The sequence below is a fragment of the Phascolarctos cinereus genome, unplaced genomic scaffold (assembly GCF_003287225.1).
Source record: "Phascolarctos cinereus isolate Bilbo 61053 unplaced genomic scaffold, phaCin_HiC Scaffold_7;HRSCAF=346, whole genome shotgun sequence".
NCBI classification, from domain to species: domain Eukaryota; kingdom Metazoa; phylum Chordata; class Mammalia; order Diprotodontia; family Phascolarctidae; genus Phascolarctos; species Phascolarctos cinereus.
In genome coordinates, this window is record NW_027556180.1 from 54,027,153 (window position 1) to 54,302,623 (window position 275,471).

The 275,471-nt window shown below is 37.0% G+C and overlaps 2 protein-coding genes across 8 annotated transcripts; both read left to right on the forward strand.

Moving 5' to 3' along the window:
* The first annotated feature begins 2,700 nt into the window (after positions 1–2,700).
* ATR (ATR checkpoint kinase) lies at positions 2,701–124,635 on the forward strand. Its single transcript, XM_020970917.2, is given in 48 exon segments — positions 2,701–2,874; positions 9,351–9,442; positions 12,007–12,156; positions 14,210–15,087; positions 16,244–16,437; positions 16,913–17,098; positions 21,216–21,424; positions 22,478–22,630; positions 22,822–23,020; positions 23,250–23,512; positions 24,585–24,596; positions 24,599–24,774; positions 24,869–24,969; positions 25,736–25,907; positions 26,383–26,553; positions 28,170–28,364; positions 31,454–31,639; positions 33,242–33,334; positions 38,922–39,052; positions 39,240–39,383; positions 41,194–41,287; positions 47,452–47,577; positions 51,981–52,187; positions 52,992–53,105; positions 56,310–56,425; positions 60,904–61,024; positions 66,879–67,016; positions 74,851–75,061; positions 78,762–78,940; positions 79,310–79,474; positions 80,726–80,817; positions 82,981–83,072; positions 83,326–83,503; positions 85,738–85,917; positions 86,666–86,825; positions 88,538–88,717; positions 91,286–91,428; positions 94,692–94,789; positions 95,625–95,857; positions 96,612–96,746; positions 98,239–98,442; positions 100,013–100,156; positions 103,139–103,289; positions 104,049–104,205; positions 104,301–104,454; positions 106,396–106,547; positions 117,188–117,293; positions 124,257–124,635. Coding segments are annotated over 48 exon segments (7,968 nt in total). The 5' UTR covers positions 2,701–2,815; the 3' UTR covers positions 124,431–124,635.
* A 1,307-nt stretch (positions 124,636–125,942) lies between these two features.
* On the forward strand, positions 125,943–224,665 carry XRN1 (5'-3' exoribonuclease 1). Of its 7 annotated transcripts, none has more exons than XM_020970918.2 (44): positions 125,952–126,115; positions 139,919–140,151; positions 142,770–142,867; positions 143,670–143,779; positions 143,868–143,978; positions 146,640–146,722; positions 148,355–148,442; positions 148,529–148,697; positions 149,938–150,005; positions 150,306–150,440; positions 153,236–153,302; positions 153,464–153,569; positions 154,182–154,271; positions 155,739–155,895; positions 162,298–162,417; positions 163,587–163,756; positions 164,731–164,851; positions 164,949–165,047; positions 168,482–168,585; positions 171,345–171,476; positions 175,016–175,178; positions 175,710–175,823; positions 175,956–176,054; positions 177,789–177,904; positions 183,119–183,265; positions 185,124–185,213; positions 185,582–185,717; positions 193,429–193,485; positions 193,615–193,747; positions 194,657–194,726; positions 200,185–200,395; positions 205,884–205,976; positions 208,952–209,069; positions 210,548–210,609; positions 211,626–211,736; positions 211,894–212,013; positions 212,555–212,714; positions 213,643–213,824; positions 216,777–216,890; positions 216,980–217,082; positions 218,294–218,332; positions 218,704–218,867; positions 219,618–219,925; positions 224,128–224,665. In XM_020970918.2, the coding sequence occupies exons 1-43, from the start codon at positions 126,041–126,043 to the stop codon at positions 219,918–219,920; spliced, it is 5,241 nt and encodes a 1,746-aa protein (XP_020826577.1). In that variant the 5' UTR covers positions 125,952–126,040; the 3' UTR covers positions 219,921–219,925; positions 224,128–224,665. The 7 variants fall into 7 exon arrangements, 6 of the variants coding, with proteins under 6 accessions (XP_020826583.1, XP_020826578.1, XP_020826577.1 ...); XM_078147480.1 differs by adding an exon at positions 127,974–128,049 and having other exon boundaries at positions 126,048–126,115; positions 219,618–224,665; XM_020970919.2 differs by having other exon boundaries at positions 125,951–126,115; positions 212,558–212,714; positions 219,618–224,665.
* The last annotated feature ends 50,806 nt before the right edge of the window (positions 224,666–275,471 follow it).

Sequence of the window (275,471 nt, forward strand, 5' to 3'; positions counted from 1 at the left end):
CGTACATCAAGCCTAAACTTACTATTTATTTCATCTTCTATGATTGTTCCCAGTTCAGTCCTTTGGGGCCACACAGAATAAATATGATCCCTTTCCTACATATGCACCCTTCAAACATTTGAAGAGCATTTTTATTCCCTCCTTCTCCTCCCACCAGGTTTCTCTTCTCCAGGATAAATGTTGCTACTTCCTTCAACCAGTCCTTATCTTATAAAGACTTAAGATCCTTTAGCATTTGTGTGTTCTCCTCTGGACATTCTCCAACATATAAATGTCCCTCCTAAAATCTAGTTCCCAAAACTGAAGAAATTACTACAGATATGGTGTGACCACAGGAACACTTTAGCTACATCTGATACTTAAAGGAAAAGTTAAATAGTTTATAAGAAGAAATATACAGTGAATACATGGTGGCAAAAGATGGAATATGTCTTTTGGACGCAGTCCATAGGCCAGTTGAACTGGAACTGAGAGTGCATGAAAGGGAATATATGAAATAAGGCTGGAAAGGTAGGTAGGGTCAGATTGTTGTGGCCACTAAAAGTGGAGGGAAGGGAATAAGCATTTATGTAGTGCCCATGTACTGAGCACTGTGCTAACCACTTTACAGATATTGTCTCATTTGATTCTCACAACGACTCTGTGACGCAGTTGCTATTATTATTCTTATTTTGCATTTGAGAAAACTGAGATTAAGTGACTTGCCCCGCATCACACAGCTAGCATGTAACTGAGGCTGGATTTTAACTCAGGACTATTTGTTAAGATAAGGATTTTGAATTTTAGCACAGTGGCTGGCACCTATTAAGCACTTAATAAATTCTCTCTCTCTGTCTCTGTCTCTCTCTGTCTCTCTGTCTCTCTTTCCCTCCCTCCTCTATATCCTAGAAGTGATAGAGAGGTGTGGTTAGATCTATGTTTAAGGAACATCCATTTGTCAGCTAACTGGAAGATGGATTGGAAAGGAAAGAGACTGGAGTCAGAGAGGCTGATTAAGAGGCTATTGCAATGGTCCCATTGAAAGATGAGGACTTAAATTAGAGGCTGTGTGAGTGGAAAAAAGGGAATAGAGGTGAGAGATGTGGTTGTAGAACTGACAAAACTTGGCAACTGAGAAAATATGAAAATGAGGGAGAGAGAAGAGTCAAAGATGATTTAGAGGTAGATAACTAAAAGGATAGCAGTGTCTTTAACACAAACAGGGAAGTTCTTGTTTTTGGTCATAATGAGTTTAAGATGCCTAGAGGACGTCAAGATTTAAATGGCAGCTGGGAGATAACAGCTGCATTCACTTTCATCGGTATTGATATGTTACTTCATTACTGAATAACTCAGTGCCTTTTACTAGTTAGTTACTCACTTAAAATCTAATCTGTTACTGGATTGCAAGGTCTTCTTTTCTACTCTGCCTAATGCAGTTTCCTGAACCCAGATGGTGTTTACTAAATGTGTGCTGCTTCTTATAACATTGTTATTATAATACCATCATTTAACATAATCAATGACTATTTACTGCATGTTCCTTGTCTGTATGCCACAGTTACCAACTAGCTAATATCCATTAGTTCTGTTAAATTTTTAAAAACTGAGATCAGAAGTACTTTACATATTTTTAATCTGCTAAGTTGTATTTTTGTTGATAGGATCTTAGCTGTAAAATAAACAGTATTAATATTGTTTTCATAGTAGAATGAAAACAACTACTGTATTACAGCAGACAAGACACTACATTGTTCTATCCTGTACTTAAAATTTTTATTTTTATTTATCAGCTATTTATTTGAAGATAAATAAAGATAAATAGCTCATAGCTGACATTTCTATAAAACTCTAAGGTTTACAATACTTTAGCTCATTTGATTCTCATAACAACCTTAGGAGGTGAATTCTACAGGTATTATGATCCCCGTTTTACAGATTCGTAATTCGAGGCTCAAAGAATTTAATGGACTCGTCCACGGTTACCCAACTAGCAAATTCAGGAAGTGAAAGTTGGATCGCGATCTCTCCACACCAATTCCTGAACTTTTTCCATTGTTCCCTTTTGGGTAATTCCACATTTGGTTATTTCGAAGTCGATTTTATTTATTTATTTGCTTTGAATTAAGGGCACTGTAAGAGGGGAAAGAGAGGAAGAGCGAGGGACCCTATGCTGGTGGAAATCTGGCCAGCGAGGAAGCCACATCTTCATAAGATCCTGGAGTTAGACGACAAAGAAGAACTTTGAGGCTATTCCTAGAGCACTTAGCACAGTGCCCGGCACCTAGTAGGAGCTTAATAAATGCTTATTGATTGACACTGCCCCTCATTTTTACAGACGAAACGGAAGCCCAGAGAAGCTTTGACTCTGTGAGTTGCACAATAAGTAGCTAGAGGAAGGATTATTTGAAACCCAGTCCTAACGAAAGGATTCCCAAAGGTTGCAGAGAAAAGAGGTTAAACGCCTCTTGATTGGCAGCTGCACAGAGAGTCTGGCTCCGAATAATCGGGCTAGCCGAACCCCACGCGACCGCTTTGGATTTGCTCAGCTGTACAAGAACCAGATGCAAACCCTTTTCCCCCTGTGCCTGAAGCATCCTCCCGGGTCGCATCCTCCTGGGTGCATTCCCAGCTCCATCCAGCTGGGGGCCAAGTCCTTGGCAGCCTAGAGCTGCGGGTGCGCAGGCGCAGGCGCACGCGCGGAGCGGGGTTCGCTGAGGAGTTTTGAGTCCTGTGAAGCCCCGTCGCTTTGGCTTCTGCTGTTCCCGCCTGAGGTAGCGGAGGGGACCCGAGGGAGCTGGTTGTCGTCCGCCTCCCGGCTCCGCTTAGTCCCAGCATGGCGGAGCAGGGCTTGGAAATGGCTTCTATGATCCCTGCGCTTCGGGAGCTGGGCAGGTAGGGCGAAGAGATCCCCTACACCCCTCCTCCCCGGAGCCCTCCGCGCCCTCGCCTCCAGCCCCCCGACTGTTGCCTCTCCGCAGGCCCGGCCGCGGTTTCCCCCTCCCCGCGCCCCTGCTTTGTCCTCTCCTCGTCCCCCGCCCCTAGGCCCGAATCCCGGGGACCCTGGGAAGGGAGGTGGGGCCTTGGTGGCGGAGGTGGGCACCTGGGGGCACCTCCTTTTGCACCCCGCCCCCGCCTGGGCTGTGACTCTGGGCCAAGCTCGGCCCCTCCCTGCACCTCGTCTGTAAAATGGGGCGAAGAGTAGTTACCTCTCGGGTTTGTCGTGAAATACACACGTGTGAATGTGTGTCTGTGTCCGTCTGTACCTATGTCTGTCTGTGTCTATATCTGCATACATCTGTGTGCATGTGTGTTTGCATCTGTCCATCTCTTAACGTATGTCTGTATCTATGTCTAAGTGTATCTATAGCTGCATCTATCTATGGGTATGTCTGCCAGTCCATCTTTATCTGTCTGTCCATCCTTCTGTCTATGCCTTTCTATGTCTGTCTGTCTGTCTAGTTTATCTGCCTATGAGTGTCTATATCTGTCTGTATCTGTCTTTGTCAGACCATATCTATGTCTATATCTATATTTGTCTATTTCAGTATGTCCTTATCTGTCTATGCCTGTGTCTGTCTTTATGTCTGTGTCTGTCCTCCATAGCTATCTATCCATCCATCCATGTGCATATATGCACAAGCACATATGTGTGTGTATATTGGAGCCAGCTTGTACAGCTACGTGATCCTATCATTGAATTTTCATTGTGAGCATTTGCACTTCAGAAATCAGCAAATGCTATAAATCATTTATGATTTATAAATATATATAATATTATAAATATATAAATGATTTATATTTTTGGTGATTGTCTGTACTTAAGAAAGTGATGGGTGAAATGTTAATAATGAAGATTAAACTTTAAAAATGTGTCCTACATTCCTCCCCCTCCCCCCCAGCTGGTCGTTAAACATTTGCTAACACACCCTGTTATAGATAAATCTATGTGAAATGATGTAAGTAGATACAGAATATATGTAATACAGTGTGATATGTGTATATATCTATACATACATCTGTATATGCTTTGCAAACCTTAAAGCTTTATATAAATTGGTAGCCTCAAAGAGACAACATGGCAATAGTGACCACAGATTGGATTTGGAGAAAGATCTGGTTTAGAATCCAGCCTCAGACACTTATTAGAAAGTTGCTTAACCTCTCAGAGCCTGTTTCCTCATCTGTAAAATGGAGATGATAAAGCTGGTAGTACTATCCTCACAGGATTATTGCAGAGGGCAAATGAAATAAAGTATGTAAAACATTGCAAACTTTTAAACAGTGCACATCAGCTACTATTACTACTACTACAGGTACTACACATACTGTATGTAGACAGTGAATTGGACCTGGAATTGAAGAGGAAAACAAGTTAGACTGTAAGAAATTACACAGTTGTGTTCATGACGAGAAGCAGCATAGGGTAGTGGGCAGAAAGTGGGCTCTGAGCTAGAAAGGTCTGGATTGCAGTTTCATTTTTGACTCATATTAGCCCTGGGACACTGGACGAGTCCTTTAACCTTTCAGTGCTGTAGGCAACTCCCCTAAGATGCTAAGTTGCACAGAAAGTGTTGACTTGCATTGGTGGAGGGAGTTTCTTTTATCTAGTAATTCCCTGTACCAATGAAATTACAGATCCAGGTCCTATCCCTTATCCTTTCAAGACACCAAGCATCTCCCTGAAACAGAGACCCATCTTTTTAACGAGGGTATTTTTCCAGTGATGCTTTAAGGCTTCCAGGCATATTGTCTGAAGAGAAATCAAGTTGAGTGTCAACCAAAGGACAAATGAGATGGCTTCAGTACATTGCCACTAAAGAATTTCACAATAGAAGCAATGCAGTGGATCTCAGGAAAACACAGAGTATCCCAGAGAAAAGGTGGTCAACAGTGTCAAATGCAGCAGTTAGTTCAAGAAGGATGGTGGTTGTTCAGTTGTTTCAGTTGTGTCTGACACCTTCTGTGGTCCTTTTTGAGATTTTCTTGGCAAAAGATACTGGAGTGGTTTGCCATTTCCTGTTCCAGCTTATTTTACATATAAGGAAACTGAGGCAAACAGGGTGAAGCGACTTTCCCAGGGTCACATAGCTAATAAATGTCTAAGGCTAGATTGAACTCAGTAAGATAAGTCTTCTTCACTCCAGGCCCTGAAATCTATCCACTTTGCCACCTAGCATTAGAATTCAGAAAGAAAAAAAAGCATCAGATTTGGCAATTAAGAAAGCCATGATAAATTTTGAGAGATCACTTTGAGTTGATTGATGAGGTTAGAAGCCACATTACAAAGAGTTGAGTGAGTGAGTCAGAGGAAGTAGAAATAGCTTTTTCAAGCTCATAGAGGGAGGAGAAATACAGGATAGTAGTTTGAAGGATTCGTAGGGTCTAGTGAAGTGTTTTTATTTTGTTTTGTGTTTTAGGGATGAGGAAGTTGACATATTTGAAAGCAGTAGGTAAGGAACCAGTTGATAAGGAAAGGTTGGAGGTAATTGAGGATACAATCTGCTGCAGAAGACACTTTGGAGGAGGAGACATGAGATCAAGTGTACATTTAGAGGGCTTAGCCTTGGCAAAGAAAAAGACCACCTCTTTATTAGAAATTGAGGGAAAGGAGAGAGGAGGGGATGATGTCAGAGTTATGAGACAAAGGCCTTGGAAGAAGAGGATTCTCACAAAGAATGGTTTCAGTTTTTCTCAGTAAAGAGGCAGCTGAGAGAGAAGGGGAAGTCTGGGAGGTTCTAGGAGGGAAAGGAAGATTTGGAATAGCTTCTGTGGGGAGTAAGATATTGGATCAGTTAGGGAAGAATAAAAAGCTGCTTTGAGGACCCATTTGAGGTGAGATAGCATAAATTTGTAAGGTGCTCAGTAAGCAGAATCGTGAGGTGCCTCCAGCTGCATTTGTTGTCTTGTGAGTAGGATCAGAGGATATTCAGAGGTCTGGCAAAGAGAGCTATAAGATGAGTTCAAGGGATTTAAAAACAGTACAGTGTTGGGTTGAAATGGCTATTGTATACTCATTGTATAATAGGCACTTAAATGCTTGTTAGAGATAGCTGGTGGTGCAGTGGATAGAGCAGTAGGCCTGGAGTTAGGAAGACCTGAGTTCAAATCAGGACTTAGACACTTCCTAACTGTGTGATCCTGGACAAGTTATTTAACTTCTACTTGCCTCAGTTTCTTGAACTGTAAAATGGAATTAATAATAGCACCTACCTCTCAAGAGTTGTTGTGAGAATCAGATGAGATAATGTTTGTAAAAGTGCATAACACAGTGCCTGGTGCATAGTAGGTGCTTAATAAGTGCTTATTCCCTTCCCATCCTCATGTCGAATGAAGTCTGATCTCCAATTTCCCTACCTCTAAATTTTCTCCCAGTTGATCATCCCTGCCCTGGTTTTGCTTTCCTACCTGCAGTGTTTTGACCCTATGTTTAATCTCAACTAAACACTATCCTTTACACTTGAATCTCTTGCCCGCTTGTCCTGTTACTACTCATACTAAGTTAAACTTCAAAACAAGTGCACCACCCACCTTCTCTGCAGTTCCTCTTGAGATACTCATTGAGTGAAAAATGCTTTTATTTCAAACAGTGTGCAAAGCACTGTGCGTGGAATACAAATAACAGCAAGACAAACCCAGAGATCCCTAAACCCTAGCATTCTAATGCGTGGAGACCACACATCTAGGAGGTTTCAGCTGTAAGTTAAATGGAAAGATGCTGTGGTCCTTAGGATGCATTGGCAAAGTAGAGGGTAATATATCTTCTTTAGTTAAAAAGATAATGCTGCAGAAAAATGACATAATGCTAAGTGGGTCCATTTATATACTGTAACCTTTACTGCACCCACACTGTTATGTGGCAGTCCTTTTATTCTTTCTTTATTGATACCGTATCATAATCCCCTGATCAGCAATTCCAGACTTTCTCTTCTTTCGTTAAACTCCTTATATTACTCTATCCCATCTTCTTCTCTGCCTGGGACTTCACCTCCAACTTTACTGGGGGGGGGGACCTGTTATCAAAATGAGACTGAGCAAATGTGTGCCTTGATAGAGTGCTGAAGGGTGGAGGGATTAGAGGTCTCAGTGAGGATGAAAAGCAGGTTAGGAGGGATATGGGAGACGTAGAATGATAAGAAGAGGTTATGGTCAAGATAGGGGAAGTGGGACATTTATGGGTTCAAGCCAGGAATGCAGAGTACAAGCCAGAGCTAATTGTCAAGTAAAAACTTTTGGGGCTAAATTTCCAGTCTTTGGTTTAAATAGATAGTGGCTGTTTTTGTAGTGAAAGGATTAGTTTTCATACAAGCTATAATTGCAATCCCCACTGCAATTAAATTTATAATCAAACAGGAAGTATTTGAGATAGATTATCAAAATGTCCTGCTATTCCTACACTAATTCAGAATTAGCAGAATAAAAAAGCTATCTTTTCTAGTCTATCACTATTGTTTTTCTTTTAGAATGTAGATTTTACCAAATCATGTATGACTAATCACCATATCTCTAGAATACAGATTCTAAATCTGTGTTCCGTATTTAGATGCATATATGTACATATCTCTTTTTTTTACTCCAACATCCATTTTCCTTTGTAATTCTATATATTTTGTTTTATGCATTTTAGAACATTATTCTGAGGAGTCCATGAGCTTCACCAGACTTCTAAAAGGATTGATGACACAAAAAAGATTAAGAATGAATACATGTCTTAAAACATGTATATTACTTCATAATTACAGTAATAATAGTTTATGGTGATAAAAATCATAGTGCTTTTTTGCAAAGCACTTTCATGTGAAATTTATCAGAAGTTACTTGATCTCTGATCATAGGATCATAGAATTATTAGAGTTTGCAAGAGCATTTAGTCTTTATTATTGGCAACAACCATAATAATAACAAAAACAGATAGGTCTAATTTATATAGTGCTTTAACATATGTGAAGTGCTTTATTAAAAAAAAAAATTTCATTTTATCCTCATAACACCTCAGGGAGGTAGGTGATATTATTATCCCCATTTTATGGATGGGGAAACTGAGGCAGACGTCGCAGCTAGTATTTGGAGGCACGTTTGAACTCAGGTTTTCTTCACTCCAGACCCAGCGTTTTGTCCACAGCACCATGTAGTGTGCCTTATTGTTAACATATAAGGAGATATAGGCCCAGAGATGGGAAGTGAATTCTTTGTTTCCTCTTTATTATCTCTAGTCATCTAATAATTTCTGGACTTGGAATGATCTCTGTATCAATAATAATAATAATGATGTCCCCAAAAGACATGAAAATTTAGAAACATATTTATGAGCTTCTGGATCCTTCTTTTGAATATGAGTTTAGTAAATCATAATCACTCTGGAGTTTTAACTTGGATGGTGTGGTTGGGAAATCGAAAAGACAGTACTCCTCTTATGATATTCTTTGCCCAACCATGCTGCTCTCACTAGTTAACAAGCAGTTTTGTTGGGTCATGGGATCATAGATGCCATGTGCCCTATAGCCTTAAGGTTATTTGGTTGGATTTGGGAGTGGACCCAATAACCTCAATTATGTGACTTCCTCTAGTAGTATTCAGCGGCTTGGAATTAGCAAAGAGAAAGATATAGTGGGCATAACCTATGGTTTAATATTAGCAGAGTTTGAGTGGCTATAGGATAAAAAGACAAGGAAATCGTGGAGAATGATTGAATTGGTTGACTATTGGGTTGATACTGTGAAGATAAGAAGAGGCCAGAGCAAGGGTGACGGATTGGGAGAATGAAGAAGGATAGAAGACCTGGAGATTAAAGAAAGGGGGAAGGGTAGGTTTGACATACCTTTCACCCTCTGGCAAAGAAATGATGGACTAGAAGTACAGAACATTACATTCATTCCCAGACAGGGCCAATGTGTTGGTTTATTTTGCTTAACTATACATATTTGTTATAAGTAATGGGTGAGGAAGGGAAGTGGGGAGCAATTGACATTGAAAAACCAAAAAAAAAAGTTCATATTGCCATTTTGTTTCTTGAAATTAATTTAAATAGAAATGGTTACTAGACAAGTTTAAGTAGTTGTAGTGAAGTTCAAAATTAATAAAACATTCCATTTTTTAAGAAAGTAATGTTTAAAAGAATTAAGTTAGAGGGAGAGATAAAAGGACAGGAAATTATGGTTAGAGAGGGGAATTTCAGAGTTTGGGACTATGGAGACTGTGGGACCATGGACCACATTTAAAAGTAGTGAAACTCAGAGGTCTGATGAGGATATGAACTTGAAAGGAGTAAGGCTAAGGTAAATAAAAAATTAAACACACTACATGTATAGAACTTTGTTTTGAAATATGTTATAAAGCTTTGTGAGATCTAATAATTCTTTACTTTATTTCAGTACCAGGCCAGAGGACTATAACACAGTTGTGCAGAAGCCAAGACAAATTCTGTGTCAGTTTATTGACCGAATACTTACAGATGTAAATGTTGGTAAGCTACAGATTTTTTTTTATGTACTGGATTAGTTTCTTTGAATTCTATGAAGTGTTACCTCATTTTTGATGTTTTAAAACTTAACATTTGTACAACTTATCTTACAAAAGTGTTTTTAAATAAAGTGCTTTGTGTAACACTTTAAAATGCTCTGTAGATATGAGATGTTTTTATTAGTTTAGTGTCCCTATGTCCAACTCTTGCTGGTGGGGACTGTCCTAAGTATAATCAGTCAGTCAAAAGCATTTAGTAAACTCCTACTATGTGCCAGGCATTGTGCTAAGTGTATATACTTGAAGTCTTCAGTTCCTAAAATTATAGCTCACAAGCTCTCCACCCAAGTGTTTACTTTTTGGTGGTCTGCCAAAAGACACAATTATATTAGTGGAGAGGCATTTACTTGAATAGCATAGTAAGAGATTTTACGTTAGGGCATTTTTTCAGAAACTTAGGACACATAGACTGGCAGATAATGCATATCATGGTGGGGAGAGTGAGCAAGTATAGAGCTCTAGCATGGAGTTGGGATGAGGAATAAACATGAAAATATGATTCATATTGGCTTAATGACATATTCCTGAGTCTGGGTGTGCAAGTAATAGATTACTAGAATGGTACAAGATGATGTGATGAGTGCAGCTTCCTGAGATCTTCCTGTTTCCCTTTAATGATGTGTTCTTTGATTCTAAGTGGAAGTGGCCCACATGGAGCTAGGAATTCCCTGTCAGGTCAGAGAAGTCAAGGACGTCTGGAGTAGAGGGTGGGTAACTCTTGTATACTTACCTAAGAGGGCATTCCCTTTTGGAAGATGACTTAACTGAAGCCCCTACCAACTGTCTTAGGTCCTTTCCTTGAGTTCAAGTTAGCTTGATTATATTTATTACTTCCTTGTTCTGAATTTGTAACTGCACCATAACCCAACTCACCTCCCAGTCTACCACTGGGGAAACTTAGGTATTTGGCCTTGCAGGACCCCAGTGTCTTCTGGTACACTGTGTCTGCCAGCTATGTTGATCTGCTGCACAAACCCCTGGGTGCAGTATTTCTTTTTTTTTCTTCTTTTTTTTAATTAATTAAATTATTTTTAGTTTTCAGCATTAACTTTTATAAACTTTTGAGTTTTAAATTTTCTCCCCCTCTCTCCATTCCTCCCTCCCAAAAGCGATGTGCAATCTGATATAAGCTCTACATATACATTCCTGTTAAGCATATTTTCACATTAGTCATGTTGTAAAGAAGAATCAGAACCAATAGGAGGAACCACAAGAAAAAAGAAACAAAACAAAACAAAACAGAAGAAAAAAAAAGAACAAACAGTATGCTTCGATCTGCATTCAAACTCCACAGTTCTTTCTCTGGATGTGGATAGCATTTTTCCATCATGAGCCTTTTTGGAATTGTCTTAGATCATTGCTTTGCTGAGAGGACCTAAGTCTATCAAAGTTGGTCGTTTCACAGTGTGGCTGTGACTGTGTACAACGTTCTCCTGGTTCTGCTCACTTCATTCAGCATCAGTCCATACAAGTCTTTCCAGGTTTTTCTGAAGTCCTCTTATAGCACAATAGTATTCCATTACATTCACATACCATAACTTGTTCAGCCATTCCCCAATTGATGAGCATCCCCTCAGTATCCAATTCTTTGCCACCACAGAAAGAGCTGCTATAAATATTTTTGTACATGTGGGTCCTTTTCCCATTTGTATGATCTCTTTGGGATACAGCCCTAGAAGTGCTATTACTGGGTCAAAGGATATGCACAGTTTTATAGCCCATTGGGCATAGTTCTAAATTGCTCTCCAAAATGGTTGGATTATTTCACAACTCCACCAACAATGCATTAGTGTTCCAGTTTTCCCACTTCTTTTCCAACACTTATCATTTTCCTGTTTTGTCGTGTTAGCTAATTTGATAGGCGTGATGTGGCATCTCAGAGTCGTTTTGATTTGCGTTTCTCTAATCAATAGTGATTTGGAACATTTTTTCATATGACGATAGCTTTAATTTTTTCCTCTGAAAGCTGCCTGTTCATATCCTTTGTGGGTGCAGTATTTCTATTGGATTGTGCACTTGGCTAAGCCATTTAGCTCTTCCTTCAGCTCCTGGCTCAGCCAGAGACCTTGGCTGGGGTGCTGCCAAGCTCCTTGAGTGAGAATCGGAACTTTTACCCAAGGAGAATGGGGATGCCTCTTAGTTCTCCTCCCTGGACACAAAGCAGCAGTTCCCTCTTAGATCCCAAGCTCTCTTCCAAACATCCCAGAGTCTCTTCCCTGAATTTTAACCTTTCTTGGAAACTGTCCATGTTCTGGGTCAAGATCTCTGCTGCTGATTCTCAGTTTGTGCAGAGGTGCTTGACTTTGTCTTATCAAACCGAACATCCAGAGTCTAATATCTAACAATTTATTATAATGGTTTGTGAAATTTCATGGAATGTCAACAGTGAGATTTAGGCAATAAACATTTTATCAGTTTTAAACTAGATATAACTCATATTAAGTCTCAACAAGGTTTAAAATTTGTTTTTGGAATTAATTTTAAAAATTAATATTTTGTTGTTTTTAGTTGCTGTAGAACTTGTGAAGAAAACTGACTCTCAACCAAGTTCTGTGATGTTACTTGATTTCATCCAGCATATCATGAAATCTTTCCCCCTTATGTTTGTAAATGTCTGTGGAAGCCATCAACAAAAGGAGGCTGAAAATAGTTGTCTTGGTGAGTCTAATGACTTTGGTAAAACTACCCATGTTTTTCATGGAACCTCTTCTGTCTCCTGAATGAAATGTGTCATATAGATTGGTAAATAATTACTCAGTGGAATTTTGATGTAAATTCAGAGGGCACATTATTGGTTAATTTGATTGAATACTGCAAAAGCTTATTACATTTGCCTTTTATTTATATACCAACTACCTATCACAGATAGCAGAAATAATCTAAGTTCCATTTACCTGTCACTGAACTCACTTTTCAGACAAAGATGCAGTTAAAGTAAAGTATGGGTATCATTTGATATGGCAGTTGGAATAGAAAATGTTATTCACTGATCTCTTCATGACACTAATGGTGTTCTCTCCAGCTTGGTTTTTATTTATTTTTTTGTCTGTTTGTTTTTGCAAGGCAGTCAGGGTTAAGTGACTTGCCTAGGGGTCACACAGCAAGTGAGTAATCATGTGTCTGAGGCCAGATTTGAACTTAGGTTCCAGCTTGATTTTTAAAAAAGAAATTTATAGTACATTTGTTTCTGAATATATCCCTACTTTCATTCTTGCCGGTGAAACGAAGATTTAAAAGAGACAGAAAAAACAGTTCAGCAAAAACAATTAACTGTATCTGACAGTAAAACCACTGTTACATAACTAAATCTCCCTCACCTCTGCCTTTACAAAATGGGAGGAAGGTACCATTCATTCATTTGTTTTTCAGTTTCTCTCCAGGGCAATTCTTGGTCATTCTAATTACACAATTTGAAGTGTCATTTCATTGTTTTTTTCTGTTCATGTTGTGGTGATTGTGTGTGCTGTTTTCCTGATTCTTTCTTTACTCTGGATGAGCTTATATGTCTTCCGATGATTTTATGAATTCTTTATATTGTTTCTTATTTTGCAGTGATATCTTGTTATATTCATGAACTACATTTTGTTTGGTTATTACCCAATTGATAGTCACCTAACTGTTTCTAATTCTTTATCCAGATTGATTTTTAATGCTTCCTTCTGCCTGACCCTTTTTACTCTTTATTGGTCCCTTTGATGGCTAAATGAAGGGTTAAGCTATATGATATGCACTTGGAGTGCTTTTAATTTTATCAGAGTGCTTTCATGTCCTTGAGCTTAATTTTCCTAATAACCTTCATTGACATTTGAACAGATTGTGTTCTAATGGTTCATTTGCAAGTCAGTTGTTTGAAAATTGCCTTTCATCCTTTACATTGGGTGGGCGGCCAAGTCAATTAGTTTTGTTTTTCAAATATTTCTCAAGTCTGTCTTCTCAAATCTATCCCAACTGTCACAACCCTAGTTCAGGCTCTTTTTTTGTCCCTTAGACTGTTGCAGTATCCACTTTACAGGTCTCTCAACTTTGAGAGAGCCTACTTACAACTTGTACTTCCTGATGCATGGGTCTTATTTTGTCACTTCTTTGCTCAAAAACCATTAGCACTGTTGTCCATTGAATGAAGTAAAAATTCTTTAGTTGAAATTTAAATACTCCTACAACATGACTTCTGTCTCTTAGGTGTTATCTTACATTACTTCTTTTCATGTATTTATGATCTAATGAAACTTTATTATTTGCTATCCCCAAATGTAGACATTTTCCTATCTATATCTTTGCTCAGGCTAGTCCCTGTTCCAGGTGTGCATTCTTCTTATCCCAGGAAAGCTTGAATATTAAGCTAGGTTTGCATGTTATTCATTAGATAGTGGCAATCCACTGATGTTTTTTGAACAGAAGAGTGTTTGAGGATAGATTGGAGCAGGTAGAGACTGGAATTAGAGAATAGTTAGGATTTTATTAGTAAAGTTCAGACCTGAACTAGTGTTCATATGCTTTATTCTTTTATAATTCAAATATGGTTATAAAATAATTTCTTTTACTTTACATTTTTCTGATTTATTTGACTTATTAATTATATCCCTAACTTCATAAGAAATGTGATTCTTGTAAATAAACTATTATGCGTTCATTGCCATTTAGTAAAGATTTAGCAAACAAATTTGTAGTTGTGACATATGTACAATGTGTTTGTTTTTTTTTTAACCCAAAGAATTCAGTCACTGGATTATGACAAGACTTTTTCGAATTGCTGCGACTCCATCTTGTCATCCGTTACACAAGAACATTTGTGAAGTCATCAGCTCATTATTGTTTCTTTATAAAAGCAAGAGTTCGACAATTTTTGGGGTGCTAACAAGAGAATTATTGCATCTTTTTGAGGATCTGATTTATCTTCACAAAAGAAATGAAATGGGACAAACCATAGAATGGCCAGTGACAGTGAACAGATTTTTAAGTGACCTGGAGAAACGCATGGGATATTTGCAATCTGCTCCTCTGCAGTTATCGAGCATGCAAAATGTGGAGTTTATTGAAGTTGCATTATTAACAATTCTCAATGACATTATTGCCATTGTGTTTTTTAGAAGACAGGAACTTTTACTTTGGGGCATAGGCTGTTCTTTGCTAAAGTATGGCAGTCCTCACATTAAAGCCTTAGCAGTTTGTCTTTTGACTAGGCTCTTTGAACTTGGGGGACTACCAGAACAATCAGCAAACACTTTTTTCAACTCATTTTTCGAATTACTAAAAAATGTTGTAGAAATGGATGCGGATCAACTAAAACTTTATGAAGAACCTTTATCACAGTTAATGAAGCTGATGTTCCCGTTTGAAGCAGAGGCTCATAAAAACACGGAGCCTGTGTATTTGAGCATGTTACTGGAGAGACTGCGGCTCCTCTTCGAAGCGGGCGTACTTGTGAAGCTCAAATCTGAATTGCTGAAATCTGCCTTGTGCCACTTGCTGCAATACTTCCTCAGATTTGTGCCAGCAGGGTATGAATCTGCCTTACAGATCAGGAAGACCTGTGTAAGCAGCATTTGTAGAGTTTTTGTGGATGCACTTGGAGCTCAGGGGGAAGGAGAGGTGGGTAATTTTGAATGCTATTTGGTGGATGTGTACCTTTGTCATTTGCTGTATGTACTTTGATCATTTGTCTATGCTGTGTTAGTGAAGGAAGTTTATTTTTCAGAAATACCCCAAATGCAGAGCCATGACTAGGTATTATTTTCCTTGGTGCAGCCTCCTCACTGCTGTCTGTCTGTGTGCATAATGTGTTTTTTCTGTGATTTTAGAGGAATTGGTTTACTAGTTAAGTAATTAAAATACAGTTTTGGAAAAGGACCCTGTGTTTGCTTAGATTGATACATAAATATTGGTTTGTGTGGGGTAAATTAATTTTTTATATTGTTAATAAAAGGTTGGCTGAGTTTCATAGACCCTGTGCTCTTAGAAGATTGAAATTGCTAATAGAAAGTAGATAAAATGATGGTACCAACATTAAGTAAGTAAATAGATTAATAAAGTATATCTCCCCCCCATTCATTCATTATTTATTTATTTTTGACATTCTTTTGTTTTCCAGTTTTGATTTCCAAATTCTTTCCCTCCCTTCCACCCTTCCCTACTCACTCAGAAGGCAAACAATATGATATCAACTATATATGTGAAATCATATAAGACATATTGCCATATTAGCCATGTTGCAAAACAAAGCAAAAAAAAAGTGAGAAAATTATACTTCAGTTTGCATTCAGAGTTCATCAGGTCACTCTCTGGAAGTGGAATAACATTTTATAAAGTATTTCTTATGCAAATACGGCATGCAAGTCATGGCAAACAAATATGCTTGGCTTTGAGAGTAGAGCAAAAAAATTTAAAGACATGATTAAACAGGCATTACTTTGATTTCTTTTTTTTCTCTGTAGAAAATTTTGTTAAAACCCAGCTGGGTTTTCCCTGTGAAAGTAATTGTGTGATTTCCTGTTAGAATTTATCTTTACATCATTTTGAGTAAGAGAGATGGCATGGTTATTGAGAGGAATTTTAGTTTTAACAAAAATAACAGAAAATAAAGAATTGTCATATTGATAGCAAAATAAAAGACTGATTAAGATCTTTGAAAATGTGTTAGCTTTGTTAAGAAATAAGTAACATATATGAGATATTTTTCCCCTCCCTTTTATATATTTGATCAGTGTAAATATGGTTGCTAATAGACTTTCTTAACTTGTTTTTCCAGTATTTGTTGGGCTCACTGTATGCAGCATTAAAGCTTGAAAGTATGGAAATCTTTGAGCACTTTCAATGTGAAACCCAGCAAGATATTCCTTTTAATGATGAATGGAGCAGCTGTAGTGGTGGAATACCACGAAAAAGACAGCGACTAAGTTTATCATCAAAACATTTCTCTAACTCAGCAGGACGGGCAGAAGAGTAAGACTGTAATTCTGTTTGTGTTTAGTACAGTAGTAGAGCCTCATTAGCACTTTAAATTAAATACTTGATTTTCATAAGACTAAAATATATCCAATTTGTTTTGCCTGAATTTTGTTAAAGGAATGCTTTTGCATTCATACTTACTGTAGGGTTGAAATTGATTAATTTGAATAGAGATATTTATAGTGATTGTACAGATCTTCCCAGTCTCTGTTTAATTTTTCTTTTCAAAATACTTAACGCCATGAGATTATTTTATAGACTAGTAATTTATGAAATTTAACATCATATAAGATATTATTTCATTTAAGCAACGTTAAGACAAGTACTAGAGCAGCAATTATTTTTTGCCATAAACCTAGTTTAGTATGTAGTTTAGTATTTAACACTTTTTATATTTTTATGTTTAAATTATTTTAACTGGGTTTCTACTTGAATGAAAGTATTCTGAAATAATTATTATTAATTATAGAATTAAGCGTGTGGACATGAATGAAAAGAACATGTTGTGGAATGCACTGATCAAGAAAGCTGAATCTCTTCTCGTTCTCCTTGAGCAAAATAGTATGGAAAGCCCCATAATTCAGACATTAGAAGGAATTGTTGTCACTTTGCAGTTGACTGCTCTGTGTACTGTTCACTGTTCTCCACAAATCTGGTAAAAACAATTTAGAGTAACTTCTTGTGTGTCTTCTTGGTGGGGTCCTGGCCTATGATTGATAAATTTACCTTGCATTTAAGAGATCTTAGGAGGACTCATTTGCTCATTTCATTGAGGTTATCTGTAGTGTACAAAGCCTCTATTGATTGATTATATGTTGTTGAATTTTAGAGCTGAAAGGTACTTTAAAAACTATCTAAGTTAGCTGTATCTTTTTGAAGATGAGAGAAGTGAGGCCCAGAGATGTTAAATGATTTACCTAAAGCTTCATAGCTAGTTAGTAGCAGAGTTTCTCACTACCTACATCTCAGCCCCTTACATTGTGGCTTCCAACCGCAGTGCTCTACTGTGCTCTTCAAAGCTACCAGTGATCTCTTAACTGCTAAATAGAATGACGTTCTTTAAATTCTCCTTCTTTTTTATTGTTTTTTATTGTTGTTCAGTCATTTCAGTTGTGTCCAACTCTTTGTGACCCCTCTTTCAGTTTTCTTGGCAAAGATACTGGAGTGGTTTGCCTTTTCCTTCTCCAGCTCGTTTTACAGATGAGGAAACTGAGGCAAACAGGGTTAAGTGACTTGCCCAGGGTCAAATCTGAGGCCAGATTTGAACTCAAGTGTTCCTGGCTCCAGGCCTGGCACTCTATCCACTGTACTTGCTAGCTGCCCTCCCGTTGTACTTTCCTATAACTTTTGACACTGTTTACTTCTCCCTCCTCCTGAATACTATATCCGCCCTTGGTTTCTGTAATGCTGCTTTTTTTCTTGTTTTTTTCCTCTTATCTGCATGACCTTCTTGGTCTCTAAATATGGGTGCCCCCTAAAGATCTACTGTGGGTCCTTTTTTCCTCTATTGTTACCTCATTTAATCTAGTAGGTTCAATTTTTACCTGTATAAGAATGATTGTTTAATTGACCTTAAATCTGTCCATACCTAACCTTTCCCATAAATCCAGGTCCCATATTGTCAGCTGCCTATTGGACATATCTCCCTTAAACTCAGCCTATCTAAAAGTCTTTTCCTTAATTCCATTCAACCTTCCTCATTTCTTTTTATGATATCATCATCTTCCCAGTTACTAAGGTTCAAAAACCCTGGGTGACCCTTAATTCTTCCCTCTCTCTCACCCTAACTTTCACCAATTGAGAGAATGTAGAGAAAGAAAACAGAGCCCAAGAAAGCCTTGAGGGGACAACCACACAATTAGTAGTCATGGCTTTAATGGAAATCCAGTAAAGGAGACTGAGGAGTAGTCAGATAGTAGGAAAAGAAACAATAGGGAATAGCATCATGAAAATCTAGAGAGGAGAGTGTATCCAGGAAATAAAAAGTGGTCAACAGTGTCAGATGCTTCAGAGAGGTCAAGAAGGATGAGGATTGAGAAAAGGCCAATAGATTTGAATGGTAAGTTCAGAAGCAAGACTACAGAGGATATAGAAGAGTGAGAGAAAAGGAAATGAAGGTACCTATTGTTAATGGTTTTCTCAAGGGGATTAGTTGAGAAGGGGAGAAGATAAATAGTATAAGAGCTAGTGGACTTTGAACATGGGCTTTTAAGTATGGGAAGACATAACCATATTTTTAGACTATAGATAGGGAGAGATTGAAGATTAGAGAGAGTGGTAATGATAATGAGTTCAATCTGCTGGAAAAGATGAGAAGGGATGGAATTAAGGGTCCATGTAGAGCAGATGCTTTGGCAAGGTGAAGGCTACCTCTTCAAGGTGAAGAAGGAAGTAGTGGGAGAAAATATCTTGAGTGATATGAAATGAGGAAGGGGGAGAAGGGGGAACTTGGCTAATGGCTTCATTTTTTTTCAGTAAAGTAAGAAGTAAGGTTCTCAGCTGAGATTGTGGGGAGGAGGCATGTAGTGGAAGGCTTAAGGAGAGATCAGAAGGTTTTGAATGACCTCTGTGCTGAATGGGGTAGTACAAAAGGATTGCCTTGCTGTGGTGAAGGCCCGTTTGAATTTATATATCAGATTTGTGTTAGACCCAATCAAGTCAACAAGTTAAGTCAAGAAGCACTGTGCTAACTGCTATAGATAATAAAAGAAGCAAACGGTCGTGTCTGTCTTCAAAGGGTTCATAATCTAATAGGAGACAGCATGTAAATAACTGTGTGAAAATAAGATACCTACAAGATAAACTGCAGGTAACCTCAGAGAGAAGACACTAACATTAAAGAGGACTGGGAAAGGCTTCTTTAAAAACTGGGATTTTAGCTGAGATTTAAAGAAAACTGGGAGGTAGAAGTGAGGAGGGAGAGAATTCTAAGCAGGAAGGAAAGCCAGTCTTGTTCAGGGAACAGCAAGAAGCCTAGAATCATGGGATTGTAGAGTACATGTTATATTGGAGAGTAAGATATAAGAAGATTGGAAAGGTGGTAAAGGACCAGGTTATAAAAGGCTTTAAAATTCAAACAGAGAACTTTATATTGATCCTAGAGGCATGAGATTAGCCACTGGCATTTATTGAATAGGGGAGTGACAAAGTTAGACCTGTCCTTTAATGGGAGGATGGACTAGAGTAGATGAAGACTTGAGGAAGGCCACACAGAAGACTTGCAGTAGTGCAGGTATGAAGTGATAAGAGGCTGCACTAGGGTGGTAATAGTGTCATCAGAGAGAAGAATCCATATACGATGTTGAGAAGGTAGAATCTTCATAACTTGGCAACAGACTGGATATTGAGCGGGTGAAAGAGTATAAGGAATAAAGGATGACATCTAGGGAGTGAAACTGGGTGGCTGGGAGGAGGCCTTCAGCAGTAATAAGAACGTTTGAGAAAGAATATGGCTAAATGAGTTCGTTTTGGACTAGTTAAATTTAAGATTTCTATGGTACAGTAAGTCTGAGATGTCTAATAAGCATTTGGAAGTGTGAGTCTGGAGGTAATCATGGTTTCTTGATTTTGTACTGCTCCTTTCAGCAGCACATGAATAGGAGTGAAGGAAGAGGATAGTGGAATTTTCTAGGATTGGGGGGGTTTGGTAAGACATGATAGGACAAAGGGACAAGGAATTTCAGGGTAAAAGATAGTGGAGAGATAAACTGGTTCACCAAGGGGTTGAGATAGGGAAAGGAGGAGAGTGTATCTAGTACGTGACCTGAAAGAGAACTGAGGCATGGAAGGAATGAAAGTCATGATGAGAAAGGAATCCATACAGGGTTAGGGATCATAAGGCATAGGGAAAGATGGGATGTTGAAGGATTATGATCAACTAGAGGAAGTTCAGAGTTTATGAACATAATGTAGAATAGTTGGAATGATGACACAATCTAGGGTTATACCATCTAACTCTCTGTAGCTGAGATGTCATAGAGTTGAAAGCCATAGGAATTGAGTAGATTGAGGAACTGGTAAGTTAGAGTATTTGAGGGAGTATTCTCATACATTTTGAAGTCTGCTCATGAGGGCAGGAGTTGTGGTAGGTAGAAACTGAGCCAGGGGCTGAGTTCTTGAAGAGATGATGGTAGAGGGAGAATCTGGAACTGGCAATGGGGATTAAGGAGAATTCTGATTCCCCTGCCACTACCAAGGATTAAGGATATATGAGGGAGAGTGCATCCAGTCCTGGAAGAGGCCAAGGATGCAATGTTGTCAGCAGGGAGCCAGGTCTCAGTGAGTGCCACAATATGGGAGGAATTCGAAAGAAACAAATTTAGTATGAAAGAAAATTTATTATAAAAATGTATTTCAGAGCCCATAGTAGAAGGGACAGGCAGTTCAACAGTAGCACATTGAAGAATACTCACATCTGGCTACAAACTAACTCAGCCTTATTTCAAATTATTTGCCTTCCTATACTTTTCTACCCTCACACCCTCTACATTCATCTTGTTCCCTAAATATGAAACTGCTACTAATTGTGCTTTGTAAACAGAGTAACGGGTCTGCCTGAAGCCTAAACATAGACAGAAAGCCTAAGTTTAAAATGATTACATTTGACATAACTAGTACATTTGCATGTTTATGTTGGCCTCCCTTTGTGATTAGAATGAACTAAGTACAGAATAATTTTGAACCCTTATTGCTTTTGGCTTTACTGGAATACTGGTTTTGAACGTTATCAAACAAGATTTTATTCTGCTATCTTTTTTATTTTTCTTTTACAGCAGCCTTAATTATAAAATCTCTCCCCATAAACATGAGATGAAATCTTCAGACTTAGTGTCGAATGTGCAAATAACCTGGCTGTCTCTGGATTTCATCACAAGAGTGCTTAAGATATGTAGATGTTTATTAGAATCTGTTCAGAAGCCTAATCTGGAACCAGTGATTAATAGATTGCTGAAAATATTTGATGCTTTGTTTTATATGCAAGGTAAGTTATGGAAATAAGCATCAAACTGGAAAAACCTTTAAAAATGACATCAATATATAATAAGCTTTCCTGCAGAGTTACTAGTATCTAAAGTTTAAATTCGCATATCTTTATTTTTTAATTTTTCAAGTTCTTTAAAATGATTTAATATTTTATTTTCCCCAGTTACATGTAAAAACAATTTTTAATATTTTCTTAAAAATTTTGATTTCCAAATTGTCTCCATGCTTCCTTCATTTTCCCACTCACCCTCAATTGAGAAAACAAACAATTTGATATAGGTTATACATGAATTCTCATGCAAAGCATATTTCTACATTAGTCATGTTGTGAAACATGACCAAAAAAAAAAATAAAGAAAAAATATGCTTTGATCTGCATTTAGACTCCATCAGTTCTTTCTCTGGAGGTGGATAGCATTTTTCATTTTATATCCCCTGGAACTTTTTTGAATCATTGTATTGCTGAGAATAGCTAAGTCATTCAAAATTTATATTTCTTTAGAATGCACAAATGTGTCTCTTAGGTTTTCCGTTTTACTTATTCTGCTATATCTTGCTATATTGTGCTTCGTATAAATGATTAAAAGTAGTTCCTTAGCCCTGTATTCCTGTTGGTGAAATATTTTGATTTAACTTTTCTCACAATGTGTATGAAATAGATTCTTTTAATTCAAAGACCTCTGATTTCATTGGTTTGTGTAGGCTTTCTTTAGGAGTTGATGTGTCTGAAAATTCATCAGTCAGGAGCCTCTGGGAACTTAGCTCAGATGTTCTTGAATGACATGCATGCCTTTCAGCAGGCCGATACTTAGAAGTTTTCTAGCTTGGTGTAAGACCTGTCATAATTTGGTGTCTTAGTCTTTGAGAAACCAGAGTTATCTCCACCTCAAAACTAGACATCAGACTTTTCTGACACAACTAAAATTCATTTATACAGAAATCCATTTTATGTTGTTATACAATACATACGTTGATTTTATTAAAAAAAACTTCAGAGATATAGTAAAGATTGAAATGCAATTAATTACCTATTGTATGTTTTTTTTTTCAGTAAAAACTCCATTTGAAGATAAGATTCTGGAGGATTTGTGTGGAATGTTATCACTTCCATGGATTTATACCCATTCTGAAGACCCTTCTTTAAAACTGACCACATTTGGCACTGATCTTTTGGCCCTGAGCCAAAGTATTTCAGATAGTTTCTGTAAGTGTACAGATAAAAGTGTGTCTCCTTCGCTGTCCTTAATATCAGTTCTTTCTTATAGTTTATAATACTGTGTTTTAATTTTAGGATACTGCCCTTACTTATATTAGATAAACTTATAACAAATGTTGCAACAAGTATTTAGAATTACTGATATAGGAAACATTGTTCAATAAACTTCATCTTTTCAGCACCCCAGGCACAGTCACAGTGTATATACCTTCTGACTTTGTTCCCGAGAAATATTTGTCTTGAATGGAGAACAGCGGTGTATTATTGGGCATTGCAAAGCTCCCATGAAATTATTCGTGCTAGTTGTGTTAGAGGATTCTCTATCTTGTTGCATCAGCGGAGTAAAAATTCGTACAAGAGAGTTCCCAAGATTCTCATGTATGTATTATTTTATTCATGTAGATTCTGTAGTTTAACATTTTTAAGGTACTTGATAAATGTTTGTTGATGATAATGCAGAGGGGATAGCAACTTTAATTTGAAAATCTGCTTTTTTTTACAACAAGCTGTTCCTGATTGATGTCTTGATGCAGATGAGTATGTTAATATTCCTGACTAGGCCACATAAGTAAATATCCAGAAAGATAACTTTTTTTCCTAAATACAGAGATAAAGTCAAAGATGATTTGGGTGCTGTCAAAAAAGCATTTGCCACTATACTTGGACAGCTGATTTGTACTCTTTGTGGCCCATTTGAGTGGAAAAGTCCTTTAACAGAACCTCTCTCTGAGGATGGAAATGTTGGCATCTTCTGTAAGAACCTCACAGTTGCTTCTGATTGTGAACAGTCATTTTTTCTACTGAAAGCTTCTATCTGCAAGCCAGTCCTTTTCTTGCTGAAAAAAAAAGTTCCTAGTCCAGTAAAATTGGGTAAGTGTTGATTTGTTTTATTGTCTGGTTTGAAATCATCTTGGGCCTGTGGGGCTTGAAAAAAAAATTGTGCCAGAGTAAATGAATAAGAATTTTAGCAAAGGTTTTAAATGTATGTTTCACAAAACTAAAAAACTGCTTTTCATGTCATGATGCTTATTACCATTAAATTCATCATTATTTTACCAGTATTGCTAGTACAACTACTACTGCTTCAAAATAAAATAACCTCATGTTGTAAAACATACAATATAAAAGTTTATTTGTCACAGTAACCCAGTAAGGTAGGTAGTGAAGTTCCCCATTTTATAAATGAGGAAAATGAAGGTCAGACTTGGCCAAAGTATTGGGCTCACAGGTTATTCATTTGAATTAAACTGAAGAAAACCTCATAGTCACACAGTTTGTCAGTGACTATATCAGTCATTCAATTTTAGCTTCCATATACAAAGGATTTGCTAAATTAAATCTTACAACAGCAATATAATAGTTTTAAGGTTTGCAGAGCCCTTTACATTGATGATCTTCTTTGGTCCTCACAGCAGACCCATGAAGTAAGTTTAGTTTGTTTTGTTTTGTTTTGTTTTTTACAAATAAAGTGAAGCTGAAAAAGTTTATGACCTGTTTGAGGCAGGATTTGAACTCAGGTCTTGCTGACTCCCAAATACAGCATCCTATCCCCTGCAACACCAAAAGGAATAAATTTTGGAAACTGAGAAATTGGAAATAATTTTGTCTTATTGCAATGTACTGAAATATGAGATTTCGAAGCTCTTTGGATAATGCTGCATACCTTTGTTCATTATTTATTGTAACTTATTTTTTGACTGAGCCATTGAACACTGGACTGATCAAATGAAAAATAGCTGATATGGTGAACTTATGATTGGGAGGTTCTTATTCCGTTATAAATGTGGAATGTTGTAAAGGCTTTTTCATCCCTTCTTGTTATAATTAAACGTAAACTTAAAATTTGTATTGTACTGTATTTTGTTCATTGAAACATTGACATAATATTCCTTATATATTTTTAAATGTGTTAATTAGATGTTATATATGTTTTACCCTTTAGCCTTCATAGATAATCGCCTCATCTTTGTAAGCACCTCAATTTTCGGGAAGATGAAGCAGATGTAAAAATAGTCCTTGGCAGTTTATTAAATTTAATGGAGGACCCAGACAAGGATGTGAGAATGGCTTTTAGTGGAAACATCAGATATTTATTGGAATCCTTGGACTCCGAAGATGGATTTATAAAGGAGGTCGACTTTTAATTTCTTAATATTGTCACTATTAAAAATCTTGTTCTATAAAACACCTTTAATGAGTTATTGAACATATTTTTGTTGTTAACAGCTTTTTGTCTTGAGAATGAGAGAGGCATATACACATGCGCAAATATCAAGAAATAATGAGTTGAAGGATACCTTGATTCTTACAACAGGGGATATTGGAAGGTATATTTGACTACATATTTGCATTATTACTTATTTCCCTCTAAATTCATGATATTTTGCTATATTTTGCCCTGTATCACACATAACAAAATGCTGTTTTGCCAACGTAACAAGCTTGTCATAGACTAAACTTTGCAGGTGGCCATGTTCTTTCTCCTCTATTGTATTTCTGGTTTGTGAGATCAAAGATTTAAAGCTAGAAGGATCCTTAGAAGTCACCTAGTGCAACTACTTCATTTAAAGTATAGGAAACTGAGGCCTTGCCCAGAGTCACAGAGTTAGTAAGTGGCAAAGCTAGGATTCACATCCATTACATAATTCATTGCCTGTCCCCTATTCCCTGATCTCAGTCCTTAAGCATCTTTATGTTACCCTTTATAAAATATGTGATTTCTATATGCATTACTTTCTATTAACCAAGATGTGGTTAATATTTAACATTGAATTAATGGGGGAAAATAATTAAAGAATGATTGGTTTACATGTACTGAAACATGTCTTCTCATTGTATTAAAACCAAAATTCTGTTAATGTAATCCATGAAGAATATAATCTAATAAGTAAAAGCCTTTGTTCCAAAAGAGGAAATGTGTCCACTATTACATATGAAGGGATAACTTGATAAATTTATACTTCACTAATTTTCCTAGTTGTATTATATGTGAAAACCCTTCTGAGAAAAAACTTTATGGGAAGATGGGTGTATTTGGGGGGAAATCTACATTTATAAAACTTGAGACACTAATGAAATCTTTCCTCTTTTAAGGGCGGCAAAAGGGGATTTGGTGCCTTTCGCACTCTTGCACCTGTTGCATTGTTTGTTGTCCAAATCGCCATCTATTTCTGGAGCAGCATACACAGAAATCAGAGCACTAGCTGCAGCCAAATGTGTTAAACTGCAAACCTTTTTCAGCCAGTACAAGAAACCTATCTGCCAGGTAAGAGCCAGTATCCTTGCTGAATATAGAGGAGCAACCCTGCTGTGTGTTATCTACAAGAAGCATATTGCCTGCAGTGTAAGTTTAACTTGTTTTCTTTAAAAGTGGAATTCCATTTAGGGCTAAAATACTGCCACTTTATATTGCAATAGCTATAAAGATACCCAGAAACGTAGTTACGTATACAAGAGTGTACATAAGTACAAATTCATGATGATTTAATGTATTTTCCCTTTCATTGCTTTTTATGCCATATGAGCAGCCTTGCTTTTTATTCTTAGGTGATGCCTTTGTTTTATGGTGGTTTTTAGAGGAGAAAAAATTAGTTTTTCCCATGGTATTATGGCTTGCTTTTCTTACTGAATCAATTCATGTCCAAGAATTCAAGCTTTTAAACATCATGGGGTTTTTTTTTCTGTGATAGAAATTTTCCTTCTAGTGATAGAAACTGATATTTAAGTTGTTTATGTTCTAGTTTTTGGTGGAATCCCTCCATTCCAGCCAGAAGACAGCACTCCCCAACACTCCATGTCAGAATACCGAGATGAGACAGCAAGATGTTACTCGCCAGCAGGAAATGACACGAAGTATCTTATCTGAAATTTCCAATGTTTTTGATTTTACTGATAGTAATCTGTTCCTTACTGTAAGTCGCAAAATATCGTTTATTTTTAATTGACTGTATTTGTTCTATTATACATTCTCTTTTTGTTTTGATTTTCCTTTGTTATTTTTAAACTAGGCATATGTATGTATCCATAAAAACTTAATCTTATTCTGAATTCTGAATTTCATGCATTTTCTTGTAACTTTGATTTGGGCAAGTAAAGTACACTAAGGAACCTAAATTCATATTGTTCTGGGATTACAGGCTGAGTGGTAAACTGTCTTGTGGCTTTCTACTACAACATTCATCCACTTAGTAGGCTAGGCATTTAGGAGATTCAGTGGCCTCCAGGAAGGCCTGGCATCAGGAATACTTGAGTTCAGATTCAGCTTCAGGCACTTGACTAGCTGTGTGATCTTGGGCAAGTGACTTAACTTCTGCCTCAGTTTTCTCAGCTGCAAAATGGAGCTAATAACACTTACTTTTCAAGGTTGTTGGGAAGATAAAATGAGATAGTTGTAGAGTGCCTAGCACAGTGCCTGACATATTGTAAGTGCTGCATAAATGCTAGCTATAACCATTATTGCCATCATCAGCATTATTACTATTATTATTATTATTGTTGTCTAGTAAATGTTTATTGAATGCTTAGTGCTGTGAGCAATACGAAGAAGTATTAGATACAGTCCTTATCTTCAGGGAGTTTGCCATTGATGTAGGGTGACAAAAAATTAAGTAATAGTTTAAGAGTTGAAGTGACTCAAACCTAAGCCACTTCTAATTACAATTTTGTAGTATTCACAAGCAAAAGGCACTATTCCACAATAAGACAGAAACAGATGTCTAGCTCCTTCATTTTATAAATGGGGAAACTGAAGAATAGAGAGGCTAAGTGATGTGCCCTTCCTGACTGATTGAATATAAGAACCATTTTGAGTTCTGATAATGAAATCAGGAACTCCAGCATAGGACATTTTTTGGAATTGATAGTTAAAGACTGTACAGTTTCTCATTCAGATTAGACCCCTGAGGACCTCAGGCAAAAGTGATATATTTTGTAATATGTAGCCTAAAGAGAGAATAGGAGGATCCTTAGGAAGCTTCCACAGTTTCTACTGTAACCAAACTATCCTCACTCTATATCCTTCTAAAGAGGGATAGCAGTATAAAAGTTCTTAAGTTAGACTCTACATATCAGAGAAATCTAAAATTGGAAATTTCATTAGAAATTGTAGAACAATTGTTCTTAATTATAGTTTAGTAAGTTAGCTTTTCACAGTCTAAAACAGTTGGGTTAAAAAAAGTGAAATCTTTTTAGCTAGTTATCTCAACATTTTCCATTTCAGATATAAGTTGAAAGCATACAGGTAACTTGAGAGAAAAGAAGGCTTTGAACAGTTGCTATGAAGAGTGAGATAGAGTCAGAGAAAGATGAAAGGATTGGTGTGCAGCAGTCAAGGCCCAGATTAGATAATATCATGAATTCTAGTTTTGCATTTCCTCCTGGACGTTTCCCCATGGCATCTCAACAACACCTCAAACTTAACTTGAACTTAACATAATAACTTAGGTCAGCACAAAAATACGTTAGTGTACATAATATCCAGAAATTCTACCATGTAAATAAATGGGTTTTTTTTTATTTCTTTATTCAGAGGACATTACAAGTTCTGTTACCTGACCTTGCTGCCAAAGCAAGTCCAGCAGCTTCTGCCCTTATTCGAACAATAGGAAAACAGTTAAATGTAAACCGTAGAGAGATTTTAATAAATAACTTCAAATACATCTTTTCCCACTTGGTCTGTTCTTGCTCCAAAGATGAACTGGAACGTGCACTTCATTACCTCCAGGTATTGTGATATTTGTCAGATGTTTTATTGTTATCATTGAAACAGTATTAGAGAAGGTCTTTTTGGTAAGGAAACAGAGAGAAACAAAATGTAGATACTAGAAGAATGACCCCAACTATTATATACTGTTTAAGTCTTTGTCTCAGTCTGTAATGTGTAATTTGCCTGGAAAGGTAGGCTGAAGCCAGAGTTGGAAGTGCTTTAAATGCTAAATAGAGGAGTTTGTATTTTATCCTGAAGACAACAGGGAGCCACTGTAACTTCTTGTGTAGAAGAATAATATGGTCAGATCTACATTTTAGGAACATCAGTTTGCCAATTGTGGGGAGGTTGGATTAGAAAGAAGAGAGATTGAGATAAGGAAACCAATTCAGAGGCAGTTAGAACAAACCAAATGAAAGGGAATGGGAGCCTGAGTTAGGGTGTTTGTAGTATAGATGGAAAGAAGGTGTTTTGGAAGGAAAATCAGTAGGACTTGGCAACTGCTTGGCTAGGAAGGGTGAGTAAGAATGAAGATTCAGGAATAATGCCTGTCTTGTGAACCTGGGTGATTGTAAAAATGGTGGTCTACTTGACAAAAGTAAGGGAGTTGGGAGGAAGGTTAGGCTTAGGAGAAAAGGTAAGGAGCCCTGTTTTGAGATATTAAGTTTAAGATGTCTATGGAACATCCATGGAAGATGTCTAGCAGGCAATTAGAAATGGGGACTAGAGCTCGGGGAGAAATAAGGGCTAGGTATATAGTTGTGGAAATCGATCTTCTTAGAAATAAGAATTGATTCTTTGGTGGTTGATAAAATCATTGAGAAAAAATATAGATAAAGGAAGAGAACCCAGAACAGTCTTGGGGTATAGTGGGGTGGGACATTGATGAAGATCCTGCAAAGGAGACTGAGAAGGATCAGTCTCACAGATTAGTATCATGATAACCCAGAGAGGAGAAAGTACCTCTTCATTTATCAGTCCCTTGCAATCTTCTCAACCCCTCACTCAACTGAAACTGCTCTCTTCGAGATCATCAAGGTTTTCTTTATTGCTAAATCCAATGACATTTTCTCAGCGTTCATTCTTCTTGTCCTCTTTATAGTATTTTGCCCTTTTAAGAGAGAATATTCAAGGTGAGGTCTTGATCATCATTTTGAAACACTTCAGAAAGGCTAAGGATGAGCTCTGAGAAAAGGCCATTGGATTAGCAATAAAGAGATCTTGGTGATCTTGGAGAGAGCAGTTTCAGTTGATTGACAGGGAAGATTGCAAGGTGTTGAGAAGCGCGTAGGAGATGAGAACGTGGAGCCACTGAGCATAGAGGACACTTTTTCCAAGAATTGACTGTGAAAGGGAAGAGAGCTAGAGTACAGTGGCTTGAGAAGATAGCGGGGTCAAATGAAGTAGACTTAGTCGTGTTTGTAAAGCAACAGTAAGGAGAAGTTGAAAATTGTAGAGAGAGAATGGGTGCTTAAAAGTTACATGTGTCCAAGAAGAAATAGGAGGTGATGGGCTTACGTATAAGTAGGGGGATTGGTTTTAGCAAGGGAAAATGTCACCTCATCCTCTGAGACTGGAGCAAAGAAAAGAGAATACGGGATGGTGCAGATTTGAAGTGTGTAATTAGGGAGCTCTTGATGATGGTTTTACTTTTTTCACTGAAGTATGAGGTAGGTTTATCTGCTATAAGGGAATGGAAAGGTAGAGGTGTGTAGGTGACTTTAGAAAAGAGAAGATTTGGAGCAGTTACTGTGAGAAGCGAGATAGAGTCTCAACCAGAGAAGATAAAAGTATTGGCATTCATGATTGAGGGCCCACATTTGATAACGTCCTGAAGTCTAGTCCTGCATTGCCTGTTGGACATCTCCTCCTGGCTGTCCCAACAATATTTCAGACTCATTAAGTTTAAAATTAAATTCTCTCCTCCCTTTTCTGCCTCCCCACCCTAATTATCTTCTGCTTTGAGGAAAACTTCCTGTTTCTCTCAAGGGGAACCATTTTCACAATCACTTCTGATTCTAACCTATATTCAGACAGTTGTCAAATTTTATCTATTTTATTTGCATAGAATTTTTAGCATCTATCCCCACATTCTGTTTCCCCTATTTCCAACACTTACTGCTTTTCTTCTAGATTGCTCTCTTAAGTGTTCTCACTGCCTTTAGTCCCTTCCCTCTTTGGTCAGCTGCTAGAGCACTCTTCTCAAGGTGTAGGTTTCCTTCATGTGCCGCTTCCCTGCTCAGAAACTTTCAAGACAAAACACAGACTGCTCAGCCCAATGTTTAGGGCTCTCCGTGTTTTGACTCTAACCTACCCTTTCAGCCTCATCTCACATGATTCCCTTTACTCTGTGTGTCGTCCTGCCAAACGGGACTCCTGGGACTTCCTCGAACTTGGCATTTAGTCTCCTCGCTTTGTGCATCTGTATAAGCCATAGGTGGAATGCACATCTCTCTCTCTTCAGGACCCTCCTCTTGCTTGGCTCAGGTTTCACTTGCTCTATAAAACCTTCCCTGAACTAAAGTTATGCATCTATGTTGTACCTGCTAGTGGAATAGACAGAAAGCTTTGTTGGGCGGGGATGTTTTTTGTTTTTGTATTCCCAGTTCCTTGCCTAAAATAGGTGCTTAATAAACATCTGCTAAATTTTGTTGAATTACTTTCAGCCAGTCTTTTCTCCAGGAATATTGATTGAAGTGCTTTTTTGTAACCTAGAATAGTCTGTAAGGATCTGGGTTCTTGTAATCATAGTATGATGAGGTATGTTCTTTTGAGTGTTGAATTGTCATATTGTAGTGCTTTTCAGAAAACGAGATAAGTTTAAAACCTAGCTCATGTTAAGCCTGTGAAATGTAAGGTCACCTTTCCTTCAGTGTCTACACCCTAGACAGGAAGGCTGGAAAAGGGAAGAAAATGAGAGAATCATTAAAATTCTTTCCTAATTCAAAAAATCTTTTGCTTAAAATTTATCATTAATAATTCTGGTAACCTGGTTTTGTATCTTTGATTATTAATAGCCTCCTAAAAATGAATCTTTCCAACATTGACATGAAAGCAAACCTGGGTTGTAAGAAGGTAACAATTTAGGAATTTATTTCTGTGTTTAGAATGAAACAGAGATTGAATTGGGTAGCTTGCTGAGACAGGATTTCCAAGGATTACATAATGAGCTACTATTACGCATTGGGGAACACTATCAACAGGTTTTCAATGGTCTGTCAATACTGGCTTCATTTGCTTCCAGTGAGGATCCATATCAGGGCCCAAAAGATATTACATCACCAGAACTAATGGTAAGAACATTTTGTTTTCACATGTTTCTGTACTTATCATACTTCACATCCAGTATGAATTTGTTTAAATATCAAGATAGGCTTTTTCCAGAAAAAGCTTCATTTAACTTGTGGTCATGATTAAGTATTATGTATATTCTAGCTTGTCTGAAAAATTCATGGGCCTGAATCATTTAAAACCTTTTTTTTAATTCACAATAAGCAAAAATGTTAAACCTCATTTAGGTCTCTTATTCAGATTGGAGTAGACTTGTTGCGTGATCTTTAAAAATAAGTTTCTACTTGTCTCCCTGTCCTTCCCTGATACTTTTCCCAGTGGAATACAAGCCATGATAACCATAGCTCTGTTTAATATACCTATAATTATATCTTTTTTTAAAAGTAACCTTTTCAGGTTTGAAAACTGTTTTCAAATTCTTACCAAGTTACAGTTCCTGTTTTTAAGCCCTTGATCATTTGAATGTGGCTATGAATGTTATTTATTTAAATAGAATCATTCTGGCATGGTACACAGACTTAGGAAGTCCTAGGTTTGAATTCTACTGCTAGCACTATGTGACTATAGACAAGTCATTCAACCTCTTTGAGATTCAGTTTCATAATCTGTAAAATGTAAATGTCAGCTATTATTTTTTAGTAAGCTTAATTTAGTGGGCCAGCACAACACAGCCAAAGTGAAGTCCAAAAATATTTAAATACCATATTTGAAGTTAGGTTAGCTAGGTTTGCCAACTCATTTTTTTAAAGGGTTCCCTAAATCATTCCATAACTTTTGATTGTTGCCTTAGTTTTTGTCTGTCTACCTGTAGAATAGAGTAATCTTTTTGGTTCTATATTTCTTTATCTGAAACAATACAGAAACCGTCTTAATTTTTTCCTTTCATTACAATTACTGCTTAATGTAAAGGGGAGATTTTTAGAATTGGAAAGTTGAAATAGTGATGAACATTTTTAAAGTAAGTAGATTCTGAAGTTAGTGTCTCTGTGACACAAATATGAGCAGGCATACTCATAACTGTGCTTTTTACATTGAATTGATTATCCTTTCAAATTTTGGTGACATATTGTTGAGTAGATGTCCTTTGGTGTTTGAGAGACAGGAGAGTTTCTATACCTTCTTTCCATTATGGTGTCATTCTGAAGAGGGTTATAGATATAGGAAAGTGAGCTCATCTCTTCCTCGTTTTGAGACAGTCATTCTTGACAGTATCTCTAATCTTGAGAAGGCTCATTGGTACTGCAATTCAAGCAGCAGTATGATTTCCCTGTACAGCTAGCCCTCAATGTTTCACATTCCTACTTTTCCTCCCTTGTCCCCTGTTTCATCAAAATAATGAAAAAGAAGAATTTCTCTTCATGGAGTGATTTAGAGAGAAATTTTGTGGGTATGGATTAACACTTAAAAATTTCACCCAAAGCACTCATTTCACAACCATTATTGAGGGAAGTAAATTAATGGTGACCAAATAGGTAAAAGAAACAATGTAGTTCAATCAAAGTACAAATAACCAATTTATTGAACTAATTGAGTTATTGTTGATTTATGCTTTTTAATCTATATGTAGATGATTAAATGTCAGCTTTTTTATATTTTGGTCTTAGGCCGATTATCTACAACCTAAGCTCCTGGGCATATTGGCCTTTTTTAACATGCAGTTATTAAGTTCCAGTGTTGGCCTCGAAGATAAGAAAATGGTAGGTGTACTCATTTAATGTTTGAGTTGCTGAGGTATTATACTGAGTTTCATGTGTAATATAGAGAAGACACACTTTTTGTTTCTAGGACTTTTAATGGAAAGAATGCTATAAACATGCCATTACCTGTATTTATAGGGTTGGGGTTTTTTTTTAAGAAGTTCTGTATGCAATATCAGTAGAGATAAACTGTCAACTAAATAACCCAAGGCTAAGTGAATGAAATGGCCTCTTCCTGCCTATAATTTCCATTTAGCGATCAACAAGAACATTCATTTGGGATGTTCATTCTTAGTAAGGTGGAAGTAGTAGTAAGAGTCTGTTTCCGGGTATGTGATAGGCAAGTGAGGTGGTACAATAGATAAAGCCCTGGACTTGGAGTCAGTAAGACTTGAGTTCAGTTCTAGCATCAGACACTTAAAGGCTGGGTGACCAGAGGCAAGTCACTTTAACCTCTATTTGCCTCAGTTTCTTCAGTTGTAAAACAGTAGCACCTACCTCCCAGGGTTGTGAGAATCAAATGAGATAACATGTATAAAGCACTTTGCAAACCTCAAAAGTACTGTGTCAATGCTAGTGGTCATTGTTGTATTGTGGGAAAAATCAGTTCAGATTTGGAAGAAAGCAGCATTGAGGAGTCTACCTTGATTGAAATGGAAGTTCACTAGAGAATAATGTAGAATGGAGACCTTACATCTACATTGTAGGTAGCCTGTATGTATCTGTTAATATTTATTTTGTCTTCCCTATTAAGTTGTGAGGACTTGAGGGCAGGGTCAGTGTTTTTTGCCTGTCCCCAGTGCTTAGTACAGTGCCTGGTACATAGTAAGCCTTTAATAAGTTCCTGTGTAGAACAAAAGACAACATGAAAACAAGTATATGTCAAGCAATCTACATACAGAATAAATGTAAAATATAAATATAAGATAATTAACAGAGGGAAGGCACTGGAATTAATTGAGGTTGAGGAAGGCTTTCTGTATAAGGTAGGATTTTGATTGGAACTTGAAGGAATTCTGGGAGGTCAGTAGTTGGAGTGGAGGAAGTAAAACATTCCAGGCATGGGAGACAGCCAGAGAAAATGCCTAGAGCTGAATAGTGAGACAGCCAGGAGGCCAGTGTCACTGGATTGAAGAATACATGCTGGGGAGTCGAGTGTAAGAATACTGGAAAGATAGGAGAGAGTTAAGTTATGAAGGGCTTTGAATGCCAAACAGAGCACTTTGTATTTGCTCCTGGAGGTTACAGGGAGACATTGGAGTTTGTGAAGTAGAGGATTGGCAGGGACAGACCTATGGTTTAGGGAAATCACTTTGGGAGCTGAATGGAGGATGGATTGGAGCAGGGAGACAGGGCAGGCTGGCCTACCAACAGACCAAGCAATAGTCCAGGTGTGAAGTGAGAACGGCCTACAGTAGTGTTGGCAGTGTCAGTGGAGAGAAGATCTCGTTGTTTGAGAGATGTTGAAAAGGTGAAATTGGCAAGTGTTGGCAGCAGCTTGGAGATGGGGGGTAAACGGAAGAATCCAGGATGACCCCCGGGTTGTGAACCTGAGGGTCTGGAAGGATGGTATTGCCCTATAAAAATGCTTGAACGTATAGAGGAGAAATACTATGGCAGTGCAAGGTCCGATTGGATTGACAAGAAGCTGTAAGATAGAGAGAAATATACAGCTGTAATATATTAAGGACCAGGTTAAATAAAAGGCTGGCTAGAGAGATATCTTAGAAGAAGTATTAGCTGTTTTCCTAGGAGGGAAAATACTCTTTTCAACTCAGATTTTTGCAGAAAAGATAGCAAATGGTTAATTAAACCAAACAATGAATTCCATTTTTACCTTTGTCCCTGCATGTCTAGTTAAAGTTTTTTCTTGCGCAAATTTTCTTATACACAAAATGAGATAGAAATGCCTTAAACCTATATGGTATTGTGGAATTATTAATAAAAGCTGATAATGGAATAATAAAGGGGACTACCAGAATGCTATCGTATTCTTGCTCAAATATTGCAATCTTCATCCTTTTTTTATTGAAATGTTTTTCTTTGTAGCTCCTTAATGTAAAAGAGAATAGTTTTGAATTCAAGACAGTCACAGAGTTATTTCAAAGTACATTCTTTGTGTAGCCTGTATAGTGATCGATAGTCAGAAAGTTCAAGGTACTGAGAAAAGATTTGACCTTGCATTTTCTACGTAGGAACAAGATGTTTACCAATGATAAATATGTGGCAAGTGATATTGATAACTCTTCTAGTGGGACTTGGAGAGAGACTGGAAGCAGAAAGTTCAGTAGTAGCTATAGGATAGAATGGTTTTTGTTTTGAACTGATAAAAATTCAAAAAATAAATTGCATCATAGTGTTGACAGGTTCTATACTGTCTGTTCCTTCTTAGGCTCTTCTTAGGAAAAATAATATTTGGTCAGTGTTCTGCTTCTTTCCTTTGGGAATTTTATTATGTATATATATTTTTAAAGATATGTTTGCCATCTACAATTGATAATTCTTATCCTCATCATAATTGGTTTATAAAATAAATAATTATTGGAATTTTTCTACCTATAAAATAATGATAATATTTCATTGGGGTGGAGTGAGGTTATGAACATTTTTCACTTTGTTCTGATAATATATAAAATATTTTAAGTATTGTAAATGAAAACAACTTTAGTATCTTGGAAGCTTGTTACTGAATGTGTTCAACACAAAGGAATTTCAGAATGCCTGCTATAATAATTGGTTACCACATGATCTATTTTGGAGTTGAATTTCAAATAGAGGTAAAATTTCCTTTTGTGTTACTTGCTTCCTTGCAATCAGTTCCCGTAAGATTATAGTAGAAATTCTTGAATGGAGGCTATTGTTTCAGCCCTTATTCCCATTTCCTTAGTAATCTTAATGGGCCAAGGAAGACATTTCTTAAAGTCTTAAGTTCTTAAGACTACAAATATTCTAACATTTAAATACTATAAAACTTATCTGCTTTGTGCTAATTTTGGGGGCGGTTTTTTGTGTGTTGGTTTTTTTTAATTTAAGCTCACAATAACTTCTGTTTCATCAGCATCACTGCTGTCTTATATTTCATTTGAAATAAGTGAGAATGTCCTATTTGGAAGTCTTCCAAGCAAAACTGTTATGGCATTTTACTTTTTCTAGGAAAAACTGATTACTTTTGAGGTTACAACCTTTTGAAGTTGATATCAGGGAAGAGAACTGTGACCCTTATCTAAATCCCAGGGGACTATCGTCATACCATTTAGGACAAGATAAGTTGCGAGTCTAACCCACTGTAGCAATGGTTGTGTTTCTTGTGTTCTGTTGGTCTATTTCAGAAGGAAGCTCTTTGCTTGTTATACTAAAGAGGAGCCCCCTGGATATAAACCTAAAAGGATATAGGGGCAGCGAGGTGGTGCAGTGGATAGAGCTCTGGCCTTGGAGTCAGGAGGACCTGAGTTCAAATCTAACCTCAGACACTTGACACTTACTAGCTGTGTGACCCTAGGCTAGTCATGTAACCCCAATTGCCTCACTAAAAAAAAAAAGGCAAAAAATAAAAAAAATCTAAAAGGGCAAAGACTCCTCAGACCATTAATTACTAGCTCTGGGTTTGTGATATCCCAGCATTTCTCTATTTTAAGATATCTCATAAAATCATCAAATTAAAGCTTATTTTAACTAACTTTAATTTTTAAAAAAATATAGATCTTGTAAAACTTTCTGTATCAGAGTTAAGGGATATCAGCAAGTTAAACAGTAGGTCGGTGTAGCTTCAGAAAAACTGGAAATTACTGATCTAGGGAGATCAGAATGAAAACAATGAATTATCTCTTAGATTAAGAAATAAAAAAATTTATGAAGTAAATCATTTAGCAAATATTTATTGAGTGAGTACTATGTACCAGGCACTCCACTGAGTTCTAGCAACATGGGATATAAAGACATGGTCTCTGTTCTCATGTATTTTCATTTTACTGTGGGAAGTAAGACATATATGTAAATAAATACTGCACTCAGTATAGTGTGAAATTCAGTAAGAGATACAAAATACTTTGAGGAAAAGGTTACTTCTTCCCAGAAGGATACAGAGAAGGCTTCAGTATAGCTGACATATGAGCTGAACCTTGAAGGATCAGAAGAAATTAGACAGAATTGGAGGAGTGATAGGAGAGGAGGTTCAAAAGGTAGTTTGGAACCAAATCATGGAGAGTCTTGGGTGTCTAGCTAAGGAGTTTGGACTTAATCAGTGGGTAATGGGGAGTCACTTCAACATACTGAGGAAGATTGATTTGTAAGTAATGTGTAGGCTGGATAGGTGTTGGGACAAAGATTAAGTGACCTGTCCAAGGTCACACAGACAGCAAGTAGCAAATAGAGTGGAAATCAGCCTAGTAGAGTTATTTTCACTCTATTGGACTGATTCTCAGTTAATGGAATAGAGCAATGGAAAAAATCATTACCTTTTTTGCTTTATGAGAGTTAGGATACGTGTGTGTGTGTGTGTGTGTGTGTGTGTGACACTTAGAAAAGACTATCATCAAAATACAGGTGGGAAATAAAAAAATCAACATAGTGCAGTTTTTTGGTAATACAACTAAATTGAGCTAGAAGAAAAACCTGTAAGCCAAAGGGCTCTACCAGTCCCTTAAAGATACATTACTCATCCTGTACATACGGGGCGTTTGAGGATGTTTAGCACCTCTGGTGGGAGGGCTGCTCATCCACCTTCGGTGTCTGTGTGTTGCACAACTCTCCCTTGTGGCTCCAAGAAGCTTAGCATGCACAGGAGCCGCCCCCTGGTAAAACCCTCTTGGCAGACAGGCTAAACCAGGTTGAGGGTAACCATCATTTGGGGGGTGTCTACCCCAAAGATATGAAGACTTTCCCCAGTGGAATGGGCAGATGAGAATAGTTAGTTCCAGTGGCCATAAAGGTGGCTGAAGCAGGCACTGTGGAGCACTTTGAGCTTGTTCAGATGATTTTTTGAATAGAACTGGGGAGATAAGAAAGAGAATAGGTTTTAGGTACAAAATAGTGAATTTTGTTTTGGGCATGTTGGTTTTGAAGTTCCTTATTTCAAAATAAGGTTACCTAAAAGAAATGCTGGTCTAGACCTTGGGAGATAGGGTAGCATTATCAATTTGACGGTTATCTATATAGAAATAATTAATGAAGCCCTGGGGAACAAATGAGACCACTTCTTGAGAGAGAAAAAAAGAGGGTCAGGAATAGGGCCATAAGGAAGAAAAGAGTCCTGAAGAAGATGAAAAAATAATGGTCAGCAGGGGATAGAAAGTGCCAAAGAGTGCAGTGCCATGGACGCTAAAGGGGCTGGTTAATAGTCTGAAATACAGCAAATGGGAATGCTGGAATAGGCCAAATGAGTGGTTATCCAGCACTGAGCACGGTGCCCAGCACATAGTAGGTACTTAATAAATATTTGTTGATTGATTATTCATCTGTTATGATAGTGATATCTGAGAGTGAATGCTACCATGGAATTTGGATGAGGAGTATTTATTCTGAGGACTTATCTGTTCCTGCCAATATGTTTCTAATATTCATGTAAAAGAACATATTTGCTTCTTGTCAGGCCTTGAACAGTTTGATGTCATTAATGAAGCTGATGGGACCCAAGCATATCAGTTCTGTGAGAGTAAAGATGATGACCACGTTGAGAACTGGCCTGCGATTTAAGGATGATTTTCCAGAACTGTGCTGCAGGTAAATGAACAAGTTTTCTGAATTTGTGCTCTTGTTGCATTTCCTAGCTGTGCCAGTATGGATGCTTGTACCTTTGAAGAACAGAGCTCTCTAAATTTGAAATTCCCAAAGTGTGGAATTTTAAAAGCTCAAGTTTTATCACAAAGAGGAAAATAAAGAGCTAACTTTTTGTTTCTTTCTCATGCAGAGCTTGGGACTGCTTTGTTCGTTGCTTGGACAGTGCTTACTTAGGCTCCCTTCTCAGTCATGTGATAGTAGCTTTGCTACCCCTCATACATATCCAGCCAAAGGAAACTTCTGCTGTCTTTCACTTCCTCATAGTTGATAACAGGTACTTTCATTGTAACTGAATTAATGATTATGAGGTTAGGAGATTTTTCATTTTGCAACTTCAGGTTTTAGAATGAAGATTGTTATATGGACCCATATTAAAAAGTTCTTTATTCTTATGTTAACTTGTGTTTTATTCCTGGCCCTTATCCCAGTGCCTAGTAAATAGTAAGCACTTAATAAATACTTGTTGACTTGTTACCAGTAAAAAAATACTGCTTTAATTTTAATTCTCAGTGTACTGAATTCAATTTTTTAAACTTGCAACAAAATTTTCATCATTAGGGCTTTACTAATAAAACATTTTTTCCTAATAAAACTCAAAATAAGCTGGTTTACTTTTGTCAGTCTTATTGAAAAGGAGTAAAAACAAGATTGGATGTGTGAGAATATATTTACGTACTTAGAGGAACACCAACTCTGTTTTGAGCATCACTCCCTAACATGTAGATATTTATAATAGCCTTTTAACTGCCATCTCTACCTTCCAATCCTGCACAGAGCCACTAGATTAATCTTCTTAAAACCCAGCTCTGTTTGTCCTGTCCCTTTCCATTGTCCCTTCTTTCTGCTAATAGTTGATACACTACTCTTCTAGGGAAATGTACTTCTTCTGGAGGTTTCTTTGGAAGTGCTTGTTATGTAAAAACAAGAAGTATCAAATTTAAAATTAAAAAATTCTACTTCAGTTACTCCCCATTGTAACCGCGTAAAATTCAGAGGCTTTGGCCTGGGATTGATGATCTCCCAGAGTCTGGTGCCAGTTTACCTTTTCCCCCTTATTCCACATTCAAGACAGTGTTGAACTTGCCTCTATCCCTTTGTCTGTGACAGTCCTTCTGCCTGGAATGACTCCTCCCTACCCACCCATCTTTGCCTGTTAGTCTTCTGTCCTTCAAGTGGCAGCTCCTGGACATAACTTCTTTATGCAACCTTGTTTGATCATATTAGTTGGAAAAAATTTCTTTCAAGTCAGTCCTGCCATAAGTGTCTTGTGACACTTATCAGATATTGCCTTAGAATATAAATTTTATGCAGTTCATTTTTTCCTTGTTAGGTTTATGGACAAGGACCACCTTATCTTGTAATGCTTGATGTCAGGCACATTGCCTGGCCATGTGCTGTACAGATTGGCTTTTAAATATTTGAATTAATGAATGAATAAGTACATCAGATAGATATTTTCTTTTATGTCTATTTTCTTTTGTATCTAAGAGAATAATTGAAATATAAGAGGGCCAGCATTTGATGGTTCATTCCTTGTCATGTTTATTATGAATTATTGCTATCTATGCATTAAATTGGGACATTTAAAGTACTTATTAATTGATTAAAATTTGCATTGTGTTTGTATCATTGGATTTTCAGTGATTTGCGGAGAGCTGAGTAAGGATAATGTAAGGAGTAAGAGTGAATATGGTCTATGTTTTTTTAAAAAAAAAAAAACCTTTTCATTCACACCAGAAAATGTTTTCTTATTGTCCTCTAGCTCAATTATAAAATACAATTTTTAACCAAAATTCTAAGTAGATACAATTATAATTTATTTTTAATTTAAATTGCATATTCAACTAAGTGGCCAAAATGGGAAGGAAAAAGTAGCACATTTGAATGACTTTAACAAATGTTCGGCCAAAACCAAGCATAAGAAAACCTCACTAGTTTAAGCTTATCGAGTCTAATGCCAATCTGAATTAGTGAAACAAATCATTTTTAAAATTTGAGTAAGTACTGAAGTATCCACAACTTATCAGAGCCCAAGGTGTAGTGTTTTAATTGTGATCATTCATTTTCTTCTAATAAACTTTTAGGGATGCTGTACAAGACTTCCTACATGAAATATATTTTCTACCTGATCATCCAGCACTGGAAAAGATAAAAACAATCCTCCAGGAATACAGGAAGGTATTTGTCTCCCATTTTTGCCCTTAGGAAAGTACAAAACTATTTTAAAATTTTAGTTGATAGTTTTAGAATATTATTAGAAGCAAATTTATAACTACATATATTTTCTTTATATGTTCATATGTTATATTTTATACATGTGGGAAAATTGTTAGATTTGGGTTTAAAGGAGGTGAACCCAAGTCTTCTAACTTAAAAACCAATGTTCTTTCTGTTGTACCATTTGAAATACCTTTATACAATAATTCTCTCAAAAAAAGATGTAGGGGTTTTAGTGGACTCTCCAATATGAGTCAGTAGTATAGTATGATAGTCACAAAATCTAATGCAATCTCTAGTTTTTTTATTGAATTTTTAAATTATTAGTCAGACCGTTATGAGCTGGAGAAGGAAATGGCAAACCACTCCAGTATCTTTGCCAAGAATACCCCCAAAGGGGGTCACAAAGAATCGGACAAAACTGAAACAACTGAACAACGACAATGACTGGTTTGAACCGCAGGGTTTTGTTGGATTAAGTATTTGGCAGCTAGGGAGTCTACTTTCAATTGAGAAAGCTCTCTAGGGAGGAAGTCTATGCACCATATTTTAGTAGAAACAGTTGTAGGCTGGAGAATGTCCAAAGGAGGATGGCCAAAATGGCCAGTGACTTCAGATTCATTTTCAGATTCATATGAAGAGAGGTAAAAGGAACAGGGGATATTTATCCTGGAGAAGAATTTTTTGGGGTGTGGGGTACATTGTAGGTGAATTCATATATTGAAAGGTTACATACATAAGAGTGATTGGATTTGCTTTGTTTGGCCTCAGTATAGAACTAAAATTCCAAAGATGCATATTTAGGCTTGGTTTAAGGAAAAATTCCTTAACAATTAGACACTTTTTTGGGGGGGAGAGGATTGAGGCAATCGGGGTTAAGTGACTTGCCCAGGGTCACACAGCTAGTAAGTGTCAAGTGTCTGAGGCTGGATTTGAGCTCAGGTCCTCCTGACTCCAAGGCTGGGGCTCTATCCACTGTGCCACCTAGCTGTGCCTGACAATTAGACACCTTTAAAAATGAAATGGGCTGCCTTAAAGAAGTAGCTCCTCCTCTGGATGATTAAAGTCTGGATGATGATGTGTTGTAGAAGGAGTTCTTGTTCAAGTATGGGTTGGACTAAATGATCTCTAAGGTCCCTTCCAGTTCTGAGATTCTGTGAGTCATCACAAAGATCCTACTGCCTGATATAGTTTTTGTTGCGTATTTGGTATAGTGAATTCATGGAAAATAGCTTCTAAGCACAAATGTCTTTTAGATCTGAGATTTCTGTAATGTGATAGGACTTACTAACTAATTGGATTTGGGGAGTGTGGAAAAGGAAGCAGGTTGTGTTGATAGTTGACTAAATGAATGTTGGTGCTACTGACTAAAAATAGGTAAATCTGAATGAGTAAGATTTGGAGGAATGAGTCGTTTTTGGATAATCTGAGCTTTGAGGTTAAGTTTCTGTGATATCAAGGTGGAGATGGAGCTCTAAAGTTTAGAAGAAAGTTTGGGGCTAGAGATGTTATAGGGATCACTTGCCCAAAGGTGATAGTTGAAACTGTGGGATTAGGAGTGGGCAGAATTACCAAGGAAAGTCCAATCCAATAGAATCTTGGGGAGTGTCCTCCTAGGGGCGGGGATTGAAAAATAGTAGTCACCGAGGTAAGAACAAATAGGAACATTTTCTCCTAGAAGATGAGAGGAAGACAATGTTAAAAAGGAGTCTTGTCAACATTATCACATTCTCCAGGAGGATGAGAAGTGAGAAAAGGCCATTGGAGTGGACCATAAATTAGTTATTAATGACTTTTGGTTTCTGTGTACTAGATTGCAAAGGGAATGATGAGTGGGTTGGTATTTAGGAAGTTGAGGCATGGTATTAAAGAAAATTTGGACTTATTCTTAAGCCATAGTTTGAGTAATAGAATTTTAAGTGAGAATGAATCAAATTTTCTCCATGGGTTCAAGGCCATGGGCAATGGTAGGCCAGTCTGTGGGACCAGCTTTTTGGGGAAGCTGTGGCTTGAGGCTGTGAATGACTTCATAGTGGAGGACTACAGCCCTCAGATTTCCATGCCTGATCACTAGCACTGTGTGGCCAGTGCTGATGGAGTCTCTGGCCTGCTGAAAATAATTTCTTCAGCAAGAGGAACCAGAAGAGCATCTCAAAGAAAATGCAAGCTGGACATTGATAAGAGCTTAATGTATGTGTTTATGTGTGATTTTCACAAAAATTTTATCCAGAATACAGGAAATAAAAAGAAGAAAAAGACTAGTGATAATGGTTGCTATTCTCCTGAGCCTGAAACAAATACATCCTTGAGTTTGATTTGTTCAAGTAATAGGTGAATACCTTGAGGCATCACCAAAGGCTAAGGTGCAAATCAGATCAGTATTCCACAAGGCGCAGGTGGCAGTAAATGTTTGCTTTCACTTCTAGATATCCCAGTTGAATGAGAAAGACTCTTGGTTAGTTCATCTGTGTGGTGAAGAGTAATGAGAACAGGTCAGACGTGAAATCTGGAGAGTAAAAAGCAACTTGATTGAAGATGAGTCTCACTGTAAAGAAATAAAGTACAAAACTTAATAGACTGGTGATACAAAGTACATTTGCACCAATAAAGATTAAGTTATTAAATTCTACTGTAAATTTAGGAAAAACTGATTTATAGAAGAATTCAATTTTCACTTCTGCTCAAGAAAGATTTATTAAGCCCTTATGGTGTGATAAACTCTTTGTGGACAGAAGTAGTATATTTTAATACTTTAGTACATGTATAGAAAGCCTTTTCCTCTAAGACTGAATTGTAGAGACAAGCACTCTACAAGATTGTATCAGGCTATGATGTAGCATTTTATAACACTAAATAATTTCTTCTGGAAATATGGGATCTAATAGGTTATAAATCAAACAGAAATTGGTAACCACCTGTGAGAACCAGATGACTGTCATTATAGGACCCAGCAGTTGAAAACAGAATCAGCAGTAGAGGATTAAGGGGTGTGGGCAGAAGGCTTATTTTCTTTATCTACCATCTACCTTGTCTGGAGTCTGTAAGACCCTCAATTCTCAGGCACTCAGATAAAATCTATTGGTTCATTGAGCACCTAAAATACTGAAAGTGAACTTTTGCCATAAACCTCTTGTGTCAGGTTGGTGTGAAAGATTTGTATTATGCTTCAGGTGGGAGTTGGACTAGATGACCCTTCAACCCAAAGATTCTGTAACCTTATGTTGGAAAGAGTTCAATATGTAGAGAGAAGGTAGTGGAGGAGGTTGAACTATGTTGCATTTCTGGAAATGCTGACATGAAAACTCTTACTGATATTGTTAATTTTTATATGTAATCATCCATTTTTGCTGAGGCCATAAGCTATAACCCTGATCACCTTCATGCAGTCACAAACACTTTAGACAAACAGAAGGTGCCTGATCCAGTTGATTGGGTCTAATGCTATAGGGAAGGGAAGAGAAGGGAATAAGAATTAAACACCTACAGTGTTCCAGACACTATGCAAATATCATCTCATTTGCTTCTCACAACAACCCAGGAAAGTAGGTATAATTATTATCCTCATTTTTACAGTTGAGGAAAGTGAGAGAACAAGTTAGGTGATTTGCCCAAGTTTATATAGTTTGAAGATGTCTGAGATTCGAACTCATACCTTCTGACTCCAGGGCCAATACTCTATCCACTGTGCCACCCAGCTTCCTAATAGGAAACATATCAATCTGTAGTTCAGAACCACCAAGAATAGTGGTATGAACGGTAGTCTCCATTTAAGACAAACCAATATAAGAAATAGAAAAGATATATGCTGCTGTGATCACAGCATTCTTAGACCTTCAAGGGTGCCTGTGATAGCACTCACCTGTATCAGTGACCTGTGCCATCATTGGAAGTGTACTTCCCTTTGGAAAAAAAATAGATGATCATAAGAGAAAGTTTAGTGATTTACTTCATGTTTTATGTTGTGAAGGTCAGATTCTTCGAATCTAATTGTATGTCAAAGCCAAGGTATTCCCTTTTCTTTCTTTTTTTTAAAGTTGTATTGGAAATTATACTTTTGAAAAAGGCAATAATCAAAATTTTTAATTTAAAGAAAGCTTGGATTTTAACTTTATAATTATCTTGGTTTTTATGTTTATGGTCAGGTGTGATGTCCTTACTTGGTTTTTGAACACTGAGTTCTTAACCATAAATATATGAAGGAGGCCTGTCACAAGTAGTAAGTGTTGATGTTTGTGAAGTGACTTAGCTTTGGAGACTCCAGGGTTACGGAAGTAGTCAGTTTTGCCCAGTTTTAGAAGATTTGGTGGAACAGTGCCCCATAAATACCATCCATCTATAGGCTGCTGCCAGGAACACTTCTATATATAGTTTGTTTGCAGTATGCTCCCATCGCTAGAAAGCTTTTTATTCACATCCAGAATTCATATTCAGAAAAGCCACACATTTAAAAATATATGTAAGTGAATTCATATAGACCTACTTTGGATCTTAGCCATCTTATTTTATGTTTCTTCCCCAAGAGAAGATAGTGAAGTTTACTCCTGAAGGTGCAAACTTTTCATTTCATTTCAGTTTCTATTTAGTAATAATAATAATAATAGTAGGTCAGATTTCTATAGTGCTTTACCATTTCCTCTTTGCACTGCTTTACTATTTCTTCTTAACAAAACTAGAAAATGACAAGAATAAGTATTATTCTTATTTAACTGAGAAGGGAACTAAAGCCCTGGGATGTGAATGAATTGTCCAAGGTCATCCAGGTCATCAGTGGAAGAGCCGAAACCTGGTTCTTTTGACTTGAATCCAGTGCTCTTTCTACTATACTGTGTTGTGTTTAGTTTGTCTTCTGTTTATGATTTGAGAACTTTGCTGTGGGCTTTGGGAGATCAGAATACTTTGATCTTTTCCTTATTTGTCCTATCTTAATGAGACTGATTGTTTTTCAAAAGGCTGTGGTAAAGTCCCATGAGTAAAATATTATGCTCTTAGTCATTTCCTAGAACAGAGTGTATGGGGTGTTCAGGGACACCTAGTCCCTCTGGTGTGAGAGCTTGTCAAGCCCTTTTCAGGGCTGCTCATCCACCTTTGGTGTACACTTGTCACCCAGTTCTCACCTGTAGCTTCTAGAAGCTGTAGCATGCACAGCGGCCACATCTTGGTAAAATTCTCTCAGCAGACCACTAAACTAGGTTGAAGTAACCCATAAGCCTCAGACCATCAGTGAAGTAGTGGGATGTCTACCCCAAGCATGTGAAGAATTTCTTCAGCAGAAAGGGCAGATGAGAACAGTTTGTTCCAGTGGTCATGAACTTGGTTAGACCTCAAAGATGCCAAGATCACTTATACATCCTGGGCCATTGCCACTTATCCTGACTTTTGTCCTGCCACTGGACTTCGATAATTCAGGAAGACAAAGTGAGGCTGATGACTTTGTTCAACTCTGCCTCAGTTAAATCCAGTTCAGGCATTTTGAATCAAGACATCATCACACTGTGCAGCCATTGGTCTTCTTTGAAAACGAAGGGTGAACAACTACAAACCTGGAGCAGTGCTTCTTAATCTAGAGTCTGTGAACTTATTTTAAACATAGTTTGGTAGCTATGCTTCAGTGTAATTGGTTTCCTTTGTCATCTTGTGTATTTTGTTGCATAAATTTAAAAACATCCTGAGAAAAAGAGCCTGTAAATTTCACCAGACTGACTGCCCAGGGCCTCCTTGCCACACCAAAGGTGAAGAGTTCCTGACCTGCAGGGAGGTGTCCCTTTACTCTCCAGTTCCTGGCACATAGTAAGCACTTAATGAATTTCTGTTGACTGACTTAACTCTCACTCTGGACTGTAATTAATGATGTTGCAGCAGCTGGGCAGTTGGATTAAGGGAGAACTTGAATGTCCTCTGTGAAAATGGTGGTATTTCAAATAATAAAATTTCTTTCTCAGAAACATTTTTTCACCAGCTCTACAATGCCTGTCAGTCTTTTTTAGATTATAACATTGTGGTTTTTGGTCTTTTGTTTTTTTTGAAGAATGCTCTTATTTGGGCTGTAGTTCCAAATTCAGGCATTAAGACCCTAAAAATTGTCCTTGAAATAGTATTTAAACCACATATTTGTACTGTTTGTTTAGGAGACCTCTGAGAGCACTGACCTACAGACAACTCTACAGCTGTCCATGAAAGCAATTCAACATGAGAATGTAGATGTCCGTATCCATGCTCTTACCAGCTTAAAGGAGACTCTGTATAAAAATCAAGTATGACAATTGATGAAATCTGAAAAAAAAATTGAAAGATTTATTTGCATCCTTCAAATAGACCAGCTTTTATTGCTGTTAATGACTGATTATTATTTTGAAATTTGTTGTGAAAGTATCTTCCTTTCCATTCTGTTTTTCCATCCTTTCCATTAATCTGTCTGTTTTTCGTCTGTTTTTCGTCTGCTTCCATTTCCCACATTGCTATTTCTGATTAACAGGAAATCCAAAAGACTGTCTTCTGTGCTAAATACTACATTTTGAAAATGCTTTTAATGGTTTGCTAGATGAGCACTTTTTGGAAATTATCACATCTTACTTGAGTGTAGCTTAGTTTAGCTGTGTATTTTATATGGTGATTTGTGTTATTCTTTAAAAAAAAATTTTACTTTAACAAAATTCTGTCATACAAAATTATTGTGTTTTTGTAATCACTAATTATCAACAGTAATGCAAAAAAAATTTTAGTGCAGTCTGTACAGTCATTTGTGTTTCAACAATAAAGCAAACAAACCATATATTACATTATGAGATTGGGCAGCTTAATGGCTTTGCTTTTTTCATCTGAATTCTCTAGTCTACCTTTCTAATTTCTCTGTTATGGCTTTTTTCCTAGCTTCCTTCCCTTTTTTTCTCTCTGTTCCTGTTTATAGCCTTCAAATAATCTGTCATTGTCTTTCTATTCTTTTCCTTGGGCGGAATGTCATCTACTTCCCCAAGGAATATTTATAAATGGGTGGTTCTCAAATACACTTCTTGATATATACTTAATCTTCCTTCCTTGGTCCATTCTTGCATCTCACTGTTCATAGAACATTTCCAGTGGGATGTTTTCCTACCTTGTGCAAGTCAGCATGAATACTCATATACTCCAAAGCACATATGCATACATGTGTACACGTGTGAGTGCTCACGCGCGCACACACACAGAGGTTAGGTGTTACTTATTGCCAGTTCAGGCATCTTTTTCTTCTCTTCATCCTTTAATCATCTTGAATTTAAGTTAAGTTTTTATGAGGCAAGCTTTTCAAATAGTATGAAAGACGTAGTAGTTCATTTAAAGATTTCCAGAAGCCAGCACAACCCTTCCTGTTGTTCCCGCTGTACTTTTTGAGGTGGTGAGATCCGTGTGCCTTCTACCTTCTTAATTTTTTAAGATCCTCTGATGATTAGGTGAAGAGGCATAAAAGCTAGTTTTACTTCAGCATAATTTAGCCAACTTAGAAGTACACTACTGCAGACCAAGTAAATTAAAAGCAAAAACCTTTTGACAGTCAGCTGGCATTTATAAAGCTCCTACTATATGCCAGTCATTGTGTTAAACTCTGAGGATACCAAAAAAAAGGTGGGGAGGGAGGGGGTGCTAAAAATAGTCCCTGCTATTAAGGAGCTTACAATTAGTTGAATATATATTTCTGAATTCTCTATTCACTTGCCTAGAATGTGTGAGAGAATTGATGATTTAGGTTGTGAACTGCATTCTCTTTTTTCTAATATATCCATTTCCTGAATCCCTCATAGTTAGTGTTAGCATTTACGTGGCAATACACAAGGGGATATATTCCCATATATTCTCTCATATTAGTCAGCCCTCATATTTCACTTTGCAGGAATCTGTGCCTACTTAAGATTCATTCTGAATGATCACGCTCTTTAAGGTTTTGAGTAAGACAGAATGTCTGCCTTGATATGTTGATGAATGGTTGTTAGCATTTGATTTTAACAGGGAACATTGAGCTACTTGTTTTTGATTGTCTTCCCTGCTCATACTTTGGCTACTAACAACATAGAGGAAAATGACCCAGGATGAAGTAATGTGGAAGTGGCTTACATTGAGTGCTTGCCAAGCTGAGCAATTTTGTTTTCAAGACTTACTATGGTATTCCTGATTGTAAAGAGATACAAAAAGGCTTTTAGCAACCCTGCCAGATTTACTCCAGGCTCTTGTCATTCTCATGTGTTTTAGGATTCAGAGCAACCTTTATACAACTGACAAATTGATATTCCTAAAGCAGGGTTCTGAGCATATCCTCCCTGCTTAAAGAGCTCCAGTGGCTCTCTGGCCACAAGCATCAAACATGTTCTACTGTGTTTGGCATTTAAAGTCCTTCGCAGTCTAGTCCCAGCATACTATTCCAGTCTTATTCTATACTACTCCCCTTTATGCACTGTACCTTAGAGCCAGACTGGCCTGCCTGCTTTTCTAATGTAACATTCTTTCCTTTTTATCTTTGTGTCCCTAGTGTCTAGCAGCACAAGGTCTGGCACACGGATGCTTAATAAATGTTTGTTGATTGATCGATTGACCTTAGAGATCATATCATTCTACCAACTCGTTTTACAAATGAAGAAAATAAGTCCTCAATAGGTTGAGCGACCTGCTAAAAATCACACAGGTAGTAAATAGCAGAGCCTGGATTGGAATGCATTTGAACACTCTAATGCCAGTGGTATTCCCACTATATAGCATGCCCCTTCTGACCTGCTTGATTCTCTTCATCTCTTTTATCCTGTTCATATTGGTTTCATTACTTGCCTTCATTTTACTCAAAATACTTTACCACTTTTGTGCTTTGTCTACTAAGTTCTTGTACAGAATCCTTAAAATTCTCTTTAATCTGATTTACTACTATTCACCCTTCATAGATTATCTGAATTCATGGGAAAAAAGGCACTGAAATAAAAGTAGGCCAAAATATGTTAAGTGATTAATAAGAAGTAGCTGGATAGAGAAGAAAGAATCAGAATATCTGAGGTGAAATCCTCAACATTTTTTAAAATTTAATTAATTTATTTTTAGTTTTCAACAATCACTTCCATAAGCTTTTAAGTTTTAAATTTTTTCTCCCCCTTTCTTCCTTCCTCCCCAAGGTGGCGTGCAATCTGATATAGGCTCTACGTATACATTCCTATTAAACATTTTCACATTAGTCATGTTGTAAAGAGAAATTAGAACCAATAGGAGGAACCATGAGAAAGAAGAAACAGAACAAAAGAGAAGAAAAAAAGCCGAGCAAATAGTATGCTTCAATCTGCATTCACACTTCATAGTTCTTTCTCTGGATGTGGATAGCATTTTCCATCATTGATCTTTTGGAGATAGATGTCTTAGATCCTTGCATTGCTGAGAAGAGCTAAGTCTATACAAGTTGGTCTTTGCACAGTGTGACTGTTACTGTGTATGACGTTCTCCTGATTCTGCTCATTTCACTCAGCATTAGTCCATATAAGTCTTTCCAGGTTTTTTTGAAGTCTGCCTATTCATCATTTCTTATAGCACAATAGTATTCCATTACAGTCACATACCACCACTTGTTCAGCCATTCCACAATTGATTGGCATCCCCTCGATTTCCAATTCTTTGCCACCACAGAAAGAGCTACTATAAATATTTTTGTACGTGTGGGTCCTTTAAATCCTTGACTTTTTACTCATTATTTGTATGCTCTTGGGCAATTAACTTAATAAGTGTTTATTGAATTGAATTGAAATAACTGAAAACCACTGAACCTCCTTTTCTAGATCTATAAAATGAAAGTGTTGAACTACGTGGTCTCTAATGTACCTTCTAGGTCTAAATCCTATCCTGTACAGTGTAATCCTCTCCCAGTCTGTCATTTTATTGTAGTCATGTCAGTTTAAAGCTTGTAGGGAGTAATTTAAATATCTTTTACAATGTTTATTCTTTATGCATATCCTTTATATGTGTGTGTGTATACACACACACACACATATGTATATATGTATATGTATAATGTGTGTGTGTGTATACACACACACACACACACACACATATGTATATATGTATATGTATAATGTATTCTACTCTAGTACCACCTTCTAGAGAAGGAGGGATGGGAATAAGTATTTAGTACCTACTGTATGTCAAGCATTCTGCTGAGTGCTTTACAACTATTATTTAACTTAATCTTCACAATATCCTTCCAAGGTAGGTGTTCTTATCCGAGCCTAGATTTGAACTCATTTTTTTCTGACTCTTAGCCTAGTGTTGGATCCACTGCGCCACTTGGCTGTCTTCTACATGAAGCTTTTCCTCATCCCCCAGCTGTTAACACCCTCCCTCCTTATCCAACTTGTATTTAACTATGTTGTACTTACTTTTACTTATCCTCTTCATATTTATTCAATACATATTAGTACTGGCTTTCTCTCCTATTCGAATTTAAGGTGCTTGACAGTGAGGATTGTTTTATTCTTTGTATTTGTATCCCCGGCTTGGTACCTCAAACATAATAGGCTCTTAATATGTGCTTGCTTATGGATTGATATGTTGTTTATATATTCATAATCTTCTATAATGAGAAAGGTTTATGTTTGCTGAACTTAGGTTTTATATGATGAAGTCTTGTGATTCAAAAAAAATTTCTTTTCTTTCTACTTAGGTTAAATTAATAAAATATGCTACAGATAGTGAAACAGTAGAGCCTATTATCTCAAAATTGGTGACAGTACTTTTGAAAGGTTGCCAAGATGCAAATTCCCAAGCTCGATTACTTTGTGGAGAGTGTTTAGGGGAGTTAGGTGCAATAGATCCTGGTCGTCTGGACTTCTCAACGGGTGAAACTCAAGGAAAGGATGTTACATTTGTGGTAAGTAGCAGTAATTGGGAATTTTTTAGAATAGTTCCCAATTCAGTTGGAACTTGCATATTAGATACTACACAGAAATGTCCAATTTACACCTAATCTTGGCATTACTTAATCTATACCATATAGGCAACCATATATCCCACACTTTTCCTATAATATTGTTTCAGTGATCCTCTGCCAATAATCACAAAGTTGTGCATTTTCTTTGAATGTCATTTGTTGAGTCATTCAGTTACGTTCAACTCTTGGTGACCCCATTTGGGGTTTTTTGTAGCAAAGATAATAGATTGGTTTGCTCATTTTACAGATGAGGAAACTGAGGCAAACAGGGTTAAGTGACTTGTCCAGGGTCCTCCAGCTAGTAAGTGTCTGAGGCCAAGTTTGAACTTGGGCCTGGCACTCTACCCGCTGGACCGCCTAGCTGCCCCTTAAATAGCATACTCTTAATTAAGAGTAAAGCTTTTTTACATATTTATAATGGCTACTTGTCTCTATATTCATTACTAACTATATTAAGATTTATTTCCTTTTAAACAGTTTATATAACCTAAGAGAATGAAGCCAAATGTGGGAATGTTTGTATGGTAGTATTTGAGGTTATCTTAGTACGCTGCAGAGGTTGTTCAAAAGAGCTTTGGACTTTGATTTATATTCTGCAACTGTAATAATTCATTCCTTCCAAATTAACTTAAGATCCTGTTTAAAAAAAAAAAGTCTTAGTTGAAGCCAAACTTAGAAAGCAGTAGAGCTAAAGTTTAAGGAATTTTCCTGTTGACTTTTAATTTTTTTTTCCTTGTTAATGAGACTGAAGTAGAGGATTCAAATTTTGCATATGGATTATTGATGGAACTAACCAGAGCATTCCTTGCATACGCTGATAATGTCCGTGCTCAGGATTCAGCTGCCTATGCCATTCAAGTAAGAACATACTTATTCATTGCTAGATTCACAATTTTAGATTTCCTTAAAAAAACTGTGAAGTCTGTACACAGAGTTGGGAGAAGGTATTATTTTTCACTACTTATTCTTGTGGCTTTTGAATAAAAGGGGTTTTGTGTGTGTGTGTGTGTGTGTGTGTGTGTGTGTGTGTGTGTGTGTTGTGTATTATTTCTATATAATATTTCCTGTTGAGCACTTATACTAATTCCAGTTCTCAATTTGCAGGATAGATGCTGTGGCTTAGATTGTTCAGCATCATACCTTGGTTACAACATATTTTTTGCCCTTTACCATTATGCTTTTTTGGGTTCAACAGTTTATATAATTTACCCTTCACTATTTGCATGAACTTGATTTTAAGGAATTTAAAAATATTTTATTAATTATCATATTTCTGATTAAAATGTCTTAAGGTAGCAATTTCTTCATATATCCCAGTGCCATCCCAGTGCCACCCCAGTGGCTTAGAGTGGGCTTTCAAAGGTCATGTGAGTGGAGCACAAGCTCTGGTAGGCCTTACCAAACTGAAAAGGCATTGAGTGTGGGCCGAATAATGGTCTGTGTGTTTGTGTCCAAGACTAGCCTAGCTAAGTTTAGTTGGCTCATCACAGAGAATTGGCTGTCAGGTGAATTTTTTTTTTTTATTCATAGCTACCATTAACCATTTGTTAATGCATGGACATGTGGTGATGTGCATTGATAGAGGGAGTATTCACATATATGAAACCACAGATCCTTAAATTACTGACATATGTTCTTTGTATTTTCAGGAAGCATGATATAATACATAGTTGACTTAAAATCTGGCCATATATCATAGGTTGTCTTTTTTAATATCTGATTCCATTTGATATTTTATTCTCACCTTTCTAGAAATCTCAGGATGCAAATTATTTCTGCGAAAATTTTTAAGATCTCTATATAATGTAAATTGTTCTTCCTCATTTGAATTTTACAGTTGGAACCTTGATTATCTGAGGATGGATTATAAATTATTTGCATTGTGAACAATTTAAGCAAAACTCATTTTCAACATACTAACCATGCCGAGAATGGTGACTTACTTTGATAACTGTTTTTTATAGCACCTATTTAATTACTTGGTTTATGTACATCTTTGAACTTGAGATTTCATTGGTGTAGGGAACTCTTCCTGTTTTTAAAAAGGATTTACTATTTTGTTTTTTCCCTAATTACATATAAAAACAATTTTTAACTTTTTTTAAAAATTTTTGAGTTCTAGATGCTGTCATCCTTCCCCCCTCCCCTCATTCAGAAGGCAAGCAATTTGCTATAGATTATGAAGGTAGAATTATGCAAAACATATTTCCATGTTAGTCATGTTGTGAAAGAAAACAAAGACAAAAAATACCCCAAGAAAAATAAAGAAAGTAAAGAAAAAGTGTGCTTCAATCTGCATTCAGACTCTTTTCAATTCTTTCTCTGGAGATAGATAGCATTTTTCATCATAAGTCCTTCAGAATCTTCTTCGATTATTGTATTGCTGAGAATTAGTTGATCATCATACATTTTATACACTCTTCTCCTGGTTCTGCTCATTTCACTTTGCATCGGTTCATGCAAGACTTTCCAGGTTTTTCTGAGAGCCTTCTGCATCTCATTTCTTACAGCACAATAGCATTCCATCACAATCATGTACAACTTCTTCAGCCATTCCCCAATTGATGGATATCTTCTCAATTTCCAATTCTTTACCATCACAAAAAGAGCTCCTATAAATATTTTTTTAGATATAGGTCCTTTTCCTTTTTGTTTTTTTATCTCTTTGGGACGCAGACCTAGTACAGAAGCACTTTCTTCCAAAGCAGAGCAGCCACTGATGACCAGTGGCTACATTGACTTTAAATTGTATTGCATTGGAGAAGCACTTTATAACATCAGTATTTACCTTTATTCCCATTCACAAGAATGTTCGAGTAAAGTTTTACTTGATTAGTACTAAGTATTTTTGGGGGCGGGATCAGGTGATGGGGGGGAAGGGAGGGGAGGTTGAGTGACTTGCCCAAGGTCACACAGCTAGTAAGTGTTAAGTGTCTGAGGCTGGATTTGAACTCAGGGCCTTCTGGCTCTAAGGCCAGAGCTCTATTCACTGCATCACCTAGCTGCCCCAGTACTAAGTATTTTCACAGAATGAAGTATTTCACTAGAATGATATGAGTATGATTGGGCAAATCGAACAGTTTAGGAACTTCAGAATTAACCAGTTCTAGTGTGTTTTTGTTATTTTTAAGTGAAATTCTTCATCCTCGGATACTTCTTTTTCAAATTTAAATACAAAAGCTGTAAACTTTTTTATTACCTCGTACCTCTGTTATCCTTGCTTTATTTGGATAATTGGCAATTGGCTACATAGTTAATTATTTGTGGAACACAACTGTGTAACATTTTACTTTTATCATAATCAATGTAAAATATAATTTAGCAAAACTAATATTTCACTAGAGCAATGTGTCTTCTTAAAACTTGGGAAAATATTAAAAAGATAGTGCAAGTAAAATGACCTTTTGAAGAATAGCACTAGTGCAATAAAAACCTGTTTTATAACTAATATTTATGTAGTGCTTTATGGTTTTTTAAAGGGACTTCCTAATTACAACCTCATAAAAAGTTAGTTATAAGCTTTATTAAGAAACTGAGCCTCAGAAAGACTGTGACTTGCCCAAAGTTATACAGCTTGTAAGTATGTGATCCAGGTCACAAATACAGATCCTGAGATTTGAAGTCTGGTGCTCTATTCCTGTTTTACACACTAAAAGCTATTTGATTTTTCAGAATCAATGCTCTTTTTATCCTTGGATTTTGGTTTCATTTTTCAGAACCTTTAATTTAGTATTTCGTATTTCACTGTGTCTTCAATTTGGGGAACACATCGGAATTTGAGTTTCATCCTTTCACATTTCTGAAAATCCCTAATTGTAAAGGATGTAATAAATAAAATAAACGTATGGAGTGTTAACTATAGACTTTTCACCACTTTGGTATTAGTCTTATTCTTATCAAGAGGTGATGTTATGCCACACTCTGATGATTCAAAGTTTTGCAGTATTACATCTCAAAGTATTAAAAAAAATCAGATTTGAAATCCATTAATGTTGTGCATAGTGCGTTATATGGAGCAATAAAAATTAAATGAGACTCAGCTGTTTCTTTGTGTATCGGTAGGAGTTGCTTTCCATTTATGAATGCAGAGAAATGGAGACTGACGGTCCAGGCCACCGACTCTGGAGGAGATTCCCTGAACATGTTCGGGAAATTTTGGAGCCGCATCTAAATACCAGGTAGCTAGATATGAATCAGTAGACACCTTATTAAGTGCCTGCTGTGTGCCAGACACTCTGCAAGGCAATGAGACTGCAAAGACAAGAGTGAAATAGTCTTTTCCCTCAAGGAATTTACCTTCTTTCAGGGAAGAAAGCATGTATCAAAATGTGTGTGTCTGTGTGTGTCTGTGTGCGCGTGCTCTACCCTTTCACACACAAAATATATAAAAAATAAGTACAGGCTAATTATGAGAAGATGTCACCACCATCCAAGGGAATCAGGAAAGGTTTCCTGTAGGTGGCGGAGTCATAGAGAAACTAAGGACTCTAAGAGACAGAGGAGAGGCCAGAGGGAACACACTCCAGGCATTCTGAACAATTAGTGCCAAGGCCTAAAGATGAAGTCTTGTGTTTGAGGAACAGCAAGGAAGCTAGTTTGGCTGGATTGTAGAGTGAATGAAGAAGGAATAGATGTATGAGATTGGGAAGTTAGGTCGGGACCAGGTGGTGAAAAGCTTCCAATATTAAATAAAGCAGCTTACATTTGATTGTAGAGTCAAGTCAATAGGGACCCATTGGAGTTTATTTGAGTAAGTTAAGTGATATGGACAGAATTGTGCTTTAGGAAAATCACTTTGGGCACTGTGCGGTGGATGAATTGGAGAGAGAAAAGATGTGTGGGGAGACCAGTTAGTTGGCTGAGACAGTAGTCCAGGCAAGAGATTATTATGGCCTGAATTAGGGTGATGGCTGTGTGAGAAGGAAGGGAATATATATAAGAAATATTGTGGAAGTAGAAATAACTGATTGGGGGTAAGGAAGAGTGAGGAGCTGAGGAAAATGCCAAGGTTCCAAACCTAGGAGGTTGGAAGGATGATGTCATTCTCATAATAGGTTGTTTTGTTTTGTTTTTTGTTTTTTGCAGTTGGGGTTAAGTGACTTGCCCAGGGTCACACAGCTAGTGAGTGTCAAGTGTTTGGTCTGAGGCCGGATTTGAACTCAGGTCCTCCTGACTTCAAGGCCGGTTCTCTATCCACTGTGCCACCTAGCTGCCCCAGGATGATGTCATTCTCAACAGAAAGAGGGAAGTTCAGTAGAGGGGTGGGTTTAGAGGGAAGAGATACTTTCTATTTTGGACAGAATAGAATACTGGTCTGGTAGCCAGAAGATACAGAAGTACTGTGGGTTACTTGACTCATTACCATATTTAATCTTATCCAGGGAGTATATTTGTATAATTCCTCATTAATAAGATTTCATCATTTTTTCCTGTCAACTAAGCTCAGAATCCCCACTAGTTAGTGAAATAGTATTTATGTAATTAGCCAGAGAAAACTCCTAATAATAGTTATCCATGTCTTTCTATATGGTAAATCTCTCTATATAGCGCTGTAGAATATCCTTCAGTCTTCTTGAGATTCACTTTCAGGTTACTAAATATAAAATTTATCTAAAGTGAAATCAGTAACAAAACAAAGACATACAATTTTTTAGTGATGAGCGATCACAGCTAGAGTCACCTCAAACCCTAGCTATAACAGCAGACAACTTCGCTTCTGAGAACACATTCCCATGACATTTTGTTCATTCAGCATAACAAATGAAATCTCTTAGTAACAATTCTCTTCATTTTCTTCACAAAATAAAGGTTTCATCAATTAAGACCTCTCATTCTGTTTTTTTTTAGCGTCTCTCAAACTATTGCTCTTAATAATCTCTCTCCAGATTCTCTTATTATAAAATTGTCTTTAAAATGTTTCTCCATAAAATAACAGTTAAGATAATTCTCACAAAAGTAGTTTCTCCTGACCTTTGCTCTGTCTTTTCCATTTCAGTTATGTGGCCCCATTTTGGGGTTTTCTTAGCAAAGATACTGGAATGGTTTGCCATTTCCGTTTCCAATTCATTGTACAGGTGAAGAAACTGAAGCCAATAGGGTTAAAATGACTTGCCCAAGGTTACACAGCTAGTACATGTTTGAGGCTAGATTTGAACATATGAAGATGAGTCTTCTTGATTCCAAGCCCAGTGCTGTATCCACTGGGCCACCTAGCTGCCCTTCTTCTCCATAGTTTATCTTACAGATCTCAATCAAGATAAAAATATAAATTCATCCTTACTTCATAGGAGAAATCATTTCACGGAATGATAATTTCATTTCTAACTCTTAACATCTCTTTTCTGAAAAACAAAGTAAAACTTTCTGTAGCCTTTCTAGGAGAAGATTTTGAAATTGGTGTTAGAGAGAGGAAAATTAAGATTAGGTCTGAAACATTGCTACCCCCCTAGTCCAGTCTCAACCAATTAGTCAGGTTTTATAGTTAACCAGTACCACTCCACACTGTCCTTTACTCTCAGATCCCTACCCTTGTATTGCTGCTCATTCCTTGCCAAACCTAACCCCTTCATTACTTCTGTCGTCTTCATTCTCCATTTCTACTCATCTGTTGGTAAATGGAACTGAAGGAAGTCACGTAGCTATGCACACTGGGTACATTATACATTTATTTTAACTATGCTTTTATTTCTTCGTAATGGATTCCTTCTCTTAGTCCCCACAAAAGGTTTTCTAAACCTTCTGTTTTCTCCTCAAGGCTCTCAAACCTTCTCTTCCCAGAAGGATCTTGCCTTTTATCTTGCTGAGACACTTGATGCTATTTGATATGAGCTCTCTCTTCGCTTTATCTCAGAACACCTTGACACCATTGTCCATGCTCTTCCTATTCACCAGACTCTGACAAGGATGTGACCCTTCTTGTTTAAAGCCAGTCTCTCTCTATGTACCCTTGATCTCATCTTCTCCAACAGATCAGAAACTCATCTTCTCAAATCTTTAATCTTTCTTTATCAACTAGTTCCTTCCCTACTAACTTCAAACAAACCTTCACTAGACCCTCCCATCCCTTCAAACTATAGTGCTTCATTTGTTTTCCCTTTCTCAGCTGAACTCCTAGAAAAAGCTATCTGTAATTATTGCTCCTACTGTCTCTTCTCTCCTTCCTCAGCACTTTGCGTTGTGGCTTCTCACAGCACCACCCACCTGAAACTGCTCCTTGCAAAGGTACCAATGATCTCTCAGTTTCTTTGATCCGATTATAGTTGTTTTGCAATCCTCTCTTTCTCAATACAGTTAACCGCCCTTTGCTCCTGACTATACTCTCTGGCTTTCAGTACACTATTCTCTCCTTGTTCTTCCACCCTTCTAAAGGCTCCTTTTCAGTTTCCTTTTCTGCTTTATCCTTCATATCATGACTCATAATTTGTGGGTATTTCTCAGAGTTCTGTCCTGTGCCCTTTTACCTCTATAATTTCTTGATGACTTCATTAGTTCTCTTGGGTTTAATTATCTTCTATTGCATATAACTCCCAGATTTCTAAATCCATCCCTAGTCTCTCCCCTGAGCTTCTACTCCACATCACAAGTTGCCTATTGAATGTTTCTTTTTTTAATTTTTTGAACAAAAATTTATTTTGTATTGGCTAGGTATATATTGTCAATATAGATTGCCTAGTAGACCTGCAAACTTACACAGCAGGGCAGATTATCAAAGCTGTAAATGGAAGCAGCTGGTCAGCTTCTCCCATGGTATGAAAGTTTCATAGCTATTTGGATTTTCAGTTTATTCACTAGAAAGAACACCAAATTATGAACTGCAATTAAATTCATATGCCATTCCAAATTACCTCATTTACTCTTGTGAATACTGGTCCAAAGAAATACAGTTTTCATTCAAGTATTTCTCTGAAATGAATGATACCAGAAAACTAAAGATCAACTAAAAAAAAAAAAGGCATTGTATTAGAAGCACTAAACATTGGGAAGCCAAACTTAAAATGCCTGACTCTCACCACTGTTTGACCTGGTATCTCTACTTATCTGTGTCTCCTTGTCATTGTATGAACTAGGAGTATCACTAGAAGAGAAAAACTCTGACCTCCTCAGTAAACAATTGGGCGGAAAAGTTAATTTAACTCATACTTTTATTGATCTAATCAGTTGGTATTATACTAACTATCATATACATCTTATGATTTAAATAGTGAAAAACAAATAACAATTGAATTTTCTTATTACTCACATTCTCTATAAATGAGTTAATTATATGTCTTAGGGCTAATTTTTCAATTCCTGTTTAATCATGTGTACCTGATTTTCCTCTTCCTAGAAAAGTCTTTCATAATTTTACATTCTTTTACAATCCTAATTTTAACTTTTTAGAATTGTATATTTAAGTCAAATCAAGGTGGCATAGCATTGTTAGATGTGGTGCTAGAGTTGGATTTTTAAATTTACCTTTTTTAAAAATTGTTTTAAAAGGTAGGTGTAGGAAGAATACACAGTATTTAAAATCTAAATGTAAATTTGTTGAAACTCTGGAAAAAACTGACTGGCATAATTTCCTTACAATACCATTTTTGCCAATCTTATAGTATCTCATCTTAAATTCTAAACATGTTTAATTTGACTTGTACTAAATTACATTTCAAATTTATAGGTATAAGAGTTCTCAGAAGGCCACAGACTGGTCAACAGTAAAGAAGCCAATTTACTTAAGTAAACTAGGCAACAACTTTGCAGAATGGTCAGCATCTTGGGCAGGTTATCTTATAACAAAGGTAATGTGTTTTTTTTTTACTTGTTATAAAATGAAATCACAATTTGTAGGTAAAATCAGAGTCTAAGTGCCCAGTCCAGGGTCCAGTGCTCACTAATATTTGCTGATGTCAATCTTGATAATAGTAGAGGCAAATTCTTTTACAATTTTTTTCCAATGTTTACTATTTAGTAACTGGATATAGAAGCAATAAAAATTCCCGAGTAAGACTTGTCAAATCAGATGACTCTTAACTGTTTCTGGTGATACAGGTAGGCATAAATGATACTATAAGGAAGAAATTAGAAAGTATTGCTAAGGATTATGCAGTCTTAGTCAAGAAACTGAAGAATTTAGGAGGGTAAGTGATATTTTCATCACTGTGACTGATCAAAGGCCTATATAGGCTTTAGAAAAGGAGCTTCTGGCTCAATTAGAGAGCAACTGTGAATGGGTTTTTATTTCTGAGCTATAGTTGAAACCATAAGAATGACAGCCTCCTTGGCAATAATGGTGTATACCTGACAAGGGCTCCTAAAGATATATGACTGCAGTCTTGCACATCTAATCAAAGTACCTTAAATTGAAAAATAAGGAGGATGGGAGAAAAAACTGGTGGCTTAATTCCTGCAAATTCAATACCAACAAGTAGCTACAATGAAGGAGGAAGTCTGGTTTACAGAGGAAGTCTACAGAAATTAAGTAGAATAAGAAAATCCAAGCGAGAAGCCAACAGTAAAATCCATCCAATAGTTTACATGTTTATACAAAAATGCACAAAGTACGGCTCTCAGACAGAGTGATTTGGAGATCCATAGGTTTGACAGCCACTGTGTGGCAGTGACTATGTGCTGGGGACACAAAAAAGGCAAAAAAAACCAACTACCTGCACAACCCATGCTCTTAAGGAGCTCACAGTCTAATGGGGAAGGCAGCATGGAAACCACTATGTACATGTAAGAGATACACAGGGTATAGTAAGGCTGATCTCAGCGTGAAGAAGGCATTCTCATTAAGGGACACTGGGTAAGGCTTTTGACAGAAGGGAGACAACTAGAGTTTACTAAAGGGAGATGGAGGGCTGGGTGTGGGAAGAGTAATCACACAGTCAGACCTGTGATTTAGAAAGATCAGTTTGACAGTTTGAGTTGAACTTGAACGAGTGATACCAACACTTACTGCTTTTGCAGTAATCCAGGCATGAAGCCTGCACTGGAGAGGTCGTTGGCGGTGTTGGTAGAGAAAGGGACATAGAAAAGAAATGGTACAAAGAGTGACTGATGGGGTAGCATGGCATGATCTGTAGAAATAGCATCAGGAATACTGAATTTAAGGAAATTGCCAAATCTGGTAAGAAATCCAAACAAAACTGCTTGGATTTTTTTTTTTAAGCATATCCAGTCTGTTTTCAAGGCCTGTTGATTCCACCTTTCCCATATCCTTCTCTCCTCTGACACTGCCATCACTCTGGTGCAGGTCTTCATCACCTTAACACCCCCCTGCCCCCACCCCCCCACACACACATGACCTGCCATTCAGTGACACTCTCATCCTTGTTCCTCATACAGAAAATTCCATCTCCTGACTCAGGGCATTTTCTCTGGTAGTCTTCTGTGTCTGGAATGCTGTCCTCCTCATCTCTCTCTGTCTCCTGTCTTCCCCCATGTCCCAGCTAAAATCCTACCTTCTACAGGAAGCATTTCCTGATCCCTCTTAATACTAGTGCCTTCCCTCTGTTGATTATTTCCTATTTATCCTGTATAAATCTATCTCGTTTGTACTTGGTTGTTTGCGTGTTGTTTGTCCTTTTAGACTGTGAGCTCCTCAGGGTAGGACATGTCTTTTGCCTTTCTTGTATTCCTAGTGCTTAGCAAGTGCTTAATAAATGTTTATTGACTGAGGGAAAAGGAATATTCACAGGTGGGATAACACTGCCTATATGGATGGGAAAAAAAGGTGTAGCTGCTCAATTCTTATTTTGGTTCTGTTTTCTTTGCCATGAAAAATCATTTTTGAAGTGGAAAGGTCAGAACAAAAGTGGTTACTGGGAATTGAAAACCCAGGTTAAGTAGAGATTGTTAAGAGAAGCATCTTGCTAGCCTTGCAGAGTTTATCACCTGGCCCGAATTTGATTGTTGAGTTATTTAAATAAAGGTATAGATGGCATGCTTGGCAAACTTAGGGATGGCACAGAACTACAAGATTTAGTGAGCACATTGGACAGTAGAGTCAGTGTGTAGGTTAGAATATTGAGTTAAACTAATGAGGTGAAATGGAACATGGTTACATTACACAGTGGTTCAAAAAATCAACGTCTCAGGCATAGAAAAAAGAAGTGTAGCTAAATACCAGTCTGTTTGAAAATCTGGAGTTTTAGTGTACTACGAATTAAGTATTGGTCAGAAATATGATATGGTGGCAAAAAAAGTTAATGTAAATTTTAGACATTGTATCCAGGGCTAGAGGAACATGATCTGGTTACACCTGGTGTATTATTTTTAGTTTTGGGTATCACATTTTAGGAAGAACATTGATTGTTTTTGTTTTTATCTTTGACATAGAGGTTGTGAATTTAGTGAATATGTTTCTGTCCAAAATGAAAGTACAGACTAAATGTGTTTTATGCATGGGATTAAATTTCTTCAATCTGGCCAAGAAATCAACAGAAGACAAGAAAAATGTCTCATTAGTGACTGATTCAATCTAAATGCAATGCAAGTTCAGATTTTCTGACTTGATGAAAATGTGTAAGATTGTATTAGAGAATTTATATTTCAGGGTCAAAGTTGCCATTGCCTTTCAATGTCTTGCAGCTCTGTATTCATTCGTTCAATTTATTCATGAAAATATAGCTATTTAAAAGGCAAAAAACCCCCGAGTTTCAGGAGACTAGAAGCTCAGTTTAAGACATGCATTAATGTGGGATTATGTTTTCTAAAGCAAAGCCTTCTGTGTTGGCATTGTCTGTAATTGCAGTGGGGATTTTAGCACAGAAATATACATAATTGCAGGAACAGAATAAAGAAACAATAGAAGTAGAAACATTCGGAGCTAAAATATGGAGATCTGACCTGGCAGAAATGTATATCAGTAAACCTAACTGAATACCCAACAAACAAGTATTCTTAGCCAGATGATCAAAAGTGGAATTGTATCTTGGCATGCTGCATACCAGTTGAAACATCCCTTCCTTGAGTGGGTAGACCAGTATTCAAAATGTCAATTCAGGGTATTATCTTTTAATTCTGCATTAGAGGTGCAAAATCACAAGACTACACCCTGAATTTACACTTTTTAATATTGATCCAATCTACTAGTATTTGGGTCAGCCAATTATTTGTAGGCAGTCTTGAGGGCAACCTTGTTAAGGGTTTAAGTTAAGCCTTATATTACTAGATAACCCCATAATTCCAAGGATTTATTTTAGTTTGGCAGATTTTATGTCTAAATTTGATTATAAAGTTCTATAACAGGTATTCACAGACCTGTTAAATTTAAATGATATTCACCATTGTCCTAGGAAACAATTTATATATTTAGTATATAGAAATCTTACACAAAATCATTTTAGCTTCATTTTCAAGTCCCTTTGAGAAAATTATTTCCGTTATACAAGCACCTCTCATGGTCTTCCAATCTGAAACCTCAGCTGTCCCCTTCTAAAGCAGTATATGCTGGTATTAACACTCAGCTTTGAAATCAAGATTGCTAGTAGTTTTGATTGTTATATTTAAAAGGGATACATAGTGTAATATAATGTAATGTAATATATAATATGATTATATAATATAATATACAATACAATATAATATAATACAATACAATATAATGTTATAATTAAAGACATAGAGAAACTGAAGTGATTGTTGGTTTCCTAGATTCAAGTTAGCACCAGCACAACTGACTATGTGGTAGTTGAAGCTCTTAAGACTAGTTGTAAATTAGTATATCTAAACGGACTTAGAGTGTTAGGAGAGTCACTATCTAAGTAGCGTGTGATGTAGTTTAACTTACACAGTAGCTGTAACTAGTTCAGATTTCACTTTGACAGTTGTGTTGTAGAATGACTTCCCTTTCGAGACAAACCAAAGAACCAAAGTATGTCTCATGGCTTGTGCTTCATTTTGTGAAAGTGTATTCTGCAGGTAAGCGCTCAGTCGCTCTTCGATACCTGATTAATTAATGAACCTTCTTTCTGATTGATCAATACGAACATAAACTGGAAATAGTAACTTAAAGAAAGAAACCAGTCTTACAGGAAAATTGTTGGGAAATAGAAACAAAAATAGAATACAGAAAAGTATTGGAGAAAAACATCAAATTATAGTTCAGGATTTTAAAAATGTTCATTTTAAATTTGATCATTTGAAAGTTCTGAATTTGATTATTAAATTTGATCATTTAAAAGTACTGAAAATATTAACTACATACAAGTTTATACAATTAAATTAGCTCCAACTTGTTCTGGAACCTTATAATAATAATTTTATATGCAAAAAATTTTCTAATTCCAGAATTTAATATAAAATAGTGTGATTAAATAAAAGATTATTTTTATAGACTGTCTCTTATAAGGAATTTGATTTTGACATCAATTCTCCATCATTTGCATGTGCTCGTGGGTTATTTGTGGCAAATCTTAATCCCAGGCAAAAGTCCCTCTCATATAGCACATTTTATTCACATATCCAAGTGCTCATGGAATACATTAATTTTAATATTAGCCTAAGCAAAAAATAATTACAAAAACCAAACTGCTATAAAGCAGTGTATTCTAAAAACAAGTATAAATGGTTTGTATTGAACATGGAATAAGTGAAAGGGAGTGATTCAAGATAATGATGGAATAGTTTAGTTCATGGAATTGGGTTAGTTTATATCATTATTTATATCTATTGGTTTGTATAATCAAGATTTGCTACATGTCACTGGGAAGCAACATAGTCTAGTGGAAAGCAGGCTTTAATTGGAGTCAGGAAGGACCTGGCTTTGAATTCTGCCTCTGATATATGCCTTCTAGGGCAAATCACTTCCTCTCTTCAGCTTAGCTGCCTGATCTTTAAAATGGGCATAGTATATCCTTGCCTTACTAAACTGTTGTGAGGATTAAATGAGATGATGTATGTAACACTTTGTAAGGTCCTATATAAATGATAATGATTATCACCATCTCTATCACTGCTATTAAATAAAGAAATAATGGTTTGATATGTAGGATAGAATAAAAACAAGTTATTTCTGTCTTGTGGTTGAATAAGCGTTTTGTTCAGTCATTTTTCGGTCATGTCCAATTCTTCATTACCCATTTTGGAGGAGTTTGCTTGACAAAGATACTAGAATAATTTGCCATTTCCTTCTCCAGCTCATTTTACAGATGAGGAGACTGAGGCAAACAAAGTAAAATGACTTGCCCAGGGTGACACAGCTACTAAGTCTCTGAGGAACTCAGGAAGATGAGTTTTCCTAAGTCCGGTCCAGATCTCTATCCACTGCGCCATCTAAAGTCTAATAGGGCAAGACAACATAAAGGGGGTCTTGAAAGGAGAGGATGCGGAAGAGGGAAAGAAGGGTTAGCTCTTGGTGAGGAACTAGAGCAGTCTGGATAATTACGTGAATGGAGAGTGAATGAGTATGTAAGGGACCCCTCATGAAATAATGATCCTGGACATGGACTGTCCTCTATTCAGGAGAGTAGTCCCCCAGGTGGAGACATCTTGAAGTAGGTAAAGCTGCCGGTGACGAGGTGGAGTGGGTCTGGAGGGTGAGTTGAGATCCTGTATTTTTCTAGTATGCATTTGCCCATAAGTTTTCCCCTGTGTCTTCAGATTTTTAAAAGTAATATGCATACTAAAATCTTCATTATCTGGGGCTTACAGGTGCGACATGACCTTGCTAGTAAAGTGTTTAACTGCTGTGGCATTATGATGAAACATGACTTCAAAGTGACCATCTATCTTCTTCCACATATTCTTGTCTATGTTTTGCTGGGATGTACCAAAGAAGATCAGCAAGAGGTGAGGGACTTCGTTTAGTTTGTTTTTTTAATCTGTGCCTAATAGGGTTAATTTTTAAGAGAAGTAAAATAGAAATAAATGTGGACGGTTATCCAGAGCTGTGCCTGTAATTCAGTAAGCATACGGTTTTAAAAAACAGAATAGGTCTGGCAGCAGGAAATAGGTATGGTGTATGGTTTTTTAAATTTGCATAAACTCAAATACTGTTAGAGTTGATTGACTTACCTTTGTTGAACTGGGTTTTATTTTTAATTGCAAAAGATTATTAAGTGAAGAGGTGAGAGGTATATTTAGAAAGTATTATAAAAGCAAAAGGTATTTTAAAAAAAATTTTTAGATAAAATGTAAAAAAAGTGATGTCTTCATTGACCTGCTTTCAAGTAGGAAGTACGGTATAGTGGAGAGCTCTGGACTTTAGGTCACAAGCATTAGGTTCACATTCTGATGCCTGTATACAGATGATAGCTTTGTGAAAATGGGCAGATCATTTCAACTCACAGAGCCTCAATTTCCTTATTTACTAAATGGCAATAAAAAGACTCAAATAACTCCCTAGCCCAGTTCTGAGAAAAGCGCTCTGCAACCATTACAGCTCTGTATAAAGAGTTATTATTAAAGTGAGTCTTCCTTTTACTGGTCAGTCTCGTGCAAAGGTGAAACCTTGTTTTAAAATTTGCCATTTGTCTGTCTCAAAGTCACCTCTATCACATATCCAAAATTGAATTAATCTTCCAAGTTTCTTTTACTAGAGGTATGCTACCTTTTTAAATAGGCTCCTGGTATAGAAGTTATGGGATTATTATTTTTTTTAAGATTTTTATTGCTCTTTTGCTTCTACATCACCTACATTTCTCCATATTTCTCTCCCTCCTCTTTGCCCGTCCCAGAGAGCCATTCCTTATGAAAAAGAATTTAAAAAATTGTAAGAGAAAAAAATTAGCAAAACAAATTAACATTAAAAAGTCTGATTATTGTATGTTGTATATTATGTATGTCATGTATTCCACATCCATGGACCCCACCTTTGAAATGGTACCTTTGATTTTTAATAAATTCTTCATTCTCCATATTCAGTGTTTCAAGTTTTTTTTATTACTATACTCAGTTCCATCCTAGGTCAGTTCACTTCCCCTTCACTTTTTAATTGCAAGAATTTGTCTCCCTTTCTCCATTGTTGCTCTTATCAAATAATAAAAGTTCTCCTTTCCTATTGGACTGTTCTTCCTAAAAACCTGGTTGTGGGGTCTTTTACTCTTTTCATGCTGAATTGGTTATAAAGTCACCCTGACAGCTTTCTTTCCTACTGTTGAATAGCATGTGCTCAGCCTTAGCCAGGCTAGCCTCATTGTTTCCCCTACATATACCATGACCCTTGTTGCCTCTGTTACTTTGCTTGTTTTTCCTCTAAATTGGAGTGTTCTCTATGTCTTTAATTCCTGATTCATTGGTCAGTCGCCTCAGTGAGTCCTTCCCTGATTGCTCTGTCCTACATGAGTCAGTATCATGTAGATGAGTATGGATTATATTCTGTTCTTATTTTATTGTGTGCCAGCCTTTTATCTCATTCAGATTTTGCAAGGGCCCCACACCATGTATTCCCCATTAGCATCTAATACAATTCTGGGTACATAATAATTACTCATTCAGTTGTTTGTAGGTTTTTGGGCACTTACATGGTAGATACTTGTTCAAGTGATAGAAAGGGTGGGAATTAAGTCAGGAGACCTTGGTTCAAATCCAGGTTTCCCTGTTTATTCAACCTCACTGAGTCTCAATTTCCCATCTATAAAATGGGAATGATAGTATATGTACAACCTACCTCTTTAAGATTGTTGTGAAAGGAGTCAGAATGGCAGAGTAAACTAGCAGTGACTTGCTTAAGCTCTCCTCCAAAGCCCTCCAAATGCCTGTAAAAAAATGACTCTAAACAAATTCTAGAGCAGCAGAACCCACAAAAAGATAGAGTGAAACAAATTTCTAGCCCAAGACAACCTGGATGGTTGATTGGAAAGGTCTGTTGTGCTGGGCTGGGAGAGGAGCACAGTTCAGTGTGGGTGCACAGGCAAAGACCAGTGCACCTCAGCGAACCTGGAGCAGGCTGCAAGGGACTTGAATCATGGGCAGTTGTGGCATTTTCCAGACTTCTCAACCCACAAATGCCAAAGACAACTTAGAAGGTCAGTAGGAAAGGTCTGTTGGACTGCAGTGAGAGAGGAGCTTGGTCTGGCCCAAGTCCTGGCAGTCCCAGGGCGGTGGCTGCTCCCAGAGCTCTCAGCCCATAGACAGAGGGGGGATCAAGTGGCTGATCAGAGGGAGATTGCAAGGATCTCTTTGCTGGTGCAGGATTCTCTTGCTTTGTCCGTGCTTGGATCTGGGTCATAGTTCTGGGTGTAGGTCCTGGGCGGGGAGAAGGAGCGTTGGCATGGTGGAGCTTGTGGTGGCAGTGAAGAGGAAATCCTCCTCACAGTTCCAAGGCAGAAAAGAGAGCTTGTGGTCTCTCATAGACAGAGCACAGGCCAGGAAAGGAGTAAACACCTCACCCTTGATAATACCACCTTGGAAGAACTGATATAGCTCTCTAGAAGTATCTCTGAAAACAGCTGTACAAACCCCTGAAGCTTGGGACAGTACATTCTCCACACTGGAAGCAGACCCCTACCTTAACAAAGAGTTTAAAAGTCAAATAATTGGCTGGGAACAATAGCAAACTGCACAAAAGAAGTTAGACCATAGAATCTTTGGTGACAGAGAAGATCAAAACATACAACCAGAAGAAGACAACAGAGTCAGAGCTCCTAGAAAAATATGAATCAGTCCCAGGCCATGGAAGAGCTCAGAAAGAGTTTTGAGAAGCAAGTAAGAGAAGTAGAGGAAAAACTGGGAAGAGAAATGAGAGTGATGCAAGAAAATCATAAAAAACAAGTCAACAGTTTGCTGAAGGAGACCCAAAAAAAAATACTGAAGAAAATAACACCTTAAAAAAATAGATTAACCCAAATGGCAAAAGAGGTCCAAAAAGCTAGTGAGGAGAAGAATGCCTTCAAAAGCAGAACTGGCCAAATGGAAAAAGGAAGTCCAAAAGCTCCCTGAAGAAAATACTTCCTTAAAAATTAGAATGGAGCAAATGGAAGCTAATGACTTTATGAAAAATCAAGAAATTGTAAAACAAAACCAAAAGAATGGAAGAAAAAAATAGAAGACAATGTAAAATATCTCATTGGAAAAACAACTGACCTGGAGAATAGATCCAGGAGAGAGAATTTAAAATTATTAGACTACCTGAAAGCCATGATCAAAAAAAGAGCCTAGACATCATCTTTCAAGAAATTATCAAGGAAGACTGCACTGATATTCTAGAACCAGAGGGTAAAATAGAAATGGAAAGAATCTACCAATCACTTCCCTGAAAGAGATCCCCAGAGGAAAACCCCTAGGAATATTATAGCCAAATTCCAGAGTTCTCAGGTCAGGGAGAAAATATTGCAAGCAGCCAGAAAGAAACAATTCTAGTATTGTGGAAACACAATCAGGATAACACAAGATTTAGCAGCTCCTACATTAAGGGACCAGAGGGCTTGGAATATGATATTCCAGAGGACAAAGGAGATAGGATTAAAACCAAGAATCACCTACCCAGCAAAACTGAGTATAATCCTTCAGGGCATTCAGTGAAATAGAGGACTTTCAAGCATTCTTGATGAAAAGACCAGAGCTGAAAAAAAATTTGACTTTGAACTACAAGACTCAAGAAGAGCATAAAAAGGTAAACAGGCAAGTGAAATCATAAGGGACTTGTTAAAGTTGAACTGTTTACATTCCTTCATGGAAAAATGATATTTGTAACTCATGAGACCTTTGTCAGTATTAGGATAGTTGGAGGGAAAAAACAGATAGATAGATAGATAGATAGATAGATAGATAGATAGATAGATAGATAGATAGATAAATAGATAGATAGATGGGGGCACAGGGTGAGTTGAAGATGAAGGGGTGATATCTGGAGAATAAAATTAAGGGATTAGAGAGGATTATACTGGGAGAAAGAGAGAGGTAGAATGGGGTAAATTATCTCACATAAAACAGACAAGAAAAAGCTTTTACAATAGAGGAGAAGTGGGGAAAGGTGAGAGGGAATGAGTGAATCTTATTCTCATCGGATTTGGCTTAAGGAGGGAATAACATACACACTCAATTGGGTATGGAAATCTATCTTACCCTACAAGAAAATGGGGGGGGGGATGGAGGGTGATAGAAGGGAGGGAGTAATCAGAAGCAAACACTTCAGAGGAGGGGCAGAGTCAAAAGAGAGAATAGAACAAATGGGAGGTGGGATAAGATGAAGGGAAAATATAGTTTTTCACAACATGACTACTGTGGAAGTGTTTTGTGTGACTACACATGTATAACCTGTATCGAGTTGCTTACCATGTCAATGAGGGTAGGTGGAGAGGGAGGAAGGGAGAGAATCTGGAACCCAAAGCTTTAAAAACAAATGTTCAAAATTGTTTTTTCATGCAACTTGGAAATAAGATATACAAGCAATGGGGTATAGAAATCTATCCTGCCCTACAGGAAAATAGAAGGGGAAGCGGATAAGGTGGGGGGAGGGTGATAGAAGGGAGTGCAGATTAGGGGAAGGGATATTCAGAGTGCAAGCTGTCTTGGGGTGGGGGAGGGGCGAGATGGGGAGAAAATTTGGAACTCAAAATCTTGTGGAAATGAACTTTGAAAACGAAAATAAATAAGGAAAAAAAGATTGTTGTGAAAAAAGTAATTTGTAAAACTTAGACTACTAAATAAATGTGAATGGTTGTTGCTGATTGAAATAATAACCTAATCTTTATAATAAAGTCAGATTCAATTTGGTCAGCTAAATTTAGTCATTTAAGGCATTTCTAGAGAAGACCAAGAAGGTCCAATGAAATAATACAAAATGGGAGAGAAATAGAAACTGGAAATGCTTTATCTTTGTAAATGTAGGCTTCAGAAGGCAGGCTGTGAGCTTAGCTAAAAGATGGGCCTCTTGCTACTGAATAGGATAGAGTTAGAGTTTACTCAAAATATTGTTTTATTTATTAAAACTCTGTACCCATTTTGACTCTTTTGGTTCCTTTCTCTTATGAAAAAAGGCATTTGTTAGTTGAACCTTAATTTATACCACCTGCTGATAAAATTTGAAGTACTAGATGTTTGATATTTCTAAGTAATACACACAGGCTATTAACAATGTACTTGTCAGTCTTTTTAAATCTTTTTGCTTTGTATACATTGAATAAAGATATTTCTGTAAATATCATTGACTTAGGCTTCATTAATGCCTGAAGAGTCGTTATGTTGCTTGGAGACCCATAAAAAGAAAGGGCCTCCCATTGTGTACATTGATAACATTTTTGGAGGTAATCAGTTGGGGACAGTGGAGGTGTGATAACCAAATTGAAATATTCTTTCTTAGCAAAGCATTCTAAGTTACTTTATTTGCATTTCATTCAGTGTAAATTTTGAAGATGTTTTTTCTTCCATCTTTTGTAAGGTCCTCTATAGTTTTTGGTCATAGATCTAATAATAATTCATTTAGAATATACAGCATGTATATGGAGCATAACTTCAATATTTTGTTAGTTCTCGGGCTTCACTTGTATTGATAAGCCTTCCATATTTATTGTAGCCCTTCTTTGCCTCATGCTTTGTGTGTGTTTTGGGTTTTTTTATTCTTTAACATCCTGTGTGATTCCTATGTCTTTTGATAAATGCACCATAGCATATCCACTCAGAATGCTAAATCCTTTCTTCTGTTTTATAGTTTCATGTTCTAATGTAGTACTAAGGCTATACACCTGTTATTTCTCATTTTTGCTATGTAAACTTTGATACTTACCTTTAAAAGTCATACATAGGTCATTTGTGCCTGTATTCTCTAATGAGTCATCATTGGTAATACATTGCAGCTTATTTATGCCTACCATTGGGCTTTCTATTTTCCTTTAGATTACTTGTAGTTTTTTTTTTCTCTATAGGAATGCTTTGTTTTATTTTAGTCATTAGGGTTTTTTCCAATTCGATTTTATTTTATTTTCAGTACCAGATTCTCCTTCCCCTCACCTCTTCCCCTACCCATTAAGAAGTCAAGAAATACAAAACCCATTACAAATACAGAGTCATGCAAAACAAATGACCACAATAGCCATGTTTTCCCGTAACCCCCCCCCCCCAACAAAAACAAAAAAGAGAAAGAGAGAAAAATGTCCTTTATTTTGGAGATGGACAGCATTTTTTGTCACGGCTCCTTGGGAATTGTGGTGGAGCACTAATGATGATTAGAGTTACTAAGGCTTTCACAATTGATTATCTTTACAATACTGTTGTTACTGTATGATATAAATTGTTCTTTGGTTCTGCTGACTTTGTACCAATTCATGCAAGTGTTCCCAGGTTTTTTCTGAAACCATCCCCTTCATCATTTCTTACAAGCACAGTAATGTTCTATCATATTCATATGCCATAAGTTCTTTAGCAGTTCGCCATTTGTTGGGCAACCCCTCATTTTTCAATTCTTTGCCTCCAAAGAGTTTTTAGAAATATTTTTGTACATGTGGATCCTTTCCCTTTTTCTTTGATCTCTGTAGGATACAGGCCCTGTAGCTATGGTGGTCAGGAGATATGCACTGTTAGCTTTTGGGGGATAATTCCAAATTGCTTTCTGGTTCACAGCTCCACTGACAGCGTATCCTATTTTCCCACATCCTAGATGGGGATATTTTATAAATCACAGCTACGCAGCATGGCGTCATTGGAGAATTCTGTTTGATTCTTGGATAAATCTATGATCTCATCGATATGGATACTCATTCCAGCAATGCAAATAGCAACCCATCCATGCCCTTTTCACCTGTGTGACTCTTGTCAGTGTTCTGCCATAAATCTTCCATAAGGGTTCCACCTAATGTGCTGAGGAGTTCTCTCTAAGTCTCTCAATACTGAATTGATACCACTGGAACACATGATTTCTACTGATTATGACAAACTCAGGATATGGGACTGGACTGTCTTCTTTTAAGGTTATAAATTTATCTAATGATATTTATTATGTCACTTCTCTGGACACAGTTTTACATTGGTAATATGCGGTAGGCTAATTGACCTTTGAGTGACTCTCAGCTTTAATTCTTTGGATTTTAATATATATGTGTGATTATACACATTAATAAAAAATACTTGTTGAGTGATTGATATTACAGTGTGTGCCCAAAAACTTTTTGCTGCCAGAGGTGTATGAGCGAAGACATTTAGACACCATGGGCATACAAAATAAAATAAAAACTCCTTACCCTGGGATTTAAAATCTGACTCTTAACTACTTTTTATGTATAATTCAAATTCCTTCCCTTCATGCCCTCCGTATTTAAGATAAACTAAACTACAGAGGTTGGCTGATCTCATCCTTTTTCTGGTTCTGTGTATTTAGGCAAGATATTACCATGACCAAAAAGTATACCCTCTACACTTGTCTGTTGAATTCTTTTTTTATTTCTTTATTACTCAGCTTAGGTACCACTGTGTCTATGAATCTTTCCCTAATCCTCCCAGCTGAAATTGTGGGGGGTTTTTTTTGTCACTCCTCAAATTTTCTTATACCACTTTGTTTGAATCGTTTCTTTACTTTTATTACAGTAAGCCCCGGTATGTTATTTATATGCATACAATATACCTTCTTTAGATTGTAAGCCCTTTTAGAGCAGCAGCTGGGGCGTTTTTCACTTTTACTCTTTTAGCACCCAGCGCACTGTCTTGTTCATTTTAGAAGCCTAAATTTATCTGTAAAATATTTTCTTTGCAGGTGTATGCAGAGATTATGGCAGTTCTAAAGCATGATGATCAGAATAGTATAAGACTACAAGATAGTGCATCTGATTTGAGTCAACTAAGTACACAGACTGTGTTTTCCGTGATTGATCATCTCACACAATGGGCTAGGCACAAATTTCAAGCACTTAATGCTGCAGAAATTCAGTCTAGCAAATCAAACAGAGAGAAAGTAGAGCCAAAGGGTGAGTGATTATTTTCTATTTGCCTGTTTTATAATTGTTCTGATGCCCACTACTGTTTTATCTTCTATACCTATTCTTCCTACACACCACAGCCAAAATAACTTTCCTCAACTATGATTTTTTTTTGTCACTTCTTCACTCAAAATATTACCTTATATTACTTATTCTTTGTTTCCTAAGATGGGAAAAGATTGGAAGAAATTATATCAATAGTTACATCAGTTTCATGTAAATCATTGTAAATCAGTTGCGATGATGAGGAGACCAAAGGAGCCTAAAAACCACCTTATTTAGCAAACACTTCATTCACATGCCAGGGTGAGAAAATGGTAGCCAGTGGCAACACTGATTTTTATGACATTTTTTTAAAAACCTTAAGAGAAAGTTGGTGGAGGATTATAAGCAACAACAACAACAACAACAACAATAATAATAATAAGCGATAAGTACTGGAGATTAGAGACCAATTTAAAGAGCGTTTAACAAGCTATCAAACTAAGCAAAATCGGCCCAAAGGTATTCGAAATGAAATGGTAGTAAACAGATAAAAACAGATAAAAATGGAATAGTACTGGGAAGATTTTCATAACAAAATCTCTTTACTGTCAGAGATAATGAAACTTCCCCATTTTGACTGTAACTCCACTGACCCAGGTGTTGCTATATAGGACATGAAAATAGCATTGGAAACAAAGGTAAGAAAAGCAGCTGGACTGCACCAAGTTATTTGCAGAGGAGGTCCATGTTTAAAGTGACAAAATTTTGAGGCTACGGAAGGATAAATTCTTAACATTTCTAAAGAAGAAGAAGCTACCAAAGACTTGGAAGAAATCTCAGACCTTATTATTACCCAAAAAGGTGACCAGGAGCATCAGTTACTATCTACCAACATTCCAACTTTCCCATTAATATCAAATTTTTATGAGATTACCTAAACACACATGAAAGACATCTTACTGGGAGTATTGTAAGGGAACAGGCAGCTTTTGTAAGCAATATTCTATAGTAGATTGCATCTTTACCTTTATCTAATTGACTATTAGCTGTAGATAGTACAAAATCCAACTGTTTTTATTGTTTGTTAGAATTTTTCAAGATTCCCTGAAAGACAACAATAACCTCGTTTGGTTGGTCTCTGATCATTAATATTTCAAACAAGACATGAAAGACTTTTACTCAGCACAGGTATTCACCAATATAGTAGAGCTGATCCAAGTGAGACTTTTTTAGAGCTGGACAAACATTTCAGAAGTTCCTGTTTGTGGGTGACATTTTGTTGACTGCATCAAGGCCCCAAAACATTTCTGGAAAGCAAATGAGAAAAACAGTGATTCTGAATAGTTTGGCCTAACCTTCCACATAGTAAAAATTAAGGATAAAGAATGATTATTGTCCAGATTGGGCAGCTAAGTGATATAGTAGATAGAGCCCCTAGGGCCTGAAGTCATCTTCTTGATTCAAATCTGGCCTCATACACTTACTAGCTGTGTGACTCTGGACAGGTCACTTAACTCTGTTTGTTTCACTTTCCTCATCTGTAAAATGAGCTGGAGAAGGAAGTGGTAAACCCCTCCGTTATCTCTGCCAGGAAAGTCTCCCAAAAAGGAGTCACAAATAGTTGGACACAAATAAAATTACTCAACAACAATAAAATTACCCAGATGAGACTATACATCTGGATGGACAACCTTTAGACATTATATGTGTGTTTAATGAATAATTACACACACAAACACAGATGCTGAACACAGACAGTGAATTAAATGGGTAGGGGAGAGAAATATGGGTTGCTTTGCTTTTGGGAAGTTGCAGAGTTCTTTAAATGATCCCAAGCTTCTCCCTCAAACAAAGGCCCATCTCTTTAATAATACGGATTTTCTTCTGGTGATTTGTATGGCTGCGGTTATCTGAGAAATTGAGTTAAAGATCGCTCAGAGGACAGTGGAGAATCACATGTTGGGCCTGAGAAGGTTGCAGCACATTCAAACAAGAATTGACGAAGTGGTATAAAAGGTATCATTGAAGAAGCATATGGGGAAAAAAAAAAGAATTCTTTCAAGATCAAAATAAGGAGTAACCCTCTTCTACTGGCATCCCTAAGATGTCAGGAGAACTCCAGTGAGGCCTCACACAGTGAATTTACTGGAGGCCACCAATGTATTACATCGGGCATTTATAATCTCTACCATTGGAGGGATTACCCACATTGATGCATCACAGATCACATGAGTCAGGCTGTACTGTGTCATATTTCTCAGTCACTGAAACATTTTCAAATATTTTCTTTTAGCGTATTTTTCTGAATTACCTCTCCCTGAGTCTCATAATACCTTTGCTGACTGCGGGGATTTGTCCATCTCAGGCCCAACAAAACCCTACTGTAATTTATATCTGTATTATTTTTAATAGATTGATTTGTGGCATAATACTTATAAATTATTTCAAGTGGGTTTTCCCCCCTAGATTGTAACTTTTGCAATTCCAGATTCTAAGTAGGGGCTGTATTTTATATTTCTTTTGTATCCTCTGTTACTGCCAGATATAGTACAGATCATGCTGAAGGCTTTCAAGTATTTTTTTAACTGACTGTTCTTTTTTTGTACCTCCTACAAATGCTAGTTTTCTATGCAAACATTATTCTTTTGAAATTCCCTATCAAAATCCAAAAATAATATCTGCAGCCTTGCCAACTATTACCTAGGGACATGGGTGAGAGAAATTGTATTCCAGCAGTATCAATAAATGGTGGTTGTTGTTTTTGAAACATCAACATTTCTGCAGCAAGCAGATGAAATAGCAGGGATTTGTCCCCAGTCATCTTCCTCACAGGGTATGAAAATGTAACTGTCCTTTTTTTTAATGGGTGATAGTACAATATGGGTGAAATTATACTTAGGAATTAAGTACATCTACATTATTCTTTTATTTGCCAATATTATTAGCTAAGCTTTATGTTTAAAGCCCAGAGGCTTGTGCTTTTCTTATGAGTAATAGTTTATATTTGTATAACTCTTTATAGTTTTAAATCTACTTTCACATAAGTGATCTGGGTGTGGTATAGTAGGAAGAGAAATGACTTTTGAATCTGAGGACTTGAATTCAAATTCTGACTTACTACTGTAAGTGACTTAATTGGGCAAGTCACTTAATTGCCTAGTGCCTCTGTTTCCTCATCTGTAAAATGAGGAGGATTATATTTGATGGCTTTTGAGATCTTCCAGCTAGAAATTTATGAATTTATTATCTCATCGGATGCTTATAGTAACCCTGTGAAGTACACTTGCAGATCAAGTGAAAATTCTGCCAATTCAGCAGATATTTAATAAGTGCTTATTATATACCTGTTAGCGCTCGGGGAAATACAAACACAGTACCTTCCCTTTTAAAGACTGGAATTGAGCACAAAATACTTTACAGGTGAAGAAATTGAGACTTAAGAGAGGAAAAGTGTTTTGCTTAAGGTCACAAAGCTAGTACCTAGTAGAACTAGAGCTAGAATCCAGTTTTTCAGATTACTACTCTGATAGTCTTTTCATTTCCTCCAGAATATTGCCCTGTAGGCATTTCTACAACAATTATATGCACTTAAAGTATGTAGATTAATTTTAGAACACAGATTGAACTTTGGTGACTTAAATGTAAATTTATTAATTGTATGTTGTCAGTTTTTAATTACTACACTGTCTTTTTTTTAATATAGCATCTACTGTGGACTATGAAAACTATCAAAGTGTGGCACATTTTCTTGATCTTATACCTCAAGACACACTAGCAGTAGCTTCCTTTCGATCTAAAGCATACACAAGAGCGGTGATGCACTTTGAATCATTCATTACAGAAAAAAAACAAAATATTCAAGAGCATCTTGGATTTCTACAGGTTTGAAAATAAAATATTGAGATACTAACATTATGATGAATATTTTTAACAGTTCCTATGCCAAGGAAGATGAAAAAGTTGACTTAGCATAATTTCCTATTTATTTGATTCAGAAAGGATTTCAGGATGTTGTAATTACTCAAACTCATTTTTTATGAACATCTCTTATTTTGCTATAAATGAGCATCTCTGAATGTACATTAATACAGTGTTTTGGCAATGTGATACCAGATAAGAAAGAGTGCCAAAATGTTATTTGTGAACAGTAATTCTACTTTCATTCGTATCTTTTTTAATTGAGGAAAAAATATTAATTGACCCTTTTCTTCGCATTTATAATTGTGATATTTTTTAAATGTTTGAACATAGAAATTATATGCGGCGATGCATGAACCAGATGGGGTTGCTGGAGTAAGTGCAATTCGGAAAGCAGAACCATCTCTGAAAGAGCAGATCCTCGAACACGAAAGCATTGGCTTACTGCGGGATGCCACAGCCTGTTATGATAGGGCCATTCAACTAGAACCTGACCAGGTAAGATAAAAGTTGTAGAACACTGCAGTGGTAAGAACACTGAATTAGGAACTTGGGATTCCTGGGTTTTAATCCTAGTTCATGGTTAATCATGGAATCTCAGTTTCCTTATTTATATAATTGGCTAGAAGGGGTTGTGCTACATTACTATATGGATTCATATATACATATATGGGTATATATACATATACAGGTATATTTTTTATTTCTATGGTGATTACTGAATTGGATTGGTATGAGGATCAAATAAATGATATGCATAAAAGTACTTTGAAAACTGATCTCTATATCAAAATTTTAATGTCTGATGAACTTTGGCTTTTAAAGTCGTGTCATATGTACATTTCTGTGTATATATAAGTATGTACATGCATACAGCAATTATATGTATTGTATGTGTAAATAAACATACACATACACTGGGATAGACCCATTTGGAGGATTTCTATATGGACCAGAGTAACCCAGCATGGAAAGAAAGATGTGGGTCAGTTGTGATCATATCTCTCCTCCAATTCTCCTCTAAACTCCTTGAAAAAAACTCTGTACTTAGTAGAGCTGAGTATGTTCACTTATACTTCCCACACTCTGTCCTAAATCTTGTGTTCTCTAGCTTACCACCTCATTAGTTAACTTAAATTTCTCTCTCCCAAGTTACCAGTGATCTCTTAATTGCCAGATCTAATGGCCTTATCTCGATCCTCATTCTCTTAACTTTTGCAGCATTTGTTACCGTTGATCATCCTTTCCAGGATTTCCTGACTCCTTCTGACTGACCTTTTTTTCCTCAGTCTCCTCTGCTAAGAGATGCCACACCCACCAAAAATGGGTTGCTTCCAAAGGCTCTGTCTCAGGCCTTCTTCTCCTTTCTCTTTATACTCTCTCACTTGCTGATCTCATCACCTTTAATGGGTTCAATGATCATCTCATCTCCATGAAGATGATTCCCAGATCTGTTTGTCTGTCCCTGGCTTTTATTTTTGTATCCCTCCTGTTTAAGCATGATGCCTGACACATAGTTGGCGCTTAATAAATGCTTATTGATTGGTTACTTGATTATCTTGCTAAATCAACCAGTTGTTAAAAAATACCGGTCATAGAATAGTAGATGACATTTTTTGTTACATTATCATTTATGCAATTTAGTGTTCACTTGATTATAATTGCATTGATATTTTAAATATTTTTCAGTTTTATTCACCTGATGTAACTATAATTGCATTAATTTTTAAAATATTTTTCAATTTATAGATCATTCATTATCATGGTGTAGTGAAGTCCATGTTAGGTCTTGGTCAGTTGTCCACTGTAATCACTCAGGTGAATGGCGTGCATGCTAACAGGTAATATTTTTTAAAGGAATAATTTTCCTTAGTTGTCTTCTTTAACTCAGGAACATAGCGAGTAATTTCAGGAAATAAACTATCTTCTAAACTCATGAAATATGTAGGGCTTGTACTAGTCAGTGTAGCATTTTTCAAAAAAAGATGTTTTATTCTACTTCATAATAATAGTTTATATTTACATGTTGTTTGAAGGTTAGCGAAGTATTTCTTTATACACATTATCTTATTTGGTCCTCACAACCTAGCTTCTGACTTAACCTCTTGTTTGAGGAGTCACATGCTATTTTTAAAACAGCCTTTTAAGGAAATGACTTCTGTGTGCAGAGCCCTTTTTAGTCTTTTGGTGCTTTTTGGTCTAATACCTAAATTATCTGTAGTTCATTTGGAAAGACCACTCTGCCCCAGGTAGTAACCATTATGATCATTAATTAGATCTGTGTCCTGTGAATTAATAATAATATCTTATATATTATTGATACCATTTACAGAACACTTAGCTCACAGTAACTCTATGAGAATATTCACTTATACATTAGGAATCCCAGTTTATAGATGAGGCAACTGAAGCTTGAGGAGGTTGAGTCTTATGACTTGCACCTAGAAGTCTCATGATCTTTGTATTATGCCATTTAAATCCTCTGGCATCAAATTTCCAAGAACATTTTGCATTTAAAGCATATTACTTAAAAAAGAGATGGTGATAAATAAGAGGGCTTGGACCTGATTTCTAGCATATTGTCAGTAGAAGACTTTGAAGAAACTGCTATATAGCCAGTTATTTTTTTCTTCTGTAGAAAGTACGGTTCAAAGGGCAAATCTCTTTGGAAAAGTAAGCTGAGGGGCAGTTTTTGCAGTAGAATAAACATGAATGAATGATATCAGAGTATGGTTTTCAGACTAACCTCCTGAGTAAGAAAAAATTAGACAGGAAACATCTCTGCTATTGCAGACTCAGGTCCAGTTAACCTGCATAATATCTCTCCTCCATCTTAAATGCCAAGCAGTGTTTAATAGAGCCAATATCATGAGAAAACTTGTTTCCCCTTCCAAAAAGAGACAGGGAAGTAGCAAACATGAATACACATGGCTCTGGAACTAATTATTATTAGTTCAAAGGAAGCAAATAAATTTTTTTTAATAAGATGCACATATAGTAAATGAAGCTGGTGGTAGTACATTTTTATATAATCATAAAGACCTAGTTTGTTACCGAAAATGAGAAAAGAAAAAGGAATTTTATTGGTTAAAAATATTTATCTTGTACCTAGCATATTTCTTCAAACCGTGCTATAAACTGTATATCATATTTATATTTAGACATTTAAAGAGATGAATGGATATATGTGGTATTACTTTAATAATAATAGAAAGAGCATAAGTAACTAGCTACTTTAGTTTGTTCCTGTTCTGTTTTATACATGTCTTGGGAAAGCCTTGCTTATTGATTATAATCCAAGGCCCTCTTGTACACCTAGTATCAAAATTGTAGCCCTAGTGCCTTTGAAAGAAAGAGCCGATTTTTATAAGGCACACTTTGCAACCTTAAAGTGACAGCGTATGTCATAAGGACATATTAAAGCTTTAGCGTGATCTGTTTTTACATTTTTTAATATGACTGACCTCATGAGCTTCTTCCTCCTTTTCAATCTGATATTGACTTTACTCTTTTTTAATCCCTGTCTCCAAATCAAGTAATTGCTTCCCAAAAAATCTACACAATTTTACTACTACCACTTACTATGTATCCCTTTGCTTTTATCTCTTTCCTAATAGACTCATTCAAGATAGGGACTACATCACTTTTTTATTTGTATCCCCAGCACCTAAGACAGTGGCTAGAATATATTAGTAGGTATTTAATAAATATTTATTGATCAATAATTGATTTTTGTCTTTTTATTTAAAGCAAGCAACTCACCAGTCATAATGACAACTTAATATATGTTCCTGGAACTACAATTTGTTCTTAGAGCATAGACTAATAGAACTACAAAAATGACCATGGGGGGAAAAAATTGCTTAGGAGTAAAGGAAAATTTAGAACTTACTAAATTATTTCTGGACATTTAATAGGCAAAACACTTTGTTCTTGAATTTTTTTCAAAATCTCCACTGAGAGTTTAAATGGAATGATTGAGGTTTGTTTTTTTTTCCTAATAGGTCTGAATGGACAGATGAATTAAACACGTACAGAGTGGAGGCAGCTTGGAAACTGTCACAGTGGGATTTAGTGGAAAACTATTTGGCAGCTGGTAAAAATGGATTGAAATACAAGCAGTTTTAATACACTTAGAAAATTCTGGCATTAGAAGTAGCCAGGCAGTGTTTATACTTAGTCTTTCCATTTACATACTTTAAAGTAGGATGAAGTACTCATTTTAAAAACAACTTTAGATGAATTAAGCTGAGGATTTTTACTAAGCACTTTGCCAAATGAGACAGTTAATTGCACACTAACTGCTGTCACATGATATGAAATTACTTTTTTCTTAATTTATTTTTCAGATGGGAAGTCAACAACATGGAGTGTGAGACTGGGACAGCTACTGTTATCAGCAAAAAAAAGGGATACAACAACTTTTTATGAGACGTTGAAACTAGTCAGATCAGAACAAATTGTACCTCTTTCAGCGGCAAGTTTTGAAAGAGGCTCCTACCAGCGAGGATACGAATATATTGTTAGGTACTTTTTGGTTTCTCTAGGTCTGGTATTTTTGCAAATTTATTTTAAAACCTTACCTGACAAGTCTACAACTTATTCCATTCACAGTAAATGTCAGTGATATGTTTGGTACATGACATCATGTCTGACTAAATTGAATTATCCCGTGATCATTTGTTTCTACCTTGAAATCACTAGTATTTGCTAAGAAGAAAACACCTTCTGACCAACCATTTTTAATCTGAGGTGCACTTAAGGAACTGTTTTTTAATGCCACTAGTATTTTGCAAGTCTATAACTTCATCTTTGTGAGTATTCCTACTTGATGCAAATTGTGCATCTTCCACATTTTAGTGGATCGTAAAACAAGTTGCTGTTGTCAAAAAGTCATCCCCTGATGGTCAGCCCTTTATTAATGTACTTTGTGCTAACTTATTCTGGTTGCAGAAATATATTCTCTAAGTGACCCATTCTTGAAACCTTTTTAGGTTGATGAACATGATGGCTTGTATTTGACTAGAACAAATAGCCTTTTGAGAATCTAGGGTCATTTCCACCTCGTAATGATGCATTGGAATAGAGCCTTAGTAGACAGTTAAAATTTTTTTTTAATATTTAGAATGTTCTTCCTCCACACATTGAACCAGTGCTTATTTTATTTATTTTACTTTGGGGTTAAAAGACTTGCCCAGAGTCACATAGCTAGTGAGTGATATGTGTCTGAGGCTGTATTTGAACTCAGGACCTCCTGATTCCAGGGCCAGTGCTCTATCCACTGCCCCACCTAGCTGCCCTGACAGTACATTTTTTTAAGACACCAAAGTAACTTACTCTGGGTTTCATCTGCTTCAATAATGTATTCTTTATGTCATTATCCTAGACAAACAGCTTCTGCTAGTTGCAGACATCTTCTTTTGGTTATTGATTATTTTCCTAAATTTTGTGACTCAGTTTTATGAATTTTAGTTAACTATAATAAAACAGTTTCTCAGGTATTTAAAAGAAAAGAACATCAAATATTTTAGTGCTATTTTAGTATAGACTGATTATCATGTATTTTCCAGAGACGTAATATCTGATCAGAAAATAAATTCTAACATATTTGTTTATACCCGAGGGGGAAATGACAAAAAAACTTTTTTTTTAAAATTTTTTGGGTTACTTAGAAAAAAACTGATGTTATAATGAGTTTTTTTTTCATTTATTAATCTGCAAGAGGTATATATGGACAACTGCGTATTGCAGAATGCAATATTTATTGTTAGCTCCCTTTATTAGATTTTTGTGAAGCCAAAGTGGCAGGTCTGGAACTTAAATTTTAAGAAATAGTTGCTTTAATATACTGCAGCCAATGTTTGTACTCCATAAATGTTGCTATTTATGTTTAAATTTATATGGTTGGTTATAAGGAGTTATAGAAAACACCAACTACCTCAATTAGAAAGAAAATTCAAAGTGATTACCACAAATAGTCATGTTAATCATAAAACCAGACATTTTACATATCTGTATAGAAGTTTTGGCTTTTTTTAGTAGTGTTGCTTATGTGCGGAAGTTTTTCTTTTTTTTTAATTGTAGTTAGTCTTTTAAATTGAGGAGAATAACAGAGAACTAACTTTGTAAATTAATGTTTTATGCCATTTTTTAGTGTTAAAAGTTTACCACTTATATATCAAGAATAAATAGGAATAGGGACTTTACATTTAACTTAATTGGTTGAGGAAGATCTTTCTTTCTCTGCTGGTCAGTATCTTCTCTGAAACTTAAAGTCTCAGTTGTCAAGAGCAGTGGCATCAAATTCAAATAGAAATCAGAGACACTGATCTGTATTGAAGGATCCCTGCACACTACTTAATTGACTTAGTTTTAAATATGGCATCTATGTTTTATTTCATTTTTATTTATTTTGTTATGTATTTCTGGATTACATTTTAATCTGATTCATGCTACACTTAGGAGTGTTGCGGGCCATGTGTTTGACTCTTTTGGCGCAGAACCCTGAGAGTTTCAGTGACCTGCTCAAGGGTCACCTGGCCAGGATGTGTCTGAGGCAGGATTTGAACATAAGTCTCCTTGATTCTGAGGCCAGCTCTCAAGCCCCTGTGCCATACTATCTCAAGAAGAACTACTTTAGTTATAACTGCACATTTGATTCTTTTGAATTCAAAAGTCATTTAATTCTTCATGATTGGTTTGATTTATATGACCAAATGACAAGTTTTTAATTTAAATAGATTTCTCATCTCTCCCCTTAGGTTGCATATGCTCTGTGAATTGGAACATAGTATTAGACCTTTGTTTCAGCAGTCTACAGGTGACAGTAATCAAGAAGATTCCCTCAACTGGTTAGCTCGTCTAGAAATGACCCAAAATTCCTATCGAGCCAAAGAGCCTATTTTGGCACTCCGTCGAGCTTTATTAAGTCTCAAAAAAAGGTTTGACTTTTCACTTTCTTTTCTTAATGTTGAAGTTTGTGAATTCACTGTTGGGGATATTTAAGCATCCTAATTTTTAATCTGAGTCAGTGGCTACCTTTGTGTTATCAAAGGTACACTTCTGTCGGGAATATAGTCAATGTGGATTAGTGGAAAGAACATTAGGCTTGAAATTAAGAGACCTAGATTGATTTCTGTCTGTTATATTTACTGGCTGTACAACTAAAAGGCAGTTCATCTGAGCCTCATTTTTCTCATTTTGAAAGCTGGAATAATAATGTTAGCAATATCTGTTTCATAGAATTATAATGTAGAAACAACTTTGCAAATTGGGACGTGGAAGGAAATGGAAAGAACTATTATTATTATTATTATTATTATTATTATTATTATTATTATTATTTTTACTACCTCTAACCTAGTTCATTCATGTCTGTGTATAAGGTTTTTCTCTACCTTTATATACAGATCAATTCATTGTAATCAATTTTCATGAGCCTAGAATACATGAAAGTAGGTAAATATTTTTTGAAGTTATAAGTAAGCATTTAAAGGAGTGTTTATTAGATTCCTTTGAAGGAAAATTACATGCAACCTCCTTAGTATCTGGGACTGTTTCTAATTTTTGTCTTTGTTTCCCCAGTTTGTATCTTAGTACTTTCCATTATAAATAGGTGTTGAATTGAATGGTGAGATCAGATGTTTCACTTCAGCTATTCATATAATGCACTTTGGACTATTACTCTAGATCAGACTATAGTGAAATGGTTGGAGAATGCTGGCTGCAGAGTGCCAGAGTCGCTCGAAAGGCTGGCCATCACCAGACAGCCTACAATGCTCTCCTTAACGCAGGAGAATCGCGACTTGCTGAATTATATGTGGAAAGAGCAAAGTGGCTGTGGTCCAAGGTAAGAGAGAAGACTATATCACCAATGTATGACCAGTAATATACTGTTTATCTTACCTGTGCCTCCCTCTGCCTGCTATTCTCTTGTGAGGATTAAGGAGTGACAGGTTTGGAGATTATACCCTACTCCTGCTTAATGACAGAAATAATGCCTAAGCCTGTTTCAGCCTTCTTCCTCATTTACCTACCACAGCCTGTCTGAAACCGAAGGCTTTTGGTGCTATTATTGTCCTGGTTCCTGCCTTCTTTATCTTTTGGAAACCTCTGGGTGCCTTCCTAGCCTTGGACAAAAGCCATACTACCTTCACTCTTTTCATGTGTCGATCATGTATCTCCCTACTAGACTTGGTGTCTAGGACTATTTATTCTACTTTAAATGTAGTTGACACCCAATTATTTTAAACTATTCTTTGTATCCTAGAGATTAAGCTATGAGGGTGGGGGACTGGGGAGAGATTGCAAACCAATCCATTTCTTCTCCTAGCTCCTGGCCTTAGGTTGGGAGACCATCCCTTTTCTTCTGAGGGCTCATATTGATACCCTGATCCCTAGCTCAGTTCTTATCTCCTTAGATCATAGCTGAGAGTTCCTCTCTCCCTTTGCTGCCCCAGAGGCTGAGACTAACTTACTAGGGGCATTTCCCAGTTTAATTACTCTTTTCTTGCTTCTGCAAAAGATATTCAGCTGAAGCTGTGCTATAGCTCTGGTCATAGAGACTGAAACACCTGGTGGTGGTGAGGGCTTGTGTAACAAGCTGAACTTAATTCCCAGACTACATAGTTCCCGATACTCACCATTAGTATGGAATTATCAAGTGCAGTATGACCTATATTAGATATTAAGTTTTACCAGTTGTGGATGCTGTAATCCTCTTAAAAACAAGATTATTGATGAAGAGAAAAAATATTGCCTAGTTAAAAAACAGGAAATAGTGATCTCTCTCCCTTCAAGAAACAAAAAATCGATCTTTGAGCATGAGTCACTAGCTGATAAAAATCATTTTGCATGTTTCATGACACTCACTGCTATGGGATTTTACATAATATTCAAGTTCCTATGCCCTTAGGAGTTTATTATTACAGAAACATAATGTTATTTGCCTCAATACTCTGAGAGGGAATCAAGTCAGAAGAGCATATGGTGGTAGACATTAAGTAGACTTATGACCTTGTCGATTTATAACATTGTCGCAACTTTCTCACTTGGCTACAGAGCCTACCTAGGACCTAGGGTTTCCCAATCACCTGAAGAATCAAGACCAACTTGATCTTTCACTCCGAACACACATTGATGAGGCAGGAGAAAAGATGGCAGCAACTCCGTTTATTTTTAGCAAAGCACTCATTTATATAGTAAATAACAAGAACTCTGTCTCATGTTACAATGATGTATAACCCATGCTGTGCTCGAGGACAGTGCATGCACAGTCCGTGCGCTTACCTACCACCAATCACAAATACACTGTTAATGACTAATGAGTAGCTAGGGAAGTTAGAGATGCATAGAATGGAGCACCCAACCAGGCAGTCTTTGCTCATGGACCAACACCTGAGAGGGGCCTCAGCCCTTCAGTGAGATCTCATGAACCGTCTGTGGCCCTCTACATCCTTACAGATCCCTAACACAACATTAACCCAAACACTTTGGACTTTGCATTTTATTGTTACAGACGAGAATATTTTGTTTAAAACAAAACATTTTAATCTTTTTTAGGGTGATGTTCACCAGGCATTAATTGTTCTTCAGAAAGGAGTTGAGTTATGTTTTCCTGAGAATGCAGCTCCAGATGACAGCAAGAATAAGTTAATCCATGGTCGAGCTATGCTACTTGTGGGTCGGTTTATGGAAGAAACAGCCAACTCTGAAAGCAACGCAATTATGAAAAAATATAAGGCAAGTTGAATTCTTTACGCAGAGTTGCAATAGAAATTACAACTTTAACATGAATAATCAAGACCAGGTAGTAGAGTACAATTCCTATCTTATATTTTATATATTTTAAGATTTGTAGTTAGGCTTCATCTTAGTATTATGATCTCGACTAATAAACATTTAAGCTTGACCAGCATGCTAAACTAAAGCCAGAATATACATTTGGATTGTTCATCTTTCCAGTGGCCTCAAAATGTTCAGAAGTCTCCAGAATGAGAAACGGACATATTCACTGAAATTATGGGTAAACATCAGCATTATTGATCATTTATTTGTGTCCTAATATGTGTTTACAAAAAATAACACTGTCATTAAGTTTTTTTAAAATCAGAAAGTTAGAAAACAATCTGCAAAATTACTGTTATTTATATTTCCTGTAAGTGGACAAAAACAAATTTGTAAGAGCTGAGACTAGCTATGGTTACAATTTGTTAACACAAAGAAGTTATTTCAATTCTGGGCTGGTTTCAGGTGTTATAATCATTAAATCACTTGTCTGGTAAGGAGGAGAACTAACAGTCTATGGTTGGGGGTACACATCTCAGTTCAGTAAAACATTACTTATTGACTAATAATGTATTTTCCCTCTTACATTTCAGTACTTCAACAATTTATGATTTACTCACAGTGGGTACTTCTTTCACTTATACATAGATTTCAAATCTCTTGCCCACTTAGCAAATAGATTCATAAATTGTTTTGATAGAAAAATTAGACTATTTGCCAAACTTTTAAGAATAAGCCTCTCTGGACTTACCTTAGCTGGTCCTGGGACAACAGAAATACATTCTATTGCTGGATGTGTATTAGAAGCCTTTCTAGTTTAGGAGGACCTATTAGAACTTACAACCCTGATAATAAAACTTTCAAGATTTCAGAGGCCCCTTCTTCCCACTGTAAGGCAGAGGAATAAGACGTAGGCGAAGTTTGTTAACATACACTAAATGTAAAGAGGTTTTCTAAAATGTCTCCTTAAAGATCTAGAGATGAAGATGCATCTGGAGATGCAGACCTAAGATAATTATCAATGCTATGGGCAAATTATTTCTTAAATTATATGTAGATGATTATCGAGATTCTTATTCAAAGAGCTCTATTTGAGTTGCTTAAAAGAGTTTATGTACAACGTGAAAAGGAATTAAAAAGCATTTATTAAATACCTACTATATGCCGGGCACTATACTAAGCATTTTGCAAATTGTATCTCATTTGATCCTCACAACCCTGGAAAATAGTTGCTGTTGTTATGCCCATTTTCCATTTGAGGAAACCAAAGCAAGCAGAGTTTTAAATTATTTGCCCAGGGTAACATAGCTACTGAATTTGAATTCAGTTCTTCTTGATTCCAGGTCCATCTCTGTTCACTGAGCCACCCAGCTTCCAACTGTTTTTATTGAATACTTACTGTGTGCAAAATGCCATGGAAATGTAATGATAGTATAAATGCCCTGAAGGTCTTAAAATCTAGCTAAAGTTTGTTTTTCTGGCAGTAATCTGTGGGGGTTTTTTGATAGTCATTTTATTTTCTGTATTAAAAAATTCTGAACAATTTTGTGTTTCTTGCATTATGATGTTCATGTTTTTTGACTTGTCACGTTCTTCTGGGTGGCCTATAATACTTAAATTGTTTCAACATATCCTGTGAACTTCAAGATCAGTGTTTTGCTTTTGTATAGAGATTGTGTGTTCTTTTAATGTTACTGTCTTTTGTTTCTTTTCTTCCAGATTGTCCTTCACTTCAGTATTTTTGTATTCAAGATCAGTTGTTCTGTCTATCATTTCTTACCACCTTGGACTCAGTTTTTCTATTCTGCTAATTATTTCCACTATGTAGGCTATAATTTCTACCATTCATTACCTTTTAACCTGTGTTTTCAAGATTCTTATTTGTCTCTTGAACCATTTGGGAACATCATGCTGTGATTTCATGTGCTTCTGGGAGTCTGCAGGGTCTTCTGTCTCTTTGGGTATCAGTCTCTTTACTCCACACTCACAAGTGAGCTCACAAGCCCCATTTCCCTCTATTCTTTAGTTTTCTGTCTCCTCCTTTTCTTTGGCAAGGGAGTGGGTATAGCTGAGGTCTGCTACTTGTTGGCACCCTTTGCCACTAGAGGAGGGCAGAGATGGAGTTGCTGGCTTAGCAATATACCAATTGCTGAATGGATCCCAGAGCACAAGCTGGTGGAACATGTTGTGCCTTTCTCCCTGCTCAGTGTGGGAGTGAGCATCTTAGATATTAGGCTTCTCTGCCCAACTCATCAGGGTCTTACCTTGGACTCTGTGATATCTTGTTCTGCAGAGACGGCTTGCACAGTTTCCTATTTTGGGGAGTTTTTGAGGACTAGAGAAAATGCCCAGTCTTCCATCTTGTTAGTTACATGACTAAGGTTTGTTTTTTAAATAAGTGTTTCCGGTGTTACTGCCTACTGCAAGGTTAAAGATTTCTTTTAGGAAGACTTCTCGTTCATATTTCCAGTCACATATTCTAAATATTTCCTAAGGTTAAGTTTTCCAATTTATCATTTTCAGGATGTAACCTTATTCTTGCCAGAATGGGAGGATGGACACTTTTATCTTGCCAAATACTATGACAAATTGATGCCCATGGTCACTGACAACAAAATGGAGAAGCAGGGAGACTTGATAAGATATATCGTTCTTCACTTTGGAAGGTAAAATTTAAAATGTAATATTTTTGCTTGATGAATATGTAGAGCTGGCTGGCTTACACATACTCAGATAGCAAGCCATTGCATTTAGGATTTAAGTGGTTCTGTTTCCTCCTTTACATATGATATAATTTGTTAACTGGATATTTAAATTGAAAATTTTCTAATGTCTCATTTGAAATCTGGAAATTCTTGAAAATGTCTACAATGAAGCTCTTTAATACAAAATATTTAATAAAAGCTATCTATTTACCATACTGCTGACCAACTTATATTTATTAGAAATTAAATTAAATGGCAGTGTTACCTAGGGTTTGGAAGAAACAGAACATTTGCATTCATAATAGCAGATGACTATATATCATTCTAGACTTGGGAGATTTTTCTCACTAATTAGTCATTGAATCTGCACATTTTTAATTTTGAGAAATGAGTGAAAAGTTGTTTTTATAGAAAAATGCATTTTGAATTCTAAACAACCAACAAATGAAATTTTGGACAGCAGTCTCATTTGTAAGTTGAACCTTGTTTATATTGATAATCCTTGCCTATCTTGTATCCGTTTACCTTAAATTCTTACTTGCAAAGATTGATCAAAATAGTTCAATTTGTTGGCTTTTAGCAAACTATTAGCAAGAATTATTTTAATAAAGCAGTATACTTGGTTCAGAGGTTTTAACCTATCAGTATTGGCCAGGCCTCACTTCCTAATATAAAATTCAGACATTAATGAATCCAGCTTACTGATGGCTTATAGTTGAGGCAGGAATCTTTATATATTTTACTTCAGAATATAAGTGTAAACAGAAAAAAAAATGAGTGAATTTGCTGATTGTTTTCTCGTGCTGTAAATAATGGCCTGAACTTGATCTTTATACCTCAGAAGGTATCATCTTGGATATCAATTTGTATTTTATATACTTTTTTCTGTTGAGTATCTACTGCCATTCTTCCAGGTGCTGTGAAAGATTTTGTAAAATGTATAATAATATCTTGCTTTCATTGTTTAAGGAGACAGAAAAATGTTTGGCACATTTCAGAAAGTTTTACATGCAAAATGTTGCAAGGAGGGGAAAATTCCAGAATTCTTATAGATACAGATATAGAGAAGCAGTAGTAAACATGCTATGTTTGGAAGAAAGTGAGTCCCAAACTTATTTGGCCTACTACCCCCTTTTCAAAAAAAAAAATTACTCAGCACCCCCCTGGAAATCTTTAACTCTTTAAAGGTTTGGGTTTGGTTGGTTTTTTCGTTTGGGGTTTGTTTGGTGGGGGTTTTTTTGGAATTTTGCATCATTTCAAAATATAATTTGTTTTAAATGACACATCTTAAATTTAATAATTTATTGTAAATTTGTGGGGTTTTTTCTGCATTGAAATTTTGATGATGTAATTTTGTGTCATATAACCATGTAGTATCATATTATAAACAAGTCATTACACATACATATTCCTGCCAATGCATGCTGGACTTCCCAACAGTGTGCGACGTGCTGTCCTGCCAACACTTGCTTGTTAAGACCTGTCAGTAGACGTGACCACTGATAGGTTATAAGTTGCATTTTGTGTGTTTATTTGGAGAATAATGTAATCACTACGATTTTAACCTTGTTATGCAACAGATGAAACATGTATGAACGGTTTTTCAAAATTTTCTTCTCTTCTTTCCTTATGCATCCACTACCCTCTTATTTTTATTCAGTGCCCCCCAGTTGCTTCTGAGGCTATTACCGCTCCCCTGGATCATTCCAGCACCCCCCATGGGGAAGTATCACCCACTTTGGGAACCTCTGACTAAATCAAGGGTCTATCCATAGGTTCTACAGATTGCTCCTTACTCCTCCCGGGTCCTGTGTATAGATTTCAGAAGGCAAGGAAGTTCTGTGAACTTGTTTTTACTAACCTCTAACATTTCCTTCAATTTGGAAGGGGTCCGCAGGCTTCAGCCAGCTGCCAAAAAGCTCTGTAACACAAAAGGAACTCTAGATCTACATGGAACACTTGGTTCATGATGGGAAAAAGGGATGACTAGTGGAAAATTGTTAACTGGTAATTAAGGGTTAGATTGCAGAAATGTTCAAGTAGAAGACTGAAGAGTTTGAGTCATTGCAGATTTTTAGAAGCTGAGCAACTTGGTGAAATCACCATTTCAGAAAGATAGTCTGGTGTCGATGGGCAGGACCAGGAAAAGAAGAAATTGGAGGCCATTGGGCCCCCTAGGAAGTTGCTTCAGTGATTCTCCAGGCCTAAGGGACAGGCCTGACCTGACACAAGCTGGCACCTTCTTACTTCTTGATCAGCATTAGGATGAAAAATGGCCTATGGGTCATTCAGTAGTTAACAAAAGGAAGTTTACTTAGCCATAGCGTAAGTAGGATATTTAACAAGGGTACTCCAGCGTTTAGTTTGAGAAGAATAATCTCATTTCCATATGGAAACACACCTGTTTAGTAGGGCAGGGTGTGATGACTCATCATAATCTAAAGGAAAATGTAAATGCTGTATGTCAAGGGCACCAGCCTCGCATAGATGGGCCTTTTTATGCTCTTAGGTGATCCAGAAGCTAGGTCAGAATGTCCAGGGGCTTTCAGGAAGGTGCTTTAAGGGAGGCATGGTTTTAACTTTAGCCCTGGGCCAGTCAACCCCAGGAAACATTTTAATCACCTTTCAGGTAAAAACTAGGTTAACTTTCATGGGGAAAGAGTTGGAATATTGCTCCCACCATACCAGGAACAGTAAGGGCCTAGACTAGACTTAATGTCAGTAAAATAGAAAGGAAATGATAGATGAGAAATATTAAGGAACGAATATACAGAACATGGTCTAGCTAAGAACTTAGTTGACCTTGGCCAAAAGCCATTGCAAGATAGAACTTTGGCATTGATAGGTAGAGGGTGTAATCAGATAACTTCAAGGCTTCTTTAAGACTTAGCTCAAATACTACTTTCTGCAGGAAGACTTTCTTAATCCCCTCAGCTGCTAGTTCCTTCCTATCTAAAAGTCTGTTCTTTAAGTATCTTATATGTATTTATTTATATTATGTTGTCTCTTTAAAGTATAAGCTCCCTGAGGGCAGGAACTGTATTTGCTTCTTCTTTGTACTCCCAATGCTTGGCACAATGTAAGAGCCTTTCTAAGAGCTCTTAGTAAAAGTTTAATAAGGTGCTTGTTAATTGATTTTTCAGAATTCTGTATGTACTCTAGATTTCAAACCTTATAGTGTAAAAAGAAAGATGTACTAATATTCTTTGACTATGCAATTACAGGTCTCTCCAATATGGTAACCAGTTCATATATCAATCAATGCCTAGGATGTTATCGCTGTGGCTTGATTTTGGTGCTAAAGCATACGAATGGGAAAAAGGTATAACTTTTTCTACAATATGACAATTATTTTTAAAAGAAAATTGTTTTTTATAAAATCAAGTTTATACTGATAATCTGTTAAGTTTGGAAAGTTTGATGTAGAGACTAATTAGAGGAATGGCAAATTAAGTAGCTGCAGTTTGATTCCTAGGAATATTGGTCACATAATATATATTTTAGAGCCCCTAAATGAAAACATGTCCTTACCTGGATAAGTATGCCTTCCTACATCTGGGCAGATGAGTCCTGCCCAAAAGCAGAGGTGAATTTAGGACGATTCATACTAACCGAAGATTTAGCACATTTTTTGATGGGGAGTGTAGTGGAAATGTTAGGTTACCCATAATTTGAGCTAAGCAGACTATGCAAAAAATAAACTTAGCTTTTACAACTTTGCCTCTGAAGAATTTTGTGACTTAAGATAATACTTTGTCCAGACTTCAGTTTCCACCTAACCCAGTAAAGAGATTATATTTGATGAGAGTTCTAAAATTCTGATTCTTTAAATGCCAGTGACAGTATCTGAAGGAGTTTCCACATATAGAGGAGTTTGTTTATCCTGTTTATTTCAGATTACAGCTGATAGCCTTAAATGGGTACCTCCCTCTTCAGAAATAGGCAGACACATCTTCTTTGCATATGATTATAACAGAGGTTCAGAAGTGAAGGTTTAGAAAAGATTTTTTTAAGCTCTGAAACTTTAAAAGAAATGTATACTTCTAATTTGGAACTCAAAATCTTATGGAAGTGAATGTTGAAAACTAAAAATAAATAAATATATATTTTTAAATCTATACTTCTGTAAGGCTGATTTGCTGTCGTATTTCTTCTAGCTGATCGTTCTGATCGTTTACAAATGAGAAATGATTTAGCCAAAATAAACAAGGTGATCACAGAGCACACAAATCATTTGGCACCTTACCAGTTTCTAACAGCTTTTTCGCAGTTGATCTCTCGAATCTGTCATTCTCATGATGAGGTCTTTGTTGTTTTGATGGAAATTATTGTCAAAGTGTTTCTAACCTATCCTCAGCAAGCAATGTGGATGATGACTGCTGTGTCCAAGGTAATTTAATAACTATAATAATTTCTTTTTATAAAATTTTAAAAAAATTACAAGTAGTTGTATCATTTCAGTTGTTTAATACATATCTGTAGATAAAAGAAAATTCCCAGGTTCTTTTCCTCTTTTGGAGTATTGTAAAACTAAAAAGAGGCAACATGGCAAGACAGCTAGAGAGCTAGTTTTGCATTCAGGAAAACTTGGAGTCAAGGCCTACCTCTGTCCTTTAATACTAGTCATTTAATCTCTGTGCCCCTGCAGCTCTCTAAGACTGTAAATTACACATGAATTGTTGATCTGCAGTACCAAAGGAACTTTTGACACTTGGAATTTGCTATGCCAATGAAATCACAAATCTAGACCTTTCTCACCCACTAAAAAAATGAAAGTGAACATGTGTGGGGTTTTTTTTAAAACACCATAGCTTAAAATTTTAGTGCTTTATAGACAATTTCCATGGAAATTAAGATAATTAGCATATTAATAAGGTCAAGGTAATAGCCACAGTTTTTGTCTACAGTCAAATAATTTGACACTATGGTAAATGATAATATATTTTTTTAGGCTTTTTATTATATATGTCATCTGAAATGTGAGCTTCATAACTCATATTTGTGTATGACTCAGTTGTGAATTATTAGTGAAAATTCATCATTTCCTTTGTACTTGATTTATCTTATACTTAAAAGTTTCAGAAATAGTTTTATTTCAGAAGTAAATATGTAAATTGAATTTGATAATATATTTTTTCTTGCAGTCCTCTTATCCCATGCGTGTAAACAGATGCAAGGAAATTTTAAATAAAGCTATTCAAATGAAGAAATCTTTAGGAAAGTTCATCGGTGATGCAACTCGCCTAACAGATAAACTTCTAGAATTGTGCAATAGATCGGTACAGTAAAAAGTCTTATTGTTTACAGACTAACCACAGGGTAATTTTTGCAGAGAATTTTTGGTATCATGATTTAAATTGTTTTATCTCTCATAATAGCTACTTTACTTCATACTTCTCCTAAATTAGCTCAGCATTATTTTATTGTTCAATGAACTTTTATTATCAGGACCAGTGTTGAGTATGGAATTTTTGAAAACTCATTTAAATATTTATTTACAAAATATTTTTAATTTTTTAAAGTTTGTCTCTCCTACTTCTGTCTCATCTTTTCATTTTAAAACCTTTAATATGTTTAAGAACATTAACCTATATGTAATAATAAGGGTAGCTATAGAATTATAACATATAATATATTATATAATATATATTATATATAATACATCATAATATATAGTATAACTATAATATATAATATAATAACAACCAAAAGAAAAACTGGGCTTTTTTTGTAGTAGGAAAAAATTTTTGTAAATGTTGCTTCATTCATCAAGTATTTATTGTCATCTGACTGGTATGCAGGTTTGTGATATGTGACACATATGGTATTTTGGTAGCAACTCAGATAGCAGTGGCACAGGTTATTTATGCAAAGACAGTCCAATAACTCAGTTATTCAGGGGTTAAAGGTAGAACTTAGGAGGTTCTGAGGTCCCTTGGTTTTTTTTTTCCTTGTTCTGTTGTATACTTTTAAACCACTGCATTATAAGTATTGAATCAAATGAGGTAGAATCCATTCATTCTTAATTTGTTCCTTACCAGTAGCTGTGTTAATAGGTTAGTAGTGTTAGTAAGTTCATCAGTCAAAAGATTGATGGTAACATTTATTTTTGGCTTTTGAGCAATTGTACTTTTCCATTACTATCAATACTGGCATGTTCAAACTTAATAATGGGTTGCTTTTCTAAAGTTCACTTTTAAGTTATTTGGCATTTATTCTTTCACCTTGAACATTGAGTAAAAGAAGATAGTTAGAGCATAGTACTGACATTGAAGATGCCCGAGTAGTTCCCTCGAGTTTGTTGTTGCTTTGCTATAGGATTTTTTAAAAGCTGCTTTTTTCCCCGATTCTTTTTCTTGGTCAAAAGGGAGGGTAATTCTTGCCCAGTTAATTTGTTTAATATTATATATAGCATGTTAATCACTTGGTGCTACAGCTTTTTTCATCTTCATATTGAAACACTAATATCTAAAGCCTATCTATATCATTGGGATCTTTGTGATCAGTTTTTTAAAGTCCTTGATAGAACTTTGAGCTTAAATAGAATATTTTAATTATGATATTATATTATCATCATTATATTTGTATGCTTACCACAGTATTTCACAAGTAATAGGCACTTAATAAATGCTTACTGACTTGAATTGAAGGCTTTATTGTTGGGGAAAAATAACTTAGGAGCTATGGTGGCAAAGCATGGTTAGGATCTTTGTTTAAAAAGCATTTGAGAGCTATGTGATGAAAAATGTATTATCTGTCTTTATTTTCTAGGTTGATGGAGGTAGTAGTTCTACTTTAAGCATGAATGTTCATTTCAAAACCCTTAAAAAACTGGTAGAAGAACCAACATTTAGTGAAATATTAATTCCCTTACAATCTGTAATGATACCAACTCTTCCATCAACTCCTGGCACTCATGTTAACCATGACCCATTTCCTGGGCATTGGGCCTATATTTCAGGCTTTGATGATATGGTAAGATTGAGCATTAAATGACTCTATCATTCATTTCCACATGTTTTTGTTGCTTTTCTTCATCACTGCATGAATGTTTTTTTTGAAAATGCCATAACTGCAGTTGAAATAATGCATTCCCTGTGAAATATTCAATGTTGTTAAAAACTCTAGGACTTGATCATTTTTTCAGGTAAGTGAACTTTAACCTTAATAAAATTTTTGAGTTTAAGAAATTATTTCCTCTAAATTCCAATGTGCCCAGATCATAAAATTCTAATAAAATGAAACCTAGTATGTTTTTCATATGATTATTACAATTTTTTACTAACAGTCCTTGTTGTCCTGAAGGAGAAAATATGAGTGAGGAAAAAAACAAAAGATGGTAGATGGTAGGAAATGGCAGAAGGGGAGGAAGAACAAAGCTAGGCAAGTCTTATTTCGAAAAATTACTGATGATGATAGGTGATGTTTATGGTGCTCCTCACTCACATTGTATCAGCAACTCCCTCAGCTGCTGTCATACAGCCCTTGGGATAGATCCTATAAGCATTTTTATGTTCATTTTACAAATAAAGGAACTTAGGCTCAGAGAACTAACCTCTTCACACATCTAGTAAGTTCAAGGGCTGAAGGAGACGCCAGGTAGCTGCTGTTTTCCCTCCAGCACTGTTTCTAGTATACCACACCCTGTGATATTAAAATATTATTTTATTAAACAAATATGTTAATATATCTAAATGACTGTTCTCCTTCAACATAGTCACCTTTAGAGGCCAAAACCTTACTCTGCCTTTGCTTAAAATACTTTTGGAATTACCTTCATAGCCAATTGATAAGCCACAGAAGAAAATCAAGCTTATTTATTTATGTCTAATTTTTAACCATGCCTGATTTTACTTGGCTTGAGTATTCACTTCATTCATCATACTTGCCTCAGAAAATGACTTTGGCTCTTTTTTGTTATTATTGCAGTCATTCAAAATAGTGTTCCTATAGGGCAATTCCAAAAGAAGAGTTCACAAAACATTTTGTGCAATGGTCGCGTAATAATGGCAGATAATCTTACAGCCTCCTTAGGTAACTGTGTGATGACTCAATTTAGACATATATACATACTCTGGTACCTTTATCAAAAAGTGTATCTCGTTGTCACGTGTGATGACTCAATTTAGACATATATACATACTCTGGTACCTTTATCAAAAAGTGTATCTCGTTGTCACGTGTAACACCTTGTAGTTTTTCCGTTGATTCAAATACTGCTGCTTCCAGTCCTTGGGATATAAGGTCATGTGGTGGAAAAAGGACTGGCCTCAGAAGGCCTGACTTCAAATCTTAGAATTCATACCTCACAGAATTGTTGAAAGAAAAGCCCTTTGTAAGCCTTATTGCTCTAAAGAAATGTGAGCTACATCACTGGGAAACCATTAAGCCTTGAACAAAAGTGGTAAAATAGCAAATTTATAAAATGTGTCAGTTATTTCATTATTTTAATTGTGTAGTTATGACTGATACTCTAGTACTCAATATGTTACATTTTTACTGTCAAATTTCGATCTAAATTCATGCTCAAATGGTTATCTTTCAGGTAGAAATTCTTCCATCACTTCAGAAACCAAAAAAGATCTCTTTAAAAGGATCAGATGGAAAATTCTATATCATGATGTGTAAGCCAAAAGATGACCTAAGAAAAGACTGTAGACTTATGGAGTTTAATTCCCTGATTAATAAGGTTTGGAAATAATTTGCTTTTATTTCAGCATTTGTATACCAGATTTTTTCCCCAAAAAAATGTGTATGTGTATAAAATTTTTCACTTAACTTTTTTTTAATTCCAAATTTTCTCTCTACCTCCAGGCCCTCCTCACCCATTGAGAAGGCAAGTAATGTGATATCACTTATACATGTGAAATCATATAAAACATTTCTATATTAGCCATATTGCAAAAAAAGAAAACCAAATTTTAATAGAATTTTCAATGTATTGGTTATTTGATTTGAAAAACTACGTGTACATGATTCAAAAAAACATGTTAGATACATATACAAAAATATCAAAGAGGAAGTTATATCTCTCCTTGTTTCCCTTTCGGCTTCTTTATAAAATATAAACCCACTGGTTAATGGCATTTAACCTTTCTTTTGTTTTCTTCAACTCAAAATAAAGGAAAAGGTTTGTTAATTTCTCCCTCATAGATACAACATGTTGTTCAGTTCTTCCAGTTGCGTCCAACTCTTTGACCTCATTTGGGGTTTTCTTGGGAGAGATACTGGAGTGGTTTGCCATTTCCTGCTCTAGTTCATATTAGAGATGAAAAAATTGAAGCAAACAGAGTTAAGTGACTTGCCCAGGTCACATAGCTAAGTGAGTGAGGATGCGTTTGAACACAGGCCTTCCTGACTCCTGGCCTGGCACTCTATCCACTGCACCATCTAGCTGCCCCATAGATGACATGAGGGTTGATTAGGTTTCTGTAAATGCAGGCATTTCTAAGCCCTAAATACCATTTATTTCCTTGGGCAAATATTTCCAGAGCTTTGCTATGAAATGTCTTTTTTTTTACTTGTTTTCTGTGAGCTTCATGTTTTCTCCCATAGTTCACTGAACTTGTTTCAAATAAACTAAAATTAATAGGCCCAAAATCATAGTATCATGAGACTGACAAAATAATTCAGCCAATTGTGTTTATATCTGGCTAAATAAAAAATGACAGAAAAATAAAAACCAATGTTTTTTAAAGCCAGTATTTCAAAAGAGCTTACTTTTTTTTTTAACATTGATAAATGTTTACTTTCCAAAATGCTTATTTTTAGATACAGGTAGAATCATAGATCATATGTTGGAGGCTGAACCACTGCCACTAACTTACCTGGTGTAGTTGTCCTAATGACAAAGTACACAGAGAACTGGGGGCAGGGGAAAGCAGGATGGCATCTGTACTCTAATTTTTAATCTTTGGACGGAGATGTCTGTTTTAAGAAATATACATTTCGGGGCAGCTAGGTGGTGCAGTGAATATGGCAGCGGCCCTGGATTGAGAAGGACCTGAGTTCAAATGTGACCTCAGACACATAACACTTACTAGCTGTGTGACCCTGGGCAAGTCACTTAACCCCATTGCCTAGCCAAAAAAAAAAAAAAAAGAAATATACATTTCCAGGAGATAGCCATCATAAAGAGCGAAGTCACCCAATGTCCCCACTGGCCTTGGCTCTTCCTTGCCTGAGTGGTGCGGTGGGGGGAATATACTTACCTTCTTTCATTAGCTTCTCCTTCTGCTTCATGACTGTTCTCAAGCATTTCATCATTTTCCACCTATGTAAACATTCAATGAAATCCTCGTATTCCAATTTGCATTCTTTCTTGGCTTGGGCCATACCAGTTCATGGGCACATTCAATGAATTCCTTCTCAGAAGCGTGGCATTGAGCTGGCTTTTTGTAAGATTGTTCAGCACTCATAATTGTCATCCATTTGTCAGCATTGAGGCCCAACCAGTTCTGTGGCCCGCTCCAGAAGCCAGTCCTTTCCTTTACCACAAGTCTCTACCAACCTACTGCTTCTTCCAAGGTTACTTTTTCTTTAGCAGAATGGCAAGTACCTTCGTTACAGATCTTTTCAGCAGTTATTCATGTGTTTTAGGTACTTGAAATCTCTGAGTCTTTTCCTGGCCTCCAGTTAAATTTGTGCCAGCTTCTCTTCTGGACTTTGCCTTTATCAGCATTAGGAAATATAAATAATCTTAGAGGTATATTAAAGTGCTCTATTTATAAAACTGATGTTTTGTTATAATCTTATCTCATGAACCCATACCATAAGACTGTCTTACAAGCCAAATTGCCTTCTGTCAAGGTTCTTCTGATATTTCAGTAATTAAAAGAAGTTCAAGGTCATATCTAAATACACCTTCTATGTGAAATCTTGGTATAGTAAACATACCATATATTTAAATATACCTTTAGAGTAATTGATGGGCTAATGAAGTCTCAAGGCACCATCATTCATTTCGCCAGTAACTGCTTCACCTGGCGAGTGTGAGAAGTAGTGTTTTTTGTTTAACCTGAAAAATAAACCGCTGAACAGCTCTTTGAAATTGAGCAGACGGCGTGTGAGGAGGCTGTACTTATCATCTCGTGCTTACTTGTGATTCTAAAATTGGAGGGTAAACTATTGCTTCCACTCTCTTAGGAATGTTATAAGAATGAAGTAGATAAGACTTCTACAGGTTTCGAGTCTGTTGGAAGATGCTTTTATGTGAAGCTAGAATATTTAAGTGGTAGAAGTAGACAAGAACATAGTCAGCTATTGGTGTCATGGATTTCTTCCCCTTCCGTTTTTTGGTTACTTTTATACTCACAAGAATTAGATGGCAGTTTTCATTCCTGAATTAAACATTTCTGCCACTTGACACTTACTAGCTGTGTGACCCTGGGCAAGTCACTTAACCCTGATTGGCTCACCGGAAAAAAAAAAATTAAACATTTCTGTATCATATCTGTGTTAATATCTGTAACACTAAGAAATAAAGTAGTCATAATTTTTCATAGTTAAAGAAGCATAATTTTCTTCCCTACCATTTTGAAGGGATTGTTAGCTAACCTATACTCTTCTTATTATGGAAAGACTAACAGTTGCATATATTGAAACATCTTGACATTTTTAGCTTTATATTCTGTTTTCATATTGTTTCTTTGCCATTTTGAAAAAAAAATAGTGCTTGAGGAAAGATGCAGAGTCTCGTAGAAGAGAGCTTCACATCCGAACATATGCAGTTATTCCCCTAAATGACGAGTGTGGCATCATTGAATGGGTTAACAACACTGCCGGCTTGAGAATTATTCTGACTAAACTGTATAAAGAAAAAGGTACTGAAAGGCATTCTTTGCTCCTAATTTATAATATAGGTATATAACTTCAACTAACACATTGCAGCACATTTTTTTTTGCTTGTACTGGGTTGTTCTGCATGTCTTAAATCCTGAAGTAAACTTAGTGGGACTTATATTGAATTATAGAATATGTCTATGTAGCATGGTCTGTATCCTGATACTATTTCAGAAGCTTTAGGGCTGCCTCAAGTTAGAGTGTTTCATAGGGACCCATTCCACATTGGAGTTACACTTGGTCTTTCAGTTATTGGTCAGAACAACTTTGAATTTAGAAAATTACAAAATTGTTTCCATCCTGCAAATGATGCAGTTTCCTCTGGGATTTGCCCAGGGGCCCATCTTTTGGACATATAGAGCTATCCCTGAACTAGAATGGATTGTTCCAAGTAATCCTACAGCAAAATGGGTTCCCTAATTTTGATCACATGTTGATAACCACAAGAGGTTGCTATTCCTTTTTCACGTGATACTGAGTTTCATAGTTCAGGAATCAGACTTGGACTATTAAGAAATGAAGATATAATCTTGTATTTTTTTTAGTTGTGTTGATTTTTTTTTTTGCCTTGATTATAACTGAAATCTTTTCCTTTTACTCTTATATTTCACTGATGTTCATCTCTCAGTTGTTTTCAGATAGCATTGATATAAAACATTTTTTATTTCATATTTTAATTAGAAAATTCTATTCCTTTTCAAATTTGGTTAACACAGCTGATCAAAATTTGTGCCCTGTAGGAGTGTACATGACAGGAAAGGAGCTTCGCCAGTGCATGTTGCCCAAGACAGCCGCTTTGTCTGAAAAATTGAAAGTATTCCGAGAATTTTTGCTGCCGCGGCACCCTTCAGTTTTCCACGAGTGGTTTCTGAGAACATTCCCTGATCCAACTTCATGGTGGGTCAATTACTTGTTTTAGCCAGATGCTTACATTCATAGCTCCATTAATGGAGTAGACAACAGCCATATTTGTTGTGTTTTGTTCCATCCAGGTACAGTAGCCGATCAGCCTATTGCCGCTCCACAGCAGTAATGTCTATGGTTGGTTACATACTGGGTCTTGGAGACCGTCATGGTGAAAACATTCTTTTTGATTCTTTGACTGGTGAATGTATACATGTGGATTTCAACTGTCTGTTTAATAAGGTAAATGATAGGACTTACTTTAGTCACTTTAAAGTTTTCCTCTGTAATCAAGCCTTGCTAATTCTAGTCTAGTCATCAGTAGCAGACATAAGTACAGGTATTGACAGGGAAGTTCTTGACTATCATAGAGTTCATACCTCTCTTAATGGATAGTATTTGGGGTAGGAGAAGTCCAAAGCTCCCTTAGTACTGAAGATGGGAAAGCTAACTGAGTTCACAATCATTATAGCACCTTAAGGTTTACAGTGCTTCCCCATAACAAACCTGTGTGATCAGAAGAGTCAGTATTATGCCTATTTGACAGATCAGGAAATGGAGGCTTAGAAGATTTAAGGGTCACAAAGTTAGTATCAGAGCTGAGATAGGAGTCTCTTTCCACTACAACATGCTGTCTTTCTTAGCCAATTGCTCCTTGGTACCGGAGACTACTTCCTTCAACTACCAAGGAACCAAGAATGGTAGTAGACCTGTTGTTAGTTGGTAATAGGTTGCCTTAACAAGAGAAAAGGAAACAGAAAATCAAGGGAGGAAAGAATGGAAAAAGAAGATGAGAATCTCAGAGCAAAAGGCAGTTTAGGGAGGCTCTTCAGATCAGGCTCTGTGAGGACCAGTTGAAGGAGATAGGGGAGCTATACCCTGAAGACAAACTTGGGGCAGGCATGAGAGCTATCTTCAATTATTTGAAGTCTGTCACTTGGTAGAGAAATTTGATTTGTTTGATTTAGCTGCAGATGGCAGAACTAATTACAAGAGGTGGAAATTGCAAATAAAAAAATTATAAGGCTTAGTATTGGAAAAACTTTCTCACATGGCTTTTCAGAAGTAGAATGGGTTACCTTAAGAGGTATAGTCCTCACGAAAGGTTGCTCCTCCCAAGATGCAAAGTCTAGACCAATGGTGTCAAAGTCAAATAGAAACAGTGGTCATTAAATCATACATAAGGATCCTTGTGGGTCACATTTACTTAGAAAACCACATGTTTATATGGTTCTTTTTTTATTAATTCATTTGTTTTGTTAAATATTTTTCCCAATTACATTTTAGTCTAGTTTATGTTGCACTCAAGAGGGTGGTGGGGTAGGCTGCCTATTTGACACCTCTGATCTAGGTGACCCTTTGCTAGATTTATTGTAGAAGGTTCTTGATCAGGTATGGGTTGGACTTAATGATTGCTGATTTCTCTTCTGCTTTTGTGGGGTGGGTAGGGGATGTTCACCTGGAGCTCTATAAGACAGAGAATATAACTGGTTAGATCATCAGTTCCTCCAGTTAGAAAGTTAAAATTCTTTTTTGTGGGGGGAGGGGGAATTTGTATACATGGGAGTTTTTTATGTAGTAACATTTACTATAAAATTGAATTGGATATAACTTGAAGTATTTTAGATTCAAGCAAGTTACTTGCAAATATCAAAAGTACTTCTGAAGCCATTCCTGGTTCTAAAACAGTTGTATAAAAGGGGTCCTTTGGGTAGCATTATGATAGGTTTCCACTATACTTAGAAAGGGCCAGCTAGATGGCACAGTGGATAGAATGCTAGTTCTGGAGTCAGGAAGACTTATCTTCCTGAGTTCAGATCTGGCCTTAGACACTTAGTAGATATGTGATCCTGGTCAAGTCACTTAACCCTGTTTGCCTCAGTTTCCTCATCTGTAAAATGAGCTGGAGAAAGAAATGGCAAACCATTGCAGAACCAAAATGGGGTTATGAAGAGTCAGACATGACTGAAAATGACTGAACAGCAACAACAAATATTGACAAAATTGACTTCCAATGGTTACATTTTATGAAGGGGTCTTTTTGGTCTGTTAACTCCTAAATTGTTAGCATAAATCATTTCGACATCACGTTTTTACTGTTCCATTTAAATAAAGCAGATGATAAATTCTATGCATATGGCACAATCCTGAGTCTATGTCTCTTTTTAAATTATGCTTGTTAAGGGAGAAACTTTTGAAGTTCCAGAGATTGTTCCATTTCGCCTCACTCATAACATGGTTAATGGAATGGGTCCAATGGGAACAGAAGGTCTTTTTCGAAGAGCATGTGAAGTAACAATGAGACTGATGCGTGACCAAAGAGAACCTTTAATGAGGTAACAAATAGCTTACACTAGTAAAGAATGAATTTAAGCAGCTCTTCCCTCTAGGTCAGTGTAAATTAGTCTCTGTTGGAAGAGAGAATCCTTTTTTTGTGGCCTTGTGCAGAATGTATATACATATAACTAGTATATTCAGTAGCATTTGCAGCTTTTTGCATCTCTGTTGTAAGCAAAAAAGGGTTAGGGTTGCTGAAATTACTACTTTAACAGAAATTTCAAAGCTTTTGCCATCCTGAAAATAAACTAGGTATTGCATGGCATTGGCAACTACAAACAGAATCCAGGAAAAAAAGAGAAACCTGATTATTAAATTTTCCATCATTTAAGACCTCCAAATTTGGGAATTTTAAGAGTAACTTTTCATGTAACTTTCCTTACAGAAGACCTAAATTAATTCATAACTGACAAATTATACATAAAGTTAAGTTATATTAACTATAAAACTCAGATCTGAAATAAGATATATATTCTCTAGGCATTATTTTCCTCAACTTCAAAATGAACTCTGGATACACTGTTGTGTTGTTGGAAATATAATGTGGTGTTGTTGGAAATATAATGTGGAAAAAACTCATCATGTGTTCAGGATCTGTCAAACAAAATATCCCTTTTTTTTCTGATGATCAAATCATCCCATATTTATTAGGTGCCTGTTAAGCATTCTTCAAGACATTGTCATTATTTGCGTAATAGAAGAAAACTTTCTAAAAAGGGCTGCTTTTCTTTTTTCAAAGAAACAATTTTTTTCAGTTACCAAAAGTATTTCTTCTCCCTCCAATTCATCAGCCATCATTGAAAAGAAAAGAAAAACAAAACCCTTGTATCAAATATGCATTGTCAAGCCAAACAAATTCCTTCATTGGCCATGTCAAGAAATTATATGTTTTAATCTGTACCCTGAGTCTACCACTTCTGTCAGGAAGTAATGTTCATCTTGAGTCCTCTGAAATCATGATTGATCATTGCATTGATCAGAGTTCTTAAATCTTTCAGAGTGTGTCTTTATAATGTTGTATACAATAACATACAAATTGTTCTCCTGATTCTGCTTGTTTCTCTTTGGGTCAGTTCGTACAAGTGTTCCCAGGTTTCTCTGAAACTGTCCCTTTCATTATTCCTTACAACACAGTAGTATTCCATTATATTCATAGGCTATAATTGTTCAGTAATTTCCTAGGCAGTAAGCACTCCTTTAGTTCCCAACTCTTCGCCATCACAGAAGGAACTTCAGTTTTCTTTCCATTATTATGCTTCAATATGACTTTTCAGTTGAATGTTTTAAAAAATCTTACTTATTTTTTATGTTCAGAGTTTTCCATTAGAAAATAGTCAATTGTCTATCATGTGTCATGACAAAGATTAGTATGGGTTTTTAAATGTAAGTATACTTAAGTATATTATTTCAAATGATAATAGCACCCTGTGGTGCTATTAAGTATCAAGCAGTTATGAACTTAGTTTAATTTGGTTTTAAAGAATGTACTTTGATATATTAGTAACTTGTCAGTTGGGTGTAGAGTATGAAGAAAAATAATATTCTCTGAAAGAATTAAGAAAGAACTTCTGATTACTAGGGAGGAATTTTTCCTGAAGATGATGGAATCTGCCATTTGCCCAAATATTTCCAAATTATTAATATTAGTAATAATTTGTAATGCATTAATACCCTATTAGTTACCTTTTTCTATTCTCTGTCTTTACTTTTTCTTTTGTTCTTTGTTTCTCTTGTCCTTTAATTGTCATCTTATAATGGATTTCAAATTTTTGATTTGTGGTCATGATAATCATACATATCATTCACAATCTGAAATTTGGTTAAGAATTTCAAGCAGCCACATCGAAAAATCTTAGTGCTAACCACCATATAATTCTTCCAACTGCCATAGCCCCTGGATCCAGTGCACATAATCCTTATATCCTTAAGGAAAAGGTTTCACAGGGAAATGGGATTTGCGTAGATGAAGAGGAATTGGGAAGTGTATTTAAGGATGGTGAACAGTGTTATTAGGGAGGAAAGAGGAAAGTCAGGTACTAGCTAGCAAGTAAAACTGTTTTGGCTGTAGCATATCTTTCAGGGCCAGTGTTTTGACCACTTTCAAGGAGAGGGTCAGATTTGTTTAGTTTCTTCAGGCTTTCCTGATTATATGCTAATATTATCGGCCCCTGTTATAGAAATGCAGTGTGTTTGAAATCAGTTTTTTAGAATAGAATAAAAATTGTTCATTGAAGTTTGCCTGTAAACTACATAAATGGAGAGGCTGTTGACTTAATAGTTACAAGAATTCAAGTGTTCTAAATTAAGACATACAGTTTTTTGCATCGGGATTTAGGGAAATTGATCAAAATGATATGATAGAAAAACCTGAGACTGGAAGCAAAGAGGCATGGGTTTCAGTCTGCAATCTGCCATGAGTTCAGTATGTGACCTAAGCAAGTAACTTAACCTCTTTGTGGCTTAGTTCCCACATCTCTAAAATGAGAGGGGGCAGGTTATATTTAATTCTGTAAATACTTAGCACCTACTGTTGCTGGACTTTGGCTTTCTATATTAGGGATGGCAATAAAGACAAAATTGAATGGTCCCTACCCTTAAGGCACATTCTGTCCATCTCCCTATAGCCATCAGTTTATCTTCTTTGTCTGACCTCACACTCCAGGCTATTCTTCATGATTACTCCTTAACTTAATCATTTATCTTATATATAATTTCTGTGATTTTTTTCTTTGACCCATTCAGCAAGTCTGAATCCTTCATATTTTTCTTATTGATTGTAATTTTTATTATGTTGTGATCTATAGAGGATGTGTAATTTTGCTGCATTTCTGCTTTTATATATGAATTCTTTGTGTTCTTGCATGTGGCCAGTTTTGAGAAAAGAGCCATATAACCCTGAAATACAAATAAATATATACAGGTAACTATTTAGATATATATATATATCTCTATATATAAAAATATATTGAGATATATATATATATATGTATACATATACATATATACATATATATATGTATTCATACACACATATATTCTTTATGATTTCCACATAATAATCACCAGCAGTTTATAATATATTTTAAGTAGTCTATTCAGATAATTGTATTATTCATGTCTATTAGATTTTTGTTTTATTTCATTTTGTTTTAGTTAGACCGGGCCCTCTCTCTTCCAAGCTGAAAGTGTGATAGCCACTCATGGACCTGGTCATCATGGTAGCTTTGACCTGCTCTGTTTCTAACCTGGGCTAGTTCACTCTCCTTAGGCAGCCTGTTGGTGCCCTACTTAGTTCAGACATTCAGTCAGCTTAGCCTACTTCATCTAAAAACTCCCAAACGCAAATGATCTACCAGTGGTAGCAAGAATTAGCCATGCTCCACGATACCTGGTGATTTTTTTTCCTTAAAATTGACAGAGACAGTGTTGAAGTATTCACCAATTACTGTTTTATTGGAGTTCCTTTAGTTTGGTTAGCATTTCCTTTAAATATTTACAAATTATGCCATTTGGTACATGCATATATTGTATTTAAAATACAATGTAAATAATTTCATTATCTAGGATACTTTTGAATGTAATGGAGTTTCCCTGTTTAACTATGTTGAATTTTTACTACTACTTTGTTTGAGTTTATGATTGCCACCCTTGCTGCTTTGTAGTCAGTTGAGGCATAATAAAATCTGCTCCAACCCATTTTTTTGCTTTAATAATTTTTTTTTGGTTAATCTGAATGTGACAGATACTAATAAATACACACATCTCCGTACGGAAAAAACAAAACAAAACAGGAAAAGGGCTACATATGAAACCACACAGCTCTAGTACATACAGATTTAGTTTTCTTTAACATATATATATATATATATATATATATATATATATATATATATATATAATTCAACTTTATAATTTCAGAGTTGTCTTGCTTATCTTTATATTTCTCTGAATGTCTTTCCAAATGTTGCTGTCTGTTTTAAATGATCTTTTATTCTTTCTTTAGCACGACAGTCATTCGTCCTTCTCAATCCCTGCAATTTGCCACAATTTAGCATAGTCAGTCAAAACAAATCTACACGTTGGCCATATCTGAAAATGTATCTCATTTTGTGTATGGTGTTCATCATTTTACCTCTTAAGTTTGTTTCTTGTGTAGCAGGTTTTTAATATCAGTCACATTCCTATGTAGCTAGGTAAGGTGGTCATCCTGTTCTCAACCTACTAGCTCACTTAGTCTTCTCATCCCAGATTCTGTGATTTTCAAGGGTACACCTTGATATTGCTTTGTTATTTACTAAAATTATAACATCTTTTCCACTAATCATCTCTGATCCATCATCCTAGTATTTTACATATCATTTATTTAGTAAACTGAAGGAAACCTTTTCAGTATTGTTTGCTCATCTCTATATCAAACTGTCTTCTACTAACTTAGATTTAAGTAAATGTCAAAGTAACTGGCTCAACTATTTATTAACACTATATTAAACAATAAAACAAAGATAAATAATTGTTTATAATGTATCAGCTTTGAGAAAGCTTGCTGCCAAAAAAATCACCTTCAACTAACTGCTGATTTCTTTGTTCAAGAAAAAATAGTCCTATCACTTAACTCCTTCAGAATAGCAGCCAGTATCTAAGAATTCTCTTTCTAATATTTGCTTGCAACATAAGAGTTAATATAGTTCTCTAGAAGTTCTTTGTATCCCTTTGTCTGCAGCTTACCCATTCTTCCTTTAGCCATGACAAGTCGCTCCAGAATTAGTTCAGTGTCAGTCCAGGATTCCGTTACCATGTTAACGAGGCAGCAAAAATACTGAAGTCTTGTTAGGTGGACACTAGTAAAACTGGCATTAACACAAACAACAGCTTCTTGGGTTTTGCTTTTGAATCTGTTCTGCCCACCATCTTGCTTTATGGGCAAGCCCATCCCACTCTTCCACAGTTATGATCATTCAGTTTTTCTCCCTGTTAGTTCCATTATAATATTTCTTTTCTTTGCCTTCCACTTTCCTCCACCTCAGCCCCCCTTGCCTTTCATAACCAGCCCTCCATAATTGTATTTTGTTCCGCTTTTGACTTTTCCTTCTCCAACTCTACTTTTCCTCTGAAACCCCTTTCTTCTCTTTCCCTTTCCTAACAAATTGGTCTCTTCCTACCCCACCCCCAGCCTTCCTTTACTTGGCTCAATTCATAAGATTCCCTATTCCTGATTTCCCACTACCATACCTGAATAGTCTTCCCCTGTGTCAACCAAGGAATGAGAGGAAGTAAGTTGCTCCCTCCTCCTTTGTATTTCTGTCTTAGTATCTTTTTTGAACTCCCAGTCACTGAGCTTATTTTCCATTGTTCCTTCATTGGCACTTAGAGATAGTGGGATTCGGGAGACAAAAGTCTTTTCCTTTAGGATGTAAGCATATTCAGGTTTTTCAAACTTGCCTACTTTTCTGATTTTCTTTTATCTGCTACACTTGGATTTCAAAAATACTAATCCACCTCTGGTTTTCAGAGCAGAAATGTTTGCAACAAGTATCAAATCTGTTAAAGATATGTTTCCTGTAGGATAATATTCCGCCTCGTAGATTAAAGTATTCCTGAATGTAAATCTTTTTCCTTTTCCATTTGACGCATCATTCTGATCTTTGTTTCTCTTATTAGATGTGTAGTCCTAGGTGATTCTGATTGCTGTTTCATGCTGTATTATCTGTGTTTTCCTGTTCTTTTGCAGTTTGTTTTTTGTTTGTTTGTTTTTTCATTGACCTGGAAGCTCTGGAGTTTTACAGTCACATTTCAAGGTGTGTAGAATTCAGAGTTTCTTGGGATTCTATTTTCACCTTGCACTCTAGTTCTAGAAATTCTGGGCAGTTCTTTTCTGAATTCTTTTTTTTTAATCTTTTAAATATAAATTTATTTATTTTTAGCTTTCAACATTCACTTCCACAAGTTTTTGAGTTCCAAATTTTCGTGCCATCTCCCCCTCCCCCCACCCCAAGATGGCATACATTCTGAATATCCCTTCCCCTAGTCTGTCCTTTCTTCTATCTCTCCCCCCTTTTCCTATCCCCTTCCCCTTCTGTTTTCCTGTAGGGCAGGATAGACTTCTATACCCCATCTCCTGTGTTTCTTATTTCCCAGCAGCATGTGAAAACATTTTTTTTAAAATATGTGTTTTTAAAACTTTAGGTTTCAAATTTTTTCTCTTCCTCCCTCCCCACCCACCCTCATTGAAAAGGCAGACAACTGGGGCAGCTAGGTGGTGCAGTGGATAGAGCACTAGCCCTGGATTCAGGAGGACCTGAGTTCAAATCCTGCCTCAGACACATAACACTTACTGGCTGCGTGACCCTGGGCAAATCACTTAACCCCATTGCCTAGCAAAAAAAAAAAAAAAGACCAAAAATTAAAAAAAAAAGAAAAGTCAAACAACTCAATATAGGTTATACATGTGTAGTTATGCAGAACACTTCCATAGTAGACCTGTTGTGAAAAACTAACTCTATTTCCCTTAATCCTATCCTGCCCTCCCATTTATTCTATTCTTTCTTTTGGCCCTGTCCCTCCTCAGAAGTATTTCCTTCTGATTACCCCTTTCCCAATCTGCCCTCCTCTCTATCATCCCCCTGCTCTCTTGTCCCCTTCTCCCCTATTTTCCTGTAGGGTAAGACAGATTTCCATACCCAATTGAATGTGTATGTTATTCCCTCCTTAACCAAAATCCTATGAGAATAAGATTCACTCATTCCCTCTCAGCTTCCCCTGTTTCCCCTCCACTGTGAGAGACTTTTCTTTTGGTTTTTTTTTGTGAGATAATTTACCCCACTCTACCTCTCCCTTTCTTCTTCTCCTAGTATCATCCTCTCTCATCCCTTAATTTTATTCTCCAGATATGACCCCTTAATCTTCAACTCACCCTGTGCCCTCTATCTATCTATCTATATATACATACATATAATTTTTTTCCTTCAACTACCCTAATACTGACAAAGGTCTCATGAGTTATAAATATCATCTTTCCATGCAGGAATGTAAACAGTTCAATCTTAATAAGTCTCTTATGATTTCTCTTTCCTGTTTACCTCTTCATGTTCCACTTGAGTCCTGTATTTGAAAGTCAAATTTTCTATTCAGCTCTGGTCTTTTCATCAGTAATGCTTGAAAGTCCTCTATTTCACTGAATGACCATTTTTTCCCCTGAAGGATTGTACTCAGTTTTGCTGGGTAGGTGATTCTTGATTGTAATCCTATCTCCTTTGCCCTCTGAATATTATATTCCATGCCCTGGTCCTTAATGTAGAAGCTGCTAAATCTTGTGTTATCCTGATTGTGTTTCCACAGTACTTGAATTGTTTCCTTCTGGCAGCTTGTAATATTTTCTCCTTGACCTGGGAACTCTGGAATTTGGCTACAAATTCCTAGGAGTTTTCCTTTGGGGATCTCTTTCAGGGGAGATCTGTGGATTCTTTCAATTTCTATTTTGCCCTCTGGTTCTAAAATATCAGAGCAGTTTGCCTTGATAATTTCTTGAAAGATGATGTCTAGGCTCTTTTTTTGATCATGGCTTTCAGATAGTCCAATCAATTTTCCAGGTCAGTTGTTTTTCCAATGAGATATTTCACATTGTTTTCTAATTTTTCATCCTTTTGGATTTGTTTTACAGTGTCGTGATTTCTCATAAAGTCACTATCTTCCAATTGCTCTATTCTAATTTTTAAGGAAGTATTTTCTTCAGTAATCTTTTGGACTTCCTTTTCCATTTGGCCTTTTTCTTTTTAGGGCATTTTCTCCTCATTGGCTTTTTGGACCTCTTTTGCCATTTGGGTTAGGCTATTTTTTAAGGTGTTATTTTCTTCAGTATTTTTTGGGTCTTTTAGCAAGCTGTTGACTTGTTTTTCATGATTTTCTTGCATCACTCTCATTTCTCTTCCCAGTTTTTCCTCTACTTCCCTTATTTGCTTCTCAAAATCCCTTCTGAGCTCTTCCAAGGCCTGGGACTGATTCATATTTTTCTTGGAGGCTTTGGATGTAGGAGCTTTGACTTTGTTGTCTTCTTCTAGTTGTATATTTTGATCTTCTTTGTCACCAAAGTAAGATAATATAGTCTGACTCTTTTTGCGCTGCTTGCTCATGATCCCAGCCAACTACTTGAGTTTTAAACTCTTTGTTAAGGTAAGAGTCTGCTTGCATTGTGGAGAGTGTACTGTCCCAAGCTTCAGGGGTTTGTATAGCTGTTTTCAGAGATACTTGTAGGGACCTGTAAATTTTCAGTTCTTCCAAGGTGGTATGATAAGGGGCGAGGTGTTTACTCCTTTCCTGGCCTGTGACCACAAGTACTCCTTTCTGTCCTGTAACTGTGAGGAAGGGTTCCTCTCCACAGCCACTCCAAGCTCTACCACGCCAGCGTTCCTCCTCACCCCAGCACCACCGCCCAGAACTGTGACCAGATACAAACATGGGCAAAGCAAGAGATTCCTGCCTCAGCATTGGTAAAGAGATCCCTGCAATCCCTCTCTGATCAGCCACTGGATTCCCCTCAGTCTGTGGGCTGGAAGCTCGGGAAGCAGCTGTCTCCCCCCCCCCGCACACTCTTGGGGAATAGAGCCAAAACCCCGCCTTCCTTTCTCAGCACCGACAGAAACAGACTTTTCCCACTGACCTTCTAAGTTGTCTTTGGCACTTGTGGATTGAGGAGTCTGGAAACCGCCACAGCTGCCCACGATTCAGTCCTCTGAGGCCTGCTCCAGGCTCACTGCGCCTGCACACCTATGCTTGTGCTGTGCTGCGCTGCGCTCCCAGCCCAACACGATACACCTTTGTGATCAATCTTCCAGGTTGTCTTCGGCTGGAAATTTGTTTCACTCTGTCTTTTTGTGGGTTTTGCTGCTTCAGAATTTGTTTAGAGCCATTTTTTATGAGTATTTGGAGGGGTTTGGGGGAGAGCTCAAGCAAGTCATTGCTTTCACTCTGCCATCTTGGCTCCGCCCCTCCTTTTCTGAATTCTTTAAATGTGATACCTAGGTTTTTTGTGTCATCATTCTTTTCTGAGAGTCTGATGATTTGTTATTTTTCCATGTCTTGTTTCCCAGATCACTAGTATTTCATTCCACGTCTCACATGTTACGTTTCTTTTTTCCTATCTTTTGACTTGGGTCAAGTATTTCTTGTATCACTTTGAGTTTTGACTTTCGTTTCCTCCATTCTTTCTCCAAGTTATTCATGTGGTTAAGTTATTTTAGCTTCTGTTCCAAGTTGTTTATTCTCCTTTTAATTTTTCAGCTGGAGCTCTAATTTCATATCTTTATCTTTCTTCATTTCTCATAGGAGGGCTTCCAACTGCCCTCAAAGCTGATATAGGCAATATTTTTGTTGTTGTTAAATAAAATTTTTATAAAATGAAATGTTGTTATTTTTATTTTCTTGGTTTCTACTTGTAGTTTCAGGGTTATCCTAGGATTTTTTGGTATCCTGGGATTCCTTCAATATATTAGTAGTTTTCCTGTTGGCTCATTTCCTTAGTCTCTCTGCTTTAACTTTTTTTTTTTGCTTCTGCTCCATTGCCCACAGTAGAATCTTAACTTCTGAACTTTTCCCTTGTTGAGGGTTGTAGTCTTTTGACTGAATCACCACCAAGCCACTGACTCCACTCACAAAGGCTGGCTTACAAAAGACTACCCCACCTACTATTACTTACAAACTTCTCTGCCTCTTGCACCTGCTGTAGTCACAACCATATTGAGTCCAAAGATGGTAATCATCAACTTCAGGGGAATCTGATAGCTGCCAAGTGGAGCCCCCAGACTGCAGCATAGTCTTACACCCTCAGCTCAACTTTAACTCTCAGCTAAGGATGGAGAGTCAGAGAAACAGTGTGGCTGACAGGGTGGCCCTTGGCAATTTTTTTCCCCATCACAGTTAGCTTGTAGGAGTTTCTTTTTATTATTTTCTCTTAGTTATTGATCTTCTGCTTTATTTGGAATTTTTAAAAATGTTTTTGAGTTATTGATAAGATGGAGTGTTTATTAAGGGCTTAATATATGCCAGGTACTGTGCTAAGTATGGGGGATACAAGTATAAGCAAATGAGACTGTTCCTATGTTCAAGGAGCTTACATTCTAATGGCAGAAGACAAGTCATAAAGCTGGAAAGCAGGAGTTTGAGGATTTTGGTGGGGAGGTGGAGGAGTCTGGAGAGTAAGTCAGAGTGGGAGTGAAGTGAGTCCTTTCCTGGAATATCATTCTGGACTGGGGAGGGCAGGCCTCAAGGACTTAGGATTTTCCAGTGTGGGAAGGCTACTGGCAAGGGGGTAGAGAGGTAGCTGGGTTTTGCTGGAAATCTTTGCTCTAATTTTTACCTAGGAGATTTCTCTGTACTTTTTCCCCTGGGTATTTCTGACCCTGTTGCATTGGGCATTCTGAGTTCCTCCTTTTTTTCCTTTCCTACAAAACATTCAGTTTTTTACTAGAAAACTAACAATGTATCTGCTTGCACTGATGTCGTAATTGGCTCCCTGATAGCCTCTTTGAAATTGGTATTACTTAGAAATCTGTTTGTTTAATAATATTCACGTTATCTGTTACTATGTCTTTGTGATTGATAGAATTTATATTTTGACTATGCTACTAAGAATATTTGTTGTTTTTAGTGTCTTAAAGACTTTTATTCATGATCCTCTTGTGGAGTGGAGTAAACCAGTAAAAGGGAGTTCAAAAGTGCAGTTGAATGAAACTGGGGAAGTTGTCAACGAAAAGGTTAGTAGATATAACTTATGGAGAATGATGATCTTTTGTATGTATATCACATATTATACTTTACAGAATGCTTTCACGCGAATTACTTCATTTGATCCTCACAGCTCTATGAGATAGGAAGTACCTTTTTTGTTGTTGTTGTCATTCAGTCATTTACACTATGTCCCTCCAACTCTTCGTGATCCCATTTATGATTTTTTTTGGCAAAGAAACTAGAGTGATTTGCCATTTCCTTCTCCATTCCATTTTACAGATGAAGAACTGAGGCAAACAGGGTTAAGTGACTTGCCCAGGGTCACACAGCCAGTACGTTTCTAAGGCCAGATTTGAACTCAGGTTTTCCTGACTCCAGGCCTGGCCCTCTATCCACTGTGCCACCTAGCTATATATATATGCTTTTTATGAATGAAGAAATTAAGGATTTTGAGCAGTTATAGGACTTCCCCCAGGGTCTCAAATGTACTAGATGAAACTCAGTTACTCTACCTGCTAGTTCAGTATTCTTTCCCCTGTACCACACTACCTTCTATATAGGCTTCAATAATCACTAACTGTAAGTATGTTTTAATTTATGTTTACTTTATCAAAAGTACTAACCTCAATTAAAGTCTTGCTGAGAACATGTTAACTATGTGAACCTCAGCAAGTCATTTAACCTCTGTGCTTCAGTGTCTTCATTTTTAACAATAATATAGTAAATAATAATAACTAGCATTTATTTAGCATTTAAGATTTGTAAACACTTCACAAATATTATCTCATTTTATCCTCACAGTACCCCTATATAAAGCAGGTACTGATTATTCTCATTTTACAGTTAAGAAAACTGAGACAAAGATTAAGTGACTTGTCCAGAATCACACAGCTTTGACCTTGATCTTCATTATTCCAGCACTCTATCCACTGTATCAACTGCTAGTAGCCTTCTTAATTGGGGATAATACTACATTATATTCCTGATATAGTTATTGTGACAAAAACATATTGCAAACCTTAAAGCACTATATAAATGTGAGGAGCCATTATTCTGTTCACTGATATTGTTAAGCTTGTGAATACTGCCATAACTGTCTTCTGCTATGATTATTGATTAGCATTTATGTAGCAAAAAAAGTTACAAAGACACATATTAAGCTAGATAACCCATAGTTGGTTGAAATGTTTGAAATGTTGAAACGAAAACCTTAACAAAAAATTTTCCAAGCTCATGGAAAGTTGAAAGAATATGTAAGTTAGATTTCACATGGCTATCACCCTGGTTCAGTTTCTCACTGCCTCCTGCCTATTCTCCATGCTTCTAGTACCTCCATATTTCAATACATCCTCCATTTGGTTCCCAGATTAACATTTCAGATTGTGAATTTAACAATCATCAGACTTCAATATACAAAGAAAAACAAAAAGGATTATATATGAAATTGTGAGTTTTACATAATTTAAAACATTTATATAATAAAATTAACAAGGTAGTAACAAAATTTATTTGTTTATCCGTTCAGAACTTTTTATTTTTTATCATTTCATACAAGTCTTCCCAGATTTCTCTGAATGTGTTGTTTGTCACTTAAGGCACGCAATCTGATGTAGGCTCTACATGTATATTCCTATTAAATATATTTTCACATTAGTCATGTTGTAAAGAAGAATTAGAATCAATAGGAGGAACCACAAGAATGAAGAAACAAAACAAAACAGAAGAGAAAAAAATGAACAAATAGTATGCTTTGATCTGCATTCAAACTCCATAGTTTTTTCTCTGGATGTGGATAACATTTTCCATCTTGAGTCTTGGAATTCTCTTAGATCATTGCATTGCTGAGAAGAGCTAAGTCTTATCAAAGTTAGTCATCGCACAATGTGGCTGTTACTGTGTACAGTGTTCCCCTGGTTCTGCTCACTTCACTCCGAATCAGTCCATACAAGTCTTTCCAGGTTTTTCTGAAGTGTGCTTGCTTATCATTTCTTATAGCACAATAATGTTCCATTACATTCATATACCACAACTTGTTCAGCCATTCCCCAATTGAATGACATCCCCTCAATTTCCAATTCGTTGCCTCCACAGAAAGAGCTGCTATGAATATTTTTGTACATGTTGGTCCTTTTCCCACTTGTATGATCTCTTTAGGATACACCCCCCCATTTATTCTGTTCTTTCTTTTGACCCTGTCCCTCCTCAGAAGTACTTCCTTCTGATTACCCCTTTTCCAATCTGCCCTTCTCTCTATCATCCCCCTGCTTTCTTGTCCTCTTCCTCCCCTATTTTCGTGTAGGGTAAGACAGATTTCCATACCCAATTGAGTGTGTATGTTATTCCCTCGTTAAGCCAAATCCTATGAGAATAAGAATCCCTCATTTCCTTTCACTTTCCCCTGTTTCCCCTCCACTGTAAGGACCTTTTCTTGTCTGTTTTAGGCGAGATAATGTACTCCATTCTACCTCTCCCTTTCTCCTTCTCCTAGTATAATCCTCTCTCACTCCATTAATTTTATTCTCCAGATATCACCCCTTATCTTCAACTCACCCTGTGCCCTCTATCTATCTATCCATACATATAATCCCCCCCCCACTACCCTAATACTGACAAAGGTCTCATGAGTTATAAATATCTTTCTATGCAGGAATGTAAACAGTTCAGCCTTAATAAATCTGTTATGATTTGTCTTTCCTGTTTACCTCTTCATGTTCCACTTGAGTCTTGTATTTGAAAGTCAAATTTTCTATTCAGCTCTGGTCTTTTCATCAAGAATGCTTGAAAGTCCTCTATTTCACTGAATGACCATTTTTTCCCCTGAAGGATTATACTCAGTTTTGCTGGGTAGGTGATTCTTGATTGTAATCCTATCTCCTTTGCCCTCTGAAATATTATATTCCATGCCCTGAGTTCCCTTAATGTAGAAGCTGCTAAATCTTGTGTTATCCTGATTGTGTTTCTACCATACTTGAATTGTTTCTTTCTGGCTGCTTGCAATATTTTCTCCTTGACCTGGGAACTCTGGAATTTCACTACAAAATTCCTAGGAGTTTTCCTTTGGGGATCTCTTTCAGGGGGAGATCTGTGGATTTTTTCAATTTCTGTTTTGCCCTCTGGTTCTAAAATATCAGAGCAGTTTGCCTTGATAATTTCTTGAAAGATGATGTCTAGGCTCTTTTTTTGATCATGGCTTTCAGATAGTCCAATAATTTTTAAATTCTCTCTCCTGGATCTATTTTCCAGGTCAGTTGTTTTTCCAATGAGATATTTCACATTGTTTTCTAATTTTTCATTCTTTTGGATTTGTTTTACAGTGTCGTGATTTCTCATAAAGTCACTATCTTCCAATTGCTCTATTCTAATTTTTAAGGAAGTATTTTCTTCAGTAAGCTTTTGGACTTCCTTTTCCATTTGGCCAACTTTGCTTTTTAGGGCATTCTTCTCCTCATCGGCTTTTTGGACCTCTTTTGCCATTTGGGTTAGGCTATTTTTTAAGGTGTTATTTTCTTCAGTATTTTTTTGGGTCTCCTTTAGCAAGCTATTGACTTGTTTTTCGTGTGATTTTCTTGCATCACTTTCATTTCTCTTCCCATTTTTTCCTCTACTTCTCTTACTTGCTTCTCAGAATCCCTTTTGAGCTCTTCCAAGGCCTGGAACAGATTCATAATTTTCTTGGAGGCTTTGGATGTGGGAGCTTTGACTTTGTTGTCTTCTTCTGGTTGTATATTTTGATCTTCTTTGTCACCAAAGTAAGATAATATAGTCTGACTCTTTTTTTTCTAGGTTTATTCATGATCCCAGCCAACTACTTGAGTTTTAAACTCTTTGTTAAGGTAAAAGTCTGCTTCCAAAGTGGAGAATGTACTGTCCCAAGCTTCAGGGGTTTGTACAGCTATTTTCAGAGATACTTGTAGGGACCTGTAAATTTTCAGTTCTTCTAAGGTGGTATGATAAGGGTCGAGGCGTTTACTCTTTTCCTGGCCGGTGCTCTGGTCTTTGAGTGACCGACCACAAGTAGTCTTTTCTCTCTTGGAACTGTGAGGAGGGTTTTCTCTTCACTGCCACTACAAGCTCCACTGTGCCAGCGCTCTTCCTCACCTGAGGACCGCCACCCAGAACTGTGACCCAGATCCAAGTATGGGCAAAGCAAGAGATTCCTGCCTCAGGACTGGCAAAGTGATCCCTGTAGTCCCCCTCTGATCAGCCACTTCATTCCCCCTCAGTCTGTGGGCCAGAAGCTCAGGACACAGACACCGCCCCCAGCACCCACGCTCTGGAACTAACTCTGAAGTAGCTCTTCTCTCACCGCAGAAACAGACTTTTCCCACTGACCTTCTAAGTGGTCTTTGGCGTTCGTGGATTGGGGAGTCTGGAAGCCACCACAGCTGCCTGCGATTCAGTCCTCTGAGGCCTGCTCCAGGTTCTCTGTGGCCTGTGCGCCCACGCCAAACTTCGCTTCTCTACCCGCCTGGTGCGATATGCCTTTCCAATCAACCATCCAGGCTGTCTTGGGCTGGAAATTTGTTTTACTCTGTCTTTTTGTGGGTTCTGCTGCTTTAGAATTTGTTTAGAGCCATTTTTTTATGGGTATTTGGAGGGTTTGGGGGGAGAGCTCAAGCAAGTCACTGCTTTCATGCTGCCATCTTGGCTCCACCCCCAAATTGATATTTCTAAAGCACTTCTGACTATGTCACTTCCCTGCTCATATGACAAAATACAAACTCCTTAGCCTACTACCATTCAAAGCCCTCCACACTCACAGTGTAAACCACCTTTCAAACTTACTCAATCCCTTCATGCTCTCTACATTCTCGTCAAACTTAACCACCAGTTATTTCATCTTCAGTCTCCATGCCTTCAGAGAGGCTCTCTCTCCTGCCCAGGATGCTCTCCTTTCTAAATCCTTCTATTACTTGAAGCTTTAGCTCAGGTGCCACATTTCTCTGATTTCCCCTAGTTGTTAGTACTCTCTCTCTTCCTCAAAGTGCCTTGTATTTACTTATCTGTATACATGTTATCTCCCTGAGTAGAATGTAAATTATTTTATGGCAAGGACTTTCATTTTTATCTTCATACCCTCATATTAGCACTTAGTAAATGGTGACTGAGAGGATAAAATGAAGTTTCCACTTAAAATTTTAACTGGGTTTTAAACATGAAAGAATTTTTTAAAACTGTATATTTAGCACAATGAAAAACAAAATTGATTTCTGTAGGATGATAATATGAAGGACAAATAGGATTTGATGTTTCAATAGTCTAGAAAAACGTCCATTTCATTGTGTTGATGTAACTTTCTATCCAGTGTTAAAGTCACCTGACTTCTAAAGTTAGATCCCTGGGCTGGAAAGAAAGATCCAAATATAGCATGGCTATCACAGTGAACATAAGTCTTACTGTCTGGAACTTCCAGCTCTTCTCTGATACCCTTTATCCTCTTTATGTGCCAGTATTCTCTGTACCCCCACTCCATGTTAACTGGTCAGAAGAAGAATCAAAATCCCTATTCACTCAGGTTACATAGGAGACAGTACCATACATTGTTCATAGTAGGCACTTAATGATTGCTGAACAAAAGTTTTGTCAAAGCAATATTTGTCTTTCAATAAACAGGTTCTTCATTCTTTCACTGAACTGCCATCATCCCTTATTTCTTAGAAAAATTATCCTGAGCATCTTATTTAGTTAATGGGCTCTTGGAAGTTTAGGGAGTATATGCATGTCTCAATGTGGAGTTTTTCACATTTCCCCAAACTGTCTAAGAACTAGCATTAAATGAGAGTTGGGTACATGAGGTAGCAATGAAAACTCCCATAGATTGTTATCTTTTTTTCTGCTGAAGATTCACAATCTGCTTATCTAGCCCTAACGTCTTCGGTGTGACCTCCAGTCTTGCATTTCCAACTGTCGGTTTGATGTCATAAGCTGGATGTCTGTCCTATAGACATCTTAAACTAAACATGTCCAAAATTTAACTCTATTATCTTCCCTCCAAGTCCACCCCCTTCCTTTCTTATTTTTCTTGAGGGTAATGCTATCTTTTTAGTCACTCAGACTTAAAATGTAGGTGTCATCCTCAGCTCCTCTCATGCTGCCTTCTCTTCTCTGACACTCCCTCTACCCTGGTGCAGACTCTCATCACCTTATTCTTATACTATTGCAGTAATTTGATGGTTGCCTCAAATCTCTCCCCATTCCATTTTATCCTCCACTCAGCTAACAGAGTTACCTTCTTAAAGTGCAAAGTGGACTGTGCTGCCTCCCCCTGACCCTTGCTCAGCAAACTTGAATCACTCCCCATCACTTTTGGGATTAAAAAAAAATCCTTTTTGGCACTTCATAACCTGGCCCCTCCCACACACATGCACAGCATCATTCAGTAACCCTGATCTCTCTTCTGCTCCTCACACAAGAGGCTCCATCTCTTGGCTCTGGGCATTTTCTCTGGTTCCCCCATGTGTGTCATACTCTCCCTCTTCTTCTCCACCTCCTGGCTTCCATCAAGTCCCAGCTAAAATCTCACCTTCTACAAGAAGCCTTTCCCAGTCCCTCTTATTTCTAATGTCTTCCTTCTGTTGATGATTTCTACTTTATCCTCCATGAAGCTTGTTTGTACACAGCTGTTTGCATGTCATGTTTCCCATTATTAGACCATGAGCTTCTTGAGCAGGGACTGTCCTTTACCTTTTTTTTTTCCCTATCTCCAGTGGTTAGCATATAGTTCTTGACACAACTAGGTGCTTAATGAATGGTTATTGACTGACTGAATCAGAATGCATGCCCAGACTCTAAACTTCTGAAATGGATTTTTCTCTTTTCCCCTTTCCTGTCTACATTCCAGCAAAAGTGTTGGTCACTGATATGACCAGAAAAATGGTTAAAGCAAAGAAGCTACAGCAATGGATTTGAGGAATTTAAAAAACATTCATCCATACCTGAATATGTAGATATTTCTACTAATTTAAAACTTTCTGTTTTCTCATTTCTAGGCCAAGACTCACGTACTTGACATCGAACAGAGACTGCAAGGTGTAATCAAAGCTAGGAATAGAGTAACAGGGCTACCTTTATCTATTGAAGGACATGTGCACTACCTCATTCAAGAAGCAACTGATGAAAACTTGCTATGCCAGATGTATCTTGGTTGGACTCCATATTTGTGAAATGGAACTGTTACAAGTTAATACTTTCTCTTTTGACTGCAGAGTTGGTGTTACTACAGTGATTCAGTACCAGATTGTCACATGCATTCATTACTGTTCTAGAAGATCAACTGCTATGCTTTCTTCCTGGAAAATGGTATTAATACCATTGTTAATTGTTAATAATTGTTAATAGACTTCAAAAATAAAATTTTGTTCAGATGCAGATTTTTTCAGGAAAATATGTATCATAATCACATAAATTATATTATCCTGATATACATATATGTATTATATATAGACTGAAGGGGAAAAAAGTATCTGTATAAATGATACTATAATGATACTATTTTGAGTCAAAGGTTGGCATAAATACAGTGGGTATGTTTCAGTTCTCTTCTAGACTGCCAACTATTTGATAGAGATAATTGGTCATGCTACACAGTTTAGGATTATCATATTACAATTTTTGAATGTATCGTGGTTTGTGTAACATACACCACACAAAATTAAGGGACAGTAATTATCCAGTGACTTGTGTGAACATTCCTGATAGATAATTCAAGTAAAATGTGTGACAGCTTGAGTAGAGACCACTTCCACCTCCTTCCTTTCTAAGTCTCTGCTACCCCTTGCTTAAGCAGCTCTTTAAAAAACAGGATTGTATAAAAATTCTTTACCCAGTTCTATGGTTTTAATGTAACTTTTTGAATAACATTTTTTCCAGAGTGTTTAGCACAATTTAAAAGTGATCGAAAAGTTAAATTATCTGAGAGTCCAAAATCCGGAGTGAATCATGCAGTTTCTCTTAAGTTCCAAAGAAAATTTTTTCAGAACCCTGTATGCCTGGCAGCACGGTTGTTGATGCGATGGTGAAAAAATGAAGGCATGTGCCCAGACACATGCAAGGCCTCGTTTGCTCGTCCCTCAGGTTATTCCGACTTTCTCCTCAGTAACTCAAGAGTGGCCTAAGTGCATCATCAGGACACACTTAGTGTCCTGGACAGTAAATGGGCCCAGTCCAGAGCTCCCTGGCGCCGGGGGGCTGTAAGGAGAGGGAAGTTATGTAGGCGAGGAGGAGAAGGGAGCCAGAGGCCGATCCCCCAAGACTGGAAGGGGTGCTCGTAACGTCGGTACTTGTTGGGGGAGGGGAGGACGGCCGCTGCGTCCCGCTTCATTAAGCCCACTGTGTGCCATGCCCTGTGCCGTGGGCGGGGGCATCAAGAAAGGCGAACCCCCTGCCCCCAAGGTGGGACGTAGCCACCCGCCCGCTCGGGGCCTGCCTGCCCTCAGGCAGCTTCCGCGGACGGAAGGCGTCCGCCAGGCCTCCCCCGTTTCCAGATCCTGTTTCACGGCCACGCTGCGCGTCACCTCTGCCCCGGCCCGGCGCCCCCGGGCCGCGTTCCCTGGGAGGGCGGGGCCGGGAGCCGGCGGGGGAGGGGGTGAGCTGGGCGCGGGCACGGCCTCTCTAGGCCCCCGGCGGGCGGCAGCGGCGCGGCGTTCTCTATGGTCCGGAGGGCGGGGCCTGTGTTGTCATCGGCGGCGCGACGGCGGAGGCGGCGGCCGAGGCCCGGGCGGGGGGTTTGGTTTCGGTTTGGCGACGGCTGCAAGCGGGGTCGGTGACGGTCGACATGGGAGTCCCCAAGTTTTACCGGTGGATCTCGGAGCGGTATCCCTGCCTCAGCGAGGTGGTGAAAGAGCATCAGGTGTGTGGGGGGGAGGCGGCGGCTCCCCGTCAGCTCGCGCCCCCTCCCCCGGCGCGGGGCTGCGGGGGCTTTGACAGGCGGCGGCCGTCGCGCCGTCGGGGCCCGGGCCCCTTTTGTTTCCGTTTCTTTTCGAGCCGCGCAGACTTCGGCCCGGGCCGGCGGCGGGCTCGGCCCTCGAGGGCTTCCCGTCCGGGGCCTCGTGCGTGCGGGGGAGCGAGGGCCAAGTTCTCGGGGGCAAAATTCAAAATTGTCGCGTCCGTGGAAAGGGCCGAGACGGGCCCGGAAGCCCGCTCTGCTTGGCCGGAGGGTGGGAGGGACGTGGAGCCCCTCCGTACCCACTTCCACGAGTGTTGTCAAAGGGACCGAAGGGGGGGGCGGAGTCCTTAATTTCCCAAATAGAAAGAGACTCGTCCGGTTGCATCGGTCGCCGAGCGTCTGTTAAATGGCCACTGGCAGGCACCCGGTTGGACCCGAAGACAAAAGCGAAGTCGTTCCTGCCCCCGAGGAGCTTCCGTTCTCGGAGTGGGGACGGGGGCGGCCGTGCATCGCGGACGGGCTAGTGTGGGGAGGGGAGCCCTAGCATCCCAGAGGATCGGGAAAACTTCATGAGAAGGGACCGTGGAGCCGAGCTTTGGAGAAAAGTAGCAATTACTAGAGGTAGAGACGATGAGGGGGTGAGAAGGCTTGGAGACCGGAGACGGAGGGTCGGGTGGGAAGCATTGCTGGGAGGCCGGTACGTACCGTGGGGGTGGGAAAGGGCTCCTCGGTGCAGGAGACAAGAGTTGGTGTTTGGTCTTAGCTAGGGGGTAGGGAGCGTTGGAGTGTGAGCCGAGGGGATGAGGGTTATCGCTTTGACAGTTGTGAAGTCGGCGTGTAAATTACGCATTTACTCTGTGTGAGGCACTATGCTAGGTACTGGGGATAGAAAGGCGAAAACAAGCCCTTCCCTCAAGGAATTTCCATTCTAACGAGAGAGACAACTTGCAAACAACCGTACTTAGAAGTAACGTATAGGATAAAATGAAGATAATCCCGAAGGACCCGCACTAGCACATAATAGGGATTGGGAAAGACTTCTTGCATAATGTGGTGGGGTTTTAGGCGGAGCTTGAAGAAAGCCAGGAGGGAGAGCATTCAAAGGGTTGGAAAGCTAGTGAAAATGAGCAGTAGGGAGGAGGAATAGGTCTTGTTCCACGAACATCAGTCACAGAGTGTGTAGAGGAGGTAAAGCACGAGAAGAGTGGAAAGGTAGCAGAGGGCCAGCTTATGTAGGGCTTTAAAGGCCAGGAAAGGGCTTTAAACACCAAACAGCTGTGTGTAGAATAAATTAGAGAGAGAGAGGAGAAGAGAGGCAGGAAGACCAATTAGGACTTGATTGCAGTAGTGTGGGAGAGGTGATGAGGGCCTGAAGGAGGGTGGCAGCTATTGGAGAGAAGAGGGCAAATGGTAGACATGCGGTGGAGATGTAATTGACAAGTTTGCATGATGATGGCTTATAGTTATAAATTATTTTGAAAAGGCAGCTTGCTTATTGTTAAAGAATGCTTCAGAGATTTTTTTTAAATTAGATATTGTTGAACAACAGGTTTAAAAGAAATGAAAACTATCAATGCTATATGAAAAATAGTACAAATTGCAAATAATATAACATGTAGATTAGACAATTACAAGTTGTCAGCTCACTGTCATCATCTTGTCACATGGTAAAAAATGGTAGTCAAATTTGAAGGCTCATGGGAGATAGTCACACTAATACATTGTTGGTAGAGCTGTGAATACATCCGTATTGGTCCTGGAAAACAGTTTGGAATTGTCCAAAAAAATTTACTAAATTGTTCATTCATACCGTTTGGTCCAGCAATCCTACCATTGGGTTTATGCGTCCAAGAAGTGAATGACAGAAAGATCCTTTGTCTACAATAGCAGCACTAATGGTAAGAAAAAAGCTGGAAACCAGTTTTGTTGCCTGTTGATTGGGAAATAACTAAACAAATTGTGATATATAGCTCGAATGTAATAGTACTATATATGTAATAATATGAAGAATTCAGAGAGACATGAGAAGTCTCATATGAACAGATGCAAAGCAAAGAAAACAGAACTAAAAAGGATATACACACCACAATGACATAAACAAAGACTACAATAGAGAATTATGTAATTCCAATGGCCAATGTTAGCTTCAGATACTGGAGTTAAAACACACTTCCTTTTCTGTTAAGAAATGGTGAGCTTCAAGCATAGAAAGTTACTTGTGCTGTCAATTACAATTGATCATGGTTTTGCTTCCCATTTTTAAGAGAAGGTTCTATGGAGAGTCATAGAATTTTAAGTTTGAAGGGACCTCAGAGACCTTATAGTCTAACCCATACACAAAAGAAGTGCCTACTGTCTACTGTTGGATGGGGGGGGACACAAAAAATAAAACTTAAACCTGTCTCTTCTGACTTCTCGACTAGCAGTCTTTGTTTATATCCCATCATGTTTCTCCATTTAGTTACTGAATTTCAGAAGGGACTCAGTTTCCTCATTAGTAAAATGAAGAGGTTGAGCTACCTGGTTTCCAAAGTTGTTTATGCTTCTAAATCCTAGTATATCTTTAAAGCACACTGTAAACAGAATTTTTACCAAGCCAGTCTTTAACCTGAGAATGCTCAGAGCTGCACAGAGAAGGCCTAGAGTCAGGAGTGCCAGTAATCAAGTAGTAGTTTAATTAGTCACTTTCCGAGTGAGAAATATTCTCTAAGCTGAAGTAAAAGCACAGGTTATATACTTAAATCACAGGTGAGGAAGGAGGGGGGAAGATGGATTACAAACAATCATTTAGTGTTTTCTCATGAGAAACCCACAAATCCCACAATACAGCAATTCTGGAGTCAAGTCTTTGGGGGTCATGAACACCTCCCCAAGGGCACAGAACCAGAGTTTTGTGACAGAAGCAGGTTCCACAAGCTTTGATTCACTCCACTTAAGCTCCAGTGATGGTGAGCATTGTCAAAGGTTTGGTTGATCAGTTCAAGCTGCATGGTGAGCTCTTGACTTCTGAGCCAGAGAGGTGGCTCTTGAGAAAATAAATTATTAATATATTCACTACACATATCAATATAAAAATCATAATTCCCTTTTCAACAGCCATGTCATTGTTCCTAGGAATACATTATATATAGGCTTCAACACATTGAATAACCTAGATAGAAATTATTGCAATAAAGAGGTGTTTTGATATATCTTTGAAATTTTTAAAATTTATTCTCCCTTGGTTCTGTGTAGTTGCTTCTTCCAAAAGAGTCACAGAGCATAAAGTTAATGAAATCCACATTCTTTAACCCTTGCTTGACATAAATTACTCATGTAAGGGAAGTAGTTATATTTAAGCCTCATTGAAAGGATGAATTAGTCATAAACTGATGAAATAGCTGTTTAGATTGAATGATTAATAAACTGGTTAAATATCTTGGTGGATTGTTGTGTAGTTATAGCATGTAACAGCATGGTTATCAAGTGGTAACTATGTGTATGTACTAAGATAATTGTGAACTACCAGTATCAAAGATGAGCTAATCTAGTTGGCTTCTTGGAGGTAGGGAGTTGGGCATTAGGTTGGCAGGCTTAGCCATAGCAACCTAGATGTTCTCTGTCAGAGCTGCAACTAATCATCCATTGTTATTGGAGTTGGGGAGGGATGTTCATAATCTTGCAGAGTGCTGTTGTTAACCCTGATTACAAATGACCAGAGTCAGAGATTATGTAACCCCTGTTAATGCTTGGGGGGAAGAAAACAGAGCTCACACAGGTTATCACAACCACAGTTAACTCTGAAATAACAAAGTAAAACCAAAGAGCTAATAGTGATCATAAGCAAAAAACTTTCTTTATTCCATTGGAGGAAGGAAACTAGACACTTGTGCTGGGGGCCCCCTCCAGTAGGGGCCTAGCTTTAGTGTGAGTAAATCTCAATATATATAACAATGATCAAGGAGTGAGCTTTAGCCCTGACAATGAGGGGGAACAGCAACAATGAAACAAGTTTGATTCATAGCAAGGTTTCATGACTAGGACATGGGTACTGTAGACGCTTGTCTGAGGTCAGGGAACACCTGCTGCTGGTGTGAAACAATTCTGGGGTTTTGCTGTGGCTGAGTTCATCCTGAATGTGAGCACAAAGGATTGTTGTTATGTCAAGCTCAGGGCACAGCTGACTTGCTGGACCTTAGCTCTAGAAAACAAGGTGTCTCCTAATAGTATCATGACACAATCTTTCTAAGTCCTATATAAACAATAAATGTTTACTCTTGAAATGATAACCTAAGCTAGCAGTAAGAGTGTCCCATATGGATAATTCTAGCAAAATTGGCTATAAAACAAAATTCCACATATTAAATCCTATTTTCACATTTTAAAAATGGAAATTTGAGTTTTTTGGTGAGGGAAACAGAGGACATCCCAGTATTCCTTAGCTACCTAAGCAGTTGGGCTGTGGTGCTAATATTCCTACTCCTCTTTTGTTTTTTAGCGTAAAATGTATCCTTAAAGGCTGCCTTCAAACTGGGTGTCTTACGTGGATATTCTAAGATCATTAGTTAACATCAAAGAAATACCCAAAAGGAGACACACCTACCAAAAATATTTACCATTGTCTTGGAGGATATGTCCTGTACAAGTCCAAGTAGGATTTCCTATCCATTCTCCAGGTGCATCTCTTTAAAGATGACAGTAATAATAATAGCTAACATTTATATAGTGCTTACTAGGTGACAGGCACTGTGCTAAGTGATTTACATCTCATTTTATTCTGACAACAACCCTGGGAGGCAGGTGCTATTATTATTTTCCATTTTACAGATGAGGAAGCTAAAGCATAAAGAGGTAAAGTGATTTACCCAGGGTCACACAACTAGTAAGTATCTGAGGCTAGGTTTGAACTCAGGTCTTCTTGACTCCAAGCCTAGCCCTCTATCATCTAACTAGTACCACCTAGCTACCTGACAATGTACTGATTACATTGAGCCCTAGAATACTCCAGGGAAACTTCACTGAAAAGAAACCATCACTCAAAAGAGATGGGTTTAACCATTCATACCCAAAAACAAAAAAAAAAAAGAGAGAGAAATTATATTGCTGTTGGATGGGCAATGCACCATTTTAGCCAGTGACATATCTTGTAAGGGAGTGGCAGATGGACGGTTGGATGGGCCCAGAATTGAATAAGAGAGGGAGATAGGATTTCAGTGTTTTTAGTGATCCCAAGATACAAAACCATCCCCTCTCCCTTTTTTTTTAAGCATCACTAGATTCTCGTGATGCTGTGTGGTTATGACTCATTGAACACTTTTTTCTGGAAAGGATCCAAATCATAGATGATCCAGAGAGCAGTGAAAAGATGCCTGGTGGGAATATGTGTTGCAACCTATTACCAATTTGACTTGTGCAGAAGTAGTGGCATAAAAGACATCATCAAAGACAGATTGACTAGTAAAGGGAGTATGGCCAGTCATGTAGCAGCCCAGGAGTTACACTCATCCATGAAATAACAAAAGATCTGTTAAGGATTTACAAAAGGATGTGCATGAGAATTTCACAGGATAAGAAATTATGGAGAGAAAAACATCTGCATTAGTGGAAGAAGTGCTCTCATTTCTGAAATCATTGAGCAAGTGATAAAAGCAGTGAACTAAAAAATCCCGGAGCCACAGATCTTCAGGTAGAATCACAGAATGTCATTCCTAAAAGGGACATTTTAAGATCTAGTCCAACCCCTCAGGTTTCAGATGAGGAAAATTATGTTCAGAGGTGGGGAAATAACTTGCTGAAAGTAAATTCAATTCAACAAGCATTTATTAAGCACTTTTTCTATGTTCTTGACGCTGTTGTAGGCACTGGAAATAAAAGATAAAATGAAACAGTCCCTTCCTCAAGGATCTTATATTCTATTGGAGGACATAATATATACACAGATAAGTAAATGTAATTTGGTGGGGGAAGAGATCACTTGACAAGAATCAAGAAAGGCCTAGTATAGGGACCTGCTTCTTGAAGGGAGGCAGGAATCGTAACAGAAATGAGAAGGGAAACTGTTTGGGTAATCAAGCACTGAGTCAGGAAATGGCCAGCTATGTAGGGAAATAAGTCAGCCAGTGTAGCTGAGACTTGACTGTAAAGAGGAACGATAAGAAAATCAGTCTTAAGAAGTTAGATTGGAACCAGATTGTGAAGAGCTTTAAATGCCAAACAGGAGAGTTTGTATTTTATCCTGTCCACAGTAGAGAGGCTTTTTGAGGAGGAAAGTAACATAGAGGGTTTGTTTTTGTTTGTTTTGGGGGGATTTTTTGTTTCTTTGTCACAGGTAAATTACCAATGAGGAAACTCTGACCAATGCGAAACTGAAACTATGCTACAATTTATGGTGTTATGAAAGAGCCGATTGGGACCCAGCAATTAAATAACCTGTCCTCTGTAATAGAGCCTGCATGTGTCAGAGACTAGACTTGAAACCAGATCTTCCAGACCCCCCCAGACCAGGTCTCTATCAACTACATAATCCTGCCTTTGGTGTCAGACCTTTACTTAATGGCAGATAGGCCGTCGGGCCTAAACTTGGGTAGAGATGATGTGAGTGGTGGTTGAATCAAACAGGAAGGACTTAGAAAATGATTGGATTTGGGGAAGGAGGGAATGACTGAGCTGGCGAAATATGGGTGATTGATAAACTGGTGATACCCCTCACAGAAATCAGTAAGTTGGTTTGCTCGGAAAGACAAAAGAAGTTCTTTTTGGACGTATTGAGTTTGATGTTCTAAAGTCCTTCCTGAATAAGATGTTTAGGGTTTTTGTGGCGGTGATGGTAATGGTAATTTTTTCCCTTGAATATTAAAATAGACATTGCTTTTCTGAAAGTAGCTTATCACCTGAATCAGATTCAACATTTATTAAGCATTCACTGTGTACATGCTGGATACAAAATAGGGTGGGGAAAATGATGCTGTCCCTGTCCTCTAGGAGCCTTTCAATCTAATTGGGAGAATATGGCATATATACACACACATACAAAAGGAATGTGACAAGGAAGGACAGTTCAGTTCAGCAAACATTTATCAGGTGCCTACTGTGTGCTGACTTTTGTTCTAAGCTCAGCAAGAGATAGAAAGTTTAAATAAGATATGGTCCCTACCTCTGTAGAGCTTATGGACACTATATGTTTACTTTCAAAAAAAGTTTCATTAAAAACTTAACATTAAACATCAATATAATCAGCTAACCTTATTTAGTAACTATATTGAAATAGTTAAGTTCAATACCTAACATACCATCAGTTTTTCAGTCATTCCCTCAAAGTCCTGTCAGGACTCCTTGACCAAGTCATTTTCATTCACTTTTCCTCTTATCTGTTCATTTCTGGTTCTGCTTTCCAACCTCTCTCCAGCCCCCCACTCCTCCCCAAAAAAAATCTTGGAGGAGAGGGGGATGGGTAGATAGAGAATAGGGAAGATTTTGTGGAAGAGATAGCACCAGAGCAGGGTCTTTAAGGAAGAGAAGGGTTTCAGCAGGCAGAAAGGAGGAAGAATATGTTCCAGGGGTAGGGTATGGCCTGAGAAATTGCACAGAAACAGGAAGATTCTCCTGCCCTTGGACAGGCTGAATGTTGAAAACTAAAAATAAATAAATAAATTTTTTAGAAAAAGAATCACTTTAGTGGCCAAATGGAGGATGAATTGGATGGGGAAAGACTTGAGGCAGGCACACCCACTAGTGGACTATTGCAGTAATACAAGTGTGAAGTGATGAGGGCCTGAATTAGAGTAGTGGCAATGTCAGAGTCTGAGAGAAGGGCGCATATTCAAGAGGTGTTGCAAAAGTGAAATGAACAGGGGGCAGCTAGGTGGCGCAGCACTGCCGTGACATCAGGAGGACCTGAGTTCAAATCCGGCCCCAGACCAAACACTTGACACTTAGTAGCTGTGTGACCCTGGGCAAGTCACTTAACCCCAACTGCCTAAAAACAAAAACAAAAAACAAAAAAGTGAAATGAACAGAATCTTCAGCATAGAAATGGTAAAATGGGAATCAGTGAGATCACCAAAGTGAAGTAGTATACAGGGAGAAGAGAAGAGAGGCCTCAGAATTCAAGTGAAACAGTTGGGCATCTATGTGGCACAGTGGATAGAGCACTGCCCCTGATGTCAGGAGGACCTGAGTTCAAATCCAGCCTCAGACCAAACACTTGACACTTACTAGCTGTGTGACCCAGGACAAGTTACTTAACCCCAATTGCCCTCACCCCAAAAACAAACAAATAAATAAATAATCCCTTTCCTTAAAAAGCCTACAAATTGGGGGGAAAGAGACAATGTGTTAACACAAAAATATAAACAAAATACATTAGGAGAACCAGATTTGTGATTTTATTGATGTAGAGAGCTTCTGGATGATGAAACTCTCTGCCAACGAATATTGGCACCTTCTCTATAATTTCTAGTCTTAAAGAGTTGCCAGAGCACTTATAAGTTAAAGAGTCTTGACCGGAGTCACACAGCCAGGAGATGTGAGAGATGGAGCTTGTTTAGATCTTTTGATGGAGGAGAGGGAAAGTACTACTAGTAGCTAGAGAAATCGGGAAAGGCTTCATGTCAGAGGTGGGGCCATACATGGAGAGTCGGGAGTCTATTGAGTCCAGCCTCCTGATTTTATGGGTGACTGAACTGAAACCCAGAGCGATAAGTCAGTTGCCCAGTGTTGCACATGATGTGGTATCCGAAGTGATATTTGAACCAAAGTCTTACTCCCAAGTCTAACACACTCTCCACCTCACCATTTTGTCTCTTGAACTGAGCTTTGAAGGAAAAGGGAATTTCTAAGAAACAGAGGCAAAGAGGGAGAGCATTCCACCATTCCAGCCTGTGCTTAAGCCCAGAGCCAGGAAGGAGATGGAGTGTGGGAACAACAGTGAGCAGGCCAAGCTAGCCAGACAACAGAAGGCAGGGAGGGGAACGATATACATACGTGAAGGCTGGGAAGGGAAACTGGTGAAAAAGGTGAAAAGGACTTTGAATGCCAAACAGGAATTTGTATTTTATCCTAGAGGCAGTGGAGAACCACTGAAATTTTTTAAGCAGAGGAGTGCCAGGGAATGGAGAAGAAACAAACTTGTTGCAGTAGTCTATTCAGAAGAGAAGCAGGGAGGACCTGAAGACCAGCCTTGGTTTAAAAGCTTCTTGTGAGGAATAACTCACTACGTCTCAAGGCAGCCCATTTCACTTTTGAGAATCTTTAATTCTTTTTTTTTAAGGTAATTGGGGTTAAGTGACTTGCCCAGGGTCACACAGCTAGTAACTGTCAAGTGTTTAGTCTAGGGTTGGATTTGAACTCAGGTCCTCCTGACTGTAGGGCCAGTGCTCTATCCACTGCCTAGCTGCCCCCGAGAAGCTTTAATTCTTAAGAACACTTTCCCAAAAAATGGAGGCATCTGGTGGCACAGTGTATAGAATGCTGGGCCTAGATTCAGGAAGACCAGAATTCAAATTTGGCCTTAGGTATTTAGTAGCTGTATGACCCTGTGCAAGTCACTTAACCTCCATTTGCCTTAGTTTTCTCAACTCTTAAAATGAGCAAAGTGACAGCACCTACTTTGCAAATTTATTGTAAGGATCAAATGAGATAATAGTTGTTTAAAAGAAAAAGCACTTAGCAGTTCCTGGCATGCCATATAAATGCTTATTATTCCCTTCCTTTAAAAAAAATTAATTCTCCATAGTACTGCCTTATTAGAACAATCCTTGACCATTGTATTTGAAGACAATTATCACATTCTCCCTTCTTTAGTTTTCCTTTCTCCAGCCCAAAGTCCCAGTTCCTTCAACTTACCTTGATAGGGCATCAATCAGGCATTTTCTAATCACCTCTTAATTGCCAGGCACTATTCAGAGACTAAAAAGGAATTAGCAGTCCCATCCCTTTAGCAGCTAATATTTCTAATGATGGAAACAATATGATATGTTTAGGTGTATACAAAACACATATTTTAAAGAGGAAAACCAGGAAGAGCCTTTTGTAGAAGGTAGCCCTTGGCTGAGACTTGAAGACAGAAAGGGATTCCAAAAGGCAGAGGTGAGGAAGAACAACATCTCAAACATGGGGGCTGGCCAGTACAAAGGCAGTGAGACGGGAGGTGGCATGTTCTGTGTGAGGGAGAGCAAGAAGGTTAGCATAGCTGGATGGTCAAGTACGTGGAGATTGGTAAGGAGTCCAGAAAGGAAGATGGCCCCAGGTTGGAAAGAGCTTTAAAAGGCAAGCAGAAATTTGGATCATAAATAATTGGGAGCAAATGGAATCATCAAATAAGAAAATTACATGGTCAGACCTAGACTTTAGGAAAATCACTTTTACAACTTGTAGTAGGTGGATTGGAGTGGGGAGAGATTTGAAACTGGAGGCTATTCAGTAGTCCAGGCGAGAAGGCGGCCTGAACTGGGGTGGTAGCTGTGTGACGGGAGAGAAGGAAATATATTGGAGGGAGAGACAGAAAGTATGAGATCCTGGACACTTTACAACTTACTGAGGAACTAGGCGGCACAGTGGACAGAGGGCTGGAGTCGCTAAGACCTGCATTCAAATATAGCTCAGAACCTCAGAAGCCTTGTGACTGAGGGCAAGTCATTCAATCTCTCAGCCTCTGTGTCGAAGTCTGTAAAATGGGGATAATACCCACTTCCTCTGTGGGTTTAAATGAGAGAACATGTAAAGTGCTTCGCAGACCTTCAGATACCGTATGAATGTGTTACCATCATCTTCATCCTTTCTGAAATGTATCACCCAGACCCGAGCACGGTGATTCAGAGTGATCTGAGGGCAGAGTACAGTAGGACCAGGATTACAGGACTGCAGCTGGAAGGAGCCTCGGAAGCCTCCTAGGCCAGCTGCCTCATTCTACAGATAGAGAAACTGAGGCCTGCAGAGATGAAGTGATTTACCCAAGTGCACCCAACACACAGTGAGTAATGACCAATGCGAAGGAAATTGTGATCTTCATATTAATCGATATGTGTAATGGATATACTAATAATTTGGATTTTTCAGAATTGCCTCTTCTGGTTTGCAAGTCAGAAGCTTACAGTGCAGCTTGAAATGATCAGTCAAACCCTTGACAACACTCTCACAATCACAGCATTCTTGTGCCTGTTTATAAATGAAGTGAATCAGAGATTGTAGAACCTGTTCACATCACAGAGCTCTGGTCCTGTGACCCATCAAATAGCCACAGACCTGAAATAACACTGTTCCCACAGAACTTCAGGACATCTACATTGTGGGCTTGTTGTGGGAAACCACTTAGACCCTGGGAAATGATTGTTTATAACCCGCCTTTCCCCTCCCTACTTGTGATTTATGTATAAAATCTCTGCCTTCACATGCCTTCAAGGTGGAATTCTGATCAGGAGAATTCCCGATTTGCAAATCTGTTCCTCATAATGAAACTAATTAATTAAACCACTACTTGATTACTAGCACTTTGTCTCTGGCCTGCTGTTTTATCGTTCCCAAGTTAGAGACTGGCTCAGTAAAAATCCTGTTAACACCAACATTTATGTAGTGCCTGGGCACTGCGCTGAGGCGTCAAAGGCAGAATTTGACTGTAGGTTCTTTGACTCTAGCATCAATGATGACCTTTCCACTGAACCCCTCTGCTTCCTGAAAGGGAAAAGGGTTCTCTTCTTGGATCCTAAGCCTTCAGTCACTGTACTCCTCTCCACTTTTCCAAGACCTTTTGCCTCACTTTCCTTCCTTTGAAATCTTGCCCCCATGGTTCACCAGTTCAGCTTTACCCAGGCCGTTGCCAGTGAGTCTCTTGCCCCTTTGTTCTCTCATTGCTCATCTTTTCAAAACTCCAGTCTTGTCTTATTTTCCCCCATCTACCTTCTTTGTTTTCACTTGCATATTGCTGAGCATGGCTGAGGGGAAAATCACAATTACAGTGCCTGGATCCACTGCAAATTTGTTATCTAATCTCAACTGGATCTTCAGTGCTTCACACAGTCCCCCTCTCTTCTCTGATTGTCTCTCTTTCTCACTTCACACAAACCTATTTTCTCTTCATACCTCTTATAACCATCTTTACCCACCTCCTTCTCAATAGGGGACCTCCCATTATACTTTACTGAAAAAAATGAAGCCATCTGACATAAATTTCCCCTTCCCCTCAGTTCTGCACTTGAAGTCATTTTAACATCATCCATTCTCTCTTGGCTCCTGAGTCTTGCAAGGCTAACCCCTCTACTTGTACCTTGTTACTACTATAGATTCTCATCTGTTCTGGAAGCTTAGCCCTTCGTTCTGAATCTCATTTCAAGAGATTCCACATCACTCCTTATCCATTAACTTCTCTATGAACATGCCCAGATTTTCCACATCAGTTGGAAGAAAAAAAAAAGCCTTCACTTCATCCTACCAATATCTGTCCCAGTCTGTCATCCTATTTCTTCTTTCTTTCATGGCCAAATTCCTAAAAGATTAAAAAAAATTTTTTTAAAGACTCTACTTTCTTAACTTCCACTCACTTTTCTACCCTTACAAATCTAGCTTCGTCATCATTTTAGCTGAAACAGCTCTCGTTAAGGTCACCAGTGATCTTTTTATTGCTGAATCCAGTGGCCTTTCTCTGTCTTCATGCTTTTCAACCTGTCTGCAGCATTTGACACTATTGACAACTCCCTCAGCCTAGCTACTCTTTTTTTTTTTTAAATCCCACCTTCTACAAAAAGCCTTCCCATCTCCCTTAATGAGAGCCTTTCCTTGGAGTTTTCTCCAATCTGTATTCTATATATGTCTTGTTTTTACAGTCATTTGCAAGTTGCCCTCCTGATTAGATTGTGATCTCCTGGAGAGCAGGGACTATTTTTGTTTCACACATAGTAGTGCTTAAAAATGCTTGCTGACTTGACGTTTACACACACTGGGTTGTAGCCAAGCTAATACTTGCAATTTCCTTGAAGTAGGCATTGTATCTCTGTGTTTGTGTAGGCTTTTCCTATGCTTAGGATGCCCTCCCTCCTCACTTCTTTAAATTCCCCTAGCTCCCTTCAGAACTCAGTTTAAGCACCTTCAAGAGGCCTTTCATGATTCCCATAGTTGTGACTCCCCCTCCCATCAGAAATGATACTTGTCTGTAATTTATATTTACTTTTTCTCATATATGTTGTTTTTACCTCCTCCTAAGTAGAATGTAAGCTTCTAGAGGGCAAGAACTACTTCATTTTTGTCTTTGTATCCCCAGCATCTAGCATAGTGTCCAACACATAATACCTGTTTAATAACTTCTTTTTGAATTGAACTGAATTATTTCTTTTCCAACCTTGGTGTTATTTCATCTATCTTGTGAACCTCCTGTTTCTCCTAATGGCCTTACCTACATCGCAGCTCTGCTACATGGTATTTAACTTGGTAGTTATCCTTAGACAATTTTTTCATTTGTTCTTCCTTTCCTTTGAAAGCCCTTTTGATTTGATTTGCATACGTTACTTATTTAATTGAGGAGAAATAGGCTTTGGGAAGTTGAAAAACTTTTCTTAAGTAAAACAGATTCTGAATTAGCTCTGAAGACATCATTCTCAAGTGCTCACTACTGTATAAGTCAGCACTGAATACATACACTTCATCATTCTCTTTTTTGGTGAGTTGTGCTTCATTTTGCTAGAATTAGCATTCTCACTTTGCTTAATGAGTGATATCATTTTCTCCCTTGCAAATGAAGCCATGATTGATTTTCATTAAATAATTATCTTTTTTAAATTGATTTTTCTTCTTGGTTTTTAGATTCCCGAATTTGACAACTTGTACCTGGATATGAATGGAATCATACATCAATGTTCACATCCTAATGATGATGATGTTCATTTCAGAATTTCCGATGATAAAATTTTTGCTGATATTTTTCACTACTTGGAGGTATTGTTTCGCATTATTAAGCCCAGAAAAGTTTTCTTTATGGCAGTTGATGGTGTGGCTCCAAGGGCAAAAATGAACCAGCAACGTGGGAGACGATTTCGGTAAAATGAACATTTTAAACTTTTGTTTTAAAGTATTGTCTTAGATTAATAATGTTCTGTTGACTTTTACATAGTAATTTAGGTTGCTGTTATTGATATTTTTCAATAGAAGCTAGAGTTTCATAGAAGTTTCATAAAAGCTAGAGTTGGAAAGGACATTGTTGACCTCTTAGTCCAGCCCATACAGGAAGCTATATTATAACATACCTGACAATTCATTCAGGCTCTGTTTGAAGACCTCCAGTGAGAAGGAGCCCACAGTCCCTCCAAATTCCACTTTCATACATCTCTATTAGGATGTTTTTCCTGACATCAGACTTCAGCTTGCCTCTTTGAAACTTGTGGCTATTGTACCTGGTTTTGCCAGCTGGTACTTAATAAACAGAATCTGCTTCCTCTTCTATATCACAGCCCTTCAAATACTTGAAAACAACTGTCATTTCTTCCTTTTTCTTCTCCAGGATGTCTCCCCTGATTCTTCAACAGATCCTCATGTGAATTAGATTGAAGATCTTTATTTAAATCATTAGTAAGAAAATTAAACAACACAAGGCCTCGCACAAATCCCAGGGGTACTCCACTGGAGACCTCCTATTAAATTAACTTTGAACTGTTAACAGCTCTTTTTTGGTACAGTGGAACAGGCAATACTCTGAAGTTGGATTACCATTCCCACCTACTCCATGAGTGACCTTAAGCAGCATCTCTGAGCCTTAGTTTCCTCATCTGTGAAAGAAAGGAATTGGACCACATCCCTCTGAGGTCCTTTCCAGATCTTGATCTATGATCTTATGATCCATTTTTTTCTACAAGAATAGTAGGAAGTACTTGACTACAGTCTTAAGTAAATGATTGCTACAGCATTTCTGTAATATACCAGCTTAGTAACTATGAAAAAGGAAATAATGTTAGTCTGGGCATGAACTGTTCTTAATGAAGCTGTGATAGATCTTTGTAATTACCATTTCCTTTCATTAAAATATATTTTATTTAGCTAATTTTTAAACAAATAGTCATTATAGCTTATAGGAAATTAAGATCAGAAATTTATGTAATAGAAAGCAAAGAAAGGTATATTTTTTATTTAGTAGTGTAGGTCACACATTGAGTAGTTACTGAATTATAGCAGTATAACTTTGACAGTTTTGGTGTTTGCTACTTAATGAAGTTAGTACATCAGTACCTCAAGGATCCAGGATTTTGCTGGTATGGAAGTTTCTTCCATATCACAACGCTTCTATAACTCATGGCCTAACAAGTTACTTGAAGCTCAGCAAAGTTAAATGACTAGCCCATGGTTATAGATTACTCTGTCTTCTACACTATACTTTGCTATGTGGTATTTGCTCTCTGTGCTCTAGAGATGTTCCCAAAGTGATAAGGACAGATGATTTTTTAAAAAATCTAATTATATTTTCCCATTGAATTTGTTATTTCAGAGATAAGTTGTAATTGATTTAACAGAAAAGGATCTTAACTCATGACAGGATTTTCTTAATACTTGAGGGATTTTCCTGTTGTCTATAATTCCTGTCAAATACATTTAAAACATGTGAACCAATACTTATGTGACTGTTATATGTAAAGATATCACAAAGTGAATCCTTTTGTAGACTGAGAAATCCTTTTGTAATATTGCTGATCACTCAGTGGTTTTATGTAATCATATCTGGATATATGGTTTTGTCTTAATAGGAGTGGAAATTTGAAAAGTAATGAATTTGAGATACTTTTAAGTTTCCTTTTATAGGTTGCACAATTATATTAGCAAGAATATCATGCTTTGGTAAGGTTCAGCACACAGAAAAATCGCAAAATTGAGTAAAAATATTGCGGACACAGTCTTCATTTGAAGCCTAGTGAGACTAGTTAAGTAAATGTCTTTTATCACATAGAATTGTGGTCTAGGCACTCATAGGGATCCAGCTGTGGGACAGCACAGGGCTAGTCCTGGGTAGTTCTCTAAAAGGTCTTCTGGGTTTCTGTTATTTTAATGTTTCAGCAAAGAAATAAGATAATCTTGATAACAGAGGTAATTAATGTTATTTGATTTTTATTTTGAAACATTTTTTAAAAAAAATGGTAGACAAAAGAAAATTCTGTAATTTTGTTTTGTCGTTTTTAGTGTTTTATCAGAACATTTGTCTTCTGATATGTAGACACAGGTTGTCCCAAAACCCCTAGTGCAGTTTTAATCTATTAAAGCTAAAAAAAAGCTTTGAAGAGCCTCAAATGCTGTTTTCTGGAGTTCTTGAGGTTCAGTTTTAACCACAGTTGTGATTCTCTGGAATGAATAAGTTGTTTACAATGTTACAACTCAATAGTCCTCTCATGAGGTACTCAGTGATTCACTTATTATATCAAAAATATAAAATCTTGTAGATTATCTTCACCAATCATTTTTCGTTCAAAACATTTTTCAGGAGATAAAAGTCTTAAACTTTTAAAATATCACAATTGTGGAATGAAAATGTAGAAGAGTCATTAATTTTATTCTGGGTGTTCCAGGAAAGACATTTTCTGAAATCTTAAGTCTAAAAAAAATTAACTTAGTATAGTGCCCATTATTTTCATTTCTCAGGGTATTTAAAACACTTTTTCCCCCCTTAACTTTTAAGGGCAGCAAAGGAGGCAGAGGACAAAATCAAAAAAGCATTAGAAAAGGGAGAAAGTCTCCCCACAGAAGCAAGATTTGACTCCAACTGTATTACACCAGGTAAATATATTTAGAAAGAAATTTTGAGGAAGGTTTAAAATGTTCATTGACAAGTATTTGAAAAAGATATTTCATTCTTCAGTTGTTTTATCCTGGACACAGTGTTCAGTTTGTTGTGTTTTCCCACTTGTATCTCAGAGAATTACTAGATTTGTCAGTTTCCTGAATATTAGTCTTAAATTTCCAAGTGACTAAATCCACTATTCACATGGACAGGGGAAATAAACATTTCTATCTGATTCTTTGTAATCCGTTGTTATCTTCCCCTACACTCTCTCTGGAACAACCCTACAGGCAGTAGAAATGTAGCAATAGTGGGAGTGATTCTTAACAACTCTTAAAAGTTTTATTTCTTAAAATGAAATCTTACAAGGAAAGACAGGGTACAAGGGTGTGCTTAGCAAGATTATATTCTATTGTCCCAAAAGAGCCCTACCACTGAGCCATGATTCAAGTTGATGCCTATTGTCATGACAAAGACATATATCTTTTACCTTTCCTGTTTGACAGTGACTCAGTTTTAGGGTACCTTGTCTCAATGATGTGGACTGTTTACCAAGCAAAAGTTATACCACACTGTTAGCCTGTTTACTGGGAAAAAGTGTACCATAGTCTGTATTTTAATATGTACATAAGACCCTGCTGATCGTTGCAAGCTTATGCTTGCCATCTCAAGTACCACAAGAAATATATCTTGTACCTTGCCACTTAAAGATTAGGAACTCAGGGCTTATTTTTTGTTGCTGCTGGTAGTGGGCTCTTTCCTTAATGGCATTAGGTAAGATTTTTTTTCTTTTTACAGGGACTGAATTCATGGCCAGATTACATGAGCATCTGAAGTATTTTGTAAATGTGAAGATTTCCTCAGACAAGTCATGGCAGGGAGTTACTATCTACTTATCAGGCCATGAGGTTATTTTGTCTTTTGACTGCAGCTTTTTTCTAAATGTGATTTTCTAAAATATAACATATTACCCCTTTTTTTTGGCTTTATGTTCAGACTCCAGGAGAAGGAGAGCACAAAATCATGGAATTTATCCGATCTGAGAAGGGAAAGCCAGATCATGATCCAAACGTCAGACATTGTCTTTATGGTTTAGATGCTGACTTGGTAAGTATATTTATGATGCTGAAATTTACCACTATCCTAATGATTTCAGTACTATAAGTGATTAATAGAATCTTTATACATAAATTTGGTATTGCTTATAGGTGAGCTCCCACTGAGGATTGTAGCTGCAGAAATGAGAAGGAATCACTAGAAGACTGGAAAAAGTAGTTGGGTTTTTCTTAGTTGAAAGAGGAACAGAGTTGATATCAAGAATCTATAGTGTTGCGGCAGCTAAGCGGCACAGTGGATAGGGCTCCGGCCTTGGAGTCAGGAGGACCTGAGTTCAAATCCGGCTTCAGACACTTGCCACTTCCTAGCTGTGTGACCTTGGGCAAGTCACTTAACCCCAATTGCCTCTCCAAACAAAAAAGAAGAAGAAGAATCTATAGTGTCTGACCTTAGAATGTAAGCTCGAGGGTTTGGGATGAATTTTTTTCCCCTAGCATATAACAAAGTTCCTTGCATGTAGCCCAGTAGATCTATAACTTTATTAATGTAAGTATTATTACCATACAATTCATAGCTCATTCATGCCTGCTTGTTTCTTGTTCCTCATATTCTCCTGACCTTACAAGAAAGGCAGTGAAACTTTCCATCAAGTAGCCCTCATTCTTACCACATGGGTGTCCTGTCTTTTCTGTTAGAGAGCAGAGACTTTGTCACTTTCATATTTGTATTTCCAGTGCCTGATACTTAGTAAATGCTTAATTGTTTTTCCATTTTATTCGATCATACATAGCTTTAATAACATTCTTTATACCACTTCTGCATAATTCATTTTTTAGTGTGTGTTGCAACCTCATCTCACTGTATTAGTGATCGTCAGTTTACTTCTTTGGAGACTGTAGCAGACCGTGACTCAAAATTATACAACATTACCAGAGAAATATAGCTGTTAAAAAATACACTCCACCTGCCCCCTACCTCCCCCCCTCAAAAAAAAAAAAACACCAGACCTTTGTGTGATTATGGTTCTGATTTAGGAGGTTCTGCATTGTTTCAGAGCTTGATGCAATTCAGCAATGTCATCCACATATAGCAGCACCTGGAGGACCTCACCTTCTACGGAAAATCACTCTTCAAACTGGACATTGCACTAGATCTTTTCCATGGGAGTGATGAGCATGTCTGGAGAATACATATTGCCCTATTTTATACTTCTCTTGGTATTAATGATCAGTGTGATTAAACAAAGTTGTCTCTGTTATATTTTTAAGATTTCTTATTTATGTTGGCATGAGCATGGGAGGCACCTTCTTGAAGAATAGTCTTTAAGAGGTGGTATTTTGCTCTATAGAATCAAACTTTTTTTAAGGATAATAAACAGAAAGTACAGTAGGATCCTGTAAATTCTATCTCCAGTCAATTGTGGCATAGTAAAGATGTGATTTGCTATGAAATATCCATTGCAAAAGCGAGTGATATTCCTTTACAATGTTCTTATTGTGGATGACTTTGATACCTATATAGTTTATTTTTGTAAAAGTTGTATAGAGCTAATGAAGTAGGCCCATAGGTAGATTAGTAGTTAAATGTAGCTGTACTCTCACTTTTTGAGGGTAATAATAAGGTTCATTTCTCTCCTCACCCCTTCCTTTGGCATCTTCCCCTTCATTCAAATACCCTCTCCCTGTCCCTCAGTGCCCTCAAAATTGTGACCTCCAGGGTGGACATTTCTGTACGTACTTGATTTAGTCTTACTACTTTTCCCATCTTTGCTTTCTTAATGTCATTTATAATTCTTTAAAAAGCATGTTCAGAAGTATTATGTTAGAGTTCAGATATGACGACTTTATGTCCATAATGGCAGAAAGAGTTTATTATAAAAATACCTGCTTAGCGAGATTTTCATCTTTCATCTGCTTACTACCATCTTTCCAGTTTTTTTTTTCATTAAATAACTTCAAGGTAACTGCTTAGTTGGGTTTCTAACAACAATTTCCTTATAGTTGTTTTTTCTTTCACTGTCTCACTACTTCTTCCTGTTTTATGAGGTGATATTACTCATAATCTCCTACTATCTTTCTCTCTAAGATTTCACAAAGGAGTTTATAATCCAAACAAATGTTGTCCTTTGCTGCCATCCCTTCATTTGCCTAAAGCATCAGTTTTTAGGGTCTTTTGGGTCTGTAATTGATCTGCCCAGGTTAGACTTCTGTACAAGATTATAATCTGTCAGTTTTGTTTCCATTTCCCGTTCTTGGTACTTGTTGAACTGCATGCCGTATCTTTTTCTCACTTTTATTCTTCTAGTTTGAATCCTTGATGGCTCCTTTCTACTCTCCCTTCTATTCTATTGCCATAGACAGTGAACTATGTGAAAGGCCAATGAGGGTGAGGGGGTGGAAACTGAAGCTTCTTTACTTCTGAGTCTCATGTGAATGAACACTGTTGTCTTAATCACATAAGTGAGTTTTTATGTAACTAAAAAATTTCATTTTGTCCCTGTTCATAGTCATTACACATTGTAGAAAAGGAAGCCTTTTATAATCTCTAGCTATAAGAATCCCACTTATATTTTATGCCTTAATAAATAGTAAGCATATTCTAAAATAAAATGTTTTGTACATAAATGTTTTTCGAATAAATATTCATAGTAAAAAGTGAACCTGATATCGTAACCTGTTGAACAGAAACATCTCTTAAATCCTTTTTCAACAGATTATGCTTGGATTAACAAGTCATGAGTCACATTTCTCTCTTTTAAGGGAGGAGGTCCGATTTGGTGGCAAGAAAACACAAAGGTAAATCATGACTTACAAAAGTATATGCCATGGGAACATAGGACAGTGCAATCAGAGCAGTCAGTGTTGTTTGAGGATAGTTTGTCATCGTTTAATTTATTGAGAGAGTGAAATAAAAATAAGGCTTATTATTTCCCTTGCTTGTTCCCATTCCACCATAGCCACTATTTTTCCCTGATAAAAATTCAGTACATACATCCATAAAGTCTTAGTGTACTTTTAAGCTTTAAGAGCAACTAGATAGCACAGTGGCTATAGTGCTGGGTCTGAAGTCAGGAAGACTCATCTTCCTAATTTGAAATGTCACCTCTGACACTTACTAGCTATGTGACCCAGAACAAGTCATTTAACTCAGTTTCCTCATCTGTAACATGAACTGGAAAAGAAAGTGGCACATCACTCCAGCATCTTTGACAAGAAAACCCTGAATGAGGTCATGAAGAGTTGGACACAACTGAAAAATAACTGAACAACAACAAAGTTTATGTACACCGTATTGTGCCGTTCTACCGTTGTTTAATGTCCATTAGTTTTTTTCTTCCCAGTAAAATTATGGACATTAGAGACTCCATCTCCCATGGTCTTTGTAGCTCCTCCACATATTGGGCAGAGTAGATGACTCAAATGCGAAGATAATGAATCTCTGCCAGCTTTTTTGAATAATCACAAATTATCCATCGTTGGAGCTCCTTTAATGAAGCTTCACTGTATAGTATATATTTACATATGTTCCTGTTGTTTAACACAAATCAGTGGTTGGCAGTTTTGTTTTGTTTTGTTTTGTTTTACTAATAGAGAACTGACCTTTTCCTTGGCTTTAGGACTTCTGTAAGATCACCAAGCCATAATGTGGAAAGCTACTTAAACTGCTTTAAGTCTCCTTCCTTCATCATTTGTTGAGTCCTTTCAATTGTATCTGACTCTTCATGACCCTTTTCAGTGTGTCTTTGACAAGGATACTGGAGTGGTTTGCCGTTTCCTTCTCCAGCTCATTTTACAGGTGGAAACTGAGGCGAATGGGGTTAAGTGACTTGCCCAGGGTTATACAGTTAGTCTGAAGACAAATTTGAACTCAGGTAAATGTCTTCTGCTCTGTGGGCTGTGCCACCCAACTGCCCCAATTCTTCCTCATACTTAGAGTTAAACTGGTACAACTTGCATTTTGGGATAGGGGGAGGTGAGAAGAGGAACAGAACTGTTCTCTCTCTGATATAACCCTGACATTGCACTCTAGGGCTTCTCAACCATTTTTCCTCCTTTTTTCGCTAGTTGGCAAGTTTAACTGAGTCATATTCCAGTTAGAAATGTTAAGCCTCTAAAATGTTTCTGTTCTAAGTCAAGTATTGAAGCATCATTTTTTAGTAATGTGGTTTTTTTTAAGTCAGAAGAGTTCCTATATTTTGAGATTTTTCTACACAACTGGCTAATACTATTTTTAAACTTCATTCTAATTTTTCTCTGTTGTAAAATACAATTTGCTTTTATCTATAATAAATGCTATCATCATGCTGACTATAAAACTTTAATAAAATTCATACTATCTTCTTGATAGGTAATTTTGATATTCAGTTTTTGTTTTGATATTCTGACCTTAAAAGTGTAAATGGCGGTTTTAATCTGTCTGATTTTCAGGGTATGTGCACCAGAAGAAACTACATTTCACCTCCTACACTTGTCTTTAATGAGAGAATATGTTGACTATGAGTTTTCGGCATTAAAAGTAAGTATCACACTAGCCGAGTGCAAAAAAAGCTCTTATGTGTAGAATTTTTCATGGCATTTATTTTTTTCTTCACTTTACAATAGGACAAGATTTCCTTTAAATATGACATTGAAAGGATAATAGACGATTGGATTTTAATGGGATTTCTTGTCGGCAATGATTTTATTCCTCATCTACCTCATTTGCATATCAATCATGATGCACTGCCTCTTCTTTATAGAACATATATGACGGTCTTGCCAGAACTTGGTGGTAAGAAATCTTTAACAATTACACTGAAACTGATTTAGCATCCATACACACTAAAAATAGCACTCAGTTTACTAGGTAGCTATACAAATGGCAGATCTGGAAAGAAGGTGGGTTCCTCGTGGGTCAGAGTTTCCAGATTCCTTTATGAATAGTGAAGATAAAGTGAAATGGCCTTCTTAATAATTACTGTAATTCTTGACATGAACCCTTTAAAGTTGGTGAAGCATGTATTACGGAAACTGACAGAAACTGCCAGCTTCATAGCTATAATGTTAAGCATAGTTAAGCATAACTTTGGTTAAAAAAAAAATCTTGGCCGTCTCACCGAGTAGGAACCAATATTATTGTGGATCAATAGATTTTACAGGAAAAAAGGAAAAGAAAAATGGCTGACAGGAAGGGAGATGGAACATTGCAAACTAAGGGTCAGCAAAGGGAAAAGGGTAGATCAAACAGAGAAGAAGCCACGACGAAGTAGCCAACCACAGTAAATTAAAGTTTTAATAATTAAATGTTTTATATTTAATCAGTTCTACCCTAATACTGTTATAGTTTATATAGATAGATTATGAGTAATTTTATGGTTGTGTAGGCATATATTCTGTTTTTCTTTTCCTTTTTTGTGGGGGGAGAAAATTGGGGTTAAGTGACTTATGCAGAGTCACACAGTTAGTAGGTGTCGAGGCCAGATTTGAATGCAGGTCCTCCTGCCTGCAGGGCCCTACTCTATCCACTGCACCACCTAACTGCCCCAATCATTTATTTTTTGAACATTATGATACTGTATAAATACATAGAAACTAAGACTAATAAGATAAGTCCGAATTGGGCATTTTCATTGTAATGCTAATTAGTAGAATGTCATTGTGTGCCTTAGGGTGCCTAGAATTTTAAAGTTAAAGGGGACCTTAAAATTCAGCCATTCTGAGTTATTATTTTCCATAGCAATCTGTACATATTAAGCATATGCCTTGTGCCAAGCATTATGTTAGGCCCTGGAAAAACAAAGACAAAATGAAAAGAAAAAAATTAAACTATAACACAAAACAGTAAAGCGATGTTCCCAGCTTCACACAAATAGTAGTGTGTGAAGGCTTTTTTTTTTACAAATTCAATGTTTTTTCCACTATACCAACCTTGATCCATTCATTACTCATTACATATATAATTTTTTAGAAAAATTTTTTTAAATTACACATATCTTTGAATTTTAGCATAAATTTTTTTTTGTCTCCTTTAGGTTACATTAATGAAAATGGCCATCTCAACTTACCTCGGTTTGAGAAATATCTTATAAAACTGTCTGATGTAAGTAATTTAAAAGTTTGTATATTAAATCAGCAAAGGAATCCTTTATAGTTGAATAACAAATAATTGAAATAATAAAGTATGCCATAACAACTTTAAATAGTACCAGTGACTAATAATATGACTATTTTTTCTCAAGTTGTTTCTCAGTATACTCTCTCAATTAAATCATGTAACAAAGAAAACTTATCAAAGTCCAACGAGTAAAGTGGCTGCATTTGTCAATATATGCAACATTTCACACTAGAAGTCCCCCTTTACTACAGTTATTTTAAGTTAAACTAAAATATTTTTGTACAGTTTGATCGTGAACACTTCAGCGAAGTTTTCGTTGACTTGAAATGGTTTGAAAGCAAAGTTGGCAACAAATACCTCAATGAAGCAGCAGGTATTGCAGCAGAGGAAGCAAAGAACTACAAACAAAAGAAACTGAAGGCTAGTAAAGTTGTTTGTTTGTTTTCAATTTTCAATTACAATTACAAAACTCATTCTCATTTCCTTTTTCATAGTGTTAGGGTTTCCTTAGTTCATTCTTTACATTTCTTCCTGTTTGTGGACTCTTTTTTTGCCTTTTAAATCTTTTGCCTTTTTTATATCCTTTCTGGTCTTCTGAAAGGCAGTTTGTCTCCCTTTAAGTCTTTTGAGCTAACTTATGGGGCTTTTTCCTCTTCCCTACAAACCCCAGATCATACTCATATGTTCCATTTCAGATTTTCTAGATTTCCAAGCCCAGATAATGGTCTGATTAGCCTTCCCTGACCCTCACGTGACCTGTTCTTGTCTTTACTCTCTGTTAACTCCTCACTTTGTGTCACACTTATTTGTGTGTATGGATCTCCTACTCACTCTGACTCCAGTAAAATATAAGCCCCTTGTGGGCAGGGGTTGGGCTTCCTTTACCTTGCACTTAGGGCATCTTTAGTGAATATTCTAATATTAATATGTTTTCAAGGGTGAATGTACTGGAATGGTCCTTTACATCAGTTCTTTTTTTATTCTAAACTTAAATGCCATCTAATCCATGTACATAATAGAACAAAAGTTATACATAAAAATTTCAGTCTTTGTTATATATAGTCATTAGTTGGGAAGTATTTCCTAATGAAATTTATTGATAGAGTTCCCTTTTTAATCTGTTTGCTGCCTGGTCTCTACTTTGACTTCAGCCTCTCTTCTCACTCTAGGGAGAAGGTGCTTTTGCCTTTGTTTTTCATCTTCCTGGGTGCCTCTGTCTCAGTCTACCTTGCTAGCATTTGTATAGCATTTTGGGGTTTACAAGCACTTTATAGATATTGTGTCACTTGAAACAGTATATGTAGCTTTACACTTCAGTGGGCCTAGACCACACGGCTCTCAACTTAGTACATGTAGCTCATCCTGACGGTACACAGTGACATTTGTTGTAGCTCTCCAGCTGAAGCCTCCATTCTCTCTTCACCAGACTTGACAGAGAGTCTTATTTGAGACAGGGTAAAAAGAACAGAGAAGGAAAGGCTACCCAGATCATAAGCTATCTGAAAGAAAGACGGGCACAGGTGGCAGCAGATAGAGTAGAAATAGAGGAGAGAGTAGATACTGTGAAAAGGAGAGAAGGTAATAGTGACAGTGGTGTTGGGGAGAGTAGGTAGGTATGCAGGAAACAAATCAGAGAGTATGAAAGGACAATAGAAGAAAAGAGTTAAGAGGGAGGTAGAAAGAATTCAGAGAATTAGTAATCAACAAAAAATTAGAAAACAGGTTTTTATTAGTCACCTAATATTATAAATGTTAATAGAAAAGAATTGTGTTAACAGTGATCTAGGATTTCCTCTTTTTTTAGTGACCGACTGCTTAATAATAGGATTTATAATTGTATCTCATTGTTTTTTGTATTAGTCATGTACTTTGTTATAAGTAAACATTATGTTCATAAAAGTTATTTTATTTCAGAAGCATATGTATGTGGTCAAAAAGTTTCTCATTTCCATTTGTAAAAATGTATCACCAACAGGATATTTTTAAAGACTTTTACTTTAAGACAAAGCTTTAAAAAAGACCTCAGACTGACAAGTAGCCAATAAAAACAACCACGGTGATGATATCAGATGAATCAGTCACTTGCTGGTAATGACTAGAATCTGTATAAGTCACTAAACAAGCTCAGAGTCAATTGTATCCTCAGACTTTTGACTATTTTGCCACAATAAACTGCATCGTAGTAAAACTGGACTTTTTAGATAGCTTGTCCCTGGGATCAATCTGCTCTCAGTCTGCCCTGTTAATCTGGTCTCACACCTGCTCTCTATCCAATTCTTTACCTTTTGTCACCGTCACAGTAGTCAGTGAGGCTGCTGAAGGTACCAAGGTATTAACCCTCAGGTTTATTGCCCCCTCCTCTGGCCTTGTCATCATTAATCTTGGGGTTAATAAAGCTGAGGGCAGTGAAGTGGAGCAGAAAATGTGTAATCTTGGTAAATGTATAATCATTTAGTACAGGCCTGGAACATAGCAAGCACTATGTAAATGCTAGCTATCGTTATCATCATCATCATCATTATCATTATTATAAAACAAACTAGCTGTAAGTAGTGAAGAGCATCAGAAAGTTGAGTGTAGTCAATAATGATTTTGAGGATGGAGCAAAAACAGAATAATAAGTCCAGGCCAAGGCTTCGAAAGGTTTCTTTGTGTCCCTGATCAGAGTATTTCTTATCAACCAGCAGTATGTACAATTCTTACTGTGTTTACCAAGCTTCAAAAATAGCATTATTTTGCAAGTTTATTGTCTTTTTTGCAGAATTAATCATTTGTGCTAATCATACATTTTGCTTTTCTAGTATAGAAATAATTATTGAAGCAAAGGTCTGTTTTTCTGGATTGGATTTGTATTTGTTGTTCATTTGTTTTTAAATTCTGAAGATAAAATATTAGGGAATAAAGACGACATCAGCATAGGTGCCACACCACCGTTAAGGATGTGAAATCACAGAAAAGAAGGAAGGTAGAAAATTAGAGGCCATGGAAGTCCGTCCTTATGAAATCCCCAGTTATTTATTGTATCCTACAGAACAAATTGTGCAATTTAAGTATTGATTATAAAAAAACCAGTTCATTTTATACTAATACAAATATATGGTTTTCAAATGTCATGTAAGTATTATTTGAAATATTTTTATCTTTCTTGTACTCCTTGCTTATAAAAGTCTGAAATAAACACTTCCATTGATTTTATGTAGTTTTTTATGTTTTAGGGCCAGGAAAACTCCATGTGCTTGGCTGCTTTAGACAAAACTGAAGAAGAAGTAGTGGCTTCAAAGAGTGAGCAAAAAATTCTCCCTTGTATTTATCTTCCGTTTCTGCGAGACACATCTCCTACCTTTTTTGTATCGGCATCCAAAGTAGATAATTTAATAATATTAGGGAGGGGGAGAACTTTATGTATGAGCCTACATATCATCATTCTCTTGGCTTTGTTTCAGGTGTCATAGAAGATGAACCTGAAGATGATGACCTCTTTGAAACAGAATTTAGACAGTACAAGAGAACATATTACATGACCAAGATGGGAGTAGAAATCGTTTCAGAGTAAGTACCTCTCATGGTTGCCATGAACAGTATCAGTTGTATGCAGAGTATTGTTCTAAGTGCTGAGCCAGGTACAAAGTTTCAATCAATAAGCCCATTCCCTGACCTCATGGAGTGACATGACATAGTGGAATGAGTTCTGGGTCTCGAATCCAAAGACCTGAAATTGTTTTCCCACACAAGCCCTTCTAGTTGTATGACATTGGCCAGGTTTCCTCTCTGAGCTTAGGTGAGACAATGGGTATGAAATGCTTTTCAGGCCTTAAAAAAGCACTGTGTAAATGCTACCTGTTATTATTAAACTGACTGTGAGTAAGACTTGCAAATACTACTTACCACAGACTATTTGTTAAAAAAAAAAAAGATTCTGTTCACTTTAGAGTGCTATAAAAATGTGAGTTATTATAGTCCAGGATGGCTACAAGACACCTATGCAGATAACTGGGCATGAGAGCTCCAAAGCATGTCACACAGTGCTTTGTGCCAGTTCAGAGGATGAAGGTGACCCATCCTGGCATATTCAGGAAAGTTCTCTTCGAGTCTAAGCAGCCTAGAAACTGTGCAGGCTTTGAGAAAGGGAAACATGTCCATGTGACTCTTTTCCATTTCTAGTGACTTTCTGGCTGACCAAGCTGAATGTTACGTGCAGGCAATACAGTGGATTCTGCACTACTACTATCATGGAGTTCAGTCCTGGAGTTGGTAAGACCTTTGCCTCATCCAGAGAATGAAATGGTTGTGGATCTCTAATAACCCCTCTGGCTTAAAATTTCATGATGCCATAAATTTTATGTTGTGTTTTCTTTTGCTAATTACTGTGATATACTGTATTATCATTTGGAGTTTTCTTTTCTATACTGCTTTTATTTATGGCAACTTTTCAAGTGAAATGAATATTAGCAAGTTTAATTGAAAAACAGGTAAAATCTTGTAAACTATGAATAGTATTTCAGAGAGCTTTGTGAAACTGAGGTATTTCTAGTTCTAGGAGATGGCTCAAGGTACTTTGTTTGCAACACATTATTTGCATGAATAATCTCTGATTTCTGTCCATTTAATTTTCACTCTTAAGACCAAGTACCTAAATTGTATATGATTTATAATTTGGATTGGAGGAGGAACAAATTACTAGCGTTCAGCAACCTAATTTCATTATTTATTCCTTCACCCTTCCCATCCAGGGCAGAGGGGTGTGTGACCTATAAAAAGTTTGAGACACATAGTTTCTGGGTAATTAACCATTTTGTTAATTATTACTAGTAAATAATTAATAAAGGATGGTCATTTGGCCATCTTTGGTTCACCAAAGACACATTATGGCAGCCTGTTGATGCTTATATGTCCTTGGAAAAGTAAGTGTTCCCAGCAGATGGCAATCAACTCTGATTGGTTAAAAATTAATGAGAAGAATGAGTATTATAATCAGAAGTTGACCTAATCTAATCAGAGGCTGGGGGAATGTGACTTTGATTATATCATCTTCACTCCCCAACCACCCTCAGCCCCAGGCAAAGGATCTACCCCCTACCCAGTCCTGAGTAGAACATAGTGGGCTTCCCATTTTGGGTGGGGTCTGAACAAGATTGAGAAGAATGTTAAATCCAGTCTCATTATCAGCTCTTTTCTTCAGGAGCTGATTTGACCTAGTAGAGAATGAGGAAGTAGGAAGGGAAAAAATGCTGGATCTTCCCAAAAGTAATTGGTTATTCATATAAGAGAGAAATAATAATTTCTTTTGGGTGGAAATACATTAAAATGCCTAAACTATCTATAAAAATCCAGGAAGTAAAGAATATTATTTCTCTTACTTTATTCAAAACACTTTCCAAAAAAAGCAAAATTAAATTAATTTGGAGTTACTTAAAATTGGTGTTTTACTTGGGTGTTTTGTAAAAATATGTTTATATGAAATTAATTGCTCTGATTCTTCTGTCTGGGCCTCCCAGGGCCTCTGCAAAATCTGTACTGAAAAGGAATCTTTAATTTGCCCTTTCTCATAAGATAAAACTCAACAGCTTATGTAACCTTAGTATCTGGTCCCCAGGTCAAACATAATTAAAACTTTTGTTGTTATTTGCATGCTATCTATGTAATTATTAAAAATAGATTGAGTTATCTTGATTCAGTGTCTTAAGGTTTCTGATTAAGGAAATAATTTTTGTTTTATAGGTATTACCCTTACCATTATGCACCTTATCTGTCAGATATTCGCAACATTAGTGAACTCAAAATTCATTTTGAGTTAGGAAAACCTTTCATGCCATTTGAACAGCTTCTTGCTGTACTACCAGCAGCCAGCAAGGATTTGCTTCCAAGGTGCTACCAGGTGGGTTTTAGAATTAAAGGTATTTTATCCATCATTTGGTTCTTTCAAAATTTAGTTAATTTACTATTAAAGGTAGAAATGTGTTTGCATAAAACTCGTGAATGAGATTATAGAACTACAAAAGTAATCACATTAAATGTGTTTGGTTTAGGTTTAAATATTAATCATAGTAATAATAATTCAGTGTTTCAAAGAGATAGAATTTTGTAGGTATGGGTTCTCCTTTCCCTAATGCTGATTTCAGGCCAGAAGTGTTATTAACTCCATATTTCACAAGATTATGTGGAGGCGTAAAGATAAAGGACATGTAATATAATGGACAGACCATTGGTTCTTTTCTTTCTGCTTACTACCTTTGTGACTTTGGGCATATTCCTAACTTTTCTGTTTCTACTTCACCAAAATAAGGTAGTTGGACATAATAATAGCTCTGAAGTCCTTTGATCTTACAAGTGCTCATGAAGTGGCAGAGCTGGAAACAGAACCCATGAATCCTTCCTAACTCCTACTCCAGTGTTCTTTCATGATAGCAAGATCATGATTAATCCCCAGGAAAGGAAAGTGAGAGTTACTGTTTCTACTAAGAAATAGGAAAAAGCTTCTGACAGCATTCCAAGCAGGACTTGCAGTTTGTGATAAAAAAGACTCCCCTGTACAACCTTCATTGTTCTGTGTCCATTTGAATATAGGCAGAGCTTTGTTCATTTGTATTCCTGCTAGTCCCTTCTTCTCTGGGTATCCAGCATCTTTCCCACCCGTTGTATGGGGGCGGATTCCAGCACCTGGTCATCAACCCCAGCTAAGTTAATTGTTCTTTTATGACCTTGACCAAGTCACTTAATCCTGTGCCCTCAGTTTCTTCTTCTACTCAGGTCCCTTCCTGTTCTAAATCTCTGAGCCCCTCAGTTCCACACTGTCACTATGATCCTTTGTTGGATACCCCATCTTCCTGCTTCCCTATCAAAATGGGGGAATTATTTAATGTAATTATTATTGTTTGTACTCAGTTGATTATGCTTTGACCAAAAGTCACATACTGTTGTGATGGCATCAATTGTATATTTTAATTTTACCCCTTTTTTCTATTTTTAAAAAAAAAAGTAGAATGAATTTTTTTTTGGCTTGTTAAAGAAACTTCAAGAATTAATAATCATATAGAGATATTTGAGAAGAGTGGCTAGAGTTGGGAGACTAAAATTATACAAATCTAGGCTTGGAGAGATATGGAAAATCTTTTTTTTTTTTTTTGCTTTTAGGCAATTGGGGTTAAGTGACTTGCCTAGGGCCACACAGCTAGTAAGTGTCAAGTGTTTGATCTGAGGCCAGATTTGAACTCAGGTCCTCCTGACTTCAGGGCCGGTGCTCTATCCACTGTGCCACCTAGCTGCCCCTGGAAAATCTTTTTAAGGTTACTGCGGGAAAGATTGGTTAGAAGGAATTGATCTTCTCCTTCCCACAGGAAGTCTTCCTTAGTGGCATGAAACAAACCATCTGAGGCTGAGGACACCATGTCACTGTCAGTCAGTGGCCTCTTGTTGCCCTGGACCCCCAGCCCTAGCATTTACATGCTACTAGGCTCCCTCATTCTCCAGGATTCCCCTCTCTCTCCCCTCTCTCAGTCTGCCAGGTCTTCTTTTCAGTTTTCCCAAACTTTAGCTCCTGCCTTCCCTCTGCCCCCACAGGCCTCCCATATATGTATTTTATGTTTCTAGAAAACTTGACCTTTTCTTATACCTCGTCCCTCCTAAACTCCTTGTTTGTCTTCATCTAGACAGCCATTCCTCCGTTCAGTCATGCTTTCTCAGAACATTATATGTGCTCTTACTTAACTTCTTTCCCTGTCCTATCTTGACTCTATAGTTAACTAGTTCAAACTGCATTCTCATCTACTTTTTAACTAACTTGCCATCTTGTCTTGTTTTTGTTTATCCTCATTCTTGTTTGTTTTTGTTTTTGTTTTTGGTGAGGCAGTTGGGGTTAAGTGACTTGCTCAGAGTCACACAGCTAGTGAGTGTTATGTGTCTGAGGCCGGATTTGAGCTCAGGTCCTCCTGACTCCGAAGCCAGTGCTCTGTCCATTGCGCCACGTAGCTGCCCCTGTTTATCCTCATTCTTAAAAAAATCTTCACTAGACCCTCCTACCTTTGTCCCCTCAAGCTATTGTTCTGTATCTCTTTTTTTTAAATTTTTTTTTATTTTTCATTTTCAACATTCATTTCCACAAGATTTTGAGTCCCATATTTTCTCCCCATCTTGCCCTTCCTCCCCCCAAGACAGCATGCATTCTGAATACCCCTTCCTCTAATCTGCCCTCCCTTTTATCTCCCCCGCTTCTCTTCTCTCCTTCCCCTTCTGTTTTCCTGTAGAGCAGGATAGATTTCTATACTCCAAGCATGTGAAAACAATTTTTAACATTTGTTTTTAAAACTGGCTTCCAAATTTTCTCCCTTTCTTCCCACCCGTCCTCATCGAGAAGACAGGCAACTCGATACAGGTTATACACATATAGTTATACAAAACACTTCATAGTAGTCATGTTGTGAAAAACTATATTTCCCTTCATCCTATCCTACCCCCCATTTATTCCATTCTCCCTTTTGACCCTGGCCCTCCTCAAGAGTGTTTGCTTCTGATTACTCTCTCTCCCAATCTTCCCACCCCTCAATCATCTGCTCGCTCTCTTATCCCTTTCCCTGCTATTTTCCTGTAGAGCAATATAGATTTCCATAACCAATTGAGTGTGTATGTTATTCCCTTGTTAAGCCAAATCCGATGAGAATAAGATTCACTCACTCCCTCTCACCTTCCCCCACTTCCCCTCCACTGTAAAAGCCTTTTCTTGTCTGTTTTATGTGAGATAATTTACCCCATTCTTCCTTTCCCTTTCTCCTTCTCCCAGTGTAATCCTCTCTCATGCCTTAATTTTATTCTCCAGATATCACCCCTTCATCTTCAACTTACCCTGTGCCTTCTATCTATATATCTATCTATATGTGTGTGTGTATACATATATATATGTATATATGTATATATATATACACACACGCACATATAATTTTTTTCCCTCCAACTACCTTAATACTGACAAATGTCTCATGAGTTACAAATATCATCTTTCCATGCAGGAATATTAACAATTCAACCTTAATAAGTTCCTTATGATTTCTCTTTCCTGATTACCTCTTCATGCTTCTCTTGAGTCATGTATTTGAAAATCAGATTGTCTATTCAGCTCTGGTCTTTTCATCAAGAGTGCTTGAACATCTTCTATTTCACTGAATATCCATTTTTTTCCCTGAAGGATTATACTCAGTTTTGCTGGGTAGGTGATTCTTGGTTGTAATCCTATCTCCTTTGCCCTCTGAAATATTATATTCCATGCCCTGAGATCCTTAATGTAGAAGCTGCTAAATCTTGTGTTATCCTGATTGTGTTTCCACAGTACTAGAATTGTTTCTTTCTGGCCACTTGCAGTATTTTCTCCTTAATCTGGGAACTCTGGAATTTGGCTACAGTATTCCTAGGAGTTTTCCTTTGGGGATCTCTTTCAGGAGGACATCGGTAGATTCTTTCATGTTCTATTTTACCCTCTGGTTCTAAAATATCAGGGCAGTTTTCCTTGATAATTTCTTGAAAGATGATTTCTAAGCTTTATTTTTGATCATGGCTTTCAGGTAGTTCAATAATTTTTAAATTATCTCTCCTAGATCTATTTTCTAGGTCAGTTGTTTTTCCAATGAGATATTTCACATTGTTTTCTATTTTTTCATTCTTTTGGCTTTTTTTACAATGTCTTGATTTCTCATAAAGTCATTGGCTTCCATTTGCTCCATTCTAATTTTTGAGGAAGTATTTTCTTCAGTGAGCTTTTGAATGTCCTTTTCCATTTGGCCAGTTCTGCTTTTGAAGGTATTCTTCTCCTCATTGACTTTTTGGACCTCTTTTGCCATTTGGGTTAGGCTTGTTTTTTTGTAAGGTAATTGGGGTTAAATGACTTGCCCAGAGTCACACAGCTAATGAGTGTTGTGTGTCTGAGACCAGATTTGAACTCAGGTCCTCCTGACTCCAAGGCCAGAGCTCTATCCCCTGCGCCACCTATCTACTCCTAGGCTATATTTAAGGTGTTATTTTCTTCAGTATTTTTTTTGGGTCTCCTTTAGCAAGCTGTTGACTTGTTTTTCATGATTTTCTTGCTTCATTCTCATTTCTCTTCCTAGTTTTTCCTCTGCATCTCTTACTTGCTTCTCAAAATCCTTTTTGAGCTCTTCCATGGCCTGGTACTGATTCATGTTTTTCTAGGAGCTTTGACTTTGTTGTCTTCTTCTGGTTGTATGTTTTGATCTTCTTTGTCACCAAAGAAAGATTCTGTGGTCTGACTTCTTTTGTGCAGTTTGCTCTTGTTCCCAGCCAATTACTTGAGTTTTAAACTCTTTGTTAAGGTAGGGATCTGCTTCCAGTGTGGAGAATGTACTTTCCCAAGTTTCAGGGGTTTTGTGCAGCTGTTTTCAAAGATACTTCTAGGGACCTGTAAATTTTCAGTTCTTCCAAGGTGGTATGATCAAGGGTGAGGTGTTTACTCTTTTCCTGGCCTGGCTCTGGTCTATGAGTGACCACAAGCACTCTTTTCTTCATTTGAACTGTGAGGAGGATTCCCTCTTTACCACCACTACAAGCCCTACCACGCCAGCACTCCTCACCCCAGGACCACCACCCAGAACTGTGACCCAGATCTAAGCACAGACAAAGCAAGAAATTCCTGCCTCAGCACCAGCAAAGATATCCCTGCAATCTCCCTCTGATCAGCCGCTCAGTCCTTCCTTTGTCTGCGGGCTAAGGGCTCAGGAAGCAGCTGTTGCTCCAGGGCTGAAAAGCAGACCTTTCCAATCAACCATCCAGGTTATCTTGGACTGGAAATTTGTTTCACTCTGTCTTTTTGTGGGTTCTGCTGCTCTAGAATTTTTTTACAGCTATTTTGTACAGGTATTTGGAAGGGTTTGGGGGAAAGCTCGAGTAAGTCACGGCTTTTACTCCACCACCTTGGCTCTATCCCTCTGTATCTCTTTATTAGCCAAATTGTCTTCTTTAAACTTTCTCTCATTCTTAAGCCTTTTTGAATATGGCTTCTGATATCCCTCAAAATAAACTGCTCCCTTCAAAGTTATTAACGCTATCTTAATGGCTACATCTGATGGTTAGCAAGGATTTATTAAGTACCTTTATGTTCAGGCACTGCAATAAATTCTAGGGATAGAGAGAAGGACAAATAATAGTCTCTGCTCCTAAGGAGCTTGCAGGCTAAAGGATCACTTTCTGCAAACAAATGTATACAGAGAAGATATGTGTATGGGGTAAAATGGAGATGATCTCAGAGGGAAGGCCCTATGAATAAGGAAGATTGGGAAAGCCTTACTGGAGAAGGTAGAACTTGAGCTGAGACTTGAAAAAAGCCAAGGAAGCCAGGAGGCAGAAATGAGGAAGGGAGGGCAGTGCAAGAATGGAGGGCAGCCGTGCAAATGTGCAGAGTCTGAAGATGAAAACCCCCAAGGAGGCCGGGATCACTGGATTAGCCTGCGCAAGTCGATGAGGGGGCTAGATAGGATGAAAGAACACCAGGAAGGTAGGAAGACTCCAGGTTATGAAAGGCTTTAAAAACCAAAGAGAATGCTGTATGTGATCCTGGAGGCAGTGGGGAGGTGCTACAGTATAGAGGAGTGACATGGTCAGACTTTCTTCCTGTGTTCATGATATTACTGACATCAAAACATATATTCAGAACATGCCTTTATGTAATAGAAGATTTAGTGTTTGGCATTTGTAGGAGTCATGGATTTTAGATTTCCATTTTTAATTTTGGAAACTTGTGTAAGGGACAGAGAAGGGAGCATTCAAGTACTTCGCTGATTAAATAGTTTTTAGTCAGGATTTGAAAATGGCTGCAAGTTGAACCAATGAAGTAGGAGATTACTGTACTCAATCAGCAGGGATACAAAAAAAGCCAAAAACATGGTCCCTTAGGTACATAAAAGATATATACAAAATAAATGGAAGAAAATATCAGCGATACACCACTCCCGAGAGGGGAGCAGGGTAGGAAACCTGAGAGAAAGAGTTTTTATGACAGTCTACGGAATTAAAAGAGAAGTTAAACAGTAGGATATAAGAATAGATCATTTGCCATAGAAAAGGCAAGCACAGTATGTCCCCTCTTTGCCTCTATGAGGGGACATATCTAACCTATTGCTTCGTTTTGGGGCAGTCTTTAGTACTAGAAAGTACAAATTTAGTTTATGCTTTCAGAATATAAATAACTAAAATTATATCTTCCATTCTAAGGTAACATACCCATTATAATTCTGATAATACTTAAATAGAAACAGTTTTCCTTTATTTTCTGTCTTCACAGCATTTGATGACTAGTGAAGAATCTCCAATTATAGAATACTATCCTCCAGATTTTAAAACTGATCTAAATGGGAAACAACAAGAATGGGAAGCTGTTGTTTTAATCCCATTCATTGATGAAGTAAGTATAGAAATGTCAGTGATTTTTTTTTTCTTAAACAGTTTCTGCCTGACACACAGAATGATGCCCTCGAGAGAGTTGGCTCTGTCCTCTGCTGCGTACTGGCCGCGTGGCCCTGAGCACCAACGGGCTGGCATGCAAGTCACAAGAAGGTCCCCCCTGGGTTCCCTTAAACTAATGGAATCACAGATTCAGTTCCAGAATAATTGCTTTTCTTAGAGAATTTAGGAATTGGTTATTGTTTTATTGATAATTCTTATTCTCTGCATAATGCATGAAACAACTTATTAGTAAAATTTGACACTCTACACACATTTGAATCTATGTAGAGGGGAACTGTTTTCCATTTTCCTACCATCTGTGTCTTTGTGACCAGTGTAATGTCTTCTATTGGTTCTGCCATCTGCATCTCTTCCATCTGAGGCAGTGCAGTCCACTCATTGTCTCTCTCTCTCTCCCTGCCTTCACAGTGTTGTTCTTTGCACACTTTCATTTGCCTGGTCTTTGCCCCCAAAGATTACAGAATAGACCTTCTGTATTCTTCAGTGACACCTGTGTTTTATTTAAATTAATTATATTTTTCCCATTATAATTAACAGATACAGGCAGAAATCTAGTTTTATAAATGCCAAAGTAGAATAGATTTTATTTAAAACAATTCAAAGCATGTTCCTGTTGATTGTTTAGTAATTTTTTTGTAAAACAAAATTATTATTTATTGCTGTAATATATTTTCTAACTAGTACAGTTTACTCAAGTTAATGCTAATTAATGTGATGCTCATTAATGTTAATGTAACTGTTGATTTTACTGTTGTACAGTATATGACCTGAAAATAATCCTCTGTGTTAAATATGTAGTTACTGAATTTTGAGTTTCTGCTACTTCTCCTGCTTACCCCTCCTGCAGGAGTAGTAGCTTCAGTGGGTGGCAGTAGCAGCAGTCTTTTGGGCTTCGAGAATAGAAATTCATCCCCCATTTTTTGGTGTAAATCTGGAAAAAAAAAACAGGTTTGGCATTGATGATTTTCTTTATCAGAAGTGTGTGTTCCTATACAGGTGTCCCAAAAGTCCCTATATAGAGAATATTTCCATTACATAGAAGACACTTTTTCTGACTGAGGATTTTTTGGGGGCAAACTTAATCTCTCTCTAATTTTTTTCTTTAAGACGCAATTACTACAAGCCATGGAGTCATGCAACAAGTATTTGAGAGAAGAGGAGAAGAAAAGAAACAGGCATAGTGAGTGCCTAATGTATTGGTTTGACCAGGATGCTGGGTTTAAGTACCCCTCACCCTGGCCTGAGAAGTTCCCAAGCCTTGAGAAGTGTCGTGCCAGGTAAGAAACTGATGATTTGAAGTGGGAGAAAGAAAGACCTTGCAGTGCAGCCCTTTTGAGAATAAATAAGTGAATACCTTATAGTAGAAACCCATGCCCATTGGGAGTCCACAGGCCACATATGGCCATAAACATCTTGTTGCGTCCTCCCTGAATCTTTATGTCTGTGCTTCTTTCTCAGCGAGTGGTGGAACTCTCACCTGCTCTGAGGAGGCTCTGATTCAGTTCCAGTACAGTTTAGTTGCTCTGGGAAGAAGAGGGGGCAATAGAAACAATTCTGGTTTTGGGTTAGAGGACCTGGGTTCAACTGCCACCGCCTTTATCCGCCCATTCTATGACCTTAGCAAGTTACTTAGCCTCTGAACGATAATTTCCTCCTTTGCCAGGGAGGAGGTTTGACCAAATGGTTCCTTCCAGGTCTAAATCTCTGACCTTAGGAGCTAGACTGTCCTGGGCTATACAGTAAGACATCTGTTTTCTGGAACTAACTCCCCCTTTTTTTCTAGCAGTAAACATAGGTCTCAGATTACTAATTGAGACAGCCACCCTTTGCCCAACCTTTGAAGATTCTCCCTACAAGGATTCTCTTTACCTGCATCCTTCCTTTTTACCTCAATCCAGTAACCATACACCAACCTTCTAAATGATTTAAAGGGGCTTTTCTGTGAAACACCGCTGATCATCAGGGATACAGTGGGGATATGGGGTGGAGGGAGTTATAGACTCTGAAGGAGAGAAAAACTTTTTCAGATGGTGTGGCCTGCTGAATGATTCCTAGCTCAGTCAATCAAAACAGAGTTAAACAACAAAGTATTGGGGGTAAACAGAGGGAAGGGGGGCAGAGCTTTATCATTCTCAACCTTAAAAGCAAGCCTTTACTCCCTCATAGTAATTTTTTTAAATGAAAAAAAGGTAGAAAGATTGCTATTGTTTATAAGCTTATAACATAATTATTCTTTTGTTCATTTCTTTAGGTATAAAATAATATCTTTAGATGCTTGGCATGTAGATGTTAGTCACAATAAAATAACTAAAATTGACCAGAAGGCACTGTATTTCTGTGGGTTTCCTACTTTAAAGCACATCAAACACAAGGTCAGTAATTTAGCTTCAAATTGCCATATTTCTACTATTTAATATAAAATTACAAGAGCTAGAGAATTAAATTATTGGGTTGGTGTTTTTTTTTAAGTTTTTTCTGAAGAAAAGTGGAGTACAAGTATTCCAGCAAAGCAGCCGTGGAGAGAATATGATGTTAGAAATCCTAGTTGATGATGACTCAGATGAACTTGTAAGTATCTCATTCATTCAGCAGTTATTGAGCTGTTGTTATGTGTGTAGCATTATGTTAGTAACTGAAGAGTTTTTTTAAAAAAAACAGTATTTATGTAGTTGAGAAGACAGTCAAATAGGTAACAATAACATATGTGATTATAAACACCAAAATGAGTGAAATAGACTTATTGTTCCATAGAAATTTGAAGTCAGTATAGACTGTAGTCATTGGGAACTATTCTTAGAGAAAGTGAGATTTGATTTGGTCTTTGAAGAATGGGATTAGGGTCGGAGAAGAAGAGGAAAGGGAGGCAAAGACACTTTGGGGTTAAGGAACAGCACGATAATTTTCTTGAAATTTGAAGTGAGAAAAGTGAGGTAACCACTGAGACTAGAGCCAGCGGATTTATGTTTGATGGACAATAGTAGGGGATAAAGTGAAATCACAGAGTTATGGTAGAGCCAAATCATGAAGGGCCTTGAATGTCTCTTAAAGAATTTGGATTTTATAGTCAGGGAAAAGTAATAGAAAGGTTTGTTTGGTGTTTGGTTTGGTTTGGTTTTTTGTTTTTTAGCACTGTGAAATTTCAGTTGGCATTAAGGAATTGTGTTTGGTTTTGGTTTTTTTTTAAGTAATGTTGTGGTAGCAAGTTGGATGTTAGGCAGTGTAGAGGCTTACACGTATAACGTGTTCAGGAATGGAGGCCTCTGGTAGGGATGCCTAAAGTAGGGTAACAGTAGTGGGACTGGAAACTACTGGCAAAAAAATTACAAAGGAAAAAGCACCATCGATGGTGAAAAACTGAGGATAGTCAAATATGACTCCAGGGTCTAAAGCCTTGATAGCCTAGGAAGATGGTTTCCATTAAAGGGAATCAGGAAATTAGTTTGTAACAGGAAGATGATAAATTGAGCTATTCCATAACTATGGTTATTTCTGAATACAGAGGCCTAAAGATAGTTAACTATATAGAGAAATGAGATTCAAATAAAAGGTTGGAACTAGACATTCAAGAAATGTCTAGAGATGATAGCTGAAGCCATAACATAGAATTGGTTCAAAATGTAAAAAAAAGTGTCTAGAAAGGTCATTTGAGTCTTGGAAAGTGGACGGACATTTAGGAGCAAAAGGAGGAAGAGAATCCAGAAAAGGAGACTGAAAGGTCAGAGAAGTGTTTTGTCCCAGAAACTGAGAAAGTTTCAAGAAGAAAATGGTTTTCACTGGTATCAGATCCTGCAGAGAGATCCATGAGAAAAAGAGAACTGAGAAAAAAACCATTGAATCTGGCGATTTGGAGACAATGACTTATGAATGTACAGTTTAATAGTGATGGGGACAGAAGTCAGATAGCAAGAGCTTAAGGAGGGTATGGATAGGTAATAGTAATAGTGATGATTATAATACAACATTTACATAGTGCTTTAGGGTTTGCAAAGCACTTTACAAATATCTCATTTTATCTTTACAACAACCCTGAGAGATTACAGATGAGGAAACGAGACGTAAAGAGGTTAAGTGACTTGCACGGAGTCACACAGCTAGTAACTGTCTGAGGCCAGATTTGAATTTGGGTCTTCCTGACTCCAAGTCCAGCTCTCTATCCACTGCACTACAGTTTTATGCCATTTTAAAGGGTAAGGCAAAATGTTGTTCAAGATAGGAGAGATCTCAGTATATGTGAAACCAAAGAAAAAATCAGTAGGAGAAAATGTTGAAGATACTTGAAAGGGAAGAAATATGGGTGAAAGCAAGATCACTAAAAAATCATGATTCCCAGATGATATCTAAGACAGGGGACAGCCTTGAAAAGAGAGGGGCAGTTCTTCCTCAAAAACTAGAAAATGGATTTCACATTGGACAGACACACACACACAAGTGAAGAGGTAGTAGATGAGTTAGCTTAGGCTTGATAGGAACATTTAATTCATGCATATTTCCATTGAATGGTTTCATATTATTTTAAATACCTCGATGATTTGTAATACTAAGATACATTTCTAAAAAATAGCTCATTCATTTAGTTCAAGTAAGAATAATTGTTATTAGTAATGGTCCAGAGTATTAAAATGGGGAAAACATGAATTTCAATTGCATGTTTGTAATTTTGTTCTTATTGTAAAGCTATTAAGTTCTAATTCAGAGAATATATTAAATAAATTGAATTGTGAAGCATTTTAGCTTTAATAGAATCTTCATTTAAAGTAATAATATAGGGAATGAACTTATTCTTAGAGTGGTAATGAGATCAGAACTCTTGGGTTCTACATTTAAGATTTGTTGTCATTGACTGATTGATATATGTAGGCAGTGGCATTTGTACCTGTAGACCAACACTGTTCCTCTTGGCTATATTGAAACTTACTTTTCTGCACCTGGTACATAGCAAGTATTTTCATTCAAGATTAAAGACAGTACTTGCTAACAGCTTAAAGTGAGAAGCAGGGACCACAGGCCACCTGCCTGGTGTCTCTGCTCACCACACAACAGGAAAGTACTTTGGGCTGGGCACAGCAGCTCTCTCCTGATGAGAAGACCATTGACAGAGGGAGAGATAGACTTGGAAAGGAGGGAAGAGGGAGTAGCCAAAGTGCCCTTCACCAGCCAGCACTAGCTTGGAGGGAGAAAAGGGAAGGGCAAACAACCAAGGACAAACTGAGCAAGAGAAAATAGAACTGCAGAACAACAACAAACCTGGAAAAAAAGTGCAGAGAAGGAAAAGGCAAGTAACAAGGTTGAATTCAGGAAGGAAAAATTACTAAGTGGGGCGTGGGCAGAGTGGCTGTCGAGGAGCCAAAATGTTGGCATAAATGGGTATTATTGGGGAAATTGGGACATTTCAAAAAAAGTTGAAAACTGAATATAAAAGAGGAAAACCTATATTATCTCTAAGCCTAAAGAGAATTAAATAAATATTGTACTATTTTATTTTGCATTTGTTGTAATTATTTTTGCTGCGTTAAAATCTTGCTCTGTTGCCTCATCGTGGCATGGAGGTTACTCTGTATTCTTGAAACCTTGCTGGTAGAGTGCAAGCTTAAGCAGGTCTTCCCAGGCAGGAAAAGCTCCAGATACTAGCCCAGCTACAGACTGTATCTCTGTCATCTGAGAACTAACCTTGCTAAGTGTGGAGGAACCAATAAACGTGAAGGCTGGCCACTGTATGATGACTTTAATGGGCTACAGCAGCTCATGAGACTGAGCTAAAGGGCAGAGAGGCTACAGTCTGCATTGGTGGAGGAAGTAGCCCCACCAATAAAATCACAGATCTTGATGTATTGATTATTTGTTAAAGTGTCTTTTTTTTACATTGAAAAAACATTTGCAAAAAATATAAATTTTTCATAGTTTAATTTTTGTCACTGAAAATCTGTGCTAAAAATTTTTACTTCTTGGTCCTGAAGGTTGACTGATGAAATGGCTAAAATAAAAATTACTGCTTTTTCTTTAAGCAAATAGAAAATGTTGCTTCATTGGTGCTTGGAAAGTCTGTCTTTGTTAACTGGCCTCACCTTGAAGAAGCTAGGGTTGTAGCAGTATCAGATGGAGAAACTAAGTAAGTAAAATGTAACAAAAATTAATTTCCTTAATTGTGTTTCCCCTGCTTTGTTTTCCATTCACCTGTCTTTCCCTTAGAGGTCAGTATTTTCTTCTCTGTTTTTTCTACTAAGTCCAAATGTTCTGCAAAGGTATTAGTTAATAGACTCAAGTGCTTATTTAAACCTGTTTGAATGAGGGGCGGGGGGACACCTGAAGTCTGATGCAAGAAGCAGAAGTTGATTCAGAAGTATCATTTTGATTTTGCATGTTTATAGAGCTTTCTAAAGTGACACAGTTCCACGTTGTATGTACATGCTTTAGAAAAGCATCTTTCCTTTTTTGTCATTCTCAACACCAGCAAACACAAATACAACTCTGCCCAAAGAACAGAAAAAGAGGACTTCACATGAAACGGCAAATCTCTACCATGTACATCTTGCCCTTTTTTCCAGAGTAACTAATAAATTCAGCATGTTAGTTAGGAAAGCACACTTTGAAGAGATCATGTATATTATATGATGGCAGGGTAATTGTTTTTTGCAGACCCCAAAACCTTTTTTAAAAAAGGGAATTATTGGGGCAGCTAGGTGGCACAGTGGATAGAGCACCAGCCCTGAAGTCAGGAGGACCTGAGTTCAAATTCGACCTCAGACCAAACACTTGACACTAGCTGTGTGACCCTAGGCAAGTCACTTAACCCCAACTGTCTAAAAAAAAATTTTTTTAAAGAAATTATTATACACATATAGAATAACTAAAATTGAATAATAATAATAGTAATTACTAGCATTTAAGTAGCATTCTAAGGTTTGCAAAGCACTTTATATCTGTTATCTCATTTGGTCTTCAGAATGTCCCTGTGAGCCACAGTAGGTACTGTTATTATTTCACAAATGAAAATAAGAGGAGCAGTTCAGTGACTTGCCCAGGTCACACAGTTAATTAAGGGACAGGGGTAGGATTTTAATTCAGGTTTTCCTGACTCCAGCTCACTATCTACTCTGCTATCTAGTTGTCTTGAATCCTCAAGGGAAGAATACAGGTAGACCATAGTCAACTAGTAAGCATTTAGTGCTCACTAAAAATTTCATGAAATACCATTGGTGTTTAGGTTCTTGTTCAGTTCTGACTCTTCCCTTTGTTCCCACCTTACCTCCCAGTCCACTGCACACACTGGGTCCAGTGAGTGTGAGGAATTCCATAAGCTTGTGCTTCAGGGCTGCAAATAAGAGTGTCTATGTTAGGAAGAGAAAAGTGCACTATGTGGACGGGAAACCCCACCCAAGCGCAGTTACTATGATTCTTTGAAACACATGAATAAGAAAGATATCTTGCAATTTTAAAATTAGTGCAGTTCATGTTTAACATTTTCTCAAATGTTCTGAAGGGTATAAATAAACAGCTCTCCAACCAATTTCCCAGTGGCAGTGACTTTGATTCTGCCTGACCACACAAAGGAAAAGGGGAGAGACAAAGAATGCAGAAGAACGACTGAAATGCCAAAAGATCAAAGGGAAAACCTTGATACAACAACCATTTGAGAAACTCATATAAAAACTGAAGGGAGAGTAAATAAGAAAAAAAGAAATTCCAGAATTCTCTGATCTAGAATAGAATTTTGGGGACTTTCCCCAGTGATCATAGAACAGCAGGAGGAAAGTTCAAAATTATTCATGAGAGAAATAAAACTTTTTTTAAAAAATTAGGAATGAAATTAGGTTGGAAATCAAAGCTGTCGATGCGCAAATGAAAAAAATCAACAACAGAATACAAATCATAGTAAACACTCCAAAGAAGACTCAGAAAGAGAAAATTATATATTCAGAACACAAATATATTTAAGTGTAAGGAAATTTTACAGAGCAGCAGCAAAAGGCAACAACATTAAAAGAATGTTTTGATTCTTTATGAGAAAAAGCAACTGACTTTGACAGGATATACAGAAGGAACTTAAGAATCATCAGACTCCTGGAAGAACGTGACCAATTAAAAAACCTGGATATCTTACCTCAAGAAACAGAAAAGCAAATTTTAAGAAAATTGGAGAAGAGAGAGGTCTGTGCTCTCATCACAAATTATCATAAGGAAGTCATTTTGCCTAGTGCCTTCTCTGGTGGACAGTTCTCTGGTTCCTTGAGAATAATGGATATTTAATTTTTATCTTTTTGTTCCTAGTGCCCAGTATGTACTTAATACATGCTTGTTGATTGAAAGACAGATGGAGCTAGCTTTAAAAAAGGAAATTCTACCTGTAAATTCACAGATGATTCTAGTGAGAGGGAATGGAAGAGTGACTCCTGATGAAACTAATGTGCCTACACTGACCACTCTTGGATGGGCTTAAATTCTATATAATTGGTTAAATATTTGCCCTTTTTAAGGGAATCTTTGTCTTGGTCTAAGTAAAATTTTCACTATTTTTTCTTTAAATTGAGCTTTCAATCAAGCATTAAATTAGGTCATTTTTCCCTTAGGTCTTATTTATCTTTCACCTCAAGGATATGTCTCCTTCTTATGAGAACTGTTTATGTACACTTTATAGCATTTGAGAAAGTGTTAAATATGAACTTGACTAATTTTTTTTAAAAGATTTCTCTCATTCATATAGGTTAGTGGAATCATAATGGAGTGGAACAGGGCTTCCCAGGTAAATAAAAAGTGGGTTGTTCTCTTCACATCATATAGTCTTACTGGCATCTGAAGCAGTGGAGTTATCTTAAGGGTTCCACATTAAACTAGTATTTTCATATCTGTTTCATTGCTTTGATTTTGAAGGTTTTACTTGGAAGAAACTCAGGGAACTCAGAAGCTTTACTTGGGAAAAACTGTCCCACCAACTAAAGTGGTTCATGTTGGTGATAAAGAGCAGTCTAACTGGGTGAAAGAAGTACAAGCAATTTCAGAACAGTAAGTGTTATGAAGTTTATATTTTGATACTACAGAACCAAAACATGACCATTCTTTCATCAGTTTCACCAGGTTATTCATTAATAGTTATACTGAATACTGAACAAAAACGCATATTATTTGCTCAGAAGAAGAATGAAGAATTATCTGGAATAAATGTAATTATGAATGAGCTGCTGGTGGTGATTACATATTATTCATTTTCCCTAAAGTGCAAAACTTGGTTTCTAACATTTTGAGCTACTTATAGTAACTACTCACAATACACTGTTGCTGAAATTGGCACACTATAAATTGAGAGAAGCCATTTTCCTATACCTATTTTTCTAGTCTAATAACCATAATTTCTCTTGAATTTAGTTTTCTTTTTGCCTGAGATCTTATCCCTTTAGTGTTGTCTCCATTGAAAGATTTTTAGAAGTTTGAATCAGCATATTTCTGTATGTGCAGTGTGAATATTTCTTAGTCATTTTGGGTATGTGATTAATGTAGCTTGTAGGCGACACCCCCCCCCTTCCTACCCCAATTTGGGCCCCCAGTTAACTGCTCCAGGTTCTAAATATTTTGTGGATCAGAACCCACTCCAAACCATAGCTTGCACAAGCGTCCAGTGATGGAGGGGATGCTGTGACCAGCGTATCCGCATTGAGGGGCAGCTCACACTTTGAATGCCGCAGAGCCCCCACTGACTCCTACTGATACCATTATGCTCTTCTCTGCTGGAGGTTGTTGCTGTCCATTGCTTTCTGCCCTGCCCTTCCTGGTTCTACCTTCCATTGTTCCTGATAGTCATGATCTTTAGCTCTTTCAGGCCCCGGTACGCTCTGGCAGCATCCTCTGGCAGTGCTTTGGTTGTAGCTCTTTAACCACCTCTGTCACCCTCATCCTGCACTTCATGAGCCTTTTCCTGCAGAGAAGACGCAGCTTTTTCAGTCTGTTCCCAGAGTTTTCTTTTAGAGCCTCAGTCATCAGTGCTGCGATTATTTGGCCTTCTGGAAAAGTGACAGCTCTCAGTCAGCATCTTCAGCCAGTAGCTATGGAGCTCTCTTAACCAATGGCTAGGAAGCTCTTCTGCTCAGCCAGGTTGCACCAAAGGTCAAGGCCTCAACTAAGATCAGATCTGCCCTTTGAACTCTTCTTAGAACTCTTCCGTTAACTGATTTTCTTCTTCTGAGCTCTTCTTTGAGCTGAACTCCTTTTAACTGCCTTGTCTTCTACAGGCTTACCTGATTTTCTCACTTCAGCTGTTACCTAACCTATGTCCAGAAATTCATTTTAGTTTTTAAGACTTATTGAACCCCCTGGCTTAGGCAAATCTCTCCAGGGCTTCACTTCCTCAAATGGAAAAAGGATTGAGAGAGATTGTGGTAAGAAAACTGTTTTAAACTTACCCCAGCAGCCCCTCTGTTCTATGCAGATAAGCAATAGCTATGCGGCTAGAGAATTCCCCCAGCAACCTGTGATAGCCTGGTCTCTTTCTCTTGCCTCTCTACACTAAAATTAATTTTTCCGGTCTCTGGCACATTGACTCTTTCATTTCTGCTTACAAGCATGCCCAGGTCTGTACCATTCCAAAAAAAAACCTTCACAAAACCTAGCCATCCCTTCAAGCCATCATCCTATTTTTCCTTTTCCATTTCATAGCCAAACTCCTAGGAAAAAAAGTTTTATATTCACCTTTACTTCCTTACCTTCCACTCAGTTCTGAACCCAAAGTAGCTTGACTTCTTTATGATACCACTCTGCTGAAACCACAATCTCCAAAGTTATCAACAGCCTTTTACCTGTTAGATCCAGTGGTCTTTTCTTAAACTCTTAGTAGTTTTTTAATACTATCAATTACCTTTTCCTGTTAGATACTTTACTGCATTGGCTTCTGGAAGTGATATTGTTCACTTCTGGCTCTCCTCCTGTGGCTCTATCCAGTGCCCTTTTCTAATTTCTCTCCCTAATGATTTCATCCCATGGATTCAGTTACCTCTACTTAAATATTTGCAAGATTTATATATCTGATCCTGACCTACTGATATCCATTCCTTTATTGCCAACTTTCTACTAGATAATCTTTACCTGCATTCCTCGTTAGGAATTCCATCTGTTGTCCGACAATCTGTTATCCAAACTTTACTTTTTCTCTTGAAGGAGTCACTGTCCTTCCATTTCCCTAAATTCTCATCTTCAGGATCATCTTTCACTTTTCACCCTCCCTCATCTCTAGTCTAGTTGGTTTCCAAGTTTTGATTCTACTCTCACGACAGTGCCACCATCCTAATTTAGTCTGTAACCTCTTTTCCTCCTAATAATTCTCTCTGCTTTCATCCTCTGTCTTCTCTAGCCTATTCTCCATATAGCCACCAAAATAATCTTCTCAAGGCATAAGTCTGTCTGACTGTCCTTCAGAAATCTTCAGTGGCTCTCTGTTGCCTCTCCAAAGTCTGGCTGTAACTCAGCTTTTCAGATTTATCTCATATTCCTTCTTTTTATGCAGTTTAAATTCCAGCCAAAATTCAGTACTTGCTGTTCCCTGAATTTTGCATTCAATCTCTTATCTCCATGCCTTCGCATAGCCTTGTGCCCTCTTCCCCGAAGTATACTCTCTCTCCTCTCACCCATGCTTCTTAGAATTCTTCAAAGCTTTCTGCTCAGAGGTTACCTCTTATGTTGAATCTTTCCTTTTCCCCCAATTGTTAATATTCTTTCCCTTTTCAAATTACCTTACATTTGCTTATCCATATACATGTTACATGTTCCCAGGAAGGTCTTTGAGGATAGGGGTGTTTCACTTTTTCCTTTACAGTGTCTTGACCATAGTAGACCCATAGATACATACAAAGTGTTTGTTGCTTTACATCGAATAGAATGGGTCATCAAGACACAGGGGAAGAGATTATATTTTCAAATGCCTGGTATTTTAGCAAATCCTTGTATCTGCATTAGAATTATTGGTCTTGATTTTTTTTTTCCTTCTTTCAGGTACAATTTTAATATTGCGTTAGACAATATCAAAACATATCATCAAGTATGATGCTTCTGGAAATTGTTTTTTATAAATTGAGTCAATGTATAAATTAAGTATTGGGTAAATTTAGATCTGTAATTTGTAATGTATTTTTTAAAATGTAAAACATGTTCAAATTAAATGTTACACAGTTTTAAAAGCATAGTAGCTGTAATTTTTTTTAACTATTACTAGTTTTATTCTGCTGCTGCCTTTTTCTACATACAGGTATCTTAACAATAATTATAAGAATATAAATATATATATAAATTTATTTTAGTTTTTTCTTTTACCTGTAAGAATTCCGTGTAATTCTTATTTATTCACAATATGCCATGCATCCTTTGGAGTAGGATCAGGTAACAGCAGAAAAACATAAATACCTAAAACATGAAACATATCCATAGTTATTCACGAATTTCTATACAGGTTTTCTGGGGATTTAATTATTAATCCAGTTAAAACAGTTTTGGACAGGGACTGGGTTCTACTCCCAACTTATTTACATATATAAGTTTCTCCCTTGTATTCCCCCTTTTAGCTACCAGAGAAGAAAAGGAATAATAATAAATGAAACTTCTGTTGTTGTGTATGCTCAGTTACTTACCGGTCATAAGTATCAATTAAATCAAAATGGTGAGGTTCATCTGGAGAAACAGTGGTCAAAACAAGTTCTTCCTTTTGTATATCAAACTGTTGTCAAGGTAAGGCTCCTTTTAGACTTCAGTCTCTTCTTGATGCCTAGTATTGCACACTACATAAAGAAAACGATAAATCTTGTTACCTTTTTTATAAGGTATTGAAATGGAAAAATAACTTCATGATTTATAATTATGAATGTGACATTTCCTGAATTGCTGACATTCTAGATAGGATGGTAAGACAGAATTTAGCCAGTGGTAGCCAGATTTCTCTAAAATGTAAAACACTATTTGCAGCCATGCATTTACTTTTTTTTTTAAGGTTTGCATACTGTTAATGTATTTTCCTCCCCCAAAATAATAAGCGTAAATAAATTAGTAAACATAAAATTACCTTTTTTAGCAGTAACCTTAAGGTATAGTTACTCTCTGAATATTCAGTAATGGACTTTAAAAGACACATGATGCCTCTTTTCTTTTACAGTATCTGATTGTATTATTCATAGAAAAATAATCATGGATAAAACCCACAACAAAAATCTAAAATTCTTTAGAAAATTTTACTCATATTGATTTTTATATTTTTGTTTTTAGGATATTAGTTCTTTTGAGACACATTTCTCTAACATCAAAACATTGGATGACCTATTTCCACCTAGAAGTACAGTCTTTATGCTGGGGACTCCTTACTATGGCTGCACAGGCGAAGTTAGTTCTAGTTATTTATTACTATTTCCATTCTCTTTTCACATTTTAAAAATTATATGGCTTATATTTTAATTTAGGTGAAAAGTAAAATGTGAAAGATCTTTAACAAACTTTTATTTTTTTCCCCCAAAGGTTCAGGATTCAGGGGATGTAATCGCAGAAGGTAGAATTCGTGTGGTTTTCAACATTCCATGTGAACCTCATCTTGATGCCTTAATACAGAACCAGCATGTGAGTATAGTCATTCACCTTGTCTGAACAAACACTCTTTCAATTAGTTTATGAGATGTTAAAGTAGCAAATGACCTTCAGAGATGTTAAAGGTAGTTAAATTGTTCTTATGTAGCTTTCTCTAACAAATGAACTGTTCTGTGTAATAACATATATCTTTTATATTAGAAATATAAAAATATTTCCATCCCATGACTTTGGTTCCTAATGATTGAGATCTTTGATTCCTAAAACTAATTCAGTTTTTAAAAGAAAATACAGTACTTGTTTAGTACTCATGTTTCAGAAGCCCATGCAAACCTTCAGTGAAGATTATTAGTTCAGACTTGTGCAGAGTTGTCATAACTAACAAATTCTCCAGGAAAAATTGACCAGATTCAAAGATCAAACTTAATAAATCTTGCAAAGCATAGTTCCCTCCATTTTAAACCTTATAGGATAAAAAAAAATTTTTTTTTTAGTAGAGCTGCTGCCAATTGAAGATAAACAAGGCTAACTGTGGAGCAGATTTTATGCTATGAAGTTTCTTCTTCATTAACACCCCTTTTGTGGATCCTTCTTCCAGTAGGATTAAATGTTCTTCTAATCTCTCCTTCCTTTCTTCCTTCTGGACTTTTATAGGAAAGGGTTCATTGATAAACAGATAGCTACATGATAACAAACAGTTATACCCCCTTTCCCTAGTATCACCTATTCCCTCACCCTCCCTCAGATTTAATGCTTTGACAGCTTGTCTGGGTTGGACATCATTACATGAGGTCATAATCTGGCTCCCCTTTACCTGATTATGGTGGCCATGATCTTGTTTTCTCTATCAGCAATCCAGGTGGTTGCATCAGATAGTATGGCTATTATACATCATTGCTACCATTCCTTTCTCTGTCTGAACACAACCTCATCCTCTCTTCTATTTCCTCTAAGCCACTTCTCCCTTCCTTTGCCCTGAGACTCACAAGTGTATCTTTTATTTTATAGGACATTTGTCATTATTTTAGTGAGTGGTTATCATAAGGTAATCTCCATATCTCTTGGAACAAATCTCTTATGTTCCTATTTTATTGCTACCTCTGATAATGAAGTTTCTGAGTGTGTTGTTTTCATCAGTAGAGATGCCTTTTCTGAACGCCAGTTTCATTATCTATAAAATGGGGACAATAATACTTGCACTTCCTTCCTCACAGAGTTGTTATGATAAAAGCTCTTTGCAAACTACATCATGATATAAAATTATTATTGTTGTTATCATTGATGTCAGGGGCTAGGTTCTATTTGTAACAGAGCTGATTAATACAGTTTTTTGCCTAGTGAAAAAATGTATAGACTGGTAGTATTTTATTTTTGGCCAAACTATCTGCATTGTATCTTCCCTTGCATAAATAAAATTTAATTCTATTTTCTTATATATACATATCTATATCTATATCTGTATCTCTGTCTATATCTATATATATACATACACATACAGAGAGAGAGAGAGATATTTTCATGTTTTCTTTTAATTCTTGTAAACACAGTATTTAATAAGAGGTAAAAACAAAAAATCTCCATGCAAGTTTTTTTCTAAATAGGTCAGCTGCATTTAACAATACCTACATTTATATAGCCGAAGGGTGTAGTGATAGATTTACTCCCCTTTGAAATAAGTTTAGAGATTAAAGGCAAAGGAAAAAATCTAAAGCACTTATATGTTTCTGCCCTGCACCATAATGATTTTTTTTATTTTTGTATTTAAAGAAATATTCTATAAAATACAATCCTGGATATGTTTTGGCCAGTCGTCTTGGAGTGAGTGGATACCTTGTTTCAAGGTTTACAGGAAGTATTTTTATTGGAAGAGGATCTAGGAAAAAGTAAGTTTTTAGAAAAATAATTAATATTATAAGATGGAAGCAAAATGAAATATTTAATGTTTCAATACTGATTTAAAATATAATTGTAATTTTTCTTAACTCAGCTCTGATAACTGATTTTTCATCCAATTCAACTTCTATGAAATGCCTTGTCCAAAAGAGATAATTCTTAACTAGAATAGATAACTAATTGAACCTTGAAAAAAGGTATCAGAGTGTTTGTAAGTCCTAAAAATGACATTTGAAAGGTGGAGCCCAAATGAAGGAGTAGCAGCAAGAGTTCCAGTTGAGTACAGTCAAGCTACACACACACACACACAGATATAAAAAATGCAGCAGACTTAGTCCTGATTAGAAAATCCAAGGGGAAAAAAAATCACAGTGAATCATTTTTCCTTCTCAGGTTGGCAGTGGGAAGTAGAGAGGTCTGTGGACACTGGGACAGAACTTAGGGGTGGGAAATGGAATGAGATGAGGGCCTAGCCAAGAACAAGGATATAGCATTCTAGCCAGGGAGAGGCTGTGCATAAGCAAGAAGAGGTCCTGGATCCAGCACAAGGGTAAGATGAGCCTTATCTTGCACAGGGTACAGGAACTGGTGCCAACTGGCATCTTATGTCACTCAATACTCGAAACAGATCTAGGGCAGTCTGAGGATAGGACCAGCATCTGGGAGTGGTGTTACGTAATGACGTATGGTCATGTCCCTTAGCTATGTATTAAGCAAGGAGCGTGCAGGAGCTATATGACTTCCCAGGAATAGAACAGGAATCTTTATTTCTAGCCTCTAGCCTAGTCTGAACTCTGCAGTAGAATAAGCAGGATAGGAAACCTAGACCAAAGGGGAGGCTACAGTTTTGTCACTCTGAAATGATAGAGATTAAGTCCATGAACACTCTACTGGAACCTTCGCATAGGTATGTAGGTTACTCAGAACCAAATGTAAATCACGAGATTGCAGAGCCTGGACAAGGAGGACAGGTTTTCCATGGATCAGACTACTTTGGGAACACTGAAAGATTTTAGAGACCTAGCCTGACCTCATCTTGAGATCCTGGAATAATATAACACTCAAGTTTCCCAAGAAAACAACAGCAAGACCCTAGAGGACACAAGCTCAACAGACATTCCCTCCCTAAGTTCACAGATCCTGATCCTAATATAAAGTCTGAAATCAAGATGTAGACTGGAAGAATGAACAAACAAAAAAAAGAATCTCATCACAAGAAAACTATCATGGTGGCAGAGATACTCAACACAAACCCAGAAGAAGACAATAACTCTAAAACATCTGTAAGCAAAGTCTCAAAGAAAAACACAAGTTGGGCACAAGTTTATCTAGAATTCCTAGGGAAAGTAAATCAAGAGGTTTTTTTCCCCGTTTTTTTTTTCTTTTTAGGCAATTGCAGTTAAGTGACTTGCCCAGGGTCACACAGCTAGTAAGTGTCAAATGTTTGGTCTGAGGCTGGATTTGAACTCAGGTACTCCTGACTTCAGGGCCAGTGCGCTATCCACTGCGCCACCTAGCTGCCCCCTAAATCAAGAGTTTTTAAAAGCATTTAAAATATTATAAATTAAATAAGAGCACTGGAGGAAGAACTGGAAAAGAAATGAGAGCTGTGGAAGAAAAAACTGGAAAGAGAATTAACGGTTTGACATAAGAGGTAAAAAACTTTGCCTAAGTCACAAACCCCCTGAAAATTAGAATGGACTAAATGGAAACTAATGATTCCATGAGAAAACAAGAAATAACTAAAACAAAGTTTAAAAAAAAACTGAAAGAAAAAAAAGAAAACAAAGTATCTCACAGCAAAAACAACTGAACTGGTAAACAGATCAAGGAGAAAAAAAATAATTATTTCAATTACCTGAAAGCTATGAGCAAAAAGAAGAGCATTATATTTCATTATATTTTAACATTATATTTCAAGAAGCCTTTAAAAAAAAAAACTACGGAGATCTCTTAGAACTAGGGGGCAAAGATGATCAGAAAGAATCCACTGGTCACTTCTTGAAAAAAAAATCCAAAATGAGCATCATAACCAAAGTCCAAAGCTTCCAGGTCAAAGAAACAAATAGTGTAAGCAGCCAAAAAGGAAGAATTCAAGTTCCAAGAAGCCATTTCAGGATCATGTAGGATATAGTTGTTATCACTTTAAAGACATAGAGACATTGAAATATGATACTCTCATTGGGGTGAAGGAGGGGAAGGATGAGGAAAATCATCTTCCATAATCCAGGTGCACAAGAAGCCTACACAAACAAGGAGAGGGGATTACAGGAAAGACTGACATTTGAATCTCATTCTTATCCAAAATAGCCAAAGGAAGGAAGAATACGCATGCGCACGCACACACACACACACACACACACACACACACACACACACATGCACACAGACTTGGGGGCAGAAATACATTTCACTAAATCATCGGCATTTCTATATATTACCAACAAAGCCCAACAGCAAGAGATAGAGAAATTCCATTTAAATTACTGTAGACATTGTAAAATGTTTAGGAGTCTACCTACCAAAACAGACCCAGGAACTATATGAACACAATTACAAAACACTTTTCACACAAATAAAGTCAGGTCTAAATAATTGGAAAAACATCGTTGTTCATGGGTAGGCCGAGCTAATATAATAAAAATGACAGTTCTACCTAAGCTAATTTGCTTATTCAGTGCCATACCAATCCAAATACCAAAAAATTATTTTGTAGAGCTAGAAAAAATAATAAGATTCATTTGGAATAACAAAAGGTCTAAAATATCAGGGGAACTAATGAAAAGAGATGCAGGGGAAGGTGGCCCAGCCATTCCAGATCTTAAATTGTATTCTAATGCAGCAATCATCAAAACTTCTTGATACTGGCGAAGAAATAGAGTGGTGGATCATTGGAATAGGTTAAGTATACAAGACACAGTAGTCAAGACTGTAGTTATCTATTATTTGATTAAACCCAAAGACCCCACCTTTTGGAATGAGAACTCACTATTTGACAAAAACTGCTGGGAAAACTGGAAAAGAGTATGGCAGAAACCAGGCATAGATCAAAATTTCATACCATATACCAAAATAAAGTCAAAATGTGTTCATGATTTAGATATAAAGGCTGATGCTATAAGCAGACTGGGAGAACAAGGAATAGTTTACCTATTAGATTTATGGAGAACAGAAGAATTCATGACCAAACAGGAAATAGAGAACATTACGAAATGCAAAATGGATAACTTTGGTTACATTAAATCGAAGTTTTTGCACAAAGCCAATGCAACCAAGATTAGAAGGAAAGTAGAAAATTGGGAAAGAATTTTTACAACCAGTGTCTCTGATAAGGGCCTCATTTCTAAAATATATAGAGAATTAAGTCAAATTTATAAGACTACCAGTCATTCCCCAATTGATAAATGGTCAAAGAATGTGAACAGGCAGTTCTCAGATGAAGAAATTAAAGCCATCTATAGTCATATGGAAAAATGCTGCAAATCACTATTGATTAGAGAAATGCAAATCAAAACAACTCTGAGGTACCACATCATACATATCAGATTGGCCAACATGACAAAACAGGAAAACAATAAATGTTGGAGAAGATGTGGGAAAATTAGAACACTAATGCATTTTTGGTGGAGTAGTGAAATGGTCCACCCATTTTGGAGAGCAATTTGGAACTTTGCCCAAAGGGCTATAAAAATGTGCATACCCTTTGACCCAGCAATAGCACTTCTAGGGCTGTATCCCAAAGAGATCATACAAATGGGAAAAGGACCCACATGTACAAAAATATTTATAGCAGCTCTTTTTGTGGTGGCAAAGAATTGGAAATTGAGAGGATGCCCATCAGTTGGGGAATGGCTGACCAAGTTGTGGTATATGAATGTAATGGAATACTATTGTGCTATAAGAAATGATGAGCAAGCAGACTTCGGAAAAACCTGGAAAGACATATATGGTCTGATGCTGAGTGAAGTGAGCAGAATCAAGAGAATGTTGTACACAGTTAACAGCCACGTTGTGCGATGAATAATATTGATAGACTTAACCCTTGTCAGCAATACAAGGATCTAAGACATCTCCAGAGGCCTCGTGATAGAAAATGCTATCCACATCCAAAGAAAGAACTATGGAGTTTGAATGCAGATCAAAGCATACTATTTGCTATTTTTTTTCTTCTGTTGTGTTTTGTTTCCTCTTTCTGGTGGTTCCTCCTATTGGTTCTAATTCTTCCTTACAAAATCACTAATGTGAAAATATGTTTAATAGGAATTTTTATGTATAGCCTATATCAAATTGTGCACCATCTTGGGGAGGGAGGTGGGAATGGAGGGGGAGAAAAAATTAAAACTTAAAAGCATATGGAAGTGATTGTTGACAAATCAATTTAAATTAATTAAAAAAAGGAAAAAAGAAAATAAAGAAAAAGTTTTTTTAAAAATACATTTCACTCAAGGGAAACAGAAAGGAAAAGGGAGGGTAAGGAGAGTGATTAGTCCTAAGCAAAACATTAATTAAGGCTATACAAAAATATTTATAGCAGCTCTTTTTGTGGTGACAAAGAATTGGAACAGTGGGTACTTATCGATTGCCTATGAAAAAGAACAAGTTATGGTATATAAATATGATGGAATATTGTTTTGCTATAAGAAAATATGACCAGGATATTTTCAAAAAAACCTGGGAAGACTTATATGAACTGGTACAGAGTGAGGTGAGCAGAACCAATAGAACAAAGTATACAATAACAATAGCGTTGCAGTTTGAAAAACTTTAGAAACTGGTCAGCACAATGACCTACCAACATTCTAGAGAAACTAAACAATGAAACATCCTACCCACCTCTTAATAGAGAGGTGATGAATTCGGAGTGCGGAGTGAGATTTTTTTTTTTACATGGCCAATTTGGAGATATTTTGTCTGATTGTACATGTTTGTAGCAGGTTTTTTGGGGAGGTATGGCGGTCGAAAAGATTTTTGTTGAATGAAAAAATAAAATTTAATTAAATTTTTTTAATATAATTCAATTCCCTGCCTCTTGTTTTATCTGTGCTTTACTTGGTTCAGCTTTTGGAGTTTTCCTTCAACTTTGAACCGATATTTGCCACAATAAGTAACCTAGAATTAAAGCCAAACTTTTCTGAGATTGGGAAACAATTTTAATTTGTTACCTCATCAAAATTAATATGCCATTTTTGTTTGTTTTTAAACAGTCCCCATGGAGACCACAAAGCCAATGTGGGATTGAACCTGAAGTTCAATAAGAAGAATGAAGAGGTTCCTGGCTACACCAAAAAAGTCGGCAATGAATGGATGTATTCTTGTGCTGTGGAGCAGCTCCTGGCAGAGTACCTTGAGAGGTAGTGTTTCATGAGGTCCTTCTTCATATTCTTCCCCACAACCGTAGGATTTAGTGTCATTAATTCATTTTGTCAAACTGATTTCAGTTCTTTGGTTTTAAAAGAGATACAAGCATTTAAAACATAACTTGATTTTCCTTAACCACCATCGCAGGTGGCTACATCATTCAATGTGTCAAAATAGAGAGAATGGTGACCATAGTTAATGTTGAAGAAAAAATAATGAGAAATAAAGTACTTTAAATTACTATGCTATAGATTCCATGACATCTTCAAAGCTGTACTGTTCTTGATGGTAAGAGTTTCCAAGCCAGAACTTTGCTTCAGTAGATATAAATCTCATAGAAAAAAATTAGGATGTAGAATTTAATTGTAATCTTTAAAAAAAAAACTTGTCATATTATTTACAATGATTTTTTTCAGTCTTATATCTGAATTATCCTCATTTTTATAAATAATAGCTCTCTGGTCTTCTAGGACCTTAAGGGATTATAAAATTTTAATACTGAAAATAACCTTTGAAATGTCCAAAAAATGAGAAAACTGAAGCCAAGAAGTTATTATGGCTTGTGCAGAGTTATATATTTAGTTAGTTGAAGAGACCCAAATCTCCCAATTACCATACTAATACTATGTATATCACCTCCTATGTGATGTTATAGAAAGAGTGTTGGACTTGGAGTCTTGGGTTCAAATCTAGAACTTAGTAGCTGTGAGACTTTTGGTATGTCACCTAGCCCTTCTGAGCCTCAATTTCCTTATCTATAAATTGAATCTAATAGTGTCTGTAGTACTTACTCAGGAGCTTATAAGGATTAAATGAGATAATATATATTGTTTTTCAAATAAATATCAACTGTTAGTTTTATTACATGTTTTATGAACACAGTTCATTTACATATGTTGACAAGTCTTTTAATATTTTCAGATATCTGAGAAATTGTAAAGTGGACACCTGTTTACTAAAATCAGCATGTTAATTTTCATATGAAATTTTAAAGTTTTCATTCCCTGACAATTTAAATTTTACTGATAAACTAAATGATATAATCATTCCAGAACTCTGCACACAATAGTCTCATAATAAATATTGATAATTGATTTTTTTTAACCATTTGAGAGGGTTAAGGAATAGAATGAAGATGCTTACTACTATAGTTTTGAGTTTGCAATAAACTAAAAATTTATCTCATGTGTTAGACGTGTTTTCCCCATATAAGTAATATTTTCAGAACTTATTTTCAGCAACTAACTTTCAAAATAATTTTTTCGAGTTTTCAAGTACCATAGGATTTTAAATTTTTTTACAAAAATTTTAAATATATATATGTGTATATTTGTTTCACTGGGATACCAAATTTCATATTATTTTCTTTCATTCTTATATATGCAGTCATATAAATTTGTTTCTGGAAAGGTAAATTGGAAATTTTCTGTTAGTAATAAGTATAAATTAGACTAGGATTTAAACATATATGAGTGGATCCTGGAGAAAGTTAATGTTATAATTATCACTGTAAGAGTTATGGTAAGATGATCTCTCAGCTTTGTTTTAAAGATAACGAAACTCTAAAATCTTATTTTCTCCCATTTATTCACACTTGTACACATGTATGAATCATTATTATGATTGAAGAATGCTAAATATTGCAAGTTCTTTGAGCTTTATCAGCCTTACTCTTTGACCAGCCTACCTGTAGAGGTTTTTCTGAACACATGGTGACAATGTTCTGGCTCTCAAGTCTTTTAAATCTCTTTATAAGTTCCCTAGCTATAGCAAGCAGTCATCTGTGGCACTTGGGAACAGATGGTTGGAGAGGAGCACTATAATTAAAATTCATTTTGTTATTGTTGGTAGGGTACCAGAACTCTTTAGTTACATAGCTAAGAACAGCCAAGAAGACGTGTTCTATGAAGATGACATTTGGCCTGGTGAAAATGAGAATGGGTATGTAATTTTTGTGCCATTTTAATGATGCAGTAGTTCAAATCAGTGGTCTCATTTATTGACAAGACTAATTATAAAATCTCTTTCATTTTTCAAGTAAAATAAATTATGTTTTAGTCATAACGCTAATGGGATCTTTTTCATGTCATGTATTCAGTGAATGTTTTTAAGATATGATTTCTGTTATGTTGATTTTGGTTTTAGGACATGACATTTCCAAGTTTGTATTGGATCTCTGTCTCCAGAATAAAATTAAATGATTAACTTTAAGATCATAAATCTGGAGACTGTTGTAATTTGCAATGATATATAATCCCTGAGAACACTTTTATCTCTGGAAGAAAAATAATGAATTTTTTTTAATGTAGTGCTGAGAAAGTTCAAGAAATTGTTACGTGGCTAAAGGCGCATCCTGTCAGTGCTTTGTCTCGCTCATCTTGTGATTTACAAATTCTGGATGCTGCTATTGTTGAGAAAATTGAAGAAGAAGTAGAGAAGTGCAAGGTACACATTTTCAATAAATGGGATTGAGTAAATGACATACAACAGAACTAAAAGACAATTCGCAAAATTTTGCAAGTGACTTATTTTGTATTACAGCTAAATAAACATGTTTACATGTTGTTACTAGTAATCCTGGGATTTGGGTAACATCATAACCTTTCCACAGTGTGGTATAAAGATTCTCTAAGTCCTTTGATTCATCATTTACAGCAAACATAGGGTCTAGATGTATAATTCAGTTTTCTTTTATGTCTTTAATTTTTAAAAATATAATTACCGTAAGATCAATGGGGCTAGACAGCTCTGAATTATTTGAAAAGCCAAAGGTGATCTGATTCAGTATGAATAGTTATTAGAGAACAAAGTTAAACAAGGTATTGGTTTTAGAATAAATTTTTTAGACATACTAAAACATTGTATGAGAGGTAACATGATGTAGAGATCCCTCCCATGAGTCAAACAGACTTTTTTTCAAATCCTGCCTCTAACACATAATAGCTACATAACCACAGGTATGACACTCAATCTTTTATTGCATCCAGGCAGTTCTTTTACGACTGTATCTGCCTTCTTTTCACATTTGAAATTTCTTACACAAGTTAATTCACAGATTTGAATTCCCATTGCATCCCCCAAAAAGTCCATAAATTCTTGATATATCTTTTTGGAATCACTTCTAAAATGTTGCCTATTCTTACACTTAGAAACTCAATTATTATACTAATTTTGGTCTTATTTTAGAGATTACAGTTTATTCTATTCTGTGAATCTTGCAATGGCCTTTGACCAAAATCAATAAAAGTCTTATCCAACCTAGATTATAAGATTGTTAATTTATGTCTTTTTTGTTTTTCATTTTAATCTTGATTAAACAAGAACTAATTAAATTTTCTAAATACGTATTAATCCAGTTATGTCTCAAATGAGAATTTAGTACCCCAAATGAAAAGCGTGATGTAGATAATGTTTAGAAACATGCAAATTTTTTGTCAATAATGCCCACATAAGTTCTTTTGTAATAAAGCAGTGGATAGGTAAAAGTGTAAGAGTGACTATACTAGAAATGCACATTTCTTGGCTTTAATCAAATACTCAACAAGTATTCATTGAACTTTTGTTATGTGCACATAATGTTATTATAAATTTGTGTATCTGCTGTCTCCCCTGTTAGAATATAAGCTCCTTGAGGGCAAGGATTGTTTCTGATTTTTCTTTGTATTACTAGTACTTATTAGTTAATTGCCTGACACATAGTGCACTTAAATGCTTGTTGATTGATATCCAAAAGGAACCAAAGTGATACAGCCAAAATCACGTTATCATCTGGTGTCACCTCATTATTTTATATTTGTTACTTCTTAAATAATTTTACTATTATTTTTACGTGGGTATGCTACAAAGTTTCCACTGCCTCTATTTAAAATGCATTTCTTAGACAAATAAGTATACACTTAGTATGAATAAATAGAAAGTGGAGATATATATGTATATATAAAAGGCAAAGAATTTGATAATATGTAACCTAAGCTCGATTTCAACCCTTCAGTAACCTAGAATCCTGTTTTGCATTGTATCCATTTATCTCAGTGTCTGCTGAGTATAATATATACTTCATTGTGGTCTTGTGGAAGTTTGGTTATTTTCTTTATGCATTCATTATCAAAGAATATTTGCTAAACACCTGTGTGTGTGTATATATATATGTATATATATATATATAATATATATGCATATATATGTATATATATATAATATATATGTATATATGTGTGTATGTGTACATATATATATATATATATATATATATATATATATAATATATATATATATATATATATATATATATGAGAAATTATAATCTGAGTTGATAACCGTCTTGTCCAGAACAACTTGTTTCAAGGGAGTCATAATGAGCGGATTGCTCATTTTCCCAAAGAAACCTTAATATATGGATAACAGCAAGATCAGACTCTAAGTTTGAGAAGAAATTAAAGTCTTTGCTGTCTCCAGCCACATGAATGATAACGTAGCAGCAAGTTGCAAGATGGTGACACTTGCAGATCCAAGAAATCTTTGCTTTTTTGTAGAATTTTTGGAGAAAAACACTCCTCATTGTTTTCAGACTCAACTCCCAAAATGCATGTTGTTTTATTTTAATGAAACTAGCGTAATATTATATTCTTCTAACATCCAGTTATAACATTTTCTTTGATAATGCTATGCTGTGTTAATAACTGCTGGCAACTTCAGTACAGAGTTGTGGGGACATGACTAAAAACTCCATTTTAATAATGGGAAAACAGCACGCACAATGGCAAAGTTGGGAGAAGGCAGCCTAAGAACAGGAATTGGAAAATGCTCTAATTTAGCTGAAGTATACAATAATATAGAGAGCAGTGATACATAAGACCCGGCAGGCAGGCTGAATGCCAGGATCAGTTAATACTTTCTCCCTTAAGCAGCATGGAGACATTAGAGTGCTTGGAGGAGAAGAGTGATGTGATAATAGTGGTCCATCAGGAAGATTGCCTGCATGGCAGTGTGGAGGAGCAGCCAGGAAACTGTTAAAATAGGCTACCAGAAGCTACAGGAACAAGAGACAAGGGCCTTAAACTAGGTGGATGGTTGGAAGGGATTAAAGAGACCAGGAGAAAAAGAGACCTTTCAGAGCTAAAAACAGTTAGGATTTGGTACCTGACCTGATGTGTGAGGTGAGGGAAAGGTAAAGATAGCATTTGTTAGATCTTTAATGAGTATCATGTACTCTGCCAGGCTCTGGGGAAACAAGGACTAAATAAGGGTCCCTGTCCCCAAGAAGCATATGTTCTACGGGACGTAAAGGTTCACATTAAATGAGAAAGTGGTATTACATAGGAAAGTTGGAAAAGGCACCAGTTGAAGTTTTTAAGTTCAGTTTTAGACATGCTGACTTGTATCACTCACCCAAGAGAAGACACGCAAAATCCCTGAGGATTGCGAATACAAGTTAAGTAATCACCACTGGATGGTAGCAAAGACATCAGGCTCAAATGCTGCTAAATGTTTATCTTTTCAAATGACGGTGAGAGTAGAATATGTGTGTCTCTCTTTTAAGCACTTTTCTAGCACAGTATCCAACATAGAAAATTCTTAAAATAACTTGTTCACCGCTTTTATCAATCTATAAATTTTTATCTAGTCCCTATTATGTGCCAAGTACTGTGCTACATACAGAGAATAAAAAGACAAAAATGAAACGATGCCTGCCTTTCAGGAGCTTCCATTCTTTTCGGGGGAAAGGCATTAGCAGCTGAGGGAGCAAAAAAGGCATCATATTGAAGGTGATGTTTTAGCTAACTATTAAAGGAAATGATAGATTCTAAGAGGCAGAGGTGATAAAGGGAGTGTGTTCCAGATATGTGGGACAGCCTGTGAAAAGATACAAGATAGATGAGGTGCCATGTATGAGGAACAGTAATAATGCCCATTTAACTAGACCATAGAGTTTGTAAGAGAGTGAAAGTGTAATAAATCTCAAAGGTAGGTCGGGGCCAGGTCATGAAGAGCTTTAAAGGCAAAGCAGGAGTTTTTATTTGGTCCTAAAGTTGTTAGACTATGGGAGTAGTCCAGGCATGATGAGGGCCTGAACTATAGTGGTGGCTAGATGAGTGAACAAAGGGGCATGAAGATGTGAAAGGAACAAGATTTGGCAACTGTTTGGGTATATGGGGTGATTGAAAAATGAGGAGATGAGGGTGAGAACCTGGGTAATTAGACAGATGGTGGTCTATTTGACAGAAATAGAGAAATTTGGGAAAAGTATGATATGGGCAAGGGGGAGAAACCAATTTTGTATTGGACATTTTTAATTTGGGATGATTTTGGTCCGGTTCAAAATGTCTTCTAGGCAGTTGGTGAGAATAGAACTGGATCTTAGGAGAGAGACCAGGACTGGATCTTTTGGGAAAGATCTCATGTATAAAAGGGCTCTTGAGCCGAGTTGTAAAGGAAATCAAGGATTCTCAGAAGCAGACTTGAAAATTTGGTTTAAATCTTTCTAAAATTACATTTCTATTGTAAAATAATAGACTGGACATAGTTAATCCTTTTCATGGTTTATCATCAGGATTATAATTTATTGTATTGTGCTTTAAAGTAGGGATGTCCTCAAAGACTTTGTGTATAGGGCAGCACCAATTACCCATGTACTAAATGCTGGAATTGTCTGCTTTTTATACTTCTTGTGTGTTAGTATAGTGTCTGTGTGTCTCTGTCAGCTATCAGTTCCGGTCATTTTCAGAACACCTGCCTGTTCTCAGCTAACAAACACTTAAGGTCCTTAAGAGCAGACACTGTCTTTTGCCTTTCATTTGTATTCCCAGTGCTTAGCTCAGTGCCTGGCACAGAGTAAGTACTTAATAAATATTTATTGACTATTGTGACACATATGTGGAGTACAGAGAAGCTTTTGTTTCCTTTCAGGTGTTTAGCTGTATTCTAGATAATGTCATTACATTTGGGAGGGGGAATTACTGAATTTGTTTTCAGGAAGAATTACTTTTAAAATCAGCTCTTGTATTGGATTTCAAGTTATGTCCCCAATATTTTCTCTAACAGTTATGAGACCCAGATGTTCTATACTTAAGAATTTCAGGAACTAACTCCAAAGTTACTCCATGTAAAAGGTATTACCTGATTGTGTATCATCTCCTATCTTAAGATGAGACAAAGGGACTGTCGCTGAATTTGAGTTGTCAGGCCCCTGGGACTTGATTACCTCACACACTTGGTGTTTAAGAACAATCGGGATGACCTATGTAAAGCCCTTTGCAAACTTTAATGTTCTGTTGCAGTTATTATTGAGAGAAAGTACACTGGCACTGCCCTCCAGTCACCAGAGAATGCTTGAGGGTAGGAGCCTCATCTGTCCTATGGCTAGCAAAGTTCTCTCCTCATCTCTGTGATTCCAAATTCTCAGCTGCCTAGAGGAAACTCCCTGTTCTCTCAACTCCATCATTGCCTCCACATCCTTACTTTCCCCTCCTCAGTCCCTTGCAATCTGGCTTTTAACCTCAACACTCAACTGAAACAGTTTTTTCAAGGTTGCCAGTTACCTCTTGATTGCTAAATCCAATAGCTTTTTTCACATTTCGTCATCCTCTTTGCAGTCTTTGACCCTGTTTATCATACTGTTGTTTCCTGTTTCTCCTACCTGTCTGACTGCTCATTCTCACTCTCCTTTGGTAGGTCATCACTCCTCTTCCACCTCTCTAACTGTTGTCCCTCATGTCTCTGCCTTGGTCTCTCTCACATCTCTCTATAACCTCACCCTTGATGATCTCATCAGCTCCCCTGGAAACAATTACCAGCTTTCTGTAGATGACGCAGAATCTCTCCACTCCAACCCATCCTCCATTCAGCTTTTGAACTGATGTGCCAGTAAACTCCAGTGGCTCCCTATTGCCTCCAGGATCCAATATAAAATTTCTTTGGTTTTTGAAGCCCTTTATAACCTGGCCCCTCCCAGCCTTTCCAGGCTTCTGATGCCTTGCTCTTTTTCACAGACTCAGCGGTCCAGTGACATTGACCTTCATACTGTTCCTCACGTAACATCCCATCTCCCACCTCCCAAGAGCTGGCTCTGGCTATCTCGTGCCTAGAACTCCCTCCTCAACTCCACTTTCTGTCTCCCTTGGTGTCCTTCAAGCCTCACTTGCAGTCATACTTTCTGCAAGAAGCCTTTCCTTGTCCTTGAGACCACCCCCAGTTTATCCCTGTATATCTTGTTTGTACATGGTTGTTTGCATGTTTCCCCCATTCGACTCTGAAGTCCTTGAGAGCAGGGACTGTTTCTTTTTTTACTTTTGGTTGTATTTCTAGCACTTAGCGTATAGTAGACACTGAATAAATGCTAATTGACTGACTATATATCCAACCTTAATTGCTCTTCTGAGCCCCATATCACTGCCTGCCTTCTAGATATCCTCACCTGAATGCACTCTCAGCATCTTCAGTTCAGTGTGCCCAAAATGGGATACATTACCTATCCCTCCAAACCCACCCTTCCCCAAAATGTCCCTGTTTCTGTTGAGAACATCACTCTCCCTTTAGTCCTCCAATTTTGCAACTGCAAGAACGTTTTTAACCCTGCCTCTCTCTCACATAACCAGTCAGTTACCAAGACATGTTGCCTTGACCTCTCCAACATGTTTGCCGTTCTATCCCTTCTTCTACTTCACAAGACCATTATTAGCCCTTTTCCAGGTCTTTAGCTTCTCTTGCCTGGATTATTGTTATAGACTTCTAATTGGTTTCCCTGCTTCTGATCTCTTCTTTCTCCAATCCATCCTCCATATGACTGCCACAGTAATAATCTTCTGAAAACACAAGCTTAACCATATCATTCCCCTGCTTAAGAATTTTTAGTACCTTTTAGGATAGTATACAAAGAAAAAATTGAAACATTTAAATAAGAAAAGCCCACAGGTGTATGGGAGAGTCATGGTATTTGACATTTAAAGCCCTTCACATTCTTGCTGACCTTTCCATATGTAGTTGGCATTTTTCCCCCTCAAGTTCCCCAAACATGACATTCCATTGTCATGCCTTTATATACCAGCTGGCCTCTCCTCTCACCTCAGCCTTTCAGAATCTTTTGCTTCCTTTGAGGTGCTTAGGAAGCCCTTCCCAATCCTACTAGTTATTAGTGCTTTCTGGCTCCCTGAATTACGTTGTGTCTACTTATCTTTCCATCCTCATTGATTACTTCTTTCTTGCATTCTTTTTTTTTGCAATTGGGGTTAAGTGACTTGCCCAGAGTCACACAGCTAGTAAGTGTCAAGTGTTTGGTCTGAGGCCAGATTTGAACTCAGGTACTCTTGACGTCAGGGCCGGTGTTCTATCTGCTGCACCACCTAGCTGCCCCTCTTTCTTGCATTCTTCAATGCAAACTGCCCTTGTCCCTGCTTCTCATACCGTGCTCCATCTCCTGACTCCATGCCTTCCAACTCACCATCCTACGTGCCTAGAATCCCCTCTCTCCTTAACTCCATGTTGTAGAATTGTCTTTTCCTTTAAGGTACCTCCCAGGCACTATTCTTTACAAGAAGCCTTTCCTGATCTCCTTAACTGCTAATGTCTTCCCTCCCAAGCTCCTTTGTTTTTAACTACTTTGTGGGTATGTATTCGTGTATGCTTACTTATGTATTTGTTGAACTTTATGTTGTTGTATGTATTTTTTTATCTCCCTTTTTAGCTTGTAAGCTTATCACAAGTCGTTATTGTTTCGTTCTTTACTTTTGTTCTAAGCCTAGCACAGCACCTGGTACATTGTAGATTTTTAATAAATACTACTTATTTATGTGTTGTATCCCAAAGTAGAATATAAGCTTCTTGGTGGCAGGGACTTTTTTCTTTTTGTCTCAGTATTCCTGGGGTCTAGCACAATGCCTTGCACATAGCAGAAGTTTAATAAGTGGTTGTTGAATTTAATTGACAACAAAAATCCTTTAATGAATTGGTGCCATTTTAGATTTTATAAAAAGTAATTATTTTAGAATGTCATAATTCAGTCTTTAACTCATGTTCTTCTCACACCTGAAAATTTAATCATTTCACTTTGTGGAATAGTTGCTTGATTTTAGAGGCTTTTCTTTTCTTGTTAACAATATTTGAAAGTGAATGAATAGTTTGTTAATTGAATTTTTAAGCATATCTTTTTCTACTTCTTTAGCAAAGGAAGAGTAATAAGAAGGTACGAGTGACAGTGAAACCTCATTTACTGTACAGAGTAAGTGATGTTCATAGCAAAATATAGCAGATTCAACTGCTTTAACTTTTTTTCCCCAATGTCCTAGTCTTTTCTATTTGGGGGCGGGGGACTTTAAAAAAATACTAGAATTAATTTTTTTCTTCTTAGCCTTTAGAGCAACAACAGGGAATTATTCCTGATCGGGATGCAGAATTCCGTCTTTTTGACCGTGTTGTAAATGTGAGAGAGAACTTTTCAGTTCCTGTGGGCCTCCGTGGCACCATAATAGGAATTAAAGGAGGTAATATTTTTATTCTGATGCCAGTTATGTGTTTAAACTATAGTTATCTTGGAAACAAACATGTTTATTTGGTTTTTTTATGCCAAAGTAGGTTTGAATGGCTTTCAATCAGATAAGGGGGAAAATCCTATTTTTAAAAGTTTAATTAATATTTTCAGCTTATCCTTTTCTGAAAAAAATTCTCCTCCTTTTCTATCTTGCCTAGTCATCTGGGGAGTGGTTAAAAGAAGGGGAAGTTGAGAAAGGGCTGCTGAGAAATTGGAGGTTTCTATTTACCACATTAAAATTATACAAGACCTCTGGCAGGTATGAATAAGTTTTCGTGAGATCAGAGAACATTGTCCTCACTTTAGTCTTTTACTTAATCAGTCTGAAAACTTTATTTTAAGAGACAAGTGAGATATTCCTCTACTTTTCATTAGAGTCTCTTAATTTTTATGGAAAAATGAAATCTTTTTCCCGCTGTAAAAGTAAGAGAGTGTTTGCAGATGGACTTTCAAAGTAGACGAGAAGGAAACTGAGTTTAGTGTTGGTTTAAAATATCTGTACCAATAAATCAGATAATTTATATAATCTGTATGCAGGTGATTCCCATTGTCTTGATTGCTAACTAAAAACTCGATCTTTAGCTTTCTAGAAGAAAAATTTGTTTACTAGACTTCTGAAAGCTCCCAAATAAGAAAAACTGATATTGCAGCATACAGTTAATACCCTTCAGAGCATGGTCGTAGTCTACAACCATTTTTCTGGTTAAAATTCTTTAAATCCTTGGACCTTAAGCTATTTAATGAATGAAATATAAAATTTAAGAGTTTTTTGTGACAATATATCTCAGGAGAATATGTGAAAGAATATTAGTAAAAGTAAAATTAACTGACGTTTCCTTTTTAATGATTCTCTTTTCTACAGCTAGTAGAGAAGCAGATGTGCTTTTTGAAGTATTATTTGATGAAGAATTTCATGGAGGTTTAAGGATAAGGTTTGTCTTTCCTAATGATGATGCATCCATTAAATGAGTGTCACCTAAATTTAAATTTATTTCTGCTTTTTATTTTAAATGAGCTTTGTAATGCTATAAGAAAAACTGAAAAGTATTTCTTTAATTTGGTTTCTATTGATTAATGAGAAACTTGGTGTTAACATTTGAATTTTCTTCCCCATAATCCCATTAGTAGTGCTTGCTTATTTCCTCACTTAAAAATCACGATCCTCAATTCCAGTCACAGGTGTTTACTACAGGGAATGACTGCCATTATTATACTGCTTTACATCAGTGCTATCCTTGTTGGGAGTTTTGCTTCCTAATGATTTTTTCTCTGCAATATAGCCAGCAGTTTCTTGCTTCATACCCATCATTGGCCATCCCCCAGTTTCCTGGACCATACAGTTTTTAGCTATTCCTGAATGTCACTTGGAAGCCTTTATATACAACTTTTAAAAATTTATTTCTGATCTGGGGTGATTCCACTCTAGAAGCTTTCCTTTGTGGTTAGACACATAGGCATATTCTCAGAATCAAGAGAGTATGAACATATGAGGCTCTTTCTGATCTTGCTAATGCCTTTTTCTCTCTAGCTACCCCACATTAATTACTTTGTATTTATTTTTTAATTAATCTTGTTATATTTTTTCTGTGTACACTTAGAGATGTTTATTTTGTCTCGTGATAAGACAAAATGAGTTTCATGCTTTGTATTCATTTGTATCCCTAGTACCTGATACTCCCTGGTGTATACTGTAGGTACTTAATAAAATGCTTGTTGGTTAATTAATAGGTATGTGGTAAAAGCAGTTTTGGCCCATTCTCATCAACTAAAAACACGTTTTCTTTTGAAGGCTACCATCCTAGTCTAAAAAAAATAATCATCAACAGAAACAGCTAGGTTCCAAGGGTTAGAGCTCAGTCTGGCCCCTTGCCTTATCATTTTGCTAGAGTAAATCATTCTAGCAAAAAGTTCTATCAGCTCCAAGATGGAAGCTCATCTAAGACTGATTTCTTGAGAATTCATTACCATAGTTTTCAACTCTATACATGTTCTACAGCCCAAAGTCATGAGGATGCTTCCCAGCAGGCATAAGATCTAAAACACAGTATTAAAGGGGCAATAATAGTCAGTCAGAATACTGAGGGTAATGGCACTCCATTCATTACTCTGTATCTAGTTACAGGAAATGGATAGAAACTGGATATCCAGTCTAAATTGATTAAAAGAGAATTAATTTGACTTCAGATTAGACTAATTAAGCTTGTGTCCTTCGAAGCTTCCTTTTCCTTCCCCTCCCATTTCCACCCTAGCCAGAGGCAAGCTCGGACATATATGCTCAGACATAGGCCAGCCATCCCCATTCTCCCCTCAACAGAAGAGATAGGATGCTTTTTTGTTGGGGACATTGGCCTAGGAAGAAGGAAACAAACTCAGAACATGGAAGAAAGGACCTGGCCGCCAAGAGCAGAATTCCTCCAGAAAATAAGGAAGTGTGAGCCTTTCTTGCACTGTCTCTTTCATAGGCACAACTGTGAAAACATCTCCCCCGCAAATTGAGAAAACACCCTAGTCAGACTTTAGAGCCACTGTAATATAAAGAAAGAATCGTTCTGTCTGTAGGCATGAATGGCCATTCAGAAATACTATACCTTTTGGTGTATGAGATGATGCTGCTATTATGTGAGTAGGAGCAGTAGACTTGACAACTCGGAGTCACAGAATCTCAGAGTTGATGAGAAATCCCAGGGTCATCTAATCCAACATAGTAGTGAACAAAAAAACCCTTTTACACCATGCCTGATAAATGGTCATCCAGTATTTGTTGGAAGTTCTCCAGTGAGGGCGAAGTTGTTATTTCCCAAAGCTATCCAATTCCACCTTTGGATAACTCTTAATTGTTTGGGAAACTTTTCATCAATCCTGAATCTGCCCCTTTGTAATGTATTCTTCATCCTAATAATGATCTCTCATCCTTTCACATTTACATGTACTGCCAGTTCATCACCTTATTCCAACTTCACTTCCCATCCCTTCACAGGTAAAGCTATAGTTGAACAGGTCAGCTATTCACAACCCACTACCCAGATTCCTTTGCTGTCTGTCCAGTTTGTACTCATGCCTCGCTGAAACTTAGTTCTACCATGTGCCTTGTCTTATTCGACTCATATGGTGCTGAATACTGAAAGAAGTCAATGTTTACCAGATCTTAGCTGGATACTTACTGGTGCATGGTGATCCTCCCCTAACTGTTAGGGCCCACATAGAAGCTGTTGCAAACCTCTTCACAGAAGCTCCTCATATTACTCCTTCATTCCTTCCGGGGAGGACTTCTTCATCTTTACTGAGTAAATCAAGGTCAGAGACTGTGAGTTCTTCCTCCCCTACCTCAGAACTCCTCTATATTATCACTCATTTTTTTTCTCCTTTACTCTGGTCTCTGAGGAAGAGGTGGCTCTTCTCCTTACTGAAGCTAATTTTTGTCACCTTATATTGTTCATGCTCTTTTAGGAATTTCCTTATTCCCATGGATTAATCTCTCTCTTCTATGACTTCTTTACTACACCTATGTCTCCCTCATCCTTAAAACAATTTTCTCCTGGGTCCTCTCTTCTTTTTTTCTCTATACCTTATCTCTTGATGACTCCACCAGCTCCCATGGGTTCAATTAGCGTTACAGAGATAACCCCCACATCTTAATATACAAACCTAATCTTCCCTGAGTTCCAGTTCAGTATTGCCAACTGCCTGCTGAACATTTCCTCCTGAATGTACAATTGGATTTTAAACTTAGTGTGTAAAAAATAAAACTCATTATCTTTCTTCCCTAAAACTGTACCTCCCCCAGACTCAGCCATTTCCAAATATTTGTAGCCAACATATAACAGTTAAATACTCTGTGCTAAGCCCTTTACAAATATTATGTCATTTGATCCTCACAATAAGCCTGGGAGGTAATTGCTGTTGGAAACTGAGGCAAACAGGTTAAGTGACATAGCTAGTAAGTTTCTGAATTTGGATTTGAACTTGTCTTCCTTACTCCAGACCCAGTGTTCTATCCACTGAGCCACCTAGTTGCCTAAAAATATCTTATTAGTTGTATATATCGTTTCAGAGAATACCAGGTTAGGGCTTCCTACCTAGGTTTTCATTTAGGAGGATTTCCCTACTGCCATTTAAATGGGCCGTCCCAAACATCATCCTAATCTCTAACCCAGCCTTATGTTCAGTAACTTTTCCCTAGGAAGTTATCCCCTGGACTGCTAATAGGCAAGGCCTGCTCATAATCTTCAGAGGGTGCCCAGCTTGAACATGGCTCCCTATTTTGTACATAGATGAGAAGATTCCCCTGGTGTTAGGCCTAATTTCTTGTATGGCAGATCTAATCCTACTTATCACTCCCCAGAACATATGTGGATTTCAAGAAGGATGTTAAATTTTGGTTTTAGGAAATAAGCAAAGATACTTGCTGAAATTGTTTCCATTTCCTTTACCCTTTGTTTGCCTATTCCTTCATCCATTTACTTGTACCAGGTAGTTGGCTAACAGGCTGGAGAGACCAGCAGACCATATTAATTTTCCATCACTCAAGCCTTGTCAATTCTATCTCCCCTTCATCTAGCATCCATCAGATCTACTCTCACTCAGCTACTACCTTCATTCAAGTTCTCATTACCTCATACCTGGACTATTACTTCTAATTCATCTCCCTGTTTCTAGAATCGTCTTTCTCTAATTTGCCCTCATCACAATTGCCCAAAAACAAATCTTCTTAAGGCACAAATGTGACCATTTAACTCAAAAATCATCAGTGGCTTCTCATTACCCCTTAAGATTTTAACCCATCAAAATGCCAATCTTTCTTTCCAAACTTATTTACTTTCTATATTTCAGATAGTGTGAATTTGGCATTCTGTCTCTCATCTCACTACCTTTATTTATCATGTCTGTTTTGCCTGCAATGCATTCTTTTCACACCTCTCCTTCTTGGAATCTTATTTTTATTCAGTCTTCAGCACAGGTTTTCTAGTTGTTTGTGTTCCCTCCTTCAGACTCTGTGTGTGTGTGTGTGTGTGTGTGTGTGTGTGTGTGTAGATATATCCTCCCTTTGCCATTAGAATAAATCGCCCCTGAGTGTAGAGATTTTTTCATTTTTACCTTTTAAGCTCCACAAGCATCTAGCATGGTGCTTTTCATATATCAGATATTTAATAAATGTTTACTGAATCAAATTTAATTGTTTAAGTGAATTGAATTCATCATCATCCCAAGTAGCAGGTATTGTCACCATCCTTTTTCTTTTGGATATTTGTAGGGCCTACCTGGCAAATTATAAAATCACTTTTCCTTTTAGTATAGTATTATGATTCTATCTGGAAATTTCATGAAGGTAGATACAAAATACAAGTTGGTTTCCCCAATTGTAAATCTAGTCAGTTTGGTCTGCCTAACTGATTTAAAATGAGGGATACCTATCATAATAAATTCTGAGCCTATAATTGTAACAGAATTTTAACTAACTCTTCTGAATACAAGAGCAAGATAAGTAGTATTTTACTCTCATCACCTTAAAAAGAGAAAGTGGTGTCTCAAAGAAAATTTGACTGACATGAAGGAAGAGATCCAAACTTGGCATATTTGCGTACAGTATAAACCTTGGCAGAGCTGGGGGGAATGGCTGCCACATCCAACAGTAGAATCAGGATATAAGACTATGTCACTAGACTTGCATGATGACCAGAAGCTAAGAGAATAAAATGTGTCCTAAACTTGTATTCATAAACTCACTTTTGAAAGGTTGGGCAAAAATGGATAATGAGCAGTTTGAAAGCTTAATATGAGTCAACAATGCACAGGATGGCAGCCCCCAAAAAAGCAGTTCAGTTTTAACGTACATTAAGAAAGTCACAGTAAAGGAGAGTGATAGTTGCCCTCAATGATGCCTTCAAGTCACCAGGCCTAGATAGTGTACATCCCACAAAACTGAAAGAAAACTGAAAAACCACTGCCAGACTGCCAACTTTCTTGGTTTTTGTAGGAGACAGCAAAAGCTACATGATATATGGCAGTGAACTTGACTAAGATTCCTGGCAAAATTCTTGAACATATTAGTATGTTAATATATATATAAAGGGATAGTTAATGAAAATCTTTGAAAAAGAAACGGTGATCAGAGAAAGCCAATGTGATTTCATGAAGGAGCAAGTCATGCATGCCAGACTTCCAGTTTCTACAGGATTACTAGCCTTGTAGATCCAGGGAATGCTGTAGATATAGTTTCCCTAGGTTTTAGCAGAGTATTTGACAAAAATCTCTCACATTCTTGTGGAAAGGATGGAGATATGTGGGGCTAGCCAGAACCACACTAGATTTCCCAAATTTTTTTTTTATTTAGCTAAAGTCTTATATGTTGTTTCTTTCTGGTGCCTTTTTAAGCTTGTTCTCTAATTTTAGGTGCTCACCTGCAAGAGGTTATCGACTGCCAACAAGTGCCTTAATTAACCTTTCTCATGGTAATCGCTCAGAGACTGGAAATCAGAAATTGACAGCCATAGTGAAACCACAACCCGCTGTGAACCCATGCACTTCAAGTTCATTTGTTGCAACTTCTCAGAAAGCCCACTTAGGCTCCAGCAGTTCTCGATCACTTTTGACTCCTCCTCAAGTAAGACGTAGACATACCTGTCTTCCGTTGTGCTCTGTTAGCGTATTGTTTTATTTTATCAAATCTGTCCAAAATTGTCTAGCTGTAATACCGGATCTACTTTTTTTTTCTGCAGTTATGTTAAAAGATGAAAGAACATAGACCCAAACTGCATTTATTTTTAGAAAGACTTGATTCAGTTCTTCTCAAGGTGAAAATGTGACTTGATGTTTTTGCTTTTAAGCTAATGGAAGATTAGTGAATAATACAGTAATATTTGACGGTGTTCTCACTTTTTTTAAAGAATTCCAATGTTAAAGGACTAAATCATTTAATCTAGAAACAAGTTTAAAGACCTCCATAAATTTTGTCTCTTTGTGTTTTATTTTTTATATTATAACAATATTACTTAGAAAAATTATGCAGCCATTTATTTCTTCAGAGTACATAAAGCTGCACACAGTGACACATTCAAAAATGTCATTATGAATTCTCATTTTTTTATACATGTGGTTTGCACATCTAGGGAGCATTAGAACTTTATACAAACTTCTGCAGATGACTAAAATTTGTCTCTCAGCTACCAAAAGGGAATGGTACTGCATGTCATTCAGTGTTAGCAATTTTCCCACTCCCATTCTGAAATTCATGGGAGATGTTTTGAATTTTGTAGTTCCATCTGTTTAATTGGGTTTTCCCAAGTGGGACCATTAGCTTTTTTCTCTCTTCTGTAGCAACAGACTATATCATTAATAACAGGTAAATTTTCAAATGAATCCAATTGGTCAGAAAGGAAAAGCACTAAATAAAAAAGTGTGTTTGTACCAGCACAAATTCTTTACCATTGCTGGAGAAACCTCTTAAAATTAATTCTTTATTAGCATTAAGTCAGTAGTATCATTTTTAATTCTGATAGACAATATCTTGCCTAATTTTTTTTGGGTTTTTTTATATATTTTTTTTATTTTTCGGTGAGGCAGTTGGAGTTAAGTGACTTGCCCAGGATCACACAGCTAGTAAGTGTTTTGTGTCTGAGATCAGATTTGAACTCAGGTCCTCCTGACTCCAAAGCTGGAGCTCTATTCACTGCACCTCCTAGCCGTCCCTAGTATCTTGCCTTTTGATGTTACAGAAGCATCACTGGATTGAGAATACAGAGAGCTAGTCCTGGGCTAGTCCTGACCCCTCTACTTAATAGCCATGTGACCTTTGGCAAATCACTTATCATAACTGAGCTTGAGTTGCCTCATTTTTAAAATGGGAATAATAAATGAATGAATGATTTTAAAAGCATTTATTAAGTTCTTACTATGTGCCAACCACTGGAGATTCAAATAGAAAAGTCAAGACAGTCCTGCTTTCAAAGAGCTCGCTCTCTAATTAGAGGAGATGATATAAAAGAAAATTCAGCCGCAGGGAAGGTGGAAAGGAGCAAAAATATTAATAATGCAGGAGGAAGGATGGAAGTCCCAGAGGTCTTTTGGTTACATAGGGAGTTAAGACAGCAGTGCTCCAGGACTGCAGGGCAAAGCAGCAGAGGGCAAGTCCTGGGGTGTCTTGGGGAGGCAGTGGAAGGACAGATGGGGGGGGCCTGGTGGCCCTCCATTTCATCAAAAGGAGTAGGAGCAGACAGTCTAAGAATGTAGGATGAAAGGTAACCCCGTTTAGGAATGTCACAAGCCATCCTGATGGGTTCAGCCCCCCCACTTTATAGGATAGTTATGTAGAGCCCTTGAGAAATGCTTTGAACACTGTCAAGTACTACAGAAATACGGTGTTATTATCAGTCATTATTTTGATGAGCTATGAAAAACCCATTTATAGAGAATGTTAAATTAAGCATATATGAAATGCCTAGTATGTGCCATGCACTGTCTTAGGCAACTGGGATACAAATAAAAAAATTGCATAATTGCCCTCAAGAAGCTTACATTCTGTCAGAGGATATGGTGTGTACATGTGTAAGTATATACATGGGGGTAATAAATACAAGTCAACAAATATTTATTTAGCACTTACAATATGTCAGGCACTGGGCTAAGTGATAGGGATACAAAGAAATGCAAAAATAGACTTTGTCCTCAAAGACCTCACAATTTAATGGGGGAGACAACATGCAAACAACTATGTAAAATAAGATATATGCAGAATATATTTGAGGTAATCTCAGAGGAAAGGCACTAGCATTAAATGGGACCAGGAAAGGCCTCTTATAGAAAATGGAGCTTTAGGTGAGATTTGAGGAAGCCAAGGTGGCTTTTAAGGTGTGAGGGACTGCCAGTGAAAATGCACAGTTGGGAGATAGAATGTCTTGTGAGAGTAATAGCAAAGAAGCCAATTTCACTGGATCAAACTTAGAAGGGAATAAAGTTTAAGAAAATTGGAAAGGCAGCAAGGAGTCAAGTTATGAAAGAGTTTAAAAGATAAACAAGAGTTTGTATTTGATCCGGCAGTGACAGAAAGTGACTGGAGTTTGAGTGGATGGTTGGGGGGCAAGGGGTGACATGGTCAGACCTGTGCTTTAGAAAGATCACTTGGAAGCTGAATGGAAGATGTTCTGAAGTTAGGAGAGAAAGGGAGACCAACCAGAAGTCTATTGCATAAGGTGATAAAGGCTTGCAGTAGGGTAATGGCAGTGTCTGAGGAGAGAAGGGAATATATACAAAAGGTGTTGCAAAGGTAAAATCTATGGGGCTTGGCAGCAAAAGAGAGAATGAGGAGTCAAAATTGATGCCTACTTCGTGAACATGGAGAACTGGGAGGGTGGTGGTGCCCTGGATAGTAACTGGGAATTTTGGAAGTAGGGGGAAGGGCTGGAGGAAAAGATGATAAGTTCAGTTTAGGACATAATGAATTTTAAGATGTTTATAAGATATCCAGTTTGAGATGTCCATCAGGCAGTTGAAGATAGAAGACTGGAAGTCAGGAGAGTGGTTAGAGTTGGATAAATAGATCTAAGAATCATCTTCATGGAGATGATCATTGAAACCATGGAAGCCGATGAGGTCACTAAGTGAAATAGTAAGAGGGAAAAGAGAAGAGGGGCCACAAACGAGCTTTAAGGGATGCCCACAGTCAGTGAATGAAGATCCAAGAAGGGTTACTAAGAAGGAGTGGTCAATGAAGGGGAGAACCAGGAGGGAGTTGTGTCATGAAAAACTAGAGAAAAGAGAATATCCGTGAGAAGAAGGTGGTTGACAATGTCATAAGCTGCAGATAGGTCAAGAAGTATGAGGGCAGAGAAAAGGTTTGGCACTAAAGAGGGTGGTAAGAGGGGGAGGTTTGAAGGGCAAAGCTTTGGGAAATCCGCAATGATGAGTGGAAGCATGAACCTATTAGAGAGGTGTAAAAGGATATAGGGTACCTTTTTTGGAGTTAAGCTCTAGAAGCAGAAGGAATCCATAAAGGACTCCTGTAGGAAACATTGTTTGAGCTGAGCTTTCTAGTTAAGGGTTCTAAGAGTTGGAGGGGAAGTACATCCTAGTCTTGGGGGAGAACCTGTACTAAGACTTGAATGTGTATGGAACAGTAAGAAAGCCAGTTTGGCAGGACCACAGGGTACATGGTAAAGGAGATACATAATAAGACTGGAACGATAGATTGGAGATTGGAGCCCAATCGTAAAGGGCTTTTTAAATGCTAAACAGAGGGATTTGTATTTGACTCTAGAAGAAAAGGGGAGCTGCCAGAGTTTATTGAAAAGAGGGGAGCAGCATTATTGATATGGGCTTTAGAAATACCACTTCTGCAACTATGTAGAGGATGGACTGGAGAGGCAAGAAATTTGAGGCAAGGAGAATAAATAGGTGTCAGTAATAAGCTCTTTTTTTAAAATAATGTTTTTTCCCAATTGCATATAAAAACTGTTTTTAACATTTGTATTTTCAAATTTTGGGTTCCAAATTGTCTCCCTCCCTCCGCTTCCTGAGATGGTGAGCAATTTGATATACGTTAAATCAAATTATATGTGTGCAGTTATGCAAAACATTTCCATATTAGTCATGTTGTGAAAGAAAACAGAGACCAAAAAAATGAAAAAATTAAGTGAAAAATAGTATGCTGTGCTCTGCATTCAGACTCCATCAGTACTTTCTCTAGAGGTGGATAGCATTTTTCTTGATGTAGGGTAGTGACTGTATGAATAGAGAAGGGGATGGATGTGTGAGATGTATTGTGGAGATAGAGATGACAAGATTGAATATCTGTACTGAGGGAGAGTGAACAGGCAAAAATAGCACTGAGCTTATGAACTGAGTGAAAGGAAGGTGCCCTTAATGCAAATGGGGCAGCTCAAAAGGAAATTCAAATACTGTTTTTAAGTTGTAAATCAATCTTTTATTTGCAGTATTTGCTTTAAAGTAAAGGGATGACTAGTGATTTTTTTGGAAAGTTAATTCTGTCATTTTAATTAAATATACTTTACCGAGGGAACTAAAGATATATAAAATATGAACTGAGAAAATCAAGTGGATAGGTTTTGTTTTTTTTTCAAATTTAGGATTACAGATAACATTTCAAAATCAGATTTATTCCGGTTCACCACAGAAGGGATTCATTTTATGTAGCAGTCAGAAAAACTTAGTTAATAATTTGTAATTTGTGTGGATAATGACTTCAAGATTATAAACCATCTCTAAAAGGAAAATTAATTTAAAGAAATCTGTTATCTAGTATAGAACGCCAACAAATATGGAATGTAGATAAAAAAATGTGAAGTGTAACTAAAATATATCCATTTCTTAATAATGACTCATAGATTAGCAGGTGAAAGTCCAAATCATTATTTGGAATCTTCCATATGGTAGCTAGCCTTTAAATCTATCAGGTTGTAAAAATTATAAGTATTATAGAACAAATCCAAGCTAAAATTTGGAAGGAATGAGTTAATATCGGTAGGTTTAAAATAACTTTTAAGATCTTCAATTGGATTTTTAATACTTAGTGTAAAATCTTAGAAAGACCAATTGTATATAATAATAGGAGCTAGTGTTCATATAGTGTTGCGGCTTACAAAACACTTTATAGTTATTTTTATTTAGTCCTTTCAACAGCCTTGCAAGGTAGGTGCTGTTATTCCCATTTTACAGATGAAGAAACTGATGTTGAGAGGGATTAAGTGATTTGCCCCATGTCATACAGCTAGTTATGTCTGAAACAGGATTTGAAACCAGGTCTTCAGACTCCAATTCTAGTACTTTTATCTGTATCAAAAGATCACTTTTTTATATTCAGCTTGGCTTTCATAAATGGAGCTTATTCTAGGAGAATAATTTCAGCAACCACTACACATTATTTCAAAGGAAAAAAACTCTTAAAGATAACAGCTAATGAAAGTTACCTAGGTAGCCAGTTTACAAATTAATGGCCTATTTGTTGATGAAGAACAGATTCTAGAAAACTGAGTAAACAAATGATGGTTGTTTTTAAATTTTTTCTTATTCCCCTGTGTTATGCTTACATGTAGATTATGTTTTGTTTCCTTAAATGTTTTATGTTGTACCTTTGTCAGGTACCTTCTAAAGGTGATGATGAATTTTGCAGTATTTGGCAGTCATTACAAGGATCAGGAAAGCCTCAGCATTTTCAGCAGAATTCACAGGAGGTTAGTAGGCAACTAATACTGTATGAAAAAAATTAATGGAAAAGCAAAGAAAAATTTTTTTGAAAAAATTTTGATAAATGCTGTATAGATTATGCTGTTGTTATATAATTGTGTATAATATAATATAATATATCAATATATAATATAATTATAAATAATATTTCTTAGAAAAAATTACTTCTTTGGTCTTTAACATACTTGTAATGTTTTATTTTTTCACAATTAACTATATAAATAATTTTTTAACATTTTTCTTTTAGTTTGAGTTCTAATTTCTATCTTTCCTTCCTTCAAACCCCTTCCCCCTCCCTGAGATGGTAAGCAGTCAGATATAGGTTACATATGCGAAGTCATGTAAAATGTTTCCATGTTAGTCATTTTGTACAAGACTTGAATAAGAAAAAAGAATAAAAGTGAAAAATAACATGTTTCAGTCTGTACTGAGACAGTATCATTTCTTTCTCTGGAGGTGGATCATATGCTTCATCATTAGTCCTTTGAGATTGTCTTGGATCATTGTATTGCTGAGAATAGTTAAGTCATTCACAATTCTTCATCGTAGACTATTGCTGTTAATGTGTACAATGTTCTGGTTCTGCTTAATCATCCAGCTTGTCATTATAGCACAGTAGTATTCCATCACAATCATATACCACAGCTTGTTTAGCCATTCCCCAATTGATGGGCATCCCTTCAATTTCCAATTCTTTGCCACCACAGAAAGAGCTGCTATAGATATTTTTGTATTTATATAGGTTCTTTTCCTTTTTGTTTTTTATCTCTTTAGAATACAGACCTAGTGGTGGAATTGTTAAGACATGTTTTTTGAACAGGAAAGAAAAATAACTTTTTTAATCCAGCTTCACCCTTAACTATTTCAACATCACTTACTTGAAATTGTTATGACTTTTAGTGTTAAATATAAGTATTACAGCAGCACTCCTTAACTTATAAACATACATTATTGCTTTAGGTTCAGTATTGTGTATCTTAGCAAATATATTTATATAGACTGGTGAATCTGTCTATATATACAAAACCTTAGCTTTGCCTTGTAAACGCTCATGTTCCAGAGGAGGGGTGGGGAGCCTGCAGCCTCAAGGCCACTTGTGGCCCTCTCGGTCCTCAAGTGCAGCCCTTTGACTGAATCCAGACTTCAAGGAACAGCCTGTTCTAGAGCAGTAAGGGGAGCTTGAAGGGAAGATTAGGAAAACAGAGAGCTTCTTGGGTGATCACAGCGATATATAGCTGAGTACATGACCAGGAATAATAGGGGAGTAAGACATAAAGATGAGTTTTATTGCTTTTTTAAAAGATAAATGATTGATCATAACCCTTCTATACTTTAGTAGGTGGTTTTGGTCAGTCAACACTTAACAGAGTGTTATAATGGGGATTCCTTTAGTGCTTGGGTTGGACTAAATGGCTGCTAAAAGTCCCTGATTCTGAGACAAGTTTAGGAGTTAAGCCTCTCAAAAAAAAAGTGCCAAGAGATTGAAGAAATGGCCAAGAAGATTCTTAATACAATGGAGAGATACTATGAGGTAAGAGAGTCTTAAGATAAAACTCCTGAAAAATAAAACAGCATAATAGTAGCTATAATTAGAATCCCAGAAAAGTAGAAGAAACAGCCCACAAACACACACACACACACACACACAACACACACACAAACAGAACAAAAACTACAGAAGAAATAGCACTTTCTTTACCACCAGAACTGTTATGTTTAAATCAGCTAATCTTAACCTGCACTCTCTCTGTACTTGTTACTCTTGGTGGTATATATGTTTGTGGGAAAGTGCTTCCTGAGTTTTACTTCTGTTGTTTTAATTTTATTTTTCTTTGGGGAGGGAGGGAGCAGTAAGGAGAGAATATTGCATTGTAAATCTTCCTATTCTGTTTCATTAAGGGCCTCTATATTTAAATAATTTTATCCTCTGAGTGACTGTGGAAGGGGATAAACATATCAGTGGGCCTTTGTGATCTACCGAGTACCTTGAACCTGAGATAATTATCCGATAGGGATAGATCGAGGTGACCTAGGATTCTGCCCTGTTAACTGAGGGGATAGCCCTTGGGGACACCTCTGTGGAGGGGCTGTGGGAAGACGGACGCACTGGTATGTCATAGTTGTTGTTAAAGCTATGAATTGATGCCTTTGGTCCGATTCTGGGGAAAAAAATTTTGGAATTAAGGATAGTGACCAAGCTGTTTATACCTTTTGATTGAGCAATCCCACTACGGGGCATATATCCCAATAGAAAAAAAAATAAAGGTGATTTTCCACAATAAGGTGCCTATTTCAAATCTATGGTTGGGAAAAATTCTTCAGCACATACTCAACAAGTGTTTATTAAGTACCAGCTTTGCTCCAGTCATTGTCCCAGGTACAGGGATACAGAGACAAAAACAAAGCCAGTCTCTGCTCTCTGGGAACTTCCATCCTAACTGGAGAAACAACAGAAACATACATGAAATGCATCTTTAAAAATTGCAAAGCAACCTTGGGAGGAGGGCTCTGGTGGCTTGGTTGGGGGAGGGAAGGAGTTTATTTTTTGACGCTTCTATAAGAATTGGAAAAAAAAAGATTCAGAGAAACATTGGAAGACTTATGTGAACTGATAAAAGAGTGAAGTAAGGTCAACCAGAACAGTGATTACAGTCATGTAAAGGATAATTATTTTGGACCAGTCTCAGTCCTCAAGAGCTAATGATGAAACACAACTTCCTTCTCTTCAGAGAGAAAATGTGGTTAATGTTGATATGAAATATATTAGACCCTGTCAGACCCAGACATTTGTCAGTTTCATTTAATTATTTTTCCTTGTTAAGAGGAAGGTTCAGTTGAGATGAGGAGAAATTCAATCAGAGCATTTTAAAACTCTTTAAGTCATCTTATTAGAAATAAATTAAATGGTGGTATTGTTAACAAAGTATCTGGTTAGCTAATTTATGGAAATTTCAACTTTCAGGGTTTGGTTCTACCTCAAGAAATAAACAGAGGAGCTACTGCCACTCAGTATCATAAATCTGGCTTCAATGACAGCAGCATTAAGGGTCAGCAAAGAAAATGTGACCAATATAGAAAATGTAAGTGCAGTTAACTGTAATTTAGAAGAATATGCTTCTTGAAGCAATGTTTCATTTATAAATAACTGCCAAGTTCTATTCTCTTGAAAGCTCTGGCCTGTAAATTGTTTCAGAATGTGATAGATTGCTGCTAATCTTTATACCTTTGTTATTGCTAATATTAATACTTGATTAATTCTCAGATACCTTTTTTCCAGCACCTTTTATGAAAGTACTTTCCTTACAAATACCCCATGTTAACAGAGATATCTTTAAAATCTTTTACTTTAGAAATATATTTTTAAAGTTTTAGTTTTGATATCACTGGGAAAATGAACAGGCGCTCATTTTATCTATTTTTAATACTAATAGCTAGCATTGACCTACTGCTTTAAGGTTTGCAGAGCACTTTACAAATATCTCGCTTTATCCTCACAACAGATGAGGAAACTGAGGCAACAGAAACTAAGTGACCTTCCCAGGGTCATAGTAAGTATTGAAGGCCAGATTTGAATTGGGGTCTTCCTGACTCCAGGCTCAGTGCTCTATATCTACTGCGCCACCTCGCTGCCAGAGAGGAAGCATTAGATGGTTCTCTGCACAATAACTTTATCATTTTTCATCTGTCTGTGTGTGTGTTCATGTAAAAGAGGTCATTTTAAGTTTTCCAAAAGCAGCTGTCAGTACTGTAAGTGACAGAGTGTTCACTAACTGACCTCTGCACACAGGGCACTCACTCCGTGTAACATTTAGTTGAAGGCACAGACCCTGGCATGATACACACCTGTAACAGTGGTTTTTAAAATGCACACCCCCCCCCTTGATAATAAGAGCAAGGAGGGGCGTAAGAGCACTCTTACAAGGATTTTACATTTGACTGAAAAAACATTGTTCATATGAATAAAATATTCTGGCTTTTTTGTCTGGGATGCTAGTATCCCCAGTGCTCTGCCCCACTTGATCTTGTGACCGTGGCAAGTTTGCTTTCATCTTACAGGCTCAGTTTCCTCCTCTGCAGGAAAGTCTTTCTCAGCTGCCCCCGAGGCTGCTGTGCCTCTGTCAAGACTTTAGTAGGGCTGATATGTTTGAAAACAACCAAGGACCATACCAGTGTGCGGCAGGATTCTTACTCTTACCATCTTCTACTGGTCATTGCCCCTCTGGCCTTTTTTCTCTTGGTTTCATTAACTGCGCATTTCTCTAGCCTCAGGCCTCTTTGTTGATTGAGACTCTCTTCCCATGGGCATTCCACTGTGTTGAAATCCGTCTGGTCCTGTGATTGCATCCTACACACCTTCTTTTGGTCCTTTCTGCTTTCCTGGACCCTTCTGCAACTTCTTTTCTCCTCCCCAACACATGTTTTATCTACAACTTACATCATTTTCTAACTCAGCCAACCTCATCTACATCTCTATGCATCTCTAATGTGTATTTACCAGATTAACAAGGATGAAGTTTATTTTTCTCTCATTTACTCAAACTTCTGTTTTTTTTTCTAGTCAAAGAAGATTGTAAAATCTCTAAAAATGAATGTCAGTCACAAAAGACAGCAAATAAACAGGTAAATTAAATTTTGGTAAGTTTTCTTATGGCAAGTTTTTATTTTTTGCACTCTAATAACTAATCACCTTTCTACATAGACCCTCTTGAGGGCTTTTAAGTTCTGTAGCCCTTTCCTTATTTTCTTCACCAAGGCCTTGCACAAGATTGAGAAGTTGTCAGTCAGCCCAAGTATTTATTATTAAGCTCTTAACTACGTGCTGTAAGCACTGCGCTAAGGGAAAGGTATACAAAGAAAGACAAAATAAAGTCCCTGCCCTCAAGGAGCATACATTCTAGGAAACATACAAAATAGAGATGGAATAGATTTGGAGGTAATGTGAAAGAGGAAGGCATGATCTGGAGGTTCCCTGGGGATTTATGTAACAGGTCAGTGGAGGGGAGAAAATGTGAAGATTTAGAGGTGAATGAAATATAGACATGTTTTGAGCCTTTTTATACTTTATTCTCCTGCTTTCAAATCAATAAATACTTATTAAGTGTCTGCTCTGTATTTTGCATTGTGCTAGGTACTGGGGTTACTAGTGTCATAAATGAAATAATCCTTGAAGGTGTTTACATTTTAACAGGAGCCAATAAAGACACACACACACACACACACACACATATGTATGTATGTATGTATGTATGTATATATAGAATAAACATAAAGAAAATAAATACCAGGAAGTTTGAAAGGAAAGGCACTAGCAGTTGAGGAAATCAGGAAAGACTTTGTGTAAAGGTGTGCCTGAGCTGTGTCTTAAAGAAAGAGATGGGATTGGATGAGGCAGAGGGGAGGATGGACTGAGTGCATTCTAGCTTTGGGGGTTAGTCAGTGCACAGGCAAAGAGGGAGGTGGTGTATTGTGTAATGAAGAGCTCAGAGGCCAGTTTGTCCAGATGGAAGAGTACTAGGAGGAAACCTGTCCTGTAAGTCAAGCCTAAGTCATTAACTTGGACAGTCCTTTAAAGCTGTAGTTATATTTTGTTTGAAGAAAGAAGTCAAGAGGTCAAGTTTATGTTTGCTCTTCTACAGACTTTTGGAGGAACCCCCAAATGTAATGTTAAACTTTTGAAGAGAAATGGAAGTCCCAGTGCTTCAGATGTCCAGAAGGTTGTAAGTGAAGATCCAAAGACAGTTGGGAAGGTAAGAGAAAGGTTTTCTGATTTCTTTTCCCAAAAATTCTAAGTAGTGAGATTATGATTGGATAAAAATAAATGCCCGTAATTGAATATTAACTGTTAGACCCTTCTACATTATTGTAGTTTCTGTCTACATGTTCAAATCATGTTTATTCTCTTAGACTGACCCTGGAATTGAGAATTTCCTAATATCCTTGAAAATCTCCAAGGAGAATGAAGTGCAGTATGGCGAGGAGCCAACAACAAGTGAAGAACATTTGTCACCACAGTCATTTGCTATGGTTAGTTTTCTTAAAAATGTTTCCATTTTATTTCTCTAATGTTACTCTAGTGTTGGTAAATCTGGGTCCAAGTCAAGCCTCTGCTCCAGTACTGGTTGGTGACATCAGTGCCCCAGGCTACAGTCATAGATGCCCTTTGACAGAAGTTTCCTTACTGAGAGTACACTATACTAATGACATCACAGTTCCAGACCAAAACAAAACTTTGTGACATGCAAATAAAGGTTTTATTTTCTTATAGAAGGGATCACCTAACTTCTTGTTAGACGGTGCCCACTAACTCATACACACATATGTTTTACATTGTTAAGTATGGCCTTCTGGGCAAAGCAAAGCCATGCCAGGAAACTGAAACTACCCCTTTAGACCTCTGCACCATACCTGTGTTTCCATTGCTGTTGCCCACTTCCAGGCAGGGATTGGACAGGAACATGACTGTTTTTCACCATAAAATGTTCCATTAAAAGAAAAATAATATAATTCTCAAAAAGAAATGAAAGGCAATAGGATAATAACTAATTTTTGTTGTGTTTTCTTAAAGAAGGGAACACAGATGCTTAAAGAAATTCTGAAAATTGATGGCTCTGACCCTGCGGACCACAAGAATGAAGTAAAACAATTGGTTAATGAAGTTAATGCCTCTTCTAATAGGAAAGAGGTCTATGGATCTTCTTCACAGCCTAGGCAAACAAGGAAGTTAGGTATGTAGAATGTATAGGTTCTGTACTAATCATCTAAAATAATTATAAAAGTTCAGTCCCTTTTTTTATTGTGTGCAGTTGTCCTAAGATCAAATTATAGAATTTGTAATGTACTATTTATTTAATATGCTTATAGTATATGTTATTGGTTATAGTATGTAATAAATATATGCTAGTAAACATACACTTAATATCCATAGATATTAAACCCAAAGATTTTTATTAATTCTAGTATCCTCAGTGTAAAATCACTTCTTCTGAAATATTTGATATTCAACTAAAATCACAGATTTTTTTCCAATTACACTTCACCTTGAAAAGACATCCAGAAAGATCTGTATAATCCACACATTAGGAATTCACTATTCTAATGTTTTATAAAGACTGAAATTGTAACACAGTTTGTTATTATCTGAATCTGGATGCAGTTCTGTTATTTAACTATATCACTTTGTAGTTAGTTATAGCATTAATACATCATAGGAAAACTCAGGTTTCAAAATTTTGCTTAGCGTTCAGCCAACTTCCCAAAACGGTCTCCCTGCCTTCATAACATTATTATTGATTGATTTTCGGAGAACCAATTAATGACATCCCAAAAAATCTCCACGCTGCCAAAAATTACACATTTTTATATAGTAGTTCTTCATTTCCAAGGCAAGTATTTGGAGGTGATGTTGAACCAATCAATCAATAAACATTTATCAGCTGCTTTTTAGGTTCCAGCCATCAGCCTACTGGATGTAGGTCATGTTTTATTTATAAAGTGAGTTGTTTTGTTTTTGTTTTTTGTGTTGTAACCATTAACTGTTCTCTGGTCAAAAAAGGTTAGCAATGTAAACCTTAGTTGAGCGTTTATAACTGCCACAATATTTTTTTTGTTGGTATGTCATTCTTATTAAGTATAAATGTTTATTTCTTTTGATAGCTGCTTATATGAATAAGCCTCATAATCCCGGAGATTGTCATAGTGCTCAAGCGATAGACAGTTTAGGCCGACCTGTCCTCAACCAGCAGCCTTCTGTGTCCACACCAGTTTCAGAGCTTTCTCGACTTTGTTCTCTTGTTGGAATGCCACAACCAGATTTCACCTTTCTCAGAACACCACAGGTAAAGTATTACTTTATTATTATCACAATTTAATGGCATTCAGAGGGGGAGGAAAAAGCTTTTGCTAGAGAAAATAATGTGAGACTCAAAGAGAGAGTTTATGAGCAGTAGCCAGATAGAGTAAAAACATAGACATTGTTGGGCCTTTGCTAGCATTTCCAGAAACATGATTCTTCAACTCTTCAATCTTATGTAAGAGGAAAATGCAGTAGATGGAATAAAAAGAGGATTTTGTTCCCAATTCAAGTAAACACTGTGTGCCTTAGAATCGTTGAATAGTTGAAATAATCATGTTATGCAATGGACCTAAATCATTTGTTGGACTTGGTTGGACTAGGCCAGACCTAGAGCACCCAACATTTTTTCGCAGCTTGAATAATAGTATAGTTTCTTGAGTGTTGAGTACTTTGAACTCGCTCTAAGTAAGGAAGGATGGATATTACACCCCCAAAATACTTTGTGATCCTAATGAGGTTCCCACTGGGCCAGAGTGCAGAAATGGCCCTTCAGTGAATTACATCTGCAGGCGCCATTCCTGGCCCTTAAGTATCTCTCCCACTTTACCCTGACTTACTGTGTTAGACGGAGGTTTATAGTACTTCCATCACCACTTTAGTTTTCTATCTTCCTTCCCCCTTAGAATGTAGAAGGTTGAAACATATTCAGTCCTGATCAGCAAGGTCTTAATTAGTAAATCTTAACTCTACTTATTATATTATTATTTTGTTATTATTAATTAATATTATTTTATTTATGTAATTTTTTTTTAAAAAATTATTTATTCATGTTTATGATTTTCTCTCTCTATTCCTGCCTGGCTTTGTAGAACATTTCCTCCATCTCTTATAAGGTCTCTTATTCACTGTATTTTTGTCTATTCTCTTGCCTAAATGGTATGTTAAAGGCTTTCTACTTTGTTTCTTTTCTATATCAATAGATTCAGTTTTTGCACAAAGGGTAATTATAAAGAAATTATGTTTCTTGTTCAAGGCCTACAACATACTGTGAAGAGAAATCTCAGTAACAGTATCCTGACAGATTCTGCAGACAGAATAACCTTGCCTGTCATTATTAGCTAGGCCTGCTCCCTTTTTGGTCCTTATTGAATCCCATCTTGAATTCTATCGCAAAATTTCTAGCGCAAGTAGTACACATTTATAACCATTCCCACTACATCATTTTTTAAAACAGCTAAATGTTAAAAATATAAGTGCCAGAAGTCAGGTGTGAAAGTAAGCACCCCTCAAAGCTGCATTTTCTAAATTGTGTAATTTGTTTATTCTCATTGTTTCTGCTACTTAAATGTTGGTGTAAAACACGCGCACACACACACACCCAAGAAAGCATTCCTAGTGTTGTCCCCTATCAAAATGGACTACTACATTGCTTTTAAGCTGTATTTGTGTAGGAGCACTAAAATGCCGGTGGAAAAGAAGACCACAAGCTTATTTTGACATTCCAAAAGGATAGTAAAACCTCATTCTTTATTTTTGCTTTATTCCACCTGTTCCAAGTGTTTTAACCTTTTAAATTTCCAGAATGCCACATCCTATATTCAAACAAAAGAACAATAACATCTCATTAAATACAGACGAATTTCAGATAATATTCAGTGCTTTCTGGAACTGATCATACATAGTGCATGCTGAAGGACATGGAGTAAATGAGAATTTGAAATGATGGAGTTAATCAAGGAAAGCTTCATGGATGAGAGGGGAACTTTGAGCAAACTTGAACTCTTTAGATTGTCACCAACATATTAAAACATTAAATTAGTGGAGGCAACATATCCTAGTGACCAGAAGGCTGACCTCAGAGTCAGAAAGACCTAGGGTTAAAGTCTTACATCTGACAAGTATAGCCTTTGTGCCCATGAAGAAGGCATCTTATCATCAGTGCACCAAAGCAGCTCTAAGACTTAAGTTACAGCCACCTTGATGGTCTGCCTGGGTGAAGGGAATTTCTACCCTGAGAATACTCCATTCTCAACTAACTGATTAGACACCATTCTATGGGAAATACCAGTAGGATTTTTTTTTTTTTGCTCTTTGGTGAGACAGTCAGGGTTAAGTGACTTGCTTGCCCACAGTCACACAACTAGTGAGTGTCAAGCGTCTGAGGCCGGATTTGAACTCAGATCCTCCTGACTCCGAGGCCAGAGCTCTATACACTGTGCTACTTAGCCATCCCACCAATAGGATTTTAAATGTCAACATAATATATCTTGGTCTCCAGTTCATGCTCAAAATCAACAGGGCAAAAGACTAGTCAACAGTAAGGGAAAATTATATTGGTAAATTAAAGTATATTTCTTTGAAACCTTTATCAATTTTGGTTACAGTGCATTCTGCTCAAATGTTTCCAGGCTGCTCTGTGTAGGTAGCAAGACAGTTTTTGATAATTCCTTCCAAAGAGCTTCCCTATGCAAGGACAGGCAGTATAGAACAGTAGAAAGGGCATGGATGTTAGAGTGACCTAAGCTCAAATCCTGGCTTTATCATTAGCTCCCCGCATGACCTTAGGCAAGTCACTTGTCCTCTCTGAGTCTCCATTTCCTCATCTGGAAGATGAGTACATTGTATTAGATGACCACTAAAATCCCTTTAGGTTCTTAATCTGTGCTGTGTACAAACATCCATCTCTTTGTTTAATTTTATGCTTTTTGGGATTTTTGTTTGTTTTTGCTAGGCATCCTCCTGACTGCAGGGCTGGTGCACCACCTAGCTGCGCCAGTTTTATGTTATTTTCAAAGATTGAGAGAATAGTTGCAAAATTTTCACGAGGCTCGTTACCAAGTATCTTTTGTCCAACTGTTTATGGAAACCATCATTGACTTTTTAATTCTACTTCCAAAATATATAATCTGCAGTAAAAGTTCTTCATTTAAATGAGTCTTTCTATTATTGTTAGTTGCTGGCATAGTCTCATGGGTGTATATTTTATCTTTCATAGACAATGACAGTTTGTCAGGTAAAATTATCTAATGGCTTACTAATACATGGACCACAATGCCCATCTGAAAATGAAGCCAAGGAGAAAGCCGCTTTGTTTGCTTTACAACACCTGGTAATATCAATCCTTGACTATTATTTTAATTTTTTATTACTTTTTGTACAATATAGTTGCATTTTCTTATCTGTTCTATGCTTTCATAGAGCACTGTCGGAATGAATTTTCCTTTGCCTCCACCAATGTTTCCAAATTATCCACCTGCTGTACCCACCGGGGCCATTCCTCCAGTATTTGCCCAACCTACTGGTGAGATATGAAATTTTTCTGAATATTTTTGAAAGGAGTTTCAATTTTCGGAAGTGCTTACAAGGTTCTGATTTGGGGGAATCATATATATGCTTATCACACAAAATAATTAGACATTTAAGATTTCAGGAATTAACTATTTTCCCATTAAGATAGAAATTATCCATGTAGGCTGACATTATTAAGCAATTAGTTCTATTCTTTTTTAAATTGGAAGCTGTATTTTACATAGAGTATCCTTTGAATACTATTTTAATGTGAAATTTTATAGGTCCTTTTATAATGCAGACTGAGTATAAAGTATACTCGCAGAATTCTTATTTGACTGTTCATTTCCAAAGTATAAATGGATAAAATTATGTGTTCAACTTCTAAATCCTATAATCAGATGTTTGTGGGAACCCAAAATTCTTCCTAAAACTTTCACTTTAAGATAGCTTAAAAACCTATGAGAAATAATAGCTGTCCCTGTTATTTTTAATTAATTATATTTTATGGCATGACATTTCTAATCTTTTTATACTCGTTAATAGTTTAAGTCTTTCAAGGAATTTTGAGGCTGTAATTGGAATAATACTAATCACAAGATAAAAAATAAATATGAAATGAACATTTTAGTAATATTTTGTAGATTTGTATTTTTCTGTGATCAAGCTTTAGATCAGGCAAGACTGGGGAGCATCTTTTACTTGAAAACCATATATTTAGAAAAATTAAATAAAGCTAGTTGACCTGCATGCTATATCAAAATAACATAACACATATTTTAAACTTATAGCTACAATCAGCCAAGTTAATTTATAGATAGCATCAAGGCCTAGTTTTCTAGATTTGCAATATGTTTACATTTAAAAACTTCTACCCAGTTCCATTGAATTGGAATATGTGCACATATACAGCATAAAGGTTACCATGTTTATTTCCAGAGTACTTGAATCTTGATCAAGCTGTATTATTAAAGCCTCTTTTTTTCTACCCAGAGACACTCTTTGGGTGAACTTGGTGCATACCTTCTGCAATGACACTATGCTGATGAATAGATTATTAATATTTAATATCTCTTCATGTTTTTAATTAGATATTCGTGAAAATATATTCCAAACAGATTTTAAACTATCTAATTTCTAATATTTGAGGAAGATAAAATTGATTTACATGTTAACATGAAAGTGATCTGATTTCAAGACTTGAGCTTTCTTGGTTTTTTATAGGCTGGGATCACTATGGAAGCAGCTTAGCCTTTGGGGCAGGTGAGATCCTTAAGATTGCTCTCTTTGTGCCCAGGCTTTTGCCCTAGGGACAGTTTAATGGCCCTTCTATTACTTTTGATAACAATGCAAATATTCCTAAAGACACATACCAGTATGTGAAGCTATATATATACTTTGTATTTAAAAAGTATTCATGATAAATTGACTTCTGTGGCCAGTTCACAGTCATTGGAGTGGCTCCAGGAGGAGAATGTCTTAAGCTAGAACAGCTAATTGCAGATTTAATGTAGGCCTTTTCCCAAGGAAGAAAAAGAAAGCCAGAAAAGGGTTGGGGAGATTCTTGATTCTTGAGAATTTTGATCCCAAATCTCCATTCACAAGAGTTTAACATTTTCTGTGGCTTGTTACAGCTAACATAATGCCTCCGTCTCCTCCCATCTTTGGCTCAGTGCCATGGGGATCTCCAGTGCCAATTCCTGGAAAGCTTTACCACCGCCATGCTCCGTACCCCACACACATGCCTCTCACAGGACCAGTGCCAGCTGCACCCCACAATCAGTTCATACCTCTGCAGGTAAAGCCTGAAAAAAATGCCTTCTGTTTCAAGCGCGTGTTTATTTGTGTGCATATGTGTGCATTGGCTAATTCATCCATTCATTTATTGTTGTGGCCGAGCCTCCCACTCTCACCCAGGCTGAAAGCGCTGCAGCGTTCCCCTCGCTCCCCACCAGGGGCCAAGTTCCCTTCCTAGGCATCCCAAGAGCACCCCGACTCCTGAGGCATCCTTTTAGTGCCAGCTCACCCTCTACAACACAGAACCCCGGACTCAAGTGATCCTCCAACCAGCGCCTCTCTTGTAGCAGGCGTGTGCCACTTGTTTGGCTGCACACTTATTTTAATGCCGTCTCTAAGGCTAGTCTTTGAGTCATGGGGAATTACTAAATAATGGTGTGCATTCTTAAGAGCCAGCATGGCAGAATGATGAGAGAGAGAGCTGGCCTCTGGGCTTAGAGCACCCAGGTTCAGGATCTTCCCAAGCGTGACTTTGGGCAAGTCACTTAACCTTCAGAGCCTCCAGTGGCTCTCTTAGGCCTGTATATTTGAGAGAAGGTGTTAAAGTCATAATAATTTGTGTTACATATAACTTTCTCCTCTGTAACTGCCAAAGTACGTTTTCAGTCAGCTATATGTAGTACTCTATTTACAATACCTACCTGATTGTGGGATTTGATAAATTATGATAGGTGATGCCTATGGCAGTAGTTGCTACCAGTAGTTTCATTAAGAAAAAAATTTTAATTAATGAAATGTGTCTTCCTTGAAGGTTACAAAGAAAAGAGCTGCAAACAAAAGGAACATTGAGTGTAAGGGAGCCCAAGGTTGTTCTTCTCAGGCCGCTTCTCTTCAGCCAGACTCCCCAGGGCATTCAGAAGGTGCCCAGTTAACTTCCCAGGAGAGTTCTTCATCTTTAAAGTCACCTCAAGTTCCTCCAACTACAGTTTCTTCTCAAGACAGAGTAGCCTCTTCAAGCTCTGGTACTTCTCGTGCTAAATCAACACCAAGTTCTTCAAGACGAAAACCAAGGAAACTGGCAGTCAACTTTGGTGTTTCTAAACCATCAGAATAAATATGGTATTTAGGATTAAATTAATGTTTTCTTTACAACCTCCCCAAACTTTTTTAATAAGGATCTTATGTGTCCTGTTAAAAAAAAAAACAAGAATGCACTATTTAAAAAACAGGTTTGTAGTATTGAAAAACTGAAGATCTTTTAGTTGTTAGGTTTTTCTCAGACTGTTAAAAGTATATGTACAAAAAGTTGGTGTTGTGAAAGGCACTGAAGAAGCAAACTTAAAAATGAACCACTCCATCCATCCATTGTGCTTAGATACTAGGAGCGTCTTAGCACCATGACTTGGAGATTATATGAGCAATAATAATAATAGCATTTTCTAATCTTTATTTGAGGCAGTAAATAGTGGTAGAGTTGAAATGGGGCCTCAAACATAATTTACTATAGGTGAATTTTATTTTTGTAATAGTTTAATAAAATGGATGGGGAAGAGAGGAGTGGCTCTTATTTCTTTGCATCTTAATTTGTGTTCTTTGGCTCTATGGGTCCTTTGAGCCTAAAAGAAAATAAACTTAATGGGGCTGCTGCTGCCAGGCTTGCTTTCTGTCCAAATTTTATACCAAAGCTGCTTTCAAATACCAACCAGAACTTTGATCTCTCTAAATGTCTAGAACTTTAATAGTAGCAAATTAGGTTTGAGTGATTAATTAAAAAACACTTGGGTTGCTCATGAACCAGCATTGTTAAGTAACAATAGTTTAATTTAAATATCTACAAGATTCAATTACTATAAATGAATAGACTGTTGAACTATGATGCAAATCATTAATCATGTCAATATAATTCTTCTGTATGATTTTCCAGCTGCTGCTTTACCACCATGTGAACCTGCCTCTCATTCAAACACAATGCTGCCTAGGAGACTAAAGAAATCTTAAATATAGTTTAAATTCCAGGGTGTGTGCTTATGTAGGAGCAAACATCAGTCACTTTTCTATTTTATATATTATTTCTATGGCACATGTCTATTTCATATCAGTTCCATATTTTTAAACCCTTTCTTGGAACTGCTTAGTGACTTGCATTGTGTTTTCTTTGCATGTTACTTATATTTATATTCATGTATGAGAGTGTGTATATATTCAATGTGTGACTATTGAAATTATTTTAAAATTTGTTAAAAATTCAGTGTCACTGAGGCAAAATTTGTATACTCAAGGATCTAGTCTTTGTTATTTGGGTTTTTTTAAGGAATGGGCATTGTCATATGCTTTATTTAAAAAAAAAAAGATAAAAAAGAAAGAAAAGGGCCACACATCTAATGTGGTATTGCTTTTTAATCTTGTGTCCAACTTCATTGGTTTTCTGTTCTACTGTGGATCTTAAAGAAGTTTTTATTCTCAAAATTCAGTTGTTAACCTAATATTTTCCTCTCTGTGCTGATTCCAGTGTTCCTCTAGTAGGCTATATAAAGTGATATTAACATATCAGTAGTGCCTTTAGCACAAGGAGATGGCCATAATTGATATATTACTGTTTTAAGCTATTCACCATCTCCTATATTCATTTTCTAGGCTCTTCAGATACCAACTCCTTGATTTTTACTATTCAGAAAGTCTTTGTATATTGTGGTTACAGTGAACAGTGTCTAATGAGTCAAGAAATTCAGAGTGTTGTTTCCATGCTTTTGCAAACTCCCTATATCCGTGCCACTGCTCAATAGCCAGCAGTCATTCTTGGCTTTCAGATACATAGGGGCTGCTTATTAGGAATGGGAAACATTCGCCTCCTATTTTGGAACCCTAGAGAAAAAAAATCTAATAGAAACAGTGATGTCAATACTAACATCTTATGTTTATGGTATATTAAAATCTTCATCTCTGGCAGCTATGTAAACTAACAAATCATTTCAACTTGGTAATGTCAATATAACTTCTTTTAGGACGTAAAGAGAAGAACTTCCAAAACTGCAAAAAGAGGGGGTTTTTTTTCCGTAGAGTACGATTTTGCATCTTAAATACTGTCAATGTCCTAGTAAAGCTTGCTCAAAATTTTATAAGATGTCACCTTAAAATAGAAGAATTGCCCTAGCATTATGCCAAGCAAATGACTGAATTGATTCGTAGAGATAATTGCCACCAAGTGATTAGTTAGGAGTCATGAATTCCTATAGGGCTTTCATTTTTTTCCGTGAAGGTCTTTTCCAAGTGCTTGTATGACTGAGGCTACAGAGATGAAATGGAATAGAATACACAAGGCAAATGGAAATGTTTCACCTACTCTCTTCAGGGGGCTTAAAGTTAAATGATGCTAACTTTGCCCCAGAAATGAAGATTTAAAGGCCCCAAGTGAGCTTATCCACCTCCATCCAGTTAAATTATAGGATCTTGTTTCCATTTATGGTCATGCCTGGTGTAGTCTTGAGAATTTCTCCTAGGATTAAGACTTTGGGCCTGACAGCCTAAATTCTCTGGTTAACCCTTCCATCCAAGGCAAGCTCAAAGTAGTCCCCTGGGTTGCTACCTGTTTACCTTACTGCCTTCTTTTTGCAGGTCAGACTCTTCTTGGTGATTAGACTCCTAGAATATGTTAGGTGTCGGAAGAGCTAAGCCCAAAGTGGTTTCAGAAAGAATACTTAAGTGCCCCTTAACTCTATATTTAAGCACTAGTTAGGTACATACTTGGTTAACAAAGTATATTTATTTGTTGACCAGATTTAGCAGATTCATCATCTGCATTCAAGGATACTTCTTATGTTTTTCCAAATTACTTGTAATCTATTATTATTTTTATATCTTTATAGATTAAATAACCCAGATATTACATACTTAGGCGTCTCAGAATGGATGAGTTGAGGATTTTAATTCATCTGTAAATGAACCTTAGTTCCACCTTGGAACTTGCTAGTTAACAAAAGGCATCCAAGTAGTTATGATTGGAAATGCTTCTTGTCGGTTTATTTTTTAGACGGCTAGTGGAGATATAGATATATAGATGTAAGATGGTTTCATTTTTGTTCTGAGAACTTTCTATACCTGATTAGGACTATTTAAAAAGAGGGGAAAGCTGATGGTAAACATCAAGACAAAATATATAAGAACACTGCTTTCTTGACCAGTACCGTTCTAGCCTATTCAAAATAACTTTGTCTCTAAAGGTTATTTGGAAAATCATTTCATTAAAGGCTATTATAGTTCTCAGTGTTTTTAAATTGCTTATCAGTCAAAATGTACTTCCACCTCACCTTTTTTTTTTTTGATGGGGTTGGGGGGACCTGAGTGTATATGAAAATATGTTTCACCAAGAAAGAAGCCAATCACAGTTCACTTGCCTTGGAGAGCAGCATAAATCTTCAGTGCTGCTAGTTTTTGTTGGCTTTACTGATCAGACTTTGGCAGCTAAACTTTTAGAAGGTGCCTCTCCTAATTAGAGATATAGACTCTGAATTCCAGAAGGAAGATATGCCTATCACAGTTATCAGGTCCTCCACACAGACGCCCTAAGCAGCGAGATAGTATTATAACAAAAGATAGAATTTGTTTACATTGGGTAGGGCTACTGAAATAAAAAATGTTTTGTAGGGCTACTCCTTAAGGAGGAGAAATAAAATTTAGCGTAGGGAATTCATAGCATAGGATTCAGTACTGAAAAGTAGTGTAACATACAGCTTTTTAGTCATTTCTTGTTTCTTAGAATAATCGTGGTATAAAATTTGGAGACAAAACATTTTAATTGTGTCCAACACTTAGAATGGGAACTGAAGAAGTAATAAAGTGCATGGCCGTATCAAAGCATTCAGCTATCTGAAATGCAGTTTATGAAGGGCACTAACTATCCCATTTCCAGGAGATAAATCTTTATAGTAGTTGCCCCTTCCAAACTAGTGTATTTCAGAAGTATTGTACCTCCAGCTCACAGATTTTGGAGAGCACTAGATTTGGAGACAAAAGACAGGTTCAAATCCGAGCTCTTCTACTTTAGTACCTGTGTGACCTTGAACAAGTCACTGCCTGGGCCTCATTTTCTGCTTCTCTAAAATGAAAGGATTGGACTAGATAATTTCTAAAGTTCCTTCCAGCTCTATACCCTGTCTGAATTACCAAGGCCAGTAAGTTAAGCTTCTGTTTCATCATCTGAAGCCATATTCTCATGCTATAAGCTCATGCAGAATCAAACAGATGAGAATTTGTACCATAGATTGCTGTGGGTTCCATTCATCCTTTCTTCATACCTTACAGTTCATTTTTCTTTTTATTCACAGGTTGCGTACAGTTTCCTCTACCTGATGCCCAATTGTTTCTTTTAGTTTTTATATGTTATAGTACATGAATAATGGATCTGTGCTACATCATCCATGACTTCAACTTTTTATTTGCTTTAAACAATGTAATTAAGTTAAATTTTCCAGATATATCTTGAAGCATTTCTTTATCCTCATAGATATAAATATTTTATATGTACTGGAATTTTTCATTAGAACTTATACAGAGCAGTATTTTATTAAGAATCCCAAAGGGAAAATCTTTCTGTGCTCATTTTGTAGTTTATGATTTTTTTAATATCCTGTCATTGTTTATCTGCCAAGTAAAGTGTCTTAAACTTGTATTTGAATGGATCTAGAATGTATTTTTGTGTTTAGTGTTAAGTTGTGCATTTACAGATTTCTAGCATGTAGTTTGCCTAAAAGACTGTGCAAAAAGTATTTTAAAGTATATGATACATTGGAGGAATAAAAGAACCAGCCATAAGATTTAAATGCTGTATATATCTGTAATTAAACAATTGATAATCATTCTGTATGACCTGTTTCTTGTTGTCTGTTTGGATTCGTATCGTTGAAAACTTTTCAGAGGTTTCTTTCCATCATTTTAAGTGTCTCAGTTTTACAACATTTAACCTTAATCTCCACTGGAATAACTTGAGAACCTACATCATACCTGAAAGCACCAGTTGGGACAAGTATAGCTTAGCACCTGTCACCGTGTGACCTCAAGGAAATCACTTAGTGTTTCTCAGCCTTGCTTTCTTCATCTAAATAAGGTCAAGGAGGGTTTCAAGAAGAGACTGAGAAGACCCTTTGGCAGACACTCACTTTGCCTTGTGTGAAAGCACTTTGTCGAACTGCACACCCCACCCAATGATCATCCAGTGTTTGCATGCAGACCAGTGAGAAGGAACCTAATACACCAAAAGCAGTTGCATTTAAGGATCATTTGAATTATTATTTCCTTAAATCAAGCCAAAGACTGCCTCTCTGCACTCATTCCTCTTTGTTCTGCCACTAGAGACCAATATATTGCAGTGATACGATACAATACGATGTTTTATCTCTTAGGATAGGCAAGGCACCCTGTAGGTGCGGGGGATGCAAAAGCAGAAGAGCCTGACCCTGAAAAGAGCTTACATTGTACCAAGGGCAATGCAACATATAAACAGAGAAGCATCTATGTGGTGGTTTGGTGAAGAGGGAGAAGATGGCTGGTGCAGGGATTCTTCATCTGCAATCCCTACACTTTTGAAAAACATTTTGGTAACTTTCAATATATTTGGTCTCCTTAGTATTAAGTATTTTATCCTTTGCATTTAAGACCATTATACCAAGAGGGTCCCAAAGCGTTCACCAGAATGCCAGAGGGGTCCAGCGTCAATAAAAAGAGGAGCCAAACCTTCCTCTGCCTGCTTTGCTGCTCGGCATATCTCCCGGCAAGGGGCCTGAATGGATGTTTTTCATCAGCCTCAAAGCAATGACTTCCATCTGGGCCAGCACAAGGACACTTCCATCTCCTGCAGCCAGTTCAGTCTCCCAAAACAAGAGGTGAAGAACCTCTGTGCAAAAAGGAGCAACCTTCCCTTGGACCTCAGGCCTTCTGTCTGTTATCCCAACTCCTTCAGGGAGGAGCAAAGTTGGTGAGAAACGGGACTGATGGCTGCTGCAGAGGTTTGACTTCCCCTACCTGCTGCACACTCTCTGCATCCTCTCCAGTTTTCAGATGGACAAGGACATCACATATGACCATCTGTCCACATACCTTCTTCCTGTATCACACTTCACTTGTGTCCAACCTGATCTCCTTTAGGAAGAATGGTAACTTCCATTTAATGATGAATGTTCTAACATTGGGTCATACCCTACACGTCCCAGTGATCTTGAACCCCTCTAGGTCATCATCCAAAGCTCATTCCCCACCCACACCACCACAATTTTTATTCCCATCCCAAAATTTGAACCAGACCTTATCACCTACCCCTTTCATCATAAACCGTGGATAGTATGATGGTCTTAAATGCAAAGAATAAGTTGAGGCCATACATTTCCTCCCCTGTTCCTCATCTCTTTCACACATATATGCCTTCTGCCACTATCTCCTTCACCTCTGTCTCACATGGTGAGGCGGCCTTACCCTTCAACCTGCTCTAGTGATCCCATTCTATCCTGTCTTCTTCAATAGATTTCCCCCCTCTGTCATCCCAGTTCTATCACTTATTTTATTTATTTATTCATTTATTCGTTTGTTTATTTAATTGTTTATTGTTACATTGAAGTTCCAAGCTATCTCCCATCCTCCGAAGCCCACACTAGAGAAGGCCAACATGTTATACACACACACACGACACTATACAATCCATCGTTCCGTATCAGTTCTTTTTCTGGAGGTGGGTGGCGTCTTCCTCATAGGTCCTTTGTAGTTGAATAGAATATTCATATAACTTAGAATAGCTTAGTCATTCACATTTACTCTTTGAACAATATTGCTATTACTACATATAATATTCTCTTGGTTCTGCTCATTTCACTCCATTATTTCATTCAAGTCTTTCTATGTTTTCCTAAAATCAACCTGCTTATCATTTCTTACGGCACAGTAGTATTCCATCACAATCATATACCACAACTTATTCAGTCATTCCCCAATTGAAGGACATCCCTTCAATTTCCAGTTGCTTTCTACCACAAAGAGTACAAATATTTTAGAACATATAGGTTCTTTTTCTTTTTCCCTGATCACCTTGGGAAACAGTAGTACTGATGGGTCAAAGGGTATACAGAGTTTTAGAACTCTTAGGGCCTAATTCCAAATTATTCTCCAAAATGATTGGATCAGTTCATAGTTCCACCAACAATGTATTAGTATCCCAGTTTTTCACATTTCCAATTTTTGTCATTTTTCCCTCCTATCATTCTAGCCAACCTGATAAGTGTAAGATGGTATCTCAAAGTTGTTTTAATTTGCATGTCTAGTCAATAATGATTTAGATCATTTTTTCATCTGACTATATATAGCTTTGATTTCTTCCCCCAAAACACCTGTTCATATTGAGAGAAATTATATTATTTTCTATTGATAACCAATTATTAACCAATTATTAAATTAGGATTAAGGTTTTCCTTATTTCCTCATTCAGGGACCAGTCCCTGTAGGCCAGTCAGATGAGATTGCCTAAATGCTCTGGGTACATGCTCTGGGATCTTAGGCAGGAACCCAGCCCCAACCACACCCCCAACTGAAGACCTTACTTCTGTTTAGAATGTAAGTAGAATCTAATCTAGGTGAATTCTTGCCCTTAGAAAATAAGCCCATATTCCTTCACTGGAGTTTAGGGTAACCCAACTTAGGAAGGAGAAAACCAACCAGAGTAGTCTGGGTAGAACTGATTCCTTTGTCCAGATTGCTGGAGGTGGCTGAGTCTCATGATCAAGCCACATTCTCAGCAGGAGGACCTGAAGACTTTTAACCCACCTCCTCATTATTGTGTCCACCTCCTCATTAATTGTTCACCAGAGTTGATTTTCATCTGTCGTGGGCACCTCCTTTTCCAAGGGTATTTAAGCATTTAATGATCTCCATGATTTTGTTTTTGGGTACTTGGAGAAACACTGACCATCTATCTGTTGATTATCAGCTACCCTACCCAGAAACTCTGTCTCTCAGGCTTATCATTTGTCTCATATATATCCTTTGACCATATATTTGAGATATGAAACCTTTATCTGAGAAATTTTCTATAAAAAACGTTTTCCAAAGTTTCTGCTTTCCTTCTAATCTTGGCTACGTTGGTTTTATTTGTACAAAAACTTTTTTAATTTAAAATAATCAAAATTATCCATTTTACAGCTCAGTGTTCTCACTTATTTCTTCATAAGTTCTTGTTCTACCCATAAATGTGATCAGTAATATGTTCCATGTTCTTCTTTTATGTTAAGGTCATGTATACATTTTGACCTTATCTTGGTAAATGGTGTAATATATGTCTATACCTAATTTCTGCTAGACTACTTTCCAGTTTTCCCAAGAATTTTTGCCAAACAGTGAATTCTTATCCTGAAAGCTTAAAACTTTACATTTATCAAATGCAAGGTTACTATAATCATTTACTAATGTGTATTATATGTCTACTCTATTCCACTGATCTCTATTTCTTAGCCAGTACCAGGTAGTTTTCTTATAATACAGTTTAAGATCTTGTACATTACACATTCTTACTTCACATTTTTTAATTTCTTAGATATTCTTGACCTTTTGTTCTCCAAATGAATTTTGTTATTATTTTTTTCTAACTCAATAAAATAATTTTTGGTAATTCAGTTGGGATGGCACTAAATAAGTAGATTAATGTAGGTAGAATTGTCACTTTTAACATATTAGCTCAGCCTATCTGTGAACAATTAGTATTTCTCCAATTATTTTAATCTTAATTTATTTGTATAAAAAGTATTTTATAATCCCTTTCGTATAGTTCCTGAGTTTGTCTTGGCAAGTATACTTCCAGGTATTTTATATTGTCTATGGTTATTTTAAATGAACTATCTCTTATTATTGCTTTGTGTAGGCCTTTGTGGGTGATATATAGTAATGCTGATGACTTATTTGGGTTTATTTTATATCCTGCTACCTTGCTAAAATTATTGATTGTTTCAACTACCTTTTTAGTTGAATCTCTAGGATTTTCCAAATATTCCATCATATCGTCTGCAAAAAGAGATAGTTTTATTATATTACCCAATTGTTTATTCTGATTCGTTCTATTTGCTTTTCTTCTCTGATTGCTATTGCCAGCATTTCTAGTATAATATTAAACAATATTGGTGATAATAGAAATTTGTGGTATTAAATATTAATAAAACTATTAAATAATATTGGTGATAATAGACTCCTGATCTTATTGGGAAGGCTGCTAGCTTGTTCCCATTACATATAATGCTTGCCGATGGTTTTAGGCAGCTGCTTCTTATGATTTTAAGGAAAAATTCATTTATACCTATGCTTTCAAGTGTTTTTAATAGGGATGAGTGTTGTATTTTGTCAAAAGCTTTTACTGCATCTATTGATATAATCATGTGAGTCTTATTACTACTGTTATGTTAATAGTTTTCTTTACAGTGAACCAGCCCTACAGTCCTGGTATAAATCCCATTTGGTCAAAATATATAATTTTTGTGATATATTGTAGTCTCCTAGCTAGTATTTTATTTAGGATTTTTACATCAATATTCATTAGTGAAATTGATCTATAATTTTCTTTCTCTGTTTTTGCTCTTCCTTGTTTAGGTGTCAGTACCATATTTCTTTCATAGAAGGAGTTTGGTGGAACTCCTTCTTTGCCTGTCATTCTATATAATTTATTTAATATTTGAATGAGTTGATCTTTAAATGTTTCATAGAATTCATTTGTAAATTCATTTTATCCTGATGCTTTTTTTCTTAGGAAGCTCAATCAATTTAGGAATCAGGTTTAGGAAGCTTGTTCAATTTCTTTTTCTAAAATAGGTTTATTTAGATATTCAATATCCTCTTCTGTGAATCTGGACAGTTTATGTTTTTGTAAGTATTCTTACATTTCACTTAAATTGTTAAATTTCTTGGCTTATCATTGGGCAAAATAACTCCTAATAATTGCTTTAGTTTCATCTTCATTAGTGGTATATTTGCCCTTTTCATTTTTAATACTAGTAATTTGGCTTTCTTCTCTCCTTTTTTATTATTTTTTTCATAAAACCAACTTCTTGTTTGATTTATTAATTCAATGGTTTTCTTACATTCCATTTTATTACTCTTTAGTTTTTAGGATTTCCAATTTGGTGTTTAATTCAAGATTTTTAATTTGTTCTTTTGCTAGTTTTTTTTTAATTTGCATACACAATTCATTGATCTGCTCGTTCTCTGTTTTATTGATATAAGCATCTAGAGATTTACCCCTGATTACTGCTTTTGCTACATCCCACAAGTTATGATATATTGTCTCATTATTATCATTCTCTTTAACAAAATTATTTATTGTTTCTACGACTTATTCTTTAACCTACTCATTCTCTAAGATTAGGCTATTTAGTCTTCAATTAATTTTTAATCTATGTTTCCCTGGTCCTTTATTAAATGTAATTTTATTACATTATGACTTGGAAAAGTTGCATTTAATATTTCTGCTTTTCTGCATTTAACTATAAAGTTCTTATGGCCTAATGTATGGTCAGTTTTTGTAAATGTTCCATGTACCACTGATTCTCATTCTGTTTCCATTCAGTTCTCTCCAGATGCCTATCATATCTAGCTAATCTAAGCTTCTATTAATTCCTTGACTTCTTTCTTGTTTATTTTTTCATTAGAGTTATCTAGTTCTGAGAGGAGAAGGTTGACATCCCCCATGATTATAGTTTTGCTATCTATTTCCACGTATTATTCATTTACCTTTTCGTTTAAAAATTTAAATGTTTTCACATTTGGTGCATATATGTTTAGTATTGATGTTACTTCATTATCTATGGTATCCTTTAACATAATGTAGTTTCTCTGCTTATCTCTTTTAATTAAATCTCTTTTAGCTTTAACTTTGCCTGAGATCATGATGGCTACCCCTGCTTTTTTTTTTTTAGATAAGCTTAAGCATAATAAATTCTGCTCCAGGCCTTAACTTTTACTCTCTGTGTGTCTCTCATTTTAAAATATTTTTCTTGTTTAAGTGTGTTTCTTATAAACAACATATTGTCACGTTCTGGTTTTTGATCCATTTTTCTATCCATTTCCATCTTATGGGTGAGTTCATCCCATTCACATTCAAAGTCATAATTACTAACTGTGTATTTCCCTGTTTCCTATTTTTCCTCACTGCTTATCTTTCACTCTCTCTCTTTTTACCCTATCTCTTCTCAAAACTTTAATTTATTTCTGACCACTGCCTCCCTTCTCTGTACACCCTTCTAAGATACCCTCCTTTATCCTATCCCCTTACCCTCCTATTTTTCTATAAGTTAAGAAAACTTTTATACCCTATTAACTGTGATGTTATTCCTTCTTTAACCTAGTTCTGATGAGAATAGGGTTTCCACTCCCTGCCCTCCACCCTATCTATCCTCCCCTCCAATGTAACAGTTCTTCAATCCAGGAGATAATTTTCTCCATTTTACCTCTCCCTATGCAGTTTTATATTTTAGGATCATCCCATCATAATCAACTCAATTCCAAGCTTTCCAATCTATGTATACTCTTTCGAACTACCCTAGCAATGGAAACATTCTTTAGAGTTAAAATATCATTTTCCCATGTAAGAAGTAAACAGTTTAAGCTTATTAAATCCCTTATAATTAGTCTTTCATGTTTACCTTCTTATACTTCTGATTCTTGTAAGTAAAATTTTCTGTTCAATTTTGGTCTTTTCCTCAAGAATACCTGAAAGTCCCTTAGTTCAATAAATATCTATTCATTTTCCTTGCAGTATTACACTCAGCTTTGCTGGGTAGGTTATTCTTGGTTGCAAACCCAGCCCCTTTGTTCTTTGAAATATTATATTGCAGTCCCTTTGGTCTTTTAATGTAGAAGCTTCTACATCTTGTGTTATCCCAACAGTAGCTTTGCAACATTTAAATTGTTTCTTCCCGGTTGTTTGTAATATTTCCTCCTTGACCTGGGAGCTTTGAAACTTAGCTATAATGTTCCTGTGAGTTTCCATTTTGGAATGTCTTTTGGGCAGTGATTGGTAAATTGTTTCAATTTCTATTTTACCCTCTAATTCTAGAACTTTAGGACAGTTTTCCTTCATATACTTGAAATATAGTGTCTAGACTTTTTTTTAATCATAACTTTCAGGTAGTCCAACAATTCTTATATTATTGCTGTTCAATCTGTTTTCCAAGTCAGTTGTTTTTCTAATGAGATGTTTCATATCCTCTTCTATTTTTTTTTCCATTTTTTTAGCCTTTGTTTTATTATTTCTTGATGTCTTGCAAAGTCATTAGCTCCCCCTTGGCCAATTCTAAGTTTTAAGAAATTATTTTCTTCCATGGGCTTTTGGATCTCTTTTTCCATTTAGTTGCCTTTCTTTTCATAATCTTGTTTTTCTTGCATTACTGATTTCTTTTCCCAGTTTTTCCTCAGCCTCTCTTATTTGATTTTTAGTCCTTTTTAAGCTCTTCCAAGGACTATTTTTGGGCTTGTGACCATTTTTCTTTGAAGTTTTACTGGAAGCTGCTTTGTCTTCTTCTGAGTTTGAATCCTGATCTTCTCTATCACCAAAGTAGCTATCTCTGATCAGGTTCTTTCTATTTTTCATTCCTAATGGCCTATTTCTTGATTATTAGCTCTATGTTAGAGTTGGATTCTGCTCCAGGACTGCAGGGGATAATGTCACAGACTTCAGGTGTTTCATGCTGTTGTTTTCAGAGCTCTGCCTGGAGGCCCTTCACCTCGTGGTTCTTCCAGTGTTCAATAATCCAACCCCAGGTGTGGTCACTGCTCCTCTGGCTCACACCTTGGTCGTAAGTGACCTTGGATACTCCTCTCTGCCCCTGAGTTGTGATCAGGGCTCCCAGCACCACTGCCACCACCAAACACTCTCACTTCCTGCAGTCCCTCTAGCAGCTGTGTCTGTTTGCCCCTCTGCCATGGAATTAAAACCAGGGACTCCACTCTCCTGCCAGTGACCACAACCAACAGGACCCCCACCCTTCTGCAACCACACTCACCAGCATGTGCCTTCTTGCCTGCAGACACAGCCTAGGATTTGTGTAGTCAGCATGCCGATCTTCCCCTGATCAGCCACCCAACCCCCACACTGTCCATGAAGCAAAGTTAAGACATTCCCCAGGTGTTGTTTCTTCACTCAGAGGTACCTGCACTTCAGTCAGGCCAGACTGCCACCCCAGGAGGGTCAGATCTTTCCTAACATCCTCCCAAGTTGTCTTAGGCTGAACAACTCCTTTATCCCGACTTTTAATTACTTCTATGGCTCCAAAATTCACTTTGAGGCATTATTTTAAGTTATTTGTAGGATAATTTTGGAGAACTGGGTAGTTTCTTTCCTTATTCTGATATCTTCCCACAATTCCCTTCCTCTATCACTTATTTTCCATCTCTCTGTCTACTGGCTCATTCTCTACCACCTACAAACATATTGTTTCCCCCATCCTAAAAAAGGCCTCGCCTAATCCTTCCATGCCTGCTATTTCCTATATCTCTTCCCCTCTTTCTGGCTAAACTCCTTAAAAAGGCCATTTACAATAGGCATCTTCACTTTCTGTCCTCTCACTCTCTTCTTAACCCTTTATAATTAGGCTTGCAACCTTGTCATTGCTTGTTACTGCTCTCCAAAGTTACCAATTAACCATATTTGGATATCCATATCTGAAGCTGCCATATCCAAAGACCTTTTATTTTCTTTTCCTCAACTTTTCTAGAGCCTTCAACACTACGGATCACCCTCTCCTGCTTAACATTCTCTTCTCTCTAGGTTTTCAGGGGATCTCTAGGTTTGCCTACCTAACTGCTCCTTCTCACTCTCCTTTGTTAGATCCTCATCTAGATCACACTCTCTCACATAGGTATCCACAGGGTTGTCTTGCCTCTTCTCTTCTCCCTCTGTACTTCACTTCATGTGGTGACCCCATCAACTCCCATGAATTTAATTATCACCTCTATGCTGATAATTCTCATATCTGCCTGTTCTGTCTCAACCTCCAAGCTCATATCTACAACTGCCTTTCAGACATCTCAAATTGGATGTCCCTTTAACATCTTAAACTCAAGATGTCCAGAACCAAACTCATTATCTTTTCCCCCCTGCTGCTCCATCAATTTCTCTGTTACTGTTGAAAACAACACCATCTTCCCAGTCCCACATTTTCTTGGGCTGTCCCCCACACCTGAGATGCTGTCTCTCCTCAATTCCACAGACTGATTTCCCTGGCTTCCTTTAAATCCCAATTGTTCTGTAGGATTTCCTTTACAGAGTCCCCTGAAATGGATTTGAAGGCACAAGAGCCCCATTAAGGGATTATTTCAGAGTTATAAAGACCTCTTAACACCAAGTCAGGTACAGTCTTGGGGAAGAGACCTTACCCCTAGGAAGTAGAAAGGGAAAGATTAATGCTTTATTATCCAGCTGGGTATTCTGTGTTCCAAATGTGCTTAGCCTCGGAAGACATTCCTTCTGGAGAGGAAAAGCCTACCTTAACCAAATCTCTGATTATAAATGGGCTCTCCTTATGGAGGAAGAAGCTGCTAAGTGTTTTTCTCTTGTATGATTCTGGGTATGTGAAGGACCTGTTTTCCTAAAAGAGCTAAAGCTTAAGAGTTAAAATTTAAGCCTCTGAGTTCTGAGCTAAAAATGAAATGGAAATCCCTCTTAGAAGGAAGAGGTAGCACAGAAGATAGAAGAGGCTCCACAATCATGTACCCAGCAAGGTTATTCCTGGTGGTAACCAGCAGTAACCATGACAGGCCCCTGGGAGCACCACTGAAAAAGACACTGCATGTGAAGCCCATGCACCCAGCAAAATGTCCCTGGCTAAGATCATGGGCCACAAAATATCAGCAAGAAACAGGCTCACCAGGAGCTAGGGGATGATAATCCCAGGAAACAAAGGCAACTGAGCAACTTCAGGAGTATGAGGGGTCCCTCCACCTGTTCCCTGGCATGGAGCCTCCCTTGCATGCTTCTTGGCAACATAGGTTGTGAGTGTGGATATCTGTGACCTTAATGTTTCCTAGACATGACCATTCTGCATTTGTGGGAGAGTGTGCCACAGGTTTATGGGTAGAATGTTTTGTTGCTACTCTAATTGCTATGCTATTTCATTAAATGCCTGTGCTTTAAATTAATTGCATCCTCTAACTATTTAGAAACAAACAGCAATGGAGACTTGTGAGCCACTGGTTTTCAATTGATGCAGACCTGTGGAATAACTTGGATCCTGGAGTAGCTTGCCTCAAGGCTCCAAATACATAGTGCATCCAGTTGCTATACTTTAAAAACCTTCATGGAAAATTTATATCTGAATGTGTACATCAATAAAAGAGAGAAATGGCAGATTAATTAATTGGGTATACAACTTTTTTTAAAAAAACTAGAAAAAAGAACAAATTAAAACCCACCAACTAAACACCAAAATGGAAATCCTGAAAACCAAAGGAGAGATTAATAAATAGAAAGTTAAAAAAAAAAGAGCTAATAAATAAAACTAGGAGCTGGTTTATGGGGGGAAAACAATAAAATAGATAAACCATTGGTTAAGTTGATTACAAAAAAGAAAGAAAAAAGCAAATTGCCAGTATCAAAAATTAAAAGGGTGAATGTATCACTAATTAAAATTAAAGCAATTATCAAGATTTATTTTTCCCAATTATGTGCCAGTAAACCAGACAATCTACGTGAAATGGGTGAATATTTACAAAAATATAAACTGTCCAAATTAACAGAAAAGGAAATAGAATGCTTAAATAGTAACTCTGTCTTAGACAAAGAAATTGAACAAGCTATCAATGAGCTCCCTAAGAAAAAATCCCAAGGACTAGATGGATTTACAAGCAAATTTTACCAAACATTTAAAGAAAAAGTGACCCCAATACTACATAAACTATTTTTTTAAATAGGTAAAGAAGAAGTCCTACAAAATTCCTTTTATGACATAAATGTGGTTTTGATACCTAAACCAGGGAGAGTAAAAACAGAGAAAGAAAACTATCCAAGGGTGGGGGACCTATGGCCTCGAGGGCGTTATGTGGCCCTCCAGGTATTTAAGTGAAGCCCTTGGACTGAATCTGAACTTCACAGAACAAATCAGTTCCCCACCCTTGCATAGACCAATTTCTTTAATGAATATCAATGCAAAAATTTTAAATAAAACACTAGCAAGGAGATTCCAGCAATATAGCACAGAGATCGCACACTATGACCAGGTGGGACTTATACCAAGAACGCAAGTCTGGTTCGTTATTAGGAAAACTGTAAGTATAGTTGCCCATATCAATAACAACAAAAAAAAATCATATGATTATATCAATAGATGCAAAAAAGCTTTTTTTTTTCCTTTTCTTTGTGAGGCAATTGGGGTTAAGTGACTCGCCCAGAGTCACACGGCTAGTAAGTGTTATGTGTCTGAGGCCATATTTGAAACTCAGGTCCTCCTGACTCGAGGGGCTGTGCTCTGTGCCACCTAGCTGCCCCCAGAAAATCCTTTGAAAAACTACAGTACTCATTCCTATTAAAAACACTATAAAGCAAAGGAATCTATGGAGCCTTTCTTAAAATAACAAGCAGCATTTATCTAAGATCAAGAGCAAGTATTATCTGTGAGGAGGATAAACTTGAATTTAAAAAGGAAAAAGTAAATAAACAAACAAAAACCTTCACTTTATCCTGCCAAGCACTAAAGTCATCATCCAAATGTCTTCACTTTTCCCACAGGTTCCATTTCCTCACCTCTTTATTTTTTTTTTAATTTTTTTTTAGGCAATTGGGGGTTAAATGACTTGCCCAGGGTCACACAGCTAGTAAGTGTCAAGTGTTTGGTCGGAGGCCAGATTTGAACTCAGGTCCTCCTGACTTCAGGACTGGTGCTGTATCCACTGCACCACCTAGCTGCCCCCTCACCTCTTTAACATCTGGCTGCTCACTCTACCACTTGACCGAAACTTTTATCTTCAGGGTCACTGGACCTCTTGATTGCCAAACCCAAGGGCCTTTACTCAAACCTCACCCTGCTTGACCTCTTTCTAGCATTTGACATTGTTGATCAACCCTTCTTTTCCTATTTCCACTCATTCCTTCCCAAATTTTAGCGTTTCATTACTTCCGCCATCCGCCTCTTCCACTCCTACTCATTTGCTGATGAATGGAGTGGAACTAAGTCTTACAATCATGCTGACTGGATACAGTATATATTCATGTCCCCCAACTTCAGCTGGTCCTCACTACAGCAAGGTAATCCTTTTATTCCTGCCTCACTGATTCCTTATCAAGCCCACCAACTCTTTTTTAAACTTTCTTTTCTTTCAAGTCTCCAACACCTTTGCCTTTACACACACACACACACACACACACACACACACACACACACACACACACCCCTCATTAGTAGTAGTAGTATTACTTTGGTCTGGACCTACCATTTTGGCAATTCAGTTATAATTTACAATCCTGAAGAGTTACATATGGCACTGAATGAGTAAATGAATAAAATGAAATAACACCTATAAAGTGCTTACTATGTGCAAAGCATTGTACTAGGCACTAAAGATACAAATAGAAAAATAAGGTAATCCCTCCTCTCAAAGAACTCACATTCTAGTGGAAGTGTATATGAATAGGAGGCTTCAGTGGTAAGTCAGGTGGAAAGCCCCAGTGGGTCTTAGGGTTCATCCATCCACCAAACGATAATGCACCTTCTTTAGTGTCATTTTTCAGTGATAAAATTTGTATCTGCTTCTTCTTTTGAACAATTTGACAGTGCCAAGGACTTTTGAGCTAAGAACTTTCTTTTCTGAGTCAAAGCTGCTGACAAGGTAGTTGGTGCAGCAGCTTCGAAGGTAGTTGTGGGGTCACATTTCCACAAGGGTTGTTCCTCCTCTGGCTTCAAGAACCAAGCTAGAAGCTAGACTGAGGGTCCTCAGTATTTCCAGAACTCTTGTCCCCAGGGTCCTGGGAAATCCCACTCAGAGCCACAGGGAAACAGTGGTGGAGGCGATGGTGATGGTTTGACCTGCAGGGCACATACTGTCTCTCCCTCAGAACGCATGAATGCTTGAGCTGAGCTGGCTTCCCTTCCCCACAGGTGGTAGCTGATTTGCACTTGATCAGAGAGGGTGAGAGATGATGAACCCTTCCTCCCTAGACTTTGCTTGCCTGGATGATGACTACAAGGGGGAAGCTGGAAGCAGTGGTAGTCCTCTGGCAGGTGCTCCTCTTGAGCTTAGTCACCCAGCACTAGCTAACCAAGCAATTAACTGACTTGGCCAGTTTGTGTCAGAATCAAGATTTGAATTCAGATCTTTTTTATTCTTTTTTTTTTCAAGTCAAGAGTCATTTATGAAGCACTTCCTATGTTTCAGGCACTGTGCTGAGCAGTTGGGATACAAAGAAGGCAAAATTTCAACTTGGCAAACACTCCAAAGAATAGAAAAACAAAAATGGTGAATAAACACAACTACCAAGGAAAGAGTGAATACATAAAGACAAAGATTAATCCATAAGATTAAAAACATAGAGGAACTTTTTTTTTTGTTTTTGAGCATGTTAAATTTTATTTTATTTTTTTAAATATAAATTTATTTATTTTTAGTTTTCAATATTTACTTCCACAAGATTTTGAGTCCCCCCACTCCAAGATGGCATGCGTTCTGAATATCCCTTCCCCTACTCTGTCCTCTCTTCTATCTCTCACCCCCTTCTTTCATCCCCTTCCCCTTCTGTTTTCCTGTAGGGCAGGATAAACTTCTGTACCCCATTTCCTGTATTTCTTATTTCCCAGTAGCATGTGAAAGCATTATTTTTTAAACAAAAGTTTTTAAAACTTTAGGTTTCAAATTTTATCCCTTCCTCCCTCCCCACCCATTCTCATTGAAAAGGCAAGCAACTCAATATAGGTTATACATGGGCAGTTACGCAAAACACTTCCACAGTAGACATGTTGTGAAAAACTAACTCTATTTCCCTTAATCCTATCCTGCGCTCCCATTTATTCTATTCTTTCTTTTGACCCTGTCCCTCCTCAGAAGTATTTGCTTCTGATTACCCCCTTTCACAATCTGCCCTCCTCTCTATCATCCCCCTGCTCTCTTGTCTCCTTCTCCCCCTATTTTCCTGTAGGGTAAGACAGATTTCCATACCCAATTGAACGTGTATGTTATTCCCCCCTTAAGCCAAATCCTATGAGAATAAGATTCACTCATTCCCTCTCACCTTCCCCTGTTTCCTCTCCACTGTAAGAGCCTTTTCTTTTCTGTTTTTTTGCATGAGATAATTTACCCCATTCTACCTCTCCCTTTCTTCTTCTCCAAGTATAATCCTCTCTCATCCCTTAATTTCATTCTCCAGATATGACCCCTTAATCTTCAACTCACCCTGTGCCCTCTATCTATCTATCTATCTATCTATCTATCTATCTATCTATCTATCTATACATACATGTAATTTTTTTCCTCCAACTGCACTAATACTGACAAAGGTCTCATGAGTTATAAATATCATCTTTCCATGCAGGAATATAAACAGTTCAACCTTAATAAATCTCTTATGATTTCTCTTCCCTGTTTACCTCTTCATGTTCCACTTGAGTCTTGTATTTGAAAGTCAAATTTTCTATTCAGCTCTGGTCCTTTCATCAGTAATGCTTGAAAGTCCTCTATTTCACTGAATGACCATTTTTTCCCCTGAAGGATTATACTCAGTTTTGCTGGGTAGATGATTCTTGGTTGTAATCCTATCTCCTTTGCCCTCCAGAATATTATATTCCATGCCCTGCGGTCCTTTAATGTAGAAGCTGCTAAATCTTGTGTTATCCTGATTGTGTTTCCACAATACTTGAATTGTTTCTTTCTGGCAGCTTGTAATATTTTCTCCTTGACCTGGGAACTCTGGAATTTGGCTGCAATATTCCTAGGAGTTTTCCTTTGGGGATCTCTTTCAGGAGGAGATTGGTGGATTCTTTCAATTTCTGTTTTGCCCTCTGGTTCTCATATATCAGGGCAGTTTTCCTTGATAATTTCTTATGTTTTGTTTTGGTTTTTTTAGTAAGGCAAATGGGGTTAAGTGACTTGCCCAGAGTCACACAGCTAGTGAGTTTTTATGTGTCTGAGGCTGGATTTGAACTCAGGTCCTCCTGACTCTAGAGCCAGTGCTCTATCCACTGTACCACCTAGCTGCTCCATCCTTGATAATTTCTTGAAAGATGGTGTCTAGGCTCTTTGTTTGGTCATGGCTTTCAGATAGTCCAATAATTTTTAAATTCTCTCTCCTGGATCTATTTTCCAGGTCAGTTGTTTTTCCAATGAGATATTTCACATTGTCTTCTATTTTTTCATTCTTTTGGATTTGTTTTACAATGTCTTGATTTCTCATAAAGTCACTAGCTTCCAATTGCTCTATTCTAATTTTTAAGGAAGTATTTTCTTCAGTAATCTTTTGGACTTCCTTTTCCATTGGGCCAATTTTGCTTTTTTAGGGCATTCTTCTCCTCATTGACTTTTTGGACCTCTTTTGCCATTTGGATTAGGCTATTTTTTAGGGTGTTATTTTCTTCAGTATTTTTTTTGGGTCTCCTTTAGCAAGTTGTTGACTTGTTTTTCATAATTTTCTTGCATCACTCTCATTTCCCTTCCCAATTTTTCCTGTACTTCTCTTATTTGCTTCTCAAAATCCCTTCTGAGCTCTTCCGAGGCCTGGGACTGATTCATATTTTTCTTGGAGGCTTTGGATGTAGGAGCTTTGACTTTGTTGTCTTCTTCTGGTTGTATATTCTGATCTTCTTTGTCACCAAAGTAAGATAATATAGTCTGACTCTTTTTTCAAGGTTTGCTCATGATCCCAGCCAACTACTTGAGTGTTAAACTCTTTGTTAAGGTAAAAGTCTGCTTCCAGTCTGGAGAATGTACTGTCCCAAGCTTTGGGGGTTTGTACAGCTGTTTTCAGAGATACTTGTAGGGACCTATAAATTTTCGGTTCTTCCAGGGTGGTATGATAAGGGGCAAGGTGTTTACTCCTTTGCTGGCCTGGGCTTTGGTCTATTAGTACTCCTTTCTGTCCTGAAACTGTGAGGAGGGTTTCCTCTCCACAACCACTGCAAGCTCCACCATGCCAGCGCTCCTCCTCACCCCAGGACCGACACCCAGACCTGTGACCCATATCCAGGCATGGGCAAAGCAAGAGATTCCTGCCTCAGCACTGGCAAAGAGATCCCTGCAGTCCCTCTCTGATTAGCCACTGGATTCCCCCTCAGTCTGTGGGCCTGAAGCTCAGGAGGCAGCTGTCCCGCAAGGGCCACGCTCTCAGGGAACTGGAACTGAGACCCTGTGTTCCTCTCTCAGCACCGCAGAAACAGACTTTTCCAACTGACCTTCTAAGTCTTTGGCATTCGTGGATTGAGGAGTCTGGAAACCTCCACAGCTGCCTGAGATCTGCTCCAGGTTTGCTGCAGCCTGTGTGCCCGTACCAAACTTAGCTCCTCTACCAGCCCAGCTCAATATACCTTTCTGATCAATCACCCAGGTTGTCTTGGGCTGAAAATTTGTTTCACTCTGTCTTTTTGTGGGTTCTGCTGCTTTAGAATTTGTTTAGAGCCATTTTTTGTAGGTATCTGGAGGGGTTTGGGGGAGAGCTCAAGCAAGTCACTGCTTTCACTCCACCATCTTGGCTCTTTTTTATTCTAAGATCTTCTTTATTCTAAGAGTCACGCTCTATCTAATACACCATATTTCTTCTTTTAAAAAAAATATGGTTTAAGGTATGGGAAACCAGGAGCTTTTTTACTTAAAAGAGCTAAATATCGGTACTACAATTAACTATCTGAACAAGAGGACTCCCTGAGAACCACAAATTGGTAAAATCTTTTTTAATTGATACTTTAATCTATAATCACTTGTCCGACAAAGATTGCACACCTACCATATAATCTCATCATCAGACTTTTACATATTGAATTATGAATCCAAAAACACAGACCTACCCTTTTCACTCAAAATTCTATAGCTACCTATAACTTTTAAAATAAAAGCCTCTGTCTAGCTTTGGAAGCTACAATCTGGCTCCCAACTAACTTTCTTGGTCTTCTTTCACATTCCACTTCTGTTGCTCTCTATACTAATCAGATTAGCTGTTTTCTATATATAGCATTCCATCTCTCACCTACACCCCTCTGCACAGGCTGTCCCTCCATGTATTGAAGGCATTCCACCTCGGCTCTGCCCCTTAGAATCTCTAACTTCCAGAGGGGGAAAAAAAAGGCAGATTCTGTTTCCTACAAGATCTTTCCTCATGATCCCCTCCCTGTTGTTAGTTCTGTCTCTCTCTGGAAATCACTTTGTATAACTTCGTATTTATTTATTTATCTGTGTACATTTATATCCTACCTCTCCACTCCCAATCCCACTAGGAAGATAAATTCATTGAGTGCTGAGACTGCTCTATTTGTGTCTGTCAGCAGATCCTAGAACAGTTCTTTGCGTTTAGTAGGCACTTAATAAATTATGACGCACAGTCTGCAAGGAGACAACATCCAAAACAGGAAGCAGAAATGGTGACCCCTGACAGCAGAGAAGAGTGAAATCTACGGATTTGTAGCAGAATTAGCCCTGGAAGTTGGGAACTTAATTTCCTTCAAAATCACTTTATGGTTGTTGTTGTTATTGTTGTAACAAAGGGCTCCTTTATCTAGATAAATTAACACCCAACTATTTGGTGTAATAAGAGAAATACTAGATACTCTCCAACAAGATCAAAGTAAAGCAAGAATGTCTATTGTCACTACTATTATTTGATATGATTCTAGAAATGCTAGTTATTATAATAAGATCAGAAAAAGAACTTGATGGGAAATGCATAAGCAAAGAAATAGCAAAATGATCACTCTTGCAGTTGATTCGATGGTTTACCAAGAGATCTCTAAAGACTCAACTTAAAATTAACCAAAATGGGGCAGCTAGGTGGCACAGTGGATAAAGCACCGGCCCTGGAGTCAGGAGGACCTGAGTTCAAATCCGGTCTCAGACCAGACACTTGACACTAGCTATGTGACCCTGGATAAATTACTAAACCCCAAATGCCTCACAAAAAAAAAAATTAATAATAATAATTTACCAAAACAATATCTTCAATAAAGTTATTGCCTATATAACATTTCAGGGAACTCCTCAATGCCTAAAGTGGTAACCACAAAGAGACAGTGTTAGAATGACCAAGGAGTTTCTGAAACATGTGACCCCAGGAGAGAAGGGAACCACAGGGCCTAAGAGATGGCAGCAACCAGAGGCAGTGATAGAGTCACAAGAGTTCCTAGAACTAGATTGCTAGAGAGAGGAGGAAGAATTTTCTAGACAATCTCAAGTTCCTGGACCCTGCATTTTGGAGAGAAATAGAGTAAACATGTGATCCTGTAGCTGGAGAAATAGCAAAGGACCAAGCCATGATGTGAAGGACCACCCTCCACTGCTAAAGCAAGTTATGTGGAGTGGAATGAATACATCTTATAGGACACATTGGATCTTGACTCCCTAGAAAATCCCAAATTATCTTTCCTTTTTTTTTCCTTTTTTTCTTTTTAAAAAAATTTTATTAATCTATTTTGATTTATCAACAATCACTTCCATATGCTTTTCAGTTGAAAATTTTTTCCCCCTTCCTTCCACCCCGCCCTCCCCAAGACGTCACACAATCTGATATAGGCTTTACATTTACATACCCATTAAACATATTTTCACGTTAGTGAAGTTGTAAGTAAAAATTAAAACTAATAGGAGGAGCCATCAGAAAGATGAAACAAAACTCAATAGAAGGTAAAAATAAAGTGATAACGATTCAACTTCCATAATTCTTTCTTTGAATGTGGACAGCATTTTCCATCCCAAGGCCTCTGGAGATGTCTTAGATCCTTGTAATGCTGAGAAGGCTTCAGTTTGACAATCTTAGTCATTGCGTAACGTGGCTATTATTGTATACAAAGTCCTTTTGGTTCTTCTCACTTCACTCAGCATCAGACCATATAAGTCTTTCCCGGTTTTTCTAAAGTCAGCCTGTTCATCATTTCTTATAGCACAATAGTATTCCATTACATTCATATACCACAGCTTGCTCAGCCATTCCCCAATTGATGGGCATCCTCTTAATTTCCAATTCTTTGCCACCACAAAAAGAGCTGCTATGAATATTTTTGTACATGTGGGTCCTTTTCCCATTTGTTTGATCTCTTTGGGATATAGCCCTAGAAGGGCTACTGCTGGATCAAAGGGTATGCACATTTTTGTAGCCCTTTGGGCATAGTTCCAAATTGTTCTCCAAAATGGTTGGATCATTTCACAACTCCACCAACAATGTATTAGTGTTCCAATTTTCCCACATCTCCAACATTTATCATTTTCCTGTTTTGTCATGTTGGCCAATCTGATAGGTGTGATGTGGTACCTCAGAGTTGTTTTGATTTGCATTTCTCTAATCAATAACGATTTAGAGCATTTTTTCATATGACTATAGATGCCTTTAATTTCTTCATCTGAGAACTGTCTGTTCATATCCTTTGACCATTTATCGATTTGGGAATGGCTTGTGTTCTTATAAATTTGTCTTAGTTCTCTATATATTTTAGAAATGAGGCCTTTATCAGAGAGACTGGTTGTAAAAATTCTTTCCCAATTTTCTACCTTCCTTCTAATCTTAGTTGCATTGGCTTTGGTTCTGCAAAAACTTTTCAATTTAATGTAATCAAAATGATCCATTTTGCTTTTCATAATGTTCTCTATCTCCTGTTTGGTCATGAATTCTTCTGTTCTTCATAGATCTGACAGGTAAACTATTCCTTGTTCTCCCAGTTTACTTATGGTATCAGCCTTTATATCTAAGTCATGAACCCATTTTGACTTTATTTTGGTATATGGTGTGAGATTTGGGTCTATGCCTAGTTTCTGCCATACTCTTTTCCAGTTTTCCCAGCAGTTTTTCTCAAAGAGTGGGTTCTTATCCCAGAAGCTGGGGTCTTTGGGTTTATCAAATAATAGATTACTATAGTCATTAACTACTGTGTCTTGCATATTTAACCTATTCCCCCAATTATTTTTCAAAGAAAATCCTCTAAATTTTAGAGTATCACTATATATCTGAAAGGTCTATCTGAGTACCTAGGGCAATTAGGTGGAGGGTGGTCTTCAGAAGGTGTCTGACTCTTTAGCAGACCCAGGTAGAAAATTCCCTTTTAGCAGAAGCTTAAACATTAGAGAAAATAATATAAATCTGGAGGACTCTGTATCTTTTTTGGGGGAAGGAAGAGATTCACCAGGGAGATACTCAGCAGATCAGCCTCAAATAGGGAAGATGTATAATGTGGTTATATAAAGAGCTACCCTTGAGTCAGCAAAGTTCAAATCTAGCCTCTGATACGTTGACTCTGTGACCTTGTATAAGTTTCTTAATGTCTCTAAGGTTCTCCCAAGACTTTAAGTTGTAAAAACAAGTGCTGACTTGCTTAGTAGAGGAAGTTTCCTTATCTGAAAGGATTATCACATACTGGGAGACACTATGAGTCTGAACCCATGTCACACCCCTACTATACTCCAGTCCCTACCTGTTAACTTTCAGGATCAAACAGAAAATCCTCTGCTTGCAATTCAAAGCCCTTCACAATACAGTGACTCTGGTCTCCTTACCATTTCTCAAAAAAGATACTCCACCTCCCAAATCTGGGCATTTTCACTAGCTGTCCCTCAGGCCAAGAATGCTCTCCCTCCACTCCTTCTCCATCTTCCAGCTTTGCTAGCTTTCTTCAAGGCCCAGCTAAAATTCCACCTTTTTCAAAAGGTCTTTTTTATCCCCATCCTCACTCCCAGGGTACTTGCCCTCTGGTATTACCTCATTCATTACATTGAATATATCTGTATATACATAGTTGTCTTAGGGTGTCTTCCCCATTAGAATGTGAGCCCCTTGAGATCAGATGTTGTATTTTTGCCCTTCTTTTTTATCCTCTGCACTTGGTACAAGGGGCCTGGCACATAGTAAGCATAATAACGCTTGTTGACTGATCATTGAATGGAAGAGTGGAGAAGTCCCTAGGGGAAAGATAGGACCCATCAGAGAGAAAAAAATGTTATTTGACCTTTTATATTCTCCTAGAGATACTTTATGGATTTGGAGTCTGTTTTGTTTTTTCATTCTTGGTGTGGGGTGAAATTAAAATTGTCCAGGATTCAATCCTTGACACAAAGCAGACATTTAATGAATGCTTGCTGACTTATTAGTGTTAGTTCTTGCGTGGGAACTCGAGGTCCCTTTTAATCACAACTGTAGAGAACTAGATAATGTCTATGTTCTGATGTTTCCAAAACCAAATGAGAAAATCAGCCAAATTCCAATATTCCCAGAGAAGACCTTGGGTGGTGGAGAAGAGGAGCCTAATTCTGAGAGTCCCAGGGTAAACCCTATATATATGGATTGGATGCATAAATCCCATTCTAATTAATCACTCTTTGACTCATGCTTCCACATGGGTAGACAAGTAAAGTGAGATTTATGTGCCCAATCCATATAAACCTAGAGCTTAGATTTTATTGTAAATACAATTTTTAAATGCTGTGGAATAACTGGATCAGTAAAATACCAGAAATAACAGAGGTGGTAAAAGCAGCTACAAAAGATATCTCAAGAAATAGACAAATAGTACACGCAAAGAAATTAAGAAACAATTAGTCAGGCTAAGAAAATCACAAGACTAAATAAAAAATGGCTTGAAGAAAGTAGAAAATCAGGTGAAAAATTAAGTAAAAATTAAAAGATATAAAAATGTGTCAGTGTGAAATTAGTGAAGAAAATTATCCATAAGGAGCAGGTAAAATCTCAAAAACAACAAAGAGAAAGTATGCAATACCAGGAAATGGAATTAAACACAACCCAGGTTCAAAAAAATCACTGAATTATTAAATATAATAATTGATAATGATTCCAGAAGATAGCTGATGAATATTGCCTGCCTCCTCAACAGACCAATGAGAGAATACAAATGATAATTATTATACATGCTGAGTAATCATTACTACTACTACTACTACTACTACTACTACTACTACTACTACTACATCTACTAATAGATTACATTTATATATCATACACCATGTGCCAAGCACTATGTTAAGTGCTTTACAATTATTATCTCATTTAATCTTCACAACAGCTCTGGGAGGTAGGTGCTTTCATTATCCCCAGTTGATGGGTGACGAAACTGAAACAAACAGAGGTTAGCTGGCTTTCTCAGGGTGACATAGCTAGTGTCTGAAGCCAAATTTGAACTTGCATCTTCCTAACTCCAGGCCTGGCACTGTGGTTCAATGACAAACCAGAAAATTCCCAGTGAAGTGACCCAGGGATCTGTGCTTATCCTTGTGCTGTGGAACACTTTTATCAATGACTTAGCTAAAGGTATAGATGGCATGTTAAATTTGTATATGACACAAAGCTGGAGACATAGCTAACAATTTCAGATCGGTTGTTAGAGACGCCAGCAGGTGGAGACATCTAGCAGGCAGCTGGAGACTTGGAGAATAGTTAAGTTCAAAGATTAAAGCTGACTGTAGAGATTTGGGAATAATCAAAATAGACATGAAAATTAAACCCATGGGAGCATATAACATCACCCGTGGAGAGTGGAGAGGGAAAAGAAGACTCAGTACAGAGCCTTCGGGACAACTTACATTTACAGAAGGGGACGAAGAGGAAGAGGAAGAGGAAGAGGAGGAATCATAGTAGATAGAAAAGGAGTTATCAGACAAGAAAGAGTAGAATCAGAAGAAAGCAGTATCACAGAAGTCAAAGGAAGTAGGTCAACAAAGTCAAATGCTGCAGAAAAGTCAGGAGAAAATGAGGACTGAGAAAAAGTCTTTGGGTTTAAGAGACATGTTAAACTAAAAGTAGAATTCGAAGACTGAGGAGCCCAGGGTCCTTTCTGATCAGAGGGGTCAGGGAAGATTTTATGGAAGAGTTGAATATTTTTCATTCATTGATTCATTCATCATTCAACAAACATAAGTGTCTATTAAGTGAGAGACACTGCACTGGGCGAGATCAAAAAACAACAGTCCCTGTCTTCAAAGATTTCAGCTTTTTCAGGGGAGACAGACCAAATAGGTCTTAAACAGGATTTCAACAAGCAAACTGGAGAGCTAGAAAGGTCATTCCAAAAAGAAGACTAAAAAAGAGGGAGGAAAACAGGATAGTAAAACTAACCACAACATTGGAAAAAATCTGCTATAACATGCAATGTTCAAGAAAATAGTCCCACCTAGTTCCTTCATGGTCTACTGTAAGCCTCTTAGGTGTCTTCAGTGCTTATGTGATGATGTGTTTCCATTTTCTGTGAGAAAGTACAAGAGGCTATCCTCTACCTGATATTTGAATTGCTACCTTTGGTGCTTGTAGGGGAGCTGGGGACCTTGTGACTCATCTTTATGGTAACCTAGACTCAAACTATATCTTAATATTTCTTAGAGTAACCAGAGGGGTGGGAGTGGGCTTAATAAGCCAAAGAGAGTGATTTGTTGGGATTGCTCCCAAGATAGAAACTTTTCCATGTGGCATCCTCTCTATTTCTAGTTCTTTGCCACTACAAAAAGAGCTTTCATATATATTATATATATGTGTGTGTGTGTGTGTGTGTGTATGTATGTGTATATATATGTATATGTATGTATGTGTATATATGTATGTTACATATGTATATATTATATATGTATTATAAATAGGTCCTTTTCCCTCTTCTTTGATTTCTTTGGGATCCACACCTAGTACTGGTATTACTGGGTATTCATAGCTTTACAGCCGTTTGAGCATAGTTCCAAATTGTTCTCCAGAATGGTTGGACCAATTCACAAGTCCACCAGCAGTGCTTTGGTGTCTCAATTTTTCCACATTGCCTCCAGTATTTGTCATTTTTTTTCTTTTCTGTCATGTTAGCCAATCTGATAGTGTAAGGTGGTATCCCAGAGTTGCTCTAATTTGCATTTTTCTAATCAGTAGTGATTTAGAGCATTTTTTCATATGACCATTGATAGCTTTGATTTTTTTCTTCTGAAAACTGCCTTTTCATAACTTTTGACTATTTATCAACAGAGGTAAACAGAGGTAAAGTTACTCGCTTAAAGTCATGCAGCTAATAATTTTTCTTTAAGGCAATTGGGGTTAAGTGACTTGCCCGGGGTCACACAGCTAGTTTGGTCTGAGGTCAGATTTGAACTCAGGTCCTCCTGACTTCAGGGCCAGTGTTCTATCCACTGCACCACCTAGCTGCCTTCTAATAAATTTCTTAATGCCACATAGCAAATGCAGTTTGTATTAGGTTCTGATTTACCACAATTATCTTAGCTTCAGAACAAAATTTCATTCAAATCAAATCTGTATTTTTAATCACAAAATCAAAATCTCAGTTTTCCAAGGCTATTAATGTTTTAAATTTTAGAGCCGCGAGTTAACAGTTAGTTCATTTTCAGAGGTTCATGGTAGCATTTTTATCTTTGCATAAATGTTCTATTTATTTTCTTTTAAAAATCACCCAGAGAGCCAAATAAATTACTTTACAAACTAGTCTCCAAACCTTTTCAGTTTTAACCTCGGCTGAAGAATAGTGAGAGATTCTAAGTGGCAGCCTCAAATTCCTATTCCTTTGCTTTGAAGCTCATGAGATTCTAAAGACTAGGGAATACACCCCTATAATGGTCTTTTAGGGGTCCTAATCATATTCCAAATGATCTAAATAACTAATCTTCACTCATTGTATTTCTCCTTTGTAATTAACAAAAAAACTTTTTAAACAGACCCCAATTAATTGCAATTGTTACCTTTTTGGGTTTCTAAGAGCTTACAAATGCACAGTTTCTTTCTAATTTTCTCTGGTGGCCTTTCTTCTGGTTTACTCCAACAATTAATTCTGTCATATAAGGCTTTGAAAGTTCTACTTCAGCATTCCTAAAAGATATTCCTAGTTCCTGGTCACCTCCCCCTCTTCTGTCATTGTGAATATCTGCCCCCATTATCTGCAACAGGGTCTGGATTCAGGCAATGGTGGGTGTGGGACAGGCAGTCCCTCCTCATAAATCCATCTTTGGTTTAAATAACCCTTTCCATTCCTTAATTAAATTTGACTCATTTTTAAGTTGCTCCTTGATTTAAAGAAGCTTTTTTTTTTCATGGTCAAGAAAGGGTTAATATGTGGTAGCTATTAAGTTCCAGATAAATTTAAAATAAATTTAAAATGTAAATCACATTTTTTTCACTCTGGGATTCCTTTCAAACTAGTTGCCTTCCTATATTACACTAAAACAATATATCTATCAATTTTCAGGGGAAAAAAAGTGATTTAAGTGCTGTTTACCCCATGAAACTTTTATAGAATTTAATTCCTATTTTTCCTTAAAACAAATTTTACAGAGTGGTACCCCAAAACTCACTAAAATATTTCAACATGTGTTAAGCCCTGGCAAAGTGCCTTATCAAATATGACAAAGAGAAGGCAATGAGTTTCTAGAATTAGCTGAAGTCCCAGGAGTTCTCCCCTGCAGTCTTTTAAAAAATTTATTTATTTTAATTTATCAACAATCACTTCCATAAGTTTTTGAGTTTTAAATTTTTCTCCCCCTCCCTCCCTACCTCCCTCCCCAAGATGGTGCACAATCTAATATAGGCTATACATATACATTCCTATTAAACATATTTTCAGATTAGTGATGTTGTAAGTAAGAATTAGAACTAATAAGAGGAACTACCAGAAAGTGGAAACAAAACACAACAGAAGAAAAAAATAGCAAACAGTATGCTTTGATCTGCATTTAAACTCCATAGTTCTTTCTTTGGATGTGGATAGCATTTTCCATCATAAGGCTTTTGGAGATGTCTTAGATCCTTGTATTGCTGAGAAAGGTTAAGTCTATCAAAACTAGTCATCACTCAGTGTGGCTGTTACTGTGTACAACATTCTCCTGGTTCTGTTCACTTCATTCAGCATCAGTCCATACAAGTCTTTCCAGGTTTATCTGAAGTCTGCCTGTTCATTATTTCTTATAGCACGATAATAGTGGTCCATTACATTCATATATCACATTCACAATTATGATTACTATCTGTGTCTTTCTCTCAGCCCCCCCCCCCGTTTAGGCTTTTCTTTTTCCTTTCTCCTTTTCCCTCCTCACTGTTTTGCTTTTAACTACTGCCTCCCTCAGTCCCACCTCCCTTCTATTAACCCCCTCCCTTTTCTTCCCCCTTTTCCTTCCTACTGCCTATAAGACATGTTAGATTTCTATGCCTAACTGATTATGTTATTCCCTTCTTCAGCCAAGTCTGAGGAGAGTAAGGTTCAAACAATGCTCATCTCCCTCCCTTCTTTCTCTCTGCTATAATAGGATTTTGTGCCTTTTCCTGTGATGTAATTTACCCTTGTCTGCCTCCTCCTTTCCTTTTCTCTCAGTACATTTTCTTAGTTAGATCAGATTAATTCACTTACTTGGATCCATTTAACCCACTTGATTAGATTTTTTTCATCATTACATCAGAGTCAATTTATACTCACCCCCTTTATGTATACCCCTTTAACATGGTGTAATAACAATACAGTTCTCAAGAGTTACAAGTGTCATCTTTCCTTGTAGGGATGTAAACAGTTTGTCCTTATTAACAGCCTATCGTATCTTTCTGTCCTGTTTACCTCTTTATATCTCTCTTGAGTCTTGTATTTGAAGATCAAATTTTCTGTTGAGCTCTAGTCTTTTTATCAGGAAGGTATGGAAGTCCCCTATTTCATTGAACATCCATCTCCCCCCCAAAAGATCATGCTCATTTTCACTGGGTAGTTGATCTTTGTATGTAATCCAAGCTCCTTTGCCTTATGGAATATCATATTCCATGCTCTATGGTCTTTTAATTTAGAAGCTGCAAGGTCCTGTGTAATCCTGACTGTAGTTCCATAATATTTAAATTGTTTCTTTCTGGCTGCTTGCAGTATTTTCTCTTTGACCTGGTAATTTTGGAATTTGGCTACGATATTCCTTGGTGTTTTCAATTTGGGATCTCTTTTAGGAGGTGATCAGTGGATTCTTTCTATGGCTATTTTATCCTCTGTTTTCTAGGACCTCAGGGCAGTTTTCCTTTATAATTTCCTGAAAGACACTGTCCAGGCTCTTTTTTTCATCGTGATTATTAAGTAGACCAATAATTTTTAAATCGTCTCTCCTGGATCTATTTTCCAGGTCAGTTGTTTTACCAATGAGGTATTTTACATTTTCATTTATTTTTTCATTCTTTTGTTTGTGTTTGACTGATTCTTGCTCTCTCATAGAGTCATTAGCTTCCATTTGCTCAATTCTAATTTTTAACACATTGTTTTCTTCTATTAGATTTTGTACCTGCTTCCCCATTTGGCCGATTTTATTTTTTAGGGACTTGTTTTCTTCAGTGTACTTTTTTTCTGGTTGGCCAATTGTATTTTTTAAGCACTTGTTTTCTACAGTTAATTTTTGTCCTTCCTTTTCCAAGCTATTGACTCTCTCTTGCATACTTCTCATTTCTTTTCCCATTTTTTCTTCTACCTCTCTCATTTGACTTTTAAAATCCTTCTTGAGCTCTTCTAAGAAGGCTTTTTGGGCTTCAGACCAGTTCATATTCCCTTTTGAGGTTCTAGATGTGGGTTTGTTGACAATGTTGTCCTCTTCAGAATTTCTGCCTTGATCTTCACTCTTCCCATAATAAGAATCTATTGTTGTATGTTTCTTTTTGTTCATGGTGTTTGCTTATTTCCTGGCCTTTAAAGAGGCTCTCCTGCTGAGGAGCAGAGGGTACTGACCCAAGCTTCTTATGTTGGGAGCCTAGGGCCTGGTCAATGGCTTTGTGTGCTGGGGCCTCCAATGTTGGCAGTTGGAGGCTGTAGGATTCTGGCAGCTTGCCTGGTGTTGGGCTGGAATCAGCAACACTGGAACTCTAGGGGTAGTATTGAGTAGTGTGGCTCATCCAGGCCTTTCCTTCCTTTTGCTTTCTTCAGCTCCTTTCAGATGGATGTTGTAGGGTGTTTATTCACTTGGGGCCCCTTGGAGTGCTGCTTCTCTTAGTTTTGCTGAGGCTCTGGGAGAGCCAGTTGCTGTAGAATGCTGAGGCACTTGGTGGTTTTCTGAGCTGGTTTCCACCAGTTCTCACGCCCTCAGACACTCAGGGGTCCAGGTGTTGGTGTTTGCCTGCTACACCACCTGGGCTTCAGGATCTCTTCTTGGTATGCTGAGGTGGGGCTTTCCACTAGCTTGCTGGGATGCCTCTCATTCTATACTGCTCCCCTTCCCCCAAGGTAAGAGGGTCTTTCCAGTTAATTCCTCAAGCTATCTGGGCTACTAGACTGCTGTACTCCATTTTTCTTCTGGTTCAGCTGTTCCAGGGTTTTTCCTGGGGTGATATGTTCTGGGCTTTCAGGGGTTAATAGGGGAGGGTAAGAGAGACTCACCTCTCTTAAATTAAATTGAAATGATTAATCTATAAACTCTTTAATGTTAACCTCCAATCTTCTTAATCTCCAGACTTTTAAAATCTACTAAAATCTTTTTAGTAGTTATCATAATTTGGAAATATACAGTAAAGATATTATACTTCAGTTATAAATTCAGTCTCTAATTCATTTATAATGCCACAAATTTCTACAAACCAGAAAAAAAATTTCCTTTCTTTCATTACCTGACTTTATAACCCAAACTAGCAAGGGCTGAAATGACAGCAAGCATCTTGCAGAGATTTTTTTTTGTTTCTTTGTCTTTTGTTTTTGAACCTAATCTCCTGCTGAAAGCCTAAAGTAGGAGTTAGTCCCTACATACTGGGACAGAGAGTTTGGCATTAAATTACAGAAAGCTGAGAGAACTGTTTCAGGTATAAAACTATGAAACTTTGTTAATCTTCCCCAGCGTTCTAAACTCTTTGGCTGCAGCTTTTGACAGCAGTCTTTATGGCTGGCTGCATTTCTGCCTTAGAAATCTTTCAAGGTAGAAGAATCTACAAACACTAAACACAATACAAGACAAAGATTTTTCTGAGCGTTAATGATCAAATTATTCATAATTACTAATAAGTTGCTGTTCTCAGCCACTGCTAGAAGCCTCAGAGCTAAAGTGAAAGAATAGAAAAGTTTTTCTGCCATTAGAAAAACAAACAAAAAATAATCTGCATGCTATATATGGGTACAGCGCTTTGTGAATTAGCATATTTTTTAATGTTTTATTAAGTCAACCCCAGCAACCATCATATTCATTAATTAAATTAGTTGTCTTAGATGTTGTAAAGAGGGGGTTGTATTGTACACATAAACATATTTTCAGCATTTTCCCTGTATTGCTCTTGTATCAATTGGAACATGGCTTCTACATTATAGGACTTGAGTCAAGAATTGTTTGCTTCCCTTTCTATTGACAGGAATCCAACACAAGTGTTGACAAAGGGCAAGGATAACTAAGTGTAGGGTAATATCTTAACAGGCAATACTCAAGAGACTTAATTAAACAAGATCATAAACAGCATAACAAACCAAACTTCAGGGTCTATGAAACCTTTAATACAAGGAGATTTTCCCTTTGGGAACCATTGTATGTTACCAACAGGTACATCAAAACAATTTCTTTTGTTGTAAATAAGGGGCATTTGATGTGTTTTCCCATTAAAAAACCCTGGATTCTTTTGAAGCTTAACTGATTGAAATTGTTGTCACTGTTAAAAGTATTCCTGGGACACTCTTGAAAGAAAAGTAATACTGCATTCATGGGTTAAGGAGAGACAAGGGGAAATAAACGAGGAATGGGGGAAAAGAAGAAGGAAAAACAATGAACATGTGCTAGGAATCATGCTAAGTGCTGGGGATTCAAATATAAACCAAAAGAAAGACAATCCCTGTCTACAAGGACTTACATTCTAATGAGAGAACACAAGTCAGGAAGGGGAGCTGAAAGGGAGGAGGAGGGGAGTGAAAAGAAGGATTCTCCACTAGGAGCATGGTTTGAAGTCCAGAAAGTCAGGAACATGGCTGGGAGGGGAATAAAGGTAGGTTGGCCTGGACCCCTTCACAAAATGGAGGTTCCAGGAGAAACTCAACAATGGAAGATGTGGGGCAGGGCTTTCAAATGGATGTTACAGAATGAGCAGCCCACAGGTGCTAAGTAAAGTTCCAGGATGTTATAGGAGTAGAGGTGTGGTTTTGAAGTTCAGAAAGAGATGAACAAGGTTGAGAGGAGAATTAAGGCAGGTTAGCCTAGTCCCCTTCACAAAATGGAGGATCTAGTGAGAAAAGAATGTATGTAAATTGGTAAATAATTTTATTATTTAAAGTGCCTGGTATATAGTGTTGTTGTTCGTCATTTTTCAGTCATGTCTGACTCTTTGTGGGTTTTCTTGGTAAAGATACTGGAGTGGTTTTCTATTTCCTTCTCCAGCTCATTGTATAAATAAGGAAACTGAGGCAAACAAGATTAAGGGACTTGTCCAGGGTCACACAGCTAGTAAGTGTATGAGGCCAGATTTGAATACAGGAAAATGGAGTCTTCCTGACTCCAGGTGCAGCACTCTATCCACTCTTAATAAATGCTTTTTTCCATTGAGGGAATGCCCATCAATTGGGGAATGGCTGAACAAATTGTGGTATATAATTGTGATGGAATATTATTCTGCTATAAGAAATAATGAGCAGGGCAGCTAGGTGGCGCGGTGAATGGAGTCAGGAGGACCTGAGTTTAAATCCAGTCTCAGTCACTTAACACCTACTAGCTGTGTGACCCTCAGCAAGTCACTTGACCCTGATTGCCTCACCAAAAAGCAAAAAAAAAAATGTATAAAAAAAAATGAGTAGGATGCTCTCAGAAAAACCTGGAAAGATTCACATGAACTAATGCAAAGTGAAGTGAGTAGAGCCAAGAGAAGAGTGTACAAATAATAGCAATATTGTAGGATGATCAGCTGTGAATTACAGCTCTTCTCAGCAATACAATGGTTCAAGACGATTCCTAACGACTCATGATGAAAAATGCTTTTCATCTTCAGAGAAAGAATTAAGGGAGTCTGAATATAAATTGAAGCATATATTTTTAAACTTTATTTTTCTTGGGTTTTTTTTTTGGTTTGTGTTTTCTTTCACAACATAACTAATATGCAAATATGTTTTACATGATTGCACATGTATAACCTATGGTTTACATTCTCAGTGATGGAGGAAGGGAAAAAGGGAGAGTTTGGAACTCAAAGTTTTAAGAAGTGAATGTTAAAAATTATTCTTACATGTAACTGGGGCAAAGTAAGATATTAAATAATTTTTAATATAAATGTTTTTCCTTCCTTCCTTCCTCCCTCTGCCAAGAGATGTAAAGTAAGTTTCATCAGTCTTTGGAAGTCATGACTGTTTGATACTTTGGTCTGAATTATAAGGTCTTTCAACATTGTTTCGCCATACATTATTATTATCGTCCTCATGTAAGTGGCTGTCTTCGTTTTGCTCATTTCACTCCACAGCATTTCATACAGGTACTTCTAAGCTTTTCTCTAAATTCATCATAGTCTTCATTTTCATGGGTGGGAAAATTCCCTTACAGCCATACGCTACAATTTGTTTAGCCATTTCTCAAATCTTGGGCACTTTCTTAATTTCTAGTTCTTTGTCACAACGAAAGTGCCGCTATAAATATTCTTGTACATATGGTTCCTTTTCCCTTTATCCTTGATCTTCTTGGGGGTACATATCTAATAGTACTCTCACTGAGTCACAGGATACATCTAGTTTAGTGAGCGACCTTCGGGAAATAGTCTCAAGATGTTTTCCAGAGTATTTGAACCAAGTCACAACTCTACCAACAGTGGTCTAGTTCTTTTGACGTCCAATAATTGTTGTTTTCCTCTCTTGTCTTCTTTGCCAGTCTTATGTAGATATAAAGTAGGACCTCAGTGTTATTTCAGTTTGAATTTCTCTAATTATTAGTGATTTGGAACATTTTTTCATATGGTTGTTGGTAACTTGCATTTCTTCATTTGGGAACTATCTGTTCTTATCCTTGACTGCTTATCTATTAGGGAATGCATCTTGTTTTTAATGTTTGTATCAGTTCTTTGTAGACCATGGATACTGGACCTTTGTGAGAGCAATCTGAGGTAAAGATTCTCTCCCCTGCCCCATTGTTTCCTTTCTGATTCTAATTGCATGTAATTTTCTCATGCAGAAGCTTTTCAACATTGTGTAATTTAAATTCTCCAGGTCTTATTTTAGGGTCATTGCTATCCCTTGCTTAGGTCAGCATCTTCCCATCAGCCATAGTTATGAAAGATGTTTCTATGCTGTCACTTTTTTTTTTTGGCTATGCAATGGGGTTAAATAACTTGCCCAGGGTCACACAGCTAGTGAGTGTTTTGTGTCTGAGGCCAGATTTGAACTTAGGTTATGCTGTCACTTATCTAGGTCACATATACATTTGGAATTTATTGCATAAGATGTAAGTATAAATTTAAATTTCTCCCTGACCTATTTCCAGCTTTCCCACTAGTTTTTGTCAGAGTCCTTACCCCAGAAGCTAGTGTCCTTAGGTTTATTAAATACCATGCAACCACATTTGATGACTTCTGCATTTTGTTTAAGGTGTTAACATTCATGTAAGAATCTAGTTAGAGTGAAAAAGCTCTTCTATGCTTCCAGTCCAGGTGAGCTGCTAGTCAATACCTTTTCAAATGCAACAAGAAAAATCATAATCAACATTTATTTTGAAAATAAATTTTTACTGCTATCTAATATTTCTTAATCATCATAATTATTCCAAGTATCCCTTCCCCTCCCTTTTCTCAGAGAGCCACCCCATATAACAAATAGTATTTTTAGAGAGGAAAAAAAATCAGCACAACTGAACAATACATTGATAAAGGTCCAAAAACATGCGCAATATGAAACGCCTGTGAACCTTCCACCTCCACAAAGTGGTGGGTTGAAGTTGCCCTCTCAAATCTTCATATCTCACATCTTCATTTGGTTCATGCTTAATCTTATGTTTTTGTTACATTTACTTTTGTTTTTGTTTTGGTGTGTCATTCATTGTTCTTTCCATTTACATTATTGCAGTTACCATTTATAGTGTTTTCTTGGTTCAGCTTACTTCATATTGCATGAGTTCACATAGATCTTTCCATGCTTCTCTGTATTTATCACACATCTCACAGAACAGTAATATTCCATTATATTCATACATCACAATTTGGCCATTGCCCAATTGATAGGTATCTACTTTGTTTCCAATTCTTAGCTACCACAAAAAATGCTCCTGTAAGTATTTTGGAGCATATGGGGTCTTCCTTCTTATGGACAGAATCCTTGAGGTGTAAGCTCAGTAATCAAGTCTCTGGTTCAAAAGGTTTAAACATTTAAGTTGCTTTATTTGCATAATTCCAAATTGCTCTCAAAAATGGTTATCACCTGATAGCTCTACTAACAATGTATTAATATGCCTATCATTCCATACCCTTCCAACATTGAATACTGCCAATTTTTGTCATTTTTGCCAATTTGCAGTATGTGAAGTGAAACTTAGGGCTATTTTGGTTTGCATTCCTCTTATTATTAGTGATCTGGAGCATTCTTTCTTGTGGTTGTTATATTTTGCATTTCTTTTGAGAACTGTTGGTTTATATCCTTTCACCACCTGTTTATAAGGGAATGGCTATTAGTTTTTATATACACATACATAACGCATATACACACACAAACACACAAAGATGTGAGAGATATAGGATGTTTCTCTTCTAATATTTTTCATAATATGATCTTTAATATTAAGGTTACATATCTATCGAGAACGTGTTGTGGAATATGGTGAAAGGTGTTAGTCTAAATCTAATTTCTGCCAGACTGCTTTTTTCCCTGGGTAATTTGTGTCTTCCACTCTATCAAACACTGAATTATTAGATTCTATAGTTCATGATTTTCCCTTTTCTAATCTGTTCCGTTGATCTCTCATATCAGATCTCTCATATTTTGATGACAGCTGCTTTATAACATAGTTTGAGGTATGGAAGTGCTATTCCCCCTTCACCCCTACTTATTTTCATCATTTAACTTGAAACTCTAGATCTCTCTCTCTTTTTTTTAGGCAATTGGGGTTAAGTGACTTGCCCACGGTCACACAGCTAGTAAGTAGTAAGTGTTTGTTCTGAGGCTGGATTTGAACTCAGGTCCTCCTGACTTCAGGGCTGGTGCTCTATCCACTGCACCACCTAGCTGCCCCTTAGATCTTTTGTTTTTCCAAATGAATTTTGTATTTATTTTATCAAGTTCTATAAAGTATCCCTTTGGCAATTTAGTTGATACAGCCAGCATTAAAGCATACATTATATTTGGTAGTATTGTCATTTTTATTATGTTGGCATGGCCTAGCCACGAGCACTGAATATTCTCCCAACTATGTTCTTTATTTTTTTAAGAAGCACTTTGTAAACAACTGTATACAAGTCTTTTGTGTACTTTAGTAGGTTGATCCCCAGTTATTTATGCATTTTGTAGTTATTTGGAATGGGATTTCCTTTTCTATTATTGCTTCTCCTATTTTACCCTTTCATGATAAAAATCTGTGGTAAAGAGAGACTAAGGCACAAAGTTCCAAGCATAACCAATTTATTTACAAGGCTGGTGAAACTCTTTTATACACTTGAAAAGGTAGCAGTACCAAAAATAATCTAGTGATGTAAACTAAACTAAGACTGTGATTGGTCCAATACAGAGATGAAAGGTTGGCTTACATTTGGTTTGACTCAGAGAGAAGATTTCCCTAACCCACGGCAACAGGGAAAAACAGAGGTAACTACCAACCTCTGAAAAGTCTTGTGATGGGCAAACATCTTCTCACCAGATTGACTCACATTCCCTGGAAAATCTCTTGGTGGGCAAACATCCTATGACCAGGTTAACTCATCTACCCCCATGGTCAGCAAAAGTTCACAGATTTGAGTCTTTGTGGCTGGACTTCAGCCCATAGGAATAGGGAAGTTAAACTCTTACATTTTATTAATTTTATTATTTTATTTATTAATAGATTAATTTTATTAATAGATCCTATACAATCAAATCTGAATTTGATTCACAAATATTGATACACTGATTAGATACAATTCTCAATCAATATTTAATAAATAATACAAAATAAAATGGATTATCAAGTTTCAACTTCACATATTGAAAAGCTGTTGATTTTTGAGAATTTATTTTGTAGCCTGAAATTTTGCTAAAGCTATGAATTGTCGCAGTTAGTATCTTTGCTGATTCCCTGGGGTTTTCCAAGTAAATCACCATGTCGTCAGCAAAGCAGGGATAGTTTGATCTCCTCTTTGGCTATCTTTATTCCTTTATTTACTTTCTTTTGTCTTATTGTTTTTGCTAGCATTTCCAGTACTATAGTGGGGAGAGTAGGCATTCTTGTTTCCCTCTGATATTTAACAGAAAAAGTTATAGTACACCCCCATCACATATAATATTTGCTTTTGTTTTAAATAGATGCTTTTTATTATTTTTCAAAAGGGTCCTCTGTGCCTCTACTTTATAAGGTCTTGTTTATTTATTTTTAGTTTTCAACATTCACTTTTCTAAGATTTTGAGTTCTAAATTTTACTTTCCTCTTCCTCTCCCTCCTCCCCAAGATGGCATGCAATCTGATATAATCTGTTTGTACAATCATATTAAATATATTTCCACATTAGTCATGTTGTGAAAATAGAATCAGAACAAAAGGGAAAAAGCACGAGAAAGAAAAAAAAAGAGAGAGAAAATAGTATATTTAGATCTGCATTCAGACTCCATAGTTCTTTCTCTGGACATGGATAGCATTTTCCATCATAAGTCTTTTGGAATTGACTTAGATCGTTGCATTGCTGAGAAGAGCTAAGTCTTTCAAAGTCGGTCATTGCACAATATTGCTCTTACTATGTATGATGTTCTCCTGGTTCTGTTCACTTCACTCAGCATCAGTTCATTCAAGTCTTTCCAGGTTTTTCTGAAATCCACCTGCTCATCATTTCTTATGGAACAATAGTATTTCATCACATTCATATACTACAACTTGTTCAGCCATTCCCCAATTGATGGGCATCCCTTCAATTTCCAATTCTTTGCTACCACAAAAAGAGCACAATCCAATGCAAAAAGGCAGAAATATTAATTGCATCCTTTTCAGATCATGATGCAAGAAAAATCATATGTAATAAAGGGCCATGGAAAGATAGACTAAAAATTAATTGGAAACTAAATAACCTAATCCTAAAGAATGAGTGGGTCCAACAACAAATCATAGAAACAATCAATAACTTCCACCAAGAGAATGACAATAATGAGACAACATACCAAAACTTATGGGATGTAGAGAAAGCAGCTCTTAGGGAAAATTTTGTATCTCTAAATGCTTACATACATAAAATAGAGAAAGAGATCAATGAGTTAGATATGCAACTAAAAGCTAGAAAAAGAACAAGTTAAAAATCCCCATTTAAATACCAAATTAGAAATTCCAAAAATCAAAGGAGAGGTTAATAAAATTGAAATTAAGAAAACTATTGAACTAATTAATAAAACTAAGAGCTGGTTTTATGGGAAAAAGCAATAAAATAGATAAATCTTTGATTAATTTGATTTTTAAAAAGAAAACCAAATTACCAGTATCAAAAATGAAAAGGGTGAATTCACCACCAATGAAGAAGAAATTAAAACGATAATTAGGAGCTATTTTGCCCAACTGTATACAATAAATCTGACAATCTAAATGAAATGGATGAATATTTACAAAAATATAAGTTGCCCAGATTATCAGAAGAGGAAATAAAATACTTAAATAATTCTATTTCAGAAAAAGAAATTAAACAAGCCATCAATGAATTCTCAAAGAAAAAAATCTCCAGGGCCAGGTGAACTTGCAAGTGAATTCTACCAAACATTTGAAGAACAATTAATTCTAATACCATGTAAGCTATTTGGAAAAATAGACAAAAAAGGAGTCCTACTAAATTCTTTTTATGATACAAATATAGTGCTGATCCCTAAACCAGGAAGAGCCAAAACAGAGAAAGAAAATTATAGACCAATATCTCTAATGAATACAGATGCAAAAAATTTTAAATAAAATACTTTGCAAGTTTTTTTAGCATAAAAATGTTGAACTTTTTCAAATACAGTTTCTACATCTATTGAGATGATTATGTGGTTTTAAAAATATGATTAATAATGTTTATCATTTTTGTAATGTTGAACTATCCTTGCATCCCTAGTATAAATCACACTTGGTCATAATGAATAGTTTCTTGGATCAATTACTGTATTTTGTTTGACTAGATTTTAAGATTTTTCAGTCAATGTTCATTGATGATATTGGCCTGTAATTTTCTATGTTTTATCATTTCCCGATTTAAGTATTAGGACTGTATTTGTCTTACAAAAGGATTCTGTTTTCTTTCTTGGTTTTTTAAAAATAATTTGTGTAGTACAGGTACTAATTGTTCATTAGAAGTCTCATAGAATTCTATTGTGAATCAATCACGACCAGGAATTTTTTCTTTGGCAGGTCCTTTACAGCAAAATCTATTTCCTTTTTATTTTGGATCTCTATCTGGTCTTCTAATAGGTTAGGTTTTTGTTTTTGTTTTTTTTAATTTTTGTTCTTCTACTTCATTTTTGTTCTCATTTTGTTAACATGAAACTGCATAATATGTTCTAATCTTTTTTATTTCTTCTAGTTTTGCTGATTTGCTGATTTGTTATTTTATTGATTTGATTTTCTAGTCTCTTCTTTTTAGTCATATTAGGTAAATAGTCATAAATTTTATTAGTCTTTCCAAAGAACCAGCTTTTAGTTTTAATGATCGTTTCTGGGTTTTTTGTTTCTGTTTTGTTTTTGTTTTATCTATTTCCTCTCTAATTTTTAATATTTCCCTTCCTCTGGGAAATGGCTGAGCAAGTTGTGGTATATGAATATAATGGAATACTATTGTGCTATAAGAAATGATGAACAGGCTGACTTCAGAAAAACCTGGAAAGACTTGTATGGTCTGATGCTGAGTGAAGTGAGCAGAAACAAGAGAACTTTGTACACAATAACAACCACGTTGTACGATGACTAATGTTGATAAACTTAACCCTTCTCAGCAATACAAGGATCTAAGACATCCCCAGAGGCCTCGTGATGGAAAATGCTATCCACATCCAGAGAAAGAACTGTAGAAGTTGAATCACTATCATTTCTTTTCTCTTCTGTTGAGTTTTGTTTCCTCTTTCTAATGGTTCCTCCTATTGGTTTTAATTTTTACTTACAACTTCACTAATGTGAAAATATGTGTAATAGGAATGTAAATGTATAGCTTATATGAGATTGTGTGCCAGCTTGGGGAGGGTGGTGGGGAGAAAGGGGGAGAAAAATTTTAAACTCAAAAGCATATGGAAGTGATTGTTGATAAATCAAAATAAATTAATAAAATTTAAAAATAATTTCCCTTCCTCCTCTTCATAGTCCTATTCATCAGTTTTTTAATATCATCTTTCTTTGCATCCTTTTCCAAAAATGATTTTGCTCACTCTCTTCATTATCCACCCTCTCTATTCTAGATCCTTATTCTTTGATTCTTGACCCCTATCATTCTCTGGTCTCTCTCTTTTCTCCATATTCTTTATTCAAGCAAAGCTTCCAAGGTTACCATCCTCCAGGCAGTTTCTACTACTGCCTTATACAGTTTGCCCTGTGGATTTCCTTTTCCCATTGTGCCTCACTAACAGAAAAATTCCAGTTTTTGCAGGTGTCAGAGAAGACACTGCCCCAAGGTAGGATCCCTCCCCTACCATGTTCCTGCCTACATGGCTCACCACTGGTCTATACCCTCCCTTGGTAACCTTTTCTCCCATTTGCCTCAAAATCTCTTCCCTTACTCTGTCCTCTCCCATTATCTTAGGTACCAGTTGACTCCACAAGTTCTAGCTCCCCATGTCCTGAGGTAAGACAAGTAGGATTTTCAAGCACCAAATTACTCCTTTCACAAACTCTCTCTCTTCACTCATAGGGTGAACAACGGGACCCCTTCCCACCACTAAAGCAAGGCCTTCCTCTTTTCTCCCTCTTTTCAATCCTTCCCTTTTCCTCTTCACCCACCCCTCTGTAGGCTCTCCTCTTCCTGAAACCACATGGGTCAATCTCCCCTCACTGCTAGCCTCTGATTTGACTATAGTGCAACACATATTCTTCTCTATTTCCCTTCTCTCCTCTCCCCTTTATATACCCTCCCATTTTGAAATACTGTCTCATTTTTAAAAATACATAAATAAAAAACACACATTTGTCCACCTGCAGGCAGGGTGTCCCTAGGTTCTGTCCATAATGCCCTGCGCCTGCCTCTTCGCTGTTATCTCCACCAGACGTCTCCCTTCACCCATTTCCTTGGGAATATTTAGAAAGAAATTTCTTACTGGTCTCTCTGCTGTCACTCTGTTGCCTTTGTTGTCCTTGTTTGCTGCGTTTATTCACTCCTCTTGCATTTCTGTTATTTGGAGTGTTCTGAGAAGCAAATAAATTTTTCATTTCTGATTTTATTTCTAAAAATGTTTCAAATGCCTCCTTCTTATTGAGTGTCCATCTTTTTTCATTTATTGTTAAACTCATTTGAAGGTAGGTTGCCCTGAGTTGCACCCTGAACTCCACCATTCTTCAGAACATGTTACTCCATTCCACCCAACATTTTCTAGTGGATTATTCCAATGTCCTTTCTTTTATATTTGAAAGTCTTTCTCCTGATCACTTCCGGAACTTGTTTCTGAATTGAATGTTTAATTTAGCCATTATGTGTCTTGGAGTTTGTAGCCTTGGGATTTTTTTTTCTAGAGATGATCTGTGCATTGCTTCAATTGGTATTTCATTTTCCATATTCAGAAATTCTGAGCAGTTCTCTTTAATCATGGTATTAAAATTTGTCTTGTCCTGTTGTGTTCCTCTGGAAGACCTATAATCTTTAGGTTCAATTGAATTCAATAAACATTTATTAAGCACCTTTGGATACAAAAAGAGGCAAAAGACAGTGCCTACCCTCGAGGACCTTACAATCTAATGGGGAGATCACATGCAAGTATATACAAAATAAGCTATATACAAGATAAATAGGAAATAATTAACAGAGGGAAGGCACTGGAATTGAAGTGTTGGGGAAGGTTTCCTGGAGAAGGTGAGATTTTAGTTGAGAACTTAAAGGAGACCAGGGAATACATGTCAGAGAGTAAAGTATAAGAAGACTGGAAAGGTAGGAGAGAGTTAGATTATGAAGGACTTTGAATGCCAAACAGAGCTTTTTGTATTTTTTTCCTAGAGGCAATAGGAAACCATTGGAGTTTATTGAGTAGGGTGACATGATCAGATCTACGTTTTAGGAAAATCACTTTAGTGGCTAAATGGAGGATGAATTGGAATGGGAAGAGATTTGAGGGAGGCATACTCATCTGCAAGTTATTGCAATAATCAAGGCATGAGGTGATGAAGGTCTGCACCAGAATGGTGGCAGTGTCAGAGGAGAGAAGGGTATATATTTGAGAGATGTTACAAAGGTGAAATCATCTGACCTTAACAACAGATTAGATATGGAGGATGGAAGACAATGAGAAATCCAGGATCGTGCTGAAGTTGTGAGCCTGAGGGACTGGGAGGATAGTGTTGCCCTCTAAAGTAATAGGGAAAAGGGGAATGAGGTAATTAAATCCATGGCAGCTGCTGAGATTACCAAGTGAAGTAGTATAGAGACAGAAGAGAAGACGACTCAGGACAGAACCCTTAGGGACACCTACAGCTAGGGGCATGGTCTGGAGGACGATCCAGCAAAGGAGATAGAGAAGGAGCTGTCAGGTAGGAGGGAAATCAGGAGAGAATGGCATCCCAAAACCTATAGAAGTAAGAGCCAATCCTCAATTGATAAATTGTCAAAGGATAGGAACAAGCAGCTTTCAGACAAAATAATCAAAGCTATCTATAGTCACATGAAAAAATGCTCTGAGTCACTATTGATGAGAGAAATGTAAATTAAAACAACTCTGAGCTACTACTTCATACCTGCAAGATTAGCTAATGTGACAGAAAAGGAAAATGACATGCTGGAGGAGATGCAGGAAAATTTAAACACTAATGTACTATTGGTGAAGTTGTATACTGATTCAACCATTCTGGAGAGCAATTTGGAATTATGCCCAAAGGGCTAGAAAACCATGCATACCCTTTGACCAAGCAAGGTCTGCATACTAGGCCTGTATCCCAAAGAGATAAAAAGAAAAAAGGAAAAGGACCTATGTGTACAAAGCTATTTATAGCACCTCTGTTGGCAGTAGCAAAGAATTGGAAATTGAAGGGATGTTCATCAATTGGGGAATGGCTGAACAAGTATGTGATTGTGATGGAATACTATTGTGATTTAAGAAACGATGAGCAGGATGCTCTCAGAAAAACATGGAAAAACTTGCATGAACTGATGAAGAGTGAAATGAGCAGAACCAGGAGAACACTGTACACAGTAACAGCAATATTGTATGATGATCTACTATGAATAATTTAGCTATTCTCAGAAATACAATGATCCAAGACAATTCTGTAGGACTTATGATGAAAAGTGCCATCCACCTGCAGAGAAAGAACTGGTAGAGCCTGAATACAAATCAAAGACACTTTTTCTTTACTTTCTTTATTTTTCTTGGTTTTTTTTTTTGTATGTGTGCTATTTCATTGAATTACTTATATGGAAATGTGTTTTGCATGATTACATATGTATAATCTATGTCAAATTGCTTGCCTTCTCATTTGGGGGGAGGGGTGGAAGGGAGAGAATTTGGAACTCAAAATTTGAAAAAAATGTTAAATTGTTTTTACACATAATTGGGAAAAAATAAAATATTAAATAAGGAAAAAAGAGAAGTATCAAGGATGAGACAGTGATCAATCATGTCAAAAGCTGCAGAAAGGTCAAGGAGAATGAAGAATGAGGAAAAGTCATTAGATTAGGCAACTAAGAGATCATTAGTAACTTGGAGAGAACACTTTCAGTGAGGTGATAAGGTATGGAAGCCAGATTATAAAGGGTTAGGAACAGAGTGAGAGGCGAGAAAGTGGAGGCACCTATTATAGACAGCCTTCTCAAGGAATTCTAACCACAAAGGGTAGAAGAAAAATAGGACAATAGTTAGCAGGGATGGAAGGATCTGTGTTTTTCTGGATAGAGAAGGCATGAACATGTTTGTAGGAAGTAGGAAATGAGTCAATAGAGAGGGAGAGATTGAAAATAAGTGAAAGAGTAGAGATGACAGAGGGGACAATCTACTGGAGGAGATGGGATGGAATGGGATTACTTAAGCAGATGAAGGGGTAGCCTTGGTTAAGGAGTAAAGCCACTTGACCATGTGAAATGGAGCTAAAGGAGGAGAAAGTGGAAGAAGGTACCTAAGTAATAGGTGATTAGGAAAAGGAGAGAAGTGGGAGTTCACAGCAAATGGCCTCAATTTTTTTTTTAACATGGGGCAAGGTTCTCCACTCCCAATTTTCAAGATCAATATATTTTGCTTGCATAATGAGCCTATTTTCATTTAGTGTTGTTTTTTGCCTTTCATCTCCTAGATTGCCCTTTATTCTGTATATTTGCATTCCCTATCTATTGTTCTCTCTCCTTTCTTTGGTGAGATTTGCCATTGCAGATTCCAGTTTTTCTGTTCTGCCCATTATTTTTACTTTTTAGGCCTTGAAGTCTGCCTTCATAATTCTCATCTCTCTTTTGGACCACTCAGGAATAGTGTGTTGTTATGGTTCCATGTTCTTCTCACATTCCACAGGGTCCTCTGTCTCATTAAGTAGTAGATCATTTTCCTTTGTTTTTCACTGTTTATTCATAGTATCTTAAACTAATTTCCTAGATATGGAGGTCAATTTTTTTGTTGGTGGTGTTCTTCCCTGTTGATTTATCTGCTTATATTCAAGGTCTTTGAGTTTTGTTCTTCCTCAGATCTTTGGTAATTTCAGGTTTGGTTGTTTTTTGTTTTGTTTTTCCTCTATTCTCTTTCTGACTGCCCCTTCTGTTGATGTTTTCCTTGAGAGGTGGATTTCAAAGTGTCTCAGCCTCCTCCCACACTGGAAAATTCACAGTTCACTGGCATAGATCTCTGCCAAGTGACTTTTGGATGATTAGAACTGGTTCTAGCTAAATGCTATGCTCTTTCTCATAGCCTTAGTGCTGCAGGGTCTCCTCCTTTCCCCTCCCCCACCCTATCCTCTGCACAGGTATCCTGTGCTGCGGTCCCTGTCCTGCTCTTTCTGTTCTTCAGTTCTCTGGCCTGACCTGGGCACTTCAGAGAACTGCATGGCTTGTGCTACATGGTTGTCTCTCTTGTTAGAGGCTACTCAGAACTTTGCAGCACTGATGCTATAGGGTTGCAACCTCCAGCAGGCTTTTATTCCTGAAGGACTACAGCTGAGACTGTATGTCACAGCTGAAACAAACTTCTACAGCCTGGAGCCAGGATCTCTACAGCAATGGAAAGGAGGGGGAACTGGGGTGTGGGGATCATTAAGCCCCATTTTTTTGTTTAACCTTCTTTTGGATTCTGGTTATCCTAGACCTTGGAAACAACTTAAATTGGTTCATCTTTGGTACATAATTTCTATTTTAGAGAAGTTTGAGAGGTCATGGGGTTCAGAGAAAATATCTAGTCTTCCATCTTGCTCGTCCATGACCCAGAAGTCCCAACAGGAAACATTTATATAGTTTATATTTATACATAAAGTATATAGTACTTTAAGATTAGAAAAGTGCTTTACATATATTATTTGATTCTCACAACAACCTTGAGAGGTAGAGGCTATTTAATACCCATTTTATAGATGAAGAAACTGAGGCTGAAATTAGGTGATCCCCTTGTCTAAGGAGCTAATCAGTAACAGAGGCAGGATTAAAATTCAAGGTCCATCACTCTATCTAATGAATTATTTGGCTGACATCTATACAGCATTTTACCATTTGCAGAGCCTTTGATGCCCATTATCTTTTTTGGCCCTCACAATAGCATAGCCCTGTGAAGCAGGTAGCACAAATATCACTCCTACCCTACTTTAAGGTTAAATGTGCTTAGTGATTAAGTGATTCATCCAGGGCCACAAAGTACAAGAGCCAAGATTCAATCTTTGGTTTTCTGACACCAGGTCCCCAAGCTATACCCAGATCCTAGTGATTCCTAAGAAGAAATAGAAAGAAGGAAGGGAAAGAGTCTACACCTCACATTTACTTTTTCTTAGCTTGTGAATCCAACATGGGCTATACCTGGCTATACTTTGAGGCCTAGTTCAAGTTTCACCTCATCTTTTTTTTTGGCTAGACAATAGGGGTAAGTGACTTGCCCAGGGACACACAGTTAGCAGTAAGTGTTATGTGTCTGAGGCTGGATTTAAACTCAGGTCCTCCTGAATCCAGGGCCAATGTTCTATCCACTGTGCTACCTAGCTGCCCCAATTTCACCTCATCTTGAAAAGTGTAATGATAATTTAAAAAGTTCTTTCTCTTTTATAAAGTATGAGGGCATATTTTACTAAGCTTCTTCCCTTCTTTCTCTCTTGCTCTGGCTGAAAGTTATCAAAACCTATGATGTATCAATTAGCTTTTTGGATTTTGGTTTCTCTTCTTCCTTTTTTTTTTTTTTTAAAATTCATTATTGTAAAGAATTGCTCATTTGGAGAGAGAAAAGGCATATAGTAGAAAATCTACTTATGTAAAACAAAAGACAGCAATTTAAAAAATCTATTTTAAAAGAACATAGTATCTTCTTATGAACTTTGATTCTAGATTTTTTTTTCTGTAGAATGGAAGTATGAATTTCATTACATACCAGATTCCCTTAAGCCTCAATGTCACTGCCTTGAGTTGTTTTAAGCAACATCTGAGGGTGAAAAGTGCCTAAGGACCAATACAGTCCTGGTACAGGTCTTAATACCTACTTGGAGTAAAATGGTTCCCTGGTGTTGACATAACTAAGAGGGGGAGTGAGATTCTATGTTCCTGGTCTCAGCTACACCTCCCTAAGCAGGCGCCCAATCCAGGAAGACTTTACCTTCTGGCTCGGCTCCCTGTAATCTAAACTTGTTCAGTTACATATTTACCTTCTCTGATCTTTCTGTTCATACCTCTTGCATGGCACTTATTGTAGTGAAGGATTTGTGATTTTTGTCAGCACTGAAGTCCCTTCATCAATACAGATTATAACCTGATGAATCAATTAATAAACATTTATATTAGCACTGACTATGTGTTGAACACATAGCTGTGCTAAATGTTGGGGATACAAAAAAAGAAAAGCAAAAAAACAGTCCGTGTCCTCAAGGAGAGTACATTCTAGTGAGGGGAGAAATATATCAATAACCATATACATACCAGGTATGTACAGAGCTGATGGAAAATCCAAAAGTGGAAGGCATTGGCAGCTGGGGGGGAGGGGGAACCAGGAAAGGCTGCCTGCAGAAGCCGGTATTTGAGCTAAATCTTAAAGGAAGCCCAGAAAATTAAGAGGCAGAGGTGACACAGCTCTGATATCCCTGGCTTCCTGAAGTCCTAGCTAAAATCCCACCTTCTACATGAACGCCCCCTCTTAATTCTCGTGTCTTTCCTCTGTTAATTATTTCTTATTTATCCTGCATATAGCTCATGTTGTACACATTTGTTTTCATGTCATCTCCCTCATTAGATTGCAAGCTCCTAGAAGGCAAGGGCTATCTCTTTTTGTCTCCCCAGTACACATCACGGTACCTGGCCCAGAGAAGGAGATTAATAAATACTTATTGAATGAATGGCAAAGCATTCCAGGCATGAAGGACAGTCAGTGCAAAGACACAGGTAAGAGAAATCATTATATCTTAGGTGAGTGTAGCTAGATTTTAGAGGGCATTGAGGGGAGTAAGGTGTAAGAACTCTGGAAAGTTCGGAAGGCGGCAGGGTTATGAAGAATTTTTTTTATTATAGCTTAATATTTTATTATATGCAACCTTAAATACCAAAGTCAATTAACCTTATGTTTTCAGCTATTTATGTTTTTAAATTAATTTCTATTTCTAATGGGGGAATATTTGGGGAAGATGATGGAATAGGTCAAAAATTTCTAGGCTCTCTATATTTTGTCCACAAACATTCACCACAAAATGAGTGCAGAGCAGCAAAAATAAAGGGGTAAAGCCGTTATCCTCCTAAGATAACTTGAGAGGACCTCAGAGAAGACAGGATGTCGGGGAGCTGAGGTTTGGCCTGAGCCCTGAATCAACAAATAGCAGGCCCTGAGGGCAGTGGAGTGGAGGCAGCCTAGGCACCAAGAAATTTCATCTCATGACCTTTTACCTCATAATCTTTCATCTAAAGCACAGTGGGGGAGGATGAAAGGACCCCCACCTCCACCCTCCTGTTTCTGGAACTAGGCATTGGGGTGTTGGCTGGAGGCGATTCCAGGCTGCGGCTGTGAGTGAGGAGAGGCAAGCAACCACCCAGTGAGTGTGGCTCACCACCGGGAGCTAGAATATTCTCAGAACAGCATGCTTGGGGGCTCTAACCATGACTTAGGAAAAAAGAGGAATCCCTAAGGTTGACTCCTGGACAGAATTCAGACAATAACAGTAAGGAGAACCTAAGACCTAGGGCAACATTACCTAGGGAGGGAATGGGTGAAACTCTTGGAGGGTTGGGTGAAGTGGTGGGGTGGAAGGGTTGGAAGAGAAGATAAAGTAACAGGAATAGGGTAAAAAGAAAGGCTGAGAAGGAAAATAGTGAATAAAAATAAAGTGGAGGGAAATTCACAAATAGTAACATTACCCAGGATTAAAATCTGATTATAATAATAAGCTGTCAAAAATAAAATAAAACAAAATAAAAATGAGTAAGCAAAGGAAAAAGATAGCTACTTTGGTGTAAAAGAAAATCTGGGATCATTTTCAGAAAAAGATAGTGAGGTAAAAAAAGCCACTCCTACTCCAAAGAGTAACATAAAATGGTCACATGCCCAAAAAGAGTTCTTGGAAGAACTTAAAAAGCAATTAAAAAAAAATAAGAAAGAGTGAGGAAAAATTAGGGGAAAAAAATAAAAGCAATCCAAGAAAATTATGAAAAGAAAGTTAACCAATTGGAAAAAAGAGGTCCAAAATCTTAAGGAAACACTAAGAAGTAATAAAACTAGAAAAAATAGAAGAGAATCTGAAATATCTCATTAGAAAAACAATTGATCTGGAAAACAGATGGAGGAAAGACAATGTAAAAATTGTCAGACTATGATTCTGAGGAAGCAGGTCAGGGTGGAGGGCTGGTAATGTTGGAAACTTACTGTTATCTGGGTTGAAAGGGTGTAGAAGTCTTCTGAACATATAGAGAGATGAGAAAACTGGGGACAGAGTGGGAGAGGGACTTTTGGAGGGTTGTGCTGATTGAGATTGGGGAGGTGGGGGAGGGAATGGGGGAACTCTTGGAGGGTTGGGTGAAGTGGGGGAAGAGTTGGGGGAGAAGATAAAGTAACAAGAATAGGGTAAAAAGAGAGGCTGAGAAGGAAAATAGTGAATAAAAATAAAACGGAGGGAAATTCACAAATAGTAATTATAACTGTGAATGTGAATGGGATGTTTATAGTGCCTCTCTTTGTGGTGGCAAAGAACTGGAAATTTCAGGATCCCCATCAAATGGTTGAACAAGTTGTGGTGCATGATTGTGATGGAATGCTACTGCTATAAGAAATGATGAGCTCAGCGATCTTAGAAAGGCATGGAAAGACTTGTATGAAATAATGAAGAGTGAAATGAGTAGAACCAAGAGAACATTGTATATAGAAACAGTGATATTGTTTTGAGAACTACTTTCAGTGACTAAGTCATTTTGACTATTATAAATACACAAATTAAAAATAAAGGACATATGAAGAAAGATGCTATCTGCATCCAGAAAAAGAACTGATAAATAGATGTATAGAACAATTTTTCATATACATACCTATTTGTGTCTAATGGTAGCCATCTCAAGGGAGGGTGGGGAGGAAAGCAAAACAAAGGGGGAAAAAAAGAAATTTATATAATAACTTTGTTGTATATTTGGAGGGACTAGCAAGTTGTACATGGTAGATTTGCAGTTTCATGTGCAATCATTTTTATTGTATAGTGTTACGGAAATCTTTGTTTTGTTCCATGAATTGAAAATAAAATAAAATTTAAAAAAATTCTAAGCATGAGGAATATAAAGAAATTTGGATATACAGACAAATTATTGTGAAAGAAAGAAAGGAGATCATGATGGAAAATGCTATTCATATCCAGAGAAAGAACTATGGAGTCTAAATGACGACAGAAGCATACTAATTTCTTTTTATTTCTTTCTCATGGTTTTTCCCTTTTGTTCTGATTCTTCTTTCACAACATGACTAATGTGGAAATATATTTAATATGATTGTATATGTATAGCCTATATCAGATTACTTGCCATCTTTGGGGGGTGGGGGTGGGAAAGGAGAAAAAAATTTGGAACTCAAAATCTTATAAAACTGAATGTCGAAAACTATCTTTTCATGTATTTGGAAAAAATAAAATACTATTAAGTAGGAAAAATAAAAAAGCTAAACTAAAATAAAATAAAAAAACCAAAAATTAAAATATAAAATATAAACATTTTAAAAACTAAACTAAACTAAAATTAAATTAAAATTAAAAAAGAAAGAACTAGAGCAGTCTCTATATTCAACAGTTACAGAAAAAGGAAAAATTTAAGCAAAAACAGAAGAATGGATAAAAAGAGAACAGAAGGCTATCCAGAGGGAATACTGAATATGGTCCCATGGAAAATATGAAGATTTTTAAACGCCCAAAAAGGCATTTGACCCTGGAGATGATAGGGAGCCACTAGGATTTATTGAGTAGGGCTGGATGACAATGAAAGATTCCTGCTTTAGGAAAAGCACTTTGGCAGCTGAGTTTAATCTACAAGCATTTATTAAGCACTATGTTCCAGCACTTTGCTAAAGGCTGGGAAAACAAATAGAAGCAGAAAGACAGTTCCTACCTTCAAGGGGCTTACATTCTAATTTGAGAAAACAACCTGGTAGCTGAAAAGGTATTTCCCTGGGTGAGGTCACAGTAGAGGAAGAAGTCAAAAGAGTCTCAGAGCCCAGAGAGGAATGAAGGAGTACACCTGGCTGCCTTTGGCCCAGGGGAGTGGGTGGGTGGTGGGATTCCAGGATGAACTGACCAGTTAGAGGAAGGGAACCTTCCAGGGTGAGAAAGCCAGAGTGGAAAAAGGAAATCTGTTAGAAGGTCAGGAGCAGTTGTCTAGGTGAGAGGTGATGAAGACCTGAACTAGGACACCACGGCTGCGTGGGTAAAGACAGGAACTCTGTGAGAGATATGACGGCAAAAACGATAAGACTTGGCAATGGGCTGATTAAGTAGGGCAGAGGAGACTGACGAATCAGGGTGATCCTGGCAGAATGGCGGCCACTTCAACAGTCACTGTTGTTTGTCCTTGTTCTTGAAGAGCCCTGTGACATCAGGGAGGTGATATCAAGACAAGCAAGTGAATTGGATTTAAGTGAGGAAGTGCTGCGCAAAGTCCCCAGCCTCACTCTCTCCTCTGGAACCGTGTGGCTCCAGCGGCAAGATATGAATCAGGATGACTGGAGATGGCCCTGGATGCAGTGGGGGACCTTGGCCTTTTTAAGCTAAGGTCTTTAACAGGTCTCAGTCTGCTTGAGGCAACATTCAATGAGTGACTGAGGCTAGGTAAGAAATGGGACAAAGAATGGCCTCTTTACCTAGTCAAAAAAACCCAAAAATCCATAGGGGGTGGGGAAGACCCTGAGGGTTTCTGGCTATTACAGAATTAATTCCTATTTTACATTCGCCAATTTGGGCCAATGAGGGCCCAAACAATGACCAAGTGGGCTGGGCCTGGGACCTATTTTTGCCAGTGTATGGGGAGGAGAGACAATGAGTTCTGTTTTGGACCTGTTGAGTTTGAGATGACTAGGAGGGGCACGTACATCCAAGAGACGCTCAGGTGACTGTAGCCAGGGTTTCTGGGAAGTTCAAATGAGAAAATGGTTGTAAATCACTTTGCAAACCTTAAGGCACTATACAAATGCCAACTGTTATCCTAAATAAAAATGATAATAATAATATCATTATATATATTCTATATTAATATAAATTATATATTATTATTATTATTATTATTATCGTCAAATCGCCAGTCTGGTGATGACTTCATTTCCTGAGTCTTCTACTGCCGTCCTGCTCGGCTACTGGTCATAGGTTGTTCAATGGCTCCCATACAGGGGTGTGGTAGTAAATGCTTAACAATCAGGCTGGGGGTGGTGGTGGAAGGGGGGTAGATGTGTGCATATTCTTTTAAGTTTAATCTGCATTCCTAACACTTTCTTAATTTAAGGCAACCAAAAATCCAATAAATCACGCCCAGGGTGGCAACTTGTCCGCAAAGAAATACAAGATAAATGAAAGATTAGCTAGACTGTAGCCGAGGGAGAGCTGGGCCCGGAGGTAGGCAGACGGAGATCCAACGCATCCTCCACCAATTTCGGGCCGCGGAGGCAGGGCGAGTCACTTAACCGCAGCCTGCCTCAGTTTC

Bases quoted from the DNA above. Each gene is read 5' to 3' on its own strand.
- XRN1 (XM_020970922.2), top strand. From the start codon at position 126,041: ATGGGAGTCCCCAAGTTTTACCGGTGGATCTCGGAGCGGTATCCCTGC. The intron at 143,780-143,867 runs GTTATTTTGTCT...CTTTATGTTCAG, and splicing joins TCTACTTATCAGGCCATGAG to ACTCCAGGAGAAGGAGAGCA. The intron at 193,748-194,656 runs GTAATATTTTTA...TCTTTTCTACAG, and splicing joins CATAATAGGAATTAAAGGAG to CTAGTAGAGAAGCAGATGTG.